Source organism: Varanus komodoensis, unplaced genomic scaffold (assembly GCF_004798865.1).
Source record: "Varanus komodoensis strain SLA01 unplaced genomic scaffold, ASM479886v1 scaffold5, whole genome shotgun sequence".
NCBI lineage: Eukaryota > Metazoa > Chordata > Lepidosauria > Squamata > Varanidae > Varanus > Varanus komodoensis.
In genome coordinates, this window is record NW_025336087.1 from 48,476,170 (window position 1) to 48,719,667 (window position 243,498).

Here is a 243,498-nt window from a genome sequence, read left to right on the forward strand (position 1 = left end):
AAAAACTTTTTAGTATTTTTCCCCTGGTGATTATGAGCTTTAGCACTATAGATGGCAGAGATGGTTGCTTGGCAACACATTTTGTGCTATCCTAACTAAATCTCTCCTGGAAAGTCTCACATTTACTTAGCACAGAGCAAATAGCCAACGAGTTACAGTGTCACGATCTTTAATTTATTTAACGAATTGAATGCCTTTTTTAAGAATTATCTTAAATTCATTTTATTAAGAAATAAAGTTGCTAAATATTTATAATAGTTTGGGTTGGTGTGTGTCTTTACTTTCAATTTTTCACCTCCCTTGTTTTGGCTCAATCATTTCTTTCAGCTTTGTAAATCACTTTAGGTGCAGGCAAAAATTGGAAAATTACAGCTAATCTAAACTGACGATAGGCCTCAACAGTTGGCCATTTCTCTTCATAGCATAGTGTATCCATTAAACAGTACAATAAAGTTGAGTTCAAGAAGCATATATAACTTTATTTTAACATAACGTGAAGCATAATTTTTCACATTTGAAAATGAGAGATGTTGATTCAAAGTGATAAAGGTCATTAAGCAAAATAAAATGGATTATTATCAGGTGATACATACTGTTCAGAAAACAGAAACCTCTAATAGCTCTGTCTGTCTCAGAAGACAAGGATATAATAGGCATAAATTTAGTCTTATTTATGCAGCTGACCTGTATCTGCTTTTCAATCATACACTGACAGTCCAACTAGATTCATTTTACCTTCTTTAGAAAGAATAAGTGTAGTTTCAAATTATGTTTAGACTGCTAGATGCCCACTGGGATAAAATTACATGATTTTGCTTCCTATGGGAAGAGAAGGCACTTTTAGCCAGGTAAATTTTGAGAACCCTGGGCTGCAAAAGGCTCGCCACAGCAGATACCAGCATCCCTTAGTTTTATTTTTAATTAAAAATAAATGGTCCACCTTCTTTATTATCTCCCCCAAGCCATTTCGGTGCCCAGAGGGAAGGAAAAGATGGTGGTACTTGTGTCCACCTGGGCCCAGCACTTTTCTTCTTGGTGCTGGGCATTGGAGGCCTCTTCAGGGGCTTCAATGGGGCTCCTCCCGCCATTCAAGGGGGAAAAAGAAGAAGAAAGAAGGGCAGGGTGCTTCCTGAACAATATCTAGGATTTTTTTTGGATTTCTGGATCCAAAGCTGGAAAATTTTCAATCTCCAGTTCAAAGATTTGCACTCACGTTCCCCTTTCCTGGTCATGCCTGGCATAGAAAGAATCGTGCCAAATTCTTTGAGGTTGTAAGAGTGACCTTGGAAAAAGGGAGAAGAAGCATTTCAAAGAGGGGTTTGAAAAATTACAAATTTTCTGCCACTCAATCTGCACAAGGCAGTTTTTTGCACAGGGTGGGCCCCACCACCAAGATGGCCCACTGTCAACGAATTACATGGCAACACTCCAATAATTTTGAAATGACCAGCAAGAACTCCCCTTATCTTAACAGTCCTTTGGGTGGATAGGGAAAAACAGTTTGCTAAGTATCCTAGTCCTAAGTTGATTAGGGCTTTGTATGAAAACAGCACTTGAAGCTAAGTAGCTAAGAGGGGAACATATGACTTATGTGTCCTCATGTGTGTTCCATAGGAGGGATTCATATTCGGGAAATGTGGAAATGGTTATTCACTATGGAGAATGATGACAGTATTCATAGAATGTTTCTAAGTGTCCAAAGTACATCCGAGAGCTCAAAGTTCTTCACTATAACCATGATAAAAAGTTGTGGAACTGAGCTCAGGTGGACCATGTATTTATTTCATGCAGACACCATAGCTTTGAAATTTAATAAATTAAATAATTAAGCCGTTATCCTGCTTTTTTTCTTTTTAAAAATAGCTCAAAGCAGCTTGCATCATTCTCTTCCTGCTGCTCTCAATGTTATCTCCACAGCAACAATGCTGTGGAGTAGGTTGGGCTGAGAGCCTGTGACGGGCCCAAAGTCACCCAGTCGGGTCCATGGTTGAGTGGGGACTAGAACCTGAGCCCCAGTCCTGAGCTCTTAACCACTATGCCATACTGACCCTCTCTCCCTTAATATACATGGACATCTCTTTTTCATTCTTTGGGGATTTGACAATTCCAAAAGTGTGTTGTAGCCCCACATTCAAGGTGACTAACATCATTTCAAAAATGTAAATGAACAAAGGAGAGCTAACAGTTCTAGTGTGAGAATGAGGCATGATGGGAAGGTATCAGATACCATTTGCCAGAGTGTCATATGACTGCTTTTTAAAAAATATATTACAGGGGAAAGTTCCAGTGAATGGATTTTGACTGGCATATAGTGTGTATCCAAAAGCAAGCATAACTGCTGTATGGGACTTTCCTATGGGTTTTAAAATAAAAGATGCCAAGGTAAAAGCTGAAGAAAAATGTCTTCAGCATGAAGAACAGTTATGCAAACAGAGATTGCCCAAGTACGCATGAGTGCTATGAAGAATTCCTCTGAATTTTCCAAATAGACTCAAATTTTGGCTGACAACTTTGTTGAGAGCCCATCACCCTATTTACCCAGTTCCACAAAATACTGGGCACTGCAGTTACTCCACTGGAGATACTACAGTTTCAAACCACAGGTCAATCAGAAATGGCAGCGCATACAAATTCCAAAGACACAAAAATGATCCCCCATCTCCTTGCAATTCAGCTATGCACAAATACCCATTCAATTGAGTTGGGTGACGAGAACCCGCCGTTGCAATCCATTGTACAGCTTTCAGCTCCACCGTGGACTCTTTTCCTCCCGGCTATCCCCTGCGTGAGGACACCATCCCTAGAGGGCTTAACTAGCTAGTTTCTCCGTGTATAGGGTCCCACGTGCACAACCCCGAGAGCATTGTACATGTGTCTTGCACAGGTGTGTGACTACAGCTGCTTTAGTGATGCCCTCTTTGCATAAGGAAAAGAAGAAACTGGCCCCACCACCTGGAAATGTCAGCCGCTGGCACTGGAGCTGGGCAACAAGGGCACTGGGCACTGGACAGGTGCTCCTTCCAGCTCCACTGCCTGTTGCCGCTCCCATCCAGTGTCCCTGCATCTGATAAGCCTCTGGGCAGCAGGGGTGCATCGGGCTCACCTTGCCCAGGAGCCCCTCAGACCTGGTGCACTTAGCACGACATGTGGTGCCATCACAAGATCCACCTGTTTACCATTGTACAGAGAATATGGGGAGCAAGAGGAAGCACAGGAAACAGGCAGGGTGGCTGTTAATTCTCCCTCACTTTTACCATCTGCCCCCAGAGGTGCTTCAGTTTAATCTAAGGCTACCTCAACACAAGCAGCCAGCTCTTTCTGTCCCAAATTAAAATGGCAACCTGCCTGCTCTTCTACTGCAGTCACCCACTGATAGAACATCAATCCAAGATACAGCTCCATAGATAAATTGCCCTTGCAGTCCAGGGAACGATGGCCAATCATTCCCGAGCGAAAACAAACCATCTGCTTTCTGGAAAAGACTGCCGGTTACCTGGATGACATAACAATATTGTGCCTTGAGCTGACTTGCTTTCAAACCTGCTGAAGTATAGTAAACACAGATCCAGAAAAGTGAGTACTGCTAAAACTGAAGTGTGTCCTGGCACAACTAAACACACCATAACATGGCATCTTGCCAGAGCTGTGAGCTCGCTCCGTCACCCTGGATTTGCTAGGCCAGAAAACCCACAGCAGTGACTAAGGATTATTTATTATCTAATTGTATTTGATTTATTAGGTGTGGGTTGTGCAAAGCCATCACACAGGACAGAACAGAGCAGAAAGGAAGGGCCTGAAGATCATTCATCTATGCAGCACTGTAGGAGTGTGAGAGTCTCCACAGAGATGCAGTGGTGCAGTTTTTAGCAACAGCATCAATCAGGCGTTTTTAAATGCCAAACAGCACGGATCACACTTTAGCAGGCTGTTCTTGCTATGCATATCTAAAAGGATGCAATAGACATGAATAAATATGCTTCAGCTAATGGGAAATATAGTAATACTATTGTTGCTGTTAATAAATGTGATTGTGATACTGTATTGGTTTCCGTTTGTTCTAATGTTTTCATTTTAGTGTTAGTGTTCTTTTCATGTATTTAATATTCTTGTAAACCAGTTAGTGATATTTTTAAATATAGTGAGTGATTTATAAATATATTAAATATTATTTAAATATATTTAATGAACAAACAAAAAATTCTACATTCTTATTTATTTTACTTCTTTCCTTCTGTTATGCTGAATTTCTTTTTTTAGGCTGCTCAAAGTTAAGGCAGCAAAATGACAGGTGCCTAGATATTACCAGTTTGTGAATTCCACTGCAAAATATAAGGGTTTTTCTGAAAACCACACAAAATTAACTCAATTCAAAATCCAGCAAACGTAAATAAATGAAGAGGAGGGGCGGGGGAGGGAAGAACAAGATAATCAATAGGCCATTTATTACATATTTTAAAATGATTGTTTCAAAGCCATTCCCGCCTCCTCAGTCAAGAGCAGATATGAGATGCATGCAATTTACAAATGATGGCTTAGAACTGTTCAGGAAATGAAAGGGACAATCCAGCCCCCAGAATGTAGCAGAAAGGGTGAAATCCAATAAACTGCTTCTGGCAGTGGAACTAAGAGGGGCAACGCTTTCTCTCTCTCCCTCCTTCCATCAGCGCACCCTCAAAATTTGTGCCATAGGGTTGGGGTCCCTTTGGACCAGATTTTCAGAGGGCCAGAGGGAAGAGGACAGACAGGAAAAAATGGGCCACGTGAGTGAACTCTTTGCATGGACATTAGATTCACTCCCAAAGTCAGCAGTGGACTGCATTAGGGTTCTTTTATTTATTTCAGTATGGCCTGGGGTTTGGGAACAAACGTGCATTTCTGATGTTCTAGAAGCATAGTGTACTTTTTGTGAATTGTCTTCTGCAATACAGAGTGTATTGTGTAAAGCTTGGTATGCAGTACAACTGCTTTTCAAGATCTATTTTGTTTGGACAGCGAGAGTTTAGCTACCAAGTTTCAGACTTCAACCTCTAACCTGTTCTATAGCAAAAAAGTTAATTTTTACAGCAATTCACTTCTAATCAGTGATGTATCCTTTGTGAGGCTGAAAATCCCTTTTGGATTACATGAACTCATAAAAGTTCCCAGAAGAACTTTGGCCTTTCTTGTTAAAACTGACTATTCAGCACTCAGCTGAGGAAGTGAAACTCTTTGTTCTGTTGACATTGGGACAGAGAAGAAAAATAGCATGTATTCATTCCTCTCTGCTCTCTTTCTTTGCACAGGCCCTACCTGCTTTCATTTACTAGCAACTAGCAGTATAAAATATTATAATATATCAAAATGTCTCCTTGTGTTCTACATACCCAAATACTTATGTTATTACTAAGTCCAACTAAGTATTTTGATATTTTTATAATAACATTGTAAGACCTTCAGCTTGGTACTTGAAAAAATGTCTTTCAAGGTCACGAAAACCTCAAAAATATGTAAAGTTATTTGCAATGTTTATTGGAAAGAAATTTCACATTGGTATCTTCAAACATAAGAAAAAGAATTCTTCTGAGTACACACAATAGTACATATTATTCTGAAAATTATATAAATGTAACAAAACTGATAAAGGCAGCTGGTGATGATATGCAAAATTTAAAATGGCATTCTTCATCACAGTGGAATTGCACAACTATGGAAGACATTGCTGGATTTAAGGTTATTTGGGGTTTCAGAGTGTATTAAATAATTAAATAATGTTTAGGCAAAATAGATGTCTAGGGAATTGTTTTAAAATATATTGATCTGTAAATAGGCTCATACCTGGAAACTACTGTAAAAATAAAGATGAATTGCTGATAAGAGTGCAGAAGAATGAAATGATGGCCAAATTAACAATGTTTGTAATATGTCAAAATCAGGAAGTGAACGGAAATAACTTTGAGAGGATTTGGCTACCTGATGGCCTGTACTACGCTACCAGCAGAAACCTGCATGACTACAACCTGTGTTAACTGTAGGGATCTAAATGTTCTGGCACAATAAAATAACATTTTTATAATAATGCAGAATTCCTTTTGTATGGAGTGTTAGAGCTTCTTTAATTTGCCACATATTGTGTGTAAATGAATAAACATGTGCTAACATGAAAATCTAGAACATATATTTAAAAGGTACATAAACAGCATGAATTCCTAACTGGCACAAATGGCATGAGAATCTTGATTACACCAAGTATTCAAACCAAATGCAAATAAGAGCAACCAGCGAAAGACAGCTTATACTGAATTTCGGCAGATAGTAGTCCTGTAGAGTCTCCAGAGCCCTTCCTCCAAGGGCAGAAGATCTCAAATCCAGATTACACTGAAATCCTAATCCTTTTCCCATTTAATAATGTTTTATGCTTACTTGGGACTAAACCCCATTGACCCCATGGGTCTTACTTTTGAGTAGATGTGCACAGAATTGCAAAGTGATTCACTTAGAGGTAAATCCCAGAGACCAGCATAAATGCATGTAACACTGGGGTGCAGTGGGAACTTTGTAAATTAAAATGGAGTATCTCAGACTACATGTGACACAGGAGATGCATGACTGAATGTCTGGAATATTTTTAAAGCATAAATGGGGGAGGGATGAGTTGGATGAGGGCAGTGATGCTGGAGACAGGCGTTGCTTCTTTCTCTATACCATTTCCATAATTGAAATCCCCCCCCCCCCACTGCTAGTTACCATGCTGGGGGAAAATAGGTAAGTTATCCATCATCCCCTTCCCCAAGCAGGAATGGGACTTGTTGGATAGGTAGATTTTCACTGGAGAAATTGCACAGAAAAAATAGCAAACCCGACTCTCCGATGCCACCATCCCCATCGACTCCACATTGTTAAGCTTTTGAAAAGACTTTGGAAGATCTAATTGTGAGACTCCCTCATTATGTGTCATTTTGATCTTTTGTGGACAGTCCAGTAAAGAATTAGATGTATTTACGCACCAATTAGATGTATTTATTCTTCCCCCAAGGAACTTAACTGCATAATACACAACTTTTGCACACCTGAATATGTGGTCCATATAGGCACATTTTAACAGCCTAGGGTGTGGATTGCAGCTAACACAAGAAAGGTTTTGCTCAAAAAATAAATAAATAAAAATGCACACACAAAAACATTCTGATAAAAGTTACCGGATCTCAGTGTTCCTTTGTGTTTTGTAGGTGTTTTCTTTCCTTTCTGGCTCGTTACAGCCTCATCCATTTTCTTCTTCAGTCTCTTTCTCCAGGCACCCTAACTCTGGACCCTTTCACCTTTTCTTTCCTCTCCCTGGTTCTTCTGACAATGTCTGGGGTGGTTAGGATACATCAGGTCACACCTCAGCCTGTCAGGACACGGCGCCTCCTTTGCCTGGCCTCGGCCCATCGCTTCATTTCATCTGCAAAGAGGCTGGCGACGGGCTGGCCTCGTTAGACACAAATAACGACAGCAAGCCAAAGGCAGCCGGCGGTTTCTTCCTCTGTTTCCTGTCACATTCCCTCCGCTTTTGCTAAAGCAGCCAGTGCTTGTATTAACCCCGGTCAAGGCCATGGCTGAGGAAGATATCTACATATGTATACATAACAAAGGCTTTGCCAAGGGCCCTTCTTTCATTTTGTTGCTGACCTGAAACAGAGAGAAATGGCAAATGGATTCTGATTCCACCCCATCAGTCCTCGCCCTGACAATCATGTTACCACGCCTGCCTCTGCCCCGTCTCAGAAGTCCCCCGGCCGTAGCTCCGCCTACGTCTTTTAACCACCTGCCTTACAGACTGACCTGGTTCACCGATGGCACGTTATGGCTTGATTACGGCATATTCTGCAGCCATGTTGAATATTCAGTTTCCAACCAGAATGACTGGAGTGTGCTATGATATGAGACATCCAAACTGAGACAGTATAGCTAACCAACCATAGTTAACCAACACTTAGTACTGGGTTGTTTAACCCATGTTTAACCTATAGTGTCAGAGGTTAGACATCATGTAGCCAGCTCCCCTCAATCCAGTCAGAGGCTGAATATTCCAAAAGGCTGTGGAAAGTGTACTCTGCCAAAACTGGAGTTCCTCCACCCATGATTTGCCATAGGACGAGCTCTACCATTAGGCAAACTGAAGCGGCTGACTCAAGCAATACATGGTGGAGGGGCCGAGTGGCTCTTTCTGCCATTTTCCTCCTTCAAAGGACAGCATTGTGTGTGTTCTACAGCCTGCCTTCACTCCACTAGGCTAGATTGCCTCCCTTAGTACACTAGAGGGTGCTGTGCCCTTGGCAGTACTAAGGAGAGATTCAACTGCAAAGCCAGGCAGCTTCAGTTTGGGCAATGGAATGGGGAGGAATCTGGAGGAATCTTGTCCTTCGTCTCAGGGTGCTTCCAGATGCAGCTTTCGTTGCAACTGCCCTGCCTCATTCATGGAATTTTGCCGAGTGGAAGTTTTATTGGCTTCAGTTTGGAATGCTCAACCATTTCCCACTGTTTCTTCCAACTTTATTCTTATGGCAGAAATGCCATTTAAATAGGAAAATGTAGGATAAACGCATTGTATATTTTGATGATAGGGTCTCTCTGATGGGACACACTGCCAAGTAACAATGGCCTGGGCTAACCCACATCTTCCCCTCACATGAATAAATGTCCTTCTGTGCTGCACCCTTTGCTAGCCTTTTCCACTGCTGGCTCTCACACTCACTAACCATCCTTTTTATTGATGCTGAATGTTTATTTCATTCATTCAATCATTCATTCATTTAGAGCATTTGTATGCCGTCCCATTGCATAGCCTCAGGATGGCTTACATAAATAAAATAAAACATAATACAGATAAAATCCAGATCCATGATGAAAATCCCAGTATGTTTGATGCAATGTGCCACAAGATAGGCAACTTGAAACAGGAGCTACTCAAAAATTAACGTAGAAGTGCCACTGTCCAATGTTGCAAATTCGGCCTGATGTGCAAACACCTTTGGCACCTCCATTGCAAGCATTACCAGCCTGGCAGAGGGCTGTACCATGCAGGATCAGCAGCCCACATAAAATATACACTGGCTCACTGAACCTCTGTGAAGGGAAAATCCTTGTAGTTTAAACATGCTTCTGTTGTGGGCAGTTATGAAGTCACTGCTGTCGTGATTTGGCCATTTGCTCTTTTGCCTAAATAATCCCTGACACCATTTTACATGCTATGATTGAAAAGTGGACAGTGCTCTCACCTGACAGGTAGTGCTGCCTATTATACCTGCACCAGTTGCATTAAATCAGATTATGGCCCGAAAGGCTAAACACGACCTTCCAAACATATTTGGTTGCCTGCAAGATGCTTCAGAGCTCCCCATGTGCAGCTTGAAGCAAGCAGCAAAAACAAGATTAACTAAGTAAGCCCCTGCTGTGCTTCCAATTCCTTCCTTCCTTCCTTCCTTTATTTATTTAAAGCGTTTATAGACCGTCCATCTACCGGCGTCTCGGGGCCGTTTACAACAAGCAACAGATAGCAGATGGTTCACAAGTTGCATTAGAGCAAAAGGAAGGAGGACAGGACAAAGCAATTCGAAACGTCAGTGTTGAACATCAGTGCCCATTCCTACTCAGGGGGTGGGTAAGTATAGGAAGTGTAAGTACACTGCCAGTACTTACCCACCCCCTGCCATATCAGCTGCCGTGCAGCCCTCCCAGCTCTTGCATTAGCACAGATGCAGCAGCCAGAGTGCCCCACAGCGCTTCTTTGGCCAGGAAAACACTCTGGCTTCCGCCAGTCTCAGTACTCTGTTTGCCAGAATAGGCAGAGCGTGCGGCGGCCCACATATTCAGCTCTGGTTCTCCAGCCAAAGAAGCAAAATGGCATGGCCAGCAGCTGCCAGCGCCGTGTATTCTCACACACGTGTGTGTACACGCAGATCTGCAGCAGACGGGGAAAAGCACACACAGAGAGAGAGAAGATCCCATCTCTCTGCCCAGCTGAACGAGGAAAGCACAGAGAGGATGCTTCACGCTTATGGACTATGAAATGGGAAGGGGGCAAGCTGGAGTTTGCTCCCAGGCTGCTTATCTGGGTGTGATTGCTACTTGCTTCAGACAAGATGGCTTCTGGCTTAATGACAAGGCTGAGTAAATGTTGAATTAGCATGACACACACTGACTTTAACCTTACCCACTTTTAAACCTTATAGTCGCACCACCAGAGACGACACTTTCCTCTGGGATAACTCCACCGTGTTGCCGTAAGCATTACAGGGTTGCGGCTGTAGGTGAGGCATACTGCTCTTGTATTTTCAGGACAGCATTGTCAAGTGTCCGGAATCAGGAGCAGTAATTTTCTTTTCGGGATTAGTTAGATGCTTCCTGCCTGCAGAACTGTTGGCCTTTCGTGAAAATTGCTTCCTGCAGTCCCACAGCAACTTTGAAGGCTGTTAAGCACGGGCAGTTCTGCACCCAGAGCAACCATGTACACCGCAACAAGTTAAACTGGACAAGTTAAACTGGCATTGTACTCACTTAAATATTGTGCAAGTGCACACACACACCCATTTGGGCTGCCAGCAGCCAGCCCCTGGCCGTTGATAAGAAAACTGAACATGCAGACACAATAACCCTTTAAAAAGGATGAATGCAACAGATGAAAGCCCTGGACAGGAAAGAAATGTTGACATAAAAATCATCTTAAAATACTTACTGTATACTCAAAGCACTAATATTTAAAATTAGTACAGGATTTATATTTGAAATGCAAATAACGACATTTCAAAGTAAGTTTTATTAAAAGCAACGTAAGTAGAAAGCTAGGCAGAGAGACATCAGTACAATGTCTCAGAATGTAAAATCCTTTATTCCATAACATAGAAAAGTGCATAAAATCACAGAACACTCAAGTTGAAAGGCATCCATAATGCCGTTGCGTCCAATACGATGCTTAGAGCAGGACTCCAAGTTAAAGCACCTGTAACCGATGGTTGCCCAAGTGCCTCCTTGAATGCCCCCAGTGTGGGATTGCCCATGGCCTCCCTTGGCAATGGGTTCCATTGCTGTACTGTTCCAACAATCAGGAAGCTTTTCCCGACGTCCAGCTAGAATTTGGCTTCCTGTAACTTGAACCCGTTATTCCATACCCTTCATTCTGGAATGACTGAGAAGAGATCCAGGCCCTCCTTCATGTGACAGCTTTCAAATATTTGAAAAGCACTATCATATCTTTCCTCATTCTCCTCTTCTCCAGTCTAAACATGCCCAGTTTTTTCAATCCCTCCTCACGGGGCTTTGTTCCCCGACCCCTGGCCATCTTGTCACTCTCCTCTGAACCCCCTCCAGCCTGTCTGCATCATTCCTGGAGTGTGATGCCTGGAACTGGGCACAATACTTAAGATGTGTAAACTACGTATCGATGATTAAGCATGCAAAATGATTTCAGAAGGTTAATGGCTTCCAGGCCAAGCTCCCACCAGATGTCCAGTGATGTACCAGAGGTCTCATAGGTTGAACAGCTCAACTCAGGTCTTACAAAGTCATCCAGCGTGCTTTGCACTAGATTAGACACATTTCCTTGGTTAACAAAACCAAATAAACATCCAAGAGCTACATCAGTTTTGAAGTAAATCTAAACACATGGAGAAGACTGAGAAACATTTCCCTGTAAGAGCTTTACAACATGGGACGATAGCCAGGAATGCTTCTAATCACATGGATGTTACTCGGTAGATGTTACGCCACTGGTGGTAGTTCCTAGTAGAAGCTAGGATGGAAGATTATGCAGTGCAGTAAAGAAATGCACATAGTAGGGAGTGTTTCCTGCTATACGAGCTTCTACAACACGTAGAAGTGAGGCAGAATGGTCAGGTGGGGTGGTGAGCTTCAGGAATGTCCCGCTTCAGAATTTGTAGTCTCAAATGCATCTAAGTGAAAGTAAATAAGAATTAGCATTTGATTTCAAACTGCTCTTGCTGGTCACATGTTTGAACTGAATACTTTACTTGTAGCAAAAGAGTAAGACTTTACAAACCTTCTTCCAGCCCAGAATTCAAAGTTACTGTACCCTTTCCTCCATCTCCTCATAGATGAAACTGAGCCCATAATCTTTCAGTGGTCACCCCTCCTCCCCAGCTCTTGCATCTACCTCCCTCCCTCCCTCCCTCCCACCACCCCCACCCTCATTAGTTTAACTTGAGTTAATTACAAATAGTAGCCAGGCTTCAATCACTTATGTGTTAAAACAGAACAATCCAAGATAGAAAGACACAGACACAACTATGTGATTTCATTGTCTCGGGGAGACAGAAAGCCAGTGGGGCTTCCTTTATCAAGTCTAACATCTTCCCAATGCTTAATCTGACTGGCTTTAATGTCCCGCAAATACAGCATCTAGGATAACAGTCTTTCCATGTTTCCACCCCTGCCATTTCATCACTGGTAAGAATGAGTGAATTGGATTGACATGGAGGTGATGGAAGAAGAGAAATGGACTGAATGTCAAAATGACAATGTATATTACATGGTTAACAGAATGAATGGTACGTGTGATAGCTGCGGGTATTTTCATCTGCCGTGTCATAAATAAGATCCTTTTTTCCTCTTCAAGTGTATCATTCAGTTTCCTCCCAATTCAGTGGAGATTTAGTGTTTGCTTGAAGGATCTCTTTCTATGAGTAATCTCATTCGATAAACACAAGGCTCGGAAACAGGACTCTTGAGAGACACTTGTTGCAGCTACTGCTGTGTGCATATATATAGAGGTCATGCATGGAGGTCCGGCTGTAGTGTTGGCCGCAGACTATAGGACGAAGGGTGCTGCTGCTGAGCAAAGAGCATCACGTTCACGGAATCAGACTGCAAGTGGAAAGGTAAGACCTTGGATTCTTGATTAGCACTGAATATTGTTTCTGGATTTGGCTGAAATTCATGGGGCAGTCCTCAAATCCTCTTAATTCTTTTACAGTACTCTCGCAGGAAGTCTTTCCCACCCTTCAGACTTGTTTCACAACTGTTCTAAAATGTGCATCTTATGCAAGTAACAATGCTTAGAAACAGTGCGTATCAATGTTCAGTTCATTTCCCAACGCACTGATGCAAAGCTGAATAGTGTAAGCATATTCAGAAGCTGTTTGAACTTCATCTTGAAAGTGAAAAACAAACAGATCAACATAAAGGTGGAAATTTGCGGTATATTGGGAAGGAAGGAGATAGCAGCCCTTAGTCCACTTCACTTGAAATGAGTTTTTCTGAAGGGAAAGGGACTTCATTCCAAAACGCTTTTATATTTTAAAAAATATTATATTTCCTAGGAGGAATTTTCTGCTTGTTTATATTTCTGATTTGGAATGGAATCTGAAATTAGGAAAAGTGAATTTGGGATGAAACAAAGCAATTATATTTGTAATTAGATCAGATTAAATGAGTAAAGCATACTCTGAGTTACAAAAGTGTTTCTATAGTTCATAAAAGCAACCTAGGCTAGGCAGAAGATGCTTGAATGTAGATTGATTGTGTTATTGTTCTCTTCAGAGGGTTTTAAGGCAAAATGGATTCATTTCTTGCAAAAATACCTAGTCTCCTTACTGTCCTTAGGGTAGTGTATAATAATCGTTGAAAGACTCATAGGAGTATTATGCAATAAGATAATTAGCCTTCACATGATTTTTTTCTTTTTTATAAATAAGTTGATTTAAAGAAGAATTCATTCCATTCTAGCATTCATCAGTGTTAGGAAACAGCTTGTGAACTCATTAAAATACAACTTGTGTTATATACAAAACTTACAGAACATTTGATGAGTTAATAACTATGCATTGTTCTAATTTAGAATAAAATCTACAGTTTAAAATGTTATCCATATTGTTATTCATAAAGAACCAACTGTATTTGATTATAAAAGTTATGATTAATATAAGAACCTGGAATGCTTCACATATGTATATTTTGAATTTTCATTTGAACACCCTCTATGATTTGCATTGCTCCAGAATTTGTAGGGGGAACAGCTTCTGACTAACTGAGATATAAATGTTAACCATATTGGTTATACAAGTAACTTTTTGTTGCAGAATTTTCCTTATTTTTTTTCTCTGTAACATATATTCTTCCTAAACGGATTAATTCATTCCTGCCAAATGAACATCATAAGGTAAATGAGCAAGTGAGAATTCTGACTATATTAGAAACAATATTTTTTTCCTAATAGCTAAGGAAAAATAATATACCTAGATATGTTCAAATATTGCAGGTTTGAAAAAGAAAAGATGAAGTGCCAATGTACAACTGATCAGGGTTCAAAAGGAGGCATGATTCCACCATTCAACCAATATTGTGTTTGTGATTATCATTTAATACCGCAGTAGCAATTCAAATTATTTTAACTTCATATCTGACTTTGAATATGTATATCTTTATTGGGATTACAGTTTTATCAAAGAGTTCAATGATTAGCTGTCGGCATGCCTTAGATTGCGATGATTGGACTGGCCACGTAAGGGCACATTACACGTAAAATTATATTACTAGCTTTATTATGCCTATTCATTTAACTCATTTGCAATATTTCTATGTCTCAAATTCTAAGGCACTTCACAAAACAAGGCAAGAAATACACAATGGCTCCATATTAGAGACAGATTCGAAGACAGTCATAGTAAGGGAAAAGCCAAATTATATTTATACAGGTCAGAGTGAAATGCAAGGTATTAAATTTTACATTCTTGAATATATGTTTTGCTTTCAAATGCCTACAATGCATCTATTCTCTTCCCAAGCATTTAATGCAATTGCTTGACATACTTATCAGTCTTTGTTCAGTTATTCCAGACTGCACCATTAGAAGCAAGCTTGCTTCTTGCATCTATGGAATTAAGGCCTCATATTGCCCTAATAGGATGACTTTAAGATGTTCATTCTCTCTTCCTGTATTTATTACTAGTTGCATAATGGGCCATGCTCCACAAACCTGGGCATGCAAACCATGAGATAGATTCCACAGGGTAAGACTTGCTGGGCATATTCAAAGATGTGCTTCAAACAGGTACGAGCGCTTCCAGACAGGTGGCTCCTAGCATTGCCAGTCAAAAAACCCTCGGTCAGCTATGCGCCCTCTCCCTCCCTAATGGATTTGCTATAGATAAAAAAGAAAGAAAGAAAGAAAGAAAGAAAGAAAGAAAGAAAGAAAGAAAGAAGTAGTCGGGAAATGCAAGCAGTTTAACCTGTAAGATGATATCTGGGTCACTCATGAATTTCATTGTGCAAGGCCTCAAATTTTAACAATTTGAATAGCATATGTTTTCAATTGCAACCTCGTTCCTATCAGGATTTCGATGAGAAAGATTTGGTGTGTTTCAGGATGCAGGCTCCTTGCACTACCAATCAAAAGGTGCATCTATTCCAGTCTTCTGCTTTGGGGGAGGTATGAACAAAATAGAAGCAACAGTGGGAATACAAAGGAGGGTTACAAATGGAAGACACTGTTGCCTGGACCCCCGCAAATTTCCATGTCTGAGGAAGGGCAGTTGCACAGTGATAGCTTCCTTTGGAAGCATCCTCGCTGCCTGATCAGCACCTGCGTGATGGAGGTGACAGTGTCATTAAAGTGAGCCTAAGTGCATTAACCGTGACCTCCCTGTGCCCCAATTGCACACTCACACTCAGCCCTGCCTTGCGTTTTCCTACTGAACTCTGCACTGCTTTTGAAACTCCTTCGTGTGCACCTCACGGCAAAAGTACTCTTCCTTAGGCCAAGCAGAGTAGCATTTTGAAATGATCACCTCTATCAATGTCCCGAAATCCAGGTTTCCATGGTAACTGGAAGAAAAGTCAGATTTGGATGTCCACTACCATTTAACGGTTACTGAATATCTCTCTTTAGCTGTTTCGGTAGCGTAGTCGTTATCACGTTTCCATAATATGCGAAAGGTCCCCCGTTCAAAACCGGGCTGAAACTAAGACTCAGTCAATCCAGGTTCTAGTCCCCACTGAGCCATGAAGAGCACTGAGTGACTCTGGACCAGTTACAGAGTCTCAGCCCAACCTACCTCACAAGGTTGTTGTTGTGAGGATAAGAATGAGAAAAGTGTATAAGCCACCTTGGAAGGAAAAGCTGTGGTGGGGGGATATAAATATATAACTATAACTCATTTTAGGTTTCATGTTATAGAATACCAAACAAGGGCTAATGTCCCCACTGTGTATGAACAGCCATGTATAGCTTTTGTAATTGCACAAAATATTTGCAGATAGTTGTACACCTCCATTCTAAACACATGTACTATTGATTTGGTACAAGTGACTGTTTTGTTTTGGGGTTTTTTTTTTTTAAGTAGTGCTCACTACAACATAAGGATGCTAAGAACAGATGCTCCAAGTTTATATTGAAGTAAAGCCAAGAAATACAGACCTATTCGTTTTTCCTTAGAAATAAGTTCTACTGTCTTCAGTGTAGTTTACTCCCTGGTGTAAGTGCAAAGCATCACAGCTTTGAGGGCTTATATAAATCATACCCTTCTGGAATATCATTCCATCTTTGTTGTGTGCATCATCCCAGGGTTTATCTGAGTTTTGTGGTTGTGTCTCTCTCACTAACAAACTGGACTTTCAGGGCTTCATAACACAACTGAAGTACCTGCTAAAATGGAAAACCTCTGTCCCAAAAGTACAATATTGCTGTCATATCTGGGGTCAGATTATTGGTCCAGCTCAGTCTACATTGACTTTCCACAGTTTAACCCACAGTTTATCATGGCATGTGCCCAGCACATGCTTCTGCCATTTAGAATATGTAGCCTCTGTTGCAGTCAAAGGTTGCTCCATGTGCAAACCCATACACTATGGGTTAATCATGGGTTAAACAACCCAAAGATAACCTAAGAACTAATTGCAGGTTAACTTTGGATTGCTTAATGCATGATTTACCTACAGTATTGGAGTCTGCATATCATGGAGCATCCTCTTATCAGACTGATCAGTGAGTATATATTCAAAATGGCAACCCTGGGAAATTGTGTGTTATTTAATTCATAATTTGGTAATGTTACATACAAATTGGGCCAAAGTTTTCATTGAACTATCCACCAAGTTCCCAGGATCTCTAGCCTAGTTGCTACGTCTGTCTCCATAAAAAGCAACAATGTGAAGTTGAGCGTAACTTAGGTAAAGGTAAAGGTTAAGAAGCTTCCCCCTGCACGTGCTAGCCGTGTCCAACTCTAGGGGCAGAGCTCATCTCCCTTTCTAAGCTGAAAAGCCAGCATTGTCCAAAAACACTTCCGTGCTCATGTGGCCGGCATGACTAGACGCTTTCATGCACAGAACACTGTCACCTTCCCACTGAAGGTAACAGTGTTTATCTACTCACATTTGCATGCTTTCGAACTGCTAGGTTGGCAGAAGCTGGGGCAAAGAACAGGGGTTCATTCCATTATATTGCACTAGGGATTCGAACTACCAAACTGCTGACCTTCCAGTTGACAAGCTCAGCATCTTACCCACTGTGCCACCGTGCCCACAAGCTTAAATTACACTGCATTTAGTTATTTTGTTGCCCATTTCCCATTCCGAACAGATCTGTTAGATCCTCTGTAGAGCTCATAGATTTGTGTCTATTAGAGCAACTTTAACATGCTTGTGCCCAGCTTTAGATCTACTGTTTTAAAATGTTTTTAAGATTGATGTGCTGCATTATCTGAGTAATCTGAGTGCCTAGCCAGTCGGGCAAACCTTCCTCTCTTCTTACACTGTCCTTTAGTCTTTGAGTCACCACAGCACAGCACAGAATGCCAGGGAGATGCAACCGATCAACGCTTCATCAGTTTCATCAGAAGTGCAGTGTTGTGCCTTCCTTTGTCTCTGGTTATAAAGTTTGCAAACAAGCACAGAAGAAGTTAATTACGAAGCTTGGAATTATGTGAGGGGGGGTTTGAAACCCACAGCCCTCTTTCATCCTAAAGCACTGGCTTTATGGTACTTTGGCTCAGTACTAATGATCACAGACCTCTGTAAGACCCTCATCTTTGACTTTTCTCTTCAAGGTTGGAGTCATGAGAAGCTATGCAGTCAATGAACCAGTTATTCAGCCAATGGAGCCATTGGTTTCCGTTTTGGGCTGGATGAAGGGCAATAAACTGAAACTCAGTCCTGACAAGAGTGGCAGTTGGGGGGCACCCCTAGATATGGAGGTGTCACAAGAGGCCCGTGCAGCTTTGGTGCCTTTTACCAGCTTCAGCATTTTGGAACAGGGATGTTCTCCCCGCGGTGATCTTTGCTCTAGTAAAGCTCCCGCTTTGATTGTTGCAAGGACTTACATGTAGGGCTGCCCGTGAAGCTTCAGTTAGAGCAAAATCTGGCTGCCAGGGTTTTACGTGATAGTGGCAAGTTGGTGCACATCACTCCACTTTTAAAAGAGCTACACTGGCCACTCCTGAGCCCAGTCTAAGATGCTGGGACTTGCCGCTAAAGTGCCAAATGGCTTGGGACCAAGAACGCCCTTTCTCACGGCCAGCCAGTGCCCTAAGAGTCTCCACTGAGATGCTACTGCAAGTGCCTTCTTTATCCAAGGTACAGTATGGAATTGAAAAGGAGAGGGCTTCCTCTGTTGTGCTGCCATGTCTTTGGAACATCCTTCCTGAAAAGTTAAAATGGATGCCTAATTTGCCATCTTTCTGGCACCAGGTTAAGATGTATTTTTTTTTACCCAGGCACTTTAATTTGTACAGTATCCAGCCCCGCCTCTATGACCAAAATTCGAATTTGAGCGGTTTTGAACAGCAATGGCTGTTTTATTGCTGTCTGTTGAATATTAATTTTATTTACTGTATTAGGTTGTTAGATGATTCATTATTTATATTGTAGAACACCCTGGAATCTCATGCAATGAAGGGTGGTGAAGAAATGCTTTAATCAGACAAAATGCCTCAAATGCTGCATCTGGCGTAGTGTCATACAATAAGTAATGCTTTTTCCCTTTTCAAAATGGAGAAAAATGTCCATGGCACATCACTAATTCGTACAGTTGTAACATACCATAAACATTAACTGACTCTCAAAATGCATCCATGCAAGCCACACATCTACAATTTGCCTAGGCACAAACCGCCACGTATTAACTTGCTTTGATCTGATGCAGCTTGCACGTTTGATGAAAGAAAGAGGTGCTGCAGCTTCTCACTTCTCCACATTGTCAATTACTAAACTCTGATCCCTCACCTGGTGTCAGCTGGTACATTCGCAAATGGTTGCATGGTTACGAACATCATACTTTCTTGCATAAATATGAGGAAACACCATCGTGCAGCCCAATTCCCCATCCTACAGTCCAAGAAAGTGGAAGCAATTCACACAAGCTCATCACAGAAATTGCCTCTATAGTGCTGGCAATTTGTGGATTGGCCTGACGTATTCCCGTTCAATATAAGTATCCAGTACAAAATGTTGCTTCAATACCTAAATGACCAGACCCTGATCTGAACGTAATTTGAAAAGTGCAATTGATTTTTATCTTATGCACCTAACTCACAGTACAAGATGTTTAGGATTCAAGTGCAGAAAAGTGTCATGCAGGAACTTTGGTACTCAGTAAATCTCTTTTTGTGCACCATCTGTACCTCTTCCATTGAGCTATCATTATTATTTTGACATTTAACCTGCAGTATTGTGCTGCCAATCATATTGCTCAGTTCTACGCACCAATAATGCATTTATTTGTGATTCTTTTGTGTGGAACATGGCCATAGGTCATGAGTTCTTATTAGTTCTTTCACCTGATATGGGTCATGAATGGTGACACATTCTTCCTTCATTCGGACACACGTATGCTTATTCTAACAGTGGTGTTCTGGGACATCTGGAAATGCAGGAGCCCATCATGACAGCTCCCATAACCACATCCCCCCAAACTATCTGAACATTGTTTAACAACTCTATGAAGTCCCTGGGAAGAGTATTCAGGGCAACTGGAGCTGGGTGCCATCAGGACAATGGTGACAACATTCAGTGCCAACTGAAACTGAAGAGGATGTTCAAATTTCAGATCCATGTCTAAACTCAGCGATGGGCTAAATAAGGGCAAATAAATTGAAGCTGAATCTTGGCAAAATGGAAGGGACATAGGTGGAGGGTTCCTAAGTCTGGGAAGTAGGTCCATTGCCCGTTCAGGCTGGGGTTTCACTTCTCCTGAAAGAGCAGGTTTGTAGTCTTAGCAGTACTCCTAGATCCACTGCTGTCATTGGAGTCCCAAGTAATTGCAGCAGCTCAAAGTAGTTTTCACCACCTCCAGTGGATTTGCCAGCTACACGCTCTCCTGGACAGGGCTAGCTTAGTCACAGCGAGAGAAGTGCTGGTAACCTCAATGCCCTTACAGCTGCTTCGGAAGCTGGAGCTAGTGGAGAGTGCAGCAGCTCAGCCGGTCCCATGCAGACCCAAGGCCCAAGTGGAGTCCACTAGGGGAAGAGCTCTCAGTGCAATAACTCAAGTTCTATGGAATTTTGGAAACTGCTAAAGGCATCCTTGCTCTGCGAAGCCCTTTTTGCTAATCAACTATAGTTGTGATGTTATCTTCTTTTCATGTTTAACTTATTATTGTTACTAGTAGTATTAGTATAAAATTTGTATTGTTCACTGCTCTGGACTCTGCTTGGATGTGCAGCACTATACAAATGATGTTAATAAAATATCACAAACACATACTCTAAAGACTGGCAGTACATAGCACAGTACCCAGTTTATTAGAATCCACTGAGAAAAGTACCAGAGCTCTGTTCTTCCCTTGTTCCTGATCACTGCTATGATCTTTCCAAAAATCATATTTGAAAATACCAACAAATGGCAAAAACTATTTTAAAGCCAAGTCAGGCTTCCACCTCTGGTAAGGGGCTACAAAATGGGCTCCTTACAGTTAAAGTGAACCTGACAAAGTTCAGGAGGAAATCTGGGAAAACCTCCTTCAGTACCAAGTAGCATCCCATTTCTATGGATACTCCAGTTTGAAAACTCAGCATCTCTCTAGCCCTTTGGTGGTGTAGACATTATCATGCACTTTTTGGACAGATGCACATTCCTGCTGCCCCGCCTCCCGACTGCGCTGGGACTTTGGTTCATGGGGTGCTGGACTGCAACCCAAGTGCAAAAAGCTAACAGCGAGCATGAGCGTTCGGGTCCCATGAGACTCAGAGGAGAGACTGATGCCTGACAAATGCAAGCAAAACATTTGTTTGCCTATTCTAAGAGTCATGGATGTATCAACAGCAGGGAGCAAAACATAAAATAAAAAAAAAATGTTTCTGCTTTAAGAAGAAGGAGACCAATGGAGATCAGTCCACAGCGTTTCAGAAATTTCCGTAGAGATTCAAAAAAGTGCTAAGTCACAGTGATATGGTGAGCATTGCACTGTCTATTACTTTGGACTTTGTAAATAGGACCTCTGTCAGTTTGTGTTGGGCATGTCAGATAACATTTTCTCTAAAACGTTCCATAGTTCAGTCCTTAAACAATTTTCTGAAAATGAATGCTGGCTCCTCCTCCTCGTCATTGTCGTCTCCTCCTCCTCCTGCAGCAGCAGTTCCGCCTTTTCCCAATAGATGATGCTGATGGATATAGACCACATTCCAGGTTAACACACTGATAATGGCAACAGCCACCAGCAATTCCCTTGATTTCAGTCTGTGAGAATGACTCAGCCACAGACATGGAACTGATGTCATTTCCATGACTGGTTGATTTGCTTTGGCTATGTTGTCCACACAAGCAGATGCCCCAGGACCACTGGAATGGCTGCGGTGCATTAAAAAGGAACGTATAAACCCACACTAAGTGCTACTGATTGCAGTAGGGAGCCACTTGAAACAATCACAACACATTCCTAAATAAAGCATTTGGAAGGAAATTCTAATGAAGTCGGTGGAGATCATTTCATTATAAGATGTTTCAATAATTGGATGTAGCCGACAGCATGTTTCCATTCATGGAAGGCTCTTTGATCCAGCACAGCTGTGAATGGAAGGGGAAGGGAAGCAATGCTCACAAATTTCCCTTTTCTCCCAGCAACCCCATGCCACCTCCCACACAGTTCTAGAGCAGGAACAGGCAGATGGTGACCTCCCAGAGGCTTCTGGCTCAAACTCCCATCAGCCTTAGCCAACACAGTCAAAGATCATGGGAGCTGTAGGCCAGAATCTCAAAACACCTTGCTGAGAAATACTATGCATGCCAAACTGCAAGGTGGGTCCCCCGTCCACATGACTACATCACACCCACTGGTGTGAACAGGACATGACACACAGACAGGCACACAGACATACACAGAGAGAGAGCGTGTTGCCTCCCTTAGTGTGGGAAATCAGCTGCATTTATAAACTAAGAGCATTGCCTGGGTAGACGCAGAGTTGCCAGTCTGGAAACACCCATAAGACTGACGATCTGATTGTCCTGATGCGCTTGCGCGGCTCTTCTTTTACAGAGCCTTCTCTTTTCCCCTTCCCTGTGTACACAATAGGACATGTGAATGCAAATGTGCATGACATTTCCCATGACAGAAGTTAACAGAAAGTCCCATCGTGTGTGCTTTGGACTGAACTGGCACAAATCAAAGAAAGGAGTGTCTAAGCAACATTGAGATCAATAGGCACCGAGCACACAACAAAATGTTCACAGTTCAATGATTTTAATGACACTTCGGCATAACTAAGTTTTTGTTCCTTGTCGGTAGTCTGTTTGGAAAATCATTGTGCACTTCTCTTGTTATTGCTGGGGCAAGGAAAACATGATGCTTTGTTTGTCTGTTAGTCCATGAAAAACAAACAGCATCACTGGATTTATTTTTATGACAAAAATAAAGACATGGTAGTGCTGATGCAAACATTTGTGGGGGGAAACACTGAATATTCAGTACTAAGAAAGTACATTCAAATGGTCTCTGGACAGATCCTGATTTTGGATAAATGTACTTTGGACTGGATTCAGTATCGTGGTTTCACCAGCAGAAGGGCAGCCCAGGTGAAGCGTGACTTCTGTATCCTCTCCTTCCACCACTAATGCAAGCGCACCTTCCAAATTTGCTCTGGAGGGTTGAGGGACTCTGCAGAGGAAATTTGAAGGGTATATTGGGGCCCATAGTGTGGAGGAAAAGATGCACAAGTCCTGTTCCACCTCTACTCTTTTGCAAGCCGAACCATGGACACTTTAACTAGTGTAATTTCATTGCCGTTATATATTTTACGGCCAGGTTATGCTTTCTGAGATGAAATTAAGACATCTTGGTCCCAGTGAGGTTCAGTCTCAAACACTACTCTGCAGATATTTTGGACTTCAACTTCTATCAGCCCCAGCCAGCATGACCAGTGGGCAGAAATGCTGGGAGTTGTAGTCCAAAAAGATCTGGAGGACAGCAGGTTTGGGAAGACCGGCATTGGCAAAAACCCGTGGGTTGGATCCTAAGATAAATTCACCAAAGGAAGTGCATGGAAGGAAAGTTGTTCCTCTCCTGTTTTTCTGAATGATCTGGATGGGGCAAAGTAAACTTGGGGGGGGGATGTTGCCCAAAATAGAGCAGATGCTGCCCTCTCGATTTGCGGCCAACCTACATGCCTCCAGGTGCCCCAAGAAACCCCCATTCCATGCTGGAGGGTCCCCAGCATGGGGAGCAGAAGTGACTGCAAGCTGGAAACGAACAGCAAATTTTCCTTCCTTCCACTTACCAATCTCCAGATACAGCAAGAGTCAAACTGTATCTTTTGCTAATTATGTAGCTGATCCTTTTTTTCACTCTTGTGTGAGCCAATATGGCCCCAATTCAGATCAGGTGTTCCGAGAGCAATGGCTTAAACTTTACCACCAAGTTTTTGCCCAAATCATCACACGTACTTACATGGGAGTGAAAAATTTAAGACCAGCCTCAGTCACAGACTACAGATTTATAATATATCATTGGGTTAATCCAGAATTTCTAGAATATAAATCCATCCAGAATCTTCTTCCATCTGCTTCCAAATTGGGCAACGCCGGATCAGTCACCTAGTCATGGACAAACTACCACAGGAGGTTGTGGTGGTGAGGAGGAGAATCAGGCACACTCCCTTGAAATCCTTGGAGGAAATGTGGGCTAAAGGTAGCAAAGAAAACTGAAAAGCAGCGCTTCTGGGGACGACTGCCGTGTTATCGCCTACATTAGACTTCCCCACCTTTTTATGAAACATGATAAGGCAGAGGCAAACTGTTTAAGAAGAAATGAGACTGCAGGCCAGATCTAGGCAAACAACCCTCTGCCAAGACCCTTGTGTTGCAATGTGCAGGGCTAAAGGGCAAGGCTACGCTCTAACTCCTGCTGAGGGCACACAGGACTAACGCTCCCTGTTTGTAGGTTATGCCACAGAGCGGTCTGTCATGGTGGGGCGGGGCAGGCCGAGCATGTTTGTGTGTTTATTTATTTATTTACTCCCGCCAAGAAAGGAAAGCAGCTCAACTGACACGGTTTTTCCCGACTGAAGCATCCCTCTATCACCTGTTCAACAGGTATGGCTTCTCTTTCCACACCCCCATATTATTCTTACATCCATACCCCACCTTCTTTCCTCTAGTGAAGAGCCGGAGGTGGATTATCCTCATTTATTTATTTATTTTATTTATTAAAACATTTTTATGCCGCCCCATTCGCCAAAGCCTCGGGGCGGCTTACAACAATAAATAAATGACAACAACCCTGTGAGGTAGGTTAGGCTGGGAGTGAGTCACTGGCCAAAGTCACCCGGTGAGTTTCATGGCCAAGTGGGGGCGAGAATCCGGATCTCCCAGGTTCTTCTTCCAGAGCGCCAACCACCAGACCATACTGGCTCTGCAACTTTGTGGCAGGAAAAGGCTGCATCAGTTGACATTTCCTTCCCACATGATTCCTATAGTAATAAGCTTGGCAGCATTTTGCCAAACCTTTACTGCCTGTACATTTATTTATTTATATACTGGCCCACAGTCAAAGCTCACTTGGCAGTCTACATAGTCCATAAAACAGATAAAAAGAGTACTATTAAAATATAACATCAGAAAAAAATTAAAAAGTTTAAAACAGCTAAAAACAGAAAATAAAAGCAGACAGTAAGAAATAACAAATAAAAGCAAAAACAAAACATGTATAATAAAATCTATCAAAAATAGATGTTTACTCAGAAGCAACCCCTCTGAATTTAACTTTCTTAACTAAATTTCATGTAAGAATTCATAATCTTAGCATTAGTGTGGGGGTGGAGGGGAAGGGACATGTTTGAGAAGTCTGATACTTCACACATCTGAAAATATGAACTGCAGCTGACAAATATTTATGCCATGAGAAATACAGGTTGTTTTAAGATACCACAAAACTGTTGGCTGTATGGCCACAGGCCATCTCTGTCACCCCGGGAAGGGACAAGTCAGTCACTTTCATTTTCTTCAGTCTAATCTTTTCATTCTCAAGTTCTTTCCTTTCCAATATGAAGACATTTGTGAATGTTGATAGATTCTTAACAAAAACAAAGTAAAACAACATTCTCACTCATCCGTATCAGCCAAATCTAGTTGATACCGCTGTTCCCAGCATGGAGAAGATCATGTTGTACACCTCTCAAAGGTAAGGAGCACCTTATTAAAAAAAAAAAGAGGTGGCAACTGTAACTTGGCATTTATGTGGTTGAATGCAGAAAGATGCAGACACAAACTTTTGAGAGCTAAGGAATCAAACCCTGGATGCAGAAATCTATCTGTTTTGGTTTTCCTACATTCACTTTTTTAAAAAGTGCTCAGTCATTACAAACTTGCCATTCCAAATATGAAGGGACTTTGCGCATTTGGTAAATTACTCTCTCAAACAAACAAAGCCTGAACTGGCATTTTCACCCTATCTTACCCTGCCTAGATCCCTCCCCTGGGAAAGCTCCTTGTTATGAAATATGCAATGATTTGGCATCTTTAATCGTACTCCATTCTCATCAGCACAGCTCCTCACCAAGAAAGTTGAACCTGCTGAACTTTTGCCAGTCCTATGGTTGTTGTAAGAACAAGAGCGAGTTGTGTTAAATCTCCAAAGCTCTGGAATAATCTGAGAAGTCCTGTTAGGTTACCTATGCTGACATTTCAGAGTCTAAACTCTTTCCCTAGGTACAAAATTGCAGGCTGCTATTAGCAAACTTCTAGAAAACTGTAACCTCATACAGACTTATGCCCCTGATCGCCTAGCCTGCTTTTCTAGGTGTTACACATCAATTGTTTTCCCCCCTTTGCTGTGCTGTTGTTCGTCCAATCATGTTCTTGCATGCAAATATACCATAGCCAGTTCAGATAAAAAGGCACAATTAAATCTAAGTGCTCAGTCAGAACAAATATTCCCGAACTTTTCTAAAACCTCCTTTCACCTGTGTTTCAGGAACTAATCAAAACATGTCAGCCGAAAAAAAGAAATCGGATTCCAGTTCTGCTCCAACTCCCCCGGCTTTGCCTGCACCCCTCAGTGATTTGAAGATTAAATATACCAAGGTTAGTTATATTTATGTTGGTTAACCTTGCTAGAGCAGTGCCACTAATGTATGCGATGTTCTTAATGCTCTCCTTCCATACGGATCGTGCTTTAACTCTAGATCTCACTGCAGCTCAGTTCTGGGCTTGTGCAAATGCTCTCTTTGACTTCAGTTTGCATACTGTGGCTGCTGACAGAGCCGTCTAATCGTTTCTTCTAGCTCTAGGAAGGCTCGTAGAGCAGACGTGTTTGCACGGCTGTTTGGAGCAAGCACATTTGAGCCAAAAGTACCTTAGAATTCGATCCTAAGCTGCAAACCTATGCATTTGGAAGCGACCCTTGGAAGCGACAGGTTTATACATAATAAATCCCACTGAATCACCTGATACTTAATGGTAAGAAATGGCGCATATGATTGTGCGGCAGATGGGACTTACCCTTTTTAATAGATGTGCTGCGATCTGGCTGTTTCTTCTGAAGAGAGACCAACATTTTAGAGAGAGAATGATTAACTTCTAAGCCCAGCTAGGGGGAAACTACAATATGCTAAGAGTGAATGCAGCTTTGCTGTGGTGTGTTATTACAGCTTTTTTCAAAACCTAACTTGAAAATACATAAGCTCTTTCATAATCAGCATGACCTGGCATATATACATACCTGGAAAATAAGTGCATAAAAGCTTAAAAGTTATTTAGATTACTAGAAATGGAGAATCCCTGCTTGTAGACTTGAAATCTAAACAGGACATGACATTTGAGGCAAGGAGCTGCAATAAGAAAGGATAAATAGCTAGAAGCCTTATCTTCCATCCAGTTTGGCTGAAGAACTTTCATGTAGGTTGATTTATATTCCAGTGCTATGCTGAATGGAAAAAAAATTGTTCCAACTGAATATGTTCAGTGGAGCTAATCAGACTTAAAACCATGGCATTTGGCTTAACTACACTGCAATCCATCGATTGCAATTACAGTTGCTGTGAACCATCTAAGAAACTTTATCCATTGGTGGCATAGAGATTAAAGAAATAAAAATGAAATGAACAAGTAAACTCACACTGAAGGGACTTAACTGTGCCAATTTGTAACTTAATCCACAAACCCCTTGAACTACAACGTCTGGATACAAAATTGAACGCTGTTTAATGCATTGAAACAGAACTGGCTTACATTTGAATTTCCAGGCCAATTGATTCACTTAACAGGTTCTTCATCATACTTTGATAACACACACAAACAAGCCCTGGAACAATTTTTCCATTCTAACAAAGGTGTTCCAGTACTCTGAACAGAGTGCTTCCAAACACAGTTTCCTTGCTAGTTCAGGTGTGGGGCACCTGGCCAAGGTATTCTGTACTTGTAGGTGAGAGATGGACATTCCAGTCTCTCTTAAGGTGGATAATGACATACAGCCAAATCCATAGTTTGGAGCTGATTAATGGCACAGGGGACTGATACAGCTGGTTGAGGTAAGTGGCTTTAGGATGGATGTATTGTCACATCCTACGCACACCTACTTTGAAGAAAGTTCTGTTGAAATCCATTAGAAAAGTGTAGCACCACAGCCTCAATACTACTAAAGGGTGAAGGAATCCTTAATATAACACAAACATCTTTTTCATGTCTTTCACTTAGCTCTGAAGACATAATGACCCTGCATAACCTGCTGAGCACCTTGACTCAGAGCTAATAAAATCTTTGCTGTTTTGTAGGGAAAGATAGTCAAGCAAAGTCTTTCCATGGTTGTTCAGCAGCAAACACGATAAAGGAAAAAAATACTGTTACACTAGTTTCTCTCTTTTCCTTTTGCATCCAATAGCTAGCAAATTCCTATGAATGTCTGAGACCTCCAGGTATAGTACTCTGGAGGTCAGAAGAAACATGCCCATTGAATCCAGAATCTTATTAGTAAGGTCTTTTGAGTAGCATTACATTGACCCTTGAGATCTGTGGATCTGGAAAGACTCAGATACCATCCAGGTAAAATAGCTTTCCAACATAGCAGTCACCATCCTGTACCTTTAAGAGCAAATAGCTTGCAGACATGGGCAGGTGATAATGTTTCTTTTCATGCTGTGAGAAGCTTCACCTGCTGCTTTCTGCATGTTAAAAGGCTTCAAAGGCAAAGGGCAAAGCAGGAGGGTTGGTTCCTCCCCTTTTTTGGATTGTTGGCAGCTCTAAGTCAATGTTAAGCACTTAAGGCCAGTTGATTTTCATGGAGAAGAACTGGAAATCAGTGGGGTGCAAAGTTGGAATGTGCCCCAAATCCATAATAATTCTTAAGCCAAGGGAGGCAAACTTTGGAATGTTAATGCAAGGGATGTCTTAGCATGAAATCACTTCTCAAATCACTGATTTGCTCCATGGTGATAGTTGGAAGAATTGCTTAGCTCTGCAGCATCCCCACACCAATCTGAGTGCTTGTTATTTCACTGGTAAGGGCTGAAGCTATTGGGGAAATACTTAAGAAGTTTGGAAGCCACAGCATCTTGTCATCTTGAGCTGCCTTAATTAGAAAATATATTCAAAACTTCAGAAATAGAATACACACTAGAGTTGCAGGGACGTCCTTTCTGCTAATATATTAGTTTGGGGGCGGGGACTCTGTAAATTTTCATTAAAGGATAAAAGGTTGGTTGGTTGGCTGTTTTTTAAGATGACTATTTTTCACAACTGACCTGTGTCCAAATGACTTGGCCAGCCTAGTAATCCCTAGAATATGTTACATGTAGCTACAGAATAACCAGTCCTTCAGACTTTTCCATGCGCCAACTAAATGCCTGTTGTCTTTCTGCAATACAATAGACCCACAGATCAATAATTTCATTAGTACATCTTTCCAACAGGGTTGTTGCCAGGCTTTGTGCCACGGGGCCTTAGCACTGCATTGATTTATCAATCCAAGATCTGTTATTAGAATCCTGAGAGCCTATTGGTGGCAATGGAAAAGGATTTTTCCAAGTTTAATTGCTAACTATGAGGTCATTTCCAAGAGGGATGGCAACAGGGAGGTAAGGGTTAACATCCCCTTGTGGGATAACTGCCCCATACCCACAAAAATAATCTCCCCCTATTTGGCAATAAAGCTTAGGAAAACCACAACTGTTTGCCCCCAGATGCATTTATGTTGCTCTAAAGGGAAGGGGATACCTGCGAAGGCCAAGGAGACAGCACTTAACCTTTCCAAGGGGCACTGCTCTTCTTAATCCATGCACACAAACTTTGGGCCTCTGGGCACATCATGGAACCCACCCTGGCAATAAGCCACCGTAGGTTGGTTGTCATGCAAGCAACCCATGGTGAGCTTCAACATGGGATGCAATTCGGCATGGCGTGCTGGGCTCCACTGCCCTCCAGGCCTCCCAGAGGTATTCCAGGAAACCGCTTGAGAGACGCAAGGCTTCCCCGCCACCCTGCCACTACGAGTTGTTTCAGGCTTAGTGCAGCTTTTGCATACTGTTTTGGGGGTGGAGACTGTGAAACAGGCCTTTCATGGCGGTCCTTTCAACAGCTATGAGCAATCCCTTCAAAAGGCCTTCAGGGCACCTTGTTAGGTGCTCATGGCCACCCAGCATTTTCTTTTATTAAACAGTACACAAACTGCTATGAAAAAGAATATTTGAAAATTCATTTTTAATTGTGCAGATCATTCACAGTAGCACCTCTGCAGGGATTTAAAGCCCCTGCGGCAGCACCTTCCAGGCAGGGCAACCAAGAGGCAGTAGGCACCCCTCCTGGCAATTGCCCTGGTCAGGAGAGAGCTGTCCTCTTGACTGCTCACAGAAGCTAAGCTGTGCATGTCCCAGTGCAAATCCCCCCAGTCCCCTCACAAAATACCTTTTCACTGTGTAAGCTGATAACCAGGGGCAACTGCCTAACAAAGCAGGATGCTGGGATGGAGCAAAGGGCAGGGCAGGCAGGGCAGGGCAGGGCAGGGCATCTCAAGCCGGACTTGGTCATTCCTATCTGTAGATGTCGGCAGCCTGCATTTATTTCAGAGCCTGGACTTCGCACTGGGGGGATCGATGCTAGAGATGTTTGCAGGCCTTCTAATGTCTGACTCACTGGTGTGTCCCACGAGGCATGCCCCAAACTTACACTATTCTTGCATCTTCTTACACTATTCCTTAAATCCATATCCTGGATCCTTCATGACCAGTTCTGGCATTCCTCTTTGTATGTTGTGTGTTTCTGTAGCATATGCTTCAGTGTGTGCTGAACTTGTGGTGCTCTTTGGTTCTTTTGGGGGAAGAGGGGGCAAGGGAGGGGTCTCAGTGGGGCGGTGGGCTGGGGGGCAGCGGTGCTGCAAAGAGGATGTGTCCCGCCAGTCATAAAAGAAAAGAAAGAAAGAAACAAGTGTGAGGCTATGAACAAAACAAAAAACTTACACTGACTGAAGTGCTGAATGAGGATCACCTGACTGAAACTACCCCAATGACCTGCTCTACTCAGAAGGAAATTGCATGGCCTGCAATGGCACTCATTTCCACAAAAGTCAACATGGAGGAGAGGAGGCATTTGGCCTTCAGGAAGGAGCCTCAGAGTTTGGGGGAAAGACCCGTGTGCTTACAGGGTTCCCTAAATGTTGCAAGAATATTTTATCCAGAAAATAAATTTCAATATTAGTTTACTATTTGGACATTTGATATGGGTAACAAAAGTAACTGACTGCCATTCAGGTTATCAGGTTTTCAGACTGCAATCCTACATGCCCTTGTGCTGTTGAGCCATCTCTGACTTACAGTGGAGCCCGTGAATGGGGGCCCTCCAGAATGTCCCATCCTGGACAGCCCTGCTCAGCGCCAGCAAACTCAGGGTCGTGGCTTCCTTCATGCAGTCCACCTCCTCTTCCTATCTTTCACTTTCCTTCACAAGATCATCTTCAGTGGCTCTTGCCTCCTCAGGGTGTACCTGAAGTACGACAGCTTCAGTTTCTTCACTCTTGCTTGATTCTCTGGCTTGATTTAAACTAGCACCTGCATGTTCATCTTTCTTTCCAGCCCTTTCTTTCTTTACTCCCTTTTTATCCTGTGCTTCCCCATGGAGGCTCCTACCCCATTTTATCTTCTGGGGCAAATGTGCCTCAGGGCAAATCCAATACATGGGAAATTTCCACTTCGGTACATAAGCAACTAGCACTCTATCCATCCCCATTGCTTCAGATAGAAGTGCAATGGAATTAAACTATCTGTCCATTGCTCACAGAGAGCCTAGGGTGGCTAACAACCTCTATAAAACCAGTCCACCACTTCAACAACCTTACAAAGCATGACTTAAATCCATGTTCTTCTTTTACCATGAGAGGAGGCAGGAGATGGCGCATCATGAAAACTATAGACAGGTGTGCAGAATAGACTCAGTGCTGTAGCTGAAACTCTGGGCCCGTTTTCCCCTGCCCAGGCATGCCGGAAACTGCTGTTGCTCCTGCCACTTGTGGCAGCTGCAGTGCAGCTTGACCACGGGCGTCCCGGAGCAGCCTGCAAGACTTGTGACCTGCTCGTCCAAATGCAGCCCACCTGTCCACAGGACTGATTGACTGATTGATTAAAAGCTTTTCTATCCCATCCCCTACAGAGCATCTCAGGATGGCTTACAATACATAAATAGAACAGAACAGCCCCGCAGCATCTGACTATTAATATACTAAAACCCAAATTAAAATCAGTTAAACATTAAAATGACGGGCAAATAAAAGGGGTTTTGCCTGACACTGAAAAGAATATAACATCAGCGCCAGGTGAACCTCTCTGGGGAGTGTATTCCATTGATGGGGCGCCACCGCAGAGAAGGCCCTCCTCCAGGTACTCTCCCTCCTGATCGCCTTCAAGGAGGGCTCCCGGAGCAGGACCTCCACCTCTGATCTCAAGGGGTGGGAGGGCACATAGGGAAGAAGGCGCTCCTTCAGGTATCCTGGACCCAAGCTGTTTAGGACTTTATAGGTCATAATCAGCACCTTAAATAGGGTCTGGACATCAGTTGGTAGCCAGTGCAACCGGTGGCAGTGTCCCATACAGGCAAGAAAGCTTGAGCCCCGTTGACCAGCTTGGGGTTATGCCGGGCATGGAGGAAGACAAGCACCGTGGAAGAATTACACAACTGCTTCACTGCAAAGGCAGTATGGATAGATCCATCTTTTACACGGGGACACTGGGGAGCTGCAGGAACCATCCTTAAATCACCTTATTACCATGTGGTCCCACTTCAGTGGCTTTCAGACTTGCCAACATGGGATCAGATACAGACTACATTAGTTGCACTTAGTTTTCATGGAAATCGGTGGGATTTAAGTTGTTATAAAGCATTTGTCCCACTGACTTCCATGGGAACTTACTGCATCTGGATATAACTGACTTTCCTGTGGGTAAATCCTGCACTTTTGCCATGCCCTAACCTCACCACAAGGGTACATTAAGATCCTTAACAAGAAGTATATACTCGTATATTGTAGATTTGTAAGGAGCTTGTGATATCTATGCCCTAGAAAATATGTTACTTGGTAATGGTCTTAAGTTAAATATTGCTTATTGAAGTTATCATGTCGTTTGTAATCTTGTTCTCTCTGTTAAACTGTGAACCTGACATCCTAAACACATTTTCACTGAATTAAGTGAATATTACTTCTGCGTAGATATGCATAGGAATGCACTGCACAATCTGAAGTGCTAAAGAAGGTGAAGAAGTGTTGCCCTTTACCACCTCCTTGCCTTTGGGGATATCAACCAAAATAAAACAGAAATACATTGTTCAGTGGAGACAATGCAAAGTACAACACATATTAGCATCACAAGCCACAAGCAGCAAGTACAGTCAGTATATCTTCCTGTTTCCAATTTAAAGATTTCAAAACTGCTCCACCACTTAGCAATAAAAGATTTCATTTGAGTAACTCCAGTGCTTAGCTTATGGGAGCTAACCTCTCTGTTCTTGGGATCCGCTCTGTTCAGTGGCCTGTGTTGGCCATAGGTGCATTTTGCTGAACAAGATGATCCCTTACTGGGAGGAAAGGGACTACAATAAAAGTCTGAGCCACCCAGGAATTGGCTGCCAGTCATTAGAAATAAGTGGATCTATATTTTTCACTTTCTACAGCATTTGGGCTCTTTGAAGTACAATTTCTTTCTGCTCAATTGTAGTACCAGTTTCTGAAAGCTGGTATGAAATCCATATACATTTTTCTCATTTAAAAATGTACACATCGGGGAAATGCAAAAATACACACTTTCCCCTAAGGTACACATTTTTTTAACTGAAGAGCTGCAACACAAAATTTGAAGGAATGTGAAAATTGAGGGTAAGCGCATTACACTTTGCATTCTAGTTGGTTCTTTATGAATTAGGTTCACTCTTTTTAAAATGCGAACCAAACAAATTTCTCCAGCATCCATAGCAGTAATGGCTTCACAGCAATGGCGCTCATGCATTTGGAACTGCGAGGGCATTCCTTCTGTACAAACCATCATGAGATCACACTTTTCTTTTTCTTATGAATGAGACTACTGACAAACCATTTTCCCCTATACAATTCAAAATTGGCAAGAACTCCTTAGGGCAAAACACCTTTAATTCTCTTTCCACTGGTTACATTCAAATCAGGGAGTATCAACTGACTGTTATTGGTCTAGGGCAGTGGTGGCAAACCTATGGCATGCAGGCCACAGCGGGCAGGCAGAGCCATCTGTGTCGGCACACGAGTCGAGTCGCCCCAGCATCGCCCCAGCAGCCGAGCATCGGATTACAGCACACATAGGGGCCATGCGCATGCTCGGAAAGGAGTAGCGGCGCCAGCTGATGACATCACAAGCCGTGACTCATCCGAGTTTTTGCATGGTCGGTCAGTGCACTGCCAAGGATGGATGGATGGAGAGGTGTGTGTGTGTGTGTGCGCGTGCGCGCGCGCGCGCGCGCTTGGACTGGATGTGAGTTTTAATACATTCATTTTTATTAAAACAAGATTTTAGCTTTGAGTTTTCTTATGAAAAATTGAAGTTTAATATCTAAGATTTAGCAAAGAGATGTTCTAATTAAGAGACTGAGATTCTTTAAATGTTGTGCAGTCCCCCTGGCATATTTGAGCCAAGGTTTGAGAAATTATCAGCATGCATACAACAGCAAAGATCACATTAATTGTGCAAAAGCACCCCAAATGCAAACTTTTACCATTCAGTAAAAAGCTGTTTGTATCATTGAAAGCTCTGTTATTGTGTTTTTCTTTTAAGACAAAAGATGTTAATGTATGAGTTGTTCTCTCTAAACTAAAACCTCAGTTTTCAGGTTTTATTGCAGTGTTGGCACTTTGTGATAAATAAGTGGGTTTGAAGTTGCAGTTTGGGCACACAGTCTCTAAAAGTTTCGCCATCACTGGTCTAGGGGCAGTTTGGGCAACTTCACAAGGACCCTTTTAACCCTACAGGTGCCAAAAAATAAAATCATTAAAAAAATAACCTGTATTGGCTCTAGAGTACCAAAAGGGTCAGTTTCAGTAAGCTTATGCTGACTCTTTTGAGGCTCTGCAGCCATACAAAAATAACTGAATTTGGTGGCTGGCCAAGAGAATGCATGTTTGGCCTTATTTAACAGGAGCTGCTCATCAGGGCTTCTGAGCACTGAATCCAGAGCTTTGAATCTCCTAAGCCCCTCTTGGTGGTGCACACCAAGGCATTCTAAGGAACTGCAGCATGTTTCCTAGGCAGCATCAGTGCCAACAGGAAACAGAGAGAAGAAAACGAGAAGGGAAAACACTCTGGTGCTTCTTTCTTTAAAAAAAAAAAAACGAGCTGTGATAAAATATTTTGTATACTCAAACATGGTTAGGCTCAGACGTTTTCCTTTTTTCCATAATTCAAACTCAAGTGATTCATAACAGAGTGTCCATGTTGTATAATACTACAAGGGGAAACCAAAACCACAATTAGCAAAATAAACACCATAAAGGCGAACTCATCACATTGTATTTTTCAAGGCTTGTTCATACTCATCAGAAGCAAAAAGAACTAGTTCAAGCAGGCCCAGGACAGCTGTTGGTGTTCTGGTGAGCTCATCTGTTCACTTTTTCTGGTTCTCAATAGATCACATTTCTTCCACAATAAGAAGCATGCCTCTTGTCCAAAGGGAGAATAACTTCTTGAGTATGGTAGTTAGGAGCAAGCTGGATGAGAGCTTTCCCAGAGCCTAGGAATTCTGTTCTGCCGCCACTCATTAGCTGCCCTGTTTTTTCATCTAACCCAGAACAGGCTACTTTGAATGACAAGGATTCTGCTTCCAGGCAGATACGGTTCCCTCACCTGATCCCTCCCTTAAGTGAAATGCAAAGGATGGAACCTAGGACCTTCTCCATGCAAAACTTTGTCCCCCACTCCACATCCCCCTTGATCTCTTTAATTCCAGTGGTTCTCCAGTCATAAGCAAACTTGAAGGTTAAACTTCACCAAGGGACATGCCAAAGCCTCGCCTGTGAGATGCCAGGGGCTTGGGGAAATGAAGCTGCAGGATGAGGCTAGATCACATCCTTCCTGGAAGAGTCTAGCTATAAGTGGTCAAGAAATGCTCACTGTAAGACCTATTTTGTGATGGTGATAAAGAAAAATAACTTGGGTTGTGTCCATTTGGCACCACTGGTTAGATAAGTTGGAGAAAACTGTACTCTTGTCTGCTTGAAAATCACTTTGCAAATATATTGCTTACATTTCCATTGATTTGGATGCCACATTGAGGGCAGTTAAGCCAGTGCATGTTCCTTTGGGGGACCTTAGCTCGGTTGTGGAGCACATGGTTTGAATATAGACATTTTCAAGTTTGCCTCCAAGCATCTTCACGGAGGGCTAAGAAAGAGTTTTGACTCTTCAAGAGGACTACCAGTCATTGCAGACAATGCAGCACTGGGTAGACCCACTGATGTCATGGAAGGCTGCTTCCTATTATCCTCTGAGTTTCACTCTCTACAGCTCAAGGATGTAAACATGGTGCCTGGATAAGTGTGACTATCACCTGCAGGTTTAACCCTTGGCCATTAAACAGTTAATAATATCTGCTTGAAGGATCCCTATTGCCACAGAGGGTAGTCATCAACACTTGGAAGGCTATGCTGGGGGAGAATTAGGGTAGGCGTCGGCCAGCACACCTGATAGGCACCAGGCTGGGGAAGACTGATTTGCAACGTGAAATTATCAGGTACCCCCAGTAAGGAAGATTCACAGCCATAATCAGAAGTGCCGTTAATCGGCTTTGGTTGGTGCACAAGCTCTTTCTTGCCACTGTCTTTCATGGTAATTTTCAGACAAGTCTCCTGCAAAGGGGTACATGTGGGGCTGTCCTTGGAAAGTGGTTGGAAACGATAGCTAATCCAAAATGCAGCAACCAGATTGTGAAGTGGGGATTTCCACAAATAATTCATGGCATCTGTAGGCCCTATAGAGTTGCAGTAGCCTCCAGATGATTTCCAAGCACCATTCAAAGTGGTTTTTATTGCTCTTTAGAAGTAAAGTGGCCTAGGGCCAAGACATCTGCAGAATTGCCTATCCTGATAAGAAAGGGTTGAGATCCACATCAGAGGTCCAAGGCACTAAGTCTTTCTGCTGTTAGAAATGTGGTGGGCAATGGCCAGAAACTTTGGAATTATTTTAAGAGACAATTTACTAGGCCTTCTTTTGCTTAGCAAGTGAAAATCATTAGTGCTTTTGAAGGGAGTGTAGATAAATGGCATTTTGGACCTGCATGCAGTTTTGTATATCTAGACTTTTAACTGAGCATACTTTAATGTTTTATTTTGTTGTTTGGCAAAGTTCTGTGATTACATTGTACATTGGGTGTGTATTAAGGTAGGGGTGGGCAACCTCTGACCTTTCAAATGTTTTGACCAACAAATCCCAGGGACCTGTAGGCCAAAACAGCTGGAAGACTACCAGTTGCCCACCTCTGGTTTAGAGAAAGGGCAGACAACATATAAAACCTCTAAAATAAAACATTTGGGTTTCTACCGTACTGGACAAGCTTAAATGATAGTGGATTGTTGTAATACACACTGGATCTGCTCTGCCCAGTTTATGATTTGGAGGCAATGGCATGAGGACGACATAATAGAAGATATTGTTGCAAGCTTTTTGAGTTAGTGCCGCAAATGTAGCCATCAGCAAACGCTCGGAGGACTTCCAAAAAAGGTCTGTTTCACAATTTCCTCTTTCACAGACAGATGTGAATTTGATGTGCCGTCGCATCACACAGCACCATTATATTAATATTTACCTTTTTGCACTCGCTCACTCTTTAGGAACTGGTCTTGCTGCCAAGTAGAGGTTTCTTCTGTTTAACACTCCGGCTTGCTATATGCTTGCACCTAATTTGCTTTGCAGAGTAACAGCCCATGGGTTTGCCTTATGTTTTTTTTAATGTACATCTGGGCCTGGCTATCAGCTTCCCTGCACATTTTCCTTCTCATTGTACGAAATATTTATTCCACCTATAAAATGGGATTTGGGGTGCCTTCTGCTTCCAGCTTGTTTAAAGGTTAAAATTCCATATGCAGAAAGCTGCCTAGCAATTTTTAAATGCATGATTTCAGCTATCTTAAATCTGTTGCTGAGTAAATCAATGTGATCTCTGACTTGTTCAAACCATATGTTTAAGATTACTTGATTACTATGGTTATTTTTAAATACTGATGCTCTGTAGGCTGGGAAAATATGGCTTGATTTTGTTTTCATGGTGTATTTGCAATTTCAAAGTCAAAATGTGGGAATGATTGAGGAATGGGGGTAACCTATCCAACTTTGCAAGTCTTTAGAAATGGGGATTTTTAGGGGGCATCTAATAAGATATATGTCTCAGTGCAAAACTACCTACTTTCATCCTAACCTCCCCATTTATAAGGGACCTCAAGCTGAGCTTTGACAGCTACCTCTCAAACTTGACATTCTTTTAATAAAGGGAGCCTGGGAAACACTTCAGCCTTTCCCAAATCCTGTAGGATCTCCAGACAAAAGGGAAATGCTGCCTCTCCTTTGGACTCTTGGGGGCTCTGTAGAACATGTTTATCTTGCAGAGAAGAGTGGGAGATTGCCTCCAAGTGCCACCTTCTCAGCAGAAGATCCACCATACTGTTGCTTTCAATGAGCAGATTGCCTTTAGTGAGTTCTCAAGAGAAAGCAAATGGGGTGGGGGAATGGATTTCTAGCTCCTTACTTCATAATATACAGGGTGGGATCCTGCTGTCTGCCCCAACACACACATACATACACAATTATGATTTTAACATATAGGAAACAGGTGAATCTGAAAAAGCTAAGATCCCCCCTTTTTTCTCCCATATGTTATAGGGCTATAGGAGTGTAAAAGCCAGCCCTTTGTATTCTTATTTTCAGGAATTCCTTATAAAGACATTTCATTTCATTAAACAGGAATATTATTAATGAGGATTATCTTTCTTTCCAGAAACGATACTATTTGTGGCAGGGGGGATGTGAGAAATGGAATAAGGAGTTAAATAACATATATGTCTTTGTCTGGATTTGTTCCCTTGCAGATATTTATAGACAATGAATGGCATGATTCAGCTAGTGGCAAAAAATTCCCTGTCCTTAACCCCGCAACTGGAGAGAAAATTTGTGACGTGGAGGAAGGTGATAAGGTATGGTTTTCAGTCCTTGCCATGCTCTGTATGCTCTCCTTGGTTCTCGGCCTTGTCTCCATTCCCTGAGGCCATTCTCTTACTGGAGGGCATGTCGTGGTGGAGCCGGCTGGTGCCGGAGGTCAGACTAGATGGCCTGGGAGGTCCCTTCTGACTCACTCTGTTTCTATGTTTCTATGAGATGCAGTTGGTAGCCTGAGGGTCAGGAAGAAGAGTTCAGCTGGCTCTAAATGGAGAAATCCTGGCTTGATTACCCAGTATGGGATCCCAGCTAACTGGAAAGACTGGCTTGTCATTGAAACAACCGCGAAGTGGGGAAGAGTTCTACATCTGAAGGAGACGGATGTTGAGCATGATCCTTTTGGAAGCATGATCCTTGTGATCAAGCCAAATGTGCCTTTAGAAAAACTCTTAAGATTTTTTGACAACTTGCAAAAGAAGCTGACAGGACTGATTAGCCAGCATCTCTGATATTGCACAGCTACCACACCTCAAATCCAGGAGTACTTTTTAAAGAGGACAATGAATAAATATTCAGCTCCTTTCACCACCAGCTTCTCTCCGTATATGTATATGTATATGGAGGTGGGCCTGGTGATTGCACAGTCTTGAAATAAATAGTGCAACTGATTAAGAAACATCAAGGATACTCAGAGTGGCTTCTACTTTGAGCAGTTTCTTTGTGTACAAGAGATTAAGACATCCAGTGCCAGGCCTTTTTTCTGTTTAGCATTTGTTCTTCAAACTATCATGGGTTGACAATTGCTATAAACTAAATAGTCCACTGAAATGCACAAATCCAGGGAATTAAGCAAGCAATTGGACTCTTCAGAGCTAGTATTTAGCTGGTGAGCTACGAGATGTTAGGACTTCAATCAGTATATATAATACAACTAACAAAGGAGTGTACTTTGCTTTTTTTAAAAAAAATGGTTTGCTCAGAAAATCAGGAGGGCATTACAAATCAAAGACCTACATGGGAGTGGAAATAATATCCTTTTAGTTAGATTATTCATTCAGGCTGCACTCACTAAACCCAGGCAGCCTAAAACATGATTGCATTTTCAACTTAGTCCGTGGAATGTGAAGTAAAATGCATTTACACTGCCATGCTGCCTACTGCAATCCTGTCCAACATAAATCCAATTGAGCCTCAAACTGCAATCCTATAGACACTCTCCTGAGAATAAATCAACTGGATTCAATTGGACTTCGACACAGATCTGCATTGTATTACATTATTGTTGTAATCGTCTTTAAAGTGCCAGTAAATCTGGAAGAGTAAACTACTATTCCATGTTTAACACTGTGGGGTTTAAAGAGCATTCCTCGTTTTTGCTGACTAGATGTAATTTTATTTATTATACTTCATTATTAATTCTCATATTTCTGTACAGCCTTAGAGACTAAACTCTTCGGATAATTTACAATTTTTGCTTCAGGTATTATTATTATTATTATTATTATTATTATTATTATTATTATTATTATTATAACATTTCTATGGCTTCTAACTACGAGGAAGGCAAATTTGTTATCTCCAAGATCTGATTTGAGTGCTTTGCATGTATCCTCCATGAGAATATAGCTTTTCCAAAATATGGAAATAAGTTTTGCCTGTGTGCATTGGATCACAGTTCTTAGCAGGTGTGTTATACCCACACTAGCGGGAGGAAGAAGTGGGAGTATACCAATAAACATTAGAAGCCAAAAATGGGGCTTGTTTGGAGCTAGGGTCTGAAGCCCCCAGAGCTGACCTCCCCAACCTGGAACTCTCCAGAGGTGTGGGACTACAGCTCCCATAATTCCAAGCCAGTGTGGCCATTGGCAGTAGCACCCCAGGCCAGGAAGGCTGCACTAGAATGCATGACCTAAAGATACATGCGAGTGACTAATGCGATTCAAACGAAATAAATATGCCATCCTATACTTATTTAAATATGTTCTCTGTACAGGAAGATGTCGACAAAGCTGTCAAAGCAGCGAGAAAAGCTTTCGAGTTTGGTTCCCGTTGGCGAACAATGGATGCTTCAGTAAGAGGAAGGCTATTGAACAAACTGGCTGATTTAATCGAGAGGGATCGCCTCCTGTTAGCTGTAAGTCCAAATGTTGCCCTGGCCACATTTTAAGCAATCCACGTCATTAGAATCCAGTTTCTCAGAGCACATTTGAGAATTTGCATGGGTGCAACACAAAACGGGTTTTGAGTGAGATAAAGGAAAAAGAACGCTCGTTTTGTAAGCCGTCCCAAGATGCCGAGGCATGTGGTGACGGCATATAAAAGTTTTAAAGAAATAAATAATTTTAAGAAGCTCATAGTTGTACTGAACACACCATTTCATTCTCATGAAGAGTGGTCTGTTGCATTCAGTTTGATTTGTTGTTGTTGTTAGTCGCAAAGTCTTGTCCGACCCGTCGCGACCCCATGGACAACATTCCTCCAGGCCTTCCTGTCCTCCACCATCCCCCAGAGTCCACCTAAGCTCACGCCGACTGCTTCCGTGACTCCATCTAGCCTCCTCAGCCTCTGCCGTGCTCTTCTTTTGCCATGTATTGTTCCCAGCATCAGGCTCTTCTCCAGGGAGTCCTTCCTTCTCATTAGGTGGCCAAAGTAATGAGAAGGAAGGACTCCCTGGAGAAGAGCCTAATGCTGGGAATAATAGATGGAAAAAGAAGAAGGGGACGGCAGAGAATGAGGTGGCTAGATGATATTAGGTTTAAATTAATGTCCCTATTTCTGTGGTTAGGCAGACTGCAAATTTTGCCATAACTAAAGCTCCCACAATCCCTTTGAGAACAAAATTGCACTAAGCAAATATGCCTACTACCAACTGCCTCTCCACTGACTTCTACATCCCAGGTGGCATTTCTCTGACATCTTGAATATTTTTGTATCCTCTTGCCTGGGGTACGCCACCTGCTGCCTTCAGTTGCTTTGAATGATGCCTCGCACAATCTGATGGGGGGTGTAGCTCAAAACATCTCAAGGGCTTCAAGTCGCCTACCCTTGTTCTAGATCAATCATGTGCACACACATATATACAAGAAAATGGAAAATATTTGGTTTTGATGTCAGCATTACGAAGATGCTGCAGGCCCCCAGATGCATCTGGAGAAAGCTGGGTTTTCCTTGTTCAGTTGCTCCTTGCATCTGGTGATCAGTGGCATGGCATACAATTCAGCTGCTAAATCTTTATGTGTTTTCGCTCCTTTTTGAAAAAACACCAACAATAATTCCTAGCATGTTTATTGTCTAAATATTAACTGAAAAACATTTGCCCCTGCAACCTAACTGAGATTATCATCTCCCAAACAAGGAGAAAATTGCCGAAATAGAATGAGCTCATTGGCTTATCTCAGATAATGTGGATGTATTTGCCTGAGATGGAAGAATTGAAATAAATGTGGAAACTAACCAAGAGACGTTAATACTTTCTTAAATGCTCTTTGCTTAGCCAACAGAAACAAATCTACTCTTAGGCTGGAATAGATTTATTTTTCCATAAAGACATACCTTACAAAGTAAGATTCCTTCAGGCAGGCCTCTCTTGAAGTGGCACTTCTGCACTTCAAAGAATGCAAGAAGAAAACTTGCTATCAAAGGTGCTGATGAAAAGATACGGATTAATGAATCTTATGTGTTTCTGAATTAGGATCTCCTTCGTCAGGCAATCTTACAAGCCCAAATTCTAGGAACAGGCCAAGCCAGCTTCCAAAGATAATGGCAATCTCTCTTAAACTATCAGGTACTCTCTCCAGGGTGCATTTGATGCACCTGGGGTGGGCTGGGGTTTAAGCTTTAGAGTTCCAGCATCAGAGTTCCAGGACTTTGATGCTGAGACTCCAAAAGATCTCCCATTCTCCCTCTGGACAATGTTGGGAGGCCGTGGGACTCAGCCCTTAGTGACGTGTGCCAGTTCTCTGTAGCAACTTTTTTCATCATCAAACATACATTTCTTGAATGGGTTGCCCTTAATTTTGAAATGTTTACTCATCAGCATTTTGGAGGGATGTTTTATGGATCCCTATGTCATAGCCAACTCATCTTCAGCAGTTCAAGACTGGTATGAATGTTGTGAATATTTTCAAGCAAATGAGTTAGGGATAATGTCTGTTTCATTCACTTTATTACCTGCAATTAAAAAATTGTCTGTCACTGTACATGTCATTCCTCCCAAATTTCAACAGCATCAGCAAAAAAACTGGAGTTTCCCTGCACTTTACCCAAGGCTAGGGAAACGGGCTTCAAAACAGTCAGCAGCATTTCATGTTCCTCTCAAGCCCAGCACTGAGAACTTTAGTTGTCACTGTGTCATCTATTTTTTTCAGCTGTTTGTTCACAACTTGCCATCCAATTAGGCCAATTCCAGATAGAATGCTTAAAACAGTCCAGTATTGAGTTCCATCATATGTCCTGTGGGAAAGTGAGCTCAGTTCCTCCCACGTTCTTCAGATCAGCTGTGCAACATAGTTATTTCAGAAGTATTTTGCAGTTCCACAACATTAGCCTTTATTTCTGGAGCATGGAGTTCTTTGGCAGTCCTACACTGCACTTCACTTCTTTCTAGATTACTTTTCATCTTGGCTACATTTGCAGCATTATCTTCGACCAAACTGCATATTAGACATTTAATTTTTTTTCTCATGGTTTGCTGTAGCTTTTTTTTTTTTTTGCTACTTCTTGTACATGTTGTTCTGTGGATGCATTTCCAGATGCATCAGTTGTTTCCACAAGGAAGGCAGCCCCTTCTTCTTTTGTCATACAAGCACATACAATGGATTGATTGTGGACCTTGATCCAACCATCAAGACTCAGACTATTTTCCTCTCCTGACTACTTCTATACTGCTCAGTTTCTGTCACATAAATTCAGAGGGTTATAGGCGTCCCCACTGGTGCCTTAAAGAAATCGGCATCATTTGAGGAAACTATTGAGAGCAATCCTGAAGATTTTAATAAGGCTTATTTCCAACTTTAAATCATGTTAGGCGAAAAAAGTCTCCAGGATTGGAATAACTTCAGTCAGAGTTGGAAAATGGAGCTGATCAGATCTGTTATTTTTCATGTCCATGTACTGCTGTTAACATTTACGTATCTCTGGAGACACAAGCTGAGTTTGAGGATGCAACATTTTATGATGGTAACTTCTGGACTGAGCATTTGACCAAGTGCTAGAGAGAGAAGAAGATTAAATAATCTATATGGAAGCCCATAAAATTGAAGCCCAAATCCAAGACTATTTACATTTTTTAATCATATATATGTGTGTGTGTACATTTTCTCATAATACAGATTAAGAATTTAGAATCCCTATTCCATAATTACATCTTTGAACTATAATACATTCTAAATTAAAGCTATAAACATGCAGGACTTTTTGTTAGCAAAAGCTTTTTAACAGTAAATTTTTAAACAATTAAAAATAAAACATGCTTAGGTATCCTGCTTCTAGTTCAAGACTGAACTGAATACTTAGGCCGGGAGAAGAGAACAGAATTAAAACTATGTATAAAACATTGAACTATTGTTTTATCCAGATTCAGGATGGGGTTGAGCAGGGGATTATTTTCATGCTTTGTTTAGTTGTTTCCTTTTAAAATAGAACGTTCATTTTGTGAGGAGCCCTAAACATCTGAGAAGGTAACTTATCAGAAAGCTGGGTCTGAAGTTCCTCACACCTGTTATTCACTAACCAGTTACTTTTGCCACTTTGAATGAGTGATGGAGCAGGCCATCCCTTTATAGAGTTGCATGGAATGTCATTGCAATCTTGGTGGCATTTCACCAATATAACCACTTCCATCACTGCAACTGGAGGTGGGAGAGACTCCGGCTTCTTGTGCACCCTTGAAATCTGCTCTGGAGGGCTGGGAAAATATCTTGGAGAAGATTTTTCGGCAGCACAGGAGGACACAATACTGTAATGGAGCAGGAGAGGAAAAGGACATCAGATGTAGCCCATGCTGCTCTAGACCTTCTGCGGAGGGCAGTCCTACCTACCTCACCTGATGTGGTTCCGCTTTGCCATAATCATGGCATTCCCAGAGCACAGGGGTGTAATTGGCATTGTTCTTAAGGGCTTGTGGTTGTAGAAAGCAATTTAGGTAGAATGATTACTTTCTTTCCCTCTTTTGCTCTAGACGATGGAAAGCATTAATGGAGGAAAGCTTTTTGCCAACTCCTACCTGATGGACCTAGGTGGCTGTATCAACACTTTACGCTACTGTGCAGGCTGGGCTGATAAAATCCAAGGACGGACTATCCCAATGGGTAAGTCATTCCAACCAAATCATTTTTGAGCAGAGAGAGGATTTGGATTTAAATTTAAGAAAGTTTCTTCAGCCAAAAAAGTTTGACACCTGGGAAGTATGTAACCTTTAGACATGTAAATGTGGGATGGTTGAAGGCTCATTTTCTCCCAGTTGCTTCTTAATTCAGGGGCTTTTTAAATCACTCACTCGTTTATGTGAAGCTCTTGCAGTTATGCATATTGGCAAAGTTGCATTATAAAGACAGTTAAAAAGCAGCATCAGTGACCTTAACCTCACTTGTCTTCTTTTCTCTTTGTTTGGAAACATCTAGAAGTATCTAATCCTTCTGTTATATTTGCCAAGCCTTGTTGTTTCAGTGTGGCTGGGTTTCACTAGATGGAAAGGTAGCCTTCTCTTCCACCAACCCTGCATGGGCTCACCCTTTCAGACATGGAGTTCAGCCATGAGAGCCTGTGAAACAGAAGCACAACTTATATGCTAGTCTTGAAATATAAAGGAAGCAGGTCTGCAGAACCTCAACCCGATCACACACCTGGAGTAAGGAGCAAATAAAGAGGCTCTAATTTCTAGGAGCTTTGAGCCCTAACATGTGCATTTTGGTGTTTTAGGTGATTCTAAGCAGATTCTGTATTCATTCATATCTTAAATCACTTTACAATATTTCTACATTTGTAATATGTTAAACAAACATTATAACAAGTAATGAATCACAAAACTAGGATTAAATTATCACAAACTCCTATGTTCCAGCTATATTTTCATCAATTACTCTTCTGGCTGCTACTTGAAAATGTGTAATGCACTTTCTGCCTCTTAGACCTGCACTTATCCTGCAAAAGCATAGCAAAACCAGATGTCTGTACCCTCTTATGTGCTATATAAATGACACTTTTCTAAAATCTTTCCAAATCCTTGGATCCATCCACTGCAGGAAGGATAATGTGTGTTACTCAAACAGCAGCCCATGTGATGCTCCATTACCTTCATAGAACAACCCTTTGGAGAGTGATCTAACCCTCACCCCACAACTAAGGGCAGTTACACTCTGTATGAAGCTGACAGTTTAATGGTGAATGGAGAAAAAAAGACCAAAGGGAGGAGATTTCAGCAGGTCCACATTTTCAGACCCCTGCAGAGTATTGTTTCAGACAGCTTGGTTATATAGGCAAATACTTATGCCTGGCTGCCCACCACCTCCTCCTCCCATCAGTCATGTTTTTTCCTTTTTGCTGTGGCCTGGTTGCCTTGTACCTTAACTCCATGCCCCACCTCCCTTTAAAGCAAAACAAAGGAAAACAAAGTTTCTACAGCAGTTTAAACAAACACAAACAAACCTGGCAGCTTTGTACTATGGCGAAATTTAAGTCTTCTGTTTAATTCTTAAAAGTACAGGAGTTCTAACATGGATAGACTGGCTGTGTCTGTCTTCCAAGTTTTAAATACTGAATCTAGGTATATTTACCTCTTCTTTTCACTGAACACAGTACAATAGCATCAGAACATATTTTATTTCACTCTTGCTGTATCTTGCTGATATGTTCTTTTTCTCTTGACTAGATGGAAACTATTTCACATTTACAAGACACGAGCCTGTTGGCGTCTGTGGCCAAATTATTCCCGTAAGTTGGATCAATGTACATAATAGATAAAATGGGTTGCATCCAGGCATTGCCTTCCGCAAATGGGAAGAGGTACTTCTGTCCACAGGCTTTTTGCGCTAGTGGAGGCTTCTGCAAACAGAAAGGGCGATGTGATGTTTGCATTCTCTCTCTGCCTGCAGCCGTCCACACCAGCTCCCACGCTTGTCCTAGAGGGTTTTAGCAGCCATGAAAGGCTATCCCAGAAGCCCCCAATAGCGCAAAATCCTGTCTGCACACAGGATAATGTTGGATTTTTACTTTATTTAACTGACATTATCCTCAACAGTATTTGCAAGTGCTTTTGGGTCAGGAATGGACAGATCAGTCTATTTCCAGTCAACTTCTCATCTGTTCATTTCCGAGTCTGGGAGATGCAGTTCAGTTCAGTTCAGTTCAGTTCATGCAAAACTCACAAGAAGAATAAATCCCTGAAGCTTCTCTGTATGTTTCATCCAGAACTGTTTAACAGTTTCAGTGAAAGAAATACTTCAAAACCAGTATTATAAGGGAAGCCACCAGAACAGTGAGAAGCAAGAATATGAGGACTATGGTACATATGGTGTGGCAGATCAGTGTTTAGATCTCCTGATGTTTTTTAAACAGAAATATTTCTGATTTAGATAGAGAAAACTAGGAACAGATGTGAATGTCATCTGTTCCTGCTGCTGCAAGCAAATTCATCACGCCTCCTTCTTCCAGTTTCTGCATTTGAGTTCCTTAATTATCTTGAAAATTCAGCTGTATTTTTTTTTCTGTGAGGCTGTAAGGCAGAAGAAAATGGAGGCAACAGAGACAAATAGCAGCCTGCATTGAGGCGCCAATCTCAGCCCTTACATGGGTTTAGAAAATGGCCAGTGCGGAAGATTGCATTTTTTCCATAGTTGCCTTCAAAGCATATAAACAGAATGCATCTTCTGTCTAGAAAGCTGTGCAAAAGCACACATGTTCTGCCTGCCTTCTCCTACCTGATTTTCCTTGTTAAGATATCCAAGGATTGATTCACATGACCACACGAATCATAAAATTGCCTACAGCAGCCTGATGGACACTGGGCTGAAGGAAGCAGCTGTCAGGAAAAGCTTCTTCCCGGCACCTCAGTGCTGGAGGCATCCATGGAGACTTATCACTTGATACCCTTGAGGGTTACGCTAAGGGGCAGGGGCTGGGTAGGTGAAGTTCTTAAGGCCCAGCTCTGGCCTCAGCTGAATGCTGTGGCTGCTGCTCCTGGAGATGGCCTCTTTTGAGCAGATTTGGAGGCCAAGATACAAAGGAGCCTTTTCCAAAGATGTGTGTAGGCACACATGTACAGCCTGAATGCCCAACACTCCCAGTAGTTCTGTTAATCTGTCCTAAGGGGTTTTTATTCAGTATAATTACAGCCCTGCTGAAAGCTAAACAACCAACATGTAGACAATTCTCTCTAAATACCTGTGAAGCTTCGAAGGGTCAGGCCTTTTGCACCGTGAGCACTTCGGCCTCTCATGCCTGTTGCAGCTCAGCAGAGCACTTACTTCCAAGGCCTGTGAGAAGGAGACAGAGTCAGCCTTTGGTAGCCTCTGAAGAAGAGCCAGAAGGGAACTTCCTAGGCTGTAGCCATCAAAGTGATCTCAAAGAAACTGTGGCAAGTGTTTCTTCAATTCCTGCAGGATAAGGGCTGCTTTGTAAAGGGATCTTATTAGTCCAATCAACATAATTACACTTCAGCTCAGATTTTGCTTCAGGGCTTGGAGAGAATGAGTTTATTCTCCTCAGAGCAGCTGGAAGGGCAGGTCTGGAGAGCAGATGTCAATGTTTTGGGTGGGCGCCATGGTCTGCCCAGCAGCTGTCCCTGGGAAACAGGTACCATCTTCGTGGCCATTGTCACACAGAGAGCAGAAAGCCTTTCATGAAGATCTTACAGACCACAATGGCATTGTCATCATCCAGTCCCAAAATAAGCCCCACGCTGTCATGCTGCAAGGACCATGACTAATACAGGCACCACTGAGTGACCCACACCCAGCGTCTGCCTATGGGTTGGGTGTAGGATGTTGTTGTACCATGGGTTATTGTTGGTTGTGGATTATTGTACTCTCTGAACAAACTCTGGCGAACAATCCAGGGTTCACCATCCAACAACAACCTATGGGTTATCTTCATAGGTTGTTCATAGTTAACAATTCATGGCTTGTTAATCAGCTGGTTTCAGACAGCATAACAACACATAATTCAACAAAAACCCACATTTGACAGATATTCAGCCCTTGAATGAGGGTTACTGCATTGTCCACACCAATTCAGTGTGATTGCTTACGTACACTGACATCGCATTAGCCAAAACCTCAATCCTGTATCAGTGGGTATTGCAGAGTCATGCTTGAAAATATATTTATTTGTTTGTTTATTTCTGAATTGTTTGTTCACTCAGTGAGTGCTTGAAACAATTTACAACAAAACCATAAACACAATAAAATGCAAGCAGTCCAAACATAAAGCCAGAACAAAACAGATGAGATACATAACACTAAAACAGGAAAACCTGCTAATAGCAAAGAACAACTTTAATCAATAAAATCTCAGTGAAACAATATTTAACAGGGAAGTTAATCCTGTATAAGAAATGGCATTGGAAGACAATTGTATTTCAGTTGACCTGGCACAAACTGGCCCATGCTGTATCTTTTGGTAGAGATCTTATGACTTAAAGGTCTAAATAACTAGCAGGTGTTTTATCTCATCAAACGTATATGCTTGCCAAAAGAATGTGCTGTTTTGGAATGTGGGAGGATCCCCAAGACATAATGAAGCTTCCCATTCCCCTTCCTTTCTCTTAAGGGAGGCACAGGATGGTACAGCTCAGGCTGCTAGTCATGAATATCTGCCAACAGGCTGATAAGCTGGCCTTTGCAAGCAGATGTGTTTAATTGTGAGACCAACTCAACCCTCAGAGGTTGCAAGTATGTAAGTCCTGAGACTGTGATAGGTCAGGAACCTCGACACAACCTGTGCTGGCCATCTTCAGGTGACCCTCTATCGCTGCTATTCTGAGGTGCCCAGCAAAGGCTCCCCTATCCGGGTTTTCCCCGCCGTCACCTTTCCTGTGGGCGGGATACACAATAGGGCCTCAGAGGAAGAACATGCAGCTCTGGATAGGTTCATGTGGGAGGAGATGGGCTTTGAAATAGCTGGCTCCAAGCTGTCTCTTTTATAAATAAGGAGCAGCATGTTGCTTTGGGCCCAGAAACAAATCGGAAGCTTCCAAAGCTCTCTGAGTATTGTTAAATCATCTGCAACAAGTACTCCAGAAAAAATCAGACTGCTGTGTTCTGTACTAGCTGTAGTTTCTGAACACCTTGCAAGGGTAGCCCTCACAGAATCCTTCCGGGAAATGTTCAGGCACAAATCGCATGTGACTTGCCCATGTTCTACAGACCATGAGAAATTGTGTTTTAGAGAATGGCCAAATATTGATCTCTTGGCTGCTATTTTTTCACAACCTTTTAGTGGAACTTCCCGCTGGTTATGTTCATTTGGAAGATTGCCCCAGCTCTGTGCTGTGGAAACACAGTGGTGGTCAAACCGGCAGAGCAAACTCCACTGACTGCTCTTCATATGGGTTCGCTAATTAAAGAGGTGAGTTGCCATTCCAAGAAGGGGCATTCATGTCAGTGATCACTTACCTTTACGTTGCAGTGCTTCTAAACAATCAGGGCTAGTCTGCTTTGTGTCAGTACAGCTTCCAGCATGTCTAGCCTTGTCTTGGGGAACTGTGATGTACTGCAAACCACTGAAGCAAATCAAGGGCAAGAACCTCACATAGTTTTCCAGCCTAAATTGCTCAGAAAACAAATCATTAGCAGCTTAGTAAACCCAACATCTTGGCAAGCACTGTGCCTTCTGGAGGCAAAAGCAAACAAGAGCTCGGAAAAAGCAAAGTGTTTGGTAATGGGAGTGGGAAGGCTGGTTTGGTTTGTCCCAAGAGCATCTCAGTAATGAAACTCTGTAAGGTGAATTGCTATCTTAATTTTTGGACGGAACTATTTGCTCTGAACATGGATTTGAGCAGGGCTGGGTTCGATGCACCCAGGATAAATATATGTGGTAAGGCTGTCATTTATAGCATCTGAAAATGTATCTCATTCAAATCAATAGGATGGAAAGATGTACAAATGCCACAAACTGAGATGTTATAGGCAGAGAATGGTCATCATTCAGTGGTGCTTTGCATGAAAAGTTCCCAGATTCAATCTCTTGCATCATCAACTGGAGCTACAGCAAACAAATCTTTTCTGGGAATTTGGTATACTGAATCTATATGGTTAGTATAGAACTGCATAGTAATATGGTATATAAGTGTAGAACAAGAGTTGTCAGAAGGTATATCTCCAGATGTTTTGGATTCCAACATCTCCCAGAAGCTCTTGCCTACTTGACCAGTGACCAGGGATGCTGCCACTTGAACACTCCTGGAGATCTATTTTCTCTCCACCCCTGGTGTAGAAGACCACTGGTATTCTGATCTATTTTAGAAACTGCGGGTGGAATATCATTTCAATTTCCCTTTAAGTAGATTTGCTAGGAAGGTTTTCGAGTGTTTTCTAAATGGAATATCATTCAAAAATAAGATTTTAATCTGCATTCCAAACTGTTAAAGATCATCTACCACCTTAATACTCTACACCAGAGTTGGGAACTCTGTGGGCCTCCAGAGGTTGTTGGACTGTAATTGGACTAGCCACCATAACTAATCATGAGAGTTTATAGGCTTTATATTCCAACATCTGGAGAGCCACACCTTCCCTACTTGTGTAAATCAGGCCTTACCTCCCAGTAAACTTGGTTAGGACTGGTGCGTGAACATAAAGTGTATGGGCATTTGCAGCATTTTCCAGAGCAATGGCAGTTTCTGCGCAAGCTATAGAATGATTGTATGTGTTTCCTGAGAAGATGATTAAGCGATACAGCATGGGCACCGGAGAAGACAATGGACATTCAGTCTGCCATGTTTCTTTGTATCCAAAAGGATGGGAAATGGAAAGTAATCATGGCTGTGAAAAAAGTTGATCCTTCTTCGCAGTACAGTATCCAGGCAGAGTAGTAACAAAAGTGACTCAGCTAATCTTGCCCTTATGTAACAACAACTCATCAAAAGCAAGCAAACGTGAAAATCTATTTGCGCTTAAATGGTTAGAGATCAAAAAGTAGCACCAATCCAAGTGTCTCACATGAATGAGAATTCAAATGCATGTTTTAACATGCATATGAATTTTAAATATTTTGTAAACAATATATTTTAAATATCTCTCTCATATTCAGTTTTGAATATGAGAGAGAGAGCAACAGGCAGTCTCTTCAGGTCAGGTTGTAAACAAGCCCATCCATCCAACTTCCTCCTATGGGTCTGGCAGACAATCCTATGATAAAGAAACTGGAACTCTCTACTTCTCTCTCTAATTATAATATTTAGTAGTTTTGGTCAGAGGAGCCCTTCTGCTGAGGCATAAAATATGCATAAACTATGCAGTATTGCAATATTTCTCCAACTGTGGGGCAAGCAAGATAACTCAAGCGACAGGGAAGCGGAGTGGACAGATCCAGAATCCTTCAAAGAACAGAGGTTTCTCTTTGCAGGACTGCTATGCTATTTACAACACTCCTGTACTAACCAAGAAAGCCACAGAGTGACAGGAATATGTGGGAATGTCTGACTTTGCTGCTGCTTCCCTCATCTTCTCACCATCTGTCTATTATCTGCAATGCCTTGTTCTAGTTTCTCTCTCTAATGCTATGCTTGGGTTAGGGATCTAATGTGCACATTCTTAAACACGGCCCCATGAGTTTAAACTAAGGGTTCAGAACCTGATGCCCACAGACCAAATCTGGTCCTCTGAGATTTCCTACGTAAGCATATCCCCTTTTCCCTGGCCATCCTCTCTCTGGCAGTTTTCTGGCTTTTGTGCAGATTCCCCCTCTAGCCACACCCAACCCATACTTTAAAAGGCTGAAATAACTCTGGTGTGGGTTAGTTACCAGCTGTAAGAATTTAAGCCAATATATACTGGTATCTTTAGCCCTACTTTCTCATAGAATAGTAGAGTAGGAAAGTGCCAAGGCCATTGGGTCCAACCCCTGCCATGGCAGGTCACCAATTTACACCATCCTACCCGAGTTGCACCATCCTGAGCCCTCGGCTCCATGCATCTCCAGAATATAGCCTGCAATAATTTTTCTGAAATGGAATTCAGTCCTTGGGCTCTAAGAGGTTCAACATCCCTGGTTTACACTGATCTGCTATGCTCCAGTTTAACAGGTTTGCGAATCAGCCTGCTAGAACTATACTGTTCTAGCTCTCGATGCTGCCCAAGTGTCCTTTCAGACTTGGTGAACTTCAAAACTGGTTTTACTTTCCCAGCTTTGCCCACCACCAGCTGGTCACCATGGCCATCTCTTCAGAAGCAAATGAACAAGATTCCCATTGTGCTGCTGTGTAGCTCACTGTTGGTGAGAGGCCGAGAGAGAATGCAACCACCAACGGAAAAGCATAAGAGCAGTCAGCAGCCGGACATTTCAGATCATCACTGCCGGGCAGATTCACAAACAAGTTAAACTGCTTGGCTTTATTTACCAAATTTATCTTATACCCATGGAGTCAGTCATCTTAAAGCAAAGTTCTTTGGCATAATTGATTTGTCCATGGGGCTGCATTAAATGGAATCGGAATTAAGACTACTGGATGCCAGTGTTATATTCTATCAATAAAGCAGCCTGAAATTGTAAATAGGTGGGAGCTTTCATCGCAGGCTACATGCTGAGAAGGAGACAGACTGCCTTATAAGGCAAACTGACTAGCAGTTCTCCTGTGGAATCGCTACTCTTGGAGTTGACAACAGCACCACTTTCGAGCCTAATTCATATGCAATTGTTGCACCAGCATGACAACCTTTGCTGTGTAGACCTGTCCTGTGCCAATAAGATAGAATTTCTGTGCATTGGGAATCCAACAGGCAGAGCAGCCAAATGATGCAGTTATTTCCAGGTGTTGCCCCCCCACCTTTGCAAGATGTGAATGCAAGAGGTGCCCCATTTCTTGTGGGTCCTATTTAGAGATGTCATTGCTGCAGTTTGCTGTGTGTGATTAAATAAGGGAAACTGTGTACATTGCCCCTGAGCTGCTTTTAAAAATGAAGGGAGGAAAATGCAAAGAATACAAGAGTCCTAATTGCATGATTGAAGAGTAAAAGGGTGTTCCTTTCCCTCTGCTCTTCAGGCAGGATTTCCACCTGGAGTAGTGAATATCGTACCAGGGTACGGACCCACTGCGGGAGCAGCCATCTCAAATCACATGGACATAGATAAAGTGGCATTCACCGGCTCCACAGAGGTATTTCCCTAACACTGCAGACAGCTGTAAACAGAATGTCCCTGAGCTCCCAGTTCTGACAAATGATTTAGCATCTGACTTGCTTTGTATAACCGTGTTAACTTTTTCATGCTGCGAACTCGTTAAACAATGTCATCTTGATGATTTGTTGATTGTTAATAGCTACCTTAAAAATGTCCATGGGTTGCATGAATTGAATGAATATCCCTTCAAACAAAAGAATTTCAGGAAATAAAACTGATTTTCAGTGGTAGCAACACTGAGGACTTCCAAGACTATGGGAAGGCCAGAAGATTGCATTTCAAGTTAGTGTCGCAGGTCTCCCTGCGTAATGTATAACAAATGTCTCAATTTCTATTTTTTAAAGACTTCATTGCATACCATATTATATATGCACCATACTTCATACCAAATAGTAGTAAATGTAATAGTACACTATATAAATTTTGGCATTTCTATTCATATCTCATTCAGCTGCGTGTTCACACAAAAGGTCCATTGCCTAGAAATCTTGCATCCTACAAAGAGAAGTGGCATGTCCTTCTGTCCCCATATTTTCCAGCTTTTGAATAAAATGTTCATCTTTCAGAGGAGTACTTGATAGAAATCCTTAAATGGACTTTGCCCACATTCTGGTCTCAGAAGGCTGATAGAAGCTTCTGTTAATTTCCAGCCAGTTGTACTTTCTCTGGAGCCAAGATTATATACCTAACATTGAATCACAGCTATGACTGGAGGTGGAAGGTTGCTTACAGACACACGCGCGTGTGTGCATCCTCGTGGACGCGCAGTTTCCCCCGATGCTGTGACATCCGCATGGCTGATGAGAGGAGTTTGCAGCTGGCCTCATGCATGGTTGCAGGATTTTTTTGCCATGCCCCCTCAGGGGCACGAATTGCACCAGGGGAAGGCTGTTCCTTCCCTGATGTGTGCCTGACGGGGGCCTGAGACAAGAGGCAGCCCTGGCCGGGGATGAGTATACTGACCTATTTCAGTGGCAGGACTCCTGTTGGCTTCCCTGGAACAACCATTTTATTACAAGGGCGCTTTATACGTTCCACATGGAATCCTTGCAAGTGCCATCCAAGTGCAGAAACCTTGCAGAATGACTTCTATTTCCAGAAGATGCATGCTTTATATCCCTGCTTCATAAACAATTGCCAGTAGTATGGAGTTGTTACTCCAGGTGAGCCTTTTTCCTTCTCGCCCTTGGTTGTCTACTATGACTGGTAGCAGCTCGCAAAGAGTCTTATGACAGGGCCCTTCACACCTTGCACTGTTGGATCCCTTTGTTAATTGGAAATGCCAAGAACTCAGAGGCCTTCTGCAGGCAAAGCCAAACCGCTGTCTCTGAATGTACAGCCCCTGTTTTTTTGCACACACATGGCGTCCTGACGCAGACTGCTTTTTCCTCGCTGCCAGTGGCTGCAGGGAAAGAGTACCATGCAAAATCCTTCCCTGCCACTGAGATAGGCCGGAGTACTCACCGCTGCCAGGCTACTGAATGGAGGGCACAGCAGAGAGCAATTTGGCGGTGGGGTCAGGGCACCTATAGGGGGTGGGCAGAGTAAAGGCCTTGGGAGGGATGTGATGTACCCCTGCAGACGGGGACAATGAAAATCAGGGATGGAAGTTTGTCTTCCCCAAGTGCTGCCCACCCCCCTGCAGTATTCTAGCAGGGTCTCCTGCTAGAGGGAGCTGGAGGCCAAGAGGGCATGGTGAGCTCACGCACTTCTTGTGCATGTGTGTGCACATGCACTCTCATGTGCACACTGCCATTCGCATTTGGAAAACCCTGCACTGGTTACACCATCAAAGGGCAGTTTGAACTTCAGTGGGGCTAGACTCCTATGCTACCATCTCTGTCTGTTTCACGTGCAAGCATTTCATTTGTGCTCCCTTTCAGGTTGGCAAAATGATCAAAGAGGCTGCTGGCAGGAGCAATCTGAAGAGAGTCACCCTGGAACTCGGAGGGAAAAGCCCCAACATCATATTTGCAGATGCCGATTGTGAGTGGCCTATTTCTTTTGGATTTCTTTTCCATAAAAGCAGTTGTGTGCATCCCATTTTGCAAAGCTTAAACTTCAGGGAGCAACCGGGCTGGTGGAAAGCTGGAGAAATGCAAGGGATGCAGACACTACGGCAGTACTTACAGCTATGTAGCAAGCAGCTCGGATCAAGACACTCAGCGCAGGCCTGACTCTGGGTTTATTTCCTTTGCAGTGGACAGTGCTGTGGAATATGCTCACAATGGCCTGTTCTACCATCAGGGACAGTGCTGCATCGCTGGCTCTAGGATTTTTGTAGAGGAGAAGATCTATGATGAATTTGTGCGAAGGAGCGTGGAGAGAGCTAAGAAAAACGTGCTAGGCAATCCTCTGACGCCTGGAGTAAAACAAGGCCCTCAGGTAAGGGGCAGTAATGAGGCTCTGTGGGCGGGTTATGGCGGCTACAGGGGGACTCGGGAACAGTGCTTCTGGCTGCTGGGCTAAAGTTGTGCCTTGAGCCATCACAGGTCTTGCGAAAGTCCCAGGCCTTCTGGAGCCAGAAGTACTTTTTAGGTTCTTTGCCAGCTCTCCCCATCCGCCTGATTTCTGCCTATTCCTGCCCCTATGCAAAGGGGGCACTGAATCTCTTGCAGCCTGCGGGCCAAAGGGTGCATTCCAAGACTGGATGGGGCAGAACGCAAAACGGGCAGGGCTTAAATTCCAAAAATTCCAAGATTAAAGTACTTATTGCCAGTAACTAAGCCTTAGGAGAAGCATTACAGCTGGGTAGGAATGTGCAAAAGAGTATTGGGCATGGTCTCCAGACTTGTTGGACTGCAACTCCCATCATTCTTGCTGCAGTCACAGGCACTAGCAAGCTGCTTTGATGCCTGGCATTTGCCTTGAAGATGCTTCCTGCAAACTGGGCTGTTCATGTGGAGAGCCACCTTCAAACATTTTCCTCCAGGCATCACTGCCACACCAGGCAGCCCTGGCATTTTAAACCAGGCCTGGCAGAGTTGGAAATAAGGCCCCTGTCCTAATTGGTGCTATTAAAAAGCAGCCAAGATCAGAAACGTCTTGCTTTGCAGGGGTGGAAAACATTAAGCATTCTGACATAGTATCTGCAAGGAATCTCGCTTTTTGCACTAGAAATCCCAAGGGCAATAACCGCAGGTAGAGGATTCTGCAAATGGTAACCCTAGATTCTGCAATTTAATTAAATTCCCGAGCATCCTTGGATGAACAACCTACCAGTTCCTTTGGGGCAGGAAATACCCAAAGTGGTAATACCCTGCACATTTAACTTTGTGCCACTAATAAGCTTGTTAAAAATGTTTAAAATGCACTTGTTAACTGCTGTATGTAACTGCAGGATTGAAATCCATTTTCTACGTTCAGAAGTCTGTGTGACTTCTCTGGAGTAATTGGTGAAAGTGGCATTAATGCAAATAGAGAAGTTGTACTTTAAAATGTACCCCACTGAGTTAAAACACTTTAGGAGAAATGAATATAATTCTGAGTGAAGGGAATTTAAGGAAAGCCTTGGCCCAAGAGAATACAGACTTTATAAGGTAGTGCTGAAAGTTGGTGGTTTGTTTTTTCTTTGTCGTCGTCTTCTGTGTTTAAAATCCTAATTACTGAACTTCATGGGAGAAACTGGCAATGATCCAAAATTTCAAAGGCAAATTGTTGCTTCATCTCTTGCTGGCAAAGAGTTTGTTTCTGCTTTGTTAATCTTAAGGCCAAACAAGCCGCTGGGGAGTGACTTATCAGTGCAATATTTTCTGTTCAGATTGATAAGGAGCAGTATGATAGAATACTTGCACTAATTGAGACCGGGAAAAAAGAAGGAGCCAAACTGGAATGTGGAGGAGGCCCTTGGGGAGACAAAGGCTTCTTCATCCAGCCTACAGTTTTCTCTGATGTCACAGATGACATGCGTATCGCCAAAGAGGAGGTAAGCAATGCAGACTCTCTGCATTTTCACTAGATATTATGTTCCAATAGTTGCACAGGGAAGTGCATTTTTCCAATTAAATATGCAGATTAGCATTTGCATGGAATTCTTCCCAATCTAGGACTTTTAACCAAAAAAATATCTTTTTAAAAATGCATGCGTTAGTTTGCCTCAACTGAATGGTCAGAGGGCAGCATCAAACCATAATCTCAGGTCTTTGTTGCAGTCATTAACTGTATCATTTACCATTATGTAAAAGATTGTATTTTTCCTTTTAAAAGAAGTGCACAAGGTGGCTTACACAAATATAAGAACATGAAAAGAACAAATCATTAAAATACATTGAGTTAAGGACAGCTGCCAACACAACAACCAAAAACAAGCCATTAGTAAATCAAATATAGTAGCAACAGAGTCAAGTACTGCTTGAAAGCCCTATTTCTACATGCCCTAGTGGAACACAGATAGAACGGCAGGGAAGGGAGTGGCGCGGATGGGGCACTGCCATAGAGGAAGGTCTGAACTGCATTGCCACGAACTGCATTTCTAAAGCAATGACTTAGGCAACAGGGGTGCACCAGTGGATCTTAAAGGGGAAATCTGTATATCCAGAGGAGGAGGAGGCGGCACAGCTGGAAGCTTCTGTCCTTGCATTGTTGGATAAGCTCAGGAATATTGCAGCTTTCCTTGGCAGTTCCTAGATAGTTTTAGCAGAAAGTCACACCAGTCCAACAGCATGTGCTCCAGGTGTGCACATCCAAATTGAGAGCCAGGAGTCATTACATGCGACTCATTGGTTACAACTGCAGTAAGAAAAGGTTTAAAAACGGCTGAAGGAGGGAAACGAGCGTCAAACGGCAGCCAACTAGCAAGACAGGCCTTCCTGTTTCCTCCACCCCACATCTTCCCAACACACTTATACTTCCTGGAAGCTGTCCTTCCTGATCTGATCACCTACCCCCTCTTTCTTCCAAGGAAGTTTTAAGATGGACACAGAGATGGGCTTTTAAACAAAAATAATCAGACCTGGTGTACTGAATACATTTTATGGGTAACACCTGATTGTGTCTGCGTGCTTGTGGAACTCACTGCTTGCACAATGAGGGTTAATTCTGCACACTTTTGTCTCAGTTTCTAGTATCTTTGCACAAATAATACATTGGGAACATTTGTGCAAAGACACTAGTAACTGAAACAAAAGTGTGCAGAATTAATGAGCACATTTAGGAAAATTCACAGGAAAATATGTAGATATATTTATGCAAAACCCACTCCCAAAGCCTTGAATCTCATATGGACAAATAGTAAATGAACTTTCTGGTGGAAATCAAAGAACTCAAATGAACTCGAGTTTTCCTTATTTGTACATCCCTATTTCTAGTTGCTCCACCTCAAGCTCATGACTATAACAGAAGATTATTTGGCAAAAGGAGTCTTTAAGACTGCAATTCTAGTGCTCTTACTTAAAAAAAGTAAATCCCATTGTGCTTAAGAGAAGTACTTCTGAGTAAGCAAGCATTTGATTGTGCTGTAATCCTGCACACAGTTACCTGGGAGTCCCAAGGGGATACAGCAGAACATACTTCTGAGTAAGCATTCACAGGATTGTTCTGTAAAAAACATAGTTTCTGTACAGATATTTTAAGATAGAAGAACTGAGAACAGATTATCATAAGACAAGGCTTAGCAATCACAATACTTACTGAGGACCATAAATTGTGCAAGGTGGTAGTGATGACTAAGATAAATGCAATTTTTGAAAGACTGAATAACTTCATGGAAAATCTATACCTACCATTGCTGAAGGGCATTTGAAAGAGGAATTGCTGCTTATGATATGTACACTTATCCCATTTTCACCTCTGCTAGGTTCTGTAGATTTTTGTACTGCCTTGCTCACCTTCCAAACATATGTGAGCAGAGGTGACAGTGAGACGCAGACTCAGGCTAACACTCCAGTCTTTCAGGGGAGAGATGTTTCCCATATGTTCTTATTTACAGTAACCATGTAATTCCTTGAATTTGCTGAGTACAAAATAAAGTCCATATGGAAAATTCTATTACCAAAAGCTTTAGTAATAGCAGCATTGTGCTGTTTACTTGAGTGAAAATACTGAGGTTAGCTAATGACTTGATAATCATCAAAAAAGCTGAGTCTTGAAGCTATTGTTGTTGTAATAACAGTTCACACAAATAAAAAGATTCTTTCTGTTTGCTGTTGCTTTGGTTCCACACTTATGCAGCAACTTAAGGAAAATGAAAAAACACAAATTCCATAAAGGTTTATGAGAGGAAAACATGAAGTCTGTTTAATTTTTTAAATGGAAGCTTATGAAAATAAATAGTCTGTAGAAATAGTCTATATTTCCATGCTCATCATTAGCATGGATTCTAATAGTCTTTTTATGCCACCTGCTAGAGATTATTGCAGAAGCTTGTGGCAAGATACTCATGTTCAGCATTCTGTCAGGTTCAAGGCAGGATATGCATGCAAATCTTTAAAGAAAAAAGAATCCAGGTTTGCTGTTCATGCAGTTCCTGGAATAAACTATGCTTATGGTCTTGCTTGCCTGGAAAACCCCATCCTCTGACACAAATTTTACACCAGGCTTCCCAGCTCATAAAAAGCTAAGAGCATGTGGCCTTGTGAATATTGTTGGACTACAGCTCCCATCAGCCCAAACCACCAGAGCCAATAGTGAGGGATGGTACAAGTTGCAGGCCGCATATTCCCATCTCTGTCTTAAAAGCAGAAGATGAGCTATGCCATAGCATACATTTCCTTGCTTTGTATGAGCACTTTGCTGCTAGTTCTCAAACACCAATCGCTGTCCGAGCAAAACCAGAGGTTTCCATGGTTGGAGTGTAGCAGAGTGGAATCCCATCTCTGAAGGAGAGAGACATACCGCGTGCCTTTGGGCTTCAGCTTGATCCTATGAGCTGCTTCTTTAATGGGGCTGCATGCTGTTCGGTATGCAACCTGCGGGGAGGGGGGTGAATTTCGCAGGAACTCAGCTGCCATATACCGACTCAGACCTATTGGGCCACCTATTTCAATACTGTCTGCCAGGGGTATCTATTTTGGACTACAATGGCCATAATCTCTAACCACTGACCATGTTAGCTGGGGCTTATGGGACTTCTGGTCCAAAGGTTTTATGCAATATCGGTATATACCGACTGGAGCAGTTTTACAAGGTTTTTGATTGGGGTCTTTCCCAGCTGTACCTAGAGAAGGCAAGGCTTGGACCCAGCACTTTTTGCATAGTTATTAATATTATTGTATTTACTCCCTGCCTTTCTTCTTCTTGCAAAGAACCTAAGATGGCTTACAAAGTTCTCCTCCTTTCCATTTTATTTTCACAATAATAAACCTGTGAGGTAGATTGGGCTGGCATTCACTCAGTGAGTGGAGCCTAGACCCTGTGACTTGCAGGTCCAAGACCAACCCTCGGACTACTACACAGCCTAGCACTCTGCCCCTCAGGATATCAGGGGCATTTGCAATGGATTCAGATGAGCTGGGATTTCCATGAATCTGACCTGAGTGTTCTGCATCAGGCTGCCATCTCTTTAGTTTCACAGATTCTTGCAGATGATTATTTAAAAAAAAATAAAATTGGTGGGATTTGCACAAAATCTCATTTGTAGTCATGCACACTTATGCAAGTGGAAGAAACGTTCTCATATGTCCCTAGAAAGATAGAATTTCATCAGCCACCAGACAGTGGAACAAAAAAATGCCTAACAATCAAGTACAAACAAGGGATTTATCTGCCACCACCTTTTCCCACTTCTCTCCTCTTACAACTTTTCTTTTCCTGCCCTCCATGGGTTGACTGTGCCTGGTATTCTGCCATGCCATCTTCAGGCTGCTGTACAAGCTTTTCCGTAATTAATTTTGAAACTGACACATGCACTGTTTGCTGTTAATGCAGCTATGCCTTTATTTAATTTGTCAGGCAAATGGATTCAAACAAAGGCTGCTGTGTGGGGCATGGAAGTGGGAAAGGGTTTGTGCAGTGTGTGGGGCTCAGCCGGGCTACTGGAGTCCGGGGAGCTGAGCAAGCAGATCGGAGTCCGGGGAGCTGAGCCGAGGGGATCCGACAGATTCTTAACACATCCCTAATTGAAACGTCCCACATTTTGAACATAGGATTGTATACATGAGGACTTCAGCATTTCTTGGCAGCTTCCATTCTTCCATATTTCACCATCTAGTTCCCTATAGATGGCAGCATGCTTAGCATTTGAAACATATGTTTTCACACCAGCCATCAGTCATGTGCACGGCTTGGCTAAAGAAAGGAGGAAAACTTAATGAATGGGGGGAAAGAAAAGCAAGTGGCACACGAACTATGGTCTGTAGGAATGCCAGAAATCCAAACTCAAGTAAAATGATCGGAACACAAGTGAGTTACCTGCATAAGCTCAATCTGGTTTCAGTTTGTGCAGGAGAGAAGCATTTGGGAAGCTTCACAAATGTAATGAAAACTGGTCCAGTGCTGTGGCATACAGGAATCGTCGTATTTCTGTCAAGTGAGAGGACTGGAATTGAATTAAAAATGGAACTGGGACAGATGAACTTTCTGCATGCATTTATCATGTGCTTACTAGCTGTACATATTGGAAAGGTTCAGTAAGAATTACGGATCTCTGAGGAATTCAGTCTTCATGAGTTCTGATACAAACTGATTTAATCCACACCTTCCAAATGCATGGATTGGAACTTAGCTGTTCAACAAGTTTTGCATGCTCCTAAAGTGTTAAAAACACATGTTTTATAAAATGCATATTTTTAGAGAATACATGTTTAAAATGCCTTTTTTATTTGGATACTGATTATTTTAAAAAATAGATCAATACAGTAGAACATTGTGAGTGAGTGAATACAAAAGTGACTAGCTCAGAAATAGACCAATCTGTCTATCTCTGATTCCTATACAGCTTGCCTCCATCTTAACTCTTTATACATGTAATTATTTTGGAGGCAGTCTCCCTTTCATAGGCATCACAGAATTAAAGAGCTGGAAGGAGCCTGGTAGGCCATCTTGATCAACCCTCTGCTTGAAGTAGGAGGTCCAGAGCTAGAACTTTTCCAACTGGTGGCTGTCCAGCCTTCGTTTGAAGAACCTCAACAGGAGTGAACCCAACACCCACTGGGCAATCCTTTCCCTTGACAAACTGTTGTGTCTTTACAAGATGTCTCCAAATATTCAGCTGCAGTGTACCCATTTGTAATTTAAACCCACTGAGTTGAATCCAAGATCAGCCTTTCAGAAGAGAAAGGGCCCTTTCTGTACAGAAAAAGCTCCATTTGGGAAAGTCCCTCCATTGGCTTTTGAGATTCTCTATTGCACATCACAGTCCACCCCATTCAGTCTTATGACTCTCTGTAGCATTTCCAGAGGCTGCTGTGGGAAGGAGGGGTTGGGGAAACCTTCTTCCACCAGCACAGTTAATCCAGTTTAAATTTGGATTCACCCCAATACATCTTATCCTGGCTTCTGGAACAGCTGAGAGCAACTCCTTATTCTTTCTATGTGATTGCTCTTCAGATAGTTGAACAGTGCTATTATTCCCCCTTCCAGAACTTTTCTCCAGCTAAACGTTCCCACTTCCTCCCTCCTTCCCTTCCCTTCAAGGATTTGTTCTCCATACTACTGGCCGTCTTCCTTACCCTCTCCTAAAAGCAGTTGTGAAGATACATTTATTTGAATCTGGAATCTCCTTGCATTATGCTACTTTGAACCCCAGTTTTTGGGACCACAGAGATTCCCCTCAAACACGCACACTTGTTCAAATAAAGGTGGCTGGCATGTCTGAAATGGGCTTCTGTTTTCACCACCTGTAGAACTGTCAAGGAAGAATTCATACCTAAACAAGACTCTGTGCCAACCACAGAAACCACAGCAATGTACCTTGGCCAAAGGCCACTGAATTCATCACACCTGGGAATATTGCCTTGCAACTTATGTAACAGGAAAAGTATACTTTGGGAAGCAACACCTTCCAAATAATGCACTAGGCTAAATATGTTGCTGCTGTTCTGCACTGATTTTCTCTTGACAGATGATTAATAGTTTCTTTTGATCTGCAACAGATATTTGGGCCAGTCCAGCAGATCATGAAGTTCAAAACTATAGATGAAGTGATTAAGAGAGCAAACAATACCCACTATGGCTTAGCTGCGGCAGTGTTCACCAAAGATATTGATAAGGCTCTGACATTTGCTGCTGCCCTTCAAGCTGGAACTGTCTGGTATGTGTTCTTGGTGGTGCTCTTTAAGCCTAACTAGCTGCAGAGGTTTTGCTGGGCCTTAGCCCCAGATCTATTTCCCAGGGCCCTGAGAGACCACTAACTCCAGTGCAAGATTGTTTTCTTGGCTTAATTGCCATGCAGGGGATAATTTCAAGGTGCTTTGCAGGGAAGGGTTAATCCTCCTTTCCACACATGCTGGAATACTGCCAAACCCTTTGTAGGGCAATTTGTTTTACTTTTAAAACCTTCCATCAGTGCCAAATGGGAGAGTTTTTTTTCCTGCACTCATGGAAGAAATTTCCAAGGGATTCTAGTTGGAAAAGCTTAGCTCTCCAAAGTGCATGCTTTGCCGCCTTCATTGCTCACATGGCAAATAAATGGGGGCGGGGGAGGATTTGTTCTTAATTGCATGGGGGGAGCAATCTTCCTCTAGAAGAGAAAGAAAGAAAAATTGAGGATGGGGAAGAAAAAGAAGTTACAGGGAGAAAAGAGTGAGACCTTGCGAATTAATGTTATTCTCTTAATGTTAAGAGAAACTACTGTTTTGGAGCATTGATTGAATCATTTTATGTGCAGTACTTTGGATAAGAAATTATTCCAAGCAGTAAGGGGGATAGGGGTTTCCCTCTCCCAATTATGTCCCCCTGAATACTCGGTGGTACACCAAGATCGCCTGGTGAGCTGAGGAGGGGAGGTAGCCATCAGCCATAGGTATTCTCTCATCACCCCCCCCCGCCCCCTAGGCTCCCTGTCCACTCAAGTGCAGGTCTTGAGAGTTTGTACCTTTTGCTGGGCAACTGGGATGGATGGATGGATGGATGGATGGATGGATGGATGGATTTATTAAAAGTTTTTATATTGGAAATCCTGCTGGTGCACTGCCCACCCTACTACCCAGCAGACTCCCTGCGTGAGCCAAATGAGACCATCTTGGACCTGGTGTTGAGGAGTCCCAGGATGCTGGTCTTGGGAGACTTCAATATTCATGCCAAGGTGGGCTTTTCTGGGGCAGCTCAGGATTTGAAATGTGGTATCAAATCATCCTAAAAGCCATACTGATCATACTGCAGAATCCTCTGAAGAAACTCATTTGGCCTTTACTACCTAGAAATCCTGTCCACGAATTAATCACTTCTCCTTTCTCTTCAGGGTTAACTGCTACAGTGCAATGTCTGCCCAGTGTCCTTTTGGAGGTTTCAAAATGTCAGGAAATGGCAGAGAGCTGTAAGTAAAGGCAATGAGAATTTGTTTCACAGCTAGATGTTGGCCTTTATCTGTACAAAACCAACAGGAATTTTAGGAGTAACTTCATACAATCAACTTTAACAGCAAAACATCAATTCCAGCTTTCTGGTATTTGGATGTAGGTCTTCATGCTCTCTGAATTTCAATAGTTTCACCTGGCTTACAAGTAACTGTGCAGGGAAGAAATGCAAGGAAAGGTCATCCCATGTACAAATTGGTTGCATAACTGCATTCTTTGTTACTATTACTAGCTTTTCTAAACCATTCTACAGCAAAAAAAATCTCAGAATATGTTGCTTAGAATCATTTTTTTCACTGGATTTGATTACAATTCTCTCTCCAAACATTGGCACTGTTGGAGAAACTTCAGTGGTTTTTTTTTCTTTTTTCCTTTTTTTTTTAACTACTAACATTTAATAGCGAGAAAGAAAATGGCATGCACTAGCTTCCCATTGGAAACAACTAGGGAAAGTGTATACAATCTTACGTCATTATAGCCACATTCCAAAAACGCAAACAATTGGTTCCACATGTGCAAAGGAACGGCCCTTTTTAAACAACCCCCACTCTCTGCACACACTATCACATGACAAACCACATTTAAAACTTTCTTGAAGCAGTTTGCTGATACTGGCATACCTTTCAGAGTAAAAAAGTCAGCAATCCCATGTGGTACAAACACTTGGATTCCAGGCTGTGACCTTGTTCACACCTACAGTGCTTAGTGGAAGTGCTTACCATGCTTTGAATTTTCTACATTTTGTAGAAAATTACAGTCTGGCACTGAAATAGATTGAATTGGCATGGTTACCATTTGACGTATGCAAAGCACTCAGTGCAGCAGCCAGATTAGTAACTGGTGCAAATACATAAAACCAGTTCTTACCCACTTGCATTGGCTACCTGAGTACTTCCTGGTCCAATTCCAGGTGCTGGTTTTAGCCTATAAACCCTTACAAGACCTGTCAGAGTGCCTCTCCCAGCTGCAATATCCTCATGCTCTTAAGTGCCAGCTCCAACAGAGGCTGGAGGGTGGCATCAATGGTGAGGGCCTTCTCTGTGGTGTCCCCACCTCCCATCTGTGGAACAACTTTCCCACTGCAGCCCACCTGGCAGCAGCTTTGGAACTTTTTCTGTGCCAGGTTAAGACCGCCCTTTATGCCAGGGCTTTGAAGATATACTTGCTATCCTGGGGCTTGAGGATATTACCCATTCCAGGTCTTTCTTTTACAGGGTCATTCTTTACTATATGTTAAAACAGCTTTTTTAAAATGTTTCTTTGATAAGATTTTATAGTAATTTTATTGTATTTTATTGTCTTATTTTAATGTACTGTTGTAAATTCCCAGAGGACTTTGGCTACAGGGCAGTATAGAAATTAAATGTAGTAATACTGCAAAGATGCAAAATATTCAGAATTGAGGCACAAAAGTTATGTAAAGAAAACCAGACTGGTACTTGTTGATTGTATACATCGTTCCCTGAGCCAGTGCTTCAGAGAAGCACCTCTGGCCGCAATTACAGCAGCAAGGCTTCCATCAGCTTTGAACATCTGGGTCCTGCGATGTTCACCCGTTCTTCCCGGCAAGGCTGCTCTAGCTCTGTCAGGTTGCACGGGGACCATTGGTGAACAGCAACTTTCAGGTCTTGCCACAAATGCTCTGTTGGACTTTGACTGAGGTACGGCACTGGCTGGGCCGTTCCAAGGCATCCAGGTTCTTTTTTCAAATGGCTTTATGATTAGGGTCATTGTCCTGCCTGGCCCAGGCCCATTGCAGCCTGAAGTCAGTTTTCCCATCTGTCCCTCTGTCCTGACCCATTTCCTAGTCCTTTTTGAGAAAAAGCATCCCCACAACATGAAGCTGCCACCACACATTTCACGCTTCCATGCTGTTCCCAGGGCAATGAGCACAGCTGGCTTTGCAGCAAGGCTCTGAAGCTCCATTTTGGTCTCATCAGCACAGAGCACTTCTTCTCGTGTGTTTGCTCTGTCTCCCCCATGCCTTCTTGCAAACTCCAAGCAAGTGTTGAGATGCTGTGGCTTTCAGCAATGGCTTTCCTCTCTGCACTCTTCCATAAACTCCATCTTTATGGAGCATTCAGGTGATAGGGGCCCATGGGCAGTTTTTTCCTCTCTTCACTGCAGATCTCCCCAACTCCTTCGGAGTTTCCATCAGTCTCTTGGTTGCTTCTCTGATTAATGCCCTCCTTACTACAGAATTTTGGTGGGCAGCCTTCTCTAGGCAGAGTTGTGGTTCAGCTCTGTTGTGATGATGCATTTAATGGTGTTCCGGGTATGTCCATAGTTCAGGGTTTTTTATAGTGCAACCCTGAGAGCTGTTTGATAACTGCTTGATCTTCATGATGCTGTTGGTTTAGATTTGCTGTGGAACTACTCTGGGGCCTTCCAGAAGCATTGTGTGGCCCTAAAATTGCACACAGGTGAACTCCATTCAGCTACCTAAGCTGACTTCTGGAGGCCCTGGGTTGCATGAGAACTTACCTAGGTATGTCACAGCAAAGGGATGAAGACTTTTGCAACCAACAAGTGCTGGTTTGTTTTTGTTTCCTTAACTTGTATGCCACAACAAAAGTATGTTTCACCGTCACACTGTTGAACATATTGTGTACATTGGCTCGTAACAATGCCAATTAAATCTATTTCATTTGTTGTCACACAACAAAATATAGAAAAGTCAGAACAGGGTGAATATTTTTGCAAGGCATTATAATGTTAATCCATAGTTTATTTAATCCTTGACCTACCCTGGCTGTTATGCCGTAGTCAAGATTTATCTGGAAGACAGTTGAACAAACTATTCTTTGTGTTCTCAAGTCCAGGGTTGCTTGCTTCCTTCTTTATTTACCCACTTCTTCCCTGTATCCCTGAATCTTTGCAGTTCTATAGTCCTGGCATAAAGAGTGGCTGGGGAGATTTTGCTTGCTTGTTTGCTTAGTTTTTATTCTCTAGCAATCTTGCCAGCCACCTGTGACACCTAGTGAAACAACCCATGAACAGCCAGAGCTTCTGAGTTCATACGTAATGATAACCTATTGTTTAAACAGCACAGAATTCACAACCTAACAACAAAACCTTTATGAGTTGTTTAACAAACTATATATGTTAGTATAGTTGCATTTGTACATTCCAAAATTTAACAGCCCATATATTAAATGAATCCTGTATAGCATTAGGTGTGAACCAAGGCCCTATGTTTGCAAATGCAGCTGCTATAACAAATACGTGTGAGCATTGCACACATACTGGTTGCTGCTAGTGCATTGTAAGTTGCCAAACGCTAACAGATCCTTCACTAAAGAAGTTTAATAGCCTTAGAATTCAAGTTCTACATGTGCCTAGTTCTTGGCACCTAGTTGCCAAAAAAGCTGCCCGGCCTATCTTTGTCATCGCCACAAGTAATCTATATACAAGCTTGATATCTAAGATTATTCAGGTGAAGTACGGCATCTGAACATATGGAAATGCACTATCCGACAACATGAACAACACGAGTATAAACTTGCTAGATCACATGTTTATAAAAAGTTATGTTAAGGCTTTGTTAGGACTATGTTAAGACTATTCTTACAGTTTCTTTCTTTTTAGGGGAGAGTATGGCCTTCATGAGTATACAGAAGTCAAGACAGTCACAATCAAAATTCCACAGAAGAATTCATAATGTCACTTCAGAATGTGATAAAGTCAAATATTAAGCAAAATTGCAAAGTTCAGCTATGTTGCAAACTGTTTTGTAGCAGAAGTTCTCATTTATTTTTCCTTTCTTTCTGTAAAAACAAATACTTTTAACAAATATTAACTGTCACTTAGAAAAACTTTAATGTCTTTAATTGAGAAAGGGAAATCTTAATGTGAGGACCGAATTAAAATATTGCCCTCTATTTTAATAAATTTGTAGTGCTGTAGAAAATACATATTGACACTGTCTGGTTTAGTGTGCTATTGTGGAGTTTTAATCTGTTTTCCTTCCCTTGTTACAAGCTTGGCAAAAGCACATGCGGCTATCCAATATGTATTTCATTATCAGGGAAAATCATTAGCTACTTTCTGTTATATGTTGTAGCTTTGAATCTGTTCATTTTAACTTCTGTACAGAGGTATTCTGGATGTAAACTTTATTAAAACCTACTGTTTTAACAGTTACTCATTCAATTGTCTGTTTTCATTTGTAGACTAGAATTGTAGAACTTCTAATATTTGCCAGTCAGCATGTATATTCAAGGTCTTAAAAGCAGGATATAGACCCATATTACTTGTTACACATAGAATCATAGAAAGGTAGAGTTGGAAGGGGCCAAGAAGGCCATTGGGTCCAACCCCCTGCTGTTGCAGAACACCAATTTACACCATCCCATTCAGAAGAATGTCAAACCAACAGACATTCAACTCCCCCTGCTTGTATACTCAGAAGTAAGCTCCACTATGTTCTCCTGAACTTTCCTGCTCCACACACAAGTGTGCACTGGGCTACACCTACTTTTCTAAGTTTAAAGCTACATTATAAAAGCAACACAAAAAACCAGCAAGTTCTTTATCACTTGGTAGACGTTTCATCTACTTTTCTACATAGACTATATGTTTTCCAGGTTTTCCTAGATGAAGGGAGCAATAATTTTTAATTAAATCAAGGAGTAAGAAAGCTGCTTTGATGGCTCCAGGAATATAAATCTGCAGAACATTTTCATGCGCCAATAAATATTTAGGGAGAAAAAAATGCTGCTCGGATATAAATACAATTCTGACCATAGTGGGGGAAACCGTGACCAGGTAACTCGTGTGTCTGCTCACTTGGCTGGTATCCAGGTAACTGTGAATGAACATCTCCAAGGCCCCTGACAAAAGGTCTCTCTCTTTCGTCTCAAAATAGATTTTGGACAGCACACCTATTCAAATAGAGAACTACCCTCTGTGACGTAGGACAGATGGCCACCCCATATGAGGGTAGGAATGGATGAAGTAGGGCTGCCCTAACTAAAGGTTTCCCTACAGAAGGCTTTTAACCAAAGTTAACTGGTCACTTTACCAAGGTTTCTGCATCTAGATTCTTTGCAGGAGTGAGATCAGCTTCTTTATATACAGGATTTTGCTCTCTCTATCGTCCAGTATGTTCCATTACATATCCATAAGGTGGCACTGCAGTGGAGCAAGACTGTGAAAATACACAATCATTTGGTGGTATTTTGTAGCATGCTAGCCCTGTAGTAGCTCTTTAACAAGCCAAGGAAATGCTCAAAAAGCTTGGTAGAGACCCTGGAAGATGATGATCTTGGGTAAAACATCCCCAGACTGGATGAGGAATCTTGAGCACGAAATAACAAATCACAAGTACTGCAACTCTAAGCACACAAAGCAAGATTCCAAATGAGAAATGCAGAGTAAAATGGAAGTATGAAAAGATGTAGAACATAGAAGGGTTAAATTCTGCGAGGAGGTGACCATTGTTTGTGGCTGCATTGTGCAATGCTGTAAGTGAGCAGTTCTGAGTTCCAGAAAGATTGGAGGTGGGGCGGGGGGGGGGGGCAGACAGATTCGGAAACCTGCCCAGTGATGAAAGAGCTAATTTAACATTGGATATTAATCCCCCCAAACAGATGCATACACCTATTTTCTAACCTAAAGAGCAATTCAGCCCACATATTTCTTCTCTGGAGCCAAGCCCAGTTCTGAATTAATCTGATGTGCTCAATTTGTCCATGGGTCCTGCCAAAGCAAAGAGATACACCTTTTGTCAATTCAGGCCGGCCTAAGACTGAACATGTCTCTGTTTGCTCAAAACCTTTTGCGATATGCTTGAAGCAGAAAACCAGTGACTTGGCAGGTACAGCAAGAGCAACCAGAAGATTTTCTTAAAACAACCAGCAGTCTTTTCCCAAGACGATAGTGTCCGATCCAGCTTCTTTTGCACCAGCGGGGAGCCTCAGAATGCCCCCACCAGCAGAAAAAGGGGGAATCGATTTTTGCCAATTTCCCACTCACTCGGTCACTTCCAGCTTAATTTCGCCCCCTGTTCCACACACTCCAGAACAGATTTTAGGAGCAAGAGGGGTGTGTGGAGGGAAGGGGAATCAACGTCCTTCCCTATTCAGCAGCAGAAGTCCTCTCCTGGTTCAGAAGCCTTCCATAGGTGGTAGGACCCCTTCTAGCTATGCTGAATGCAAGACATAAGCTCAACGTTGCACCTACCTGCCCCCAAACTGTGGTTTGAGAAAAGGCTGAGCAAAATCTCAAAAAAAATAAAAATAAAAGCAACTTATCACGCACTGGTTCTTCTGGCATTCTGGCCATCTGAGAAAAAATGCTTACAACTTCAAATGCATGGCATTGATGGCTCTCAGATGGAAGAGGAATACCTGGTGGTCACGCAGTGTGCTATTTGTGGCTACTTTTCAGCTTGTGCAATCTGAGGATATGGACTAGATGCTTGGCGAGAATTGACCTACTCAGTGCTCTTCCATCCCTTGGCCATTTGCACTGCTCGGAACTGCTAAGAGAAAGGCTAGTGGCCTGGAGAGCAGGGAGCGGCAGTGTCCCCTTGAGGGAAGTACGGCTCTGCAACTCTTGAGAGACAGTGTCTGTGATACCTTCCTGAGCCTGGGATGGGTTTTGGAGGCATCATTTCATAATGGCTTCAGTCATTCCTGGGGAAAGGCCTGAGAAGGTGGGGTGAGAAGACTACAGGTTTACACCATGTCTTAAAGGGTGCCACACACATACATCTCATAGCCAGATTATTTACCATCTACACGATATTGCTTGGGAAATTCATCTGCTGGACTGGGATGCCATCAGTGCAGAAGTGTTTGGACTTTCTCCTGCTCAGATCTTCACTGCTTGGGGCCTCTTTCCTCTCCCCTCTCCTGTCAATGGCCCTGCTGGATGGGAATTCTGGGGGTTGTGGTCCAAATGCCTCTGAAGACCACCAGGTTGGGGAAGGCTGGTTGAAATCTTTAAGGGCCTATCCATGGTTCTAGACCATGTTTTCAGCGCTGTGGACAGCTCCTTTAAAATGTCAGGTCAGTGTCATCCCATTGACATCGGAGCCACCAGCCGCTTCTGAATGTAAGTAATTTGTGCCACTGTGGAGAGAACTTGTTAGTGATATTAATACAGAGGGATGGCTGCAGTCAGACTTTGTCAAGAAATGCAGAGAGGAGGCTAATTTTCTTAGCAGGTTTTGGTGGTGCAATGATGAGAAATGCACCTGCCTGCTGCAAAGCTGAGAGAAGCAGGACAGAGCTATCAGAGGGGCAGGGTTGGGGGTGGATGGGGAAATGCCCACACAGGAGAAAGTATAACGTAGTGAAGCAAAACTGAATAGCTCTAAGACAGAATATTAACCAGAATATGGCCAGAAAAGCAGCACTTGACAGCTGGCGTTGAAAGTTCATGGATACACCCTGATCAAAACGATCACTCAGCCATGAAGTAGGAGTTTCCTGATGAAATCTCAAGCAGGCTGTGAGCAGTCTGAAAGCAAGCCACTGCAGCCAGGCACTATCCGAAGGAATGCGGTAATTGGCAGGTGCATTGGGCTGCACCTCTCTTTGCCACGCCACCTCTTTCTGAGTGGACGGAAGCTAACAAAACTGCAGCTGAAGCACACCATAATGCTCAGTCAGCCGGCCAGTCTGTTCATCCTTCCACAGGAGACCTCAGTGTTCAGTTACAGCTCAGTGGCTCAAGCTTGGCAATGAACCTGACAAAGGACATGGGCATTTTCAGCAAGTGTTCACACCCGAGCACCACCAGTAGACATCTGCAGGAAATTGGACGGCTCTGGTTTGCCTCTGGCCAGGGATGGATTGAGTACGTTGCCTTGGGCAGTGCAGGTGGGAATCAGGAGCGGCTCGTCCTACTGGACTGCCCAGGGAAGGGCCACGGCTGAGTGGGTGAACAGCTGCTTTGCCTTTGGAAGTCCCCTCTGGCATCTCTAGGAAGGGCAGGAAAACGTCCTGGCGGAGACCTAGGAGAGCTGTTGCCAGTCAGTGTTGACAATACTACCCTAGAAGGACCACATAATCAGGCCGTTTCCTGTGTTCCCATTCCTCCAGCAGCAGCTGCGGCATGCCCTCTTCGTCTCGCTCCCACAGGCGCAGTCCAGTTGGACTGTGTGCATTTGTTGTTCAGTGGGGCCAGGTCGGTTTTTCCACCTGAGACAAAACAACCAGTGGTGACCCATCTCTGCCCCCACCCCAGCTAAGTCATGGTGCCTGCAGCAGAGCACCCAAGGCCGGTCACGTAAGGGCAGTCAAGGCCTGCTGGACCAGAAAAAAATATTTATTCAATATTTATTTAATCGGTGTACAGACCACTTGCCTATATTCAGAGAGACATCTCAGAATGGTTTATGGCATGACACTTTAATATACAAAACTTGTAAAATGGAAAACACGCTTGTAAAGTATCTCGGTTCAAAACACTGAAAACGAAAGATAAAAACCTCTGTTATTAATGCACTAAAAGCAGAAAGCTGACCATCAAATTGGGCAGGAGAGGCCTTTGACTGATGCCTGGAGCACGCCATAATTGGCACCCACTGCAAAGCTGGTGTCCCCACAAAGAAAGTGCACTTCCTGAGTGCAGCTAAAGGGTGACGTGCAGGTTGCAACGTGGCTAGCGGCCATGGGGCAGTCCGAGTGCCGTCCGAGTGTCCCCACCCTCTGTGCCCAGAGGCTTCCACCCGCAGAGGCTCGCCTGCATCCAATGCACAGGAAAAGGGAAGGCAACAACCATCAACACTGCTCCTGCCTGCTGCTCCACCACCATCAAACCTTGCATTTTATCTAAGACAGGCATTTTGGCCTTCTAGTGGAGAAAGAAGGGTGCTGGGGCACTGTTTGGAGGCAACGTATGTTGCTGGCCCTAGCCTTGTCCCTCCCCACGCCTCGCCACCCTCTTGTCTTCCTCTGTGGGGCAGAGTAGCAACCTCAGAGAGGTAGCCAGCCTGGGTCTTTCCATGCCAGCAGTGGGGGGAGCAGGGCCCAGGAGTTGCAGCACCAAGGTTGTAGGACCATGGAGCTCAGGCTCCAAAGACTCTGATGCTCCCACAGTAATCTTGGGGACCCATAAAAGTGCACCCTGGAGAACGAATGGAGGCCCTCCAAATCAGCTACCTGGCAGAACTGCCTCCCTCACCTAATTGTAAGGCTCAGCCAGGTGATTAAACCTCAGGACTGCCTTCAAAGCATGCCCATAAAGGCACAGGCATAGCTTCATTTACTTTCCAGCGTTATGGTTAGAAGCCACTTTATACCAGTCTTTCAAAACCAGCCACAACCACCTGTCCAAACGTGAGACTATTCTGAAAAGTAATCTTGGCCATGGGTCAGCAAATGGCAGGATAGTCTTTCTCCCGAGAACCCAAAGTAGACCAGTTCTACTTTGTAAAAGATGGAATACAAATCGGAGGGTTCACAACTGCAGCTGAACTTGCAGCAACTATATCTATTGCTCACAATATCCATTTGCTCATCTATTGCACATGCACACGGAGAGAGCGGGGGGGGGGGGGGAGAGAGACAGAGAGCTTTGCTATTTTCAAGAAAAATACCTTTCTTGAAAAGGAGGCAGCATAACTCATTGCACAGTTCAATATTTGCATTTCTTTCTTTTCAAAATATGAGAATCTATCTAGCATTGACTTTTTCAAATGGCCAGTTGCTTTATATCATGATAAATATTACCACTTTTCAAGACACACAGTTCTGTGATGGCAGTATGGGGAAGCCAGCTCAACGGACAGAAGCCACAAAGAGGGCGTGGGCCATTGGCGAGTGGCCAGAGAAGCCTGCCCTTGGCACTGGCCGTCGTTGCCACCCTTTTCTGCCAGTGTTCTTCTCCTTTGAGCTGCCGAACCTCTTCCTGCCATGGTGATATAACAATCAGAAGAGCACCACTTGCTGAAGCACAAATTCTCATGCAGTATTAAAGGAGAATATGATTTAGCAGAAAAGAGAGGAGGAAAGCCAAAAGGCAGGCAACCTGAAACTGATTTTGAGGTAGCTTTTTCTAGAGCTTTTGAGTAGCCCTGCTCCTGTGCCTTTAACAGCCTTATGTGCAGAAATCCAACTTCTGCATGCCAGGACAAAGTTTCACCTGTTAATAGATATGCTATTGAAGGCAGGGAAGCAGGGAAGCAGGGAGAATTTTTTCCTAACTTTTTTGAAAAGAGAGAGAGAGAGAAGCAGCAGCAATTCTAAGTTTTCTGGGTGAGTTGTGCAAAAGATGCCTTTGGGGAGATCCCCTTCTAGAATGGCTGCATATCCAGCATCAAAAAAAGGGCACAGGTTTGCATAGCATCTGTATATGCCAGAGGATGGCATAGATGCAAATGTAAACATTGATTTAAACAGAAATGCACAGTGGGCAAGCCTGTAAGCGGACTGGGCCTCTCTCCAGGGGGTGCCTGATGAAGGGCTGCTTCCGGGCCCTGCTCCCCCTCTAATGCTCTTTCTCTCCACGCTGGACTTGGGTTAGACAGTTCTCTGCAAAGTAGGACACCTGGAGACCTGTCTCCTCCTCCACCACATTGTTGTCCCTGCCCATTTGTTTAAGGGGGACCGGGGAGCAGACAACAGCAAGGAGAAGGAAGAGCAGCAGGGACTGCCGATGGTCCCTCGGCTGTTCTGTGGGCCCTGAAAGGTGCCCGGCTGTGCCCGCTTCTGGCACCAGCCTGCAAAGAGCCAAAACCGGAGAGACCAAACCAGGAGAAAGAAGGATGGGGCTCCTTCAGCTTCAGCAGAGGCGCAGAAACGTTGCTGCAGGCAGTTTCATGCATGGCCAACACACTGCCATTCCTGCAGGCCGCAGCAGATACGTGGGGAAATTGGGGGCATTCCACCCCCCTTGCTGAAAGAGTTATTTTCCCTTCATCCCTCCCCATTTGCTTTCCTTGCATGTTGTATATTATTAGCGTACACGCATGCAGACAGCAATTGCATGTTTTGCAAAGATACATAAGCTGCTCTGGGGGCCATTTTGGTTGAGAAGAGGGATAACCAGGCTTCAAATAAATAAAATAAACCTGGATTTTTCCAGGGAATGATAAGAGTGGTGGAATATCTGCAAGTTCAGCCTATAAAACAGGGGAGGGCAACCTATATCTCTCCAGGCAGATGTTGTTGGACTCCAACTCCCACTAGCTCCAGCCAGGGTGGTCAGTGGTGATGGACTGCATAATTTTCTGGACAGCTACAAATTCTCCAATGTTATACAGTCTCCCGGTGATGATTAGGCTTTGTTTTAGCTGCCTAACATTTGGGTTGTAAAAGTGAATGCAATGCAAAAGTATGAGAACGAAGACCATGCATAGTCGCTCTCTTATTTTTAAACACCCCACCCCACTTTCCCTAAAACAGTAACCTTTGGGTGTTCATAGAATAAATTATTTATTTTGAAGGTGAGACATTTACTAACAATCCTGGACCAGGCACCAGGGAGCTGGATAATAATTGGGAGGCCAAAAGGCAAAACCTTACAGAAATGAGAGCTCATGAAATGAAAGAATCCAGAAACAAGCTAAATATTTAAAACCAAAATCTATCATTGTTTAAATAAGGCATTGTACAAATAAATAGAAAACATCTGTTTAAATTGTATTTGCCACAGCTTGAGCGGGAATCATTTGCCATGCGCTCGCTCTCTCTCTCTCGCTCTCACTTTCTCGCTCTCTCTCAATATATATAATAATGCATGTAATATTAGAATCAGTGCTAGATGTAGTGCTTCACTTTCCCAGATATCGAATCATGTGAAGGCAACAAAGCACCATTCTAGGAGGAAATATTCTCCACATTATAGCCAAGAAGCCAACCTATTAGGCAGTTCACTGGTGTGCAGCATACTGAGACGGCCAGGTTCTTAAGTCTTCACACAACCAGAGAGCTGCAGTCCACAAATCTGTAGCATGTGTGGAATAAGACTGCCGAAAGCCTAGTGGGGTTGTGGGAAGGGCAGTCCTGCATCTGCGGAAATCGGTACATGCAGCTGCTCATAGCGGGAAGATAGACACCAATCTAAATTCTGACTGACTGCTTTTAAACTCTCGGGCTGAATTTGGGTGGGTGGATTTTGGAGGCACTGAATGGCAGTAGTGAATGCAAGGAATTATACCTCTTTAAAAACCCAGTCGGGCCAAGAGGGCGCATATACAGTCAGGGCTTGCTCCAGGGGTTGTTGGGGCCAACTGAGCAAGACCCCTTCAGTGGGTCGACCCCCTCACACCCGTTGTCCCCCGCTGCTCTTGCTCCTCGCCCTCTTTTTACTATTGCTGCCACTGGCAAAGAGTCAGCAAGCACGGAGGCGGGACGGCTTCTATGCCTTCTTCTCGCCATCTTCGTTATCTGGGCCAGAACAAGCGGCCGATGAGCAAGGCCATCACAATGGAGAAGCAGAGAAGCAACTCCAGGGGATTCTTCTAAGTGATCTTCCATTGCGGTGGGCCCTTGGCAGATGTCCAGCACTGACCACATTTGATGCCAGACCTGACGGCAATGTCTTCTAAAGGACAAATGGAATCTGCACAGATGTTCTTCCAAACTCATTTCTTTCTTTTTCTCTGTGGTGTGTGGAGAAGGAGTGGGTGAGTTTTGTGGCTGGGTGAGATGGTTTAAATCTCCCTGAGGCTTATGCAATGGTCCCTGTGTTTACGCTAAAGTAAACAAACTGGTCGCAATAAGTTGTACTACATATGTAACATAATGTGTCACTTAGCTGCCAAGAGGGGACATTAACATGGAAAGAGTGCCCCCTTTCTGAGTAGGTATTCCTCCAACATTCTCCCCAAAAGTCATGGTAGAAATAGAATTTTAACAGAGTCGGGTACCAGACAATAGGTTTTCTTGTACTCGGCAATTTTTAAATGGGAAAAGGCATCATGAGAGCCAGTGTGGTGCACTGGTTAAGAGCGCAGGTTCTAGTACCCAGGCAACCTGGGTTCTAGTCCCTGCTCCGCCATGGAGCCAACTGGGTGTCTTTGCGCCAGTCACAGATGTACTTCACAGGGTTGTTGTTGTGAGGAGAAGATAAGATTGAGAACAGGAGGAAGAGAATGATGGAATCCACTTTGAAAAAGGCAGGCTATAAATCTAATAAATAAATAAATACAAACTGTCTTAATCGAAGTCCTCATGGAGAATCTGAAAATGCAGGCAGCTGTCAGCTACTGTGTGTGCATGCGTGTGTGCATGTGTGTATATTTCTGTTATATACACAAGAATAATATACAGTGTACGCCATGCAGCAATATCCAGTTTGCCAGGATCAGTGTGGCATAGTTGCCTGAGAACTGGGTGTTCTTTTCTTCTAACTGCTTGTTAGAAATATACTTGTGAAATATACTGTGCTTTAACGAAAGCTCTCTGGCCACTTGAAATGCAGCCTTTGGAGTCTTAATGAGAAATATAGAACCTTGCAAATATTACCATTTAAACGGCTAGAGTGAAACAGGAATTCCACCAAAGAAAAGGAAAGAAATATCCTGCTCTGCTTGATTAGTTTCCACATTCTCTGACTTGCTCTGCCACAAACACGAGTGGGACTTGAAAACTTGGGACTTGAAAAGCAAGTGGAAAGTGGTGACATTCACACATGCTTATGCAGTGCCTTTCCTGATTAATCCAGGATCTGCTGGGTCCACAAATGGCCAGAGAGAGAGATCTGGAAACTCACAAAAAAGCATAAAGCTGATGTCCTGCTTGCCCCCTTGGGGTGCATCTGACCATGTGGGTTCCATTTAATGCCAGCTAAGAGCTGCTGATACGCACAGCCTCCATGAACTTGTCAAACCGTCTTCCTTAAACCATCTAATCTATGTCCATCCACAGGGCTAGGTTTGAGGCCTACTGGCAGTCCTGGATTAAAGCAACTGGGGGGCCTAAACTAGGAGACCTTGGAAGGCCCAAACTTCATGGCATCTTCATAGCAATGAGAAACAAAGCCTCATTCTCTTCTTTATCTACTCAATGAAAGTAGATAACATTGAAGTGTTAGCATTGATTAAAAGATTGTTTATACACTAATAACCTTTAATAAGTTTACAAAAGTATGGAATTAATGAAGACATTCACACAGAGCATTCATAGGGAAATCATAGCTATGGTATATATAAAGTCAGACCAGTTTCGTTCAAGCTTTTTTGGATAAAAATTTATCATCATTGAAATCAGTAAGTTGCAGTTTATCATCTTGTACACAGAGAATGCTTAGATCAAGCAAGTGATATTGGGAAATAGTTGAGCACAGATCACTCTTTATCCTTTTTAGTCAGAAAATAATATTTCGCCTAGGTACATCCCTGATTTTTACTACTAAAATTAAATAGTATGAATGGTAATTATTTTACTTGGGCGGGGGGAGAGGCAGAGGCCCCCTAGGTTTATGAAGCCCTGGGCTGCAGCTCATTCAGCCTATTTGTAATTCTGACACCTCCTCTTTGCCATATCAAGATGATATCAAAAGAAACAGCTGTGAATTTACAAAGCCAAGTGGAGCTCTGCCCTCCGGTGGTGATGCAGTTTTATTACAAACAAAAGTGAGGCCTAGTCAACTCTGATCCACTTTGGTAGAAAGGTCACTTCAGCAGAAAGGAAACTTCATTTTTAATTTGAAGTAAAGAATATGCTTTTTGATCTCTGAACAATCAGCATAAAAAAGGGAAAGGACAAAAAATAATTAAAAATTAAAAATCCAACAAATGTTCATATAAAGCCTAAAATAGCATTTCCCTTTCCTTTCTAAAACTAAGGAAATCTGGGAAAATTCTTTACATATATATAAAAATAGACAGGAATTACTTTAGTGTGTGTGGTCTTCCTAGCAGAAACATACAATCTGTAATATTTACACGGAATGCAATGTGCATTTCCCCAATTATATTCAATGTTATTTAGTAAAACCTATAGGAACAGCCCACTGGGAAGTTTCCTTTCAAAAGGACACACTTTAGCACTACTCCTAGATGAGATGTGTAGAAGATAACTTCTCAGTGGATTCTGTGATCCAAGATGCTAGGAAAGAAACATTCACAGACACTCAAATTAGGGGAAATCTCTACACCAGGGTGCAGAACCCCTGGGGACCAAATTCTATTTTAGAGGCACCCTCAGGGACTGCATTCCTGTGGTGGGCAGAGTTAAAACCAAAAGGGGTGGGGCCAAAATGCCAAAAATATCAGCCAGGTGCCACTGTTACTCCCAATAGCTGAGCCTTAGGAGAGGCATTTTTACCTTTACAATGGGAGAACAACTTCACAAACTCTGGAAAGCCAGTCATGTTAAGCAGTCAGGGAAACTGGGGAGGCCATCCGAAAGACCCAGGAGGTCCAAACCGGAAGTCCAAGAGGGCTGGATGCTGACTTGCAACTTAACTTGCATTCCCCAAATACAGCATCCTCACCTCCTCTTCCTCACAATAGTTCCTTTTGCCCCACTCTGTTTCCTCGATGTTAGCAGGTGTCTTGGAAGCAGTATGAGAGGCAGTGTTGAAAACTACAGCAGGAGGAAGGAATATCAAAAAGAAGGAATTCCTTTGGCTCATGCAACCCCACTTCTGGATTTAAGCCACTAAAGATAATGGAAGCACATTTAAGTTCTCCCACCCTGTAGTGTTGATCCACGTGTATCTGGATCACTAAAATATCCAGCTGTTTTATTAAAATTAAAACAACACAGACCTATCCTTTTCTTTAAATTTTAATTTCATAGTTTACACCACTGCTTGACCTGTGGTCTTTTGAAAGTATAGTTTCGATCACAGCAAGTGTGAGTCCCTTCTCTTTTTGCTAGGTGACAGTCAAAGGCCAGGCTGCTTGTGTTTACATTCAGCTTAATCAAAGACTAAGATAATCTGTACTGTAGAAAGCAATGGTTAAAAGTCTTGAGTCCTAACCATGTATAGCCTTATTAAGCCAGATCCCAGGCACCCCATTTCTGATGGCTGAGAAAGAGAAAATGCATCACTCCAAGAAAGCACAGGACACAGATTCACATACAATTAGAATCTACTCATTTATATCTTGATGCACATTCATAAATAATGTCTCCTACTTCAATTGGAATATAACACTTTGCAGCATAGTGGGGAAGATTGTGACCTGGTTACTTGTGGAGACTGCTGTCTAGATGCTACCTATTGATGGGCAACTTTGAGCCCTGTCCCTCTTCTTTAAAACAAACCTAGATGGCCCATCAAAGGGGGGCCACCTTCAAATAGCCCCTCCACTGGAAGACTGTCCTTTGCACAGTAGGACTATCTGTGATAGTCACTTTGGGTCTAGTTCTCCATTTCCTTTCGACAGTGAAATATCACAATGGATACTTCCCTTTGCTAGTATTTGGAGTCGCGGATGGTGTGATGCCGTGGGAAGGGTCTCTTGTCAAACCGCTGGGAAGCTTTTTGGATCAGCAATTGAGGGGTGGTCCTGGCATCCTTGGCTGAAAGCCTCCAAACCGTGGATTTCCCGGGGGATGCCCATTCATGCCATAGCCTCTTGGTACTGGGGGCCGAGTCACTGCGATCCGTGGGGGAGGGGCAAGGGCACCCCTGGGAGGAGGAGGGTCTTTTCCATTTGCGACGCCAGGCTTTTCCTCCTGCTCTTGAGCTGCCTGTTTCTTGGACTTGGTCTCTCCTTTTTCTTTCTCTGAAACAGATTGGGTTTCACTTTTGTTTTAGAGCAGAGCATTGATTTTTGAAAATCAGAGATGGGGATTGTGAATTTCTGATTGAAGCATTTCCCACACAAGAAGCTGTTTAGAAGAAACTACAGTGTGTCTTGCAGCGCATGGAAGACTATCAAATGTATGATGGCATCAGATTTTATGGGCCAGAGGCCACTTCATCAGATGCATGAAGTGTTATCCTAAGGTGGCAGGTGTGAAGGAAGAGCCAGGAGCAGCACAGCAGCCAGAGCAACATAAGTCGGACTCACTTAAACCCGAGGAGTGAAAAGCATACCCACAGTTCCATGATGACAATCCATTTTCCTTTCCCCCCATTTGTGCAGCACCTCTGCCCCACAAAAGGCCTCTCTAGCAGGGAAGAGGGTTCTCCAGGACAGTGTCGAATGGGACATGAGAAACTCTGGAGGAAGTGAGGGAGAAACCACCCCAAAACCAGGGGCTGCTCTGCCCACTTCTGATCTATTCCCCTTTCCTTCCCCTGCTATGTGCCATCCCACATTGTTTAGGAAGGCCCCAATTCTCCAGAGGGGCTTTTGAGATGGAAATACAGCCCCAGGGGGAGGCTTTCCAACTGTGAACCTTCCTCCTTTTGTTTATCTCAAACCACACTTCTTTGGACATGTCTTGCCAGTCGCAAACCACATGTCCCAGGTCCCTGACAAGAAGTGATCTTCTGCCTCTCACGTGTGGGTTCTCCAGTGTCTGAGACTGAGTCCTTGTGCCTGCCCAAACCCCTTCCTCAAAGTAAGGCTTTTGGCACTGTGGAGGACCAGCTGGAGAAATGAGGGCTTTCAAGGAAGTGTGGAACTGTGCTTCACCCACTTGCTCTTTCAAACATTTGACACAAATGTTAGAAAAGGCCCAGTGGTGGCCTGGGTGGGGGAAACTCACAAATGACATATGTCTGGCACCTGACAGTCTCTTTGGGAGAGGCCAGTGGGGTGGAATCTAGGACAACTCACCGAACGGGCAATTGAGCCGCCGCTGCAGCATCTTTGGCACCTTTGGTACGGCAGTGATGCTGATGGGATGCCTGGCTGAATCAAGCAGCCTTCAGCAAGCGACTCACCTGGCACGGAACGCTCCCGGCACATGGCACTGCAGAGCCTGCTGCAGAGGGCTGGGGGCCCTCGACTACCACCGCCACCAGCTGCTCTTGCTGCTCCTCTCGCTCAGCAGCACTGATGCTTGCTTGGCAGGTGGTGTACCAAGGAGCAAGGAGGCCAGGGCCCTGCCGCCGCTCCTTGCCTCCATTTTCTGGGCCAGAGTGGACAAGCAAGCTGATAAAGAGGAGGAGCAAGGCCAAGGTGCTCTTTTCATTGGTCCTTTCTGGGGCCGAGGACCCTGGGCAGGTGCACAGCCATGTCGACCTGATGTCAGCCCTGCTTACGGTTAGTTGGGATGCTAAAATGAGAAGCAAAGAACCAGGAAAGACTTTCCATAGCACTCCAAGAGGACAGGGTTGCTCACAAACATGTGACTGTTAATCACAGTGTGGATGTTAGGGAGCGCACACGCCAGCTTCTTCTCATGTGTCTCTGGTGACTTCAGGTAGGGCATCCGTCCCTCCAAGCATTCACATGCCGCCTCTTGTGTCTTCCAAAGAGAACCAAACTGGGAGGAAGTCTGTGAATGGCCACTGAGCCCCGATGCAGCTGGCAACCTTCCTCCACCTCAGCATCAGCAGCCCCAAAGGCAGCTGCAGCTGGTGTGAAAGAGGGAAGCTGCCTGCCCAGCAGCTGCGGGGCTGCTCTCCTGGCAGGCTCACCACAACCAGCCTTCTTCAGCATGAGGAACAGCTGCAGCTTGGGCGGCTGCGCTGGGACACCAGCAGGCACTGGAGGCTGAGCATGCTCACTGGGAACCCAGGCTCAAAGTGGGCCAGACTCCAGGGAGTTGTGCCCAGGGAACCTGATAGATTCCCAACCTTGGATGGATTCCTCATGCATCCTGAACTTCACGCTGGGGTTTAATTCACAGTTAGCTCAGGCCTGGCCTGCCTATCTATTTCTGTTAAAAGGTTGGCTCAGCCTATTAGCTATTATCACCTTGGAATCTTAGTATTTAACATGCTACTTGTATGACATTAACAGAAAATAACAGAAATGTTTAGACACTGGTGTATTTCTTTTTACACTTTACAAATGCCTAATTCACTGGTTAATACAAAGCATATAATTGTTGTGACTTGGTACCCTTGAATGGGCATGTGTGCTTGGGTAACAGCTCCACACTTACTTCTAGTTCATGTTTTGTTTGTGGCACACTGCACCAGTTGGGACAAGGACAAACAGGAAGTAGTGATTTCGTGCAATGTGTGGAGGCCTGCCTTCTTTGTGAGTTCGAATTTCACGCTGGTTGCCTGCTAGGCAAAGATTTAACAGATACTTGCCCTCAGACAGGCAAAGATGGTCTAAGGTGCAACAGTGGAGTTTCGGCCTGATAGCCAACAGATTAGAGGCAAACAGCTTTTTTTTTGGAGGTAGGGAAGGGGCAGAGAGGTAGAAGAGGGTGTAATGGAGAGCAAAGAAACACAAAGATCGCCAAGCCATTTCTTACCAGGTTCTCCCTTAGATGTGTTCTGTTTAGGCTCAGTGCCGAAGATATCTTCAGCATCCTGGGGCTGTTGGGCTTTTTGTTTGTTCCTCCTTTTGTTCTCCTCTGCTTGCTAAGCAGAAAGAAGAAAAGTCAGCATCCCATAATTATTCTTGAGACCAACCAGTGCCTATAGAGAAAATCAGAATCGACCATCTTTGGCCATCCGTTTCTTACATTCTGCAATTTCTTCTTGAGCTCCATGTTCATATCCTTATACCCTTTTGATGTGGCATTGAGATAGTAGATACTCAGGCTGAAGGGAAAACAAATACTGTGTTGGCGACGTGTGTTGCACGATTCATATCTCAATCCAAGACTGTTCAAGAACGCTGGCTGAGGCACGCCTGGAACTGTGGGCCTTCCCTCTGCTTCAAAATACTTCACTAGACAGACAGCCTTCTTCATTCTCAGCAGCTGAGACAAGCAAATGGGTCCCTAGGCAGAGCTGTGCTTTAATGTTCCCTGAGTGCTTATACTGGCATTTCAACCACCACCATTACACACACAACCCCACACAGACACACTAGCGTCCCCCCATTCCCTGGTCTCTGCAGTAAGGGAAACTCTCATCCCAGAAATTCAGCAAAGAAGGGGATTAGCACGTTACAAAGGAAGCGATGAGCACTGCTCACACACACACACATTTTCTCTATCCCTAAATAGTCCTAGTATCACAGAATCACAGAATCATACAGCTGGAAGGGGCCTGGCAGGCCACCCAGTCTAACCACCTCCTTAGGGCAGACCTCAAGTCACCCATCAAGATCTCAGCCCAGCCCAGCCCTGCTTAGCTTCCATGATTAGGCAGGTTCAGACACCTCAAGCTATACGGAAGCCTGTGTGTCCTTTATATGTTTTCTTGGTCTATAGCAGAATGAAAACTGGGATGAGGAAAGCAAGGAAGAGCCAGTGTTGTAAATGGGATAGAGCAGGACCAGAGGCATGGCTTGACTCCAGAAAGGAGGCCTCAGCCTTGAATTGACAAGAGCAGAGCAGGGCAGTCTGCCATTTTGTATGGGCAGTAGGTGTCATGGCCAGGGTTGCAACGATCCTCTTGGGATCTGACCCTCTTCCGGTCCTCAGACTTCTTCATGTGCTCAGCCCTAACTCAGCAAGTGAGCTGAGCTGATCGGGACTGTCATTTGGGAGTACTTTCATTCACAGGTCAAAAATGGCTTGATGGCACATAACAGCAACAGGACCAGAGAAACTGGCTCTGCCACAGATCTCAGTGTCTGTCTTGGGCCAGCCCCTGTCTTTTAGCCTAACTTCCTTGCAGGATTCCTGTGGGGATAGAGCAGCAGGTGTGGGGCCACATATGCTTCCTTGACCTCCTTGGAGGAAGTGAAGGGTACAAATGTAATAAACATGTATAACTAAACAAATAAAGCGTGCATGCCCACAGGAAGCTAAACAAGGAGGCTGTACATACACCATCAGTAGTATGAAGGGCAGGATCACACCAGGGTTTGAGGCAAGATTAAAGACTTTCTGAAACCAGGAAGGAAAATCATGCTCCAGGGTTTCTCCAATGACCTCAAACATTCTGTTTTTTCCACTGTCAACACAGAAACAGAGAGACAGACAAACAGTCAGTGCTTTTGTAAAAATGCCTATTTAAGTTGCCCATCAATAGCTAGCAGATATACAGGTCACTAAAGGTATTATCTTATGCATGTTTAGACAGAAAAGAATTTCTGCAGTTGTTGTTGTTGTTGTTGCTGTTGTTGTTGTTGTTGTTGTTGTTGTTGTTGTTGTTGTTGTTATTATTATTATTATTATTATTATTATAACATTTCTATGCCGCCCCTTGCCGAAACCTCGGGGCGGCTTACAACATGATAAAATACATTGAAATACAATAGTACATAATAAATTACCATTAAATATAACAATACAAAAATACATTGATTTACAAATACAAAATTAAAATTATCAGTATAAAATAAAAATATAGGAGGAGAAAGAGAAGGAAGAAGAAGTTGCCCAGGCCAGATCATATGTTTTAACAATTGAAATGATGTTTAAATAAAAAGGTCTTTACCTGGCGCCGAAAAACCAGTAACGACGGTGCCAGGCGGACCTCTTTGGGGAGTGAATTCCATAGGTTGGGCGCCACCGCAGAGAAAGCCCTCCTCCGGGTACTTACTCTCCTAATTTCTTTCATGGAGGGTTCCCGGAGAAGGGACTCTCCCGCAGATCTCAAAGGGCGGTCGGGCATATACGGACGTAAGCACTCGTTCAGGTAGCCAGGACCCAAGCCGTTTAGGGCTTTGTAGGTCATAATCAACACCTTGAATTGGGCCCGGGCTTCAATGGGAAGCCAGTGAAGCTGACGGAGGACTGGAGTCATGTGAGCATAACGCCCCGTCCCCGTCAGCAACCTGGCAGCTCTATTTTGCACCAATTGAAGTGTTTGGACTGTCTTCAGGGGAAGCCCCACGTAAAGCGCGTTACAGAAGTCTAGGCGGGAAGTTACCAGCGCGTGTGTCACCGTCGCCAGGCAGTCGTATTCCAGGTAGGGGCGCAGCTGATTAATCAGCCGAAGCTGAAGGAAGGCGTTCCTTGCTACCACTGTCACCTGAGCTTCCAAAGAAAGCTCCGGGTCGAGGAGTACTCCTAAGCTGCGGACCTTATCCCTAAGAGGGAGTGTTGCACCATTCAGGACCAGGTCAAATCCACCCTCTCCGAAACCCGATCCGCCAACCAACAGGACCTCCGTCTTGTCTGGGTTGAGTTTCAGTTTATTGGCCCTCATCCATTCCCTTACCTCGGCCAAGCACCGGTTCAGCACAGCCACTGCCTCACCTGGATTAGTGGAGAATGAGAGGTAAAGCTGGGTATCATCAGCGTATTGATGATTCCGCAGCCCACACCTCCTGATGACCTCTCCCAGCGGTTTCATATAGATGTTAAATAGCAGAGGGGATAGAATGGAGCCCTGTGGTACCCCATGGCATAACTGCCATGACGTAGAGACATGGTCCCCCAGCACTACCTTCTGGAATCGACCGTCGAGATAGGAGCGGAACCACTGCAAAGCAGTGCCTCCAACCCCCAATCCCGCAAGTCTATCCAGAAGGATACCATGGTCGATGGTATCGAAAGCCGCCGAGAGGTCCAGAAGAACCAACAGGGATGTACTCCCCCTGTCCTTCTCCCTGCACAGGTCGTCGTACAGGGCGACCAAGGCAGATTCAGTACTGTACCCGTGTCTGAAGCCGGACTGAAAAGGATCCAGATAATCAGTTTCCTCCAAGAGTGCTTGGAGTTGTCCCGCCACCACTCGCTCCAGCACCTTGCCCAGAAACGGGATGTTGGCCACAGGTCTATAGTTAGTGGCCATCTCTGGATCCAGTGACGCTTTCTTCAGGACCGGTCGTATTACCGCCTCCTTTAAAGGGGCAGGCACTCGACCCTCCCTCAGAGAAGCGTTAACCACTTCCAAGATCCAGGTCCCAATCCCGTGCTTGGAGTTATCTATTAACCAAGACGGGCAAGGATCCAATAGGCAAGTGGTGGGACGTACTCTTCCAAGCACCTTGTCCACATCATTGGGCCGCAATAATTGAAATTCCTCCAGTAATTTTGGACCAGACGGTGGCATTGGCGACTCCTCAGAGACCTCTGATTCATTAGTGGAGTCCAGCTCGTGACGAATCTGAGCGATTTTCTCCCTGAAATGCCTGGCAAAGTCGTCACAGCGGGCCTTTGAGGGTGGCATCGGATCTTCCTTGGGACCCAGGCGAACCAGGCCTTGCACCACTCAAAAAAGCTCCGCTGGACGGCATTGTGAGGAGGCAATGGAAGCGGAAAAAAACTTCTTTTTCGCCGCCTTCACCGCCACAGCATAGGCCCGATAGTGGGCTCTCAAGTGTGTTCGGTCAGATTCATCCCGTGATTTCCTCCACCTACGCTCTAGCCGTCTCCCAGCTCGCTTCATCACCCGTAATTCAGGTGTATACCAAGGGGAAGAGCGGACTCTGCCCGGTGGGAGAGGACGCTTAGGAGCGATCGTGTCCACAGCCCTGGTCATCTCTCCGTTCCACAGTTCGACCAGAGCCTCGACAGGAGCACCAGTCTTGTCCACCGGAAACTCCCCCAGGGCCCCCAGGAATCCATCCGGATCCATCCGGCTCCGGGGGCGGGCCCATACAATCGGGTCCGCACTCTTATAGAGGGAGAGGCCGCTCTCGAGCACAAACCTCACCAGGAGGTGATCTGACCATGACAGGGGAGTCAAACATAAGTTCTTCACCCTCAGGTCATCCTCTACCTGCCCCGTCGTGAATACCAGGTCCAGAGTGTGTCCACGTTCATGGGTAGGGCCAGTGACGTGTTGAGACAGGCCCATGGCCGTCATAGAGGTCATGAAGTCCTGAGCCGCCCCGGTCAGTCCAGACTCGGCATGGAGATTGAAGTCCCCCAGGACCAACATCCTGGGGGTCCTCAACACCAGATCCGAGACGGTCTCTGTCAGCTCAGATAGGGAGACTGCTGGGCAGAAAGGTGCACGGTACACCAATAGAATCCCCAATCTGTCTCGTTCGCCCAACACCAAGTAGAGGCACTCCAGCCCTGGTCTCAAAGGGACCGGAAGGCCCGTGAGAGAGATGGAGGCTCTGTAAACCAACGCGACTCCCCCTCCTCTCCCTTCTGGGCGTGAACAGTGTTGAACCAGATACCCGGGCGGGCACAACTGGGAGAGGGCAACATCCCGTCCCTCTCCCGCCCAGGTCTCCATTATGCAAGCCAGGTCGGCCCCCTCATCCACAATCAAGTCATGGATGAGGGAAGATTTATTATTGATCGACCTGGCATTGAGCAGCAGCACCGTCAGACCCGAGGGGTGGTTGACAAGGCTACCTGGCGCCCTCTGGTTGGGGGCAGGATCAGAAGGAGGAACAGGTGTCAGCCATCTGTCCATCCTTCTTCTACGTGGACACGTTAAGCCCCTATTGTTGTAACGACCATTGCCCGTGACCACGCCAATAGCAGCCCCCGTGGGTTCCCCAGGATATATAAACGTCGACATGGCCAGGAATGACTCAAAGCACTAATTAAAGCAGGGTAAGATTATAAAGTAGGTCGGAGGAGGAGAAAAAGAACGATAAAAAGAAAAAAGAAAAAAAAAGAAAAAAAGAAAAAGGGGATCCTTCCTCTTCCCTGAGAATCAGCAGTAGGCAAGCCTATTTCAACAAGAGTCCATGGCCAGCCCAGCCCCCCTCTCGTCCCCCCGAACGGCACCCCAAACGGCGGCGACCCCTTTGGTCGCCGCCCTTCGGCCGCCGGCCCTTCGGCCGCCGGCCCCGGCCGTTGCCACGGCTTTGACTCCGCAGGGCGCCTCCGAGACCCGCCCCGTCGCGCACCGCGCGCGCCCGATCACCTGGGCTGGCGGGCGGCGCTCTCCGGCGCCGCGTGCGGCCGCGCTGGCCGGTGGAGCTGGCTGCCGTCGAGGTCGCAGCCGCGTGCGTCTGCCTGCATTCGCTTGCCCGGGAGCGGCGTGATGCTGGAGGTGGGCGGAAGATATGCAGTTCCCGGAAGATATGCTGTTTGGGGCATGTTGGCTATTGGAGGACTTTTTTCCTGTCTAAACTTGGACAGGATTATGTGCTTAGTCAATCTTCTCCACTATAGTGGACTATATTGTGCTTTTTAAAAAATACACACACACACACACATTTTCCTAATGTGTGCCTATATATGTTAATCTGCATATGCAAATTTACTTCCTATCCTTCAACGATGCTTAAGTGGCCACCCTAACTGGTAGTTCAGTCTCACTTCCATCCCTGATGCTGGTGCAGGTACAATTCCTGGCCTGTGGACCAGACCAAGGGGAAGGTGACAGCTCACACGTCTGTGGTGCAAAGAGTCCTGCAGGTCTTCACCCTGCTCACTAGCAGCCAAGCAGGGGCACTCGCTTGTGCAGGCACCCCAGACTGAATGCTCTAGCCGGAACTTCTGCTTAGAGAGAAGTTCAACATATTGGTCCTCCTGGATGAAAAGATCCATGATGGGTATTGTACATTTAAGGGCATCTTGATCTGGAAAAGTATTGTGAGATGAAGTTCCATCAAGAGAGTGATTAGCTGAAAATGCCATTATTTTTAGTTGCTGTTTACAAAAGATGTGAATGTGGTAGCAGAAGTAATAATTATTTGACCACAAGGAATGTATATATTGACAGCACCTTATGCCTCTATCTGCAGCTGCACTTGGGCAAATTCTCGGACTGTATTTACATAGATCCACCTTTAGATGTCACCCACGGTTTGCCATTTTTGTAAGGCAAAGTAGCTTTCTTCTGCTGTATGCACTTTGTAGCTATTGGCTTTCCTGATTTCTTTTTAAGTTATAAATATTGGGTTGGAGCCAGGCTTAGACATAGAGTTGACCCACCAATTGCCAAATCTTACAGAAACGAGCTGGCGTGCCACCTCTAGCATGCTCCCACTCTCAATTAACAATCTACATCACCACCACCCCTTTGGTACATAGTTACCATGATGTCAGATACTGGGTTATTTACTAATTAATCAACCAAGAGTTTATCCAGGAACTAATCACAGGTTAACTTTGAGTTACTTAATTGCTAAAAAAAAACCAAAACAAAACCCTGCAGTGTAGGCTTCAGACATTGCACTAATTCATTTGAACAGGGCGATCCTAGTTGTTAACTAAATGTGGAATTCAGGAGCAGGGCAGAGACAGGGCACCAACAAACCATGGTTTAAAGAGCTCAGGTAAACCAGCTTTTATAGTCACCACATAGGGATCCAAATCCACTGTTTTAAAACTCTAAGACTCTTTTTCATTTAGTTATTTGCAGGAGTCACATATACATGGTAAACAGCATCACAATAAATGAATTCCTTTATAAGACTGTACACTCTAAACAATTGATAAATTAGCACTAATGAGAACCCATCACATGAAGATGTGTGTGCAAGACTGAGAGGGAAAAATAAACAAAACAGAAATGACTCCTGTACATTTGCCTTAAGCACCCCCTCCGCCCCCAATATCTAGCGTTGTGAACACCTTTTCCACCAGCCTTTCCTCGAATGAGAATTTCTCCTCCTTTCCTCCCCACTGTTCCACCTGCAACCCTGCCCTGGAGAGTTTCCCTGCAGCAGATGTTGAGGGTGCAAGGGGAGGGGGGCTGCAGGAATCTCCCTCTCTTGGTCCTGCTCCTGGAAACAATTCCATTGCCTTCACAGGATCCACCATCTATTTCCTACAGAATATGCTCACAGTCTCTGCATGGTGAGAAAATAATTCAGCAGACAATTTTCACCATCATGGAATCTCCATCTTTGGAACCGTTTCCTGTGTTGAACTTCTACATGCCACTCAGCTGTTAAAGGAAGAGGGACACAGCTGGGGAAACAGCGCCATGAAATAGCAAGGACTAAAATTGCCTGGAACTTGCTCAGGAAATAGTTGATTCTGTCTTTTGTGAGCAAGAAGGAAATTGAGAGAATGAAAGGGGAAAGACGCCTGGTGAGGCTACAGGGCTCCTTAATACCTGATTAGAGGTTGTGCCCCCATTTGATATGGTAGCTTAGAAGTACACTGGCACTGGGATACAGTGGGACTTACTGACAACTTAAGTGCGCATAGGATGCCTCTGTTGTGTTCATTTTGATAAGCATTAGTTGTGTCTTTCTGTCATAGGAGTGCACTGACCCACTGGGCTATTGTAGGTCTGTTGGTTGTGTATTAACCACTCCAGCAACACATCCTGTCTGGGCATGGATGCCATGGCAAGCGTCTGGGTCACCCGCTGTAGCGTGATTCTTCAGAATGGCCACTGGCACGCAGCTCAACCCATCATGGCTGCAATAAGCCAAGGTGAGCCACAGTGATCATGCGAACCAGGCCAGTGCATTTAGCCAACTCATGAACAGGAAAGAAATGGGTATGAAAAGCAACAGACCTGAACGGGCCACAGTCAAAAGATGGTGGAATGGAGACAACTGTGTAGACAACCGGCAGAGTGGAGAGGAAGAGAATGAACAGCAGCATGGCCATGTAGAAGTTGTTTGATCTTGAGGCTTTGAAGACTCGTTCGTGTGGGACGTTACAGCACATCACGGCCCAGCACTGCAGGTACATAGATGTATGGAGACGAAGGACATTGATAGCTGGGAGGCATGGAGCATAGAAAGAGCCCATCCTAGAAACATTAAAGCAACCATTCCGTCATAAAAAGGCTACTGTGGCCTATATACAAACCACTGCCTAGCTCGGATGTTCCTTTGTTTTTCCAGTCACAAACTCTGCTTAACAACTTGAAGCCTACAAGATATTATTCTTCATCCACATTATTTGACTGGTCAGTGTTTCCAGAGGTGTTGTGCACAATCTGTCTCCGAAGTATTCATGCTCATGGTGGACCAATTAAGATTTTGCCTACTAGCTTGCTTTTTATATTTGCTTATTAGATTTATATACCACTTACCATATTAAAATATTCCTAAGCAATTATGTGATATTGATAAAAAGCTCTATCCACCTAAGATTTTCTTCCTCCCTCCCTCCCTCCCTCCCTCCCTCCCTCCCTTCCTTCCTTCCTTCCTTCCTCCTGCTCCTCCCTTTTCGCAATATAACTTCAGCTGATGGCCTTTTTTATTTTCTAAGGCCTTTTAAATATGCCAGTTCAGTTTTGTTGTATGTTAGCATTTTCCTCTACTGTATTACTAAATGGTATTATTTTTATGGCTTTAACAGCTTTTAAATTTGTTTATAAAGTTGTTTTTTTCTGCTATGAGAATCTCTGTATGATTGAAGAAGGGGTTATTTAAAACACACACACACACACACCCTGTATTGGCAGAACTTTCCAATGCAGAAAGCATTTTTAACTTGCTTGGTAGTCAATGATCTAACCAAAAACAGATTCTTCTGAAAGATCTCCTGCGTCAATACGGTTGCCAAGCTATGAAAGTACATTTATAGCAGGGGTGGGCAGGAGGTAGCCCCAGGGCTGCATGCCACTCCTGCCCTGCTTTCCTGCAACCTTTTACTGATTTTCGAAAGCCAACCAATAAGAGTTTGGCAGGAGGCATCTGCACGTCCCCCAGAGCCCACAAGACAGAAACGAAGGAGGAGAGAAACAGAGAAAAGGGGACAGCAGCAAGTGAGATTGGGAAAGGGGTGTCCTACCCACTTCGGACTCTGGCCTCTGCCCTGCCCCTTTCTGTGCCCCCAACAGATTGCTCCTAATGGACTGCCGCCCTTGACAGAGAACAAATGGTTGCAATAACCTAACCTGTGTATTGCATTTTCATTTGTTACAGTGTTTGGATCATTGACTTTGATTCCTGCTGTGACCTGCATTTCGCTTTATCCTAGTTAATATGATTCCTTCACAATCATATGACAGGTAATAAATGATGAAAAGGTAAGATATCAGCCCCAGGGTGGAGGCATCCCTGTGGTGGGGGGTGTTCTTTGGGGGTGGGATTGGGAGCCTAAGGCCTGAACCCTCAAGGAACACCAAGAAGCTGTGCAGGCTGGGCCATGGCATGCTAGAGCCACAGCTGGCCCACAGGCAGGGTTGCAGTCCCTTCACCTAGACTTCGACGTAACAATCAGAATTTTCCTAAAATTCTGCAAAATCCAGGCAGTTTTCAGCTTGCCTTGATAGTTCACTTCCTGCTTCAAAGAAATGTATATAGACTCAGATGTCAGAGCCCCTGATCAGTGTCTGAACAATGTGGGGTGCGTAGTGCTAGATTTGAACAGCAGCATCAAAATCCAGGAAAAGGGTCACTAAAGCTGCAGGTTTTCCCCAAATTGGTTATTTGACTATCATAGCTGAAGTATCGCACTGGACTCACAGCAGCACGACTGTTCCTTTGGAGGAGCATCTGCATTTTCTTGCATCACACCAGCAAAGCTGTGTGGGTGCAGTGGCACAGAATTGTTCAGCTGCTCAGAGAACTGAGCAGTTGGCATCCCAGCTGTTGTGTGGGATGGGAAAGTTGTCAGCCGGACTGTGAACCTCCCTCAGGCTGAGATCTGGGAAAAGGCTGAGATGCAAAGAGACAGGGTGGCAGAAGACACAACACTCTGCTTTGATCCCCACATATACATAATCACATCATAAGATGCAGCTCATGTGCGTGGGGTGGGAATCTGCAATTTCAGGATAGGCTTTAGAAGCATCAGAGGTTAGTCATCCTCCCTCAAGGAAACCACAGGGCTATGAGCTTTCTGGTGAGAAGGCTTCTCATGGGTGCTTGCCAGTGGTAACTTTTAAAGACAAAAGTCCTTTGTGCAAAACAGAATCCAACTCAGAGTCTTGATGTGTTATGACCTTTAGTAAGGTCCTGTGTTTTGGTCACAGAGGTGAAACACCTTGTAGGGCAAGAAAGAAGCACTGAGTAAGGAGTGGTTTTGTCAATCGTATCATCTTGATACAATCCGTTCAGTGGTGATGGTGATGATGATAGCCATGTACACAGCACACTTCCTGAAGTTAAACTTCGCCCTACACAAACTGTGCAGGACAACTATTTGTCACACTGGAAAGGCGAGATCCAACATCACTGTACTTTCAGAGAAAGAGCCTGATTTGCCATTCCATTAATCCCCAATTGTTACCAATTTATTTCACAGCATCCAGCCAAGATTTCAGTTTAGTCACACTGCCACAGTGAAACTGAGACAATGAAATGGAAACTCAAGAGCCAAAAAGACAAGGGTGCTTTTCTGCATTAACCCTGGACACTTCACATGCAGCGTGAAAGAGTTTGCAATTAGCATTGGCAAGCCTTAGTCCAAGCAGGTTATCCAAGGTACAGTTTATGGGCTCTGACTCTTACCAGATCATGCCTTGATTGAAGATCAGACCCAACACATTTCCACTAATATCAAATTCTGAATACGAAGGCTGAAGAAAAGGCACAGAAGTTGCTCTTAGATTTGCAATACATCTTATATGCAAAGACTACAATTTTGCACTACCAATTTTGTCTCCCCAGCATATGAACAAAATTCCAGAATCATCAGAAATAATTTATATACCCTGAACAAATATGAAATATAGTGTCCAAATGCCATCTGATTGTTCTATTTGATTTTTTTTTCTTTTCTTTTAACATCAAATGCTAGGGCCTCATATAGTGTTGGAATAGCTGTGATTGAATCTAGTATTTTGATCTTTTGAAAGCTTTTTTTAAATCACAAAGCAAGCAATAGCAAGTGCTTCTTAACATTTCAGATTACAGACAGTGTCATAGAAAGTCATAGAATCACAGAACAGTAGAGCTGGAAGGGGCCCATAAGGCCATTAAGCCCAACACCCTGTTCAGTGCAGGACTTCAACTTAAAGCATCATTGACAGATGGCTGTCTAACTGCCTCTTGGATGCTTCCACTGTGGGAGAGCCCACAACCTCCCTAGGTACTTGGTTCCATTGTCGTACAGCTCCAACAGTCAGGAAGTTTTTCCTGATGTCCAGCCAGAATCTGGCTTCCTGTAACTTGAGCCCATTGTTCCATGTCCTGCACTCTGGGGTGATCAAGAAGAGATCTTGGCCTTCCTCCGTTTGACAACTTTTCAAGTACTTGAAGAGTGCTATCACATTTCCTGCCAGCCTTCTCTTCTCAAGGCTAAACCCAAGCATTTCTTTCAATCTCTCCTCATGGGTGTTCATTTCCAGTCTCCTGATCATCTTCGTTGCCCTTCTCTGAACCTTTCCCAGTTCACAATCCCAGAGCTGTGGTTTCCCCACTACTCCCCTCCCTCTCAACTTGGCAATGTGGTGAACTCAGATACAACAGCCTTCTCTTCATTGTTTTTTGCCAAATCCACATCCAAAAGGAAACCTTTCCGACAAACACTGAATCACGTGCTCCTTTCATTTCAGTAAAGATCTTGGCCAGGACAGGTATTCACAACACTGATAGTGTGGGAATGGGGGCAGAATCCCACCTAGCACCGGTTCTGAAGGTTTAAAGTATGTTGGAAGTGTATGCAGCTCAGACTATAGGTACCAACATATCGCTGGCATACATTCTTGTTTCTTGAGCAACTGTATGATAAGAAAAAAAATCAGCAGATGGACTTTTTTTCCCCTGGCATTCAGATGAAGTCCTGGGGAAAAGTCCATCTGCTGAATCTCTGCTTGTCACACTGCTGCAAAAATACACAGGAGCCCTGCCAAAATAGTGATTGTCTATAATAAATGCAAAATGCCTGCTTGGGCTCAGATGCTCTGTGTTGTTGGATCAGCACAAAGAATCCCTCCATATATAATACTCCCTTAATTGTGATGTGAGAAATTGAATGACTCACAGAGTCATTAAGCCTCGAATAAAGCATTAATCAATTGTTCCTAACTCATTGGGCAACATTAAAATGCAAAAGCTTTAGCACTCTACAAAGAACGGTGTCCAGATAAAGCAAAAGCAAGGCGCTATTGTGAAATATTCCATGGCTGCCATTAAACGATAGCACTGGGCGAGGAAAGCTTGTGCCAGAAGCAGTGATGTAGTGGAGCTAGGGCTTGCAGGGCTGAAGTGCCAGGATGTTTTCATTAGCAGCGGTAATTCGGTCCTCTGACAGCCACCTCCCTTGTTCTATCTGGGCTTAATGGTAATCCCCACAATACCTTGGAACACAGATTTTCCTAGAACATGGGTTTTTGTGAGCAATTCCTGTTGTAACACAAAGCATTTTAGGATGGCTTAACAATCCATCAGAAGTTAAGACCCATTTCCTTTACAAAGAAGCTACTCCAGATGCAAATAACTCTTGCTAGAAGTGGCTGGTCTATACAGACCAACACGCTTGCCTCCTTGGGGATGTGACTGTCATGATGAATGCCTGACCTTCAAAACTTCCACTGAACAGACATTCACACTCACCTCAGGACAGGGAGAGGAATCAGGAAGCTGACTCCCAACTCCTGTCAGAGGGCAGCTCTTGCATCCTTGGATCCTTCACTTAAAAACAGCTGTGCTACATAGTCAACTTCTCCTGTCACCTTCTAGTCAGTCAGCTAGTTATGTTCTCTTTGAAGGATGCAGAATGCAATTTTTATTCCCAACAGTAGCCCCCAGCCTCTGGAGAGGTCTGTCTGTTACCTATTTTAATGTCCTTTTTGGAAGCAGCAAAGGCTTTTTTAAATTTTCACAGACTTTAAAAACATACTTTTGTGGTGCTATAGTGTGTTCTAAGGAAGTTTTAACCCTGAATTTCCTTTTAGCAGCTAAGTAATTAGCCACACAGTAATGGCAGATTTTAGCCTCCTCTTACAATTTAGGATGGATTTAGGTGGATTTAGGATGAGGCGCTAAGCCGCAGGTGGTTTAACCAACCCCACTGCAAGCCATGGCTCAGGGGGTGTTTTATAAGCCATGCCAGGGTGGATTATGAACCCAGCCTGGGAAACGGTGGGGTTCTGAGGACATGCTAAGCAACTCTCAGTGGCTTAGTGCATCGTGTGAACAGTCTCTGCCTTGCTTTTATTTTTGTTCTAGAATAGGCATGGGGGGTCACTCTTACTGGAGTTCAGACCTGAATCAGGGGTGCTGCACCTCCCCCAGAGCAGAAGAACAGAAGGATGGAGTGACGAGTTACTCTAAAGCCATGTCTAGTTTGGCCCTTGTTCTCAATCCAGGAAGTGGCTCTTGTGTTCTTTTTCCTTCTGAATCCATAGAATTCAACACTTCTGGGGAAATGTTGTTGTTGATTTTTTTTTTAATTTAGTATGGAGCTCTTCCAGGAAAGATTGGCATAGCAGGTTTCTTTGCTTCGAAGGAGTTTTCCTCATGCAGTAGAACTCACTAAAGATCAGCCCATGGGCATCATGTTTCTACGGAGACCCAGTGACGTCCCCCACATCTTGTTCAACAGTACAATGCAGTGCTATGCACAGTAAAATGGATCATAATATCATGAAACTTTCTTTTCATTCTCTTTCTTAAGGGGAAAAAAAGAACAAGAAAACAGGAGGGGGAAAAGGAGCAGAATACTTACAAAGCCATACTCCAAGTCCCAGCACCAGCAGTAATTGAAAAACCTGACAAAGACAGCTTTTAGGAAATCTCCAATTAAAATGGTGATGTAGGTCGTCACAGTGTCAGAGACTGTTAGCCGCACAAATTCCTGCAGAAACAATGTTTTCCTTTTTTTAGATGCAGCAGTGCATCGGACTGGCTTTTCTATTGGCAAACGCCTAAAGAGCAACCTCACAACTAACTTAAGCCCCTTTCATTCCACTGGGTAGGACTAACCTTGGATAATGTTTCAGACGCGTCACTTGCATACTTTACAAGAACTGTAGCTTCTTTGCAAATAAAATATCTTGTCGGCAGGGTTGTCTTACAAGCAGTCTCTGGTACACCCTTCACTTCTCTATAATATTTTAAAAATGCAGATTCAAATGCATTCATTCCACCTACACTTTGCCTGCTACCTTTCAGAAGCGATTAAACTGTGTGTGCGGTCAGGGACGTGGAACCGCTGAATCGCAGCTCAGTGAATATTGAGGGAGCTGCATTTCCATGGTGGGTGGCACTGAAGACAAAAAGGGCAGGGCCAAAATGCCAGAATGATTTAGCTTAAAGCTTTTACTTCCGGGAACTAAGCCGTAGGGGAGGCGTTTTGAATAGGAGAGACACGGCACAAAAGCTGGGCGAATACTCAAAGATGGGTGGGCCTGGGGAAGAGTATGTGGCTTTCTGGGGACCCCCTGCCTGGGACCCTTGGAGGGCCAGGTTTGGCTCCAGCCTGAGGTTCCACATCCCCAGCACAATGTCATGGCCAAGCAAGACACGTAAGGATCATAGGGAGAGCACAGGAATCACTCAACATGGAGAGACCATTTTCAGTAATGCCTCCCGGGCATATTCTGACTTGTACAATGGTCTGAATGAACATGGTTGGATCATATCAGACACCTGTACAGCTGAGCACAGCCCGGACTCCATGAGAAACCGTTCTGTCTTAATCAGCAGAAAACACTTGGACCAGCCCTACTATCAGGCCCATTCAGGACTGGAGCTCTGGACCGGCAGAGTAGCAAAATATTGTTGCTATTTTTTCCGTTTGTGAGGATTACCAACTGAAAGATGAGCCCATGTTGTGCGCATATTCACTACTGTGTAGTTCTGGACATAATGAAGGGTGGGGCAAGAAGCTACGGTCATCAGACGATTTTCTCAGGAATATAAACATGCAAGCATCATTCAAAAGTATACCTGCCTTACCTGACCAACCATAGTTTCCCAGCAGGGGCCTCTTGGGACATCTGCGGGGTTCACTTGGATAGGAAAAGCGGTGGTGTTTTCTGGGAGACTCCCATTGTATAGATTGGCCAACCAAATGGTCATATTCTGCTTTACAATCTTCTCTTCTTCCAGCTAGGGAAAAGTAAACATGATTTTATTCCCCCTGACTTCAATAGCACGATTCCTACTAGTTAATATCACACAGCAGAAGTAGACTAGGGTTCTAGCTAGGAAATGGACAATAAACCAAAAAGACCAAAGTTCAGGTGATTTCTCTAATGAAATCAGTAGCCAACCTTAAGAAAGCCACACTTTTGGTCAACCCCCAGTTCATTATGTACAACATGGGAACAAGTAGGCTGGTGTATCTTGAGAATATTCATACTGAATAGTACCTTAGACAGGTATTGGAAGGATCACTGAGATAAGGGATCAAAAACAACTGAGAGGTTTATGGCAGCTTAAAGACCAACACCAAGTTGACTGGAGCCCACTTTGTCAGATTCTATCTCTCTCTCTCTCTCTCTCTCTCTCTCTCTATCTATCTATCTATCTATCTCACACAGATACATATTCATACACCCATCTGTCAACTGAGGATAACAACTCATGCATCTAATTAAGTGGACTCAGCTTCACTGTATTTTATACCCTTGTGTTATTCTTTAACCTGCCAAAAGACACTTCCTCATTTATTTATTTTTTAGCAACATAAACTATCTGGAAATAAGATACTATATGCAAAGCACCTGCTGTAAAGCATTATGCTAAGATATTATTAATAATAACCCTAATAATTGCTATTAGATGTCCATCTTCTTCCTGCAAAAAACGTTTCTCCCTGCTAGCTAGGATCTGTTTGTGTAGGCTTCTTATTAAGTAATACAGAATAATTGAAAACATTTTGTCTCCAATTTGGGGGTGCTTCCAGATACGTGCTTTCTTGCACCATTGCTCTGCCTCATTTACATATCTTTTTTCAAGGGCTCCATTTTCAATTTGCAGTCCTCTCACATCTTCTCACCACTTGTTCCATCTCTTTTTCTCATTGCAAAAAACAAAACACAACAAAACAAAACCACAACCCCCACTCAGGAGGTAAAAAGAAGATAGTTGCACAATATCTTTTGACTGGGAGTGCTAGAAGTTGCCTGCTTGGAAGCGCCTCAGCTTCTCTTGCCACTGCAACACATTAAACTCAACTAACATGTTTCATTGGTTTCATTAGAATTTATTCAACAGTCTTGACTTCAAAACATCAGACTGGTAGAACCCGCTTCTTCCTTGCCTTGAGATTGATTTCGTCCATGAGAGCAATGATGAATGTGTATAAGTTTCCCAGGAATAGAGCAAAGATGCGTCCCAGCTGCCATCGGAGGGCTATTCGAGGATGATAGTTTTCCAGGGCACTGATGACATCAAATAATGTAGGGCAGAACATTCCAAGAAGGGACATGACCATGTTTACCTGTCCAGGTTGAAACAAGGTTTTAAAAGATCCATTACATGCTCAGAAGTTACATTTAATACATCTAGTAGTCAAACAAAGTTGATATTAAAGCTTATTATCTGTAGCAAAAATATGGGACTAGATTTAAGGAAGGGATGGAGAACACTCTTGAGGTTAGGTAGGAGACCAAATGACCCCCCCCCCCAAGTTCTTCAGACCAGTTAACCTAAAATAATCTTACAATCTTTCTGAGATTATTTAGTAAGGAAGATACTTTAGGGTTATGGATTGTTTGGGAGAGTGGCGCAGCTATACAACACAAAGAACAATTTGTTCAGTTTTACTCAAGAATATGGGATTCAGCCTTGATGGACAAATTTACCAAACACATTCAGGAGTCTGATGGACAAACACAACTAGAAGGGCCTGAAGCAACAAACCAGATGTTGTCCCCCTCCCATTCCATGTACAAAAGCAAAGTGAGTTGAATCTGACATGGGACAACATCCTCCACTGCACTTGAAGGCAACAAGCTAACTTAGAAGGTGCAGAGAAGTCTGCCTGGTACACAGCTCTGTCCTGCAAGGTCTTGCTGCCACCTTTCAGCATCTGTCACCTGAAGCAACTGCATCATAGAAACATAGAAACAGAGCAAGTCAGAAGGGGACTCCTGGGCCATCTAGTCTGACCTCGGCACCAGCCAGCTCCGCTCACGACATGCCCACCATGTGGACCACCATCCTCCTGGTTAACATGATAATCACTCATGCTTCATGTCAAGGGCAGCCCTGACAGTCAGTCACATTTATTGAAGGGTAGATTATCTATCATTCCTTCTTCCACACACAATTTCTCAAGCCAAGGCAGATCTTTCTGGAAGGACAATTATGAATTTTGTATGATTAGTAATTTTGTGAAGATCTGTCTTAATTGTGGGGAGGGGGGGTCAATTGTTGTTATAGGTTTGTATTGTTCCTTCAGGTCTCATTTGGATTTCTGTTTTAATTTTTCTTGATTTAACAACATTATTTATTTGATTTAACAATATTATCATCATTAAGTTACAATTTTAAAAAGCAGTAAAAGTGTTGGGGGATTATTCTCTAAATTGATTATAACAGCACTAATAAACATTCTTCCAAATTAAAACCCTACATTTGTGTTTGGGATGGATGGATGGATGAATGAATTGATCCTGTCAATAATTAGTCATCTACACCCTAGCAACAGTGAACCAGTAACAATACCTCTTTTTGAGGTTAACCCCATCAAGAACAACCTTTAGTGCTAGACTGTGTCAGCTGGAAAATTATTGTCTATAAAGCCATTGTGATATCTCAGCTTCTAAGCAACCATGTTCTTTTTAATAAACAAGGCTGAGATCACAGCCAAGTCTAAACTCTAGCTCTAACCACTCTCAAGCATGCCAGCTGCATAAAGAATGCTTAATCCTGACTGCTTGCCATTAAAATGATATATTCATTACGAATGAACAGTTTAGTGCATATAAATCATGCTTTCCCTACCCACGTTTTGTGCAGTAATAACAGCCTTGTCTAACATCCCTGCTGCAGAAGGCAACAATAAAACACTATCTTTCGTGCAAACATATTTTCATTTTTACATAATTAGCAGAATAATTAGAGGGACGGGATTATTTATTCATTGTAGTCACAAAACTTACATAGAATTCTAAATGAGGAGTGGCTGAGACCAGAATTCTATGCAAGTTTAGGCAGAAAAAGGGTCTGCAGTTCCCAGATGCCCCAGCCAAGGAGTTGAAGGGCTTTTTTTTCTGCCAAATTTGCACCTTAAATAGCTCAAGACCTCAGCACACAGTTTTGGAAATACTGCAGTCCCTTTATCTACTACAAGCTCAATATATTTGAAAGATCCACTCATATGATTTGAAGCTGCTACCCTGTGTATTTATTGAGTTTTTCTCATGTTTAAGCATTTCTATCATGACTTGAAATCAAAAAATACAGTCAATTTACAATAAATAACTGAGTAATATCAATATACTGATTTTTAAGAATCCGTAATGCACCATTTGATAAAATATCAGTACAACAGCATGCTAAAATGCAAAGAAGCACAGCAAATTAAGATGCAAGAACTCTAAAAATAAACAAGACACCACACAGTTACTGTTCATCAAAGCACTAGGCAATTTCTTTTCAGCCTTGATCATGTGTGAAGCAGAATGATCTTAACACCAACAAAAACTAGCTGAGGGAAGGGAACAGGGGAAGCGCTCCTCTGCCAGCAAAGAGAGGCTCCACCAATGGGATGGCCTGACCTGTCCACCCGAGAGATGCCAGGCGTTCCCCCAGAGCGCTCCACAGTGCAGGCTCAGGGGTTGTGAGGCATCTGTGGGCAAGGCAACCTCCGTGGGCCCCTCCCTCATGAATGGGCCCCCTCACAGCTCCATTGCTCCTCATCCTCTTTGTCGCTATGGGCACCCTGTGTGTGCCTGGCATGCAAAGAGCCAACCAGCAACAGCTGTGGAATGGACTGCCAGGAGAGACGCGTCTGATTTCCCAAATTCCCACCTCTAAGGGGGAGTTAAAAACATCTCTCTCCCAACTGGCCTTCCCAGATTTGTTCTCATGCCTGTTTTATTTAGTATGTTGTCTTAGTCAATACTACTCACTGCTGGTTTTACTTTCCTCTAAACCACCCAGAGCCTATGGGAATGGGGCGGGATATAAAGATAAAGATAAAATAACCAGGCAGGCAGACCATGGGCAGCTCCTGCTTCTCCTTCTCAACTCCACTGTGGCCACAGTGAGGGGCCTGTGAACAAGCAGGTCGCCATGCTAAAAGAGGAGTCGGTCCAGTAGCCTTGCCAATGGGGTGCTGATCCCTTGGCTGGTGCCCAAGGCCGCCTGCCCTTTGTCCTTGGCATGGCTCCCTCTCTGCATGTAGGACATTAAAACCAGGGTGGCTTCAGCTGAGGTACTGGGTTTGGATCAAGCAAATCCTGCCTCGTGGAAGGGGCCTATCTGAGCTTGACAACTTTCAACCACTCCACCGTTACAGTTCCATAACTGCTTTCCTGAGCTCAGAGCCCTCTACAACTTCCATCTTTCCCATGCTGCCTGGGGATTATGGGAGTTGTAGTCAAATGTATCTGGTGGAACCCAGGTTGGGAAAGACTGTATACAATATCTCTGCCTGAGAATTCACCGGACTCTTTCTGTCAGTCCACAGACACTGTTTTCCTCCACCGAACTGGACAGCAGCTTGTCTATCCCATATTTAGCTGATGAGTCTGAGATGTGGGCCTTGATGTATGCCAACTGTGGCTCCCAGAACCTAGAAACCATTTGGGGGGGGGGGTGTTCCTTGATTATACATGTGTAAAATCACCAGGACACAACTTCATTCTATAAAACTTTTCTTCCAATCCCTTAAGACAGTTAAGCCCTCACTTTTACTTCATGGGAGGTGGGAAAGGCCAGGGATGTGGATCTGATCCCAGCCACATGGGCTGCAGGAGAGTTTACAGCTACTGACGTGGCGTCAGCTTATGTACAGTAGACAAATGGACTCTTTGATGCAGGTCTTCCAAGTCTGTTTAATACAAATCCAGCAATTGCACAGGTCTTTTGCTTCCAAAGTCAGATCCCTACCTTGAGCCGCAGTGCTTAAAGTCACACCTAGAGGAGGAAGCCACTAAAAGTGCTCAGGTCCCAGCCAAGCCAGAGCCTTTCAGTTGAGAGCCGTTTTAGTCTCCCTAGTCAGTTTTGGAATTCTCATTTCTGGGTCCTCTTCCCAAGCGGACTGCACTGCACTCTGGTCATACCAAACTAGATAACACGTTTGCTCCACTTATGGCAGCTGGAGAGCAGTGGCAAACAGTGTCACATCAATTACAATTTGGCACATTTCCACATGCAAAATTGACTTTATAGGAAATTGGCAAAAACATTTGTTTGGCAGACCTGGATGGACAGATCAATATTTTTTGCCGTTTTTCACTTTGCATGCTAAAATATAAATTGGCAGCTATGGTGCTATAGCAATATATGTAACCAAACATTTGAATCCAGGTTTGTTCCTGCTGCTCTTACAGCTTTAGGACCGCAAGTATTATTGGAAGTACTGATCAAGGCTGAACATCAGCCTACAATTGAAGTGTATGAATTTCTGGTAAACATGATAACTGGGATCTCAACCAAGAATGGAGTATATGAACTGGAACCATTTATATCAATAGAGAGATTCATTATTATTTATTTTGGAAGGAGACATGAATCTTATGCTGAGTTTTATTCAGTAAAAGTTGATGTTTTGAGTTCATTGGATGCCAAATTCCTATGATAATGACTTAATTAAATCAGCCAATTTTTGGAGTGTAATTCTGCTGATGCTTCTTTGTTCAGATGTTTTGGCAATGTCCAATGGCAGCTTCCCTTTGGAAGGAAGTAATAACCTGGACAAATCTTATGATGAAAAGTAATTTAATATTTACGGATACATGTCTTTTTGGATTATCTACCCATCTCTTGGAATTTAATGCAGGGTCAATGCAAATCTGGACCCTTTTAACAGCTAAAAGTCTAACATTACAACACTGGAAGGATAAATGGCCACCTGAAATAACACAATGATGGAAGATTTAATAAATAGGTGGCTTTTATGCACAATCTACAAATGGATAAATGCATGCATATTTTGGCTGCCTTTGTTGAAGTTTATGCATAATAACTTTCAATAATGGTAGTTTATTCTATTATATACTAGTAGAGGAATATATAATATACATGTCACTAGTGGTGTGGATCTTTTTTAATCTTATGCAAATATTATGAAGTTTTAGCTTCTTTTAACCTCCCCCCTTTTTTTTTCTTCTCTAATGGTGTGGTTTAGTTTGGTTTGGTTTGGTTTGGTTTGGTTTGTATAATGTACAATAAAAAAATAAAAAATAGTCTGGATCAATATAACAAATAATAGTAATTGTGAATTTCTGTATATCCACTATGGAATGGGACACTGCATAACTCATAAGAGCCTGGTACAGCTTAGCATAAGGGAGGACAAACAGATAGATGCAATGGACATCTTCTGCAGCTCAAATTTAGTTTTACAATCAACCTGCAGACCCAATTCCCCCGACTAATCAATGTGACTCTTGTTAATAAATTATGGGAAAAGATTGTGATTTACTTTCGATCAGTTTGTTTCCCAACCCAAAGTGATGGGTTCTTCTTGATGAGACTTTTATGGTGCCCATGGAAGTTTACAAGGAGTCCAGGCTTCAAGAGCTGGACCCTCTCCCCCTACAAAAGCCCCTTCAAAGATGGTGGATACAGATTCTGACTCGATGAAGAAGAGAGACAAGAATCTGCAGCTGAAATGCCAAGGCCTGCAGACTCAAGGGTAAGTTAGACACAGTCAGACAGTCTCAAATTCTGAGGTAAAGTTCAGTGAGAATGCGAATGTGGGTGGCGGGTGGATGCAGCATCATTTATCCAAGGCAACACCATCAGATTACGAGGGCTGACCAGGTGAGAAGCACCAGATGTTCCAAGCAATTAGCCACTAAGCAGAAGAATCTGCCTTGAAGGTGAGGTTTGCTTTTTTTAGTTGGACGGGAAGAGGCATATTTAGATTAGAATCAGCTTCTTATCATTAAGTCACATTTCCCTAGTGGCCAGTATTTGAACTTTGCTTGTTTCTTTTGTTATTGATTTCTGCAGTGCTCTTCTGGATTACTAAACCTCCTGGCCCGCTTTAATATAATAAAATCTTTTGGGAAGAAAACCTTTGTCCTGGCCTGCTAGAAGGGAAGGAAGAGCAATGGCCAGGAGGCAGGCTTCATTGTCTTCTACTTGTGATCCTCTTGTGTTTTCCTGCTATTTCTTCTGTTTGTGTTTTATTTTTCCTCTTAATCCAGAATGTCTGTTAAGGAGGAAAAGCTGGGACATCTGCCCAGTGCCTTCTAATTGCTAACACTAGGAGTCCTCCCTGCAGAAGCACCCCTCTGACTCTAGACCCATGTATTCTAATTACATCTATTTTAGACAGCAAAGCATGCTGGAACGAACTTCATTTCTCTCCCACCATCCATAGTTTTCAAGGCCTTCCAGAGCAAACTTCTGAGATCGCCTCACAACAAAGTAGATGAGATAGCCACTTCCAGCCAGTGTGCACAATGCAAAGAAATTAGCAAGAACCCTCAGGAATCTGGTCAGATGAATGTTCTCCTCTTTACGACTCTCTTGTTCCTCCACAATTGCTTCCTGTATTTATTAGGAACAAAGAAGAAAATATTTACTTGAAAGTAAACAAACTGTGAAGAATCACAGCAGCAGCCTTAATAATCTAGGTCCAAATATGCCAAGGACCATCTTCTCCCACAAGTTCCTGCCAACTCATTTTGGACGTTGTAGAAGGATTTGCTTTATGTCATTCTCACGGAGAAGTCTGGCTGGCCATGACATGGGGCAAAGCCCCACCTCCAGCCCCACCCACATGGAAAGCCGAGTGGGCTTCCTTTCTCATGGCCTTTAGGGGAAAAATGAAGACATCCCTGTTTTTTCCAGACATTCGGATTCTTCTAAGCCTGCTGCTCATTTTTCTCTAGCTTTCAAATCTCTAATGCTTTTTGTAATTTCATTGTTATGATTTTATGGGCATTGCATTGATTATTATTTTAATATTTGTAATCTTTATTATTGTACTTTTAGTGTCTTGTGAGCAAGCTAAACTGCAGAACCAAGATTAGTAAATTAATAAAAAGAAATTCTTGTGGTAGGGTTGCAGATGGTTTGGCGCTATGGTACTCTGCCATAGTAATATTTTATGTTCCTTTGTTGAATGTTCAGCTTTCACTTGGAAAATTAAAATGACTCTAGCTGTCTTCTGGAAATATGCAGAGAAATGTGCACTCCTTTTCCATTTTGTTTGCTCAGTCAGAGCAACAGATAAATCTGCTCCCACCTTCATGTCTTCTGTCCAGTGAATGAAAATGCCTTGGAATGATTCGGAAGCAACTGGGCACTAGAAAGTTTAAATTTTATTTAACTTATTTTAAAAATGGAATAGAACTATATGAACCTACCTTATGATTTTGCTCTTTGTAATTGTTTACAATACAAAAATATAGGCTAGGAAAGTTTCAGGAGCTGTTGACCACATCTAAAGTATGGATGTGGAAATCTAGCCAGAATCTGGCTGTCTTGAAAGAGACTTGTTTTAGACTTTGGAATTTTCAACCATTTCAGTATGTGATGGCAATAATACTGCTATCAATTTTTTATTTTACTTAATCTTCGAACATATGAATGCAGAAGGATCACAAGGAAAATGTGGGGCTTTGGATCTGGAGCCATAGACCTTTCCAATGGAGAGAAGAGGAGGAACAAATGAGAAGACAATGGACAAAAATAAATTAACTTTGCATCTTTATTGCACCATAAACCCTGTGTTAAGGGGCTACAAACCACCCTTTACTTGCACTATGGAAGGAGATCACTATTATGTATTCCCAGTAATATCACTTTTACAACTCTTTAACCCTGCTGATGCTGGGATATTATTCAATGTTAGATATCAAACTGAGCAAGCAGTGGGTCATATATTACCTTAAAACTTGTTGTGATTGATGCAAATTTGTTATCTGCTGTTTCAGGATTGCCAATCAAGTAATCCCAACTGGTGAACATTTTCCAGCTGAAGTTAAAACTTGTATCATCACCACCGCCATCATCATGTGCATTCTTTGCCATTCTGAAAAGGTCAAAAATATGGTTATTTTAGAACATGATATTTGCAAACCAATCTATTAGGTATTTCTGAGAATACCTTAGCTGAGAGATGGGAAGCAAAGCTCTAGTATAGTTATAGGACTGTCCAATGATTAAACATTTTAGCTAGTTAACCAATTGCCTTTGCCTTTCCTAAATTAATTTTAAATAATTAATTACATTTGCCTATTGCCAGAATTTTAATATATAGAAGTGTCCTTTCTGAGACATTGAAGTGAGCATAAGATAAGTTACAATTTAATATCAAAAGCCCTAGCGATACATTGGGGCCTGTCGATCAAAAAGTTTAAAGTTGAGTATGCAATCCTATGATGCTGGGAACAATTGATGGCGAAGGAAGAGGGGGACAGCAGAGGATGAGGTGGCTGGATGGAGTCACTGGGGCAGTGGGCGTGAGCTTAGGTGGACTCCGGGGGATGGTGGAGGACAGGAAGGCCTGGAGGAATGTGGTCCATGGGGTCTGATGGCTCAGGCACGACTTTGCAGCTAAACAACAACAATGCAGTCCTATGCCAGTTTAGACAGAGGAAAGGCCTACAATGCCCAGCATGCCCCAGCCAGCCATGATGGGAGCTGCTTGCATTTTTTCTGTGCAGACTTGCATAGGATTAGCAGATTAATCTATGGATTAAACAAACATGGGCTGAAAAACTATGTTTACTTTCCTAGGAAGCAGCTCTGCTGAAAATGGTGGAACTTAGCACTGAGTAAAGGAACATCAGGTGTTCTCTTATCCCACGTCAGACCTTTGTCCAGTGTTGTCCGCTCTGCATGACAGCAGCCCTCCAAGGCAGAGTTCTTCCCCACTGTTTGCCACCTGATTCATTTAAGTGAAGCTGCTGCCAGGGACTAAACAGGACCATCTCCATGCAAATTTGGTGCTTTGCCAAGGTGCCACAGTGTCTCTGTAAAGCACTGGCCTGAACTACACAGTGGGCACATTCACACGTCACAGCAACCCAGCCTAGCAATAAGCCAAACAAGCCGGTTGTTGTGCAAACAACCAACTCACAGAGCACTCAACGGACAATCGGGTGCATTGTGGGTTGTTGCTCCCCTCCCTCCCTTTCCCATCCGATTAGTCTTCCTGTGATTTCCTGGGGGGGGGAGCTATCTCCCCCCATTTGAACTTTACTTTTCTGGAGATAGCAAAAGCTGGCTTGACAGTCCTTATTCTGGCAGCTACACATACTCCCTTCAGCATGCTGTGGTGCTAACGTGGAAGGGCTCTCTGTGGCCGCTGAACATTTTTTAAAAGAAATGTCTGTACCCCCTAATCTTCAGTAGTATTTGCAATTTCAAAAAGTCCCACACTCACACAATTGTAGACATCCCAGCTGTGTAAGTGTAGGAAGGGAGAGCACTGGGTGGACAATCTGCCTCCGGACAATGTCCAGCAGATCGCCCACCCAGTAGTCATTGCCCTGTCGATGCTGCAGGTGAAGCTATTTTCTCCTTTGGTTACATACATCGGATGTGAAAAGGTCACTGTCAAATTAAATGGAAGTCATGAGTGATCTTAGCTCATGAAAAGGGAGTAGTGGCTCATTCACTCAATTTATGGTCAGAAGGAGACGCTCCACTCGTGTGTCCTGAGTATTCCCTCAGTTGTGCATTTATTGTCACTATTCTATCACCTCTGGGACATGCAAGAACACAAGCCTCCCATTTACAAGAATGATTACTCTGCACAGCTGTCAGAAATAAAACTCCATTGAAAAAGCGAGATTTAGCAAGAGTTTAAAAATGGGGTGGGGCACTATAGCAGCATATAAACTCCATATTGCTTCTAACAGGTAATTCTGTTGAAGAGCTCCAAAGCAGAAGGACAGGAATGCTGACGGCCGAGCAATGCTGTCATGATTTCTGTCAGTGTAATGTCAACGCCATTCGCCTTTGCCTCTGTTCTGCTATCTAACTGGGCGATTGAGAGAAATAGCCAGCCAAACTTGCCAGTACATTTGGGCTTTTGCACTTATCATATTGTTTTCTGTGAAATCATCAACCCACCAAAGAATATAAGAGGATTTACTGTTAAGGTTATCTAAATATAGATCAAGATTATCTTGTGTCCAGATGGAAATTCAGCACATACAGAACAGCTTCACCCAAGGGTATTCCTTTTGTTTTGCCTTCAGGGATTGTGCTGGAAAGATTAAAAAACCGAAACAAAAAGGAAATCGGGAGACTGGCAGCTACTCAGCTGCGATTCCCTGAGAGGATTCTCCAGGAAGAATCTTCACAAATGCAGTATCAAAGACATTTTTAATGGCTCTATCATAAGTGGGTCAGTAATATGTAACTTGTGCGGTGAATTTATTTATATGTTGCATCTTAATCAGACATACTGGGGGGGATGGGGGAAGGACTGAAATAAATAGCCTCTCGTTGGCCTGAAAACATTGGTCAGTCAACCTAACTGTCTCTCGATTGTCTGGTGCTAATGGCCATAGCCGTATCCTGTGCTTGTCCGAACTCATCCTCTCCATGCTTGTATGGCCAGGGCAATGGTGCACAAGCACTGACCTAGAGCCCGCATGTACCCCAGTGCCTTTCCTGAACCTAAATGTGAACCAATGCATGGGTAGGGTACACTCCAGTGGGGCTGCTCACAGGCCCCTGGGCTGGGACTCACCCCTCTCCAACTTTCCAAGGGCCCATGTTTTTGGATTCCGAGTGGGTAAGAGGCCACTGCCCACCGTTTCCCATCAAGGTCACTGCCTGCAGTTTCCCAGGTGAACTGTGGAAGCAGGCATGTTTTGGAAGAGATAGAGGTGGCTTGGGAGAGGAGGGAGAGCCATTTCCTTGCCAGGTCCCTGACCCCATGAGGAAGCACTGGGAGAGACAAGTGTCCTAGTTAGAAGGCTTGTGAGGGTCTTGCCAGCTAGCAGCTAGATCCACCCAGAGGGTGGAGCCTGTTGTGTGAATGAAAGACTGGGGAGAAGTTTCCAGTTGAGGTTCCACACTCACCCACTACATGAGCAGAGGCTATCATTCTGCTTGCTAAGGGGCCATTGTCTCGTTAGCTGTGAAGTGCCAATAAAGGTCTGCATTATAAAGGACTGCCTGGGCGGGGCTGGACTGTCTGGGAGCCTCGAGCAAGAACAGCATCCCATAGAGGCCAGGAGGAGTGCAGGGGGGACCTTTGCCTCCCTGATCCTCCTGCCCTGAATTTTGACTGGATTGCCAAGTAGCTGGGATGCTTTGGACAAAGAGGCTGGAGTGCCATGAGCAGATGCCCCATCCAAGCAGACCCAGCCCCTCCCTGCCTCCTCGGTGCCCTCCTTACCACTTTCTCAGCTTGGCCTTATGAAATTGCAGAAGCAGAAGCAGCCAACTGGATTCTTTCCATGCCAGCTGGGGGAGAAGAGTGATCCAGTTGTGGCTGGACCTCTTATCTGATGTCATTGCTAGGCATCTGAAAAACCCTATGCTTTTCCAGAAACTGTTGAGGGGTCACTGGATCACTCTGCCTGGTACTAAAATCCAAATTTTCCTGAGGTTTGCAATGCAGTTCACACACACAAAAATGCATGCATTCGGAGCAACAATACATACATTTGAAAGAGTGTATAGAAAAAATATGAATTTGGGAAAATGCATACAAAAATACTATTCAATGAAAGTCAGTTACAAAACAATGCACACATTTGGAAAAAGTAGCCACAAAAATGTGTACATTTGAAGTGCATTCTGGACAAAATATGTGCATCTTTTGGAAATGGCTCATAAATATGTACACATGCTGATTGGACAGAAAAGAAAAAGAAAAATCTAGCTTAATAAATTAGCTCAGGGTACCCAACTCTTTTGGATCCATGGGTATATGTGGGAATTTGAGAAATTACTGTAAGCACCACTGCAAAATGTCTAATCAGTGGTTGCTACTGTGGCATTTACGTCTATGGATCTTAAGTTTTCTTATTCAGCAAAAGGGGAAGGGGAAGGGGGAAAGTCTAATGATGGTTGGACCATAATAGACTATAATGTCTCTTTAATAAGGGATTTCCAAGTCACCTAAATGCTAGCAATGTAATACAGCTAATGGTTCTTTTAAATGAAGACGGTATGAATAAGTGACATCCAGAGACCAACTTCAAATGGATACTTATCAGGAGATTTTGACAGCTTTTGTTGAAGCCCAGATATGCGTAGGTGCTAGAGAGTTGCATGCATTCCATACAAATCCATATATTTATAATGAAATAATAACAATTTTGGGGAACCCTTCGCAGACTCTACTGAAGGTGCCATGGGTGTCGTGTTTGTATTTATTTAATTAATTTCTATGCCACCCAACACCCGAAGCTGTCTGGACGGTTCACAGCTCTGGACTCACCCATTCCCAGCTACGGCCAAAGTGACTGTGCAACCAACCTCCTTCTTCCCAGTCTGTGGCTGGTCTTATCTTGTGAACATAGGCAGCAGGGCTTGTCTATTCAAACTGGCAGCTCTTGTGGGCTGCACGTTATCACGGTTTGCGGCCTGTCTTGGGTTCCCATAGGCACCCATTCTGTAACCCAATCTCACAGGTTGTATAAATACAATGGGGACAGGTTGTTGGTCCAGTCAGCAAACCGTTCACAACCCTAAAGTAGCCCATGGGTTCAGCATGTCAATAACCTTCCCTCTCCTGTTCAGATGACATGACAACCTATGAGCGTGTGTGTTATGAAATAGACAGCCACGGGTGCCCAACACATACCACAAATCACAAAGGCTTATTTAGAGTGCTGTAGGCGGCAATGAGCCTTCAAGCTTGGTTTTCAAGGGGAAAGCACAAGCAGAGATTATGCTTTCTCCCACAATGCATTAATTCTTTGTACAGCTGCTGTTACTAATGCTTGAAAACAACTGTGGAAGGAAGCACAAGATGAGCATTATGATCTTGCAGACTTATGCTCCTCTGCATGTGTTCATCTCCTTCCCCCTCCTCCCAGAAAAAAGAGGAACAGTTGTAATTTCTGGATGTTACTTGACACTACGGTAGATGGAAAGCTTTACACATTTATTTCACACTTCTTTGCGGTGCAGGAAACGTGAAGCTATTTTAGTAAAGGTTCTTTCCCCAACTCTACCAGACTGTGAAATTCTTTCCACTATGAATAAATAAACAAATAAATATTAGCCTTAAAATGCTAATTCAGGATTTCCTGCTCAGCTTCTAGTATCCCACCCCCTATGTAGCTAATGCTCATCAGTTCTGCAAGGAAAGTATATTAAATACAACCATTTTCGCAAAAAGCCCTCAGTAAATCTTCCCCTTTGGATTTCCACTGTGCTGATACTGGAAAGGAGCTATATCTGAGTTTTAGTCTTTAAAGAACTGGTGAGTTCTTTATTACAATAGCATTTAAAAGTCTCATAGCTAACTTTATGCATTTAGTTTTTAAATCACCATGAACTGCCAAATGCCTCAGGAATGGAACAAGAACAGAGTCAGTGTAGTGTATCAGCTAGGAAGAAGTGCATTTTGGGATTATTTGGTTTTTTAAAACACAATAATGGATTGTAATTAATTTAAAGGTGCCATTTGTTTGAAGCCTGCAGTACTAAATTCATTCATTAGGTGGCAGTTTTCTCAAACCAACATATATTTTTGCATATGTTGTGAGAGAAGTCCAGCTCTGGAGCCAAAATTCTACTGACTGGCTTGGTTTGGCTTCCCAGATTCTGGCTCATCAACCCAACACTAGCATCAACTCATTTTGGCATGAGACAGGCCAACTCACATTTTTAAAGAACTGCCCAGAAAACTTCGGCTGTTGGCAGTATAGAAACTAAATAAATAAAGCAGGAAAATTTGGGTAAATTTCAGCTGCAATTAGTGTAAATGCTTGGTCCATTTTGCACAAAATTCCAGCCACAACTCATAATTCTGGCCACAGTTTGCACAAAGAACAGCTGGAATTTACACAAAACTCTCTAGCTTTAAAAATGTTCAAATCAATGCCTGTTTTAGAAGTGAATGCTGCAGATAAACACACAACCAAGAAAACTTGCAACTTGGCCTACTTTCAGTTCTCAGGTTAGCAAGCTCTTGAAAATGTGCTGAATGCAAGCAGGTTGAGTTTCTTAGAGTTGCACATTCAGACGGCTTGAAGCTGGATTTAGTCCCACTGGGGGTTAGAATGGTTAGACTCCTCTCTCTGGGGCTATAGAGATGCCCCATGATGGGCCCTGAGCCCAGAAGTGCCAGCAACTACGGCTTCACTTGGAAGGGCCAACTGTGCTAGCTCTGCCCTATGGCAACTATGTCATGGGGTACCACAGGGCTCCAGCTTATCCCCCTTTCTTTTCAACATTTACATGAAGCTGTTGGAAGTGGCCATCAGGGGGTTTGGGTCGAAGTCTCATCGGTATGCTGATGACACTTAGTTCTACCTCTCATTTTCATCAAACCAGGTGAGGCGGTGAGGGACCTAAACCAGTGTCTGGCTGGGGTGATGGGCTGCATAACGGCCAACAAATGGCAACTTAATCCAGACAAGACTGAGGTTTTGTTGGTAGGTGGGCTTCCATGTCCAGATGGAAAATATTGGCCCTGCCTTGGATGGGGTTGCACATGGACGGGGAAGGACAGGGTCTGGAGCTTGGGGGTGCTTCTGGAACCTGAGCTGTCCCTGGAGCACCAGGTTGGCTCAGTGGCCATGAGTGCCTTCTATAAATTCAGACTAATTTGTCAACTTTGACCATATTGGGACAGGCAGGATCTAGCAACAGTAATCCATGCCCTGGTAACCTCTCGGATGGACTGCTGTAATGTACTCTATGCCGGGCTGCCCTTGAAAATGGTCCAGAAGTTACAGTTGGTGCTAAACAGAGCAGCTAGGCTGCTGACAGGGACTGGTAGTACCAACCATATTACACCAGTTGGCCATTGACATCTAGGCCCACTTCAAGGTGCTTGTTGTGACACATAAAGCCCTAAATGGTTTAGGACCTGAATATCTGAAAGAACATCTCCGTCCATATTGGCCTACCTGGACCCTGAGATTGTCATCGGAGATGGCATGGCTACCTGAAACAGGGTCTTCTCAGTTGTGGCACCCCATCTGTGGAATCAACTTCCCAGGGATGCTCATCAAGTGCCATCCTTATACATATTCCAGTGCTAGACTAAGACTTTTTTTTATTTAAGGAGCATTTTAGTTATTGATTATTTTTATTGAAATTTAATTTTAATTATATTTTAATGCAAATTTTACTTTTCTTAATAATAGATTGGAACTATCTCAAATGTCATAGTTAAACTATTATTTTATTTATTATTTATTTATTAAAACATTTCTATGCTGCCCCATTCGCCGAAGCCTCGGGGCGGCTCACAACAGAAAATTAAAATACAAGAAATTAAAATAAGAAATATTTGGTGTCCCTGCTATGACGTGATGCTATTTATGATTTATATTCTGGTTTTAACTGTCTAAATTGTGTTTAACTGTGTTATTTATGATGTTTTATCTTGTTGGTTTTTATCATGTAACTCATCTAGAGAACCATGTGGCTATGAGACAGTATACAGTATGTTAATTAATTAATGTGAAGCAAGGTACCCTGGTTACCAACAAACAAACACAGATTGATCAGTCCACCAAGACATTACTCATTTGTTGGTGCATTCACACCAGAAGAAACGTACGTGCGGATGACAACCATGAAGCTGTAAGCAATAGAGCCAACTCCAACCAAAAAGTAGGAGAGAGGCATCCGGAACTTCAGCCAGCCAATGGTTCTCTGGTTATTGTAATAGCCGTAAAAGAGCACCGAATATTGAGCGAAGCCCTGGAAAGAACAGCAAGTCACAAGTTAGAAACCTTTACATTTTCCCGTAGCATTTCACGGTAGCCCTGGGCCAACTTCAGCCTTGTGGAACCGCTTTGTTTTCGAGTCACCAAGCTGAACAGGGAGCAAAACAGTGGCCAGGAGCCGCACCCAATGACCAACTGCATCCCAGGAGCAAACCATGGAGTGACCCAGAAATGTAGCCTCTGCTGGGGTGGGGTGCGTTTTGCTCTGCTGATACTTCAGCAGTTGGGTGCTGAGCAACCAGAGTTTTGGAATGAGAGAACCCTTTGCTTAATACTATATATTAATATTAAGTAATTGATATTACCCAGAGAAGGGCCTTCTCTGCAGTGGCACCCCAACATGGAATAGGCTGCTCAGAGAGGTTTGCCTGGCACCGACGCTTTATTCCTCTTGGCGCCAGGCAAAACCCTTATTTTCCCATTATTTTAATGCCTAATAGGTTTTGATTGGGTTTTATTATACTGGAAGCATTGGATGTTGTGCTCCATTTCATTTGTGTTGCTTTTATTGTAAAACCATCCTGAGACACTAGTAGTTGGATGGGATATAGAAGTGTGACAGACAGACAGACAGACAGACAGTGTTTAGTCAAAAGTATTTCATTGTCATTGCCAAGACCTGCCTTAGGCTTTTCAGCAGGAACTCCTACTGCTCATGGTCAGCAGGTCAGAAGCACCTGGAAGTCATAAGCGTAGGCACATAGTGCATGAGTGCAGACTCTCAAACCTTGTCCAATTAGGGTCCTGACCTGGCCTTCCGGTATTCTCTGGATAACCGTACATCCTTGTTGCACCTGACTAAGTAGACATGCAAAAGGGGTTGTGCCGCCACTAAAAAGCTCCTCTCTTGTCTACTTGCCCAGCAACCCTCAGAGATGAGGCAGCAAGCAAGCACCTAAAGGCTCGGGCTGGTCCACACAGGAGTTATCCAGGATATTTGGGTAGCGGTGCAGTGGAGCCGGGGCTCACCTGGATGCAGCCCCAACAACTCGTTATTAGCAACGATGCTGACATCGTTCGCCATCCCACCCTCTCAGAATTCCCAGCTGCCTTTCTGTTTAGCTGCACTCTTCATTTTTCCCAGCAACTGTTCTCACTGCAACAACATAAATTGCTCCTTGTTGAATGCAGAGTATATCGAGGTGGCTTGGTCCTACACAGGAGCATTAAGATCAGTTAGCTTTTCAGCACTGCTGGCACTGGCAATGAAAACTGCTGGCCGTGGAGGATGTGGCTGTGGGGGCTGTTGTGATGAGTTCCTGCACTTCAAAGCATACCATTATGCCACTGTGTTCGTGGCTGTAAAGATTAATGCCTGCACTTTAAATTGTGCTCTGAAAAATTAGTCAGCCAGTGCAGTTGGTAGATCAGAATTCTATCCTTCAGACTCTGGACTTCAGTCCATTCTCTTTCAGATGCACCAAAGTTCCAGTTTCTAACTGTCTTTAAAGGCTGCCAGACAGACAACTGGAGCACTGCATCCAGTCTAAACGTAACTGGGGTATAAGTGACTGATGCCAGGTCTGATTCCTCTGGGGAAGGTCATAAGTGAAGCAGACAAAGACTACTGGCTACCACCACAGTCTGGGATCCAGGAACGCCCAAGCATCATAGCTGGTCCTTCAGGAGATGTGGGACTTTATTCAGAATACTCTGTACACCTAAATCCTGATCTGCAAAGCTCCCATGAAAAGCACATCTCAGTTGATGGATTGATTACACTTCTATACCACCCAGTTGCTGAAACTCCCTTGCCTCAAGGTTGATAGAAGAGGGCGAAGGGAAATGAGTGGGTAAACCAATCACCTTTGCTCACCCTGGAGACAATGCGTTGCTTTCCCCATCCTTCCTGGGTGTGGCGCTTTCAGCATACTTATACCCCCTGGAGAATTAAAATGGTAATCTCAAAACTGTAACCCAGGGGGAAGTTCACACATCTTGGTGTGTGTGTGCAGGTAGGAAATGAGTTTAGCGGGAAGGCCTTTCTTGTCATGAGCCTAGAAGCTGGATGGCAAAAAAGTGGAATGACTACCTCATCTGTGCAATTGTCTGGGAATTACCTTCAGCTCAGATGTCATTGTTTCGCTCCCTCTACTTCCCTGAGTGGTAAAAAGATCTAGGGTAGGGTGGCCACTTAAGCTTCACCAAAAAGAGACAAAGAGAGGACACAGACTTGGATACCATTCAAATGATTGCATTGTTTCCCAGTTTGGACATACAGATTAGCAGATACCAATTGGGAAGCAATGACTGTACCTTTAACAGGAATATAGTCCATCACCTTAGTGGGGAAGGCAGTGGCCAAACCACCTGCTCAGTCTGTCATGCAGGTACTAAGAACTGATGGGCAACTGGTGGTCAGAAGACTGTTCTCTGCAAATAGCCCTCTGTAAGGCAGAGCACCAGCCCATTTTAGGGGGTGCAATGCTTACCCTGGTTTGGTTTCCTTTGGAAGGAGCTCACTGGAGACTTATGGGTGTTTCATAATGTTTGTGGGTGTTTTACTTGTGATTTCCCTAAAAATATACATGCCCAGCCACTTGGCCTGCACCACAGGCCTCTCTTTATTAAGAAATGATTGCAGCCATCCTGATTCTATCAACGCTTTTGCCTCTAAAACCCCAATCTTGCAACAATATATTTCAACAGATGCGCTAGTTCCTAAGTGGAGATTAAGCTCTGCATAAGAAATGGTAACATATGTTCTGGGGTTCATCATATGAACCAGCCACTAGATTTTATTCATGCAGTGGATATAACAGATTAACCCTCCTGAGTCAAGGGCACTCTTGATTGATCTGTGCAGCATGTACAGGTCAGGCCAAGCAGGACTTTATAAATCAAAACCAGCACTTGGGATTCTGGCTGAAAATCAATAGCCATAACTAGGTCCACTAAATAATATGCCACTAGGGGATGGATGGATGGATATACAGATAAATACCATACATAAATCATTTTCTAAATGAAATCTTGGTTGCCTTGCAAAATTAAGGAATTGACGGTACGTGGCTGATGAAGGCAAGCAAAAATAATCGACACAGCTGAATATATATTTCTGTCTTTCTGGTTGCCATGACCCACCACTCCCGCTCTATGGAAGACCACTCCTTGATGAACAGGGCATAGTTGCAAAGCTTGCAAGTGGCCATAACAAATTCCAATCAGGCACCAGAGTTCAGCCTGTGCCCTCGTAATCTGCCAATGGTCTGTGGATGACTTGGAAAGGGTTTTAATTGACTGTAGTAATGCAGTGAGGCTTAGTTCTCTCACAAGTGAAATGCATCTATTCCCCTTCCTTCTGCTGTTTAGCTGCTGGGTCTTTCTTAAAAGGAAACCATTAGTAGATTAAAATGTCAATAGGCTAACATCCTTCTGTTTCATTTAATCGCAAGCAGTGCATTTCATATATGTCAGGCTGCCTGAGATGAGTCACCGTGTTTGCCTGTTAAGCCTCATTTGCAGTCCTGGCTGCGGGGGAAATGAAATATTAATACATGACAAGCAAATATTAATAGATTTCTGGTGTAATTATCAATCCGTTTCTTCAATTGCACTGGTACTGACATTGTCTCCGCTGGGGAATTATGGGATTATGAGTTTGTCACTGTTTTAATTATGTGCAGAACATTGGTGCTGTGTGAGAGGCATAGCTGCCACATAACCAGTGGCTTTTGCCTTGCACCAAGCGGTGCCTAAACAATCATTCCCCTGGATTTATGATGATTAGGACCAACCAGAGGCCAAACTAGACATGATGCTAAATGCATCTCCCATGTGGGGGCTTTGCTTTTAATGACTGGCTGGGGGTCAGATGGTGATGGTGCTGACAATTATCTGGATCGCAGCAGGCAGTGAGGGGAAATTTCAGTCTTCCACTCCTGCCTTTGATGCTGTTCTTTGCATTATGAGGAGATTCCCCCATTGGCATGATTGCAAATAGCCGTTTTCAGAGGAAGGATTTTCCTAAGGATGGCCGCAGGAGAGAAAGGGGTTACATTCCCCCTCCCTCACCTGCTCTGATCCTACTATCTGTATTTTAAAAGCCATGCATGGTCAAGATGCATTTAACCTCAGCTCTACTTTGGTTCTGGGTTACTGACTCATAAAGACTGAAACAGGGTGGGAAACGAATCCGCCATGTTTCCCGTCTTTCCTCTGGTCCTTCCTCTCTGCTCTGGTGCATGAACAGCAGGAACCTAACACATTTTCGTAAGAACTCAGAAGGCATAATGGAGTGTAGTTTACCAGTAACACCCTCAGAATGCTCATCTTTATCACATTATTTTGTACACACAGCACAATGCCTGCTTGGTTTTAATTGACCACTTCTGCCTTTATTTATTCAAGTGCCTTCTTGTTCAATATCTGATATTTCCAAAGCACTTTTGATTTCAGAATAACGACTGAAGCCCTTATTAGATGCTGTCCTGTTTTTGCCCCTTTCAGGCCGAAGTTGTCGCTGCCCTCACCATCTGACCTCCCAGCTGCCTCTGGATCCTTTGACTGCCATCCCTGGAAACTGAGCTGCATCTGCCCCGGGGGAGGCTTCTTGCCTCTGGCCCCTTCAGCAGACCACTTGCAGGTGAAAGTCTGGGAGGCCTTCACAGCTAGATGTTTGGGACATGATGCTGCTTTGGTTTTTTTGCCCCCTAAAAAAGCGACATCGAGAATCATTCTTGCCAGCAGAACATTAGAGTTGTGCCTTGCCAAGTGATGTGCTCCCAATTCATCCACTCCCAAATCCACATCCGCTGTGTGCTTTGTCCCACGGAAGATACCAGAATGCTCCTGAAGCTGCCTTGTGTGTGTCTTGCCCTACTCACTTGAGTGGAACCAAAGGATTATGCTGTAAATATGGAACAGCAATTGCAGAAACAATGGCTGTAATCCAGGACGCTTACTTAGGAATGCTCGCACATGGGATCATGTATATGCAATAGATAACAAGCAGACACACAGTGGTCCTTTCATAGCCTGCTTTCTCTTTGCAATCCATGCCTACACTGCCACACCACAACTGGTGTTTAAACTCCAACTGATGTAAAAAATCAGCTTGCCTTGCAGCTGTTTGGGGTGTGGGGGACAGTTCTTTCCATCATGCTTCCTTGGATCACCCCTTGTATCTGCTTCTCTTCAATTAATCCTTGTTCAACGTGCAATTATGGGCCAGTTTTATGTAATGTTTTTACTCCACTGGGGAACAGATGTGACAGAGATTACACCAGAATGTGGCTTTTACATGAAATATGTGTGAACAGATTATCGCGTTCTGCTCTCTGCCCTCTGTTCTCTTTGTGGATTCCAGCTCAGCTAGGAAAAACTCTAAATGTAATTGCGGCACATAGACACTTTGCCTCATTATTGAGTTCATCCACTCTGTCTGAATTTCCTTTCCCCTGGATGCTCCTAATTAGATGCGTCTGCACTGGTAAACACTCCTGAGAGAGAGAGAGAGAGAGAGAGAAACAGTCTTGCTTGATTGTACATATGATTATTTTATGCCATGTTTTACTGAGGCACACATGTGTTCATTCAATCTAAAGAGGATAAACGCAGTGCACAATGACATCAAAGCAGGTTTAATGCAGCATTCTATGCAATATGCACAAAATGCTAAAGGATGGGAAACATGAAAGGTCAGATTGCTCTGAAAGTACAGCTGTGAAGGTATTGTTGTAAACTGTCCAGAGAGCTACAGCTGTGGGGTGACACAGAAATAAAATAATTAATAATAATAATAACAACAACAACAAGTAAATTATGCATGCAGAAAGAAAAAATGAGAAGTTTTACACCTTAGGTTTTCAACATGGTGCGCTTAGAAACCAAAGGGCCCCTGGAAATCTCTCCTTGGGTCCATCAGGCTCAATGCTTCTGATTTAGTTTATTTCTCAAGTTTTTTTAAAAAAATAAATATTACTGGGACACTGGCATGTTACAAGGCAAAGCTTTGCCCCTCTAGCAACATCTTTATGAGTGATTTTGAAGCTCAGACACACACACACACACACCCCTCCACTTATTTTTCTATAGCAGTCTACTTTCCTTTTAGTCTCATCAATTTACCTTCTGGGAAATGTATGGTTTGTGACCAGTTGCACCTATCACAAAAGCCATTTTACCCCCAAGGCAGCCATTTTGTGAAAGTGCCCACAACACTCTCAAAATTCTAAATATGCCTACTGACCAAAAGACATTTGAAACCCTGTTCTTCATGCTAGTAAAAGTGGAAATAAAGATAATAAAAAGAACAGGTGGGAATTCCTGATTCCGCTTCAGAAACAAAATCAGCAGTGCAGTTAGATATCTGGATGTCATGCCTTCGTGCCCTCCTGCCTTGAGGTAAAGGTCCAGTGAGGGTGGTGCTCTTTAGATGCTAATGTGTAATGCCTAAAAGTGTAAGTAATACACATTACTGCTGTCTTTGGGGACCCTCTTGGCTATCCTGCTGAGTGAAGCTTAGCACACCTGCCTCAAAACTGATCAATTCCATGGACAAAGCTCAGTGAAGGAGAATTCTAGAGGCATTTCTACCCTGGAGATTCCTGTCAGCCAGAGATCTCTTTCCATCTTTATTTGCTGCCACATAAATCTGGGGGAAGAGTTTAGATGCCACTTACAAGGCACTCCTCAAATTGTTTATTTGTAAATCACGCTGTGCTCAAATGGGCATGATCCCTGATAAGCACAGGCGGAACTGTAGCTGCAGTCAAACTTGGGAGCCTGGAGAGTCCTGAGGTTTTATGGCTGCATTGTATAAGGAATCCATCAGATGTTAACAATGACAGTGACAGGATTTTGATTATTGTATATTGTACTACAAAACAACTTTCTGCTACCAACATATTTGATGACAGCGAATACAGCACTCCACTTGAATATATCAAGCACAGATCAATCTACCCAAATCATAAACTTGTCAATTATGAATGCTTGTCAATTATGAATGCCTAGGAATGTTATCCACTTGACTGCAGTTTCTGTCTTATCCTCAGGGACAGGTTTGATTCTCAGGAATCCTAGTATGATGGCTGATTCTGTATATATGTTTTGTTCATTGAAGTTTTTCCTGGAAACCAAGTTCTATTATACAACAACAGTTAGGAATAAGAAAATTCAGCTCTGTGACCTCTTGTTTCTATATTCCAACACTCATCCTTGCAACCATCTCCAGTTTTGTATTGGATTGCCAGACATATATGGGCATAGCCTAAAGAGAAATATAACATGGGCCTCAAAGATTTGATAGTGCACTGATGTTTTTACTAATATTAAATCATGAAATGTTTTGGTAGAGCAGAGCTAAGCAGGTTTTCCAGCTGTTGATAAAACCTAGAAAGCCATATGTTCGGAGGCTTACTGAGGGCACTAGGCTAGAGAGAAGGAGAGCAGGGTGCTATCACTTTTGTCTGGTTTGGCCATGAAGACAAGGCAGGCCACTGACTTCTCCAACCACCCAAGGAAGCCCTCTGGCCATCTGGCCTAGCAGTGAAAGCATCAAGGCTAAGCCAAAGGTAGGTCCCAAAACTGAGCTGCAGGAAAAAGCCAAGAGACTAAGGCTTGGAAGCATCCTTGTTATCCAGGAAAGGCCTCAGTTACGTGGGAATCCCTTTATCATTTTCCCTGTACTAAAGGGGGCAGTGGCCAGGCTAGGCTGTTGGGGCCCATCCAGAAGCTAGGAATACTTCACTTCTAAGAAGATATTCCAAGCTGACCACTCACAATATGAGGCAGCTCCATACGCAATGAGGGAGTCCCAGTTCTAGCCTGAGTCTGCTTGGCCTTGCCTTCTTCTGCCAACCTGTACAAGTAGCAGGTATCAACATGCATCCTGAATCCTGGAGTGGGCACAGACAGAGGCAGTGACTTGGCCAGTTCTTTTGCAGCTTGCAGTATGTTAGTTTTTCACACCGCTTCTCAGGTAAGACCGACTGTAGCAAGTGTTTACTGTAGGGATTAGGAGAATTGCGTGTCTCACAGGAACCTGCTCCCCAGGCACCTTAAACCACTGCAGGAAGTTCCCACAGTAATTTAACACACCCTAGTAAGTAGCTTACTGTAAATCCCATAGTAGTTGCTGATGTAAACCATATCATTGATCCCACAGGCTAACAAGGAAAAAGGCCATGAAAAATGTGACTAGGAACTCAGTTGTTTAGTCTCCTCATTTATCTTTCCTTTGCTCTTTTGCCACTGCCACTTCTCAGGCTCATTATTTCGTATAGCCACAGAGGGCCAAATTATCCCCACAGCGCAGCTCCACTGAAGCAAATCCACCTACAGTGCTTTTGTACATCGAGAAATTGACTCCGCATGGCTCAGAAGGGTAGCCCTCGGGACCTGTGCTATGATGCATCTACTGCATAAATCTGAGGCAACACGACAGGTCCTTGCAAGCACACGGAATCATTTGCTGAGTTACTTTTCTCCTTGTTCCCTTTTAACCATATGGTGTGCATCATGGGGGGAGGCAGGGAACTCCCATGCTGGTGGGGCTTCTCATCCATGGCTACGTTTCTGTTGAGCTTTCCAGGAGTTATCTGGGGTACTGAGCTCCACCCCCAAAAGAGGTTTTCCAACATTAAGCACCATGGACAGCTCCTACAAACTTAAGACAAACGCAGCACTAGAGAAGGCGCTCCGCTTGCATAGGAGTCACCAGCCTCCCCTGTAGATCTGTAATGCCAGTGACAAGTCAACGTCAGGCCTTGATTCATATCATGGAAGAGTCCTACTGATTCTTGGGGCCAAGCTGAGTCAGTTTCCCCAAATGGTTTGGAATATACATCTGTACCTTTTAACTACTGAAATGCTGCATGCTAAATTTGTGAACATGAGCCATTTATGGCTGAACTCTGAAATCACCTTTTTAGGGTGCAGATGGGGGCTCATAGCACTGCCAATCAGAAGGCATGGTCCAGCTCTTCTATTCACCCCTTTTGCAGTAAGAAAACACGTGGGAGAAGCCATGAGGAACCACAAGAGGTTTATGAGTTGAAGACAACAAGGTTTTCTGGACCCATCATAAAGTTCGATGAATAAGGCAGGCCAATGGAATGATAGAGGACTTATCTGGAAGCAGCTTGCACAGAAAAAACCAAACAGCATAGCACCCAAACTGGCACTCTGTGTACTTACACTGAAGTCCCACAAAGTGGCAAAGTTCATAGCACTTGCTTCTTCTGCTCTTGGCACAGTTTTTCTGGGTAGCGTCCCATATGCTTTCCCCATCAGTGCCTATATTCAGACACAGGACAAAGTATTAAACATTTAAATACACCCTCAAGAAACAAAGGCTGACATGCAATATGCAGCGGGAAACTCATTTTCTAGCTCATTTCTGAATTGCTCTATTGCTTCCCCTCTTTTAAATCAACATTAAACTTGATGTTCAAATTATTTGCAAATGAGATTACAGTCTACAAAAATCATTAGCCTGTCACATCAATGAGATCTCAAATATATAAGCTTTTGCATTATGAGCTGCTAATTTTGCAGTGGGAGAAAAAAATTATTGAGACTCTATGTTTCTTTCAAGCAGGTTTAAGGACAGATTCTGATGACACATCCTTGAAAAGTGGTTGCTTAGATACTCACTGCACATGGGCTGAGTCCTTATCAGATGCCAGTCATCCATAGTGACAGATGACATGGTGACGGTGACTTCTGTATGGCCCAATTCCTCCCCACATTTCCGAGAAGTGGTAGGAGGAGGTCCTTGAATTAAGCCAGAATCCCTATCTTGCTATAACCTTGAATAGGGACTTGGAAAGGACAAATTGCTTTTGACACATCACTTTATCTCTTAGCCTCAGTTCTAGCATGTGAAAGGGAAATTATACTTCACCATTTATGTGTCCAACATTTCATTCATAATAATATGGACACGCTCATAATACTCCAATTCTCACTGCCAGGACTGCTGATGTGCTGTATGGATAGGCCCAGGCTACTGTACTGCCAAGTTAGCCTGTAGGAGCCTGCCCTGCACTGATTTAAAAGCCAAATAATTGTTTGTACTTTGGATTAAAAAGATACTAGAAAGATATAAGCATTATAGAAGATGTTAACCCACTTTGCAGATCACAATTACCCAAGCAGTTCATTAATTCACTTAATTTATTTGATTTGCATCCCACATTTCTACTACAAAAATAGCACTCAAGGTAGTTTGAACTGTCAGAATTCATACAAAGACAAGAGTTCCTCACCACTCAAGTAGTCCTGCTGAAGCCAGGTGAGGCTCAACAGCCAGGGCTGCTCCTTCCCTGGGTTGTTGATGACATCCAAACCAGGTATTCTAAGTTGCTGCAGGAGAGACGACCCAGAATTGTAACCTATGGTCCATTCTTGGGTTACAACCATGGGTTGTCTCCCCAACAACTCATAATTCTAGGTTTAGACATCACAATCAACTCAGTGGGTGTGTGGGGGTGGGCTGAGGGGCAAGGACATTTGCTAATTCCCAACTTCCCATGGTTCAAATAATCCACACATAAACATAACATGTGAACTGGACCATATATCCTACTCAAAATATATCTCAGCAGTTACTGTGGGTGAAATTATAATCGGAGGCTGTTTGAACATATGTTACATTAATGGACAAAATAAAGGGTTCTGAGCACATTGCAGAGTAAAGTTCAAAATATCCTTAATAATCTTGACAAGTGAAATATGTGAGGGAGAGGAAAAGGTCTCTATCAACAGAGAACTCCCACTAAACATCAGTGTCACGGCTTAGTCTGGTACTGATTTTCCTCACCATGAAATAATGTGAACCTGGAGCCTGCGTTAAAAATGCTTTCACCTATGCTGGTTGCATCTCAGACCAAAGCTTTCTTTGTTTTCCACATTTTAGATTTTAAAGTAATAGTACTGGAGAGGGGAACTTTAGCCCTCTCCAGCAGACATCTCTCCCAAAAGTACCCCCTGTGCTGTCCGATTTTAATAGTCTAAATGGAGAGGAGCAGGGAAATTGTCTGAGCTCCAATCAAAATGCAGGGAAGGCAGCAGGCCCGGTGGGCATCTCCCACAGGTCCTGTTAGGCCCACCGGTTGGCGGTTTCCCATCCTTGTTGCATGACATTTAAGCCTAAACAGAAATAACAAAATAAGCTGCACGTATTCACTGAATCATCTCACCTCAGGCACCATAACAAGACCAAAGGTCAGCCCAAACAAAACTATATTTATTCCATACATCCATCTCAAAAATATGAAATAGGATGCCACTGAAGAGCCAAAATGACCTATAAAACATGAAAAAAGGGGACAAATGAATAATTCTTAACTCTCCCAGTACCTTGACAGGAAGAAACAAAACAGTGTTTAACTCTTCACTCCATAACTGGATGTTATCAACTATCTGAACTGGTACAACTGATTGAGGTACTGATTAGTATTTTCATTGCTGTGGGTGAACATATAGTATATTACAAAGGAGTTCCAGTATCCTTGATAATGATGCATTTGTTGTTAATAAAAGATGTATAATGATAAGAGTTGCTATAATAAAACAATAAAATTTGAATTCTAAAATATAAAAGGAAACAAACATCAGTTTAAGAGAATAATCAAGCCACACTTACTATTCATACATGAAAAATCATGGAAATTGAAAGTTAAGGCACTTGCCATAACTTCCAGACCATGGAGCAGTAAACAATGGGGTACTGCACCCCTGCCAATTCCTTTGTGCCCCCCACTGACTCCCTTCTGTGAGTCCCACCCCTTGTGCAACAGAGGTAAGGAGTTTCCAGGAGCAACTACACATGAGTGGAAATACATATTTCTGGAATGAAGCAGGTCAGCAAAGCTTGCATAAGGGAGCTCCACTGATCCAATCTAGAAATGAGAGTCTCTGTTTGTTTCAGGGCTTGCTATAAGGAAGCATTAAGTCTCCATTGAGCAAGTGATGGGTCCTGCTTGCACAACAGTATCAGTGGGAAAGGCTACTTCTGTAATGGCCCTGCTAGATACCACAGCATGTAATCATAAATTATAATTCTGCACTCACAGAATCATGGTAGAGTTGAAAGGGGCCATGAAGGCTCTCGGGTACAACCTCCTGCTGTTGCAGGATACCAAGTTACACCATCCCACTCAGATGGCTGTCCAGTTTCTTCCATCTTCTTGGAATCCTGACCTTTTCAGCCCTCACACTATCACTTACTTTCAATTTCTTTTATTTTCATTTCCCAAGGAATGCAGGCTGTTCTAAAATTCTCAAAATCACGTTGAAATTTCATCCATTTCTGAAAGTGAGAAGACAAGTTAAACAGGCTCAGGAAAAAAGCCAAGAAAGTCAAGAAAAATACTTTCCATATTAGAAGCATGTAAACCTCTTGTAAAATATCCATAATCCAGATGCAATCCATATCATTGGAATGGTTTTGGAAGGAATATTTCTGTCTTGTTTCAAATAGTACTTATCTTTCTTTACCCAGCAAGCAGATCTGCTAAGCAAGAGGCGGGGAACCTCTTTCAGCTCAAGGGCTGACTTTCAGTTTGGAAAGGCTCTCCAGAGCCACATGGGTGGGACTGAAGGCAAAGGAGCTGAGGCCAGAATACAAGCATATGTTAGTTTACAGCCATACCTTACAATAGCTAAGCCTCATGAGAGGCGTCTCGGGTTTTTGGAATGGGGAGTAATGCACAAAGGTGGGGAAGAATGATCGGTGGGTAGGGGGAAGGGCGTGGGCCCAAGGGCTACCCAGGACACCCTGGGAGGGGCGGCTTTTGCCCCTGGAATGAAGGGCCTGCTTCCCTACATTGACCGTGCCTGTGTTATGCACTTTCCTACATTCCTGCAGGGAAGGTATGAAAATGCCATCAGATAAAATAGAGGAGACATGAACCACAACGTTCTTAGGGTCCAATTATCCCACAACTGTATCTTTCAACATCTGAAGCACTGAGTTGCACTTCAGCTTCCCCGTGACACACACACACACACACACACACACACACACAGATTAACCAAGTGGGATCCAAAGGGGTCGTCCCTTGAGGCTGAGTGGTGGGAGATTCGGAACACGTAAAAAGGAAGCGCATCTTCACACAGCGCAGAGTTAAGCTACAGAATTCACAGCCACAAGAAGTTGTGATGGTCACCAATTAGGATGGCTTTAAAAGGGAATGGGACAAATTCATGGAGGAGGAGGAGGAGGAGGAGGAGGAGGAGGAGGAGGAGACTATCAATTGCTACTATTCCTGATGGCACTCTGCTACCTCTAGCATCAGAGGCTGCATGCCTATGTATACCACTTGCTGAGAACCATGGGTAAGAGGGTGTTCTTGTACCCACATCCTACCTGTGAGTTTCCTACAGGCAGCTGTTTCACCACTCTATGGACAAAAATCCAGACCAGATGGGACTCCTTACATTTTTATGGTTCATCAAAAGTTGTGTATGTATTTGCTAGTTATTATATTATTAGCCTGCAGACTCCTTGTAAGTATACTTAGGACAGCAACCCTAAGGGCACAATAAAGCTTTTAATCCCAGTGACTTGAAACAGGCTGTAGCAGGCCTATATGGATTACTTGCTCTGTGATTTTCCTGACCATCATCAGATTTTAATGTTCTCACTTATTGGCCATTTGCAATTATTGCAAATGCCCATGTGGTGTTATACGCTCTGCTGACTCTGAACAGTACTCAAGTGTTCAGACTTTTATTATTTTTCGCACTAGCATCCGAGAACCCAAATGCAGTGAGCATTTAATATGAAACCAGAAAGGTCTTTTGCAGTATTGACAGAAGTGGCAAACACACAGAAAAATGTGTCTGTGTGTGTTTAGGCCAACAAAATACAACCCAAATTAGAGTGATGCCATACACTTTAGAAGAGATATATGGAAAGGAAGGGCTGACTTTGAACAATTAAACTATTTCGTAGAAACAATGAGATAAGCCTTACTTTCATCATCATTACTTTATACGCATAAAACTGCTTCCCTTTGCCTTTGCCAAGAGCACCTTCAAATTTTTCCACAAAACGCTGGGCATCTCTGAAAAACAAACAGGCAAAATTAGAGGTGTTTGGGGCTTATGCTGAAAACATCATTCCTCTGGTCGCCTTGTCTGAAAAGAAATCTGACATTTCTCTACAATATGGGAGTTTTTGAGTGGGAAGTGTTGGACTCTTGGGTGTCACCAAGAAATGTGTCTGGGAGCACCATGTGTCCATGGGCAGCACATTAACCACCCTTGCTACAGCCAGTAGGTATGATGTTATGGTACAAATAATGTCAGGAAGATAGAAACATAGAAACAGAGCAAGTCAGAAGAGGTCTCCTGGGGCCATCTAGTCTGACCCCCAGCTCCAGCCTGCTCCGCTCATGACATCCCTATCATGTGCATGTCTAGCTATCCTTGAACACCCTCACTGATGGGGCTTTAACCACCTCCTGTGGAAGCCCATTCCATACCCTAAGTGTCCTAAGTATCAGGAAGTACTTCCTGGCATCCAAACTGAACCTTGGTTCCCTGAGCTTGGCTCCATTGAAATACATGCTGCCCTCCTCTGCAGGGGAAAACAGGAGAACAGAAGATCAAAGGAAAATAAAACGAGGATGCCACAGCAGTGCAAAAATGTCTACCTCATGCCAAGAACAACAGCAACACTGTTTAGCTTCTGTTGCCAAGTGAAGAAATGTTTATTTCATGCTTGTTTTTAATAATTTCATTTGTTTTTTTGCTGCTTGCTTTTATTTGTTATATATTGTCTCCTGTTGCCAAGTCAATTATTGTTTTAAGGTGCTGTATTATTACTTTTTAAATTGTTGATTTTATTCTGTTTATTACTGTTCTGTGAGCCACCCAGAGAGCCCTTCAGCTATGGCGCAGTGTACAAATATTATAAATAAATACATCAATAAATAAATGACAACCATCCTCTGTTTCATTGTCCCTACCACAACCAAGCATACGTTTTCTCCAGCAACCCGCATACCCTCAGCATAAGTGGAATAGTTGCATAATATATTTAGCTTATTTAACAGGTATTTTAATGCACATCGCCATCAGAATTTCACTTTATAACAGGGATCTCTTAAATGAAGTATGTGAAAAGCAACTCTGTTGGCAGAGCAGAATATCTCGAAAGATGGCCAACGGGTAATGAGGCGAGGAATGTGCATGCCATTATGCTCAATGAGCTAATTGAAACCAAGTCTGATCTGTTGCTGCAGTCATCAGACAACTATTGCAGAAAGCTTTATCCCTTCGTCACCTCAGGTTGCCTCCTCAGATACTGACTTTGCTCCTGTTTTTTGTCAATGTCAAAATACTAGTTACCTCCCAGAGATCTGTACACCGGGCAAAGCAAAAGGACGCTTCCAAGGCCATTCTCTACTTTAAATTCTTGCCCCATCAGAACCTAGATTTGCTGCAGTCACATTTAGTTCCTAAGCTGCAACAGAATGAGCAGCCCTCAATAGGAAAGATTCCAGTTCTTGATGCAAATCATTCCATTACAGTATGTTTAATATCTTATTGGCTAAATAAATAACTCCTCACTTATGAACAATCAAAATGAGGGAAATTCAGGCTTCCGTCTCTATCTCTGAAGTAGCAGCCACCTGTTCTCACTGGCAGGAGCACAACGACAGAGTCAAGGAAGCCCTTATGTGTATGCTCGTCTCTCTGTGCATTCTTAAGAACTATTGAAATAGTGGGTTGGATCCAGAGTTAGGGTAAATTCATTGAAATCAGTAAGTATGGAGCATCTAAATCCAGACAGTGTCCTCTACTATGCTCCCATGATGGTGGGCTCCATTCAGCCATCTGGTGAAGGTGACAGGTTTTTGGAGACACTGTTTTAACTTCCCACAATGCACCAATGTAGTGTTGCTCTGAGGCATTGTGGGAAATATGTCCCATAGGAGGTGGCCATTTTAATTTCCCACAGTGTCCCAGGGCAACATTCCATAAGGGGCCATATGTGATTTTAAAAGGGAGGCTCCAAGCTGCTAGACACAGGGGACCCTATGAGCAAAAAGAATTAAGACGACAGTGAACCTGGCCAGAGCAATAAGGTCCCAGCAGCTGTCTAAGGAGGCCACTCAAATGTACAGTACCTAAATCAGAATGTATATGAAGCTCTTTCAACACCCTACATCACAATATACATCGTTAAACATCATCAAAAGCATCTCTTTTTGCAGAAAGCAATGTCGATAACAAAAAAAAAATGCAGACAGCCATATTCAATTATGAGAAAGTGTCAGGAACACAAGAAATACAAACCTGGGGTTTGTAACCAGTCAGATTGTGTGTTATAGATAAATTATCAATAACTCAGCTTAGACCAAAGTGTAGTATCTTAGCTAACCCAGGAAAGCTTTATTAAATTCGAAGAAACATTAATCTAATTACCACATCAGGGACATCAATGTTTCAGGAGCACAGGTATTGTTGTCCTTAAATGGCCCATTTTAATAATTCAGTGTAGGTGTGCAGTTGCAGCTCCCAGAGTGCGAGTTGTACTGTAGTTGCCCTGTTTCAAGCTTGCAGAAGTAGGGGGATGAATTACTGAATGTAAGAGGTTGCTGCTGAAGAAGAGGATCCCGATGGATTGCTCAACTTTTCAGTAACAGGTCAAGATGGTTTCAGGCACCAGCTCAAATCTCATTAAAGAGAAATGTGGTGTTAATATTGATCAGCTTGGACTCCTTCAAGTCAACTCTTTAAAAAGGTTGGATTTTTAAAACGCCAAAAAGTCAGGCCTTGCCAGGTTTTAGCTCCAGGAGAACTGAGACAGGAGTGTAATCCTGGGTGGATGTAAACAATTTGTTCATTTAAATAAAGCATCACTGTGGCCTTGTTCCTACTTTCAAAAGCACAGGGCTACAGCAAGAGTGGAAATCCCACTTTTGGTTACAAAGCTGAACACAATTACCTTGGAGTAAACAGCAACAGGCTCAGTGACGCTTGCTTCCGTAACCCCATTCTCGTTTTAGGACCTGTTATGGCTTTCTCATCATATAGGAGATAAAGTTTTTTAACCAGTTACTTTGAGCTGGCTTACCCATCCATTAACAACCCTAGATTTGCAACATTTTTCAGCTCACAGCTAAATGCACAAAATGTATTGTGGCACTTAAAGGACTTTTCTATTAACGCTGTCTGGAGTTTTCACAGCAATAGCCAGCTCTATCAAGCACACATCCTTGAAGGGATGTCAGATATGAGGAATGTTCCGTGTAAGTGTGAAATAGCTCTTAGACTGATATACAGTCAAAGATGTAAAGAATCAGCAAGACACATATTTACTTTCCCACTTAGAAAAGATCTATCAAAGAATGAAGAAAACGCCATTGTCTCTGAGCCTGGCTGACGCATAAACTGGGGGAGAAGAACTGCCTACATAGAGCTGAACACAGGAAGCTGCCTTATGCTGAGCCAGGCCATTGGCCCCTCCAAGCCAGCGTTGTTGACCCTGGCAGGTAAGCACTCCTCCAGGGCTTCAGGTGGGAATTTTCCTGCCCTACCTAGAGAGCGCGCGGGGATTGAACCTGCAACCTTCTGCATGCAAAGCATGGACTCTGCCACAAAGCCATGAGCCCTTCCTATGTATATTACCTCTGTGTGGCCACCAGCAGTGGGGTGGGGTAGGTAGCAACCAGAATGAAGGCATTCGCATTGACTTGCTGTTCTGTACCTTTGTCTACAGCTTTGGCTTTTGTTATTTTGTATAACGAGAGAGTTTTGGCTAGTGGGCCATGTATAGAATTTTAATAAAAAAGGAAATTGTTATTTATTGCATATTATCATCTGTAGAGATTGGGCCCATTCCTTCTAGAACAGAACCTCCAAATGTTGTCAATCAGATCCTGACAGGACACAGAGAGCCCAGCTGAAATGCCAAGGCCAGCAGATCCAGGGATAAGCCAGGCAGTCACTGAGAATCAGTTTCACATTCTGTAGGAAAGGTTAATGGCAAGCTGAAGTTGGAGGGGCAGACCCAGCGTCATTAATCTGAGACTCCAGTGCTGGGTTAAGAGAGCTGGCCAGCTGAGAGGTACCAGATGCTCCCAGATGTTGGCCTTATGCAATGGGGCCCACCCTGACAGTGAAGCTAGCGCTTTTCAGCTTGGAAAGGAAGAAAGAAATTCTGTTTGGAATTAATTTTGTATCGTTATGCCACATTAAGCCAAAAAACACAAGCCAATCTTACAATTTTGCTTCTGTCTTTATTGACTTCTGCAATACTCCTATTTTGTATCAGAAAGCCAGCCTAGCTAGTCAGCTTTAACACAAACACTTCAGTTATAAGGCTTTTTGTCCTGATCTGCTTGGAAGGAGGGGTAGAAAACCAGCTCATGACATCATCCACTTTGGGATCAAATCACAAAGAATGGTCTATTAATTCCTTTCCTTAATTGGTCAATAATATATAAGAAACATCGCTGTCTATGTACTACCTCTTTTACCAGAGCTGGCATGCCTGTGCAAATGAATTGCTGAGGAGCTTCGGCAGGTAGAGGTCTTGTACCATCCTGCTTCAGCGAGCCTGTGGGCAGCTGGTTTTTCACCATATATATGAAGTGCTGGACTGAATGGACCTTTGATCTGATCCAGCAAGGTCCTTCTTATGTTCTTAACATATGATGAATGGCCCTATGGGACAGATGTCAGATGATATATGAGTTGGTTCAGTTTACATCAATATGAAGGGCCATCACAGGTCTCGTGACTTAGCGGAATTCACTCGAAGCCACTGCTGATGAGAACCAGCCCTTCCATATGGGGGTGGTTACATGATCGCTGTGATTTGTGCTATCATTCTGACTCAAAAAATGGACTTGGCAATTGTTCCAGTAAGGGCAGGCTTAAAGACAGTGCCCACACGGAGCCACTGATGTGCACCAAGAGTACATCCACATGGAAGTGGCGGAAACAACTGCTGGCTTGCTTACATGTATGAATGAATCATCATGGATTAATCAGCGGCAACAGAACTGCATGGCACTTCCAACACAATGTTTTTCAAAGGCACCAGTGGACTTACTCCTCTGAGAACAAGTGCACGAGAGCAAAATAATCAAGTAAACACAAATCCAAGTTGTATGTGCATGTGTGAGCACACCCTAGTTTTATGTATTACATGTTACTTAAAGACCATACTTCAAGACTTGCAGTTTCTTTTTCATATTCCAAGGCTTGTTTCGTAAAGTAGCAATCAGCTTCTTTTTCTCTTCTACTGCTTCTTTCAGCTTGGCCAGTTCCTCCTCGGTAAGCTCCTCTTCCGAACTAGAATCAGAGCTTTGAGAAAAAGCCAAGAATGAGATGTGAAAAGCTTGGGAGTCTGGCTGACAGATGTGAAGTAACTGATTGCTTTGGTGCTCTATTTTTCTGGAAATACATATATATTTATAGGTGTGTATTTATTCAATAAATCTACTACAATGTGAAGTAGTAACATATCCCTCTAACTTACAACTTCCATTTATGCAAGCTCAGCCACCCAAATGAAGTCCAAATCTTGATAATGTAACTGAACTTATTGGGATTTAACGTATAAACTGATTTAGAAAATGCATAGTGCTTCCAGCACTGCAGTTTCTATTGCAACATCGTCAGTGTAGCCTACAAAGAATAATAAAGCATCATTCTGAAAAGTTAACTTGAAAGTTAACTGAAGGCAGCAGGCAACTTGGGATCTCTAAGGAAGGCTGTGGGAACAGAACTTCCCCCACAGCCCTCTCCTTCAACAGCCTGTGCCACCCCTCAGCATTTGCTGCCTGAGATGATGGCATCACTCTGTCTCATGATAGAGCTGGCCCTGATGTCAGCACCTTAAATTGAGCATGGAAGCAAACTGGTAAAACAGTAGGGCAGATATAATATTGGTATAATATAAGCTGACCACCTTGTTCATAGCAGCATCTTGTTGGTTCCATTCTGGACCAGTGCTACTTGCTGAATTGTTTTCAAAAACAACCCCATGTAAAGACTACTAAAGTGGTCCAGCTTGCATGCAAACCATGCATGGACAATTTTTTCCAGATAGGGTCCTCACTGGCCAATCAAAGCCAGTAAAAGGCACTCTTGGCTACCACAGAAGAGTATCGTTATTCTTCTATAAAATGAAAAAGTAATCTTTATGTCCAATAGGTTTACTAAAGAGCTTTATATGCTTTGCTGGCACACTCGCCGAACCTGCACTGCAGTGCCAATCAATGCATGGAACTGATTCAAGTCTCTGTTTGAGTTATCCTTAAGAGCCACTTCCCTTTTCTGTATAAAGCTGTCTGTTCCACAATCCATTTCTAAAGCTTTTCTCCTCAGTACTTTTAACTGTACTGTCATTTTAGGCTTCATGGTGTCATTTTCAGACATTCCTTCTGGAGAAAAAAAATAGTGATGAAAGGGAACTTGTTCAGCATCCCACAGATCTTATCATAGTTATAATATTTTGGTTCCCTAAAAACCAGGTCAGGATAAAGCCCACAATCTCATTAGCCATTCTGCTAATTCTAAGGAGGCCATGTTTCTAGAAGCACCTCAACAATACTTGCTACCTTTAAAAATCCCTCAGATATAATCAAAAGATATGTTGAGGGATGCCTGAAGCTCTTCACTTTAAGAGAGTCCTATTTTAAATCCCAGGCCATCATAACCTGAATGGAAATAAGGCATGACCCTGAGATCCACCTTTTACGCTTCCACCAGAACTCATTTCTGGGTCAGGACAGACTGGAGGCACTCCTTATGTGACCTCAGCTGACCTGCCCTGTTCCAGAAAAAAGGAGTTCTCTCCCAGAAGCACGATATGGTTGTTGTGCAAGGGGAACATTGTTTGTGGAGTGGAATCAGCAGGGCACACCAGACTCAGCAAGGGTGCACCACCTCACTGAATATTTAAGGTGCCTTTGTATTAACTCTGCAGGGTTCTTCTTCCTGCCTTCCTTCCTTTTCTTTTCCCCCCAAACAAACTGCATCATCTGAGGGATGAGCTCAAACTGAATGAGATCATATGTTATAAGGTGAATTATTTACTTGATACCCATGTCAAAATTTTATGCAATAATTATTAGTCTTAATATTAATTAATTTAACTAAGTATTAATTTTAACTAAGTATTATGTTAAAATTGTAGTTATAGATTTGGTAGATGTAATAGCTATTACTTATTTCTGTGATATTCCCTGCATCTAGTATTAGATGTAATTATAGTACAAAGTCCCTTGGTAACTTTTTCTTTTCATTTCTTAATTTTTGTTTCACTTTATCTATTAAAAAACTGAATGTCAAGGAACAGAGGAGCTGGTTAACCTTTTTGTTTTCTGCTATGGTCCTCAGCAAAATCCTTCCTCTGAAGCTAGTTTTTTTTCCTGTTGGCATCAAATATAAATTTAATATCATATGTAATTTGAGCCTGAAATATCACAGCATCGAAATGTGTCTTTGGACAGAGATTTTGATTTGGTAACTCTGAAAAACAGGAAAGGAAAAGCTCTTTGTGCACAGCTCCAATCTCCATTCTGTGACAAAACTGAAAGTAGATACAGTGATTTACACCTTTGTGTAGAAACCTTCTGCAGTGTAGAGCTCAAGGGATCATACTAATTTCCACCAGCATGTTGGCACAGCTTATAACAGTGGAACCATCGCCTTTCAAGAGGTGCAAGCAAAGCTAGTGCATTACCTTGATCCTTTTCTCTTTTTGTCCTTTTTCTTCTTCTTCCCCTTTTTCTTGTCACTCCTGCATTTTCTGTCCCCATCCTCATCTTCTTCATCATCCTCATCCCTGGACCCATCCCTGGTCTTCTGGTTTGCTCTGTTCTTCCTGCTTTTGCAGCCTTCTCCATCAGAGTCGCTGCCCTCTTTTTCACCACCTTGCATCCTCCGCCTTCTGTATCTTCGCCTGCGTTCTGCAGCGGTCTCCTCCTCCTCTTCATCCTCTTCATCTGCTCCATTTTCCCCTCTACTCTTTCTATTTGATGTTCCTTTCTTCTGCTGAGATGGCTCTTGCAATCAGAAAACAGAACGAGAGTTACTTCACTCTCGTAAACAGCTACATTTTCTCTTGCTTCCAACCAGCCCACCCAGATCACACAAAATTATTGTTCACTGTCATAATTTCAACCCAGGGCAGGGCAATGAATCACTCACTGGCCAGGACAAAAGAGGATCCAGCCAGTCGTGACATTTCAGACTGTGAAGCTAAAAAACCTAGGCGTCAAATTGGGGCCAGCCCTACCATGAGGCAGAGTGAGGCGACCATCCCAGATGGCAGATACTGGACACCAGCAGTAGCTGCCCTCTGACTGTTCCTCCTGAACTCGGCAGCAGTTTCTTTCGGCCAGCAAACAGAGCCGGTTACATCACACGTCCCTTCAATCAGCCTGCTGCCCCAGGGGGAGTGGAGGACAGTATGCTGTCACCCTGGTTGCTGTATGTTTCAGCTACCAGTCTGGCCTGCTCCTGCATAAGCAATAGGGAGGGGCCACCATCTTCTGCTCTGCCTTCAGCAGCAAAATGTCTGGCTGGCTCCGCGGTGGTGAGTGACCTTGCATAAGCCTCTCAACCTATTATATTTCACATATTAGCCTTTTATGAGACTAATTCATCCCTTTGCGCTCCTCAGAGGGAGGATCTGATACAAAGGTATCTGTGACAAAACTAAGAGATGGTCGCTTTCCGGGGACCCATTTGGTGGTCAGATGCTGTCTACCTGGCGCACACTGCTAGCCCTGTTGTAGAAAAGAGCACTTTGATCTGACATTAGAGACTAGTACAATTGCTGACATTCCAAGTCCTTTATAAGAACATAAAAATGGCCCAGGTCAATGTATTCTTCTAGTGTGCAATTATGCAATTTCAGGACAATGTTTAGTTGCAGCCAAGAGGGTCCACTCGGCTGAGACAATAAAGGCAGAACATCATGTTCACTGTGGCTCCTGTCTCGGAAACGTGAGTCACAGCAGGAAGCTGTACACTTGCTTCAGATGCAGTTAATGCTCTCCAAGGGCAAAGATAGCATCACCTGATCCTCAACAGAAGTGAGCACCTGGGCTGAATCCTTTGCTTCTGTGCCTTCCCTGCCTGACATGACCACCAGCACCACCACTGTGGGGATCAGAACTATCAGAGTTAAGAACGTAAGCAACCCATTGGCTCAAGCAAGAGGCTGCATCCAACAACAATTCTATGCAGAGCAGGTCTGCTGAAATGAATGGATTTCACAGGGCACAAACCTAAGTGCCAATCCAGCCCAGCATGCTCTTCTCATCAATGCCTACATGAAAGCCAGAAGCAAAACATATGTTCAATGTGGGATGTTAATGCACTGAACTGAAATCATGAACAGTAGGATTCTATGACAAGGCTTCGAGGTGGCTGGATAGAGGGGATGCGGCTGATGTGGTTTACCTGGGTTTCCGCAAGGCCTTTGACCAAGTGCCCCATGATATCCTGGTGGAGAAATTGAGGGGTCTGGGGATAGACCGATGCACTGTCCAATAGATTAGGGCATGGCCGATGAACCAAAAACATTAGTGGGGAATCACTGGGATGGCAAACAGTGATGACTGGGATCCCCCAGGGCTCAGTCCTGGGACTGATCCTATTCAATCTTTTCATCAGTGACCTGGAGGAGGGGGTGAGAATTCTTCTGGTCAGATTTGCAGATGATACTAAAATGGGGGTGGTGGCTACAACTGAGGAGCAGGTACTCCAGATCCAAAAGGATTTGGACAGATTATGGAAGTGGGTCAGGGATAAGAAGATGGCATTGAATGCAGATAAGTGCAAGGTCTTGCACTTTGGCCACAGGAATGGGCATCACAAGCATGGGTTAGAGGACAAGTGGCTGGAGAGCAGCACTTGTGAAAAGGATCTTGGGGTGCTGGTCAACCGCAGGCTAAACATGAGCCAGCAGTGTGATATGGTGGCCAAGAGGGCGAACGCCACCCTTGGACGCATAGCCAAAAGCATGGCTTCTATACTGAGAAAGGTATTACTGCCACTCTATACGACTCTGATGCGATTGCAGCTGGAGTATTTTGTTCAGTTCTGGGCCCCTCATTACAAGAGGGCATAGCAAGGTTGGAGCGAAGGGCCACTAGGATGGTGGCTGGTTTGCAGGGTAAGCCATATGAAGAGAGACTGAGAGAGCAGGGTCTTTTCAGCCTTGAGAGGAGGAGACTCAGAGGGGATCTGTTAGTGAAGTACAGGTATGTAGGGAGTGCCAAGCAGATGTGGGACATGAACTTTTTTCCTCTGCAGTGGAGGGCAGGACATGTTCCAGTGGAGCAAAGCTCAGGGAACCAAGATTTAGGGTGGATGCCAGGAAGAACTTCCTGATGGTTAGGTACCCTAGGATATAAAACAGGCTTCCACGAGAGGTGGTTGAAGCCCCAACAGTGAAGGTGTTAAAGGATAGGCTGGACGTGCACATGGTAGGCATGTCATGGGTGGAGCTGGCTGGAACTGCGGGTCAGACTAGATGGCCCAGGAGACCCCTTCTGACCCACTCTGTTTCTATATTTCTATGCTCCAGTACTTATTCAGTACCACACCAAGGTCAGAAATATAACTCATGAACTCTAAGTGTGAAGGCTACTAAGTTCTTTTGCAATGCTAATTGCTGCAAACAAGGAACTGACTTGTGATCTCTCTTTCCTAGTTTTTCTGCTCTGGGGAAGGCAAGGTTCTGCAGAACTGAAACTTCACCCCAGGGTCTTTTGGAGTCCTTACCTTCTTCACTTTCAGCGGCACTGTCTTCTTCATTGTCAACTTCAATGTCCACTGTGGAAGAAAAACAAGCATTCTGTATGCCATTAAGTTATTCTCCACATACAGAGAACACAGGAGGAGAAAGATTTGCAAACAATTTGCAGGTGCTGCTTTATATGTCCAGATGCCAATTTGGAAAGAATGGCTATAATTTAAATACAAATGTAATGCAGACCTCCATAGTGGGGAGGTCTGTGGCCTAGAACAGAGAAGGGTAATCTCTGGTGGACTGGGGCCAACTGAGATCCTCACACCTCCCGGCATTGTGATGTAGCACGGAAGCAAAAAGGAGGGGTAAATTGTCCAAAATAGGCAACACTGTTTTGCTGCCATACCACCAAACTTCAGTGGCAAACCATATCGCATGCTCTTGAAGACATCTAAAAATCTGCAGGCATGCTGCTCAATTTTGGTGGTAAATACGGCAGGGCTAGGAAGCCACAAAGACAGTTGGGGGCACACGTGCCCCAGGCGTTGCCCACCCAAGAAAGAGAGCCACCTGCAACTAGGAGACTGTTCTCTGCAAAGTATATACAAGGCCACCCGTCTGACAGGTGCATTCAGACATCACGCTGACCCACACTGGCACTACATGAATGACATACAGCACAGTGCACCTGGCAGAGATCAGTCTTACCACGAGTCCTTCACCCCTCCCTCCCACTTAGTCTTCCTGCTGGCATCCCAAGGAACACCAGGGCAGGAAGACTTGTCTTCTCCTCCCTGCTGTGACTGCAAGTCCTCTCAGCTCACCAAGGCTTTCCCTCCGTTTGTTTCAGGGTCTGCTTTCACGATCGCTGTTTGGACAGTCACTGGCAGCCCCTTCAAAATGCCCATGGGCCACCTTGGAGGGATCTCCATGGACACAAACCTTTCTAAAGTATTTTTGCTATTATTTGAGACACTCCAGTGCATGCCCATAATAGGAGACATTAAAATGTTTTGTTCTGCAAATGTGCAAGGGGTCCAGAAATGGGCAGCCTCGCCTGGGCAATGCTCAGGACAAAAGCAGCAGGTGCTCATGTCGGACATTGTCCGAGAGAAGCCCAAGTAGCCTTCTGCCCCCTCTTGGTTTGGTTTGGCAGCTGGCAGAAGACAAACAAAAAGCACAATTGATCCATGCTTGCAAAAAGATGTGGGACTTGCGCTCCCTTTGCAGCAAGATGCTCTTTTGGAATGACACCACTGTTCCAAGAGTGCTCTTGCTTCTAAGAGTCTAGGTGCTCAGGAACATGGAAAAGTGCACAACAGCCCTATTTTAGAAGGAACTGGAGTTTAAAAGCTAGCTGTCAAGACTCTAGTCCCTTTGCAAAGTGTGCCTTGCAGGTGTCCCTGTGGTTTCTTCACAGGGACATATGCAGGCATGAAAACAATGTGGAGAGCCCCAGGGAGAAAGGAGGAAATTTATTGGGAAATCCCATGTATTTAGGCTACAACCCTGCACATACTTATCTGGCAGTAAACATCTTTGAACTCTTACTTCTGAGTAGACACAAATGGGTTCACAGTATGAGTGTACCAGTTGATTAGTTATTCTGGGGCACAACTCCTGTGATACACTGTCACTCTGAACACAAAGTTTGGTTTTATACCAAAGTTTGGTTTTTATGAAGGAAGGATATTACACAGAAGTTAAAGAAGGAAAACAATAAAGTACCCTGATCCTTCAGATATTTTGAAAGATGGATCTATTAATCATCTGCATGTTGATCAAATTCTACCCCACCCCTCATCCGATGACAGCTTTTATGTCTGAAAAAGTCAAGGGAGACCATCACACATCTCCTACACCACATGAACTTTGGCAAACAGATGGCTCTAATTACAGAGTGATCCATTCGTCATATTCTTCGAGATCCCCCTTCAGCTACATTGCTCCTATTTTCACACAACATTTGGAAGAAATCTGCTCTAATTTAGCGTAAAAATAATAACTCTGATGACTTGCATGTTAATTTGGCAAGTCAAAACTCTAATGGAACCAAAGGATTATTCCTTTGATAAAGAAGTTAAAGAAGGTAGTATTGTGAAAGGAACAGCCATGTTGGATCTTGTTTCCTTAATGTGCACAGGGTTAGTCAGAACCTGACAAGCTGCTGTTTGTTTTGTTTTGTTTTGTTTTGTTTTGTTTTCTTAAAAGGCATGTATGTAAGAAGCAGACATCCTTTCCTCAAAGCCAATAACATGTTCGGCCATTTCCAGCAGCATCTGCATCTTATTTTCCCCCTAAGGATTGTGCAAAAATGTTATTCAATATCAAGAGTGGGACATGAAAATGAGTGCTCTTTTGTTAGGTGTGGATATATGCTTTCCTTTGGAGGCAGTAACTGGATCCAGATTATACAAAGATCATTACAATTGTTACTGAGCTCTTGCAGTGATGGAGACAAATACCTCTGAAAAAGATGCTTTGCATGATAGATTAGGGCATCCACTTTTATTTGCAAGTAAAGCTTCTCAGCCAAAAGGAAAACACCCATGGAAGCATTATAAAGGTACGGGACTGGCTACAATGTGAGTATGAGCAGTAAGAACATTTATGATATACCTTGGAATGTACATTAAAGCTGAGATCATATATTCTACAGAAATCAACATGCTTATAGCTAAACCAAATAAAGGCACAACATTATGCATAACTGGGGCTTAAACACATCATCAATGTAATTGATCGAATTTAATTAAGCACAGTGGGACAGAATAACTAACAAGCTAAGCAGAATCCAATGGGCAAGATAATATGTTGATCCTATGTGCTTATCCCCTGTGACCAAAGGGGGAGGAAATCCAATTTCTTTCAAATCATAGAAAGACTGTGTTTCTCTACCCGGCCAACACAACTGTAAATAGCAAAAGAAATCCAGAGCAAAGCTAGCGGCAAACAGAGCAAAGCTAGCAGCAAACAGAAGTGGATATTAGTCTGGAAAAAGGGGGGTAAGGAGAAGTAGTGGATGAGCCCAGAATCATAAAGCCAGTGCAAAGTAGCTGGAATGTCAAGAACATAAACTCTAAGCAAACCTAATATTTTCACATTATATCAGGACTATTATTGCCCTAGAGATACTAGCCAATGTTAGGCCTACACAGAGTAAACCCATTAAAACAAAAAGGTCTTTCATTACTCATAACTAAAATAAGTCCCCTTCATTTCAATGGGTCTACTCTACATCAGACTAATATTGGATAGAACCCCTACAGTGAAATAAAACTGCTATCCCATGTTAGGAGGGCATTCATGCTTGTGTTTCTAGATGCATTTGCAGTTTCAAACATGAATAAGGTTTTCCATGAAGCACAATGGTTTTGGACAATACCTTCATGTTACTATTTTTTAATCTGCCCTTGTATTGCTTAGTTATGGCTCGACTAATAGTTTTACAAAATAGATAGATAGATGAAACATCAGGAAAACCCTACCTCTGATCTAATGACTGCTTCTCTCTTTTTTCCCTGATGTTGCAACTTAATTCATTTTTGCAAATTGATTTTTTTTTTCAAACTCCAGCAGTAAAATAAAACTAGAATCACAGACACTAAAATAAGTGGATCCAACATATCTTATCCTTTCCTCAAATCAAAGATTCTTCCATAATCCACCTTAGCCAGATGTTGTATTTAAAAAAGGAAACGCAGGAAATGAGAGGAGGAAAGAAAGTGCAGTCAGTGCATGGCTATCACAGGTTCACAGGCCAAAACTGTTGCTAAGCTGCTCTGATCTCTTACTCAAACACTTCTGAACAGTACTTCCAGATCTGGTCGTGTCTGTCTGGCGCTTCACATCTGCTGCAAACATTTCCCCTTTTTACCTCCACCTGATCCTTCCTCTCCAGCATTCCACAGTAAGAACTTCCTTAGACTTCCTGCTTTGGCAGAGCTGCATGCATTGCCATTAACGCTGTTCTAGATGTCAATTCCGCACAATATTTTGGGGCAATCCATGTTGCAAACATACTATATAGCCTCATATAACCCCTTCATGGATCACTGCCTTGCCGTGGTGAAGGGGCTTGCATAGCTCAATGAAGCTATGAGCTATGCCGTGCAGGGCCACCCAAGACGGAGAGGTCATAGCAGAGAGCTCTGGCAAAAGCTGATCCACTGGAGAAGGAAATGGCAACCCACTCCAGTTTCCTTGCCATGAGAACCCCAAAATGCAAAAAAGAACCCCAGTACCAAAATGCAAAAAAATACGACGCCGGAAGATGATCCCCTCAGGTCGGAAGGTGTCCAATGTGCTACTGGGGAAGAGCAGAGGGCTAGTACTAGTAGCGCCAGAAAGAATGAAGCGACTGGGTCAAAGTCAAAAGTTGCAGATTTATCTGGTGGTGAAAGGAGAGTCCAATGCTGTAAAGATCTGTACTCCATAGGAACCTGGAATGTAAGATCCATGAATCAAGGCAAACTGGACATGGTCAAGCAAGAGATGACAAGACTGAACATAGACATCTTAGGAATCAGTGAACTAAAATGGACAGGAATGAGTGAATTTAATTCAGATGATCATCAGGTATACTACTGTGGGCAAGAATCCCTCAGAAGAAATGGAGTAGCCTTCACAGTCAATAAAAGAGTAGGAAAAGCAGTACTGGGATACAATCTCTAAAATGACAGAATGATATCAGTTCAAATCCAAGGCAAACCATTCAACCTCACAGTAGTCCAAGTTTATGCCCCAACCACTGGTGCTGAAGAGGCTGAAGTTGACCAGTTCCCTGAAGGCCTGAAACACCTTCTAGAATTAACATCCAAAAATGATGTCCTTATCATCATGGGGGATTGGAATGCTAAAGTAGGAAGCCAAAAGATAACCAGAATGACAGGCAAGTTTGGCCTTGAAGTACAAAATGAAGCAGGGCACAGGCTGGTAGAATTTTGTCAAGAGAATATGATGGTCATAGCAAGCACTCTTTTCCAACAACCCAAGAGAAGACTCTATATATGGACATCACCAGACAGTCAACACAGAAATCAGATTGACTACGTGCTCTGCAGCCAAAGATGGAGAAACTCTATACAGTCAGTAAAAACTAGACCAGGAGCTGACTGTGGCTCAGATCATGAGCTTCTTGTTGCAAAATTTAGGCTTTAATTGAAGAAAGTAGGGAAAAGCACTAGGCCACTCAGGTATGACCTAAATCATATCCCTGATGAATATACAGTAGAGGTGACAAATAGATTTAAGGAATTAGATCTGATAGACAGAGTGTCTGAAGAACTATGGACGGAGGTTCGCAACATTGTACAAGAGGTAGCAACTAAAGCCGTCCCAAAAAAAAAAAAAAGAAATGCAAGAAAGCAAAATGGCTGTCTGAGGAAGCTTCACAAATAGCTGAGGAAAGAAGGGAAGTGAAAGGCAAGGGAGAAAGAGAAAGATACATCCAACTGAATGCAGAATTCCAGAGAATAGCTAGAAGAGATAAGAATGCATTCTTAAATGAACAGTGCAAAGAAATAGAAGAAAACAATAGAATAGGGAGGACCAGAGATCTATTCAAGAAAACTGAAGATATGAAGGGAATGTTTCATGCAAAGATGGGCATGATAAAGGACCAAAATGGCAGAGAGGATTAGGAAGAGGTGGCAAGATTACACAGAAGAACTATACAAGAAAGAGCTTAACGTCCCTGATAACCATGATGGGGTGGTCACTGACCTTGAGCCACACATCCTGGAATGTGAAATCAAATGGGTCTTAGGAAGTCTGAGCAACAACAAAGCTAGTGGAAGTGACAGTATTTCAGCTGAGGTATTCAAAATCTTAAAAGACGATGCAGTAAAAGTGCTACACTCAATATGCCAGCAAATTTGGAAAACTCAACAGTGGCCACAGGATTGGAAAAGGTCAGTTTACATTCCAGTTCCAAAGAAGGGCAATGACAAAGAACGTTCAAACTGCTGCACCATTGCACTCATTTCACATGCTAGCAAAGTTATGCTCAAAATCCTACAAGCTAGGTTCCAGCATTTATGTGGACTGAGAACTACTAGAAGTACAGGCAGGGTTTCGAAGAGGCAGAGGAACTAGAGAACAAATTGCCAACATACACTGGATCATGGAGAAAGCTAGGGAGATCCAGAAAAACATCTACTTCTGCTTCATTGACTATGCTAAAGCCTTTGATTGTGTGGATCACAACCAATTGTGGCAAGTTCTTAAAGAGATGGGAGTACCAGACCATCTTATTTGTCTCTTGAGAAACCTATATGTGGGTCAAGAAGCAACAGTGAGAACTGGACACGGAACCACTGATTGGTTCAAAACTGAGAAAGGAGTTCGGCAAGGCTGTATACTGTTGCCCTGCCTATTTAACTTATATGCAGAGCACATCATGAGAAAGGCAGGGCTAGATGAATCACAAGTTGGAATCAAGATTGCCGTCATGAGAAAGGCGGGGCTAGATGAATCACAAGCTGGAATTAAGATTGCCGGGAGAAATATCAGCAACCTCAGATTTGCAGATGATACCACTCTCATGGCAGAAAGTGAAGAGGAACTAAAGAGCCTCTTGCTGTGGGTGAAGGAGGAGAGTGCAAAAGTTGGCTTGAAACTCAACATTAAGAAAACTAAGATCATGGCATCCGGTCCTCTCACTTCCTGGCAAATAGATGGGGAAGAAATGGAGGTAGTGACATATTTTATTTTCCTGGGCTCCAAGATCACCGCAGTTGGGGACTGCAGCCAAGAAATTAAAAGACGCTTGCTCCTGGAAAGGTAAGCTATGGCAAATCTAGACAGCATACTAAAAAGCAGAGACATCACCCTGCCAACAAAAATGCGTATGCTCAAGGATATGGTTTTCCCAGTTGCAACGTATGGCTGTGAAAGTTGGACCATAAGGAAGGCTGAGTGCCGAAAAATTGAGGCCTTTGAATTGTGGTGCTGAAGAAGACTCCTGTGAGTCCCTTAGACTGCAAGGCAATCAAACCAGTCAGTCCTAGAGGAGATCAACCCTGACTGCTCTTTAGAAGGCCACATACTGAAGATGAAACTCAAAGACTTTGGCCACCTAATGAGAAAGAAGGACTCCTTGGAGAAGATCCTGATGCTGGGAACAATAGATTAAAAGAAGAAGGGGACGGAGAGAATGAGGTGGCTAGATACAAATTTTATAGATAGATAGATAGACAGACAGACAGACAGACAGACAGATGGAGTCACTGAAGCGGTCGGCGTGAGCTTAGCTGGACTCCAGGGGATGGTGGAGGACAGGAAGGCCTGGAGGAATGTTGTCCATGGGGTCGCAATGGGTCGGACATGACTTCACGACTAACAACAACAAAGCCTCGTATAAAGTGGTTGAAGGAGAAACTTATTTTGACAGAACCAGGTTGATACTCCATTTCATCTCGTACCAGAAAGCTGTCGTTTGAGGGATTAGGGTTAGGTCCACATGTGATCTCATCTACAAGCCCAGGAACTGGTGTTCCTGCTTCTTAGGTGGAGGAACTGAAGCCAGGACTAGCTCTACAATCCAGTGCATCCATGGCTGTATTAGAACTGTAATCCAACTCTCCCAGTCCTACATCCAAAAATCTTCCCATTGGAAGAAAGCAAGGGAGCATTTGCGATGACCTCTTCAGGAGTTTCCTTCAATCAACTGACCCTGAATCCCTCACTTACCCTTGACCAGCTTCATTCAGTACCCAGCATCCTGAGTAAGCAGCATGAAGGAAAGGAAGAGCATATTATCAGCCACCTGCTCAGACCAGCTGTAAGGTAGGAGGTGACTATCCATATTACAACTTGGACACTTTATTGGATAACTGGCAAGGGTAAGAGGTTTGTTTATCAGCCACATATTCATGGGCTGGCTGGTGATGCTTAGACATTGGCCTGAGAATGCCTAGAACCTGTTGTATGGTGAACAACTTCATCACATACCTCCATTTTTTAAAAGTTACCTCAAAATGCCTGATCTTCTTTCTTCCTGACACATGAGAAAACCCAGCCATAACCTCTTGTCTGGTTGGTGAGAAGATGCTGAATACAGTGAAACCCCAGCACAAAGTGATCGGTGCATTGGTCCAGTCTGGCCTTGGACAAGGTCCGGCTGTGGGCAAGCAGGTTCAAGATCCTTCCCAGGTAAATATTCTGATCTCAAACTCCCTTACACAGAGGTGACCCCTGTTTCTTCTAGTCCAAATCAGTACTACCTGCTTTGCACATGAGTAGCTCTCAGCCTTCTGAAACAGAACTCATAGCTGTACAATATTGGGCTAAATCATCTGTTTTATTGTTATGTAAAGCATGTTGTTTTCCATGAGGGCATTTGATGGTGACCCTGCCCCCAATTCTTATTACAGAGCGATTGAATCTTACAGCTGCTGCAAGCAATCTCCGCTGCACCAGAGGGAGGAAGTTACAGTAGCTGAAGGTGCCCCAGGAAGGGTGCGCATGGAGTTCTGGCCCTCAGCACCTTCTGCTCCCTGCCTCCAGGTGGAAGCCTTGGTGTGAGGAATGGTTGACTTAGCCTGCTGAGTCTTCCACCGCCTGTTGTAGCAACATTCTCCTCTCAAGGACCATACTGAGAGCAAAGCGACCCATGTGGCTGGCCAGGAGGCAGCTCAGGATTGGCATCAGCAAGGAAGTCTCCTGGAACAGCTGCGGGGGGGGGGGGCAGAAACCCCCTGTCTCCCCCTGTCTGTCAGGGGCCACCATTTAATTTCCCAACATTTCCCAGAGTGCTGCTACATAAGTGGTATTGTGGGAAGTTGAAATGGTGGTTCTGATACAGGAAGGGGTCTACCAAGTTGACAAGAGTCCCCTCACACCTGGAGTTGCCTCAGTGCAGCTGTCGGGGAAACGTGGCAGAAACCGAGAAGGAGCTACATGTGTTTTCCCTTGAACCGATATTGATGATGTCCTATATACTATTTGGTCAGGGCCAGATCCTATCTTAGATATATCTAACACTGAACAGTCCAATACTAAGATAGAAAGGGAACAATACAAATTTGTACATCTCCATAGAGTTCAAAAATGCCTAATTAGAACTGGATCAAATGACTAGACTGATTTGGCCCTTTTAAAGCAGAATTTTATGTTGATTCATACTATCCTTCCTTAACCAGGTACCCTCAAAATGTGGGGAATTTCAAGTGCCATTTTTCTTCTGACAAGGAATGATGGGGATTTTATTCTAAAACATATGAAGGGCAGCAGGTTGGGAAACACTGAATGATAACAATAAATAAAGAACCCGATTTTGCATCAAAATCCAGTATCACAATATATGGAATCATAAGGATTTCCTGGTCCTTAAATTACAGATAAATCTTTTGCATGTGTACAGCTCCAGAATTAATACATGGTACAGCACCATACTGGGAATTCAAAACCAGGTTTGAAATTTATTTTTGAAATTAATTCCATAGCACCAGCTATAGCAATGTAACAACAGTAATAAAAAGTTCCTACTAGTTCCATGGGAAATTTAAATCAACATTTTGCAATTTCTTTTTCATAGACTGCAAGTTTCTGGTGCCGAGTAGAGAGAATTTCATGAACATATTCTTAGAAAAATGAGTCTGAGGTTATATAAAACCAGAAGACTTTCAGATTAAAATGAATTTGTACCACATCTCTAACTCATTTATTTTAGATGTCATTGGCATGTCCAAATAATCTCAAGAAATATGTTCAAAAAATTGTAGAGAAGAAGGTCATTTCCCAAATGTGAGAATAATAGCTTTTCAACACTGTGAAGTGAAAATCTTTGGAAACAAGACTTGCACCACAGGTTTTTGGTAGCAGAAGCGATAGCATGGAAGAACTGCTAATTTCTCCACATGACTGTCAGTTTAATTATGTTACATGGAAAAGTGGATAATTTATCTGAACTGAGATTCCATGATTGATCTGAAATTCTATTTTCTTCTTCTCCTCTCACTCAGCTGTAGTCCAAAACAGAAAACACTGGAGGAGAGGTTTGATTTACCAATTAGTTAGACTGCCAAAATTAAAGGAAGAAACACAACGGTAGCAAACAGAGCACTGGTGCCAAAAACCGTTCCCGTATACCTGCTAGAACACTAGAAGCATGTGCCCAAGGAATGCAGGAATAAGATGCATAATCAGAATGGTCATTACCAGTTCTTGGTGAGGCAGCTGGCTTTTCACATCTAGGCATCCTGGCTGTATTTCACAAGGCAGTTTGAGCTCCAGACTGCATAAGCAATTTCCAGGATAAGGAGGTGGAGATGAAGTATCTAGCATATCAGCATACTTTTGTCTGTCAGCGCAAGGGTGCTGGTGCAGTTCCATGCTCTGAAACATAAGAAGGTACTAATTTCCTAAGTCATTCATCTTTCATGAATGTTTAGTTTGCCATTTAGGGGTGGCGTACCAGGGTCAACAGGGCTGGAGACTTTCTTTTGCCCTGGTTCTTTGGCCCACTCAAACAGGAATACTTCCAGAAGAGGAAATCTTACTAGAAGGTGGCACACGAGGGTACCAGAGATGGAGGAACCAGCAAGATGGGAACTCAGCACGAGTCTGCCGTTTTCACATCTGGGTTCAGTTCACCTTGTGCCTGTGCAGGGGCTTTTTTCCCTTTCTGAACTGAAAAAATGTGCATTTGGGGGCATGTGTCTTCAAGATGAAATTGAAGAAGAAAGAGACAAAGCTCTGTTCCTTGGGCTTTGCATGATGCATGAAGGTGCTTTCCTGTTTTTCTGGAGATCTAATGCAGGGAACTGGATCTGACTGCTGAAGTGTTTAACCTACACCACCACCCATGTGCAATCTATCTACATGCCGTATTTTAAAAGACATCGGTTGCCTTTTGGCAATTTCTTTCTGCTTGCCAAGAAATGGAACAAAGTCAATTCTCCTGGAACCTCTCACCATTTGAAGAAGCGGGAGAACACAGGAGTGCAAATTATAGTGCTTTCCTCCCCACAGGACATGAAATTCGCTTCTTTAATGTATCCACAGAGCTTGAATCTTCATTAAACAAAATCCTTCAAAATCAGTCTAATCCTGCTCCAGGAAAGGCAAGGCAAGGCACCATCTTTTCCGGATCAAACTAAACCTGAAACACAATCACTTCATCTCATGTCATCTGCTTTCCAGGGGCCTGCCAGAGAATTTCAACAACCCCCTTTGTCGCAAACTGCTGTTGGCTCAGATCCGGTAACAAGAGCGCTCAGTAAGCGAGCAGTTTCTCGAGAGCAGCCTGCCCCAACCTGTCACCCTCCACATGTGCTGAATGGCAGCTTTCATAGTGCCGAGCCAGCATGGTGAGGTTGTGCTGGTGGAGGATGATAGCAGCTGTAGTTCAGCAGGGCCAGGCCAGGAAAGACTGCTCTAATTTAGCCAAGAAAGCAGGCATCTCTGTCCTCAGTCACGCTGACAGATGCATGCTTTGTTTCTTTCAGGCCATGTGGTGCTTTAAAACAACAGTGGCGGCAACATGTCACAGGTGAAACTATGATGCCCAAAGTCTTTTTAAATCATACTAAGCTGTGTTTGTGACAGTTGAATATCAGTTCACTCACCTGGCAGAGCACACGGAACAGATCTGGCAGACCACCGCAGCAGGAAAAAAATCAACCAGGGGTTGCCAGCTAAGCGGAAAAACTCCCTGCTTGGCCTGTTCGCGTGCCTTTGAACAGCTGCAAAAACCAGCAGCTGCAGATTTGCACCTTCGTACCAGTCGCAGAAGTCAGCCACTCTGCCCCACCGGGATTCTGGGCAGCATCCACTTCCAGGGAATGAACGAACAGATACCTCTGCAAAACAGCAGGCCGTTTGTTCCCTGTGACGCTCTACTTTTTCCATGTAGGGTTTACCTACAGCTGGGACAGGCATTTTTCCCCACCCTGGGGCTCTCCAGATGGTTTGAACTACAATTCCCAGCATGCCTTCCACTGGCCATGCTGACGGGTAGATGGGAGTCGGAGTTAAAAATATCTGGAGGACTGCTGGGGTTATGGGGTTGCAGACCAACACGTGTGAAAGGCAGTGAGTTGGGGAGTGCTGATCTAAGTTCTGGAGATGGGGTGTGGAAGAGCAGGCCTCCAGTGAAAGATTCAGCTGGCACAGACAGGGTCATGTGGAGAACGCTATCCAGCAGCAATTGTCAAAGGAGCGCCACTGCTGATGACCTCTTGCCAGATTCCATACAACATGAGAGAGAACAAGCCATTTTATTCGTCTATCATCTTCTTTCTATGTTTTTAATTTTTTATATCACCCCATAGTCAAGGTACTGTGGGCAGTTAAATGTAAACAAACATTTAAAAGACTCACACATTAATTTAAAAGAATGGAAAAACAAATAAACTAGAAGGGCAATTGCAGTTGTGATGATTCTGCATAGAAGCATGGCAGTGGTGCAGAATAAAATGGAACATACGGAAACACATTTTAAAAGTTAAACTAGTAAAATACTGGGAAAGAACAAAGGATCTTTAGCTGGTTCCAAAAAGAATACAAAGTAGGCACCAAGGCATGCATCCCTGGAGAGCTCATTCCAAAGCTAGGGTGCCACAGCCAAAACGTAGCCACCTGCCTCGCTTCCTTTGGAATGGGCTCCTGAAGAAGGATCCTCAAAGGTGACCTCTGGTTCCTGGTACAACGCCACTTTTTTAACGCAGGTGCAATGCAAGATGCACCCACAAGTGGCCCCGGCGGGGCAGGGGGAGAGCAGAACCCGAATGAGGGAAAGCGCCAAAGAAAAGAACAGTGCAGCTCATGCTGTCTCCTTCCAGTGTGGTTAGTCACTGAGTGGTGAGGAAACAGAGCTCAATTCACACAAGGGCTTATCAAGACTCAGACAGAGATCTGAGTTTTCCACTCTGGGATGAAACCCAATTATTTTTTTTCATCCAGTCATTCACAGTTCTTATATTTTGTCCTTCCTCCAAATTGAGAGCGCAGAGCAACTGAAATATAATACAAATCTCAGCAAAACAACAACAACAAATCTTACTATTGCAATAACACAAACCTGACAAGAATAATACACCAGAGAGGCATAGAAACAAACACATCAGGAGCCAAATGTTAGCACAAACAGGACAGTCTTCCATTATGTTTAAATATATCCACAGCGGTGGCTACTCACAGCTCTCACAGCAGCTGGTTCCAGACTAGAGCGTCTGCTGCCCGTGCCCAAGCTCTCATTTGTGGGGAGACACGAAGCAGGGCATTTCCTGCAAAGCCATGGACGGCATGTGAATTAGCAATAAGAGGGAAAGTGACCCTGAGCATGTGCAGAGGGCCTTTTGCTTGTGATTATCATAGCCATTCCCATCCCGAGTCAGGACTGAGGATTGACTCCTGCATGGGCTTTTGGTATTCCACCCCGCAGTTAGTATCGGCTGATAATGACTACACAGGAAAGAAGCAGCAGGAGCAATTTCTCATGACTACGCCACCTTGTGTCATTGTCTGCTGCCCCTGCTGAGTGTGCTGCTAAAGGGAAAAGCTTTCATATAGCCTGAACTGCCTGATCTTGCCTAATCTTGGAAGCTAAGCAGGGTTGAAATCTGGATGGGGGACTTAATGCTGTGAACTGCCCAGAGAGCTTTGGCAATGGGCAGTACAGAAATCGAATTGATGATGATGTCGATGAATAAAAGAGCCTGTTTCCTATTGATGTGGCTCAGATGACGTGACCACCCACTTGGCACAGGCCATCCACCATTGTAAAAAATCCACAAGCACTAGACGGGAATTGCCATTACTTGTTGTGGTATCTGAGCCAGGAGAGGGGAGATATTGATGGTAAAACAACCTTTGCAACACACGGTCTGCCTCAGGGCTCTGCAGGGGTGTGTGAACCCTCATTTAACTCCAGCTACCTGGGCTGAGATGGCACGACAACGCAACAAATCCCAAGCAGGGCTTGCACATTCCTGATGGTGGCTGGCTCACTCAGTTACCATGTGATCTATCGAATGTGAGTTCCGCTTAGAGTAGACCCATTGAAATGAATAGCATTTAAGTTAGGCTATAATCATATACAACCCTATTTCTCAGCTTCTCTTTTAAAGGAAGCTGTTAGACATCACTAAAAATAGAGGAACTTTGTCACCAAAAAGAAAGGGAAAGAGTGGCAAAAGAGGTCACAGATTTACATATAATTTCCATATACTCATTTGTGTGTGCAGGTGGAAATTTGGAAATAATGAAATAAGCATTTATATAGAAATGCAATCATTTACCTTAGTAAGGAGCACTGTGGATGGGTAGGCATGAAATAATAACCCATTGTAAATTGTTGCACATGATGGGTTGTACAAACTTGGTTTCAATACAAACTTGATTTCAGCAGGGTGGCTTCTTTCAGGCCAACAAGCCACCCCAACAACCCATGGTTTGCTCGAGGGGTTTTGTTCCCACAATGGGTTCTTGAATCATCCAGAACTGGCTTACACACCTAATACGGCTACTAGAAACTGGCTTGCAGGCCATCTGGCAATAGAGTCCAAAAATCCCTGGGGCTCTTAGCAGACACCCACTGCTGCCAGCCAGCCCACAAATGCCCAAATGGCATCTGCACATGCTTAGCACTGACTTGCAGTGCTCCCCACTGCAATGATGAGCCAGTGCGGCTTTGTGGTTGGTGTGCTAGACGGAGACTTGGCAGATTTGGGTTCTAGTCCCCACGTGACTATGAAGCTCACTGGATGACTCTGGACTGGTCACTGCCTCTCAGCCTAACTTATCTCACAGCTTTGTTGCTATGAGGATAAAATCCAGAGGACGAGAAACTTGGAAGCTGCCTTGTGTTCCTTGCGAGAGGAAGACAGGTGAGATATAAATGTATTACAACAACTACTACCGCAACTTGTTCTGGTACCCTTTTTTCCAGGGATCACAAAGTCCAATTTGACAGCTGGCTTTCACGGTCCTCATTTTGACAGCCACTGACAGCCCCTGATGCCATCCTATTTTGAATTATTTTGGGACCTCCTTATTTTTAATAGGTGTAAAAAAAAGGTTATTAAAATAGTGATCAACATGTAGTTTGAGAGCGGGTATCACTCTAGACAATACTTGGGCAAGGAAGCCCATTTTTGCTCCTCAACACATGTGTACACAAAGGACTAAAAAAGAATTTTAAAATGATGTGCACGTGTTTGTGCATGCGGGCCCCACCACAAGAGGTAGACAAGCACGGACAGAGAGCCCGAGTGCCACTTGAGCAGCGTGAAGCATGTTCGTGGCTGTCAAAATGGAGGCCGCACAAGCCAGCTATCAAGCTCGAGATCCCCATCTCTCTTAAAGGGACGAACGGCTGCAGCAAGCCAAAAATGCCTCACTGTCAAGACAGGGAGGGGAGAGGGAGCCATCTGGTCCTGCCACGGTGTCTCCTGGGATAGCTGCAGGAGAACCAAGAATCAGAGAATAGGAGGAAGGGCATAGCGATCCATGGTGTGCCCCACATCCATCAGGTGCGGGGTGGGTTTTCCGTGGCTTATTGCCAGGGTGGGGTGTCACATGCCAGCCCACCCCAGTCTGCTGTCTGGGAATTGGCAGCTGATGAGCGACATCATGGCCCTTCCTCACTCTCTTTCTCTTCCGACTAGACTTTGACCGGGCAGCTCTCCAACGGAGCACGTCCTCTGCAAGGAGAGCAGAGACACTCTGATATAAAGTTGAAGGTAAACGTAGGGGCACGTGTGCTCCCCTGAACACTGGGGGGGAGGAGGGGGCAGGAGCAAACTGAGGTAGCACAGCATTTCCTTCCTCTCAGCTGTTGTGGAAGGTTCCCATTTTGACAATATTTTATATTTATCTCCTAGCAGCCCATTTTTCTGGTTACTACAGCCCCCCCCCTTTGCAGAACACTAAACAAATATAAACAGGGTATACTGTGAAAAAATGACTTAAGACTACTCTAAAAAGCAGACAGAAATGGAACACTGAGGTCATCTAAGGCTGGGGCTAGGAACCAATACATTAAAAGTGCTTCTTTTCTGCTCCCAGTGCTGAGAACATCCAAAACTGCCATCTGCAAGAAAACACACCAGAAGTGTCCAAGAATGACTGTACAGCCAAGAGGGACATTAAGTATGTTGGCTGACTGCAAGCCACCTATTCCAAAACAGCAGCAGGGTTCACCGCCTGCGATCTCTGCTGCTCTTGCTAGTTGGCGCTGCTTGCAGGAAGCGGGATACTATGATCCACTGAGAGAAAATGCAGGGAGAGCTGCTTCCAGCAGGTGGCGATATGCAGACTTATTTCTCGGCGAGCAGGTTCGCACCAATCAAAAACTGCTTCGTACCACCGTGGAATTCACTGCAAGCTAATATTTGGTATGAATGCACACGACTGCTGACTTGGAGAGAGAAAACGGGTGGTAGCAATTAGGTCTGATTCCTTTTTTTAACTTTTTGCTTAGTTTAGAGCTTAATATTTAATCATTAGTTCTATCTAGCTCCATTTTCAGAAGGGCTTTTGCTCTAGAGGAGGCATCTGCTGCCTCTTCTCCTTTGCACACATTTCTTCTGGAAGACTTAGAGACACCTCCCCGCCGCCAGAACCTCGTGAGAAATGGCACCTGGGACTGCAGTGGGGAGAGGGATTCATAAAAATGCTCTCTGCTTCCATTGGCAGGAGCCTCCCTAGGTTCAAAAGCCCTTGATGGGTGCAAATGGGTATTTTTATTTTAAATTGTTTTTTTAAAAGATTGTTTTAAAAAGTGCTTGATGCCAGGATTCCACAGCAAAGAGAGGCAGCCAAAGGCAGGTGCCAAACTCTTGGTCTCTGGCTGGGTTCATGGCTCCCTTTGGGCTTCTTGTTCATGGATGGGCCCCTGTTGACCTCAAAGAGTGACAAGCAGAAGGTGACATTGCAGCCGCCTCTGCTTGGCTTATCGTCTTTGTCCAGGCAGGTGTGGCCACCCTGGTGCAGAGGGGAAGCAAGAAGGCAGGCAGGCAGGGGAAGAAGGTGAGCCCTCGGAGGGTGGGGCCTTCACTGGGGCATTTCCCCACTGACACTGGCTCAGCTGGCCAGGGGACAAACAGAGCCTTTCTCCATGAGGTGCTTTATGCAGCTTTCTCATCCAAAGCCTCTCATGTGCTTTGCAACCATTTAATCATCCCCCCTCCCTGAGTAAGGAAAGTCTGGAATGAACCCCCCCCCCCTTACGTATATTTGTGCGGTTCTGCTGTGCCCCAGTGCTACTTTCTACATATAGGAAGGCAGCGAAAGAGGAATCCCAGGAAAATGTGTAAAGGAGCCGATCTTAATCCCACCAAGAATCCGGTAGCAGGAGTCTCATTAAAGTGGCAGCTTAAAAAGCCTCATGTAGAAAAGCTCACAGGCAGGAAGGAGCGCCTTGCCAGCCCTCTGCCACTCCCAGCAGCACCCAGATGGCCAGCAGCCAAGCGAGCAAGCGGTGGGGACTGCCACTCGCGCCTCTTGCTTGCCCACCCAGCACGAGGGGGTGAAAAACAAATCAGTGCGGGCAAGCCAGGCACTGGCAGCGGGCTCTTCCAAGGCTACCCGAGGGCACTGCCCCCCCCCCCCAGACTGGCTCTGCATGCTGAGCTTGTGCTCCTGACTCACACAGAGCAGGCTGCATGAAGCAGGCATTGCAATCAGATATTTTCTGCACATTGTCCCCGTGCAGTCTCTTTGCTGCCCAAACAAACACTCAGAAAAGATCGCAGTTTCAGTTCTGCGGACAGCTGCAGGATTATCTCCTCGGGCTGCCCGCTTCCTCTATCATGGGTGTAGTGGTCGGAGTGTTGGACTAGGCCCGAAGAGGCCAGGGCTCAGTCCTCACTTGGCCACGAAGCTCACCATGTGACCTGGGGCCAGGCACCGCCTCTCAGCCGAAGCATTTCACAAGGTCATCGTGATTGTGAGGATACAAACAGAGCAGGACCATGGAGCATGCGGCTGCCATCAAAAAAGGGCTTGTGGGTAAGATTTCCTCCCCCGCGCCCCGTACCTTAACATGCAGATGAAGCGTTTCTTGGCATGAAGATTAAAAACAAATCCCGAGTTTCCACATATTCCTTCGGCATTTCTGTTATTGCAGAATATTTGCATAGTATCTGTCTTCCTCACACACTTTGCTGATTCAGCCCACTTTTATTCTTACATTGCTTCACTGCTCAACATTACAGGAGTCGATTAGGTAAACCAGGAAGGCTAGGTGGCAGCAATTTGAAACAGAGCTGGGGTGCTAATTGCTGCCTTAGCAGGGGAATGAAACTCCAGTTCGAGGCAACGATGCCTTCCAGGTACAGCTGCGTGTTGCATTTCAAACTCTCCGGCTTCTCCGATTCCTTTTGGAGCGTTGAGCAGGATGTACGTTCAAGGTCAGCACTCCTCCAAGTTGTTTTTCTGCTCCTGTCCTACTCAGTATGTTCTGCCGAAATGGTTAAATAGGCAGCACAGGGCAGGGGCGATTTATTGGCCGCTAAGCTGTGAAACTTGAGCAGTCCCGGTTCCCAGAACTGCAGGGCATATAAGCTGTAGCTATGCGGAATCAGGTAAACCCTGTGAACTTTCAGTGGCTTCTAAACAGCCTTTAGAGTGCATTGCAAGACACCACCAACACTTTTCCACAATCATGCCAAAGAAACCTTGGACATTCAGTCTGAAGTTGTCATATTGCTGCCAAAACAGCCCCTTCGAAGTCCTAGAGTTTAAATTTTCTGCTGGAGATCTGCTTCCAGGCACAATTCCCTCCAAGCGTTACCAACAGCTTATCTCAAAAACAACGTACATGAAGTGAACCTTGCCCATATGCCAAGTATTACAGTAACATAGTAAGCACACTTGCAGTTGGCTTGAGAAATGTCAATGTGGTCTCTCCCCTGTTTGCTTTATGTGCTTTGATTATACAAAAAGAAAGCAAGGGGAAAAAAGGGTCAGGTTGACTCCCATCGCCAGGAGGTAGTTATGTGGAGATTCCAATCAACAGCCTCAGTGGGGGATTCTGCCCTGTTGTTATCTGGATGGTGTCCGGTAAGTAAGAAGGTCTCATAGCTCATGTTACTGCCCTCTTACTTGTCAGAGGAATGGATGATTCCAAAAGGGGTCTGAAAGCCACAACAGTCAATCATAACATTACACTGAGCCAAGTAGTAGGAGAGAGACTGCCCCTTAAAGCCTTCTTGTGGCAGTTGAAAATAAATAACATAAAAGGTGACAGCGAAGTTTAGAAGATAAACAGGAACAAGGATCCCAGTATAGGTTTACAGCATTGTAAACAATATGTGGCTATAGATAGAGAAGCATGCTTTTCTCTCTCACACACACACAACTAGAGCATAGGATGAGCCAGTTTACACATAATAATGGAAAAACATGGGTTATTTAACCCGTGATTTTCCAGGGCATGCATCACCTGTCAACCTCCAATTAGCCGAATCAGAGGTGGTCAACGTGATGCATGAACCTGGATCACTGTGTTTTTTAGGGAGAAATAACCCAGTGGTTAACACATCCTTTGTTGTGGTGGTGACCACTGGATTGCTTAGCCCCTTAACACCCAACCCACCAGTCCGGTTTTGCATGTCACACTCATAACCTTAGATCACATCAACTCAAGGTTGTGTGCAGAAGATAGAAGTGGCTCACATGCCACATGCAGCCCTGCAAATCACAGGGGAATCCTGTCTTTGTTGATGGATGCTGCCAGGGTGTGCAAACAGCCCCAGCCTCTAAGGAAATTGATAGGCAGAGTAGTTCTTCACAGAGGACACAACTGATTGATCCACAATGAAATTGCTGGTGTACTGCATAGTACACAGTGGTATATGGTATGTATACATGCCATACATTCCACGTACTGGTGTGTATAGATTTGGATCCAGGATTGTTCCTCTGTCTGCAGAAGGACACCAGGGGTGGAACGGGGCCACTGCGTCCTCCTCTCCCATTCTGGGACTCCTTGAGAGCTCCCCAGATCCCCCCTGGACCCTCCCACCTGGCAACTCGCCTCCCCTTGAGAAGGTTATCACAGTGAAACTGATCTTACGCTTACAGGTTGTGCTGCTTCTCCAGCTTTCATAGTTACGATGACCCTATAAGTGACTGGCACATGAAACTGTAGCTGGCATTTCAATCACAGAGCAGGAATATTCTGCAGTACTGAGGCATACCTATTTTTTCCTGACATGGACACAAAGACATTTTTTTAAAAAGTGAGAGGAAGTGCTGTTACAGCTTGTTCCATGATAAAAATGGTAAGGTTTTTGTTTGTGTGTTTGCTTTTGTTTGTTTTCTAAAAAGAGCTGATTCTGTGGAAGATACTTGAGTGTGCTTATGTAGTGAGATGAGGATCAAAGAAGCCTCATGCTGACCACACCTAGAGCTTGACACCTTTCAGAAAAGATATTTATGTAAAATAAGATATTTACATAAAATGATGGACTAATGATGGATTTTCAACCTGGCTTTATTTTCCAAGACAGACTCCAGGGGCGGTGCAAGGTCCTGGAACGGTAAGGACTCAGAACCACAGGACAAAAATAAAGTTCACAAATTTGCTTATGCTAATATGCTCTGGAGTCTGTCAGTCTCTCTCTCTCTCTCTCTCTTTCTCTGCATCTCTCAGGTTTCTGTTTCCTAAGGGCATCCCTATTTGTAAATAGGGATGTATGCATGGAGAGATGGGCATTTCATTTCAGAAACAAACTTCAGGCAGAAAGATTTGGCAGGGGAGGGGAGTCAGCTGGAGTGAAGCACAAGTAGGCATAAAGCCAGCTAACCCCGGGGGATCAGGTGCAACACAGGACATCAGAGCCCCTGTGCCTTTACTTCAGCAAGTTCCCATGGGCAGCAGGGTGGTGGGGCAGATGCCTCTCTGAAAGTTGTGGCTCTAAAGGAAATATTCAGGGCTTCAGCCCAGGTGGGCCAGCCTCTGACACTGCCTCTAGCAGACTCGGGGAGGCACACCTCCAGCAAAGCACCACCCCAAAGACTAGTAAAGCGCAGTGAAGCAGTGAAGCGGTCTGTCGGTCCTGCTTGCTCAGGTTCTCTTGGCAGCTGCAGCAGGTGCTGAGCAAAGTACCACACTGGAAGGACAGGGTGATTCAGAGCCTCTATTCAGATGTTTCAGGCACATTTCCCCCTCTTACTTGGCCCCAGGGAAGGGGATGTGGGCAAAGCTGCCATTCATATGTGAAAATGCAGAAAGTTGCTCTGAGTGCACAGGCCAAGTTTCATTGTGATGGCTCCCAAGATAGGAAATCTTGCATTGCATTTTATTCATTTTCTGCCTCTCATAATGCCACCACCTGTGAACATGGATGTTGAGTGGGGGTGAGAGAGTTTAATGTTGAATAGGAGCTGCTTCTGAATGCTAAATTTCATTGTGACATTTCGGTGTTCAGAGGAATTATCGTGCAAATATACACACAAAATGCTGTACAGAGCAGTAGTTCTGCTCATCATCGGGGCCTTCATTATGCTATGCACATCCCCATGGGATTCTTTGTGGATGAAGGGACTTTTATAAATTTTAAATCTAAACAAAGAGGAGAGAAAATGAACGGCTTCATTTAGGGTGCCATCCGATGTGGCTGCCCAGTGGGGCTCTGAACTTGGAAGATTGTGGGCATCTGAGGGAGGGTTTGAGGACTGGAAGGCGAAGAGCGTCCCCATGCTTCCCTTGCCCTCCCGAAGCCTAAGGCAGCTCCTCTTGGCCATCTGTTTCATCAGTGCTCATGAGGAGGAGTAGCAGAGGCATGGCTGGGAGTCCTTGTACAACGAGTCCTTAGTAAATGGGCATTTTCTGAGTTCACAAGAACAAGACAGTTTGTACCAGTTCAAGCCAGATATGTGGGGAAGCCATATGGGAGGGTTTGCTTTGTGATCTGATTCTCTGATCTTACAGAATGCTGTCCAGGGACTTTATTAAAGGGAATTAATACTGGAATGTGAATGAAAAATTAAGCTTTCTGCTATAAGGAACTAAAGTTGAAGAGTAGCTTCCTTTGGGGGACAAGGCTCCCAGCCTTAGATCAATATATCTGGAATCCATCTCAGTTAACTCTGGTGAAGATTCTGAGTTTTGAAGATCTGAACTCAGGTCAGTATGTGCTCCTCCATTTAAGTGCTTATGGCTCTTCAAATATTTTAAAGCTGAATTCATTGTTTTATTTTAGAAAAATTCAGATTCTAAATTGTGATCTAGGCATACTTTTATGTGGCATCTTAAATGATTATTATCTGATTTTCTTTTAATATGCCCTGTGGCCCTGCATATGATTGTATGTAGATTTTAAACCACATAACCACAATCTAATCTTTGCTGTCTTTTGGTATGGCTTCAGTACAGTAAATGCAACATATTCTCTTGCCAGCAGAGATAGCAGTTCATCTTTAGAGGTCACATATGCAAATATGAAATGGCCTTGTGCTCTTGCTTTTAATATGCCTTGAGGGGTGAAAGTCTGAATCAGCCTACTTATCAGGATACCTGATCTAGTTCTATTGGTTTTGCTCCTGCCATGAGTGAGGTGGGTTGGAATTCCTTGCCTCCAGAAGGAGCCTCCTGTTTATTCCCTTGGATGCTCCAAGGCTGGCAGAGATGCCTGCACTCAGAGGATGCTCAGCTCCTTTGAAGGCATCCACTGTGGCTTTGCTCCTGCCATGTCATGGGCACAGACTCAAAGCAACAGAGGCTGCCAGCCTTACTATCCCGATGAAAGATAATGATAATCAGTGATGGAGTCTTCATTAAAGGCAAGCCATTCTTGTTGCAGAGGGAGGGATGCCAAATATTTCAGCATGGGAAAACTCAAAGAGCGAGCACAGAAGCAACAAGGCACTTTTCTTTTGCAAGTGTGGGGGTGCTTGTTTTTTTATGAGTGATAAGCAGGATCTTGGCATTTTGCAAGTGAAACAAAACAAAGCAAAAGTCTCACCCAATCTGTTGCAAATTGTGCTATAGGCATGTGCTCATTTTTTTTTTTTTTAATGAAGTCTTAAGGTCAGAACTGGAAGAGCTTCTCTGGAGCTCAGCACAATCGGGGGTCTCAGTGGCTCAGGGGTCACGTGCAGCAGGTACATGGCTGCAGACCTGACCTTCCAATATGTGGAAGGTGTCGGGGGGGGGGTGAGAACATCAGCCCAGTGCCACCTTCCCCTCATCGCATGACGGACATGCAGAGAGAGGGTTAATGACAGGAGTGATGCATATCTAATCAATTTTTCCAAGTAGGAGTGGTCCTGTGCAACGGAGAAGCCAATGCGCGGAATTTGTCATACTTTCCCAAGCGGCACAGCCATCCTGACTGGGAATTGTGGGAATGACGGTGTGATGTTGGGGTTAAGAGTGCAGGAGTGGGACTCAGGAGATCTGGGTCTTAGACCCCACTGAGCCATGGAGCTCACTGGGTGACTTTGGATGAGTCACAGAGTCTCATCCCTGCCTACCACTCAAGGTTGTTGTGGTATAAGATTGTGTGGTATAAGATTGTTGTGTGTGAGGATAAGATTGAGAGGAGGAGAATTATGTAAGCTGCCTTGAGTTCCTTGGAAGGAAAGGAGGGAGGCTATAAATATAATGAATAAGTATATACATCTGGAGGGCACCAGGTTGGGAAAGACTCCTCTGGCCCATCTAAAAACATCTAGCAATCCGCATTCCTCACTAAGGGTATGGTGGCCACTCACACGTCACTGAAGACAGAGGACAAAAGCATCGCCAGAGGGGATGATAAAAGGGAAGACATGTTGGCATAAAAGGTGCCCATACGAATTTCGATGTACACATAGATGCACATGTAGAACTACATACCTAGCTTACAAGAGAACGATGATACCTGTCAGCAGAGAGGAGAGGATGGTGAGCAGGTGTCCCGTGTGCTGACAGGGGCAGCCTTCTGCAGTGCAAGACATGCAGCACCTGGAATAAGAGCCAAGTGCCATGCATGGGGCTAAACAGGGACCTCTGTGCCTCTTTCCCCTAGGGCCACCCAAATTTCCCCTCCAGCTACTTTCCCACACAAATGGTGGGGAAGAAACAGCAGATGGTCCCACTGAAATGGGGAAAATTCCACACTGCATTGTCCTTTCCTGATAAACATGGTGGCGGGTTGGGGGTTGGCGGGGAGACAGTCTGGCACATTTGCAGATAGGCTAGCACTCTTCTCACCAGCATTCCCGGAAGCACAGAGTCATTCCTGGTGTGGTGGAAGACAGAGTGGGATGCTCCTGCACCCCAGTGCTGATGCGGTGCACTGGCTGTGCAGACTGGCCCCCTGGGCTGGCCGTGCAGATTGCTCATGTGCAGCCCTTTCAGTGTTAAGAGCAACAGTCCATGCCTGGTCCTGCCTTCCTTTACTCACTCATCCCTGACCTGGACAAGGAAGCGTCCGACTTGCCCACAGAACAAGCCTCTGGAGGAGGGAGAGCTGATCCCGGGTACCTTGTCAGCCTGTTTGATGTGAAAGGCAGTTTTCTCAACAAATGAGACTGGCCTTCTGAAATCATGCTAGTTTTTAAATTTCAGATGCTGGGCCCTTTTCCTGGACAAAATGGCCCTGCTGCATTAGAACACAACGCGAAAGTGCTTTGTGTGTCCTCACAGGCATCCTCAGAAGTACATAAAAGTCCCACTTCTGGGTCGTTTTTCAATCATCTTGTTTCTTGCAGACGTGCGCACACACCCTGTCTGCTGGAAATTAGGACACTGCAGAAGCCATTGTGGACCAGGGTGGTGGTGGTGTGCTTTCTCTCAAGAAAAGGCCCTTTGCCAGAAACACGACAGACATTTTGAGTGTGTATAAAAATACTTGGGTCACCATTCTCCATCAGTGCAGGCCATTTCCATCGCAGCCCTGAATGCCAAATTGAGGGCCTTCTGCAAAGAGATAAAACTGTTCAAAAATTGAAGCTCATTGCTAGATTCTAGTCCTTTTAAAATGTGCTTTGTTTTAACAAAGTAGTATTTTATTCTTTGAATTTCTGTATTTTTAAAAAAAACGGAATAGAGTACTGTGATGTTTTTATGAACAGTGGTATGTTAATAATTCTTAACATAAAATAAAATGCAGAGACAAAATGCAGGGAACTTTGTGCACAGAGTTTTCTGCATGTGAAACTGGGTAATGAATAATGGCCTTACGAACTTTATAGCCTGACAAAACATAATATGTACATGCTGTCTGCAGAAAATGTGTGGCTGATAGGCACTTCTTTTGCACAGTTCTTCAGGTGTGTGATGTTCGGTTTTCTGGAGATAGGCGAGTGTCCGATTCACATGTGCACTGTGAGAAATTACCGGATCTCTATTTGGGGAACATGAAAGCCATCACAGTAGCAGACAAAGCTGCAATGTTTACACACAGAGAGAGTGACACACATACAAGCGTACAAGTTCCCAACAGTTTCATCTGTCTATGATAAATATAGCCTGGAGCAGAGATGCACATGATTCACAACATGACAGTGAATGCTGGAGTACCTCTCCTTTTCTAAAACAGCCATGAATCAAAGGGGATTGCCTAATGAAACTAGTAATTAAGGTGCAGTTCAGCATCAGCAGCAGACAAATAAGGTTGAAGAAAGCAACCTGGGTGATTAAGAGCACCTTGTCCTAATGAACCTGACCAACATGTGCAAAATGTTGCAGTTCCTGGAACTGTGTCTGATCTTTAAAATAGCAGGAGGACCAACCACAGCAGAACTGTACAGCCACACCTGGTAGGTTCAGGATTGTGTTTGGGTCCATGCTGGAAAAGGTGCAACTAACTGTCTGGAATAACATTTTGTCTACCAGCACCCTTATCCGGAAACACAGTCACACACATGCCAAAAACAAGTCAAACAAGAGCACAGCATCACTGCCATCTCAATCCAGGTGCACCAAGATATGGCTGACTTACCTTGTTTAGAGCCTGCCAGGTGCAGCATGCATTTTCTTCTTGGTAACATGGAAAGCATGACCAAGCCAAAGCCATGATGACTGCAACTCTAGGAAGGCCATGCTGGGAGAGGGATTCCTTCTGGCTCCTAATATGTTTCTTTGTTTAATACTAAAAGTCTCTGGGTGGCTTACAAAACAACAAAAAAACAAAACTGTAACAACAGCACCACACAACACACTGCATGTTGTATTGGCTTTGTTCAGCTAGGGCTGATAGAAAGAAAAAGATACTGTCTCGTGGGTTCTAGGCTGGGGAGCCTAAATCAGGACTTGAGTAGATTAATTAGAGTTATGAACTGGCTATCTATCATGCTGCAAGAATACAAGCCTGCTGCAGAGTTTCTCTAGTCCAACCTTCTGCAAGGCCCTTCAGAAGTGTTGGACTTCAATTCTCATTAAACCCTGCCAGGATGACCAACATCCAGGGATACTGGGAGTCATGGTCCAAAACATCTAGAGTTGGGGATGGCTGGACCAGACCAAGGAAGCAGGAAGTAGGGAATGGGGAGTATGGAGGTTGAGCTTCTGTTTCATTTATGGATGACTTTAGATGCTGCCTTTCAGCCAACAGGCCCCCAGTACAAAATTTGAAAACAATTCCAACAGCAACCGTAAAAGCAGAGCAACCAAAGTGGAAGCAAGAGCCAACTCCTCACTGACCATAACTGGGGTGGGGTTATTGCCTGACAAGTCCAGCAGTGAAGAAGCTAGTCTATTTTTCTAGGGCAGGCTTCTCCAACTGGATGACCTCTCCTCGTGATGACATACAGCTCATAATTCCCAGGCAGGATGGCCACTGCACTGGGAATTGTGGGAGTTCAGATCCAACACCTCTGGAGAACAACCATTGGGAAAGGCTGCTTTGGCAAGTTCACCATCAGGGTCCTGTTACGGAAAAGGAAGCACGGCTACAGAAAAAATACAAAACTGCAGTCATTTCAGGTTGGATCCTGGACAAGGTGAACCAGATTGTCTCAGACAAGAATATCTAAGGGGTGGGATAGAAATCTAATTCTTCTTCTTCTTCATCATCATCATCATCATCATCAGACATTTGGGAAGTGTGTTGAGGAGGGGATGTTCCAATTTCACAGCCCGCCATCAGTGCTTCTGGATGCATGCAAGTGGAGAGTTTTCCCTCCATCTTGCTGTCCTCGCCCATTTCTCCCAGTTCATACGTCACCAAAGCAGTGTAATAGCTGCTGGAACAATGCAGTCCAGAGAATCCAGGGAACTCCATGGGTGAAGGAGGTGCTCTGCTTCAAGAGTTGCCCTCCACAGGCAGAAAGCATGGGCAGCCGGGGGGGGGGGGGGGGATGAGGCTGTAGTGCTCCCTCTTCCCACATGTCTGAGCAACATGCTTTCCAAACTCCTGAAAACCCATAAACCAAAAGCGGGAAAAGGCAAAACATCTTTTAAAATACCTTGAAACTTTGGTACGTGGGGCATCGAGGAAATGAAAGCTATCATATGTCTTGTCTCATAAAGACACATTTTAATTGAAAATTAAGGGAATGCCTTGTGATAGGCTTCACATAGAAAGATTTAATTAGATGTTGAATTTTAGAATCCAGTGATACATTCACAAGCGAGGACTGCTGCTTCCTGGTATCAGATTAGTTCATTCCTTTAGGCGACGGGCTCCAGCGTTTGAGATAAACATACCACAAGCACATACGCAACTTTGGGGTGGAACTTGGTGAAACCGGGTCAGGAACTGCAGCCTTCCTGACTCATCCAAGCCCACGCATCACCCGATGCCCAGCTGGTGCGATGCTGCAATCCACCAGGCTGGGCAATCTGAAGCCACTGCTTCCTCTTCCTCCTGCTGTACCACTGAGCACAGCACAGACGCTTCTCCAGTGCTTGCAACTTGGTGACTGTAAGCAGGGCATTGCTTCTTGCAAAACAAATCCAGCTCGGCAGAGAGGAGGCGACGCAGACCTCCGCATTGGCACCCAGCCCAGGCCACACTGGAGTCACTCACCAGGAACGCGCTGTGCCGGGCAATTTAGGTCAGCTGCAGCAGGTGACCTAACTAGCAAGAACCTGTTGAGCAGAATTTCAGGAATTGCAAGAATACTCTGGATCGCCAGAGAAGAAAGGCATTTGGGCTATTTCAGGGTATTTCCTGGATCATTTGATGCCATAGAAAGGAGCTGTTGTTGTTAGTCATGAAGTCATGTCGGACCCATCGCGACCCCATGGACAACATTCCTCCAGGCCTTCCTGTCCTCCACCATCCCACCTAAGCTCACGCCAACTGCTTCAGTGACTCCATCCAGCCACCTCATCCCATGCCGTCCCCCTCTTCTTTTGCCATGTATTGTTCCCAGCATTAGGCTCTTCTCCAGGGAGTCCCTCCTTCTCATTAGGTAGCCAAAGTATTTGAGTTTCATCTTCAGGATCTGGCCTTCTAAAGAGCAGTCAGGGTTGATCTCCTCTAGGACTGACCAGTTTGATCTCCTTGCAGTCCAAGGGACTCGCAGGAGTCTCCGCCAGCACCACAATTCAAACACCTCAATTCTTTGGCACTCAGCCTTCCTTATGGTCCAACTTTCGCAGCCATACATTGCAACTGGAAAAACCATAGCCTTGACTGTGCACACTTTTGTTAGGAGGGTGATGTCTCTGCTTTTTAGTACGCTGTTTAGATTTGCTATAGCTTTCCTCCGAAGGAGCAAGCGCCTTTTAATTTCTTGGCTGCAGTCTCCATCTGCAGTGATCTTGGAGCCCAGGAAAATAAAATCTGTCACTACTTCCATTTCTTCCCCATCTATTTGCCAGGAAGTAAGAGGACCAGATGCCATGATCTTAGTTTTCTTAATGTTGAGTTTCAAACCAACTTTTGCACTCTCTTTTTTCACCCACATCAGGAGGCTCTTGTTGCTTATTAATTTGTGAACCTGAACCTTTTTTTTTTCTTTTGACGAAATTTGGGGTGAAAGCTATATATTAGTACAACCATCAGTGAACCATGGAAGAATCTCATTCTCTTAACCCCTGTCATGCATCCTTCTCTTCCTCTCTTTTTCATGATTCTAACCTCCACCCTCCCCCCCAAAAAACCCCTCAAAACACATTATTTCATAATGAGCAGGAGACTAGGAGACCCAGTGGTATACTGGTTAGAAGCTTGGACTGGGACTCAGGAAGTCCAGGTTCTAATTCCTGCTCACATGTGAAGGTCTGTGGATGATTTTGGACCAGTCACTGACCCCCTAACCTATCCACCTCACAGGTTTGTTGTGAAGATAAAATAGAGTGGAGGGGAAACTTGTAAGCTGGGTTCTTTGCAAAAGGAAAAAAGGCAGATATACATGTGGTGAGAGAGACAGTGCAGTGGAGCGGTTAACAGCATGAGACTGGAAATCAGGCAATCTCAGTTCTAGTCCCTGCTCAGCCATGGAGCTCAATGAGTGACTTTGTACCAGTCACAGATTCTCAGTCCAACCTACCTCACTGGGTTGTTGTTGTGAGAATAAGATTGAGAGGAGGAAGAGAATTATGGGGTTCCTTGGAAAGGAAAAATGGTGGACAACAGAATAGAATAGAATAGAATAGAATAGAATAGAATAGAATAGAATATCAACAACAAGAATATATTCACCATCTCAAGCCCACCCCCCGTTTTTTTGCTTGATACCTGGAATTTTACTTCCCATGGGATCTATGAAGCTTGATAAAGAAAGTCTGAGAAGTTAGGAGATTTGTGAGTTACAAGGTAATTCTAATGAATAAAGAACACTTCATGGTATTGCAAACTGAGTCCATAATGTGGGATATTCATGCAGTCACAACTGAAGGAACCTGCTGGTGCTGTAGGTGGAATGTTGAGTGATATCACCTCCCCAGAATACATGTTGTTAACCATGTTCTATAGGAATCATTAGCAGAGCTCCAAGGGGACTTGGAAGGTTAGGCCCAGCTTTTTGAGGGGGTGTGTTAGTAACTGTGCCCACCGCCCCTCAGTGCACATTTAGGCAGGTAATATTTCCACATTCATATACATCAGTGACAGCACAGCAGGAGAGGTTGCAAGGTGTGCCTCCTCCTCAAAATTATTCACCCCAACTCTGCCGTGATGTGGTTGGTGCATACCACTGGCATGCTTATTCCTTAAATAACAAATTTGCCTGGAGAAGCAGGCCCAGAACATGATTGATTTTTAAATAACTTCCAAATCAAAGCACTGTTGAGGACTGTACTATCCAATCAAATCGCCTTGATGCTAGTTAAAATGTGCAATCCTTGGGGCCAAGAATCTTTTAACATGGAGCTTCAGGCATGCCTTTTGGCACTAGCCAGGCTTCCTAATAACTCCTGGTTTTTATTTTGCTTCCTAAGTTCTTATTTTTCTCCTCCTCTCTCTTCCTCTTCCATTGCACATTGGTCACTCTCCAGCATCAACTTTAGTTGGGTTCAAAGGAGAGGGTTTGTGTCCTGGCCTCCAGACCCCACATGTCTGCCTTGTAGCTAGGTTGGTGGAGAAGGAAGTTTCCCTCTCGTCTCACCAGCTTGCCTTCCAGTGATGAGTATTTTGTGACTCATTGTATGACTGGGCGGCCGCCATGACATTCATTCATGGGAGCATCCATAGAACTCTCTCACGTGGTCCATCCGTGCCACCAGCCTAAACAGCCAGGGAACACTGCCTTAGGCTATAGGAAAGTATGGGCTGTATTTTCACTGTCCGAGGGAGGAAAGCAAACCCCCTAACCTAGCCCTGTCCTTTTGGTCCGCACTCCTGCTACCCAGTGGATGTCTTTGCTCCCAGGCTGTCTCTAACTAAATCCCCTCTGAGCCTCTGGAGCCAACTCTCTGTCCAGGGTAGTATGTATTGTACCACCATGCTAAATTTTAAATTCTGTCTCAGATTCTCCCTTCTTTTCTTCCCCTTTTCATATCATTTTCCTTAAGTTCTCTGCCAACTTTGCCTTTTTATGTATATACAGGATTTTCACTCCCGCTCCCGACTTTGGGGTCTTCCTAAGATTCCATTTTTCCTTAATTGGCAGGTTATAAGCTGAAATTTCTTGCTTCCTGTAAGCTCATCTTCCTTTGAATGTGAACTTCCCGGGCTTAACCTCTGACCTTTGTGGGGCTCCTTCTCCAGCTGGGTGTAAAATTCCTGGGCTAAACATTTGAAACTCTAAAACAAAAAGTAGCCATTGTGTAGGCCACAAATCGAATACAAAACGGTTCAAAGTTTCATTTCCTTACTGATTGTTACCCAATTAAATACTGCAAGCTAAATAGAATGGATGCTGATTACTTGGAGGGGGTGGGGGAATCCTGCCCAAGCTGAGTCAGTAGGTGATGCTCCTTTGAGTCAATGCTTACCAAACCACAGAAAGGAGCAGGAAAATTACCTTTTCACTGATTAATAAAGTCATATCTCAGAAGTACCCATGAACGACTCTGCAATTAGAAATGTGGATCAGGCTAACTGCAAGATAATGCGCTTATAATTGAATGTGACATCCATCTTCCATTCCCAAAACCACTTTAATTATGCCTGCAACATTGTGTTGAGCACCTGTTTATCTGCCATATCCGAAGAAGTGTTACATGGTGCATCTTTCTGAATCTTGTGCCACGAGCAATCTCTAAGGGAGCTTATATGCAGGCAGAGATATGGGAAGAAGCTTGGGAGACGACACGGACATTGTGTGATGAAGAAGAAGCCAAGCTAGAAATGGAGACATCCTCATAGATCAAGGGACAGTGTTACTGTTGGCCTGACCACTTGTGCCTACCCCTTGCCTGTCATCCCTGACAGGTACATTTCGCTGTCCACCGTCACCCAACCTGTACACCAGGGGAGGGGATCAATTTTTTTCATAGGCCATGTTCCCTCAAAGGCAACCTGCCAGGGCCTGTGTGCCAGCAGTGGATGCAGCCAGAGCCTAAAGGAGATGGACTTTCCCTTTACTCTCTTTTTGTCGCACCCTTTCCTTTCCCCGCTCACTTCCTCTCTGCCCAGTCGGCTCCTGGAAAAAGGGGAGCATTCTGAACTGGTCTCTTGCAGAGAGTCTTGGAAAATGGGTGAGGGTCACAAGTTGCTCAACCTCGCTCTAGAGCAGCGATGGCGAACCTTTTAGAGACCGAGTGCCCAAACCGCAACCCAAATCCCAGTTATTTATTGCAAAGTGCCAACACTGCAGCAAAACCTGAAACCTGAGGCTTGAATTTAGAAAAAACAACACACAGCCAGTCCAAGCATATATATATATCCTTGGGAGTACACTGACTGGTCATTTGAAAGCTCGGACGAGTTGCGGCTAATGAGTTGTGGCTAGTGAAATCTTCGCCTGGCACCACTACTCCTTTCCAAGCATGCGCATGGCCCCTATGTGCGCTGTTCTCCAATGCTCGGCTGCTGGGCGACATGGCTCACGTGCCAACAGAGAGGGCTCTGCGTCCCTGCAGTGGCACGCGTGCCACAGGGTCACCACCACTGGCCTAACCCTGCCCTGGTGCACACCCCTAACCCTAATACAGGGCTAAAATACCAATGAAAAGAGGGCGATTTTGAAAAAGTCTTCCTTGAGTAGTTTTTTCTGCACAGCTCATCATTTCTGCCCATTCTAAATACATTCCAACCATCAAAACTATGCCAGGACACCTTGTTTTTGTAACCCTAACCCTACTTTGGTGCACACCCCTAACCCTAATATAGGGCAAATGTTCTATTGAAAAGAGGCCAATATTGAAAAGACCATCCTTGAGTAGCTTTTTCTGCACAGCTCAACATCTCTGCCCATTCTAAACACATTCCAACCATCAAAATCATGCCAGGACACCTTTTTTTCTAACCCTAACCCAGTGATGGCAAACCTTTTAGAGACCAAGTGCCCAAACTAGAACCCAAAACCCACTTATTTATCGCAAAGTGCCAACACTGCAATAAAACCTGAATACTGAAGTTTTAGTTTAGAAAAAACAACTCAGAGCCAGTCCAAGCGCATATATATATATATATATATCCGTAGCGGCACACTGACCGGCCATGTTTGAGAGCTCCAAAGAGCCGCAGCTAATGAGTCGCGGCACATGATGTCATCGCCTGGTGCCACTACTCCTTTCCGAGCATGCGCATGGCCCCTATGTGCAGTGTTATCCGATGCTCAGCTGCTGGGGCGATGCTGGGGTGACTGGGCTAGCATGCCAACAGAGAGGGCTCTGCATGCCCGCTGTGGCAGGCGTGCCATAGGTTCGCCACCACTGCTCTAGAGTTTTCTTCTGTCCATTTCTCATTGCCCTTGAAGGAAAGAACAACATTCTCAATCCCGTGGAGACCTTTCTTTCTTTGAAAGTGCAATAGTATATGCATGCTGATGCATGGCAGAATATATACACACATATTCATTCTGGCTGGATTGTTTGAGCACAGAGGTCATGCATGTGCAAATTACTGAAATGCCTAAATCCTGCATCTCATTTCTGCATGAAATGAATCAGTGTTCCTTTAAATCCATTATTCCAGAGTATCTTGTTCCCCTTTGGTCAATTTTTTCTGTGCCCTCTGGAGAAACTATTTGCATACGTATACACATCTTCTGATTCCTCTACATTTGATGACTGTATATTTGGTTACTGGCAGCTGAATTTGTGAGGAGACATTCTGTCTGGGGATATATGTAAGATCAATTCATCATGTATTGCACATTTATTATATTTATATCTCAGTTTTTTCTGCAAGGAACATAAGGCAGTTCACTTGTTTCTTCAATTTCTTTGTGTCTTATTCTCACAACTACCCTGGGAAGTAGGTCAGAGTGAGAATCGGAGACTGGCTCAAAGTCACCAAGAGACTTTATAGCTGAGTGGGTCTAGAATCCAGATTTCCCAAGTCCCAGTCCAACACTCTAACCACCATATGATACTGGCCCACAGCTGTTCAAGTCATGCAAGTCATTCATCAGTGAAAGCCATCACTTCGTATTGGACTCATCCAGGAATTGCTATGTTCCAATGATATGGTAAGGAGTAATTTAGGGATCGAACATGTGTGTGTGAATGTACCTTCTTATACCCTGTGTCCTTCTTGCCGCTGCAGCGTGTCATTGATGTTCTTCCTCATCCTGGGGCTTACCTTGCTATATGCCATCAGGGTCCAGCAGTGTCCTGGACATGGATCAGGAAGCTGAAGGGACAGTGGTGTCAAAAGAGAAGACTCCAGCCCAAGCACCACTGAGGAACCAGAGACCCTGCCATCAGCCTCAAGTGCCAGAGATCCCTGAGCCTGGACTGAAGTCACTGGACTCCAAGCTTCTCTCCAAGCTCCAGCACTGTGCCAGGATGCCTGTCTCCCAAAGCGCCACATTCTGGGCAGTGAATTGCCAATGGGAGAAATGCCCCCAGCCTGATCCCTTGAATTCCTTTTCTGGTGCCCCCACAAAAGCCTTACCCTTCCTAATTTTATGCAAGTGTATAGGCACACTTGCTTACTGGACGCCAGAAGCACATCAAAGCAAAGGGAGGCCCTTCAACAGCTCCCATCTTCATTTCCCATGAACACCTCTGGGCAACATGGTGATGCTCAGAGATGTTCTCAGGAAATAAAGAAGGGGACAGCTGCAGGTCGATACTTTCCTTGGCAGCATACCCAGTCACTGAGGAGAAGTGGAGAAGGGACGATCACTTTTGTCTGATAACCTGGGTTGGGTGAAGAAGCCAGGAAGGGCAGCAGGAGGGCCTGCTGAGGGGTACCTCCTGTGGCAGCAATCTGGCAGTGGAGACTGGGGACTCCTGTGTCGTTGGGACTCCTCATCCAGGACAGCCTTTGTACAAAGCTTTGTAGGAACTGTCCATGGTGCTGAAGTCCTTTCCCAAAACAGGATCCTCACCACAAAGCACCACGGACAGTGCTATACAGCTGTAATGGCCTAGAGCAGTGATGATGAACCTTTTAGAGAGCGAGTGCCCAAACTGCAACTCAGAACTCATTTTTTTTGTCAAAGTACCAACACTGCAAAGCAAAAAAAAAAAAAAAAAAACCTGAATTTGCTGACCACCAGCACAAGGGGGCAACATTCCACTGACCACCAGCTTTTGGCCAGCCCTGAAAAAGGCATCTGAGTGTATTTCCTACCTTCCCTACCTGTTGCTAAAATCACAGCCAGTCCAAGCAAATCCCCAGCAGCTCCCTGACCGGCCATGTGAAAGCTCGGCGAGTCGCAGCTAATGAGTGACATTGTTCGCTGGCGCCCTTCATCTTTCCGAGTATGCACATGGCTGCTGGGGCGATCACATGCTGACAGAGGGCTCTGCGTGCCCCTTCGGGCACATGTGCCATAGGTTCGCCATCACTGGCCTAGAGTGACCAGCTGTTTGCGCTGGTCTGCAGAACACTTTTCCAAATTTCCAAATGTTCCCATGGGCCCACCAGTGTTGTCTACGCTGCCTTAAGACTTCCATTTTGGAGTCTATGACGGGGCCTCTGGACTCATGTACAGAAGGGTCAGCCTGGGCTTCCACCTTGCTGGGACAAGTTGTTCAGCAGCAGCTCTCACATCTGGCCTGCACCTTCACTGTGAGCCCCATGGCACATCTTCACAGTGGCACATCTTCACAAAGGTTTGAAAAGGATTTTAAGTATCTAAATTTCCATTTTTTAGAATCCTGCAATACATACACTTTTTTAAACCAAATCATATGCTGCCAAGGCAGCACAGCAGCAACCAAAAAATACTTCCCTGTAATTCAATTCCATATTACCTAGGTAACAGTTTCAAGTTCCAGTTGCACAGGAAACTCTAATCATACTTTCTGCACAAGCTTTTCCAGCCCACATGATACACTTGTTTGTTTCCTCCCATGGTAATTATCAATTGAACCAAAAAGAAATCCAGAGTCATCATAAACCTACTATGAAGCGTGCATCTGAAACCATGAAAGACAATGCTTGACAGAGTGTGATGAACTGAAGAATTAGGCCCAGTGTTGTTTTAATGCATCATTGGGCAATGTTTGGCCTACAAATCCCATTTGTAACCAGCATATCCAGTGGCGAGGGATGATGGCAGTTGTAGGCCAAGACAGCTGGAGGACAGAAGTTACCCACCCCTGTTTAGAGTAAATCCATTCCTGTGGCAGAGCAAAAGATGATGTCTTGCAAAAATACCTCAGAAACACAGCTACCAAGTAACAAGACTGTGGAGAAAACACAATTAGGCTTCAATGCACCAATCCCATTCCCCAGTACCGTATGATGTAGGGTTGGGTTGGGAGCAAGATGAAGATCAACAACAACGTCTAGTGAGGCAGAGCAGCAAATAAGCAAAGAAGACCCGAGTTAATATTAGCAACAAGCTGACAGGGCAGCCCTCGCTAGAGCAGCATTTGGCAGGATGGCAGGAGGTTGATAGGGTGGTGACAGTTACCAGACAAGTCTTGTTGCTAAAATAAGCCCTCTCTTCTAAGGAGATGACTCATCACGAGCACCATCTCCATTACATTTACCCTGTACACAAGGCCATTGGGTCTGTTTATGGCTTGTAGTACTGGTTCAAGTAATGCCGGTGGTAATGGTACCATTTATAGGCAACAAGAGCAGCTTCACCTCACATGTCCTGGGCTCCAGTATCACGATGAATGCCTTCGATTGGAGAGATGCACCAAACAAATTGAGTTTTTCACAGAGCAGGAGCTGCACTCTACATGGGCTATATTTGATTCCACTCAAGCCCTGGACTATGTAGAATTCTGCTTTCTTAAATGGACAGACTGAATCCTCCTTGACATTGAGTGATAGTAGTCCACTGGCTTATTGGGATGAGGAAATGATGCTTCCCTAGCACAGGGCAACTTCAAAGCAAACTTCAATATCACACTCCCCCTTTAGACCAGGAGCGGAGAACCTCTGACCCAGGGGCCAGAAAAGGAGAAAAGGAGACACTAGAGAGAATGGCAGAGACCTGCCATAGCTGTGGACCCTGAGAAAGATGCTGAATCTGATCCCAAACCTGCCAGCCAGGATCCCATGTTCAGGTTTCTGGAATCCTTAGAACCAGAAGCCCCCACAGCCACCAGAGAATTGCCACAAGTTTTCTTGTTGTCTTTTCTATACTTTATACCCAACCCATAGAAGTTTTAGACCAGCTTGCAAAAGACAACACAATGTGAACAAAATGTTTGAAGCAAAATGAAATAACAGCGCAATACATAGCAATCTCCAATTAAAAAAAGCCTGCATAGGGCTGCTTAAAAGGTTAAGAAGATTACCCATTGTAAAAGGTTTTTAAACCTTGGAAAAACAAAAGGTACTTTCCTGGAAAGCCTTGTGATCCCCTGCCCTCTCCCACCAAAGATGCCAACAAATCCATCTGGAAATAATGGAATGCTGTGGGAATGCTAGGCTCTGACCAAGGAGGCTGCTCCTTTAAAGATTTCCACTCCCTGGAGAGAGGGTGGAACAGCACATTAGTTTGATGGTGACTGAAAAGCTTCATCTGGTCACATTGGGGCAAGTTTAACACATTTGCTGCCTCTGGAAGAACGGCAAATGGTACCCTCTGCATCTAGACATAAGAGCTTATCAGTAGTATTATAACATCACATTTACACCCCAGCTTTCTTTCTCTTGCAAGAAACCTGAAGTCGTTTGCAAGGTTCTCCTCTTCTCTGTTTTATCCTCAGAACTGCCACCTTGTGAGGTGGGTTATGCTGAGAGACAGTGACTGGCCCAGAGAGCTTCATGGCTGAGTGTAGAATCCGGATCTCCAAGGTCCTAGTCCAACACCCTGCCATGATGCCATGCAGGGTCTCAGCTGATGGGGGTGGAGGTGTCAGCAGAGGGCGTAACATGGCCTCCTCCTCCTGATATACATCGATTGGGAGGATTCACATGACATGACAAGCCATGGGGGTTTTGCACAAGTTGGCCTGTCACAGTGTTTCAGTGCGGCACATTTGTTTCTTAGAAACCATGGAGGGAAACAACAATCTGTTCTATGGTTCCATGCTTCACCACAACTTCTCCGGTTATCTGAGTCCAGTATCTTGACTTCCATGATGTTGGTATGCAGCTACCACAGAGTCCACTGGAAAGGCCAGCTGCTGCTGGAGCTGCTCCAGCCCTCCATCCTCTACTATCTGCCTAGCAACAGATGTAGGATGCCTGCTAACAGGCTGCTGTACACTCCCTCCCCCCTCAGGCTTCTCCAATTCTCTCCAGATGCCAATTTGTTGTTTTTGTTGTTCTCCAGCATCAGAGAAGCACATGATGCTGCCTCAGACAGTGACCTTGCAAGCAGCTGTGCTAAACTCTCCTATCCACTCCCTGCAGTTCCCACAGATACAGATTTCTGAGTTGTTCTGCATTTGCACTTCAGGCAAAAGCATCCTCTCCCTCTTTGTAAAGTCACTTCTTCAAGCAGGGAACACCTGGGTAGCACCCAGGGCATTACACACAGGGGAGTCCCCCTGAAAAAAACACGGTTGCTCACTTTGCCTTCCATACTCTCGTCCACTTGCATCCTATCCGCTAAACACATCAGGATGGTCAACAAGACCCTCCCTTGCCTCCTTTCTGCCACATCTGTGGTGCAAACATTTTCAGTGCCACTGTCTTCATGTCAAGGCCATCTTTAAGACCATCATTTCTGAAATGGACCAATAATCCAATGGCAAGACATGTTAATAAAATGTTGCATTGAGCCCTGGACGTGTCTTGTGATTATCCTGGTATTCAACATTGGCTTCCTTCCTCTAAGTGCCATCACTGGTGTAGGTAAGTCTACCATGTGTAAGATATTCTGATCAATGAGCTCTACCTGGTAGATGTGATCAAGGTGAGGATGAATGAGAAAACCTGAGGGGCTGCTGCAAGCTGGAGAGAACTTGATGCATGTGTGCATTTTGTCCACCCACCCTCCCAGCCATGAGTAGATCTTTGGCAGCTAGAGTGGGGATGAAGAAGCCCTGATGTGGAGAAGTGCTGCAGCAGAAAAGGGGATTTATGTGAGCATATCCACTTAGTAAATGGCCACTTTGGCTAAGAGAAAAGAAAAGGGAGAGGTGGCAGAGAACACATCCAGAGAGCTGTGTGGACCAACGGAGGAGGGGCAGGCAACCTAGGCGGGAGTGATGCATCATGGGACTGAATGTTAGACACAGTGGCAAATGGGAGACATGCCAACAGTGGGAAAGCTGAATGGGGAGGCCAGAAACCATGTGAGCGTAGAAACCACATCATTGTCTGTCAGGCACACAAAAAGCCATGCAGGGTTGTTCGTTGTATTGTATGAACCTAGTTACTGAGTTTGTCTGCATATGGTGAACACATTAAAAAGTAGAATGCAACACAACAGAACAGTTTATTAAGGTATTTGTAGTTTTGACATTTCTCCTATTTTCTTTAAAAATGCTTCCTGAGGTCAATATTTATTTGGCAGCAAAATATTTGAATAACAAGCAGCAGTTTGGGGGATATTGTTTCTATATATGCAGTTACAAATATCAACATATATACATAAATATTTACATTAAAATGCATGTGCCACAGAAAACAATCTGAAGTGTTAGTTTTTAAACCCTTAAAACCTTGGGGATATTTTCAGATTTATCCTTAAATATAATATTTTTAAGTTAAAGATTCTACACTGAATAAACCTATATAATAATCAAGATACCAAAATCACAGTATTAACTTGTTTTAACAAACTTAAATAACAAGTTTAGATATGAAAGATTCTGTTTACAAAAGTGCTTCCTTTTGTTTATAAAGCCATTTGCTCATTTGATGCCTTTCTCAAAGACTGATAAAAGTTTTTCAGTTTAGTCATTACCACATATTTTAACAATTCACTCTTTTAAATCTGGTATGTTGGGTTGCCTCCAGTATTTGGCATATCATATTCAAGCAGCAATTCTCTAACTTTCCAGTTCAGAATATTCTATCTTTATCGCATATTCTCTGTCTAACAACAGCGACAGGTTGTTCATAAGGATTCTGTTCATAAGGATGCTAGGCTGTAGGAGCAATTTTCCTAAGCTTAATTGCCAGGTGCAGGGCTAATCATCGTCAGGATTGGGCCTGGGGAGGGAAGGGTTAAGACTCACTTCCACCGGTTTTATGGTCCTGACTGAAAAGACCCTTCCTGCCCATACACCTTATATTAAACATTTCCAAAAGTCCCAATCGTGGCATCAAGAATTCCTTTTACACAGCTAGTTTGATCTTCCACTCCTGAGAGCCCTATCTGATGACAGAGATAAATTTTAATTGGAATTTAAGTAAATTACTTGCTAGCTGCTATTCAACGAACAATTATTATTCCTGGACTCTTTCAAATGAATTTGTATAACAGCATCTTCACAATAACTGAGTGATGGACATTTAGGTATGATCTTCCATGCTTGGTAAGCTAAGGACTTCTCCGTATGAGGCATTTATTGTGCACCTGAGCCCTTGCTCATGGACGCATGTGGGGCCTTTTCACCTCATCATCATCCCCCACAGCCTGCCCTGTATTTTTCAGTCACTTTTCAAGAGTTATTTTAGAGCAAGGAAATCCAACTACTGCAATTCAAATCACTATAAACCTTAACAGAACTTCTTGAAAAGTCACAGATCCACTACACTGCAGCTACTTCATGGCTGGATAACAGAATATATAGAAAGGAAAAGGGAAAAAACACAGAGGTAAAGGAAGCCTTTTTCCTCCTGCAATGAAAACAGAAGTCTCAGTAAAGCAGTAGGTTAAACCTGTTAGGTAGAGAAGCCATACAAGTGGTGGTAGTCAAAAGCTTCCTCGCATCACAAATACTATAACCTACCTGTGGATATTTTATCATTAATTTTTGTTTGAGATACTTACCTTGATCATAAAAACCCAGAATCCTCCCTGCGTTGCACAGTGTAACATTTCAAACATGTTGAAATAAGAAATCCTCACATTTTCATTTTGCTTTGCCTGTGACTACCACAAAGGCTTCTCAGGGGCACCACCACATACTTGCAGGGACTCTGAAATGGGCCTCACTTTCCCTTTTGTATGTATGCACACACTTGCACTTGCCCATAGGACCTGCCTTGCCAAATCAGGGTTAGGTAGAGAACACTCTCTGCAACATTTAAACTGAAAATAAAATGCTCCCTTGCTCAGAAGTCTCAGTTCACTACCCAGTAACTTCATCAGAGGAGAGGAAGATTATAGGAGGAACTTGTGCAGGCTTATGAGGGCAGCCCTCTATCACTTCATCCTGTCATTTAACAAAATTCAAAACTGCCCATTGGATAATCATCCTCTCATTCTGTTACAAGTTGGTGCCTCTCTGTCCATCCCCTCTCCTTTTCCCTTTCCAGTGGATCAGGAAGAAAAACTTCAAACTAGTCTTTTATTATGCTAAGGCCAGCAGGCAAGGACTGACTTTGTGATACAAAGCAAGTAATATAAATATCTTTAGTAAGGCACATCTATCAACTTAATGAGCCTTCTAACAGTGGATTTAAGTCTGCCAATACCAAAAGTTGATTCCAAACTGAATTTCCCTCCTCCCTTCTCCACCAAACATTGTTGGCTGCACCCTCAGGGAGGTTATTTTAAAAAAACAACAACTGTATGTTATTGTTTTGTATCACTGTTGATTGTACTAATCTATATTTTAATTTCTTATTATTATTTTTATAAGCTACTTTGGAAAGTTTCTCCCCTTAAAAGTAGTCTCAAACTAAGTTTAATTAAAATACTATTAAACAAGGATGAATCCAGTCTACAATGGCATTGCATATATGCCTAATAAAAACAGTGAAGTTTATAAAGCAAAAAAACCTCCTCCACTCAAGAAAAAAAAATCTAATGATAACATTAAACAGGAATAATGGTCTTTCTAGCTATTTAATAAATTAGAAGTCCCTTGGCAGAAATCTTTTGAGTGATGGCATAACAGAATTGTCAATGATATTCTAGTGATATTAAATTATCATGCTACATATTACAAGAAAATAGTAAGGATAAAATCACTACAGTAAAATGCCACACTTTTTAAACACTTATGTGTAAAAGACATACACACCCTCAATTGACCAAAATGAGTTCATTTAGGAAAGAATTCTCCTATACTAAAGTTGTGTAACTTTCTACAATTCTCTACCCTAGTAGCCATAACTTACAACAGCCCCAGTGAAGAATTCTATCTGGTTCAGACAGAAATGCCTGTGGTTATTGGGATATATGGCTTAATAGTGCATTAAAGAGTCTGGAAAATGCATTACATATTTTCAGCTGGGGATAAGGAATTAAGGCTTCAATTGGTGAGTGCTATTGCTTTTTAATTCTAACAACTTGATTTCTCCCCAAAGCATGATTCAGAGGTTAACTTTATAGTTCCCAGCAGTAGGTTGGACAAAAATTAAATATGTTAGGTAACTCACAAAAGGAGCCAACTAAAAATGGCACTCCACCCCCACTCCCCCACTGTCCATAGATGTGGGCTTTTAGTACAAGACATTCAGTACTACAAGCAGTCAAAGGAGTGAACTTTAACACATGAAGCCAGTTCTCTCCATTTCAACAGGGGAAGCAGAGAGTCAAAGGTGATTTGTGGGGGTAGCAAACAACTTAGAGAGCTGTTGCTGCAGTGTAATCCTACAGTAGCTATTTATTTTCAAATTTATGTGCCACTGAATTGCCGACAGGTATATGTATCTTCCTAGAAATAAGTACCACTATGGGATTTATATCCAGGTATGAAGATGTAGGATTGCAACCTAAATTACAAAACAAACAAGTGATGCATATTAAACATTTGCTGCTTTAAAAAAAAAATCCTTGTGATAGCTTCAGCAGTATTATCAGCACTGATCGTCCACTTTCTTTAAGCCAGGAGCGGACCATGGGCCACATGTGGCCTTTGCCACTGCCAAAATCCATGGTGGTGGTACAAATAGCACCACTGTTCACCAATGATTTCAAGATTTACAACCACCACTCAGATATTTTTAACCACCACCACCTGCCCCAAAATCTTACATTACCTGCAGGAAGTTATTGTCCTTTACTTACAAATCATCTTTCGCAGGCACACAACTGATCTAGTAATTAGAGGGCAGAGGCTGCCCTGCAACATGCTCCTCTTTGCCCTGCCATCAAGGAAAATGATACGTACGTGACCCAGTCTTGTAACAATGCATCTGCATAAAACATCTGAATTGCTGGCGATGCCTCCTTATAGATTTTCTGCTCCACTGCTAAGCACAGCAGCCCAGTACTCTTAACCGCTGCTGTCTATGCCAACTTCAGCCTTTCAAATGGGAAGTGGCAACAGCATTTAATAACAAAGCACATGGGTGTCAAAGAGTTCACTACCGATTAAAGTCAACCAGACAACCATGAGCACCAAATAATTAGTCTCCCTCTTTTCTTTTGTTACACACTCTTCTTTCAAGATCTTCTTCCATAGTTATATAGCAAAAAAGCAAGCTTTGAATCTTATTCGTTGGTGCATGTTCCCTTGTTTACACTGAGATGCTTTTGCGATTCCAGTTTAGGTCTCCTAACCATCTCCGTGTTGCAAGACACAACATGTGTTAAAGTAATAGTCCCAGACAGTCCCTAATATCAACTGGATTGTGATGAATTCACTGCTGGTATGTTGCTTGGCATTAAAAATGAATGCTAATTATTGACCAACCATGATTAACTAAGAAGGCAAGTCATACCTAGCTCACACTTGGGGGGCGGGGGGGCACTCACACCTCTCTCACATTCTTTCCTTATGTAAGCATTTCCTTTTCTCTGTCCTGAGACTTCTGCCAAACAACGTAAATGGATGACCCTGCTCACTCCATGTATAAATCTCTATTAAGTCCTCCTTCCATTGTCATCTTTTTCTAAACCAGAAAGCTCCAAATGTTGTATCCCTTTCTCATAAAGATATGCTAACCATCCCCTCCATTTTTGTTCTTGTTGCCGTCCTTTTTGCACCTTATTCCAGCTCTGTTATTCATTCATTGACAATGGGATGACAGTACTATACCAAATTCCATCAAATGGAAAATTCTGGTTCCATCATAATTTTATAAAAGCTGTATGATATTGACCATTCTATGTTAAATCCATTTCCTAACACTGTATGTGTGAAGTTAAGAATTTTTGTTTGCCCTTATAGGTATCAGTTCACAGTTTCCTTTTAATCTCATATGTCTTTTTGTGTCCCTTCCCCTCAGTTTGAAGAAATCCTTTTGGAGCTCCTCAGAGCATGCTTGGATTTTCACTAGCTTGAGCAATTTGGTATCACTCACATTTTCTCCACTTCTACACCAAGTCCAGATCATTTCAGATGATCATGTTGAGCTGAATATATAACACAATACTAACCTTCACCAAACAGATCCTTGGTTGCTACACTATTTACTTCCCTTTCTTTTAAGAAGCGTACATCTACTTCTACTCTTGAATGGGTTACCAGTCCATAAAAGGGCCCATCTTCTTATCCCATGCTGCTAACCAGAAGTTTAATCAGAAGACTTTAGTCTATAGCCAACGTGCTTACAGATTATCTATAGTAAAGCACCATAAATAGAAACTCAATGTCTAATGCAAGAATAAAAATCGTAATTTAAACCGCAGGTAAAAGTGTGAGTGAATGTGTGTTATTTTGTGTAACAGAAAGAAATATTGGGATGGAACTCATCAGGAGTTTGAAGAGCTTCCTTGCACAAAATAAATGGAAAGCATACTGTCCTTCTCAAAGTTAGGATTCCTTGCATGCTGCACTTATTGAGTGAGTTTATGCCTAGTCAATGTTATCATCCCACTGCTCTTTAGCTGGTTGCTTGGAAACTTCCAGTTACATGCTACACATAACTATGCAGATGTATACAACTGTTTAAGAAGATTTTAATGCAACAATCAGGATTATTAAGTTCAAAAAGATGAAGAAGCATAGCTTTAGGAGTTATCAGTGGTCTAATATGAAGAAATCACCCTTTTTTTTCTTAGTCACCTTTGATAGTGTAATTTGGAATGTGTTTGGAAGAAGAAAGTCACAATAATTTAAGTAATTTGTGGTCATCTAAAGAAACAACATTCCAGCAATGTCCTATGGGGTAGCCATTCTTGTTCATTGTAACCAAGGCCACCAAGAGTCTTATGCCATCTTACAAACTGGCAAATGTATTATGGCATAAGCACTCATGGACTACAATTACACGGAGATTTAGCCTCTCCCAGACTGATTCACACTTCCAATTTGATGAATAGGCCCTCTCTTTGAAGATGACTAAAAAGCCCAATCATGTGAAAATGACTTATTTTTTCAAAAAATATGGTTAACAGAGAATAGTGCTCTGAACAAAATGTTCCATATCTGAGAGTTCTAAAATGCGTCCATCATTTACATGAGCCAATTTGCCTTAATGATAAATGGCACAAATAATTCTGGGTCTCTTAGCCAGGGACAACCTAATGAATGCAGCCTGAATATCACATGCATACTGTTCCTAATTCAGCAAGGGAGATCTAAGTACATAAAAAGGCTTCCCTCTATGTAGCCAGTGCATATCTGGGTAGGCATTCATATCACAATGCTCTTCTAAGTCTCATTGAACTAGCTAGGTGAGTATTTCAATGTTGAAGAATTTCCCAACTGAGTCCAGTGTATTGGTGAAATCAGCCAGATGTGCATAGCTACAGCTGGATCAGAACCATGCAACCGGCCATTAAAAAAAAACACTGGACAACTATTCTTCAAATCTAGTAAGGATACCTACTGACTATACAGAAAGTCTACCATGGGCTTCATATGTGCATACATTTCTAGACTTCCTAAACAGCTTACCTCAAATATCCTCAACAGCTGATGACAACACAAAGCACAACTGAAGGTGTAAAACTAATTCATGCATTATCTCAGTGGTATGGAAATGGCTTGTCTGTCCCTCACCACCAAATCTGGATTCACGTGGAATAGGCAAGCCACATAAATTGATATTCAAGAAATATAGCATTCATGCAGAACCATTACTCATACACTAGAAATCAAAACAAAATGATTGCATGCAATGAGATTTAGAAGAAGGAAAAACAAATTTAGTTGCAAGCAACTTCCTTCTGGACAGTTGTGTAACGTATGTTAGTACAAACATTGAATCTACACATTTTTCATAGATCCTGGATTTAAAGATCCTAATACAGTTGTAACTTTATATATAAGTTCTATACCAAAAACCACCTTCAAAATATTTCCAGGATTTGGGTTAAGGCCCACCAAGAGTCAGGAAGGGAACATAGCTCAGCAGTAGAGCACAGGCTTTGTATGAAGGAGATCCAAAACTTAATTCCTGCCTCCCCTGGAGGAAAGAATCATGTACCAGGTGCTGTGAAAGACTCAGGTCTGGCCCAAGGTAGCTTGCTGCTTGAGCTGAAGCACCAAATGCTACCCCACCCCCCAGAGGATCAAGTGCAGGTTCATAGTACCCAAACCAGGTCAATAAATCCCACAAGCTCTTCTCTTCATGGAAATAAAAATACAGTAATATCAAATTAAGAAATTAACAATTTGCTGCCCTTTCATGATAAAACTGGCTAACTGAAGTGGATGTCCAATTATCAGTATCCCTAATGGCAGTACTTGCCCTGGAAAGGCCTCTAAGACGTTGGAGAGCTGAGCCAGTCAGCAAAGACAATCCTGGGCTAAGTAGACAAGGATTCTGATATGCTTTAAGGCACATTCCTTCCCAGGTTGGCAAGTCCAGAATAACTGACCAGTATCTGGTGCTGGTATTCCACTAGTGCTAAGGACATTGCACTAGCAGAAGCTAATGCTTGCCCAACTGGAATCAGGTATAAGGCAGTTGGGTTATGAAGAATATATATTCCTGATAACCAATCAACAAGGGTCAGTTATTTAGGATTTTATCAGAGAGACACAAGAGGGACAAAAATATAAAATAAACCTCTGTCAAGAAGGTCAGAATTTGCAAGGATAAGCCTAGAGGCAGATGTTTTAATACCAAATGTCTTAAAAGGAAGTGTAGGCTATACGTATAAATTTGCTGTGCATGACAACTGTGCCAGCTGGTCCTGAGTGAAGATGAGCTCACTCTATATTGTTAGTGTGCACCTACAATTAAGAGTATGTTTTAATATAAAAGGGCTTGCTGGTGTTGCCTTCACAGTCAGACAACAAACAGGAGGGACTTTTTGTGCTCAACAGTGGCCACCCTGCAAAGCTGATACCTCACTATGAGGGCTGCAAACCACAGCACCTGGCCTGGCTTTCTAGAGAGCCTGACTGGGCCAATCAACAGCTGCACTAACAGAATGCCAATACAGGGTACTATTCAGTATTATATATGATGCATACAAAAGAAATTGGCAGTCATGCTGAGAGAATTGGTAGCAGTGTGAATGTAAGCAAATGAAAAGTAATGCTTTTTTACTTTTGCATGTCAGGGCAAAAAATACCAACTTCAGGTATAGGGTTAGGGGATCTGAACTAGCAGTGACTGAGCAAGAAAGGGATCTTGGGGTGATGGCAGACAGCTTGATGAAAATGTTGACCCAGTGTACAGCTGCTGTGAAAAAGGCAAACTCTTTGCTAGGCATCATTAGAAACAGAACACAGAACTACCAACATCTTATTTCCCTTATACAAATATTTTGTGCAAGTGCATTTGGAATATTGTGTTCAGATCTGATTGTCTTACCTGAAACAAGACATTACTGAGTTGAAACAACTACAGAGAAGGACAATGAGAATGACTGGGGGCTGGAGCAGCTTATGAGAAGCAGCTACAACAACTGAGACTGTTCAGCTTGGGAAAAGAGTAAGGGGAGGCATGATAGAGGTGTTCAAAATAATGCTTGGTGTGGAAAAAGTGGACAGGGAGGCATTTTTCTCCCTTAACACTTGAACCCAGGACCATCCCATGAAGTGGTAGGAGGTTTAAGACAGATGAAAGGAAGTACTCCTTTACACAGCATATAGTTAAAACTATGGAATTCTCTGCCATTTGCTGAAAAGTGATGATTGCTGCCAATCTGGATGGCTTTAAAGAGATTGGACAGATTCATGAGAGAGGACACTATCAGTGGCTACTAGCTGAGTGCTACCACCATTACCAGAAGTGGCATGCCTTAACACACCAGATACTATGGAGCTTGAGCAGGTGGAGGTCTTGTACCATCCTGCTTGGGGGAACCTGTAAAAGCTGATTTGCCACTATATGTACAGATTGCTGGACTGGATGGACCTTTGGTTTGATCCAGAATGGCTTTCTTATGTTCTTATGTAATAGGTGGAGGTTGAAAGGGGATATACTGGGCTATGTTAATGATGCTTTCTGTTAGAAAAACAGAAAGTAGAAATTTTGAGGAAACTCCCTGTTCCTCTAGTTTCCTTTGATTAAGCAGAGCTGAGTTGTTCAAAGTCCATTCTGAAGAATTTCCCTCTGAAAACAGCTCAACAGCCATGGAAAACAAAACTCCCTTGTACTAGCAAGATTGGGTGTTTTGACATGACTCAACATGATCTCACTCTGTTGTCTTGCAAAACACAAAAGGTAGGTCAGAGTGGTATTTGTTTTTTTAATGCCTCCCTCTCCATTACCAGAAAAACACCCAACCAGTTCTTGCTTAGGGTCTGGTTTGTCTTTCAGACACTGGTTGAGATCTGTGAAATAAACTATGGGGAGGGGGAAGGGAAGTATAGGAACTTTTCTATATGCATATAATGACAATTAAAGAGAGCTGTGATTGTTGCTATTGCTACTTTTACACTGCACTTATATCCCACCTTCTTATGAGGAACCCAAAGCAGCTTACTAGTTCAACAGGGATGAGCAACAAGGTATTGTGTTTTTTTATCTTCATCCTTTGTCCATATGCTCATAACGCCGGTGCTACTTGGAGCTTTCGCCCACATGAGCTTCCCCATTTATTTCAATGAAGAGGACACCTGTCTACCGAAAAGAAAGTGACTATATGACTGGGTTGTTTCATGCAGACATGAAATCAGAGGGCCGCAAAACTCCAACTCAACCTGAGGAAAAAATTAACAAGATACTTTGGATCTTCCAAAGCCCAGAAATACAGAGCGTAACAAAATTCCCTTTAAAACCCAAAACACCAGCATTAGCTTTGTAGTCATGCCATCTTCCAGGATGTGGGGACGAGTTTAATGAAAGATCCCATTTAGAACAACAGAGCCAAAGCTCTAAATATAAAAAACAAGTTAATTTGGGGTTGGTGGGGGGTGGGGAGGAAACACACACACATAGAATTCCAAATCAAATAATGATCAGTCTAACTCACCCAGTCACAAAAATTCTTTGAGCACAACCTTGAGTCCCAATGCATATATAGTTTACTGTGGAGAATGTGGGATGAGCTCCAGTTGGTCTGCCTTCTCATCTCCACTGTCCCACCTGCCACTGCCCCTATTCCTTCTTCTTGTCACTACTACCACTTGCTTACTTAACAGGTAAAAAGGCAGTGGTATCTACCACCTCTCATTTTCACCATTATCATTGCCCAGGTCAGAACAAAAGAGTGGTGAACAAGTAGGCCGCAGTGGTACAGAAGAGCCTCAACTTCAGGGAGATCTGGTCACTGTGCACCCACTGGGGTACATTGCTTTGGCAGTTGCTTAACTATGCCTATCCTTGACACCAACCTTGCTCTGTGGCCCATTCATTGGCTTAACCTAAGTAAAATTGGCAAACGTGCACTTTACTGCATTAGACTATTATCTCACCTATCTGCGCACAAAGATGAGCCATCATGGTCCCATACATAATACAACACCCACTTCATCATGGCCAGGTACTGGCATAATGAAGGAAGGACACAATTTGGTCTAAACTGTCAAAATACGTTGTCCATGGTTTGTAGATCTTATGCTTTGAAATAAAGTATGTACACTGACCTCTGGAAAAGTGTCAATACAAAGTCTGAACACCTATTTACAACCAATATTGGTTGTCTACCAAATGCCATAAGGACAGGCTCCCAAGCCCTGGGACATGTTGGGTAAATTGGAGTTTAGAGGGAGTAACCTGATGCCCTGGGCTAGCCAGTGTGATTGAGATAAGAAGGTATGGTGGATAATGAAATCAGGAGTTCTTGCACAGAAAAGGGCAGGCATAATTTAAGCAGATTTCCCCTTTAAGAGATTAGGCAAAATGACCCTGCCAGGATGACCTACCATTCCCCTGAGGGAGCACAAGTCATCAAGAGGGAAGGAAATGCCATATACCTAGAAAGTACCCCACCAACAGCAGCTAGCAGACAGGAACAACTCAGCCTTTTACCCATAAAAACCAGACTTGGTCATATAGAGACAGTGATAAATATGGTCATCAAAGGCAATCAAGCACTTATCAAGTAATTAGCATAAGCCTGAGAAACAAGGAGAACCCCATTTCCATAGAAGAGTACAGAGAGAAAGAGAATCAGGGACTTTGTAAATGGAAATCAGCAAGCTCTGAACACAGACCTTGCAACCTAGCCTGGAATGTGAAATACTTGCACCCTTCCCGCCCATGCAGATGACTGATGTCAAGAGTCAACTGTGCAGGACAAATGACAGGTAGTAAATAGACTTGGACTCACTCTTTCCTCCCCGTTAGCTTCTCTGTGTCTATAAAGCTGTTAGGAGGCTCTTTACCTCATTGGAAATATAAAGTAGACTGGGAAACAATGGGAATATTTGCTGCCTAGACATCAGATTGAAGACTTGTACCTGCTCTATCTTTTCTTCTGAAAATACTTTCCTTAGCCTTCTGTGGCATGTTTGTATGTGAATTCAAACACGTTAGGGCAGCATGGCAGTGGGTGTTAAGCCCCAGCAAAAGATCCTCAAACATTTGAGGTATCTGGAGGACAAGGCCTCCCCTTTGAGGTGAATTGCATCCTGAAATTACCTAATGTAACATATTCATGTCCGTGTGTACTCTGCTGCATCTTCCCAATCTAAACGCTAATGTGAAATTAAATCATACAATTTCAATGCATACACACACTCACAGACAGCACAAGCATCAAAGGTGTAGAAATATCATGTGAGCACTGGTGCCTTGCCCATTTCCAGTTCCCATTTAAAGTCATAAATATCCTTTGTACAAATGGTTAGTCCTGCTGGGCTTGGGCAGCACAAAATACTTTCCATGACACCATGACACTAACACTTTACAAAGACCAAATGATTTTGGGAGCAAAGTTCTGTAGGTGTAGGGAGGATTTAATGAATCATTTAGTTATCAGCATCTATTCATAAAGCAATTGCTCTCATTCTAGTAATTTTTTGGTGCTATTTACTTAAGTTCACCGGACATAATCAAGCCAAAATTGAGTACATTTTAGTCCCACTGATTTCACTGAAAGAGTTAAGTCCAGGCTTCTGCCTCTCCCACTGAGACCAACTTTGGTTGAACCATGGCCATTGAAAAAGTCAGTGAATTCTGTATTCTGAATCATTGAGGCAGGTGTGAGAAACTTGTGGCCCTTCCAGCCTTACAACTCCTATGAACTCTACTCAGCATTGCCAATAGTGAGGCATCATGGGAGTGGGCCAAACATCTAGAAGGCTACAGGTTGCCCATCCCTGTCTTAAGCACACTCCAATTTATTTCTGTAATCATAATTTAAGTGTGTTTACAATGCAAAACCACACATGCTCAGAGTATTATTTGTTAATCAGGATTAGCAAACAGTTTTGCTGTTTTTCTAACATATCAAGATTGCAGAAGGATTTGTAAAACATGGCGCAATGGTTAGTGCTTTAGTGGAATGAGGGTGGGGGAAGAATAAGTCCATTAAGCTGAATGCCTAAAGTGACCTCACCACTGACTGGAATTAACAACTAGGTATTCCACATCCAGGTGAATACGTTTAATCAATGTAGCTAAGTGTTCATGTCCATGTAGCCATCTGTGCTGTACATACAAACTAAGGTCTAGTTTTTGTACATTCTGCTTGCCTTTGCTTTCAGAAATCAATTGTAGTTTCATCCTCTAGAAAGGGAGCTGTCACTTTGGGTTTGCAGCCCCAGCTGTCCTTGCATGCTACAGGTTAACAGCTCTATTGAACACCCTTTGGCACATATGAAGTAATTGCTGACAGCAATCCAAGCTTTAAAATGACACCAATTTAGCTGGCACTGGATTCCTCATCTTGATAGCAGGTTTTGACTGATGAAATATGAATCATAGAAATTAAAGGAAAAGAAGGTCTATTAGCTCATCCACTTTTGCAGTCTGCCAGATCAAAACTGCTCTTTGCAGATGATTCCCTCATCTAAACCGTTTTAAAAGGTCTTTGAGTGGAGGAACCATCATCTTTTTGGCAGCCTTCTCTGCTGTCTTAATAGATATCACAATAAGACACTTCTTCCTTAGGGTAATGGCAGCTGGAGCCCTTCAGAACATTCTAAGCAGTTCACTTCCTTTATGTCTTGGCCTGTTGCTATTGTAGCTGACTTTCTCGTCTCAGTGAAATAGGAAAACTAACTCATCTTTCAAAATGATTCAGCAAACAAGTGCACCCACATCTAACAGCAAATGATATATTTTAACCTCTCCAGGCATGGTGCAGAGCATGAAGTTCAATAAAAAAACCCAACAACTTTATAGGTTGTTGCTTCTACCACAACAAAAATCAAATTAATATCCATGTTGGGTAAAGATATGGTTCATAAAATATGAGTGATAGGGAAAATGTTTTGCCTTTAATCCAAGCTAGGGTTTTGTCTTCTCTGTTTACTGGGTGACGAGAATGCAACTATATCTTATTTGAATTAATGACTTTTTTCATATTCCTGTCATTTTATAAAATACATGAGCACTAAGCAAGGTTCAGTTAAAAAAAAAAAGTTTCCATAGGGCATTTTGGCAACACAAATCCTCAGGAAAAAAACATAATTAGCCTTAACAAAAAGCCAACTTTAGCATGGATACATATGGTGCTAGAATTTGGGGTTAGTCTCAGTAAAGTTAGCACAAGCAAATAATTTTTATAGTATATAAACATATGCTATATAAGAGAACAAAAGCATGCCTGATGTAAAGCATCTTTACATATTGCTAGAAAATATCAAGGACACAGAATAACAGTTAGAAATGTACAAAATAAGCAAACTGATAGATATCTAATAAGGGAATTCTAAGTAAATGATTAAGCATGCACACACTGAGAGTGTCTTTTTCTTAACATTCTGTTGGAAAAGACCTGTGTTTCAAGGTTAAAGAAAATTAACATAATCACACCTAATTGACTGCATATGTTGGCCACATTAATCACACTTTTAGTAAAGGTTCAAGTAATAAACTAACCCTAAACTGAAAGGGTCAACAAAAGATCAATATTGATTTGAATAAGTTATTCAGTAATCACCACAGGCCTTTGCTTCTGAGTAAACCTTCTGATAATGTGGCTTGCTCATAATCTGACATGTTATTTATATATTCATGTGCAGGGAGCACTAACTTTCAATCTCCACAATAAAAACTCTCATTATGCAATATTTTCTTTTACCAGTAGTGCAGTGGGGGGGAAACATGGTGCAGCTCCAGGACTTTTTTTTTGCAGAGCATGGGGGATGCAATCAGCACAGTAATTGACAGATTCTCCTTGTCTGGCTAGTTAATGAAATAGGAAAGCTTTCAAGTTTTGCTATACTTTGACATATTAGCATAAAAGAAGTTAAGAGAATGAGGAAAATAATCAAGAAAGGCCTGGATATTTTTTTTCTTCCACCCCACCCCCTCTTTGACAGAGTTCCTGCTTCAGAATAGTTTAAATGGCAACACACCTTTGCAAAATTGTTTAGATTTCTAATCAAACTTGTATTTCAGCTGGTTCAGGGTTTTTTTTTTTTTTTTTTTTTTTTGCCAAAGCTTAACCTATTTTATATGTTGATCTTATGCAATCAGACATAAGAAACACTGAGTTCAATGTACTCTGAGGTAGGGTTGGAGGAGAATTACATTTGGTCTGCATTTTTATCCAAGCCAATATAATTTAGACATTCCAATAGTGTGTGGACTGGAAAACTTGTCCTTTGGACTGCACTGTGTTCAAATTTCATGCTGCACTTCTCAGTTCAAAAGTACAAAAATGCATCTATTGAAAATTATGTCTACACAATGCATAATATATTAGGGGAAATGTATGAAAATAAATGCAGGGTTTGGCTTTAATGCAGAATGAAGCGAAGAATTAGAACAGACATGTGACGGGATTGGTATGAAACTGACAGGGACCAGATACAAACCAATTCATTCATCGCAACTCCCAGGTTATTGTGCATAGGATTGCATTCATGCCATGTAACTGAAAAATTTTCTTAATGGTTTTGGATGTCCATGTTTTATGATCCGGTTTTTAACCACTGCTAGCTTCCATGACTATAAAGTACAGATACGCAATCTATCTGGATTAGGGCATAACTATGAATTCTCTTTGGTGGCAAGCTATGCAAAATTTACTGCATCTCTGCATAATTTACAGTTCTTCCATTAAACTACCCCTAATATTGCAGTGAGCAGACCAAGAAGATGGAAGAGGAATCATGCCTCACACCAAGAGAGACAAAGAGAAAAATGCTGCTGCTGCATGGTTCTTTCCCCCTCCTCCTGCGATAAGAGGAAATAAGGCTCTTCACAGTAAGTTGGCTGCATGGCTACCAATCAGAACAGGATTACCCCAGGAAGTGAGTCAAGGTATGTTCACATCAGCTGTAGTTAGCAATTGTCTTCTCAGATTCCAGTCTGACCACTGGCACTGATCATTTCACATCTTCACATAGTGCAGTGATTTGCTTAGGGCGTAGAGTTCCAGTGGACACACAAAGCCCCCCACTTGCATAGGCTCTTCCATTCTTGTTAGTGTTATTTGAACACTGGAAAATTGCTCCTCTGTGGATTCCCAATTGCATTTCTCCATACTTACTACAAGTGACACAGATCCACTCCTTACTACTTTGTGAAAACCTTCAAAGCCTTTAAAGTATCCAGGATGTTTGACCTAAGCTGAAGCCTCTGATTATACATGCGTTGACTGAAAGATGAGCTTGAGGGAAGAAAATCTGTTGTAAAATCTTACACATTTCAGATGGATGTTTGCTGCAAAGGGATATGGGGACCTTGACAATCACAAAAATAAAAGCTTGAAGGTTAAAGCTACAGCAAAATATCATACAAAACCAAGTATTTTTGAACAGGCTCGGGGAAGCTATTATGGTCATTTCAAGTAGATGTCTTCAGCTCCTGACAGAACCTTAAAACCATAATTCAGAGTCATTTTATTGATTATATACTTCTTCCTAAGCCTGTTTCAATAAACTTAATATATGGAAATGCATCATTATCGTCATATGTATTTAGATCTATGAGTGTTAAAATTGCTTTACATTAAAGATCAGAATAATTCTACATAAGTAATATGAGTGTATGGAGAGTTAAAATAAATTTATAGTTTAATTTATTGTCTAATGCTCTCATTCTCCCTTATTTCATAGGCAGTTGTTTTCATTTACCCATCTGTCTTATCTTTACAGAATAGTATGAATCTGTTACCAGGAATATTAATGAATGACTTATACTGCATTTTTCTTCTTTCACCCCACAACAGATATTCTGGTACTGATGAACTAAGATTGGAAGGTGGGGGGGCGGGATTGGCAAATTCCCCATTTCTTCTAATTAAACCTAATCAAAGCTGACAAGCAACCAGAGCCCTGTGGGGTTTACAAAGTCTGTCTGAAAGGTTTAATACCAGATTAAATCAAAAGCACAAGCAGCACAGAGAGGCATCAGAGATCATCATTAGATTAGTCCAACATAACAGCAGTCTTGTAGCCATCAACAGATATCATATCTTTATATTGCTTCCCTTGCTGAACTCTTGTTCAATCTGCATTCTCCATCCTTTTGTGTGGAGAAAGAACAATGTGTTCTTTCACTAAAAGAAAGCCAAACAATCAAATTGCTCCTATTAGAAGGCTCCTCCCACGCACCCTGCTCCTTATCACTTTGGGATTCCCTGTTTCCTGACAGCTGCTCTGCAATGCATGCATTTCTTTTTACCATTTACACCATGTGTGCTCTATCTCTCCCTCTCCCTTCTCCTTGCTTGCTCTCTCTCTCTCTCTCTCTCTCTCTCTCTCTCTCTCTCTCTCACACCCCCCCCCCCCCCCCCCCCCTCCCCTTTTATTTTTAACCCCCCCCCCCCCCCGTTGTTTCTGCTGCCCTACTACTTTTGCACTGGCTGCTGCTCCACTGAGAAAAAACTTAGTTCTTTGACTTTTACTTCAAAAAAGTTGACAGGTATGATGATATAAACCTCAAAAAAACCCAGCATGAGTTCTGATTGGTTGCTATATTATGTAACAGGCTTTAGATGACAGCATTTATTTTTAAAATAATGTGTAACTTGCCTAATGATCATTTTCATCAAAGTTCATGGACTTTTTTCTGAAATCACTATATAAACAATGACTTTAATTGTCAGTTGCACTGTATTTTGTTGTGTTACTACCTGCATTTGAAAGAGCTTTAACTGGCATTATTACCAGCTGATGTACACAAGATACTCAACACTGTGACAGTGCAAAGTATTTTTATTGTGGCAAATAAATAAACAAAAACAAACTGACACTTGTTGGTTGCACTAGTATTCATCCCCTTTGCTGTGACATGCCTAAATAAGCTTGGGTATGGCCTTCAAAAGCCAATGTGAGGAGTTGAATGGTGTCTACCAGTGCCAAATTCTAGTTCCACATCATCTCAAGATTAAATACACCTGTTTCTGTGTCCAAAGGTTTTTGGAGGAGCATAGCTAAATGAACAGCATCATGAACACCAAGAGCTATCAAAACCACCTCAGCATAAAGTTGTGGCAAAATACCAATCAGTGCTGGGTTATAAACAATAACCTTGTATAGAAAAGGCTTTCTACAAAAACTAAGTGAAAGAGCAAGGAGACTATTAATCAGAAATGCAGCCAAAAGGCTAATGGTACCTCTGAAGGAGCTGGAGATATCTACAGCTGAGACGAGAGAAACTGTCCAATGTTGGGATGCTGTACAAAGCTGAGCTTTATGGAAGAGTGGTGAGAAGAAAGTAATTGCTGAAATAATTTGAGATGTCAAAGCTTGTTTGAAGTTTTCAAAAAGCCATAGCAAACATTTGAGAAAAGGTTCTCTGATCTGAGCAGACCAAAACTGAAGTTATAGAAACACAGAAACAGAGTGAGTCAGAAGGGGCCTCCTGGGCCATCTAGTGTGACCCCAGGCTCCAGCTGGCTCCGTTCACGACATGCCCACCATGTGCATGTCCAGTCGAACCTGGGCCACCTGGGTGAAAACCAGGAATCCTAACCGCTAGACCATATTATGTGTGCTGCAAAGCCATACAGAACACTGGAGTGGGGGTTCATCTCCTAGCATGACAATTGCCCTCTGAACAACATTTTCAGAATAGACTCAGCAGATTAAGCTAAGTCAAACATTACCTTCATTTGGGTTTGTAAAAACTTTGTGTAAATACTGTAAAATTAAGTTGGGCTGTCCTATGTTAGTCTACTAGAGATGGACAACAGCTTGGGTTAATTGGCCCCATTCTGTCATCACCCTAGAAGAGGCAAGGAAAAAATGTTGTCTGTGGAAAACAAACTAAAAGGTAAACCTCTCTAAGAGAGATATGTTGTAGGCACAGGGACACTGTTACTTCTCCAATGATTCTCCTTAAAAACTAGTTACTGCACAGTGTTCCACTGCCTCCAATTAACCACCATTGTACATGGGAAGTGCTGTTTTACCTTTGCAGTCCACACATAGTACAGTGCATTAAGATCTCCTATTGTTAAAATTAAAATCTCAGTTAAGGCCCAAACTATTTGAAAATATACTGAGCATGCAGCTCCCTATTCTGTGGAACGGCTGTGAAAAATGCAGTGCTGTATCCAATCAGCACCACTGACTGATTAAATGACTCCTGTAAGCAGAACAGGGTGGAGGAACATTCCCCCTCCCACTTGTACCGCCCCCTTACATCCCCAAAAATCTGCTGTGGAAGTTTGGGGTACCTTCCGGAACAGTAACTAATTAAAAAGATACCCCAAAGAGCATATTGCACATTAGTATATGGAAGCAAGTGGACAGTTCTGGAGCAACTGAATACAAATCTCTGCAGCTACCTCACTAATTTTAATTCAGAATTTCAGAAATGTTTGTCCATGCTAAACTTCTTTATTCTTTTAAGATTACGGTGCCACACTACATTTCAAAACCACTTCTGTTTCATCCACACCTACCCTTTCTCAACAGCAAATTCTATTTTTGATTCCTTCAGTGCAGTTCAAAAAACTTTCAAGAGTTTCTCTGCTGTAGTTAAATGCAGTATGATTGTACTAACAAAAAATGTTTATATTCTTAAACTCTGGTTACACACCAGAAGTTTAAATATGCTAAAATGCTAAATTCAGGTTGTACTTCTCTCACATGCTTTTTTGATACCAGGACTCATGATAGTCTAGAGCAATACCTTCTAACTTGGTAACCTGTCCTGCAAGTGTATATGCAAGGGCTGGTTGTTCCAGCTCAGTTACCTGAATGCTTGAAGGATTTGTATCTTACATATGTTAGGAAGGAACTCTAGAATTAAAAGTAGGTTCTGAAACTAATCCCTAGTGAATGCTGACCCAGGTTAAATCCTAGCCTGTCTTTCTCACCTTCTGTTACCAGACTCCTGAACAGATCTTAGTCATATTCAGTGGGAAACCTCTGACTTGTCAAACACACTAGTAAATTTATTTAAGAGAACAGTACATAGTGAAAATTACAAGACTGGTATCAGAGGTTGGGCAGTGCACAGACATGTCCATTCCTGCTCCTTCCCATTTTGCTTTTTATAGTCTTTTGTAGTACAAAATATTGCCAGCATCAGGATGGAAAAGGACACGGAGTATTAGCATTCATGTGCTGTGGATCCTGATGACTGCACAGAATATTTCCTACTCTTCAGCTATGTAACAGCTGTCTCACAGCCAAGAATAATAATGTAGGAGTTATAAATATGATTGTTCTGCCTGATTGTTCATGATTAATGAAAGCAATATATTAATCCTTTCTCTGATCACTCAAACTTTGAAATTATGTACTATTAGTTAGAAATGAGGCCTAATTTCAAGTTGGTGTGTTCAAATAGTTTTAAATTACTATTCTCTCCCTTTAGCCAGAGTGTTAATTTTTTTCTTGTTGCTATTTTTATATTCCTTAAAAATCCCATGGTAGATATAGCTGCTATTTTAAGGTATGCTAGCTGGCACAGGCAAAGACTGGACTACTAGCAAGTGTTAAAAATATACTCTTTTCCCAAATAAGATAATTTTCTTCCCAATAGATTTAACATGACTTCACAGAAGCCAGCCTATGCCATAGCATGCATTAACCAGGAGATGCATTTGTCTTACCCCTATTCAGCTAATTCAGTTTAAAACACATTTTCATTCCTACTGCAAGACAAGATAAAATTGACCTTGTACACTTTTATTTATTTTATTAAATTTGTATAAAAGCTACCTATTAGCACTATGCTCTCTGGGCAGCCAATCTTATCAGAGCTCAGAAACACTGTAGGCTTGTCATTCTCAAAACTACTCTATGGTGACTTTTTCAGCATTCATAAAACTTATTCGTTTATGAATAACCAGATTTGACTCTGGGACCAACTTAGACAGCTGCTTTAAACTATTTGTCTACTTCCAGATAGGTAGGGGCTCTTAGGAATTTGTGATCAATCAGCTGGTTAAGTAATATAAATTTATGCACATTTTTCATGTTTTACTCAGGTTACTTTCATGCTTTCCATCTAACATCCCTCTTACTATATTGAGTGTAATATGGTTTAAGGATCTTCCAAATTAGGTGAAGTTCCAAATTCCCCCTGGGCAAACAGGAAACTGTTAAATAGGAGTAAAATATATACCCCTTCCCCAAAAAAGACCCTCTACATAATTTCAAACTGATCTAAACAAAATATAGCTATATGATGGTGGCTCAGTTGAGGAGGATCCCAACAAAACTGGAAAGTCTCCTAGAGTGCATAAGCTGTATGTATACAAGCTAAAAGACATGGCACAAAAGGAAAAGAGAGAAAAGAGGAAAACAACTAATTCAGCCACCGGTTCCTAAAATAAAAATTCTTCTGAGCAGCTGCAAAGAAAAAGGTTCAGAGAGAAGGTGAGCTAACCAGTCACTCAGCAAATCCAACTGCTTCTGGGTAATGGCTGCAGAAGAGAAGACCTGGAGGAGCAGGTTTTCCAGCAGTCCTGATAGGCTAGCCCTGCTTCCTATTCCGCCCTCTTTTTTAGCCAGAAGGAATGGCTGCTGCCATGCAGCAGTTAAGAGTGGAATCAGATGAAATTGGTCTTTCAGCATAGGCTTAAGCCAGATGGCCAGTAGCAAACCATTTGATTTACCCTATTGGAAAAAAATAAGAGTCTTCTTTAACATTTATTTTTTAAAAAATGAAACAACAGTGAGCAGGGTTCACTGCTCTGAAGCAACTCATTCCAGGATATATATATATATATATATATATATATATATATATCTCTCTCTCTCTCTCTCTCTCTCTCTCTCTCTCTCTCTCTCTCTCTCTCTCACACACACACACACACACACACACACACACACACTGCTGTAAAAAGGAAGCAGAAAGCTCAGGCTTCTGTGCCTTTCCTCTCATTTATCACAGCTGTCCTTCCCACCTGAAGGTAAGAAAAACTAGGGGACTTCAGAAGAAGCACATGGTGCTGTCTCCTCTTCATGTGTTTCCGCCTGAAGCACACAGATCTGTAGAACACTGAAGGGAAGAGATGATCAAGGACTGGGTTCAACCTTCATCCTTCTCTCTTTGCAGAGCATCATGTGCTCCAGCTTTTCTGCCATCAACAGGTAGCACTTCCCTTGCGTTCAGGCAGAGCAATGGTAGGGCCAGCAAGAGGAGAAAGGTGTCCCATGTTTGCCTGGTGAATAGTCCTAGGTTATTAAGACAGTGTACAAGCTCCTTGGAAAAGACTGTTAAGGAAGATGTAGGATGCTAGTCAGACATGAAAGCTAATCTTGACTCACCCAAGATCATCTGCTTGTGAAAAGGAAGAGCTCCTTCTGAAAATGGCATTCTGTAGTGCTTCTTCACTCTAAAGAGCACTTACAGTAGTATTGTGCACAGGGTCACGTCTTAGGAAAGGGAGTTTGCATTTCTGAAAACCCATTACAATATGCAGCCAGCATCCTGAACAAAGAAGATAGAAAGGAAGGTTCTATTCTGAGTTTGGAGGAAAGTAAACGAAAGATAGCAATAAACTGAGTGAATTTTCAGCAAGAATATTCAATCTTTTCATACTATGCAGGCTTTATAGTTAAGATATAAGAAATTAAAACATAATACACATGTTTACATGGTGGCTACTTTTGATATAATCTGTAATGAGAAGGACATGAATGACAGTCTTATGACTATTTCTGTCTTCTGTGCAGTCTATAAATTAGTATATAGTTTTTATTCTGATCTCAAGTCCAATTGTGTTACCGATCATCATAGAATCTCTGTTGCTATTATGTATATTACAAATCACCCTATAGCCAAAGCTATTGAGCTGACACACGTAATAGAGTAAAACTGATAAAATCAATGATAAACCACAGTCTACAAATATATAATTTCTATATTGCATAATAACTAAAGGATACACAGAGAAAAACAAGCATCTGTAGCAAAGCAGCTTCAAATACATTCATTAACTGTTAGAGTTGAACATGAATGTAGTTCCCTTAATTAAATGTGGTTATATTTCATTGGGCTATCATTTCTAATCAGATAACAAAATATTTTAGCAAAGTTTGCCTTCTTTTCAGTCAGTCAGCCAAAATAATTATGGAGTTTTCTTATTCAATTCAGTAAGCTGCCAATTTCAGAGCTGAAATGATGAAAACCAACTCAGCCCTAGAAAAGCAGAAGGACTGATATAACAAACAGAAAGTGGAATATCATCCCAATATGCCTCAACACTGGCTATGCTGGGTAGGGCTGATAGGAACAATACAGCAAAACATCTAGGAGGTTACATGCTATCCACCCTGATCTAAAATAAGTCACTAAGTGGTTTCCTGTTTCTGCCCTCCCTCATATAAGAATACAAGTTTATACACTGCACCAATCTCAGTGTGATAGTGGGATAAGCAAATGGTAAATGCAAATTAAGAACAAGGACAGGCTATATTGAATTAGTAGTATAAAGTCACATAAATTGACCTCAGCATGCAAAATGGATATACTGATCATGCAAGCTGCAGATTTCTCTATAGGAGAGAAACATGTGTATGATCTGTGCATAGCTAGTTGTTCCAATGCAGGGCTGAGTGTGCTGTATTTTTCATAAAATCAAACATCTATTTTAAAACATACTTAGCTTTTATGCTCCTAATCATATGACTAGAAAGATTTTTAAGAACATGGTGACATGGCTTGTATGTTGTGCCAAGCTATCACCAGTTACTTACCCCCTGGGGCATCAAGGTGCAAGATAGGAACCATTTAAAATATGCGAGCCCCACTAGTAGCTGCTGTGGTTTTTTATGTGATGCAAGCATAGGTGGCACAGTTTATGCAAGAGTTAAATAAACCTTCCATAAACCATGGTCTGTTCTTGGATTATGTAAAGTTTGTTTAACCCTTACACAACCCCTGCTTCCCAGATTCACACAACAAACCACAGTAACTACCATCCAGGGCTTGCATATTCAAAATAGTGACTAGCACATCATGCCTCCTGGAGGCTTAATTAACCCAGGATGGCTGGATGTGACATGCAAGCTGATCTCTATAGATGCTGACAGAAAAGATGGTAAGAAAAAAGTGGTATGTGACATCCTGAACATGGATGAAAAGATAACACAATAGAATAAATGAACAGAAGAACAGCGTAAGATAGCAGGAAAAAATGCTGTAGAACTGACTAGAAACCAAATGCCAGTATCTTGTATTAGTAAAAACAGAGTGTTACTATTAATGCTGCCAGTTTCAAGATTTGTAATTTGCACAAAAATGAATTAACTCCATCTGTCAAAACAAAGGGCAAAAAGAAAAGCAGGAATTACTGAACAATGAGAATGCAGGTTTAGCCTGCGCGTGAAATTGTCTTGGGGAATGCAAAACATTTTTGTAATGGTAAAAAATAGCACACTAACATTCAATGAATATTGTGAGACACCAACTGTACTTTGCAGCTTTTGACCCTTGGATTATTGAGCAATTAAATCTACCTGATGAAACAGTAAGTAAGCTGCTAGATGACTAAGGATCAGGAAAGTATTAATAGTGGACCAACGTCATCAAAAGACGTGTTGTGAAAGCCAAACTTGCTCCTCAAGTTCTGTTTCTGGAAACAGATTATGCTATACTATGCAGCAGGGACATCTGTACTGATTTAATGTGTGGTGCTTCGTTTCTAGAATGAAAAGTACAGAAATTAAGCCTTCATGGAATGAGAATCAAGCCTGCAAACTCTGGAAGATCCCTCTTCCTAAATTATTTGTGGTGGTTACATCATGGCAATGGAAGGTACTCTGCACATGCTGGAAGGCACTCTGTTCAATCTTTATACCCTTGACTGAAGATCAATATACTCCTTCTATCTGGGATGGTCATCCTCTTTCACTGAGCACACATGGAGCAGCAAGGGAGGAAGGGGGTCACCCACCTAGCCAGCCAGATCAGACCCTAACCCTGACGATCAATGGGGTGACAGATGTTGCAGCCATTTTGCCCTCACATCCATTCAATGTTTATACGTAAGCTAGTAGCGAATCTCTTAATTCTCCAGGTCCAAGGCTACAAGGTAAAAGTCAATGCAGTATAATGGTTACAGTGTTGGAAAGCAGTGTAACTCACTGAGTAACTTGGGACTAGTCACAAACTATCAGCCTAACATACCTCACAAGATTGTTGTGACGACAGAATGGAGAGGAGGAAATAATGAAAAAAAGCCTTGTGGTCCTTGCAAAAAGAAAAAAAGGGATATCAATCAGAAATAATAATTTAAAAACTTGAGAACAGGATTTCGTATTGAAATATCTACTGGTTTGTCCATGCCTAGAACAATTCTTGGTACTGTTCCTCAAGTGTACATATGTGCAGCAAGTATGTTAGGCAGTCAAGTGATGAGCCAGTACCTCATTCTGGAAACTGTGGTATGTGGATTTTTCATCAACACTCTTCTAGATTTACTCCAGAGAATTGCTATACTGCTTTTGATTTTTTAAAATCCTAAAGTTGTTCACAAGATAAAATCATGGTAAAGTATCATCCAATATGGCAATAAAAATACAGCAGTAAAATATCTCATTAAAATAATGCAGTTGTTGACAGCACTAGCAGTCACAGAAATACATGGGCAAATTGATAAGTTTTAAGTTAAAGGCAGAAATAATCTTCACTAGGAGCTCACCTGATTTCAGCACAGACATCATTCAATACAGAGGAGTCTACAAGAGAGAAGACCCTCCTCTGTACCACAGCTAAACAAACATTAGCAGGCTGCAGTACAGTAAATAAAATTTCCCCTCATAATGTAGAGAATAGGTCAGCCTATTTGGGGTGAGAAGGTGTTGCAGTAGACACTTATAGATGGTTGTCCAGGGAAGGATGTCAGCATCAGAAAATGCAACATCTGCCAAAACAGTTCTTATACACACAACTAAAAAGCAATAAACCAGAAGGAAAAAATAATCAGGTATTAGTTAAGGATATTTAGATATAAGTCATCCTGTTTCAGGGCAAAGTATTGACTGACATGACCAATCAGAATCTGAGTAGCATCTGAAAAACTCCTTTACTGAAGAACAAGAGCATATCCAGCCTGCTTTAGATTGGTTTTGAACTCTCCCATTTTAAAAGGTCATTCTGAACAAGTGGAGCTAGTTGTATGTTTTCTGTACCATGGTCCACTTATGGATATCATACAATAAGGTCTCAATGTAAAGGTACCAGTCCTAATTCCTGTTTATCCCTTATTACCCGTTAGTACCAAAATCAGTAAAGGTGCATAGTGCCTGCGCACCTGTTTTAGACTGAATATTTGCTTATTTATGCTGCCACATCACCAAAATTTAGCAGTCATTCAGTGGCAGTAGCTGCATATTGGGAGAAAGTGAAAGCTGAAGAAAAGGCCAGGAGGGGATATATGGCCCATGGGCTATGTGTTTCCCATCCCTGCATTAAGGAGTCAGACATACCTGCCTACCTTCCACTTCTCTCCCCAAACGGTAACAGAAGATTCCCTCTCCACTTCCTGTCAATTAGAAATAATTCAGATTAATTTCCACCTAGAGACTGTAGACTCAAGAGCATGATTCTAAACCAATATGTTCAAGCAACAAGGCCTTGCTTTCTGTGGCAGGTCACATACAGGTCACCATTGAATTCTGATTGCAATAATGAATGTGAAACAGTCTGAACAATCTAAGGTACTTTGTTAATGCATAGCTATTTATCAAATGAAATGCAGCCAAGCATTTAACTGGACAAAGTAAAATTTCCTTCCTATCAGCTTCTTTCATCCTTTTTGGATTAATAATTTTGCTTCAAGTAAGGAAATCAAAGATTATATACCATTTAGGGAGGATTCTAGTACAAAGATAATTAATTGCAAAAACATATAAAGGAATTAGCTGAAATTATTATTTCTCACTATATCATTTATATATTAACCTTGTGAAAAATAAAGAAAAAGTCTTAAATATGAAAGTTACTAAAAACTGTCACTATCACCTTTCCCAAATTCTGATAAGCAAGTACACACTTTTCAAAGGACAAAAATAGTTAACGTTTCCACAATGATGAGTAAAATGATGCATAACTGCATTTCTTTGCAGAGGTTAACAGGGCAACTTCAGCTTAAAATGCATTTTAAAATAAGATAGTTCAGCTGGAGAAGATGAAGCATGTAACCAGACTGCCTGAGTCAACCCTACCTTTAAGTGTTCCACTTTAACATCATCTTATTGCTTCTGATCTTTTATAAGGGACATTTAATGTTATGTTTCTTGTATAAAGAGGATAAAAAGCAAAAATATGCCAGTCATAAAATTACAAAGTGAAGCTTTCAAAGTGGAGGAACAAAGAAATCTCAGACATAGCAAATGGTGGCATGACAGATAAAGTGAAGCTTCTCTGGGTTCACTGTCCCTTTAGAGCATAAGAAGGGAATTGGTTGATCTGGTTCAGTAATTTTACGTTCTCATCATCTGTCATACTGTGCTCTGGGCAGCTGTATGTAGGCGCCTAGAATGAGCCGCTTGCTGTAATTTGAACAGTCATGTGGAAGCTTAAATACTGTAAATGATACAATACTTTTTCATGGTTCTGAGAAAGAAAAGGGTTCCTAAGGCTATGTCCAGATGTTGGGTAATCCCAGATTCTATTATCTGGTTAGAAGCCTTTAGCTTCTTTGAAACATGCATTTTTAACATTCATAAGGTGGTATCCTGGATAACAGACTATCCTAGGAATATACAGCCAACTCAGAATTCCAGTGAACAACAAATGGTATTGAATGCATATTAATATTGCAATCCATCAATATTTTGATCAAATAAATAATCTCAATTAACAAAATTAATACTGCAATCCTAAATATATTAACCTGAGAGAAAGTTCCACTGAACTCAATGGGACATATCTCTTCGTAACAGATATAGTATTGGACTCCAAGCTTTTTCGTAATAGCTGACCAAATAATGCCTACAATCCAAAGGATTTGCTTTTATTTACTGAATATATTTCTCAGGTACCTCTCAAAATCATGGTCTCTCCAAGGTGTCTTAAACTATAAAACAATATAATTTGGTGCCAAATTATTTAAAAACCCACAAATTTAAATTATTTTTAAAAATAAGCCAGTTAAAATAAGATTTTAAATGTGTAAAAGCAGTGAATACTATACAGCTTTTCTGTTAAAAGCCAGAGAAAATAAGTATGTTGATAAAGCCCTTTAAAAGCCGTCACAGAGTGAGCCAAACACCTCCCAAATTAGGGGCCACGACTGAGAAAGCCATCTTTATAACCATCACTAAACAGGTTTATATGGACAGATTTAGAGACATACATAGGAGGAAACTGAGTGCACATTTGAAGCTGTTCTCATCACTGTAGTTTCCAGTGCTGAAAGGACAAATTTCCTTAAAAATAAGCATTTTTCATTAACAGTGAAAACAGTTGCTGGTACGTAAAACAGTAAGCAAAGCTGCCTCCTGAGCACAGATATCACTAACTCATAAGAGGGAGGTAGATCTTGGTCATTCATGTTCCTGTTACAAAGCAAAGCACTTTTAAACATCCTCAGCCATCAGCCCCAAGCTAAGGTATAACAGCAATTTACTGAGATGTCAAAAATAATGTCATAATAACCAAAGACCTACAAGAATCATTACAAATTTCATTTCTTAACTACAAAAGCTAACTGGGAAAAAGATCCCCAGAAACAACATCAACACATATCATAGTTTTTAAAAGGTAGCTATTTCTGACATACTTCCATTCTTATTTCATTTAAAAATTTAATCACAATTACAGTCACAAAAATTTTAAGCAGACAAAAGGGAAGAAATGCTAAACTCCCTGGTTAAGACAATACGAATGTTACAGGGACCTTGTGCTAAAATAGTGGCAAATCATATTACTGAATGCCACTGATATGATTTATTATTGTTCTTCAGAAATTGTAGTTTTCTGGCTAGAAAGTTTCCAGAAATTGAAGAGAAATGAGAGAAAACACAAGGTGTTCAGTGTATTTATTCCAAGAGCACTGCCCCAATAATTCAATGAACTTTGAGAAATACTTTTCTGGAGGAAAGCTAAATCAGAGCTATATTTTATAAGCATACACACTAGCTGACATGAAAAGAACTGTTTTTGATTACTGTCTCCTAATTATGGAATTGCCTCCCACTGCAATCTCATCAAAGCGCAAGAAAAAGTAATTTCAACAGTATTTTAAGATTCAACTATCTGGGCTGGCCTCTGGGATTCAGGAAAATATAACTGAATGATATGATATACTGTATTTTTCGCTCTATAAGACGTGCTTTTTTCCCCCTGAAAAGTAAGGGGAAATGTCTGTGTGTCTTATAGAGCAAGAGTGTGTGTGCCCAATGCCTGGGATGCTGCCGGCCCGCCTGCACCACGTGGCACCACCTGGCCGGCACGCGCTCGGCGCGCCCTGCTCTGCCCCCGCCCCCCGGCGCAGGTGAGAGCTGTGCCACTCAGGGGGAGTGGTGCGGAGGAGGAGGAGGAGCCATGGCCTTTAACCCGCCAGCCGCATGGAGAGATGGACTGCTCACCCCCACCGCCCAGGAAGACCTGCCGCCACGCCGCCCAGAAGACCACCGCTGGCACGCTGCCGGCCCGGCTGCACCACACCTGGCCAGCACGCACTCGGCGCGCCCTGCTCCACCCCCTTCCTCCAGCACAGGTGAGAGCTGTTAATCACAGGTCGGTGTGTGTTTTCAAATGGAAACCCATCTTTTAATGAAGCCCATGGGGAAGTGATGGGGAATGTGCCTGTGATTATCAGGAAGCTTTCCATGGATCCCTCCTCTAAAAACTAGGTGCGTCTTATGGTCAGGTGCGTCTTATAGAGCGAAAAATACGGTAATCAAATTAGGCCAGGAACATTGTTTATTCTATTTTCCTTAATTTGTGTTATATGTATAATGCCACTTATGCACATGGTGCTTTCCGAGTAACATAAGATGACATATGTTTCCCTAAGAATGTACAGTCTTGACTTAGGGGGAGAATAGGCAATGAAAGAAAAGAAGGAAAGACAGAGGTAAGGGTAGCAGAGAATGTGTGTGAAGGTTTAAGTGCCTCAAGTCTTTAGGAAGAGTTGGGTTACCCTAAAAATTATAACAAACATGTGAAACTAAAATAAGGCTTTTTTTCCAAATAGCCACTGTTTCTCTTATATAGGATCAAATTAGCAGGCATAGTTACATGTATTCCTGCTTAAAATATGATTAGAAACTGTTGTGGGATATAATTATATTATTTATTTCACTTCTATACCACAGTCAAAGTTGTCTGGGCAGTTTACAGCAGCCCAGCATTCTATGCATGTTTAGACAGGTAATGGTCCTACAATCTTTTTCTTTCTAAAAATGGATTGTGCCCTGAGTTAAATGTGGGTACGGGAAGAGAATTCATAGTATTATTGACCAGAACAACTGTTTGCATGCTAAACTTCTACTAATTTCAAAAGGTACCCCATCCATTTCATGGAATACCCCACTAATTCCAGGTAAATGTATGTAGAAGTGATTTTTTATAAAAAACACAGCTGTTCCACCTTATGAGTCAGTGCAGTAGCAGATACAATTACTAAACAACAGCTCAAGAGAAACATTGACTGCAAAAGAGAATTGGACATTTAAAAGGTTTATATTTGTAAAATTGTCTGCTTAACCCTTATGACCCCATATATATTTCTAGACTAAAATTGTATGACATTCTTGTACAAATGAATAATTAGCAATGTGATCTTAATCAAATGATCAAATCTTTGTGACAGAACTAACCACAAACCATGTATCAACTGTTAGCTCAATAACATTTCTATTAATACAATTCCAGAAAGCTATTTAAAAACAAACAAACCTCTGATTTTAGGAAACAAATCGTGAATCATCACCATCTCAAGGAATTGCTTTTCATGTTCTTTTGCAGCATACATTCAACACACGGGAGAAAAATGTTTTATCAGACAGTAACTCTGTTGGTGAGCTCATACAGGAAGAAAGAAATGAAGTCATAATCTGGCCAGGAGACTAGGTTAGAGGAAGTGGATTACGCTACATGATTTATAATGACTTTTGTAAGATACCTTTTCTTGTTTACTTCACTTGTCCTTGTGGCTAGCAACAAACACATATTCTTTGTTCACTTCTTGAATTCTGAATAAATGAAATGGTGATGTTTAGATGTGGGAGGACAGTCAATGAACATCTGCATGCATCAGCTCCAATATAAAGGTCAGCATTGCAGGTATTTCCTCCAGAGCTCCCATAGCAGAAGAGGCAGCCAGAAGTAGACACAGGACATAAACCCTTCCTAGCAGCATCACTTCAGACAGGTGAAACATCAGAAAAAAGCTTGGGTGAATGAGAATTCCAAGGTAAAGAAAATATAGTAAATCACATGGGAAAATGTAACATGACAGAAGGAGAAAATATGAACACGGGTAGCAATTCTATGTATGTTTACTCGGAAATAAGTTCCCTTTAGGGATTACTACTTTAGGAGCTACTTCTGAGTAAACATGCATAGTCACAAACTGTACGTTTCACAAAATGTAGAGGCCCAAAGATTTTGCTGTACAAGCTTTCCAAAAAGGAAGAGTGCTGCAACTGAGGAAAGTCAGCAACACCTCCCCATTGCAAAGCACAAGCACCTTCTGTTCACACACTGAGATACTTGAATCCAAGCCTCTAAAGCTCAAGATGATTTTCCTAACAGCTATGTAATTCTAACATGGAGATAAGCGTTACACTTCTGATTTTGCAGAGTCACCACAGTTGACCTCGGGGGAAACAGCTTCTCTCTTATCAGTGTCATAGTAAAAGGCACCCCATTTTGTGAAAACGCCAACTGTCTGAGTGAAAGAGCCAAATGGTTTGGTTTATCCATGTTTACATCACAGCGGCACCAGCTTACTAACAGAAGTAGGAAGTTGAAAGCCGAACACATCTCTTAATTGCAAAACTTGGCAGTCCTAGGCACTAACAGCATCCTTACAATCAAACTCTAAAATACTGAGAATATTAGTACTGATTAAACTCATCTTACCCAGCTAAAATAAGATCCCAGTTAAACAAGAGTAAAATGCTGAGTTAAGCCCCATAGTGAATATATGTACCATGTGATATCCATGTAGGACAAAGGTCACAGCTGTTCAGCAAGCACAAAAGAAGAAACAAATAGCACTATTTCATTTTCATTAGTTCGGCATTCGTATTTCACTCTTTCAACACACAGCACAAATTTTTATCTATTCCACTCAACTATTAGCAGGCCACCTATAAAAAGGCTTCACAAAAAGAAAATATACCTGATTATTACTTATAATGACCATAATGTAATGACTTTGATTTCCCCTTAAAGGAACACAGTAATTAGGAATTGTGGTGGAATAAAATATTAGCAGAGATCAGCTATGGGCACCAATCAACAACTTTTGATTGGGATGAAATATTACCCAGTCAACAACTTGTCAGAAGAAAAATAATTCTGTTTGGAAAGATTGCTGTAATACCATCATTATTTACATATCCAATTCTTGTGTAAAAACAGAACTTAATGTGTTGTGACCATGACCATCCCATATTGAGGAAAAAAACAAAAGTGAAAATTCAGACACTATGAAAACTGAATTTCTGAAAAAAAAATTGTAATTAAAAGCAATTGGAAAATCAACTATCAAAACAGTGTTGTCCTCTTTCCAGAATAATAAGAGGGCCACAAAGTACTGATACACAGATTTAACAGAAGAAAATTTAACCTGCTTATTACCTGGGACAGAAATTAAGTTGTGAGGAGGACTTTTCAGACCAGATAAGAAAAAGCAACTCCAAAATAAATTTTCTTATCCTACTTAAGTCAACTAGAATAACAGTAGCATAAAATGTAGGAAGAAAAAAGAGACAGTAAAAACCAAGGCTTTTTTTGTCACAGAACGCACCGGAACAGCGTTCCGGCACCTTTTTTTCCAATGGATTTTACAAAGTGATTTTGAATTTTTGGCATAGCAGGTCAGCAGCAAACATCATTACCACAGTGCCTGCGGGCTGCTTTTGTGTCTGCGGCTTGGGATGCTGCTTGGCTTGGGACTGGTGTATGTGGTCGTGCACTGAGCGCTTACTGCCAGCGGCGACGTGAGTTCCGGCATTTTTTTTTTTTTTTACAAAAAAAGCACTGGTAAAAACTATCCATACCATATTGTACACATACACAGACATGGCACATTTATATCCTGCCCTTCAGTCAAAAAGGCTCCCAGAGCAGTATACAAAAGTAAGTAGCATGACAGTCCCTGTCTCAGGATTACAGCAAGATGTTAACATTAATGCCATTAATAATAATTGACAGCACAGGACTGAGGCTCAGGCGACCTGGGTTCTAGTTCCTGCTTGATCATGGAGCCAACTGGGTGACTTTGGAGCAGTCATGGACGCTCAGTCCAACCTACCTCATAGGGTTGTTGTGGGGATAAGATTGAGAGGAGGGGAATGATGCACGCCACTTGAGTTCGTAAGAAAAAAATCAAGTGAATAAATGACACAAGCCTAACTCATTGGACAATCTTCAAAGTTATCATTTCTAGATAAATTAGTAGTTACACAGACCAGCTCTTTTATCAGGGTTGAGAGTGCACATGCTTGTTGAGGAGAACTGAGGCGGAGTGGTTAATATAACCTAAGGATTTGCATGGAACTGGCAAATGGGCACACGTAGTGCACATCATGCAGGTTACGCACAAATATGGAGATCTGTGCCAGGAACTAGTGTTTCACAATCAATGTTTATAGCCTCTGAAGGATGTCACAGAGAACATGCAGAATAGCCAACAACTGTCATCCAGCAGCCATTTCATTGGGCTGACATCCCACAAAGTTGTCCCCTACACAGGTTAGGCCATAACAGAGAGAGATAGGAAGAGGGCCATTTTCATAGGCTCTGCTGGGAGTCCTGCAATTGTTGGCTTCTCTTTTTCTTTCCATTTCAAGAGGTTGCAATCAGAAGACAATGTCTCACTGTGTTACAGTGATACTATAACAATTATATATTACATTACAGTTGATCATTGTAGGAAGTGCACAGTATTAAGAAGGGGTTCTGAGGTTGTCCTATTTTCCTTTATCCTTCTAGTCCACTTTCCTGTTTGTTTTCCCTATTTTAAGCCTGAGGGCAGCGACTGTCTTGTGTTTGTTCATCTGTAGGCTACTCTGGATGCTCCTTCCAGAGGAATATAAATGATAATTAACCACTGACCTGGTGTTATGCTTATTTGGTTCAACACGACTTAGAGGTTCTGCATACTGACGACGCTGTAAGCTTGCAACCCCATGGAGCGGTCATTACAAACGGTGGTTGCTGTCATGTGCCGTCTCTCATTTATGAACGCCCTCCAAAATGTCCTGTCCTTAACAGCCCTACTCAGCTCTTATAAACCCAAGACTGGCTTATTATAAACTGAGTCACCTGGAAACCAACAGACCATGCTAATTAACATACCTAAATCCATATTAGTATAATACTTTTACTAGTCCCATCGAAAGATCATTAAAATGTGCAAATCCTTTTTTATGATCTTTGGCTGGTTAGGGGGAAAATAGATATTCAGAACTTTTCGTAAGGCTCAACACGTCTATCTTTGTTTTCTTTCAACAAAATAGCTCGTAACGGCCCTTTGCACTTCCCCCTCTCGGCTTCCACTTACTCCTCTCCAATTCCGAACGAATGAAGAGAGACAAACAAAAATACCCCGCGGACGGCTGACGCCCCACCCTTCGTCGGTTCCCCGCCCCGCTTCCTTTCCATACTCCCCCTCTCCCCGCTCCTCCTCTTCACAGCACTTGAACCGCGGAGGCGGAGAGAAGGGGGAAAGCGCTGCTGAGGGAATGACAGTGACGTTGACGATGACTGTTCAACTGTGAGGCGGCGGCGGCGGCGGCGGCGCCTGCGCCGTCGCTTCTCGCACACGTCGCCTTTCCCCTCCGCTAAATTCTTTCCCAACCCGCGAGGGCAGGGTGCGCGGGATTGCAATGGTGACGTAGCTTGCCGCCCTTCCTCCTTCCTGTCCCTCCCAGTCGCCCACCGCGAGTGACTCCCCATCAGGGCTGAACGAGCGTGCTCGTGCCAGTCAGCAGCCGGGCGGGCGGGCAGGCGGGCGGGCGGCCTCACTCTCTCGGCTCCGAGCGTTTCTGGCGTCGACGCGCCTGCGCGGGCGCGCGCGCGCTCGCTCGCGTTCGCCAGCTACACAAGTGGCGGTTTGTGCGCGTGAGGCTGTATATTCCATCAGGCCCCGGAGGCTCGTGGCGGCGGCGGCACTGCTGCCGCCATTATCACCCGCGCGCGGCAAAGAACCATCTTCCTCTTGCTCCCCCTGCGGCGTGTCTGGCCTCGCGCAGCAGCAGCAGCAGCAACTCCTCCTCTTGCTGTTGGAACAAAGGAAGGAAGCGGCGGCGGCGGCGGCTGCTGCAGTAGCAGCGGCAGCAGCTCCGGGACTTTCCTCCCGCTACGCCCGGTACAGCGGCTCCTCTCGCACTCCTTTTTTGTGCTCTTCTTAAGCAGGTGCCTCGCGAGGACCGAACGAGCCGGTGAGTCATCAGACCATTTTCCTGGCATCGCTTGCCTCTTTCCCTACTCCCGAAACCCTCGTTTGCGTGTTGGGGGAGGGGACCCGATGTCCTTTGTCTTTCCCACACCGAATGGCGGGGAGAGGCACGCGTGGGCGGGGGTATGTTGAGGGGACGGTGCTTCGGGGGCAGTCTCGGTTTGTTTGAGCGCGGAGAGCTCTCTGGGGGAGGAGGAGAGTGCGCGGGAGCTTCCACGTCGGCCTGTTTTCCTCCCCACAGAAGGAAACTGGGCGGCCGGAGGTGGACAAAGGGCCGCTGTGCCAACTTGACTTGGTGTTCTTGATGAAGGGGTGGAGAGAAAAGGGGAAACACTCCCGTGGATGCTTTTTATTCTCCTCCTCCGCCAGCTTGAAACGTCTCACTGTGAGGCTTCATGGCAGATGAAATGGGAGAGAGTTAAAAATCACTGGAACGTGAAAGTGGCGGGGGAGAAATGGGGGCCGAGGAGAGGAGACAAAGAGCTGGAAGGAGACAATGAGCTCTCCTCTTCCCGGCTTTGCGTGGGATCGGAGCTTCCCCCTTTTCTTTCCCTTCGCCCCACCCCCAGCCGCGCGAGCCACCCCTCCCGCGTCCGAGCGGCGGAGGCTCCGGGCGTCTTTGTGTCGGGGAGTTGGCGCGCGCGCGCGGCCGAGCGAGCGAGCGAGCGAGTTGACCTGGCGGGTGGGGGCGATCGTATGGCTTCCCTGGGCTGGCTTGGCCTTGCCATGACTCAGTGGTTTTCTTTCACGAGGCCCCCAGGCCTTGGTGTGTGCTAGTCAGCTGGGTGGATGTGGCTCGAAGGGGAGGGAGGGGTAACGACCAGGTTCGAGCCCGGTTCCTGCCTCTTCCTCTCCCCTTGCAGCCTCCCACTCCCCCCTCCCGTTTTACAAGGAGAGTCCGCCCAGGCCATCATTGCCTGCCATTTTCTAAATCTCTTTCCTCAGCGCCTTTTATGTCCCCGAGTCCTTGGCGCTCTACAGCGAATCTCTTTCCTTTCTCTGCACTCTCACCCCCCTTCTTCCCCGTGCTCTGTGCTGCTGGCAGCTTCTTCGCCTTTGTTTCTCTCCCTTGGCTCGTCTCAGTTTTGCCACTATGAAATGTCTACTTTTTTTCTTCCTCCTCCCCGCAGCTTTAGAATTTGAGTAGAATAGAATAGCAATAAGCTATGGCACTGCACTATTTTAAACACACATCCTTGTTTATCCAAGTACCTTTACTGTATGTGCCTGTAGCTAGCTGTTTAGCTATATTAGTAGTAAGGTGAGCCACCTAATAACTGCCATTGGTATGATTTTAATCCTCTCTTCCTTTATCTTAAATTCTGATTTTGAAAGTGTTGATCAACATGCACAGGCTGTTGATTAATAGAATTTGCATTTAATGAACTCCTTTGTGTTGTTGAAGAAAGCTACAACCTTTGAGTTTTCATAGTAGGTTTTTTTGGTCATGTAATTGAATATTCAACATATCATAGTGAACCATTACTGGCCATTCTGTAGCCATGCATTTTTGCAATTATTTGTGGAGCTCATATAGAACAGTTCCATAAGAGCATGCTATGAAGTTGAAGAAAAGCATCTCTTTTTAGGCTGTATCATTTTTAGGTGGAGAATAGGAATCAAACATATTTTAGAAATAAACCACCTTGTACTATTGTCTGTACAAGTATTTTAAGAGTAGCAGAATGGCAGTAGTTTGGTCTCTTAACCCTTTATTGTTCCCTCTACTTTTGCTCAAAGTTAAGATTGAAAATCATTGCAGCTCAATTACCTTGTTTAATTATTTAATTATAAGGTCATTCTGTTTCTCTTTGTTGAGTATTGTATAATTGTGTTAATTGGCTTTTTATATTTTTCGATTGTACTAAGTACATACTTTGTTGCTTCAATACTATAAACTGCAGGAGCTGGGCAGCCTCTTGAGATATAAATAGAAGCTGATTTCAGAGGCCCCTGTTGACAAGGTTTTGTCTGAGCCTCTAGCTCAGCCTGTCACATTGCAGCCTTGTGACAAGCGGAAGCTAATGCACTCACCCATGTGACCTTAGCTTCTGAGAAATATTAAAGCAAGTAGACACATGTGATGGCATTAGAACCTAACATTCCACTGCAAAGTTAAAATTGTAATGGCTAGTAGTCCGATCATAACATTGATTCCAACTGGCTGCATGAAAACAAATTACTTTGTGTCTTTGTTCAGCCACATATGGTTTGTACTTCCCTTACTATATTCATTTGCAGATACCGACTTTTTCATAATGATAATGGTGATGTCATTCAAGGTTTTAAATTGGATGGTGCAAATTGTACATGTGAGAGCTGAAAATTGCATGATTTGGCATTTATTGAGGGAAGCTTTATCTTTATGCAAATTCTTTATCACAGCAAAGTGGACTGAATAGTTCCAATATTTTCAGTGAACTCGGGTTTTTTAGTTAGCTTTGGTGTTACATGATTTACATTTACTATGCCCATTTTATATCGGTTTTAATAAGTGAAGTTAATTTTTGAGCACACACTCTTCCAAACATGGTGTTTTAAAATTACAAGCTGATTTCAATAGGTTGGATAAGCTTCTGATGAAGTTATTGCTGGAAATTTGACTTAGAATTTTATTTGACAATTTCATCTACAACTGGAAAAATAAACAAGGCCTGTCTACTTTGAACATGTCTTTAAAAGGTTGGATATAAATACTGTATCCATGGTACATATAAGACTCCTATGTGTTCATTTAAAAATTGCCTCTGGCACTACTTTCAGTCAATTTTTTTATGTTTGATACGTAATTGACTACCACAGTAAATTCTTAAATTGAAAAAATATAGTCAATATACTTAAATTCAAACCTTGAAAGTTGCTTGAGTGTAACATGTATGATGCTGTAAAATTTTGTGTTATGTTTTATTTTCAAGTATTTATAGTTCGCTTTTCTGCTACTTAAGACTTCCAGCTAGCATTTTCTATGGTAGACAACGATCCAGTTAGTGGAACTCTTGGGAACAGAGGGCTTGAATGCTGTATCAGAGTCTTTTATCACCCTTATAGCTTATTCAAGTAATTAAGTTGAAGTGGCTATATTTCTGAGACTCATGATATGCATGTTGAGGGGACTACTGTTAAGTAGAAAAATGAGGGCAGCTTGCTTGGAACATTGCAATATTTTGCTGAGCTGCTGTAAAACGAGTAACTTGTTTTAATATTCATTAGGAAGGTGTCTCTTTAAAGACCTGCTATAAGTAAAGCAACTTAGCTGAATGGTTCTGGTCATCTAAGTGGTAGCTGATTTGGTATATTTAAGCATTCAAACGTGATGTTTTCAGGTAGCAAGGTATTAAGTTTCCTGACAAGTTGTTGCAATGCCTTGCACTAGTTTCAGAAGTATTGCTGTGATAGACCTGATTCCTACCAGCCGTCTTACACAATCTTCTTCCCTCCATAATTTGTATTAAATAGACTAGCATACCACTTGATATTAAAAGTAACTCCTCATATGTAAGGCCTTTTGAGAGATAATAACCAGAACTGAGCTGTATAGTCAAGCACACATCTCTTTTCTGCAGTTTTGGACTTCATAACCACGAGAAGCTTAGTCCACATTTCTATGTATTTTTCTTAAAAACTAAAATTATAGTCAGTAAACTTAAATTCTAAGATTTGTATTTACAGTGTTATAGCCTGACATCCACACAAAGTTCAGTGATAGGAACAGAAATACTATTAAACAGTCGTGAACCTGCAAAACATTTTCACTTTGTGTTTTGCATCTAACCTTGTTCTTGTTGTATCCTACTCCAGAAGCAGGGCAGAGCAAAATGGAGGATTTTTCCCTCTCCACCCACTTTCCTTTCCCATTCCAACAAAGATTATGGTGTACAGAGTCAGTTTTATGCCATCTACTGTATCTGGAATTACAGGCCTAAATCAAGTGAGCATCTGAGTTCACTTGCTGACTTTCAACACTGAAGCGCTTCAGTAAAGCAAAACACTCAGATGCACATCTGCATACATGTTTACATCAGAGCAGAGAACTCTTTGTAGACTCCATTGGCACACAGATATACATTCCACTTATCCACATGTCTTTTAAGCTGCAAGGGAGATTCCCTTTTACAAGAATGGTATCACTGGAATTGGCTTTGGAATATGTGCACTGAATCTCCCCACACACCTTAGGCTCTGGGCTGAAGGAAATCATGCCAAGTGCTTGCTTCCATTCATCTTAACGATCATCTGTAGCAACTGAAAATGAATGTTACTCACTCTTTCCAGGTTGACTAGCAGCATAGCAGAAGTACTTTGTTGCAACTCTTCATCCCATCTAGCTTTTGGGAGGTGGCAGTGTCTTCTTTTAAGGGATGTAGTGGGGAAAAGCATTTTTTCCTTGCACTCATTTGCTCTTCTATCTGTGGAGATTTTCTCCAGTTCTGCAACCTTCCCTATTTTGATTTTGTTCTCCAAATATAGGGAGTGATACTGTGTGATGTCAACATTTCTAATGGCTTCTTCATATGAATTGTAATGCTATGTTGACTCCTAATGCAGTTTTTTCTTCTGTTTATAGCAAAAAAAAAAATGGCGCAGGAGACCAACCAGACCCCAGGACCCATGCTGTGTAGCACAGGATGTGGATTTTATGGGAATCCTAGAACTAATGGAATGTGTTCAGTTTGCTATAAAGAACATCTTCAAAGACAGCAAAATAGTGGCCGAATCAGTCCGATGGGTATGTGTTGGAGGAGCATGACTTGAAGTTCTAGTTATGAATACAGTTCAGTAATGACCAGATTAGACAACTTCCACCATTCTAGCTTTCTACAACTTTTTAAAAGTTGTAGAAAGCTAGTTGTAGAAAGTTAGTAGTTTGTAGCTAGTTGTAGAAAGCTACTAGTTTGACTCGCAACTAGTTTGATTTGTTAAAGTGGACAATGTCTGCAAAAAGTTGTGTCTTTTAACTAATAAATCTGATGGTCTTTAAAATGTCACAGTACTTAGTTATTTCTGTAGCTATGAAGTAACATGGCTCCTCTAAAAATTCTAACTTGTATGTTACAAACTTTATATCTCATATTAACTTACATTTTCTCTGTTCAGGAACATCAAGTGGTTCCAACAGCCCTACCTCAGACTCTACATCTGTACAGAGAGCAGATACTAGTTTAAACAACTGTGAAGGTGCTGCTGGCAGCACAACAGATAAATCAAGGTAAGAAATGTATAAAATTACACAGTTATGTTAAAATGAAATGTGCAGGAAATATTCAGCCTAAGTATAATGAAATTGTTTGCATTATACGGTACCTAGTTTATAGAAGAAATAATCAGTGTTTCACTATTTTTAGGATTATTATTTCATTGCATTTATATTCTCCCTTTCTTCCTCTTGCAAAGAATCCAAAGCAGCTTACAAGATTCTCCTTCTCTCTTAACCTCACAACATGAACCCTATTAGGTAGGTTAGGCTGAGAGTCTGTGACTGACCGAGAATCACCCAGTGAGTTTCCTTGACTGAGTGGGGATTACAACCCTGGTATCCCAAATCCCAAGCTAGTGCGCCATGCTGGCTGTTCTACAGTTCCTACAGTTAAGAAGTATTTGATCTTTGCAATAATGGAAGAATAAAAGCATATCCTAGATTACTGAAAGTTTAGATTAAAAGGGCAATTGGCTCTTAATAGTCTGCATCATCAGATTTTATCACCAGTGAGTTCAGTAATAGTTAAGTGGAGCTCAAGGTTTTTAAACTTTAGCTTTATGGTATTCTTCCTAATAACACTAATGGATTGCTTTCATTTCACTGAATACAAGCAGAAATGTGCCTGTTGCCGCCTTGCCTGTAACACAGCAAATGACAGAAATGAGCATTTCAAGAGAGGAGAAAGTCACTCCAAAAGCAGAGACAACAGAGCCAGGTATGCCTTTTCAAAAGTGACCTGAGCACAGTTAGTACAGTGGGACCTGGCAGGTCTACCGCTTACAACCAGGCAGAAAAAATACATCTTGTTATTCTTAAAGTTACTCATTTTTTATAAAAATGATCACATTGCTAGCTAGTCATATCAACAAAAACTAATTAGTTCAGTAGTCTTATACTGAATTAATTCATGTTTAAAAATAAATCCATGTGAAATGCTGAATGTGCTCCAGTCCTCAAGACATCTTCAACAGCTGTTTCTATTGCATCACAAATCTTTGCAAGACTTGGAAGCTCCTGCAGAAAATTGAGGAAATTAATGATCTTTCGGTTAAGTGTCTTAAACACCCTTCATGTTTGCATACTTATATTACTAAGAAATCATTTTTATATAGATGCCTGTCTCAGTGTTGACCAATAGGAACAAATATCTGTTTTAATCTCCTTTGGGCAGGGGATTGATGTGTATTTCCCGTGGGTGCGGAGTGCCCTGCCAGTAGTCTAGTGGTACTATCCTTTCTTCCATAATTCTGCATATGGAGCTCAGACCTGACACTGCTAGAAAGATGATTCTCTTCGAAATTCAGTAACCATCATTCAGTTTGCCATCCCTTTGCACTAGTGAAGACTTAGTGCCTTGAAGGAACCTGTAGTAGTTGTGCAGGGCTTGTTGCATGGATGTTTGGTTATTTATTACTCTTGATATAATTCTGGTATGGAATGCATTGGTTTGTGCTGAAGTGATCAGTGACATGGGCTTATATGAACAGTCTGGATTAAAATTCCCAAACCTAATGCCTTCCAGATGTTTTTAGACTACAGCTTGCATCATCTTTCACCATTGACCATACTTACTGGCTGGGGCTGATGTGCAGTAGAGTCCAGAATATCTGGAAGGTGCAGCTTGGGGAATTGCTGTGGGGCAAAAGGCCACTCCCAGATAAAGAATACTTTTATGAGCCAGGGTGAGGTAGAAAAAATTGAAAGCTATTTAAATTCACAGTCACACCCATACACTGGAATGGCTTAGATTCAGGTAACATGCTCATGTATGTTAAAAGTATCTGAGTAAGAGCACTTAAAAAAAAACATGTTCTTAAACAAAAATACTAGAGTGTGTGCACTTTCTCACTAGAGTTAACACTTAATATGTCTGTCTTTGAGCTTATTAAAAAAACATTCTGAATTATAGGCAGTGGGCAGTAAAGTAAGTGAAAGAGGCAAATTATATAATATATTCATCTTTCTAGTTGTTTTGATTAAAAAATGACCTATGTACATTTACAATGTTGACCACTTACAATAAAATCATTTTATAGGCTTGCAGTCCTACTAGCTCTTTTGTAGTAAAAGTACCTGACAGAAAGATACACATTCAGAGATGAAAATATATTACACTAAAATATTCAGGGTCCAAAAATGCTTTTCTATTTCTAGTTCTTTTACAAGTTGTGAGCTGTTTAAAGTGTGGGGAGTGCGGAGAACAATTCCCCATTTAAGGAACCTTCATTTCAGGCAAAGTACTATTTTTCATTGATTGCTTGTTGTTGAATATTAAATGAGGCTACCATGGGTTGCCCAAAAATGCTAATCAAATGCTCACATTACAGTCTACATCTTTACTCTCTTTAGTTGCAAACATTTGTTTCTGCCTCATGCACATGTCATTTACAACCCACTGTTTCGGAACCTCTGCAACAAGCTGTAGGTTCCACATATTGGGCCCCCTGACAAAGCTCAAATGTCAGAAATAGTTCTGCCAAGAAACTTACTCATTTTCTAGTATAAATCATATGCCATCCCAGCATTGAGTTCAATCCAAATTTATGCTAGTGAAGATGTGGTAATGTGCCAGGACTTGTAGGTCTCCATGCTGCCTGAAAACTTCAGTAGAGAGTTTCCCAGTATTCTAGAACAGAGGTTGAGGGTGTACAGGAGGCTGTAGGGGAGGGGGAGTTGCCCCCTCCAGGTTCTTCTGACAGAATTACTCCTATTGGCAGAATAAAACAGTTGGATGCAACTACCTTAATTAAAAGAATACCCATTACAGGGTTTTCTTAAAGATAAGGTAGATTAAAGGAAAAATAATGTAGAGGAGAGAGAACATCCTCGAATGTGTCAGATATAAATGATTAGCATTACATGTCTGTAAAAACAGTTTTTCACGAAACTCAGTTCTTTCAACAAATGATGCCCCATCTTCATCATGTATGAAAGAAAGCACACACTAATGCATGAAAAAGAGTGCAGATTAAAGCAGTTTGGAAGTAAACAAGCAAGACACTTCTAATTGCCTTTTTTTGGGGGGGGTTCTCTTTCAGTTGTTACTCAACCAAGTCCTACAGTTACTCAGCCTAGTACATCTCAAAATGAAGAGAAGACACCAGAAATGCCCAAACCAAAGAAGAACAGGTGTTTTATGTGCAGAAAGAAGGTTGGCCTTACAGGTATGAAGTAGAACTCTGCATTTTGCATGTATTCCCAGCCTTAATCTAGTTGCTTGCTAAGGGCTGCTTGCTTTGGAAACATTTAAAGCTGTTCAGGAAGAATCTTGGAGTTTAGATTTGTTGTCACCTTAATCAGAAGTCTCCACCATACAGAATTTCAAGTGATGCTTCTGTGTCTTCACAGGATTTGATTGCCGATGTGGAAATCTGTTTTGTGGACTTCACCGTTATTCTGACAAGCACAACTGCCCATATGATTACAAAGCAGAAGCTGCAGCAAAAATCAGGAAAGAGAATCCAGTTGTTGTGGCTGAAAAAATCCAGAGAATATAAACTAACCTACTTGGTGAAAAGACTGACTTTCTTTGTTTTTATTTTAAAATATCCTAGGAAAACATTAAAGAGCAGATGCATGGCCATTTTCCTTTGATGTTCTCCAGAGTTTTACTTTAGTCTGTCTTATTGATTGATATTTTTAGGATATTGTGGGTGTTACAGGCAGAATTGGATAGATACAGCCCTTTAAAATGTGTACATGCCCTCCCCAAAATTAATTGAAAGAGTAAGACCCGCACTGGAAAACAGACATGCACAAAGGACAGAGTTGTCTAGTTCACATGTGCCAAACAGATGCATAAAATCTGCATGTTTGCAGCAGATTTGCCTTTTGGGAATGAAAATGTGGTATATCATCCTTGGATAGTGCTACGTGCCTGATTAAATGATACACCAGGAAAAAAGATGAGTCTACTTTACCATAGTTAAAACTTTGTCCTCTTTTAATTTTCACAATCCATGGTTTTGAAGCTGAGCTGCAGAGGAGCCACTTTCTAAATGAGAATGGGTGTTCAGGTGCCATAAGCGGCAGTTTAAGGTTACCTATTAAATGAAAGCAAAGAATCTGAGTCTGAAGGGTGAAATCTTTGGAACTGATGAAAATTGCTCAACTGTTAAAAACTGGTTCCCAAAGGAAACTTTTATTTCCAGAACTTTATGAACTAGCCTACAACAGAAGACTTGTCTGCTTCTTACTCTTATGTAGCTGAATAAGTTGTGTAGCACAATACTACAAGACTTTGTTTTACAGTTTACAAACGAAAGGCTACATTTTTTAAATAACCACAGCAGCTCTGTTAAGTAACACATGCATCTGATGAACCTAGTTTGCAAATGTATTCAAGCACTTAATTTTTCATATGCATTTTATGTTGAATGTGTTCTGGGTTCAAGAGAATGTTAGTTCTTAATTTCTATAGGTTTCAAATGTAGTGAGATTGCACCATTTTGCATGGAAAAAAATCATACCCAATATGGCTGCTGTAGACTTTTAAGTGGTACCTGGAACCACTCTGAGGGCTGCTTTATCATTTTAATAGTATTTGGGTTTAGGACTGTAGTGTTCTTGGGTGTATTGCATGGGCTGCATTATCTACAGCATTGTACAATAACAACTCTAGAAAAGGCAGTATACTTCACTGATGCTTGTCTGGTAATATCACTTCTGTGTTATAATGGAAGGGTTTTTTTGTGATGTATGAAACTTGTGTTTTTTATATAAACAAGTACAGTTTAGACTAGTATAGTGGTAATGCCTGTTCTCATCTGTAAATAGTTGTGTATACATAGGGCACTACTTCTGACTTCTATTGCAGTGTTCAGTCTTAGTTTTTCTTCATTAAAAACATCAGGTTTTGCTTTAAACTTTGTCCTCAGTTGAGTTATTAGATATACAGATGTGTACAGATAGTTCATATTTATGTATTGCACATAATCATGCTACCCGGCATCTATGCTATATTGTATTATGTAAATAATAAAATCATGTACAGAGGGATATAGTTCCTTTTGTGATAGTTCATTGGGATACAATACTGATTAAATTGAACTGTGTGTAAAGGGACAGTTGCTTAGGATTTACCAGCTTCTGGTAAATCAATCCTGTTATAGCATGTGTATTTTTTCCTTTTCTGAATGTTATTTTACACGTCAAGTGAGGATTTATTCAGGTGAGCAAAGCATATAAGCTGGAATACAAATATACCTGCATGGAAGTTCAGACAGCCGCAACTTCATAACTGAGAAGAGAAAGTCTCTGCATACTTATGGGTCTTAGTTGCTTTGATCTGCAAATTTCTCCACTTGGAATCTTGCCTGACACCTTGCAGCATTTCTCTGGCCAGATTCACTGGCTTCAATCCTGAGTTATTCTCTGAATGTGGATGCAGATTGATTGGTTCTTTGTAACTGAAACAAAGGAATGGCAAAACAGCTTGTATACAACTACTGAAGAAAATACAGTTTTTTAAAAAAGAAAACTAAACCAAGAGTGTGATATCCATGACCATTCTTGTTTCTGTCTTTGCACACTCCGCAGATGGGGATTAACTTTCAGTGTAAAGAAAATGCAGTTTTAAAGCTGCTGATCCAGTTTTAATTTTTGCAAGTCAAACCCTCCTTTAAAAGTCTTTTCTGATGTCAGATCTGGTGGAAATTAAGGTTTGCTGCACTAAGGAAGAGCAGAACATTCTTTGGCCTGATGAATATCTGAGGTAAATGGCAACAGGTTGAGAGAGAGAGTGAATAAGTATGCTGATTCCTTTTGAAATAATTACTGAATGAATACACATCTAGTAAATACAATAAGAACATAACCAGTCAACAAAAATGCTTCACTGAAGTGCCTTATTGCAGCAGGAATGCATCTTCTTTTAAAAGACTGTTCTCTCTTAACATGATACTCCTTTGACAATCCTGAAATACTCAAACATCTCAGTGTCAAGATGGGACAAGACCTGTTTCCTCCTTGTTCTTATCAGGCCAAGCTTCTAATAGCAAGAAAGAACTGCGGTTATGAAGGATTGCTGCAGCATGGCTAATAGATAACTGCTTAATTGATTAGACTAATGTATTAGAACCTGTCTACTTTTCCCCTCATGTACCCAGCAAATCCTTAGAGTTGTTTCTATGATTATCTTATCCAAAAAAGCAAAATAGAGGTATTTTGTGTCTATATTTCAAAGAAAACTAAAACTCTGCAAAGCTAATAGGGCTGTAACGTGTTAGTATGATAGGTATCTTGTCATTGCAGTGGTGCTGGTTGTTTTATTTAAGTTCAGAAATATATGGCTTTGTTGTATGACTATATACAGGCAATCCCTGAGTTACAAACGCCCAAGTTACAAACAACCTGTACTTATGAACAAACTGCCATAAAGCCTATTTTAAAAAATAGTGTTGAAAATCACCACCGCCACAGAGAGGAAGCAAAAGTGGGGAGAGGGAGGCCTCCATAGCAGGCTTTCTTGCCCTGCTGATCCAGTGAGGGATATCTCCAGCATTTCCTGGCTGCAAAGAGGAGGTATGGGTGAGTTTGTGGGGTGCTTTAGGGATATTTGCAGCTTTTCCACTTTAATGGCTCCTGCTCCCCTAACCCCTGTGATTGCGGAGGGCCAATTACATGATCTGACTTGAATACAAATTCAGTTTAAAGACGAATTTCCATTTTCTCAGGAACAAAATTCATTCATAGCCTGTACTAGAGCAACTCAAGTGCCTGTACGGGTTGAATTTGTTCAGACTTCCTGGTCTTGAGATTCCTCCCCACAGTAGCAAAATCACTTGTCAGGTTACTGCAGGATGAGAAGAGGCATGCTATCTTTCAAGCATGTTTGTGAGCCATTCTTGAGGGGCCAGTATGTACTTAGTGCTTCCTCCAAGCCAAGACACTGCCTTTGACTTTCCTAAAATGGGTCATCATGTCATCCACTGTCTCTAGCTGCCTAATTCAGAAATGTGAAAAGTTAACATGCATTCTGGATGTCTGGATATAGTTCATTCTAAAGGTCTAGAGCAGGGTAGACAACTTATGGCCCTCCAAATGTTTTGACCTGCAGTAGTACAATTCCTAATTGGCATACACGATGAGGGACAATGGCATTTGGAGCTTGAAACATCAGAAGCAAAATTGCCCGCTTTGGTCTAGATTCCCCGTTACGAAACGAGTAGCTAGCTTTTTATCTGTTGCACTGTACTATCATTTGACTTACTATCAAAGTTCATCTTTCTGTACAAATACTTTAAGGAAGGTAACCCTTGTTTAGACATGGAGAAGTTAAAGCAGTTTCTGTAATTCTGGAGTACAGTGATAGAAATGCATGATGAGCCAGAGGAATGCATAAGATAATCCTCAAGCTTTCCTTGATGTAGTAATCACCTTAACTAGCTAAGTATCCTGTTGAATTCATTAGGTTTTTTAAATAGATTTTTGTTAAAATGCAAGAAATAGCAATTATCATCAACCTAAATAGTGCAGATATAAGAATCTTCACTACAGCAGCTGGCCCAAATAATAAGTAGCATTCATATCTTTACATTATTACAGTAGGAGAAGAAAATAATGACACAATTCCCTTTGAAAGGAAAATAGGAGTAACATTCCCATTGAAGATAAGGTAATTAGTCTTCCTGTAACGATCATGGAAAGCAAAGTGATTCAGATTATAAATTCCTGCATTGCCTAAGTAGAAGTCTGTATTGTGTCGTAACCAGCACACTAGTTTTCCTATGGGAGACCAGTCATTTGGCTTTAATTAAAAATGTGGTGCCTGATTCTTACACCTGGGAGGAAAAAAACTCCACAAATTTGTTCACAAGTAGTGTACCCAAGCCATGAAGGATAAAATTATTGCTGTAGCCTGTAATCCAGCTCTCTGTCTTAAAATATTGAGGCCTGTTTGATAGGCACATTATTTAAAGTACAGCCTGGCTGAATCATGTTCATTAAACCATTATTTAGGAAACATTTCCGATGAATGATACATCATGCACCATTTTTGTGCTCTGAAGTTGCTGAATCCAAGTAGCCTGTGATGGTATGCTGTTTCCATAGGCATAAACCTCAAGTTGTGGTGTATGCAGATTTTGTCCTTTGTTTTCAAATTGTGTTTATTCCAGCTGCTTGTCTAGTGATGGCACACTTTTTTCTTGTTCACCTTTCCAGATGTGTGATATTTAATAACTGAACAACTTTTACCACTGCATCCCAACATTTTTGTAGCTCTTCACATGGAATTCACACCTCTGACTTTTAGTTCTCTTTATATAGTATTGTCAGACCGGGAGGCCAGGATGTTAGATAAATAGGTGTTTGTAGTAGTGTGCCCTGTTGTACCCAGCTACGATGGCAACTACTTCAGAATTCAATAGGTTGTAAAATTGGGACTATTCTCAATAAAACAATCTGTGTTGAACCTTGGAAGTTCATTTTCAAGACCTGATTTTTAAAGTATCCTGAAACTTGTGGTAGTTTTCTTGCTGAAGTTGCAAATTAACCTTTTTTATTAGCTCTTGTATGTGTTTAAAAAAATCATATACTAGTTTCAAACTTCATAGGGGGTGGGCTATTCATGACACCATAATCAAAGCTTAGCTATGTATCTGTCCTGCCGGTGACAGTGTAGTTCGAGAACTTGCAGTTTCCTCAACAGAGGTCTAAAATTATCTGCAAACAGATGTGCTATAAAACAGTGCTCACAGCCTATTACCTCTATTATTAGGCTCAAACGCCACACGTGTTCAGAGCTGATGCTCTGTTCTTTGGATCCTCCCAATATGGAATCACTTGCTCTGTTCCCTGATGTAATCTTTTTCTCCCTTTGCTTAGTATCCCTGAGTCTGCATTCACTGTGGTAAGGTCTTACTTCCCTTTGGGTAGAGGAGTTTTTGACCTTTATAAAATACCTACTGTGAAACTACAGAAAATGTGTTTTACTAGAGTGTGAAAGCAGCTTTGTCCTCCCTGCACTCGTTTGGCTGGATAAATCTTGTGACGCCACATGCATACTTTTTACATCCTGTCTTGTATTTGAGGTGACAGCTGCTTGCTTCAATGAAGCCGGATCTTTCAACTCCATGTCAGGTTAATCCAATCAGCAAGGTTCATATTTGCTCTCTGAAAGCTTTGATACCCAAATTTACCAGCTGCCTTCCCTCCCTGCCTCTTTTTCATTTTGTATAATGTTTCATAGACTTCGAGCTTGAGGGCAGGTACTGGGACTGTTCACACATAATGTCAGCAGATCCGGGGTTATTTAACTCACAATGTGTTGCCATGCATGCCAGGCACATTCTGCACCCTTTTGTGAATATTCAGTTGCCTACTGGGAGTCTCTGCATGACATGTGAACCTGGACCCTAGGTTTTTAGAATATGAAACATGATATTTCATTCATCTCCTGTGCAGCAAAATGTACTATGTGGAATATATATTATCTTTTTAAAAGGCTTTTGGCTTTGGGGGCTTTGGAAGAAAAGAAGGTGCTTTGCAGAATGATTTAAATGCTTCCTTTGGAATTAAAACCTTGTTGTTGCACAAAACACAGGATAGCATCTCACCAGTAAGATGCCGCTTCTAGGTAATGACTCAGATTTTGTTCTTATTGCAAAGCCACTGTGGGCATGTTGACCTCTGAGTAAAATGAAGCAACTCTGCTCATGTAAGCAGCTGTGCTGCCTAATCAAATAGAACAGCAGGAAATAGGGAGGATAGTCTGGACGGAAAATGCCTGTTTGTGAGTGCCTTGCTGAAGAAGCGCCAGCTCCCTGTTCCTGTTCCTGACTATTGCCAGGTCCTGCTTGTCTCTTAAATGCTGCCAATGCCATCTTTGCTATCCTGTTGGGCTGTAGCGTGTCTTTGGTCTCAGCCTGTTTCTTTCTTATTGTTGCCATGGCTGTTTTACTACACAAATTTAGCAGGTGAAGCCTTTCCTAGTGTAGAGACAAGTGCTAAGCAGGTGGAAATGCTTTTATGTCGGGAGAGCTATGGGGAGCAAGGGTTGGTTCCTGCCAAATTCCAGGATCTATAACTGGAATGAAAACAGTAATAAAGGGCTTTTTTCCCAATTCCTCTATGTTTGTTCTGTGGGGACAGAAAGTGAAGGGACTGAACAGTAATGGATAAATGACAGCCAAAAATGTATGTAAAAGGCCTACTTGAAGACCTTTTGCTGTTTCCCTGGAGGATTGCCACAGAGATGTGCAGCTCCAGGCTGTAAATGTAAGGTGGGTTACCTCTTGACAGACAAAAAGAGGCAGCTCTCTTTCAGGTCAGTCATTCCTTCATGAAATGCCCTTAACTTGTTTGCAACCAGATCGAGTTATACAAGCCATGACTCACTTTGAGGGGAAATCTAAACTGAGGAACAATGGGGTTGCATCCCATGGTGTGTCTCCAGCAGCAGAACAGACACTTCACGTGGGAGGAAGGAAAGGGAAGCTGCCGTTGCACAAGCAGACGTCTGTTTATGTAATGTTACTTTTATTGGGAAAGCTTGGGACCTGTGACCATAAAAATAGCCTTTGAGGTGGTATCTGTATGTATGGTCAGGACGAAGCATGCAGGTGCTGTTGAGATGCTGCTTTAAATTGTTGCCACAGCAACCTGCTGCATTAGGTTTGCCATTTGTTTTCAGTAGCTTGTGTTGGACTTGACCCTTTGTTGATCTTGGTTGTTAATAACTAGCCAGCTTCACCAAGCCAACTTTCATTAAACAACAGCTCTGATTCGAAGAACAAAACACTGCTCAGTTTGCGGTCACACAATTTGATTGATTCACTTCATTAACGTATTCAATTTCCCAACCAACTCGCGACCAAAAGAGTAGTAGTAATAGTAATGTGTCAAGTCAGCTCAGCCTTATGGTGACCCAGTGAATGTCCTGTTCTTCTCAGCCCTGCTCGGATCCTATACATTCAAGGCTGTGGCTTCCTTTATGCAGTCAGTCCATCTCATATTTGGTGGTCCTTGTCTTCTTCTGCCTTTGACTTTCCCTACCATGATTGTTTTCTCCAGTCAGCCTTGCTTTCTCATGATACAGCCATAGTATGACAGCCTCAGTTTTGTCATTTTGCTTTGCAAGGAAAGTTCTAGCTTGATTTCATCCAGGACCCACTTGTTAGTCTTTCTGTCAATCTAGGGTATTTGCAAAACTCTCCTCTGGGCACCGTTTCAAACACACCAATTTTCTTCCTTTCAGCTTTCTTCACTGTCCCCCTTTCACACTCATACATAGTGATCAGGAATACAATCCCATAAATGATCTGGACCTTGATCTGCAGTGAAATGTCCCTGCCCCTGATTATCTTTTCTAGTTCCTTCATTGCTGTCCCTCCTCATTTCAGTCTTCTTTGAATTTCTTGACTACAGTTTCCTTTTGAGTTGATGTCTGAGCCAAGCTATCCAATATCTTTCACAATTTCAACTTCATAGTTATCAGTAAGGTTGTTTAATTCTTACGTAGTCATTTTTTTCAGCTGCAATCCTGCTTTTGCAATTTATTTCTTCACTTTCATTAGGAGTCATTTCAATGTGTTGCTGCTTTCTGCTGGTAGTATGGTACCATCTGCATAACTTAAGTTATCAGTCCATCTGATTTTCACTCCCCCTTCCTCCAATCCTAATCCTGCTTTCCTTATGATACGTTTTGCGTACAGATTAAAGAGGGAGATAAAATGTGCCCTTGTCTGATGTCTTAGCCTATAGGAAACCATCCTGTTTCGCCATATTCTGTCCTATTAGTAGTTTCTTATTCGTAATACAGGTTAGTCAGTCAGTCAGCCTTTATTGCTCTAGCCATAGACCACCACAAATTCAAAGAAAAAAGTGATAGGATACAGTAAAAATACAAACCAATCTCAAATTAAAAGTTACAAATTAGTAAAAAACATACAAAAGTATAGTATATAGTAAAAGTAATTAAAATATGATGATTATATCATACATCCATTCCATGGGAAAAAGTAAAATAATCCTGGGCAGCCAAATAAATAGTGTTTGATATTCTCAGCTTCATCTGACTCACAGAGTTATTGGTGAGTTGGGTTATTGCTGACTCTCCCATTCAAATAAGCAGAGAACATACACTGGAATCTTAAGGCTATGGAGGATCTTCTTGAAGGGGCAGCTCCAAGAAGTGAAAAGTAATGCTCCAGATCAAAGTTTGAACAAGTGGAAGGTAGAACCTCTGTACTGATCTCATAAACATGTAAAACAGGTCTTAAAGAATTTACCCAGGAACTTTGGGCTGGAGTTTGCAGTTCTAGTAAACTTTTTTTTTTTTTTTTGGCAAGCATAGGTGACAACTTCAGCCAATACAGAGCAAGAGCAGTGTGACTATATGCTTTTATAGAGAGTATTCCTGTTTCTGCCCTTAAGAAAGGAGCAGGTGTACTTTGGAGACAGCCAGCAGAAATCTCAAAAAGGAATTCAGAGGTACTTCTAAGATAGATGTTGCTGCTCCATACAGAAATTGTGGAAGTATTTTCTTGAAAAAAACACTTCAGCTGCTGTTTCAGCCACCATGACCCACCTTCATTTTTTTAAAAAATGCATCAGGGAATGTATGGAGTGGGAGATTGTCAGTTTGACAGCCTCCAGATGAGAAGTCCATTAGAAGCGGGCATTAAGCCCAAGTCCTAGATATCTGAAATTGGGCTATTGTTCAAGGCCATCAGATCCAACTCCCTGCTCAATGCAGGAGGGCTTCAGTCTCCTACCCAGATTCTAACCTGCCTTGTTCCTGCTTAGCTTCCAAGATTAGACAAGATCAGGCACCTCAGGGAACATAAGCAAATGTTATTCAATTTCTAGGCATGTTTTCCCCTTCTTCCCAAAGACAGTTACTTTTGTTTTTGTATGGTTTATTATATGGTGCTCTTTTGTACCAAACTCACTCAGCTTACTCAGCCTTATCCCCATCAGTGCAATAGAAATAACAATATCATCTACATACAAAATATTGAGAGTTTGACATCCAGGAATGATACTGGGGAAAACTCCAGGCCACTTAGCCCTTGAACACTGTTATTAATTTAAAAGTTAGAAGTGAAGCAGTTCAGGGGAAAACCTTGGCAATCATCTATTTTAATTGATACGTTTCCTGAGAGGAGCCATTTGCCCCAAGTCAGACCTGGAGAGAGGTGTTAAACTGAAACGCTGGTATTAAACAGCACAATCTGTCAATGTTTGTTGCAGCTGTTTCATAGGTGTCCCCCATCTGTGAGAGCAAAGGCAGAACTAAAATCTACAAAAGATGCAGATAAGTCTTTTCTACCCTCTTGAGTGTATTTTTGAAGCAGAAGATGGAGAACGAACATTGGTCTAATGTAGACTTGTCCTCAACAAATCCAGCCTGTTCTTCATCAGTAACTGATTTTTCAGCAGCCGAGGACTCTAATCTGTGTAGTAAATATTTAGAATACAGGTTATGCATCAGGGCAATCAACTGCTGAGGCAGGCACACCCATTTCTTTCATGACCATCTGCAGCTTCTCGTGATCCAAGCCAAAGCTTTGCTATAAAGCACAGACTGATCTGAAATTCTTTGGTGTGCTCCAGTAGCAACATATATTTGTGATATGATCTCGAGGACTCTTCTTTTTCCAGAATCCAGCTTGCACTCAGGCATTTCTCACTCCTTACAGAGTAATATTCTTCGTTGCAACACCAAATGTGTGAATGTGCTTAAAGGGTACTTAAAAATATAAAATTGCCATGGAGATTGGGAAGGACTGGGGCTGTGGGAAATGGGAAGGGGAGGTTAACCCTTTCCTGCTGAAACCAAACATCCTTAGCTGCCTTTATTAGGGTGGCCACTTAAACACAGAAAAAAAAAGGATATAGACTTTCATGCAATTTGCAGGTGCTGATGCACACACTTGCAAATTTAGAAATGATAATTATAATTTAACTAGAAATGCAACAAGGGACACACACATGCGCACACGCTGCCATTTGGTACCACTGACTGAGGGCTCCTGTTGAAGAGAAAGCAAAGTCTGTTTTGGCTCTTACTTGTGTGTTTCCCCTTTTTTTAAAGTAAATTTTATTATTATTTTCTACAAACTAAAAAAAAAGGAGTTAAAAAACAGTCATCAGAAACATCAGACCTACTGGGTCAGCCTCCTCCTTTTTTATAAACATATTCAAATCTATACATAGTCCCGTTTCTCTAGCCAATAATAAAAAGAGTTCCAAGTTTGATAGAAGCCTGTATCTTCTTTCTCCTTCAGAGACAAAGTCAGTCTGTCCATTTCAGCACAGTCCAGAATCTTTTTTAAAATCGATTCATCAGTGGGTGGTGCTTCACTCCTCCAGTGTTGGGCAAATACAATCCTTGCCACAGTAATTACATGTAGAATCAAATACATTGCTTGTTTACCAACATCATCAGGTACAATGCCTAGCAAAAAGACTTCAGGTTTAAATATTAAAGATTTTTGTAACATTTCCTCAAGCCAAATATTTTTATATTTTAGCCCAATAATTTTTTCCTTATCACAAGTCCACCACATATGATAAAAAGTACCTGGTTTATGTTTGCATTTCCAACATCCATTTGACATATTTGGAAACATCTTTGCTAATCTATTTGGTGATAGATACCATCTATTAAACATTTTATAAAGATTTTCTTTATATGAGGTTGATAAAGTTACCTTGATATTTCTTTCCCACAACTTCTGCTATTTCTATAGCTCAATATTATATCCAAAATTTTGTGCCCATGTTATCATAGTTTCCTTAACTTGTTCATCTTCCATTCTTATATCCAAAAGAAAATTATACAGTCTTTTAATCATTTTCTCATCTGATTTTAAGATCACTTGGTCAAATGTTGTTAACTCCTTATAAAAACCCCACATTTTATAATCTTTAACATAGAGATATTAATTCCATGCTCTTGTAATTCTTGGTTCAGTTTCAATCCTCCATTATTATCCAAAATATCATCATATCTCACAATCATATCAAAATTCAATGCGTTTGGATATACAAGAGCTTCCATAGGCAAAAGCCATCTTGGCAACTTAAAGTACAGTTTTGTCTTTAATTTTTCCCACACCGACATTAATGACTTTCTAATATAATGATTTAAAAAACAACCATGTGTCTTACACTTCTCATACCACATATAGGCATGCCAATCCATTTGTAGATCATGCCCTTCAACATAAAGGATTCTCTTATTTCTTAAAGTTATCCATTCTTTTAGCCACATTAAGACAGAAGCTTGATAATACAACATCCAATCAAAACGCCCATTCCCTTTGGCCTCCTAAAGCATTTTTAATTTAATTCTTGGTTTCTTCTTTTGCCATACAAATCTCAGAATTTGGGTGTTTAGATCATCAAAAAAAATTTTATCAATTTTTATGGGAATTGTTTGGAATAAAAATAAGAACTTTGGTAATATATTCATTTTAACTATTGCTATTCTTCCCAACAACGATAATTGCAAATTAACCCATTTTTCCAGATCACTCTTAATTTCCTTAAGTAGTTTATCATAATTAACTTCTTTCAATGTAGTACATTTAGCTGTAAGAATATTGTTCCTCATTTGTCTTTTAGTAGAAAGTCATTTTGATCTGAGTGTATAAAGTCCGTTAGATACTTCTTCAGTCTTTCTGCCATTACAGAGGCAAACATTTTGTAATCCACATTTTAAAATGATATAGGTCTATAGTTCTGGATCCGTGTCAAGTCCATATCTTCTTTTTGTATTAAAGTAATATTTGCCTCAGTCCAGGTATTTGGTATTTTAGCATCTGACAACACCACATTGCATATATCCTTAAAGGGCATGGACAGGATTCCTTCAAAAGCTTTATAAAACTCTGCTGGTAGACCATCCGGACCAGGAGTTTTACCATTCTTTTGTCTCTTGATTGTCTCAGTTACTTCTGTCACTTTTATTTCCTCATTTAATATTTTTTGGTATTTCTCCGACAACTTTGGTAGATTTCCCTTTTGAATATACTCATTAATTTTCTCAATTGGGATTTCTTTATTTTGGTACAGCTTTACAAAAAAGTCATGCACTATTTTTTTGATTGACATACTTTGTACCTGCAGTTGTCCTTCTCCATTCTTCAATTTATGTATTAGTCTCTTTTCTCTTTCCTTCTTTAGTTTGTAAGCTAACCATCTCCCTGCTTTATTAGCATTTTCAAAAAAATTCTGTTTAGTCAATTTCATTTGTTTGGTAAGTTCATTTGTATCTAAGAGGTTCAATTTGTGTCTTAAGATCTTTTTTTGATGGGTCTTCCTGAAGCTCCTGTTCTTCACCAATTCATCTACTAGTTTAAATCGTTCCTGCTTTCCCTTTTTATTTATTTTTGTGGAATATGTTATTATCAGACCTCTAACATATGCTTTAGCTGTGTCCCAAACATTCTGCAAAGAGGTTTCTTCAGCTTTATTTGCTTGAAAAAAAAATTTCAGTTCCTTAGTTATTTCTTCTTTAAATGTTTTATCTTTTAATAGAGATTTATTAAATACCCATCTGGGTGTTTTTGTTGTCCCTTTCAGTGTCATGGTTACAGGATTATGATCTGCCCAGACATTTGTATCTATTTCAGCTTCACTGGTGTGTTTCCTAAGCAAGACTCAAGCAGTTTTTCTTCTCCTGCAATGAGGAACCCAAGCGTTGAATAATCTTTGTGTAACCCTATGGCATATCCAAGAACCCTCCACAATGCACTAGGCGTTCACAGGATACAGCCAGGTAGAAAAGGGTGGCTCAGAAACGGGGGCAAAGAACTGAGGAAGAGGCTCCCTTGGAGCACTTGCTCAGCCCATGAATGACAGTAGCTTGCAGAAGTATTCACACACACACAAGTTGCAAGCCCTTGCTGATCTACTACAAATCCCATTGTGACCTGGCACGAGTAGACCCCAGCCTACCTCCTCTCCACCCCTGCTCCCCCTGAGCATCTCTGGCTTTAATCCATATTGTACTAAGTTAGGCATAAGTAACCCTTTTACCTATGTATGCTATGCAATGGTTTTCACCTGAAATGTGCTACTGAAGGTTTATCCACGAGTGTTCAATACTTTGCATGAGAGACTGTGCAGTTCCGCTTTTTCAAGAGCTTCTGCTCAGACAAACCAAGGCAGAAGTGGGGGCTGAGCTATAAAACCACTTTGCTGAAGCCAAAAAAGATGGCATCCATAGCCAGCACTTTGATTTTCAGTATGGAGACCATCTTCTCAAGAAGCCCACAGCCAAATAACAGTCAGCAGGGGTAAGAGCCAGGTTACTGATGCCTGTGGATACCATGTTAGAGATCCCAGCCCTTTCTCATAGAGGGCTGATCAGAAAATTATAACATTCGGTTGGTAGGCTATAGAAGAGGAAATAAATTTTGTCCTTTAAACGTCTTTCCCAGACATGCACTGATTTCCAGTTTTCATTTTCATGGAAGCTGCAGGTGTTAGCTGGTGAATTCATGCGAATAAGCCACCAGGGCTTAGACTTTGGTGGGCATGGCAGCAGGCACAGAGTTTGGAGTTCAAGCGTCTCGTCAGGCACTATGGAGGCTCCACAGATGTGCTGGTTGACATCTTGCATCAAACTTGAAGAAAACTTAAACACGGCTTTTCTTTCCAGTGTATACCCAAGGTTAAGGCTGGCGCACCATTTCGATTTCAGGCTGACACTGTGGCTTTCATCTAAAAATAAGAACCGACATAACCGAAGCCAGACCATACTCAGCTGAAATCAGAGCCTTTATGTTTTAGGTCTGGTTTGCATTTTCCACAACAGAGAGTTGGTTCTTTTTGTTAGTTTTAAAGCTTTAGTCAGCATGCATATGTCGTTATCACATGAGAAAATATTCTGCCATTGACTTGGATGAGGAAGAAAATATGGATGACAGCCTTTGTTTGAATCATGAGAGGCACTGGAATGAAATTACACAAAGAAAGAGGAGCCTCTTTCAGCCCAGGGGCCAAAGTCTGTGTCAAGGAAGTTCTTGAGTGCTGCCTCTCCATGCTGTGCGGAGACACAAGTCAACAGAATAGGGCCAACGATGGCGACGTATTTTGGCTCCAAGCTATTCTAATTGCCAGTAAATTAGGAGCAGCAGGTCAACATTTCTGAATGGAGGAAAGACTGTGCACAACAGGGGGGCAAGAATGACATCACTGTGGAGGAGCTGAAGAGATTGCCCTCCCCCCACCCCAGGCATGACATCGCCAGCTCCTGAATTATATGGTAACCTAAAGCACAACCGTATGCAAGTTTGAACATCATAGCTGGCTGGGGCGTATAGGCCATTTTTCTGTCTAAATTTGCATAGCATGTGCCTTTAAGAAACTCTCCAATTCTGGAATCTCCAGAGGAGAAGCCAGCAAGCTTTCACAATACTGTTAAGTACATCCTGACCAATTAATTCATTTAAAGATACATTTATTTTTTGGACAGTTTGCAGACTCTTATCAGTTGGTTACCGCAAAATTGCATACATTGTCAAATGTGTATCTATGTATGAAGACAAGAACCAGCTGCCTTGGATTGATGCTTGCAGGGCAGGCTTGTCTTGCAATGATCCCACTGAATTCTGAGTGGATAAGTATAAAGCACTGATACAGTGGCTGGGCTCACATAGCACTAGAAGCCGTAGTGGTTTGTTACCCTTGTTGGGCTGTTATCTTGTCTGAATCCAGTGGCAGAACTACAGCAAGGCATGTTTAGTTTCTGGAAACCACAGAGAGAAACAATGGTTTGTTGTATGGTTCCCATGCTTCACCCCAGCTTTTCGCAACATCCAGACCTAGGAGCTCTGTTTTCCCATTTGTGACACAGCAACAACACTGTCAAGTCCAGTGGAAAGAGTGGCAATCGAAGGGGTTGCTGTACGAATCTCATCTCTACTTCCCACAGCACGCTAGCAAAACCCACATATATCAACATTCATTTTGGTCCTATTGGCTGAGCACTGTGCCTGATTTACTTTCTGCAACAGGGAGAAAGTGGGTAAATGCATGGAAAGATAAGGGGGGGGGGGTGACCACAGTGGAAAGAAAGACAGGCAGACAGTCACCCACCCACCCACCCACCTTTGGGGGGCAGGATTGCTCAGGGTGTGGTACAATCAGGAGGGGAATGAAAAGCTGCAAAAACTCAGTGGGCCAGTCAAGAAGAGGTAGCTGAAGTTTGTAGGAATAATAAAAATTGGGATTTTGCTCTTGGGGGTTGCGAGGTTGTATGGTGAGCATGGGAAGCATGGAAACTGTGTTTACACAGAAACTATATCACAATCTGATCAAAAAGATATGAGCTGTGGAAACTGGGCAAGGCTGTATTCTGTGACATGTGAACCTGTCACATGTCACAGTAAGTATAACATGAGAAAAAGGAAGCCTTTTTGGTCTGAAAAGTGATAAGAGATCCAGTTCCAAGTTCTTGAGGAAAAATGGCGTTGGACGGTTGATGAAGAGAGCTAATCTGCACTATTAACAGCCTTATTCCAAAGACAATGGATCAATGCAATAATCCCTTGGGATATATGAAAGGGGAAAGCAGAGGGAACTTTCCCGTTTGCATGCATTACCATTTTTATTATATCGCCTGCCTCTTTCTCTTCTGAAGTAGCACACTCTCGCAATGTGCCCCTTGGAAATACGCAATTCAGTGTTCTGGTTAAACAGATGAAACAGCTCCGCTGAATATTACTTCTTCATCATAGCACATATCTTTCAGCAGATTAGATAAACATTTCCCATCCACTTCTAAGAAACTACAGGCTGCAAATGCCAACGAAACAGACTCCAAGGTTTTCTAAACAGCACTCCTCTTGGCCCTGTCCTAGCTGGCAGCCCTGCCTGTGTGCTGCGCAGATCTCTTTTGAATCCCTGCAGCTCACGGTGCTGCCTGTCCAGCATTCGTGTTCTTTGCCAGCTCATTCCTAGCCTATGATTTCCCAAAGGCCTGTCTGAATGATCCTGCACTCCTCTTAAACTGCATGGAGTCACCTGCTCTCCTACAGAAGCCCAACATATGTAAATATAAGTGATCCCTGAAGTGGTTCATTTATTCTCCTCGGCTCTTTCCTGCTTTTGCATCTTCTCCGTAGATCATGTGTCCTATCTGTCTGCTCTGTGCTGGCTTTTGGCTTAGCCTGCTCGAATGGAATTACTTTTGTTCCCAGATGCTGCTCCTATTTTAATGGGGAGATCTCTAGCCCTACCTTTGCAGAGGGTGGTATAATTTCACTGATCCAAAGTCAGGGAGGAGATTCATCATCATAAAGCAGTCCAGAAAGGTGCTGTCGCACTTTCTGCTGCTGTCTGTTGCTACCCTGATAAGGCTAGAGAGGAAACCCATAACAGGCTGAACAATTGCATTCTCTTTGAAATGGCATCGTCAACTCAAGGCGACCTTCCTCCACCATCTGCATGTGGAGTCCTTCTTTTGTGCAATGCACATGCTCAGCATCATGAGATCTAAGATTTATTACAGCACTCAAAACTATAGTTTTCCTTGGAACTTCAGGCTATTATTAATAGCTGACCTGTAGTGGGGATTTATGCTGAGTGTTCGTCCTTTTCTCTGGCACCACAATCCTAGCCAAACCCACCCCACTGAAGTTGTTGTTGTTTGTCGTGGGATGGACACTGTCAAAAGATGCATGCAATGTAGAACTACTCTTTATCATCACATTTACCTTAACCCTGTATGTGATTGAGTTCCATAGGATTCCTGGATAACTTAATAGGGGCACAGTGGCTAGGTTCTCATGTTACAACAAGCAACCCTGCATGGTTTCCATTCATTCAGCCATTCATTCATTTGGAATTCTTACATGCTGCCCCATTCACAAAAGCCGCGGGGTGGCTTCCAACACAAATAAATAGCAATACAAATACATAAAAAACTGGAAACATCCTGGCATAAATCTAAAATCAATAAATAAAACCAGCAATTAAAATAACATTTTTAATAAAAAGGTCTTGGCCTGGTGCCGATAAACAACGGCGGCGCCAGGCGGACCTCTCTGGGGAGCGCATTCCACAAGTGGGGCGCCACCGCAGAGAAGGCTCTCCTCCGGGTACTCGCCCTCCTAATATCTTTCACGGAGGGCTCCCGGAGAAGGGCCTCTGTCGCCAAACTCGGGGGGCAGGAGGGCATATATGGACGCAAGCGCTCCTTTAGATAACCAGGTCCCAAGCTGCTAAGGGCTTTATAGGTGATAACCAGCACCTTGAATTGGGCCCGGACTTCGATGGGGAGCCAGTGAAGCTGACAGAGGACTGGGGTCATATGAGAACAACGCCCAGTCCCCGTCAGCAACCTGGCAGCTCTATTTTGCACCACCTGAAGTATCCATAGTTGTGTGTATTTTTGCCTGGATGTGCCTGACAATCAAGCAGTTCCTACATTAGTGTAGTTTCCACTGCCCTTGGGCATGTATCCCATCAGCCACTGTGCCTGAAATTCAACCCCATACTGGACAGCTAGAGCAGCTCCTGCAGCTGCCACTGTTTCTAGGGGACTCTGTGGTAGCTGCATACCAGGCCATGAGAAACCATGGTGAACCATGGTGGTTTCTTATCATACTTTCTAAAAACCAAATGTACCATTCTGAAATACTGCAAGAGGACTTGGACTACATAATAGGTCATTCTGTGCAAGAAAGCATGGTGGCTTGGCATGTCATGGAAACCCACTCATTTTTGTGTAAACATGCATAGGGTTGTGCTACGTGTGTTTAAGGAGTTTAAGATGGTACCTGAAATAGGCACATCCTAATGTGATCCTGAGAAATAGCTTCTGTTGATCAACAAAAAGTTATTAAAGCTATTACAAAATTAGCAATACACCTGGAATTCAGTGCCTCAGGATGGTTGGACCTGGGGCGGGGGTGGGTGATCATTAGGCAAGTATGTAGCAATTGTAATGGAAATTTTTGAATC

General features: G+C 42.9%; 3 protein-coding genes across 4 annotated transcripts; 2 read left to right on the forward strand and 1 right to left on the reverse strand.

The window, feature by feature from the left end:
• The first annotated feature begins 26,333 nt into the window (after positions 1–26,333).
• Positions 26,334–69,958, forward strand: ALDH1A1 (aldehyde dehydrogenase 1 family member A1). Its single transcript, XM_044446275.1, has 13 exons — positions 26,334–26,475; positions 38,966–39,070; positions 41,026–41,166; positions 45,211–45,340; positions 46,900–46,961; positions 50,466–50,594; positions 54,229–54,342; positions 56,249–56,351; positions 56,566–56,750; positions 58,126–58,290; positions 64,394–64,551; positions 65,701–65,775; positions 69,404–69,958. The coding sequence occupies exons 1-13, from the start codon at positions 26,380–26,382 to the stop codon at positions 69,474–69,476; spliced, it is 1,536 nt and encodes a 511-aa protein (XP_044302210.1). The 5' UTR covers positions 26,334–26,379; the 3' UTR covers positions 69,477–69,958.
• Positions 69,959–82,145: 12,187 nt separating this feature from the next.
• On the reverse strand, positions 82,146–215,800 carry TMC1 (transmembrane channel like 1). The gene is made up of 21 exons (XM_044445923.1): positions 215,036–215,800; positions 152,220–152,396; positions 142,091–142,141; positions 139,038–139,359; positions 136,514–136,651; positions 131,304–131,394; positions 129,554–129,635; positions 128,524–128,630; positions 126,518–126,616; positions 117,208–117,350; positions 109,383–109,527; positions 107,844–108,038; positions 101,626–101,805; positions 100,317–100,469; positions 99,085–99,213; positions 95,925–95,992; positions 93,032–93,271; positions 86,522–86,647; positions 85,264–85,342; positions 85,051–85,159; positions 82,146–82,451 (listed from the first exon to the last, which is right to left on the reverse strand). The coding sequence occupies exons 2-21, from the start codon at positions 152,257–152,259 to the stop codon at positions 82,213–82,215; spliced, it is 2,736 nt and encodes a 911-aa protein (XP_044301858.1). The 5' UTR covers positions 152,260–152,396; positions 215,036–215,800; the 3' UTR covers positions 82,146–82,212.
• Positions 215,801–216,233: 433 nt separating this feature from the next.
• On the forward strand, positions 216,234–226,575 carry ZFAND5 (zinc finger AN1-type containing 5). Of its 2 annotated transcripts, none has more exons than XM_044445924.1 (6): positions 216,234–216,363; positions 220,945–221,106; positions 221,475–221,586; positions 222,192–222,292; positions 224,616–224,741; positions 224,926–226,575. In XM_044445924.1, the coding sequence occupies exons 2-6, from the start codon at positions 220,956–220,958 to the stop codon at positions 225,072–225,074; spliced, it is 639 nt and encodes a 212-aa protein (XP_044301859.1). In that variant the 5' UTR covers positions 216,234–216,363; positions 220,945–220,955; the 3' UTR covers positions 225,075–226,575. The 2 variants fall into 2 exon arrangements, with proteins under 2 accessions (XP_044301859.1, XP_044301860.1); XM_044445925.1 differs by lacking the exon at positions 216,234–216,363 and adding an exon at positions 218,479–218,589.
• The last annotated feature ends 16,923 nt before the right edge of the window (positions 226,576–243,498 follow it).

What these genes read in the sequence shown, in the direction of transcription:
- ALDH1A1 (XM_044446275.1), top strand. Translation starts at nt 26,380, where the DNA reads ATGTCAGCCGAAAAAAAGAAATCGGATTCCAGTTCTGCTCCAACTCCC. An exon ending in ACGTGGAGGAAGGTGATAAG is followed by an intron (nt 39,071 to 41,025) that starts GTATGGTTTTCA and finishes TTCTCTGTACAG; the next exon opens with GAAGATGTCGACAAAGCTGT. An exon ending in GGGATCGCCTCCTGTTAGCT is followed by an intron (nt 41,167 to 45,210) that starts GTAAGTCCAAAT and finishes CTTTTGCTCTAG; the next exon opens with ACGATGGAAAGCATTAATGG.
- TMC1 (XM_044445923.1), bottom strand. Translation starts at nt 152,259, where the DNA reads ATGCCTAGATGTGAAAAGCCAGCTGCCTCACCAAGAACTG. An exon ending in TGCCGCTGAAAGTGAAGAAG is followed by an intron (nt 139,360 to 142,090) that starts GTAAGGACTCCA and finishes TCTGATTGCAAG; the next exon opens with AGCCATCTCAGCAGAAGAAA. An exon ending in AAAAAGAGAAAAGGATCAAG is followed by an intron (nt 136,652 to 139,037) that starts GTAATGCACTAG and finishes TTTTTCTCAAAG; the next exon opens with CTCTGATTCTAGTTCGGAAG.
- ZFAND5 (XM_044445924.1), top strand. Translation starts at nt 220,956, where the DNA reads ATGGCGCAGGAGACCAACCAGACCCCAGGACCCATGCTGTGTAGCACA. An exon ending in AGCACAACAGATAAATCAAG is followed by an intron (nt 221,587 to 222,191) that starts GTAAGAAATGTA and finishes GAATACAAGCAG; the next exon opens with AAATGTGCCTGTTGCCGCCT. An exon ending in AGCAGAGACAACAGAGCCAG is followed by an intron (nt 222,293 to 224,615) that starts GTATGCCTTTTC and finishes GTTCTCTTTCAG; the next exon opens with TTGTTACTCAACCAAGTCCT.